Source organism: Nesoenas mayeri (assembly GCF_963082525.1).
Source record: "Nesoenas mayeri genome assembly, chromosome: 1".
Classification (NCBI taxonomy): Eukaryota; Metazoa; Chordata; class Aves; order Columbiformes; family Columbidae; genus Nesoenas; species Nesoenas mayeri.
Genome location: NC_137541.1, coordinates 141,227,527 through 141,515,884, shown reverse-complemented (window position 1 = coordinate 141,515,884; position 288,358 = coordinate 141,227,527). Strand labels below are relative to the sequence as shown.

General features: G+C 42.2%; 6 protein-coding genes across 14 annotated transcripts; 2 read left to right on the top strand and 4 right to left on the bottom strand.

The window, feature by feature from the left end:
• The first annotated feature begins 89,603 nt into the window (after positions 1–89,603).
• On the top strand, positions 89,604–105,095 carry ATP1B1 (ATPase Na+/K+ transporting subunit beta 1). The gene is made up of 6 exons (XM_080363580.1): positions 89,604–89,906; positions 92,601–92,729; positions 99,715–99,870; positions 100,662–100,846; positions 102,709–102,789; positions 103,444–105,095. The coding sequence occupies exons 1-6, from the start codon at positions 89,807–89,809 to the stop codon at positions 103,708–103,710; spliced, it is 918 nt and encodes a 305-aa protein (XP_080219706.1). The 5' UTR covers positions 89,604–89,806; the 3' UTR covers positions 103,711–105,095.
• Positions 104,915–201,428, bottom strand: NME7 (NME/NM23 family member 7). Of its 6 annotated transcripts, none has more exons than XM_080363576.1 (12): positions 201,381–201,428; positions 182,613–182,720; positions 179,676–179,842; positions 173,768–173,878; positions 170,051–170,101; positions 167,489–167,696; positions 164,238–164,343; positions 149,671–149,735; positions 148,819–148,887; positions 144,922–145,023; positions 122,139–122,246; positions 104,915–104,974 (listed from the first exon to the last, which is right to left on the bottom strand). In XM_080363576.1, exons 1-12 carry the CDS (start codon positions 201,381–201,383, stop codon positions 104,942–104,944), a joined length of 1,131 nt encoding a protein of 376 aa, XP_080219702.1. In that variant the 5' UTR covers positions 201,384–201,428; the 3' UTR covers positions 104,915–104,941. The 6 variants fall into 6 exon arrangements, 5 of the variants coding, with proteins under 5 accessions (XP_080219702.1, XP_080219704.1, XP_080219705.1 ...); XM_080363578.1 differs by lacking the exons at positions 104,915–104,974; positions 201,381–201,428 and adding exons at positions 188,718–188,828; positions 200,901–201,101 and having other exon boundaries at positions 121,800–122,246; XM_080363579.1 differs by lacking the exons at positions 104,915–104,974; positions 201,381–201,428 and adding exons at positions 182,187–182,379; positions 200,901–200,913 and having other exon boundaries at positions 121,800–122,246.
• Positions 201,429–201,540: 112 nt separating this feature from the next.
• On the top strand, positions 201,541–219,763 carry BLZF1 (basic leucine zipper nuclear factor 1). Of its 3 annotated transcripts, XR_013922923.1 has the most exons (8): positions 201,541–201,611; positions 203,487–203,543; positions 204,591–205,030; positions 205,699–205,898; positions 207,510–207,638; positions 208,225–208,444; positions 209,269–210,333; positions 219,673–219,763. XR_013922923.1 is itself a non-coding variant. In XM_080354886.1 (7 exons), exons 2-7 carry the CDS (start codon positions 203,525–203,527, stop codon positions 209,440–209,442), a joined length of 1,182 nt encoding a protein of 393 aa, XP_080211012.1. In that variant the 5' UTR covers positions 201,541–201,611; positions 203,487–203,524; the 3' UTR covers positions 209,443–210,680. The 3 variants fall into 3 exon arrangements, 2 of the variants coding, with proteins under 2 accessions (XP_080211012.1, XP_080211013.1); XM_080354886.1 differs by lacking the exon at positions 219,673–219,763 and having other exon boundaries at positions 209,269–210,680; XM_080354887.1 differs by lacking the exons at positions 201,541–201,611; positions 203,487–203,543; positions 219,673–219,763 and adding an exon at positions 203,596–203,767 and having other exon boundaries at positions 209,269–210,680.
• Positions 211,981–217,488, bottom strand: CCDC181 (coiled-coil domain containing 181; the record flags this gene model as incomplete). Its single annotated transcript, XM_080363769.1, has 5 exons — positions 211,981–212,143; positions 212,597–212,751; positions 213,406–213,552; positions 215,857–216,834; positions 217,351–217,488. 5 exons carry the CDS (start codon positions 217,486–217,488, stop codon positions 211,981–211,983), a joined length of 1,581 nt encoding a protein of 526 aa, XP_080219895.1.
• Positions 219,764–226,138: 6,375 nt separating the features above from the next.
• SLC19A2 (solute carrier family 19 member 2) lies at positions 226,139–236,702 on the bottom strand (the record flags this gene model as incomplete). Its single annotated transcript, XM_080361286.1, has 6 exons — positions 226,139–226,264; positions 226,485–226,626; positions 227,490–227,682; positions 232,556–232,778; positions 235,820–236,425; positions 236,514–236,702. 6 exons carry the CDS (start codon positions 236,700–236,702, stop codon positions 226,139–226,141), a joined length of 1,479 nt encoding a protein of 492 aa, XP_080217412.1.
• A 10,752-nt stretch (positions 236,703–247,454) lies between these two features.
• Positions 247,455–281,068, bottom strand: F5 (coagulation factor V; the record flags this gene model as incomplete). 2 transcript variants are annotated; one of them, XM_080360405.1, is made up of 25 exons in its annotated part: positions 247,455–247,870; positions 248,637–248,819; positions 249,608–249,756; positions 249,914–250,058; positions 250,936–251,091; positions 252,424–252,518; positions 253,588–253,659; positions 254,113–254,229; positions 255,892–256,071; positions 257,128–257,338; positions 257,832–258,068; positions 259,309–259,474; positions 261,328–263,257; positions 265,165–265,374; positions 265,791–265,941; positions 266,679–266,890; positions 267,277–267,379; positions 267,541–267,718; positions 269,437–269,602; positions 270,346–270,567; positions 271,433–271,576; positions 274,426–274,638; positions 276,333–276,455; positions 277,760–277,851; positions 280,908–281,068. In XM_080360405.1, 25 exons carry the CDS (start codon positions 281,066–281,068, stop codon positions 247,682–247,684), a joined length of 5,805 nt encoding a protein of 1,934 aa, XP_080216531.1. In that variant the 3' UTR covers positions 247,455–247,681. The 2 variants fall into 2 exon arrangements, 1 of the variants encoding a protein (XP_080216531.1); XR_013923399.1 differs by lacking the exons at positions 247,455–247,870; positions 248,637–248,819; positions 249,608–249,756; positions 249,914–250,058 and having other exon boundaries at positions 250,956–251,091; positions 253,592–253,659.
• Between the last annotated feature and the right edge of the window lie 7,290 nt (positions 281,069–288,358).

Here is a 288,358-nt window from a genome sequence, read left to right as displayed (position 1 = left end):
TAAAATGCCTATAATTGTATAGGGGGATGTCTGAAAAATGGAAGCCACTTCTGCTAGAGAGAGAGCACACAGAAATCAGGTGGGAGACAAAGGGAGAATAAACACCTATGCAGAAGAGACATTTTCTCAGTAGAACACACCTGTTGTTAGACTCTTTTCTCAGGCCAGAGGATCCCAATTTAAATCAGCTATTGAGAATGACTTGATGTCACCAGAAATCAACAGGAGAGTAGATCCCTGTATAAATGGGCTCCAGAAAAAAAAATAGTTTCAGGGTGTGATGTGATCTTGTAAGATCCTGCTTCAGAACCCAAACCTATGTCAACTCTTCTACACCCTGAGCAGAACAAGAGCTGTGGGGTGGGACAAGGTGAATTGTGAAGGAAAAATTGAAGGGAGGGCAACAGAGAACAATGTTGTGAAGAAAATGGATGGAAAAAAAAAAAGTAATAGGGACAAGGAGGTTTGAGAGAACGGGATGAAGGAATGAAATGGGGGAGTCCGTGTGTGGTTGAGAAAGAAAAAGAAAAGATGGAGGAAAACTGAGAGGAGGTGAAAGGACAGAAGATTTTCTGTGTGGTGATGCAGTTATTGAGCTGGGTGTACCTTGAAGCACACCTTGAGTGATATATCTGTGTCCCTCCTGATAGGCCTTGGAGGGGAATGTCTTATACTTCCCTTTTACTTTTTGATCTGGATTGGCAGAAGGATATTACTAAGACTCAGACCTCTTCTTTAGGAGCCTTGAGTATCAGACCAAGCTAAAACCAAACCATTTTCCAAACACGCTTATAAAGAGTGGCATTTTTACAATGCCTGGAATTCCTCAAACTCCTGTCTCTGATTTGAATAATCCCTACAAAGCTATGTGATTTCAGATATACCTTGCTGACAGCACAGGCAGATACAGGGTTACCCTAGTCCCTGAAGGACAAGGTCTTCTTTCATCAGGAAATACCTTTACAGGCTCTTCCTGTTATTTTTATAGGCTAGTTTGAGACTCAGTGCTGGCTTAGATCTAGTATGAAGCTATCTTTGCTTCAGTCCTTCTCCCAGACCAGCCAGTCACTGATTCCTGAAGAGCTTGCTATATCAGCTACTACCAACTTTCTGTATTTTATTGCGAGTTTCTCAGCAGTCAGAGGCTTTGTGTCAGAGTTATGGGCCTATCCAAGGGTTAGCTTTCTTTTTATTTAGTTAGAGTATGTTTCCCTGATGGTTGCTGAGAAAAACTTTAAAATGTGAAAGTTACAGGTTTAAAAACTAGAAAAAAAAAATTAAAATAATTTCTGATTTTGAAAAAATAGTTTCTATATGAATGTCATCATTACTAGTCGCCTCATTTGTGATTTTTTTAACAGATTTTTTTCAGAGTTCTGAAATAGGAAAATGAGATGGTAGCCAGTGTATTATTTTTCTGCAGGATTTTAAGATAGCTCAGGCAAGAAATGTGCAATGCAAACTGTCAGGCTTTCTTTCAGTGTATTTACTTCCCCAAAGTTGTGGCATTTGAAACAGAGTGGCCAAAACAAGCATGAAACTTCACAGAAGTAACTCACTAATGGAAGTGAAGCCGAGAGTTTCTTAGCATTAGGGAATCCCCGTAGATAAAAAACGCATTATAAAGTTGTCAGAGTGGATCACATCAGGATTGCACATGCGTTCTGGCATTTCCATTGGTGCACCTCCTGCAATTAAACAAGCCCTAAAACATTGTGACATGCTGTGACAGTTTGTCAGAAATTGTGCTGCCCAGACCTGAGTGTCACCTTTGCCTCTGATTCCCACAGAGTCCCCTGGTAACACACAATATTGCTCGACACATCCAGCCATTTCTCTTGATCTTCCAGACAAGCAACAATGCCCAGCCCCAGTTCCTTAATTTGATCTTTCAATGTGGTAGCAAAACCAATCAGACTCTAAAATTACTTCCTTGACTAAATTAGCATCTTCTGTTGACTGTTGTTTTTGCCACAACATAATTCATTAATAATCCTTAGGAGCCTTCTCTATCAAAGCACCCCACTGGCTGGTACAGGCTACACCACAGGCAGATTACAGAAATAGAATTGCAGAACAATGAACAATCTTGCACATAACTCATGTCCTGGCTCCATCCGCCGTGTCTGTCACATCCAAGCTGCAAATCTAGACACAGCACCCAGGAAAACTCACGTCTGACCCCACAGGCAACCCAGCAGTCCCACCCAGCCCCTAAGAGCAGCCAGCCGGTGGCTCCACACCTGTCTGTACCCCACCAGCAGCCCCGGGGACAGTTTTCCTGTTGATGCTACAGTGCTCAGCCTGGAGCCCAGGGGCAGGAGTGAAAGCTTGTCAGCCAGGGGGTTGCTGGGCAGAGGAGACATGGAGCTGGGGTGTTCTGGTGCTGGTGCACTTGGGCCAGCACAGTCTTTCTTGCTGACACAACCAGCAAGGCTGGCTGCCCTTGACACAAGAGCAAGCTGACCACTATGTTACTCCTTCTCTAAGGCTCCTCTTCCACTTCATATGGTTCATGATAAAAACATACCAGTCTCTGTACTCAAGGCTGATGAAACCTGGTGTTTTCTCCTTCCCTGTAACATGAAGTGTATGGCAATATAAGCAATAGAAGGGACTGCCCAAAACAGCAGGGGTGTGGAAATAAACTGTCTTGTGTGTCTCCTTTCCTTGTGATCCCCTCCTGTTCCACAGTGTAGTCAAGACAGTGGTCTGTCTTGTTTCACTGCTTGTGGAAAAGTCACTGTAGGTGGTCAGGCATCATATCAAATACTCCACATCTACCAAAAACCCATAGCCAATCCAAATAAACTTAATTCCCCCAACTTCCTATTCCCCCATGAGCTGTCTTCAAAATTCAGTGTATTAATGTAAGCCTTGGAGCTGACTGAAGCAGGTGTATGAAGGACCTGGCTGACTAGTGAGCCCTTTGACAGAGTAATCCCTTGTGTCCAACCACATGGAAACTCCACTTTGCCAGCCTGAAGTCTGAGGGGCTCACCTGTTGGACTATATTCCCCAGGCTAGCTGGCACCATGTGCAGTGTCCATCACACCAGCATCCACACAAGCTGAAATCAGGACCAAGTGGTCATACTGGTGGCTTCTTTCCACACCTTGCAGGCTCCAGTGCAGTAATAACAGTATCTTTTACATTTCACATTCTCTTCAGCCTTAGTAAAATGACCACCAGCAGAGAACAAAATGGTAAAAAAAAGGTTCTACCAGTGAGAAAGCTGATTTACGGCCTAAAGGGGATATAAGGACATACCTAAATGGTCGTCTTGGTATCTGCTTGGCTCAAACCCCACAGCCATTCACACTACTTCCCTGCTGGTTCTTATCTGGGGCCATTCTGGTGTTTTTCTGGCTCTTCTTGGTGCACTTGAGGGCTGCCACCACAAAGAGTGCAGGGGTGGCTTCTTTTCTTTATTTCATTATTCCTACATAGACTGTATATTATGACAAGGCTCTCTTGGCAGTGAATTTGCATGAATAATGTGGTTGTACTGTACCCAGGTAAATCATGTTTTGTTCTAAAGCATTCCCAACTGTTGTTTGTGCAGTCCTGAAGTATTCTTAAAATGCTACCTATCCAGCAGAAGTTTGACTTTGTTAATGAAATGCAAGTGATTCATCCTGCAGGACAGGAAACCCTCTTTCAGGACTGCAAGGATGTGGCGATTCCAGGGCTGCACAAAACAAACTTCAACCATTGCAGAGCTATAGCTGCTTCTGGGTTAAGAACAGCTGTTGGGTACTGTGTGACACCATGACATACCAAATCCATTCAGGAGATGCAAAACAGTCAAGCAAGTGCTGCTAGGGCATTCAGAGTAGGCAAAGCACTAGGGATTTTGTTTGGCTTATGCTATTTCAAATAGTGACCCTCTAGAAAAGGCATCTTTAAAAAGTCAGTCTGTTATTGCTTTTAGAGTACATCAGAGAGTATTTCAGTAGAGTAAGACTGCATGATACCATGTAAGGTATTGGATCAACCATTAAGCAGTGTTTTCTTTAAAGTCTTCCACTCAAGTACTGACAGGTGTAACTCAGTAACAATAAACAAGCAAGACCACAGAGAAGTGGAATAAATATTATTTCAAGTCAGTGAGAGAATAAACAAAACATGCTGAGCTCTCTATTTCCAAAAACTTAGTCAGAGAAACCAGTCACCAGGCAGTAAACACCTCATAAGCTGAGGATCTCTAGAAAGGGAAACATGGTATGTAGCTAATTAAACTGGATATTTTTTTTTTTCTTTTCAATTTAAGGTTCTCTCATTCTAACAGGAAAAAACAGGATGCTGTGGTAACTTGAAGCTGCTGGCGTGACTAAGGTAATTAAAGCGGCCCATATGGATTTCAGACCACCCACCTACCCACCCCAGCCCTTAGTCAAGTCAAAACAAAGCATTAAATTTTTTCAGAGTTGCAGCTATGGAAAAATATAGGCCTCTAAAAAGCTTGTTATTAGACACTGCCAAGATAGGTTTTCTGTGAGGTTTTCTGTTAATCTGGCAGCATAAATAAAACACCAGAGTTTTTGTAATGTGAGGTGGAGGCTCTTTGGCAGGTATTCCCCTTCAGGGCTTGTCTCTCAGGCGTAGGAGATGCAGGTGGCAGGACATGGTGACATCTTCTCAGGGCTAACAGTTTTCACACACTCATCTCAGTGAGACAGATTCTCCTCTCTATAATGTAGTAAACTGAGAGTAACTCCATAGAAATCACTGGTGTAGAGCCAGCGTAAGGTCATCCCTGGAATGTGAGGTCACAAGCAGCTTCTCCCTATAGAGTAGCAAGGGACAACCTGCTCCCAGACAGCTGAGTTTCTGCAGGTGAGCAAAACAAATCTGTGGTTTAGAATTACTGCTCCTGCGTGTTACAGATGGTTCACTGTGAAATTTTCCAGCCCAAGTGATCTAAGAGCCTAATTGCCATTTACATGCAAAATTAAGCAATTTGTGCCATGCCTGCAGTCAGGAGCTCTGCAGCTGCTAGATTTCTTGGTTTGTGAGCAGTGCCTTTATCATCACTAGAGATGGTACTTGTCTCCCCAAATGTGGCTTGTTGGCTGAAGTCAAGGTGCCCAGTGTGGGGCTCAGCCTGATACGGTGCCCTACATTACATCATTGCAGGGCATTTCTGGAGGCTGTTGCGATGCTCAATAAACTGTGGAACAGTTGTATCAAAGTCCCATGGCTCTAACTTTATGTTTTCCACCTCTTCTAATATTTTAACGTCTTCATAAATCTCCGCTGTTTCTTGTGTCCGTCCTCAGGTTGATAACGTTCTTGGTTCTGGTGTACAAATGAGTCTTGCAGCTTGAGGAGACCAGACATGAATGTCAGGAAAATGCCACTGCCGAGTGGTTGCCTCTCAAGAAAAGGAGGATAAGGAGAAGGTCTTTGAGGGATTGCTCCATTACAGCAAGCAGCATCTGTGTTTTTCTTTTTCCGAAGGTCTTGAAGTCCCACTGCATCTCTCTCCTCACATTTCTTCTAGGGCACATCATCCTTTTACCTTCTGCCCTTATGGGATTCTTCTTTCCTCAGCCAGAAACTTTTGAATAGGATGAAGTCTGAGACACAGTCTACATCGTATTGGGGTTTTTTCAGGTCTGGCAGAACTAGGTGGGGACATTGAGCATTTCAAGGACGCACTGGCAGAAGAGACTAGCTTAAAAAAAAAAAAAAAAGAAAGCAGAAACATTGTTAGATTTATATCAGTAGTCAAGAGGAGAAGTTGTGGGGTTTTTTTTGATTCCTAAATCTTTTCTGTAACCTTCTGGGGAGATGCACAGAAGTGTTTTCCTGTCTTTGGAATTGCTTGGCTTCAAGTTATCCTTGTGGTCCTCACTGGCAGCTTGTAGCAATAAGCAGGGAAGACTGATAAGGTGAGTCCCAGCAGAAAAGTGAAGGAATGTGACAGTAACTGTTGCTCTGGCTGCTGTGGAGGGAGGTGGCTGTGGCTCACGCGTCTCCCCCATGGATAACAAAGAGCTGCCAGAGCAGATGCTTCTGAGTTCATCCCAGCCTACTTACTGCCCACCTGCTTGCAGCATTTGTCCCAGCTGACCTCCTCCTCGAGGCTGTGGAAAGGACTCAACAGCAGATGGAGGCAGCAGAAGTCCCATTGCCAGGGCCAGGGTTAAATGATCAGGGCACATGGGAGCAGTTTTCAGCCGTTAGGACTAGATTCACTGACTGTCTCTTCCAAAATAATTGATAGCACTGCAAATTACTGTAATTCTCCCTCTGCTGAGAAGAGATTAGCATCCTCCACAGCCAGTCAGGTCTTTGAAACCTGATGCAATGCATTGCAGCTTCTCATGGCAGAGAAAACACAAGTCCGCAAGAGGGTCATGGCAGGGCACAATTTTGGATCATTTTTGCTAAGAAATGTTATTAAGAGTAGAGGTCTTTTTTTTTTTTCTGTCATTTAACTTGCACATGAGAAACTCAGAAATGGATATTAGGACACAAATAATGACTCAGGAACATCAAGCAGGCAGAGCAGAGCAAGCTCTTCAGTGCAAGAGAGAGGGAGAGAAAATAGCTGCAGCAAGTACATTTCAAGGTCAGCTTAGTGGAAGGGAGACAAAAGGCTGTAGACTTTGAAAGCTGGTGGTTCCTAGCATAACTTCTGTCTGCTTTTATGAAGTGGGACTGCAGGGAAGAATCCTGCATATTGTGACAATATTTTAGAACAGTGGATTTTGGGAAGCTCTCCAATACTGTGACAAGCCAGATCTCGAGAACTGTGATAGATGAATCTCCAAGTGTTGGAAATTATGAGGTTTGTCTACACAGCAAAACTGCAGTGGCTTTAAATATCCTGATGGAGTTCAAGCGCTGTGATCTCTACTGTGAATGAACATTATAAAGGTCTATGATGTCGATACAACCATTTCTGCATGTGAAAACAAACCAGAACAAAATAAATCACTAAACAAACAAAACCAAAAGCCAAATGAAACCAAAACTCAAACCAAGACAAAACCAAAAAAACCCACCAAGCAAAACAAACAAAATAAAAAGGGGAGGGGCATCAAAAACTAAAACCAAAACAAAATCCGTCCCCTCCCCCATCCAACTGAAATATTTATGCCTGTAGGAAAAAAATACCTTGGAACTACTTGAGCATAATATGTGGATCATACCAGAAAGCTGGATCATACCAGAAAGCTCCATTAGGAGATGAAGTTTACATTCTTGACTTAGACTAGATTGGAGACTTGAGTAAACTGATCCTTTCTCTTCTCCTGTCTTTTGATACAGCTGCTGTCTCTAAGGGGCTGGAGGAAACTGGCCTGAAAGTGGGATAATTTCCTAATTTTTCCAGTCCTTCAGCAGCCATGGCTATGTGATTTGTTACTGACAACTAAATATATAATAGCTTTGACAATGCACATGGAAGTGGATTCCAGATTGAAAGTTACCCAGATAAACTTGGTATTTTTGCTCAAGCTCCCTGGCTTGTCATGCAATCATGAGCTGATTTCAGATTTTCTCAGATCTTCTCAACTGAAACAACATTTATGGAGACAGAGGGAGTGCCTTTCTAGAGGGATATAACTTGCTGTAGATATGTATCTTTTAGGCACTTATTTGCAGACTTGGACTCGGGCTCCACTTCACCGGAGTATCAGCTGAGAGTGGAGTGTCAATAGATTCATAGTTTAGCCTGAATTGACTTCATTTGCCTTATTCAAAATGTAATTCAGAAAACATTATTCTAGTGACAGCAAGGGACTTCCTCATGCCATCATCTAGGGATACAGGGAGGATATCTCCTACAAATAGATGTCACAGAATTAGCTGCCCTGGAAAATAAGGACATAGCAGATGAGAGGGAAGAAATCAGATGAGTGATGAATCCTGCTTTATGAGTAGATGGGGTAGAGGTCTCCAAATATATAATTGGGCTGTTACAGTTACTGGTATTCTGAAAGGGAAGGTCTGACTGCCAGTTTCCTTTTGTGGTTAACCGATAAACAAAGGATTTCAGTGTTGCTTCTTCCTTATGTTTCTTCACCTTTCATAAAACCCACAATTACATGGATTCACTAAATTGTCACTAAATTTTATCTCCCTTAAACCTAAATTACTTTAGGGAAGTTCCAACCGGTTTACAGTAATGCTACCACATTTATCCAAATCTAGCCTGTGTAACTTGAAAAGATTTTATGCATTAGTCTTGAGTGCAGAAGCCAATAACTGTACATTATTCTAGCTTTATATTGAATAACAAAGATCTGTGTAGCTCAGTAACCTACACACAGGAAAAGGAATATAGCTTAACTCTCCCACAGAGAATTGCTGTGTTTAACTGTGGCATCTATGCCTCAGTTTCTTCCCTGTAATGAGACCAGACCTGCTCCTGTCAAGGGCTTACAGGTTTCTGACTGATAGACAGCTGCTATAATTGTTCATGTTAAAAGCAGCTGTCTTGCTTACACTAGGAAAACTGAAGTCCACAAAATAAGCAGCTCATCATCTAATATATTTACATATTCATCCCTATAAAAGCACCTATCTTCTCTGCAAAACTACACTGAAGCAAAATACACTACTACAGCTTAGAATGGTGATCAAGGGCTTCCTAATTGATTGATGTGAATTTAAACTTCTTTTCTTCTTTAGTTCTCTTTACTGCATCTTCCTTCTTTAGAGAGCAGGTCAGCCCTCCTGAACCATTAAATACAAAACCTCACTGTTTGCAATACATAAAACCATGGTCCATTGCAGAAAATGAGTGCCAGTGTCAAAAATCCTGTATTAAATTGCCTATCCAGTGGCCCTTTCTTACCAAGCTTGTTCTGATGTTTGAGGAATTTAGTAAAGTAGAACAGCAGAAGTACACAGATCTAAATCTTAATGCATTTCTTGGGTTACTCTGTGTCACGGTGGGTGGTTAACTGGAATTACGGATGAAAAGGGTAGAAAGAGATGATAATTTAAGCGTTAGTCTAGATTCAAAGACCTGCATTCAGTTCTTAGCTGTCATGTGATTGCATTCTCTCCATTGCCCATCTGTAAAAAACTTTTGAAAGCTGTAGCCTTTCTCTTTGGGAAGCCTTATGAAAGTGGATGCATCAGCATCAAGAAAACATCTAGGTACGATACAGCTGTGTAAGCCAGTAATGTAAGCAATGTATTGAACAGTGTATTGAACATGCTGTTCTTTCCATATGTTGTATTAAAAACTAGTAGTGATGAAGTAGTGTGATTTTCCCCTTCCATTGATTCCCAGCTTGATAGCAATTTCTGCAGCCTTCTGTAGTCCTTCCAGGTTCCTTCCCAAGCCAGAAGGTGACTCAGGTGTGCCTTCTTTGACTTGCATATGGGATACTCAGCATCAGGACATGGTGAAGAGCTGGTGAGAAAGTGTTGTGTAGACCCCCAAGGGGACAGGAAGTTCCCCCAGTGTCTCTACCCACTTGGTCTGCGGTGGGAAACCCAAAGCGTTGGGCTTATGGATATGTTTCTTATTTTGAGCTTTTAGGAACTTGATGGAATTGCAGATACCCTCATCTCCTCTTCCCTGAAATCTCTTACTTGAGATAGCAAAGAACGCTTTCTTCATTGTGAGGGAAGAGAAAAAGTGAAGGCAAAAAGTAGGAAAATAAACTTATCTTTAAAATGTAGTTGGAGCTGGGGATGTGGTAAATCCAGCTACTCAGTTGCTGCTTTGCAGTTGTTTGTTTCTATCATCACCCACAAATGTAGTGGAAAGGCTAATTAAAGTCATTGAAAGCCTTCTGATTTATTATTTCCTCTATTTTATAGCCAGTATATATTTTCATAAGTTGGGTTGTTGTTACAGTGAAGGTAAAATGTCTGTCCTTTTTCTAGAGACTAAGTGTATAAGAAAATAACACCTCAAATTATTCATAGTATCACTTGCAGTGTATCGGAGTATACCTAGAGTCTAAAAATACTTATTTTAATTAGTGACCTCTTGGAAGTGAGCTGAGAGCTCTATTTTTAGGTACAAGATATTGGAGGAGGTGGAACTCCAGGACAGTTTCAGGGCAATAATGTAACTCGGATTTCGGCAATATATTAATAGTTCCTAGCCCAGCAGAGGAGTGGGGAAAGTTTGTGACTGTTCTGTTCAACATCACAGCAGTCTTGCACTCTACCTGCAATAAGACTGAGACATCTTTAAAGTCACAACGTTCTGTATTAAAAATCCCAGTGATGGCTAAGTGATTAAAACACGGGGGAGTAACAACTGCTAGAGCCTACTGCTATAGGAAAGCAATCATGAACTAAATACCTAAATTCAGATACATTTGATGGAAAGTACTGGTTGATGGTTTACTACCTTCATGGAATGGTGCTTTTAAAGAATAAGAAGAAGTTAGTCAGCGGTATCAGTCAATTTTTTTTTAAGCAGTTACATTAGCGAATTCTCCTTTGAGTTCTGCTTTTGTGTTCCCATTGGCATAAATGTGTACTCCTAAAGCAAAAGGCAAAATAACAGTACTGTGTTAAATTATTTGCCAGATTTATAGTCTGTCACATCCTGTTGTCTGACTAGCCCTATTGGGCAGGGTTAATATTGCTGTGGAAAACTAAATTTAAGATTGTCTGACTTACTAAATCTCAATCTTAATCTTAACAAATATTATATGAGGTAAGTGGGAGGAATGAGGGGGAGCATTTATCTTGCACAATGCAATAAAACTGTAATTGTAATTGAAAAGCAGTTATGTCTTGTTACATTTCCTTTTGTTGTTCTGAAACAGTAGACTGTTTCCTTGCTTGTCTCTAAACATAAGGGAGATGTTATTGCAGGGTAGCTGGAGAAGGAGCTCATTTGCTACCAGGGGTACTAGCCTATGTGCACGCTCTGATCCTACAGTAAATTTCAGCTGGCTTACTCCCTTTTCACTAAGTGTAAGATACTTCAAGCTTTTATTTACTGCTGCATAAGAGCATTTAAGTGACAAAATAGATAATATTAGCTTATTCCCATGCTTGTGCAGTAAGAACAGCGCTTGGTCCCGAGATTAAAGGAGATCAGACTGGGATCCACAGACTGGAATTTTCAACACAGGAGGGGGGACGGTGCCCATAAGCTCAGTTAGCTGTCTTAAACCCTTGTGAAAGTACCATATGCTGCACTTATCTCTGCATTCCTAGTGTTTAGTTCTGGGTCATTTAATAATGGTTGTTATTGCTCCATACTCTGGTCAGTTTGATAAACTCTTCACGTGCAATCAGTGTGGGACATCTGGGCCATTTAGGGACACACATGGCTATCAGCAGTATGTTAGGCTAGATGGAGGGCTTGAGCTAACTCTGCTGAAGCCAATGTGAGTCTTTCCCATGACTCTGATTCAAAGCTAGATAGAGACATATTTTGGCATGAAATTTATGCATACCTCTTAGAAAGTGTCCCTGCAGGACAGAGTTGAAATGCAACGTTGGAGGAGGGCTTAAGAGAAACTTGTACAGCTGTGGTCAGTGTCTCACCTAAGACTGTTCTCTCGGATGTACAAGCTGGACTGTTCAAACTCCATTTACAGCAGGACCTCTCTTTTTTTCTAAAGGAGATGGCATTTTGGTGGTTTGTCTTTGCAGACACTCTTCCTCCTCCAGCTGTTGTCAAATACAGTGAATTGTTACACAACTGTTGCATTTGTTGTGCTATTGTATGACTGCATTTATAGGGAGGAAAAGCCCAATAGGTCTGAAATGATCCCTCCTTCTCAATGTCAGGAGCAGTGGCAACAGCAGCAGCAGGTATATACAGGGTATACGTACAGACATACTCCATCTTCCTCGCTCTTCCAGAGTTATTCTTGGTAAAGGGTATTTCAAAAAGATGGACCCAATTTGAAACCACTATGCCTTTGAAATTTGGTCCATCTTTTTGAAACACCCTTTACTAAGAATAACTCTGGAAAAGAGAGGAAGAGCGAGTATGCCTGTACGTATCACTTTGCACACTGACATTCCTCCCAGGGGAACTGAGGAAATAAGCCGATTAAGCTTGGAAAAGGCAGTGTTAGCTGAAGATCCTTCTGTCTGTTTCTCAAAGGTTTAACTAGACCTTTGAGTTTGCCAAGATATTCCTTTTAAGAAACAACTACTTAAAGAATTCGCCTTATTTGTCTGCTGTCAATCAGAGTCTCAGTTTGCTGCCCCAGTGGTAAACATTCACCTCCATGCTGTGAGTATCTGTCTCTGTGTCCCCAGCTCATTTCAGCCAGTGGGAACTAACACGGAGAAGTCAGCATGTCTTTATTCCTGGGAAGTTACACTATCTGTGTGCAGATGTTGCTGCTGTTAACTTGAAAATCTGGCTATGTAGTGCCAAGAGCAAGAAACATTTATAAAACTGGGATTGTTTGCCCAGGTCTGCTGCTGAAGCCTGATCATTTCACTGTAGTTGGTGGAGGCATCACAAAAGATACACCAGCAAGACTGGTACAAATAGTACTCTCAAAAGTAGTTACTTAGGTGACCAGAAGGAGCTGCTCAGGTGCATTTATTACAGGTTAGAAAGTGACCTCAGAGGTGAAATCTAAACAGTCACAGAATAGGTGCAGCAGTGATAACAATTTCTACCAATGTGTTCAAGTTCTAACCATAACTAGACTGTGTGTCATGATATCTGTCCTTGAATTCATACCTACAGGTTGTAGCAGTGTGGCTTTATATAGATAACTCTCCACCAGGAACAAGATGAGGATGTTAATTTGCTCTGCACAGACTTCTAATTGCCTGTTGAAATTAAAATAAGTTTTGGCCACGGTAGCTTGGGCTGATCTTTAGTTAAGCAAAAGCATGTTGGGTCCCATTTGTATATATTAGAGGAGCTGGGAAGAGGGATGGGTATGAAACAGTAATGTTTGCAGATAATTAGTTTGTTTAGGCTAGATAAATCTTCAAAGAATGAGAAGCTTCACAAGGATATAGCCAAAGGTATGTGGATGGGCAGGAGTCTGGCTGATCTGTGCAAACATGTATGTGTATTAGTAACTACTGAGGAACTAAAGGCAGGTAGGGACTATTAATATATATCATGTGAGTTAAACGCAGCGACAGAGCCAAGGTGCTCACTAGAACTGACTATCAAATGGTGCTTCATTAGCACCGTCCTTTTAGATAATTTCTATCTATTATGGATTATAGGACAAATTTATACCATTTCTTCTATTTTGCCCAGAGCGTGGCCTCTTGTAGAGAAAGGACCATGCTCTGGATGATCTTGCATGAACTGATCAGCTACAAAATACTTTAAAAGATAAAGGGCTCTGTAGTCCATTGCCATTCTTCTGAATCTTTCACATTATTAAATTCATCTCATTATAATGCGTCTTTTCAACAGGAAGCTATCAAATGGATCCCAAGAATGTGGTTATTCTGACCCAGCTCATTCACATTCACTTATCTCATGATAAAAAGCATAGCCAGAATACACCAGCTGTACAGAAGAAGATAAATAGTTCAGATGTCTATTTGGAAGCACTGTAAGTAGATCTTTTCTCTCCAGTAATGTAATTTTATCTTGCTGTATCTAATTGCGGGTAGTTGCTGAATCTAAAGATGAGGTTGCTCTGTTTTCTATCTTAACAATGTCTCTAAAGCCCGAAGCAACAAGAAAAAGCAAGATTATTTAAAATTGTCCTGAATGATTCCACAGTTGCACAGAGGAGTATATTTCTTGGGCTTTCATGGATTTCAGTAATTCAAAACTTTATTGTCTCCTTTTATGAAAAATAAGTTCTAAAAGAAGTTCCCCTGTAAGATGAGAAGGTTCATGATTTGGTTCAGTAGTCAAGTGCCGACACGTGAGACAGAGACCGAACAAGCCAACTGTTCTCTTAAACACATCTCACCCAGCAGCCATTTCTGACACTTCTAAAATGTAGAAATATGATGTGATGCTTCTGTTTTGGTGATACTTTACTGATTTATCTATGGTTTGCATGGAAATTTCTGCAGCAGCTGAAGGAAGAACTGGTTGCTCTGCACTGTTAAAATAAATCTGTGGACTCATATTCATGGCCACTGTCCCACCTGGAATACAACTTGGGACTCTCCTTGACATCCATAGACCTCTGATACTTGTGAGCAAGAGCTCACCACTCAGCTGTAGGTGTGTTCCACTTGTAGCTATCCCCATCTTCTAAGTTATTTAGCAAGTTTGGTCCCTGCACTAGAGGGCAGTCAGAGTCAGCTGCACCAGTTGGTAGGGATGTCACACCAGCCCTAGGAAAAGTGGGAAAATCTGTCAGCAGAAGGGGCTGCCAAGTCTCAGGACTTGCCTTTTAATATTAGCCCTTTGCCAGGGCCAGGGATGAGCAGCGTGGGCACTGCCATTTCTCATAATGAATGAGAAATGTGATGGCTACTGGATCCCTCTCCAGACAGTGTTTATGCAAGTTGATCCTTCTTCCTTGGCTGTTCTCAACCCCAGTTTTGCATGTATTTGGCATTTTCTGGGCCCACCTCATACATTTTTAATGTAGATAAATCAAAAGGAAAATAACTGGATAGGAATGAAATTATGAAAAAAATTGCTGAATTACATGATTCCAGTGAGACAGGACTTGGACAGTTGTCATTGATTTCTATAGACATTTAAGTGCTTGGGTTTGTCTGGAAAATCAAGTGTGATATGTTTACATATTAGCTTTTACCACTGTAGAAGCCATCAAAGCTTTGCCTCCTGCAAAGCTTTGTGCTCTTCACAAATCCAATGAACTTGCTCCACGTCACCTTCATGAAGGGCTACATTACGTTATTGGAAAGGTCCTGCAACATTTCAAATCCTGTTTGAATTGTAAGACAGGAACTGGTAGTATCCATTCCCTTGCCTTTTTTGTCCCGAGGGTGGCTGAACATGCCTGGCTTCTGGCTGCAGTTTGGTATGGACCATTGGGCTGTGCCCTGTGGCATGTGGCATGCCAAGGGCAAGAGATTGGGTAGATCCTTTTAGAAAGAGTGTGGGCTCCCATGAGACAGACTTCGCCCAAGATTTGGAAAGGAAAGCCATCATGTGATTGAGGAAGTGCATGTGAAGCACAAAGCAGAAGAGAAAATAGAGTTTGGTGGCAGTAGGTCTGGGACACTGGGTCATTGATTTATTTAGGAGGAAGAAATTTTCTGTCCTCATAGCCAGCACTGTGCCATGCACGGCATTCTGAATTTGTCCCTTGAGAAGCAGGTCTTGTCTAATGCCTCAGACAAGATACTAGACTTGGTGGTTGCTAATGCGACCTGGCCCAGCAGATCCTGTGGTGTGTTGAAGAGAGAACCCTGACAACTGTCTGCTTGGAAATTCCTGCCCTTGTGTGCAGCCAGTTTTACAGCACCATAGGCATGAGGAAAGGATATCAAAACGTGATCCTCACATAAATACCATGCTGCTGAGTGAATTGCAGCTTTTCTTAAAGAGCAGTTGGCTTTGCAGACCAGCCCCAAATAGATTTTTTGTAAGAGTTGTTCTTTTTTCCATCAAAAAGCAGCTGAAAGGCAGTGAAACAGACAGCTCTGTTGTCAGCTCTGGTTGAGGTCCCATGCCACTAAGCCATCTTGGTGAATCCTCTCTGCCCTTTGCATCCCACAAACAGTGCTCAGGGCTGCCCATAGCCCACTGGCTGCCAAGCCTGGTTTTCCACCTTCTGCATGAAACAAACTAGCCTTTTGGCTTGCTGCTATTGTTCATGGCTCTGTCAGTTTGAACAGCAAACATAGATACAAGCACTACCAAAAGCAAAGCCCCATGTGGAGGTGACAATGTACATCTGGAACTGGTCCAAATTGAGTAAGTCTTCTTTCTTCCTTCACGTGCTTAAGCAGGAACCAGGAAATATCTTCAAGGGATTTTTTTTTTCCTAATTCCCATTTACCTGTTTCATAAAGGGCTGGCAATTTGTAAATATCCCCAAAGCATAAGGTGTGCTCTGAGCTTTTGCTTTCTCAGGTTTCAAATCTGTTTATACTACAATAAGGCTAAATAAATGAAGGGTAATAGTAGCATCTCTTTGTTTTCTGGCTGGCATTTCCAGTCTGATCCGGAACAGCTGAACCAGGAAGGGATTCCCACTGTTGTGGCTGTACTTGAATATGTCCAGGGACAGTCCTGCATTTCTTTTATTTTGTGTGCTCTAAACTCCCAGCAGTTTCACTGGGTAATGACCCTTTTGTGCCAACAGCACCATCAGATCCCCCAGCAGGAATCTCCTGTGTTGAGGCTAAAGGAGATTTATGTCTCATTTCCCTGTGTGTAATCCTTGTGCTGCAGCATGAGGACATAGGGAGTACAAGGTCCTGTCATTCTGATTTCATAGTGTTTCACACCACCTTCATGCTCTCTTTGTTATTTAGGGGCCTGCATGTGATTCAGAGCAGCGAGGAGAAGGATTGCTAGGGCCTTGGGAAGTCCTTGTCGTGATCACTGAGACTTACTAGCTCTCAGGTACAAACAAATTCATCCAAAGATAAATCAAATCCTTCTTTAAAAGGTCAGGCTCTTTTCCTTTTTCCCTTACCCTTTCCCTTGCCCTTGCCCTTTCCCTTACTGTTTCCCTTCCCTTCTCCTCTCCCTTCCCCTTTCTTTTTCCATTTTTACCTTTCTTCCTTTTCTTGCCACTTTTCTCCTTCTCCTGCTTCTCCTTCTCCTCCCCCTTCTTCATTTTTAGTCTCCTCTCCTATGAGCACCAACATTTCTTTTAACCTTCTCTTCCAGATTTACAGGCAGGTCTAGCATCAAAGAGGAGTTGATGTACCAAAACCCCATGTTAAGTCTACTCTTACTATATTTCTGGCCTATTTTTGCTGCAAAGAGAGATGGATGCCCTCTGAAGCTCAGAATGCTATCTAGAGTTTCAAACGCTTCCCCTGACTATGGCACTTGTCCATCACTTGTCTAGAATATATACTCTGTTGTTTGTAAAGCACTTGGCCACTCACAAGGGAAAAAAAGGTCACTACAGAGGTGAACTGCTGTCATTTTGGAGAGTAGGAGGGTGGGAAATGTCACTCTGTATTTATCTTTTGTGGGGGAGAAAATGGGAGACGGCATCATAAAATGACCACTTAAAAGGCAGTAAGACTAAAGGACGAAAGGACAGAACTCGCAGTTCAGGTCAGTTAGGTGCCAGATTTTCCTTCATCCAAGGTACATTGCCTGTTTGAAACATTTCCCTTCACAGCTCTGCTAGTAGACAAGGTACTTGATTTATGAATAAGAAACTGAAAGAGAGATAAAGGATTCATTTGCTCCAGAACAAAATGTGGGCTATCCCCAAGGAGAAAACACAGACTCATAGAGATGGACCTAGACCACATTTAGATGAGATATCAGGGTACACGGTAGTACAATTCCATCAATCCAGAGCTTACTCTGGTGCTGACATTAAGTCCTCAGGTAGCTATGCCTTTTTCTGTACCTTCATCGGCCAGTTTGAAACTAGTTTGTTCATATCTGTGCAGGCTGAGGTTGAAGATATGACTTGGGTTGTGAAGGAAATGACAGAAGAGAGACTGAGCAATGCTCCCAGGTCCTCCACACCATCTCCCTTCTCTGTGTTAACTGGTGCTATGTCCTGCGAGGCAGGAGAAAAGGGGGAGCCCCTTCGCAGTGCACTGTGCCTGGCCCCACAGCGAGCAGAGCTCTCCTCTCTGTCAGAGCTCTCTATCTGTCTCCTTGCACCAAAAGTAACATCATGTCACATTGATTCCTGGGATATCGTTTTGGGACCACAGCTGCATTGGCCTCTGTGGCTGAAGTTCATATAAAAATAAAGAATCATAGAATAGAATCATATAATCATTTTGGTTGGAAAAGACCTTTAAGATCATCGAGTCCAGCCATTAACCTAACACTGCAAAATCCACCTCTAAACCATGTTCCTAAGAACCTCATCTACGTGTCTTTTAAACACCTCCAGCGATGGTGATTCTACCGCTTCCCTGGACAGCCTGTTCGAATGCCTAACAAGGCACTGGATATAAAATATATGTGTATATAAATATAGGAAAACATATAAAAATAATTGTTTTTAAAAAAGAAATTACAGTCCTTCAGTCCTCTAAAACCCTTAGTTGATCGGAATCAAGTGTATCACATAAAGCTTCCTAAAGGCTCTGCAAGTGAAATTCTGTCTCCTCAATAGTTTTTCCCATAGGTTTTCATGGCCCTCAGACAGAATGGCTAATTTGGAAGGCAAACACCACAGGGATGATGTCCAAGGAGGGAAGTCCATTATATTGCCTTCATGGTGCAGAATAAATGCAGGCAAGTGCAGAAGGGATGGGGGAGTGACAAACCCTACTGCGTGTCACTGAAGTGAGAAGAGTTGCTGGAGAAATATTTCCATGGCAGCAGTTCTGTTGAGTTAGTAGTATTTTTGCATAACACTTTATCAGACTAGAACTGCAATTCCAAAAAAAAATCAAAACAACCCCCCCAAAAAAAACCACACAAAACAAAAACAAAACCCAACACAAAAATCCAAAACAAAGTAAGATGTATTTCGCCTTTGTTTTCTCTTCCTTTTCCTTAGGTAAAATGCCTAATGGAAACCACATGTGTCACTTGTACCCAGTAGTACATAAAAGGAGAAAACTTTTCAGAAATTTTTCTCCTCTTCATTTTAGAAGTTGATTCAGGCCTATAAACAGATGCATTCTTCACTGCATTAGCAGTTTCTTCCATTTTTAATCAACCACATGATGCTATCCAAATATCGTTTAACTTATAATCGTCTTTTGTCCAGAAGCCCAAATATTTGTATCACTAGTAAGAACTAATTAAGGTGGCACTCAGATTTTTTTTTGTCCCCTGAATGCTGCCAAGTAGTTAAGTTATAATATATTCAGAGATTTGAAAGGCTGCAGTCTGACTCCTCTCCCTAGTTATAAAATAGCTATTCTAAGAACTAACTATCCAGTTAGTACAATTGCTTCTTACCAGTAACAGCAGGTCCAACCCGGTTCAAAGATAATATACCTCGTGATGTGTAATATCATACCCTGTATGAAAGTTCCTCTCTGAGGACAACTATCATCACCTTGAAGCAAGTACATTAAAAATCCTTGAAGATCTGTACTGTAATTGGTGTTGCTAGAAATTCTACTTTTCTAAATTCTAATATTTTATTTAAGGAAAAGGTTTATAGTCTTTTTTCTTCAGTAACAGATTGTGGCAACGTGTAGGGCAAAGCTGGGTGACACCAAATTCCAAACATGTGACTTAGAAGAGCTGAAGGGGAAGTCAGGAAGAGCATGTGCTGTGCAAGATGATCAGGAATTGTGGATATAAGCAAATATTCTGGTACCATGGACATCGCAGGTCTGAAATGCATGCATAGCCTTTAGATCAAAGGCTCTGTAAGTGTTTTATTATGCTGATCTATATAATAATTTTGTACAAACTCCAAAGTACCAGTAGTTGGTAAACATTCACTTATCCAGCTCTGATACGGAGCAATTGCAGGAATCAATTGTAGTTACTGTCCAACAACATGCAACAAACTGAGCTCAGGTTTGTGGCAAGAGGTAAAAAAGCCCTTACTCATATGAAATGACAGGATTAAGCCTTGTAGCTGATGCCCTTGCCGTGGTTATAGGTGTACATACCTTGATCTTTCCCAAGGAGCTGAAGAGACTGAACACAATGGGAGGGGCAAGGTCTTGAGTCCTGCTTCGTTTTGGGGATTGCCTGGGGGGTTCTCATAGGGAGGTGCACAAGCACTGACTGACTCAGCACAGAGAGTCCAGAAGCAACTGAGATCTCCTCGAAGGTATACCAAGCTGATGAAGAGTGACTGGGAGAGTGAACTGGGGAAATGGACCTTTGGTGGTGGGTGGATTGGTTTCGGAAAGGGACAAAGTAGGGGGTGAAGGAGTCTGAGTGTCTGCAAGATGATGCCTCTTTTCCCCAATTCTGTCTGGTGTTGCACGGGTGGCTGTGCAGGCAGCAGTGGGGACTTCAGCACTCCTATCAGGTCTCTGTGATTTTTGGCTACAGAAGGTACACTCCAATGGCTGATGCTGAGTGTGTGCACAGTGCCAAATTGTTGTTCAGGCTGGGAAGAGGTATCAGTGTTATCAAATGGAGCTGGTCCAGAGATGTCACTACCAGGTTAACTCCTATTGACTGTTTTAACACACAAGGCGGTGCAGAAAGTGGCTATGTACTTATCGCAGCAGGTGATTGCAGAAGACCAGGAAGGGCAGCAGGCTCACTAAAGGAAGGGGCAGCTTGATCTTTAGAAGTGCAGAAATGGCATGATACTGGTAGAGGAAGAGAAGGAAACACCCATCCCATGCTTCTTGAAATCTTAACAGCTCCTTATTCTTACATAAGTCTTACTGGTATTGCCATACTTTTCTGGTGTCTGAGTTGTGAGAGGTTCCAATGATGTTCTCCTGTGACTGGCTGAAATACTGCCAATCAAACAGAATCACCTTACATTTCTCTTCTAGTGAATAGAACAGAATCACAATTTTTCCTATGGAAAAAAAATTAAAAAAAAAAAAAAAGGATTTAAGCTGTTAGAGCTGGGGTGATCTTTTTCTTAGGTGTGTTTTGGGCTTGGTTGGTTGTGTTTTCTCGATACCAAGCTTTTCAGGTCTGTATTATTCTAGTTAGAATATGTTACTATTTTAATCTCTTATCAACTCAAACCATTGACCTAATACATCTTCTGAGATAAAAGGCATTATTTGATATAGAAAAATTTGTGTCAGTTTAGAAAAATAAATTGTGTACTCACCAGCAAAAGAGGACCCTTAAGGATTAAGTCTCAGGTTCTGAATTGGCAAGTGAGTGCTGATTCAGGTAATGCAGTTTTTGAAAAGCTACTCAGCACCCTGCAGTGTCACACTGAGGCCCAAAGTATATTTAAAGTAGCTGTGTGCCAGCTAAGGTAGTGCATGTGTCCATCCATTTGTTTACACAACTATCCTATATACAAGGATATAAACTGTAGTTTGGCTAAGATTCCAAAAACAAAGAAAATCCAGTATGCTTTCCTTCTTAATTTCAGTATGTTATATGTTAATTTAAAACTTTTCCACTGCTGTGGAGAGCAAAAAAGTGAACCTGGCTAGAGGCAAGAGGTGAAGATAAAGGCTCTGAATTGTTCTGACCCTGCAAAGAGAAAATCCCAAGCACACAAATCAACTCTGCTCTCGGAAAAATAAGTCAAGTCTTTAACATTCTCACAGCTATATCTGTGTCATTTTAATAACACCACTAAGAATGCTGTTGCAAGTTATCTAATTATTCAAGGAAGAAATTCCCCAGCCCAGGCTTTCTACCAAATCTCTTCTCACATTGCTGAAGGATTGCACTGAAAAAGGATGGCCTTACACTGGCAGAGCCCTTGTGGAAGTCTGGGGGAATTTGCTTTCACTGTGAGATGCAGGAAACAGTTGGTGAAAAACTAAACCTGATGGTAAGCGCTGTCAGGCAAATGGCCAAGTCCAAGAAGGAATAAAGGCATTTAAACCGTTACTGATCTCCATGACAGGCTGTGGTTTACATTTCTGCAGGTGGCTGGTCCTGTATCTTCTTTTGCCTTTTAGGATTAACATACCAAAGTTCAAAAGCTTGCTTATTTTCACAAAGAATAAAGAGGTGGTGTGTCTTCAAGAGCTGTGGGCCAACTGGGCAACAGTGCAGAAAGGAGAGTCCTGGCGAGGTTGGTTAAAAAGCTAGAGGCAATCCCAGATCACTTGACATGCAGACGGGTTGTGCTGAATGCCCAGTCCTTTGGCCATTGTGTGTCACTAGATGGAGGACAACAGTAAATGCTGGAGCATGTGCATTGGTAGGGTTGTTCAGCCTGGAGAAGAGAAGGGTCCAGGGAGACCTTATTGCAGCCTTTCAGTGCTTAAAAGGAGCCTCTGAGAAAGATGGGGACAGACTTTTTAGAAGGGTCTGTTGAGATAGGACAAGGGGTAATGGTTTTAAACTAAAGGAGGGGAGATTCAGGCTGGACATGAGGAAGAAATTTTTTACAATGGATGTGGTGAAACACTGGCACAGGTTGCCCAGAGAGGTGGTAGATGCCCCATCCCTGGAGACATTCCAGGCCAGGCTGGACAAGGCTCTGAACAACCTGATCTAGTTGCAGATGTCCCTGCTCATCGCAGGTGCATTGGAGTAGATGACCTTTGAAGGTCTCTTCCAACCCAAGTGATTCTATGATTCTATGCCTCACAGCTTGCTGATGACAACTGTGCCAGTGATGCAACAGGTACACCCAAGATATGAACTAGTCCCAGGGCAAACGGAGCCGGTGCACTAGTGGCTCTGAGTGTCTTGTATAAGCATCCTAGGTGCCTCAGGTTTCCTAAAGAAAAGCAGGACATGGAAGGAATGAAATACCGGGGAGGGCTGTACCCTCCAGTTAGTTTGCATCCTTGTAGGAGTCCTCAGAGGCGACTGAAACAAGTGCGCATCTCTTACAATCCTTGAGGCAGGAAAATACAGCCTGACTGAAAAAGCTTTACCTCACAAAGATCTAGGAATGCATCAAATCTAAGTATAGCTGAAATGGTCTACTGAATTCTAGCGTGTATAGCTTTGATTTAAGAGTTGATGAGCCAAGTTTCCATCAGTATCCACCATACAAGCAGAGTTCCCCATGGGCTGTGTGGCCTTGACAGGCCATGCCTCTTCAAGGTGGCACCACTTTCATCTAAGTCACTGCAGTTTATTGCTGGGGACAAACATACCATGAAAGCAAGATCCTCGTATAGCATCTTCTTTCCTGTGCTGTTGCTTGTCTACTCTATGTGGAAGGTCTTTCAGACCAAGTGGGTACACTCAGGTACAGAAGAACATTGTAGAAGAAATTAGTCTTTCCCTGGGCAGGCACCAAGCAAAGAGGATTTGTTCCATCCCTCTTCAGATATCTGGAAGGTTAGTCTTGATGGCGATACAACCTGAGACCTGCTCTTCCCTGAATCCCACCTTTCGAGATCCACAGTGGACTTCTTTCTTCTTTGATACACAGTCTCCAAGGCTGGACCAGGAACCAGCTCTCCCAGCTCACAGGAGCACAGCCTGACAGTAAAGTCGGCAATTTTGCCCCCTGACCTTCATTTCACTTGTGGCTCCTGCGAAACAACTTGGCTGTAAACCTGGCTGGGCAGGTTGAGCAGAAATTTTGCTGAAGAAAGATTAGCAAGCTCAAGCCTTGATTAGCATCTGACTTTCAGAAGTGAATGGGCTCTAAGGAGACACATAAATGTTTGTTTTCTTTGTGAGAAGGTACAATATTATTTAATTCATTGTAACATGTCAGGATTTCTATTAGAATGAGAAGCTTGAGAAGGAGTACATGCTTTTTTTTGAGAGAGAGAGGGATAAACAGAAATATGAAGAAACATCACATATATACAGCTAATGGAAAAAAATCCAAACCCTACTGCACACATGCAGCAGAGATCAGATAATTTTAAACATTTTAAGTGCATCACTCATGTCTAGGGTGACCAATTATCCATCTTTTTGTGTGTCTTATGGAAAAGTATTATAATAATTGCAGGCTTTGATCAACGGTAGATGAGTCATCTAATGACAAAACTGTAGCAAAGAGTCCAAACCTTTTAATTCAAGTAGTTTTTATGCTCCAGTCCTATTTAATTATCCAGTTATGGCAGCTTGGATGGAGAGCAATAGACCATACACATCGAGTGACTTAAACTCCAAATTTTATTTGTAAACTATCAGTGAACAGGATGGTAAGTAGGACTAGATCCTCACCTCTCCTGAGTGGTATTGCACGCACTTAACCCAGATGAGGAGTGTGCCCAGAGAGCTAAAAGGAGCTCAGTAAAACTCCAGTGAAACTGAAGAGTCATCACACTTTGAAAGGCAAAAAGAGGAATATGTGACAGCTTGCATTATGACCTAGAAACTCAGTCACTCCATTTTTATAACTGTTCTGCACTAAAACCAGAAACATAGCCCTGCCCTGCCCCAGAAATGATAATGTCCAGTCATACAGTTCGTATGGAAACCACAAGTGTTATCTAAATTTACTGTAGACCTTTGTTTTGCTTTGTATCTATCTTGTTTTTCCTAGTCTTTGGTATTCTGCGCTTGCCAAAGTTATTCAAGAATGCAGCGCCAAACAACGCCCTGTTGCTGCTCTGCAGCTTTTATATGAGAAGATAGCTTCTCAAAGGTACTCATGCTAGGCAGTGATAGCTACCTTCGCCCACATTTAAGGTTGCACAATGACTTCCATTATGAGTCTGTTTGTTTGTTTGCTTGTTTGGGGTTTTTTTTGTATTTTTTTTTCCCAAGTTGCTTGCAACTTTGCTGAATTCTAACATGCAGGCTGAAATTTTCCATGCTGGGTGTCTGCTGCCGGCCTCTTTTGCTTAATTTAAAACAAAACAATTTAAATATCACCCATTTCTGACACAAGATGATGCAAAATGTGTACATCTGCCCACATTAGTGTATATCTACCCACATTAGAAACCCTACCATCAATAGAAAAGCTTTGGTGCATTTGCTCCTTCACCCTGCTTTGGAGGTCAATACAAAGCTGCCCTGCTTTTTACAAGTGCCTTTATCATTACTGTGGTATTTCTTGAAGTCTGAAAACAATGTAGGACTGCAGCATGCAGGCTGTGCCTTGTTGGAAAGAACCTAGAGTTTGGAAACTAAATTCTGTAAAAATGTGCCAGCCTTTCACATAGAAATCAGCTCAGCCTGAAGTGTCATAACAGTTGGCAGCACCTGCCTGACCTCAGGCACCAGAGAGAGGGGGTCAGCCATGGGCAGAGGCTTTTCCTCCCCAAGCCTGGATCTGATGTTCATGTTCAGCACATGATTTTGAAATTCCCTGACAAACCAGGTACTTGGAGGTTCTTCTTAGGGTAAATATGCTCATCAGCCTTTCACTACCCCAGATGACAAGCTCATGTTCCAACTACATATGATAAACCTTGTGAGGACTAAGGTGAAATTCCCATGTTGCCGTTGTTTATTTTTATTTTAATATTTTGGGAACCTTATAGAATATAGTTCACACAACACTGTTAACATTGTAGCCATTCAGAAGCCAGGACTGTCCTTGCAACTGTATTCAGCCTCGCTTTGTGGCATGAAAATGATGTGAAGGATATAGAGAAACAGTGGAGAAATTGTGATGTCAAGGTGACCGACTGTAGAGCTACATCCACCTCCAGACTCTGCTCATTAAAATGTCTCCTCTGTGACTTATGACTCTTCCCTAAGAAGCTTCAAAGTATTGCTGTTTTCTTTATGTCAGGCTTCTTCCTCTCATCGCCTCTCTCTCTGGCTTATGTTAATGAAAGTGTTACTATATCGTTAATAAAGAGCACGTATGTGGCTAAAAGCAAGGGTTATGGCAAGACATCAGACCTTTTCTCCTAATAACTAGGACTTAGAAAGAGAAGGCAAAAGTGCTTCTTTTGAGGTGAATAGGTGTTTTATTTATGACTTTTCCTTTTCTGGCAGAAGCTGTAGGAGCAGGTCTGTGATACTGCCACAAGTGCAGAGCAGCTAAGAGGCAGGTCTGCTGTAAGCACCGACAAGGCGGGTCTTTGCCTGGGGCAGCAGACTGCTGTGGGCTGCAGGGTCATGGTTGCCACAGTGCCTGCCTGGCCAGTACAAAAGCTTTGGCTACTGTTGGAGAAGGGGCCACAGTCCTTCCCTGGCAGCTGCTGCAGGCCCCAGTGCATGAGGACAGGGGTCTCAGCAGATTTGGGCCTCTTTCTCCTGTTTCTTCCTTCCCTCCTACCATGACACCTGCCTCTCATCTCCAAGCGGCAAATGTAACTAACTTGTTCTGTAAAGGAAGATGGGATTACTGCTGAAGAAATACTAAAATAAGCTTCTTGAAAGAGACTTTGTTTATTTAAAGATATTTGAAAGCTTTTTCTTTAAAATGCAGAATATTGAGTTCTAGGAATGAACTACATACCTGATTGACACTTTGCCATTCATGAGCAATGCAGTCATATCAATCTCAAACCATCTCATGAGTGTCACACCATTGTACACCTTCTTTAATTCTCTCCCCAACACACATTAAAATATATGAAAAATGCAGAGACGAGTCATGTCAAGAAATAACATACATCTAGCCTTTTTTGAGTATACAAACAAAACCAGCTAGACAGTTTTCTATATTTTCTGGTCAAATTTGCGCTTGGGATAAAAATTAAAATATGGATGACCCCCACAACTTCAAATTTGACTTGTGTTGTGGACTACATCAGGACTGATCCTCAAGGCAAGACCACAAGCCAATCTTAAGCTGCATTCAACTTGCAAAAATTTATAATGGGTTCATGAAGCTAAAAGTGTGCATGTTTGAGAAAGGTTTAGTGCTAGCGTGGCTGTAATACAGGATCTCTGATACCCTGTTGATGTTGCTTAACTCTTAATACTAATGACTTTTAAGTGGCTTAGTTATCTTAAACTGCTCTAAAGCCTTAGATCGATTTAAGCAGTTTAGCTTATAGTTGTGCCAGTCATGGTTCACAGGGTTGAGGTGTCTTGATTAAAGCAGTGTATGGTCAGGAAGTATGAAGACATACAGTTCACCTCTGATGAATGTTCAACATTTTGAAGAGATCATAATTTCCTCTTTTTTTTTCCTGATTTTTCTTGTAAATAGAGGACTATCACATATAGAAATAGAGGCTTTGCAGCATCGAGATTCAGGGCAGACGTGGATTTTCTAACATTGATGAAGTTCCCAAATATTAACTCTGGAACTAAGTGTTAATCTGAAAAACTGAAATGATATTTCAGTGCTCTTTGGCATCAGTAATTTGCTACATTACTTATTTTCAATTTTTCACTGGTATCTTAGGATTTTTCCTTAGGAGTAGATAATTGAAATAATGCCTATCTCTTAAGTAGTGCTTCTCATCTGCTCATTGAAGCAGCGATTTGCATTGCCCACTCCAATTTAAAGAAAGGCAGTTGACAAAAGTTTTAGAGGTTTTGCAATAGCTACTTTATTTTCATCCTGACCGGGTAAGAAGTCAGAAGACACCAGAGCCTCTGCTTTCCCCTTGGGGAGACAACTCACTGTTCCCACAAAACAAGGCTGAACCAAGGCCTGAATCTAGGAGATCCAGCAGACTAGCAGTCTGCCTGGAAGCACTTGTGTAAGAGGCAACAGTAGATGACCCTCCCTTGCATCAGGAGGAGTCTCAGGACACATAGAAGAGAAAGGGCAGCAAAGACCTGGGTTGGGCAGCAAAAACAGAGGGCCCTGAAGTTGGTTGCACTGACCACAAGCCCTGTGGCCATGTATTGAAATGTATTAGCTTTGCTAATCATCATCTGCATAGCCTGGTTTTTGCCAGCACCAATTGATTAGAATTATATTCTGCATTAGCACTGTGTTGCTGAAAGGTTTTCTGGAGCTTAAGCTATGAAGGAAGGCTGCAACCCTGCATTTCTTTCTAGTGCCCCTTGCCTTGAAAGCTCCATGGCTGGGTGATTGGCCTCATCTTACTATCACAACTCCTCACTCCTCCTGACAGTTTATTTGCTCACTGGCTGCAAGCTCCTCCAGGGGAGGATTGCTCTGCCATTAATTCAGTTGGAAATATAAGAATGGACCACGCTGAGGGAAGGTTTGTCTGGAAGATGCTTAATATGCTTGGCCCCTGCTAGGAATACTTCACTGGCAGTAGTACTGTCTCTCTAGTGAAAATCTTTACAAACACAGAAGAGAAAAAAAGCAAGAGGAGTAGAACACTATGGCTGTCCATTTGTCCTGGGGTAGTTTCAGGAAAATCCTTCACCAAGGACAACTTTGAGTTAAAAAAATCCCTTTTGCTAGTGTCACAAGCTCTAACTGGTGAAAAGAAAGGGTCTGTTTGCATTTTTGCTGTAGGCGTAATGTTTATGTGTTCTTAATTTTTAGATAATACCACAGAAACAGTTGAGAGATGAGCAATACAGCTGTATAACAAAGGAAAAGACAATGCCAGTTGTGTTCCTGTGGCCTTTAATTTACTTTAGTTTTTAGAGCATATCGAGCACAGACACATTAGTCAGAGGTACACATGGTGTGTCCTTTGGGCTCTGCCTCACTTCTGTCATTTTAGGATGAGACTGGGAACATTCCCTTGCTCACCTTTCAGCAGTCATTCTGAGTCCTTCAGCACTTTACTTTATAAATACATCCACCAACTGCCTCGTGAGGAAAGAGACTGTTATTGTACCCAGGCGACTCATGGGAAACTGAATGACAAGAGTAATAAATGGTTTATCCAAAGATACATTGAAAATCTTGGCAAGTCAGGGAGTTAAACCTCTATCTCCCAAGTTCCAGCCTTTCATTAAGGCCACTGGACCTTAGCAAAGGATGCCTGCACTCTCCTAACAAGTTTGTCAACACACCCACTTAAAATCTCCAGAATAAGAGCACACAGAGAAATCTGATCCTTTGTGCTAGATCAGAATTCAGAAAAAAACAAAAACGAAACCAAAACATTAACTCTTTAAATCTGAAATGCTACTTGTTGCCTTTAGATATTTAGATAGCCATACTTTGTTGCCAAAAGCTCTGGGTTGCATATCCAAGATCCAAGTTTACCTCACATAAAGGTGTCATCAGTTCTGGAACAGAATGTAGTAGCAATCCTACTGAATCCAGCAGTTTTATAAGAAGTCGCAGAACAGCTTATAAAAAGGACGAAGCAGAGATGATTTGTGTATTTGTAGCCTGGCTCAAGATTTTCTAAAGAGTTAATGGGTGAGAGGGACCAGAAATTAAAACTACCTGCCTTGTTCTGCTGGTTCGTAATTGTCCAAGCAAGTTCCCTTGTTATGGGAAGTCATGCAGGAACCAAACAAAGGCACACAAAAAAACCCCATATGTGGAGTTACGGAAGAAAAATGGAAAGTACATTTGGAATCCAGAGAAAAATCTCTGTGCAATTAATATGAAACAAGAAAACATAAAGCTCAGTAAAGGCTTCTCTGTTCTGTTTTTTGAGTCAATAGGGATTTAGTAAAGAATTTTTCTCTGTCAAAAGGTGAAGGAGTAACATTGCTGTCAAAGAGGGAAAATATGTCAGAGCCAGAATCTTCACTTGGTCTGTGATGTCAGCCTGTCTTTATAAAGCTGTGAAGTCAGTGATGAGGCCAGCATAGTGCCTGAGCGATGGATAAGTCTTGGCTTTCTTTCATTGAAGAGCCTGGAGAAAGCAGTAGAATCAAAGGTGGCTGTGCAAAGGTGGTGCTCTCCTGAACTACCATTCTTGCCATCGAGAGGAAAGATGGAGCAAGAGAGGCAATGCTGGAAGGAAAGTTAAGTCAAAATAGGGTCCAGAGCACAGGGCGGGGCAGGAGGAGATGTGAGGATTTATCCCAGTGCTGGAACAAATTATTGTGAACCTCAATATACAGTAATCATTCTTGCGCTGAAAATGTGGATCTTTGAATAATTCTCCAAGGCAAAGAAAGTGATCTCAGAATCAAAAGGGTTTTCAATTGAAACTTTAGCTAAAATGAGATTAAAGTGCAGACTTGTGCTTAGCTTGACCTCATTTTAGGACCGAGGATGATATTCAAACAATGACTGAAGATATTTTTAAAGGGTTATTCCTGTTCAAAGAATGAATGAAGTTTGAAATAATTTGCTAAATATAACTACAGAAGACTTGTAGGTCAGAAGGGTACTTTTTGTACATGTCTGCATTGGAGACTAGATGATCTCTCTTGTTAAACCTCTGCTTCTCATTTGTAAAGACTGGATGGTACTCCTCATCTCTTGGAGTTGAAGGAGAGAACCTTCCAGAGTGGAGTGAACTGTATTCTGCCCTCACAGCTATTTGCCTTACAGTCACTCTAAGTTTGATGTGAGAACTGGAAGAGAGAGATTGGCTCTGATTTCCATTAAGTAAATCTCCTTTCTAGAAAGAATTCCTTTGCTTTTCTCCCTGCAGACATCAGGCAAGACTTCTCTCTGACCCTCATGGCTGAATTTTGAAGGCAAATTTATCCTTTGTTATTTGCAGATGTGTGTCAGCAGGTTAACAGGGAGGTATGGAGAAGAAAGGTCACACCATCTAACGGAGATGCGAGTGTCAGGGACTAGTCCCACAGTGAGCTGTGAAAGATCTATGACACAAATTATGTCAAAAGAAGCAAAAGCTAATGTTTACCTCCCCCTCAATTTAATTCTCTCAGCTGCAGAGAAATAAACCAGAACAGAAATCAGGAATAAAGTCCAATCAGCCACGTGCTGTCAAATGGTTTCACCTGCTCCTGGGAGCACAGGCTGACACAGCTGTGAGACACAGTCCCCACCACTATCCTGCTCTGAACAAAGGATCGCGTCAGGGAGGCGAGTACTGCTCATAGAATTTTGTGCTGACTAGATAGCTAAGTGAAGCTATAATGGACTATGTCTTTTTTTTCTTAAGGTATTCAACTTCATGGAAGATTACAAATTGCATTGATTGACCAGCTTTATTGAATAGAGAAGGACGCTGAAAAAAACAAACTCCTCTAGATCTTAGACTGGCCAGCCAGAAAGAGTTAGAGCTTGTGATTTCTAAGACTCAATCTTATGTGTTTACAATAGGGTTAATATCCTTTCCCTACCATCTCTCAGAGTTGTTCTGAGGATATGTATGTTAAATGGTAACAGCAAAAAGGTGTTTTTTCATAGTACAACATATAGCTGGGTATGACATGACTACAGGGCACATGCATTGTTCAGAGCTGCCCCCACTAAATTGTCCTAACACTTCATTGTGCTGTGGAGACGTGTAGTATGAATCTGTGCTGAGAGAACCAAGGAGAAATATGCACAGGGAAAAGAGCAGTTGTGCATTTACTGCAGGATTCAGCTTGTGTGCAGGATACAAGGTGAGGAGATTGATGTGGAATGAGGACAGTAAGAATAAGCACATTTGTTTATTTGATCCGTGGCTGTATGAGACAGCAATTCCAGTTCTAGGACCAGAGCGAATGTACCATGGCTGCATGATGCGCAGTGCTGAGACGGTACATACTTACTCTGCTGTGGCAAATGCTTTTTAAAGAAGTGAAGGGACACTCTGTTCTGGCAGATTGTATATCGTGCGCAGTCTGCCTGTGCTTCACTGGCTTCATGATGACTCAAGTATGGTCTGTCCTTCCACAGCTGGTATAAGTCCCCTATATGAATATAAAGCTTCCTAAATGCCATCTTGTGAGCTTCGGCTGAGAAGATTATTAAAATGTGGTTGTATGCTTGTGTCTGGTCCAGATGAAATCTATAGCATGGTGACTCTGTAGTGTGCAGGCCACATATCAATGATTGTAGAGTCACTGTTCAGGTTCATTGGTTCCCTGTGCAAAGTGTGGTACAGGTTCCTCGGACAAAACAGTTTGTGATTCTGGAGTTGGAGATTGTCTCACAGTGCCTTACCTCTCACAGGGAACAATGGTTTCATAGGCAGTTCTAATCCTGGCATTTCCTACCTGTGAGTGCATGATTTTGTGCTCTTGGTGATGTTCTTTCTGTGTGTCACATGATCATAAGTCTACGCTTGTGAGCATTTTCCACACAGTACTTGGATATTTTGTCTCTAACTCTTTAACAGTGTGCTTTTGTGTCTTTTTTTGTAGAACTTCTGCTGCTGCTCTGTTTGTAATCTTTAGTGATCAATTCTGCTGTGAAATAAAGCGGTCTAAGACATGACTGCTTAAGCATCTACAATAATTAGACTAAATGTTTTGGCATTGAGGAGCTGCTCTAAACAAAGCTGCTTTTGTGGTGGGTTCCTACTGGAAGTTATTGAAGTCTCATATCAGTATTTCTTGTTAAGTTTTAAAACATACTGCTTCCTTTATTACCTACTACCCTAGCGATTCTCTTTGTCATTCAACAAATTAATAACCCAGCTGTTTTAGAAGCCAGTTTTACATCTGAACTTGAGGGTGACTTTCACCAGAATGCAATTCAGTTACATGTTGTGTCAGATGCCAGGTGCCAGGGCCAACCTCAAACGAATACTGAGCTGGTTTGTTACAGGGCTCTTGGAAGTGGGGCTGCTTTCATGCTTCTGCCAGGAAGTGATGAGAAGCATTCCTCGCCATGGAGCTGCTCCTCATGTCCCTAACCAGAGGCTGCTGGTGGCTGTTGTCCCATTAGGAGCTACTGCAGCTGACCTGATTTTCAAATGGAAGCTTGCCCTTGGTAAGATCAAAAACATTCGCACTGCAAATTGAGTGCACTTTTAAATAAATGCGGCACTTCTCCAGAGCAGTGTCAATTTTTCAAGCAACATGGCAAAAGTGAATTTAGCTGCTGTAAGTATGAGGAACAGATACCGAGATCTACTCCTGTGACAGAAAAGGGAAGGAAGTTAGGGTGTATGGGTGGGAGGAGCAGTGGTGGTGACCGAGCACAGGGATGAGAGGAGTGAGGGCAGGTCATGCTGCTGGCACTCCTGTTGGAAATAGCAGCTGTTCACACACTCTGAACCCAGTCAACCAGAGGTGGTGGCAGCAGAAGACAATCGGGTTCTCCAGCACTCTGGAACAGGCAAAATAGACAGCTGGGTCGCTCGCTGATTCAAAAGAGCAAAACTCATGGGTTGAGATAAAGGCAGTTCAATAGGAGAACAAAGGAAGAGAAAATAACCACAATAATAATAATAGAACATACAAAATGAGTGATGCACAGTGCAGTTGCTCACCACCTGCTAATCAGTCCCCAGCCCACCCCCAAACAGCGATTCTCTGGCTAACTTTTTTCCCAGTTTATATAACTGAGCATGGTATGGGGTATCCCTTTGGCCAGTTGGGGTCAGCTGTCCTGGCCATGCCCCCTCCCAGCTTCTTGTTCCTCTCCAGGCTTCTTGATGAAAAGTCCTTGACTTGTTATAAACATTGCTTGGCAACAACCAAAACATCAGTGTATTATCAACATTCTTCTCATACTAAATCCAAAACACAGCACTATACCAGCTTCTAGAAAGGAAATTAACTCTGTCCCAGCCAAAGCCAGCACGCTGGGTCATAGTTGGTTTGTGTGCTTTGGTTTCCCACTCTGGGAAGTTAAATGCTTTATTGACTCCTAGAGGCAGCCCTACACCTTTCTACACATAGCCTCAAATATTTCCCTTTTTGTTTGCATAGCACTACTTTTTTCCTCTCGCTGCTAAATCTCTGCTCATTCTTGTTTGTGGTTCATTGAGAGTGAAAGACCTTACTAGCACTTTCATAATAAGGATGTTCTTTTCATTCAAATGATAGCAGTCTGGTTCCACTGAACATCTTTCTTTCCATCTCCTTCTCTCTACCTCTGCAGGATGGGCTGTGGTACACATTGTAGGTCTAGTATGAGGGATTGTCTCTTAACAGGCATGGCTGAAGTGTCCAAAAGGACAATAACCATTCCTCTAAATTTACAATGAAGGTAAATATTAGCTTCGTTAGCAGAGACTTCTCTCTTTTTCATGCCAGCACACAATTTCAGTGTTGCAACAACATCTTTAGTTCTTGTTTGCTAAGTGCCAAGGCCATGCTGACTGGGAAACTCCCTATATGCCTGAATCCAGGAGAGCAGGGGGAGCATTTTCCCCTGTCTTGCAGCCAAATCCACTTTCTTCCAGCACAGCACAAGACTGCTACACAAGCTTCAGGCTAGAAGTTTTGTGAGAAAAGGGTGACTGACTAGGAAAAGATGGAAGTGTGGCCAGGAGGCTGGTGCCCCAGATACCCCTGGCATGGAAGCTGCAGCTGTCTTTCAACAGCAGCAGCAAAGCGCAAGAAAAACGAGCAGTGTCTCTTTTGTCTCTAGCAGCAGATCAGCACTGACTCTAATACAGACAATGTGATAGGGGGGCAGCTACAGTTTTGTCTGGGCCATGGGGACCTGCCAGCTGTTCGCGGCTGGGAGCTGAGGCAGTGCTTCTACAGGAACAAGGGAGTGTGGGCATCACCCAGAGTGAGAGGATGAACAGAAAGGAATTGGCAGATGGAAATGGAGAGGGTATCGTGTTGGGAAAGAGGCTGATGTTCAGGAATACTTGTCCTGAGGACAGTGCTAACTTATTGAGGGCTTTGGCTTGGAGATTGCAGTGTTCTCTATGATCCAAAGGTTTGAAAGAATATTTGGCTTAGCAAGTGCAGCAATGAAGTTGGGAAGCCAAGCCTGCTCACAGAGTAACACCCAAGAGGCAGTTTAACTATATCATAGGCTTGAATACAGTTGCTTACTAAATTGCTAGGCCTTGCTGTTGAATAGGAGTAGCAAAGCTTTAAAATGCAGCTTCCTATCCTTTTCCTGTTTTCTGATACACAAAGTACGTATGTCTGGCTTGTTTGGATCTCATAAAAGGCTAGAGGAGTGTTTCTGTTCTACTGGGAGAACAGCAGGGAGAAGTTTCCTACAGTGACTTGTGGGCAGGCTGGATTGGAGCAGGGCCCTTGCTGCTCCCATGCAACCTGTTGTCCAAGCAACATCCCACATGGAGGGTACTGTGTGCTCTCACACAGAGAGCGAGTATAGAACACTTTGGGTACTGCAAATGATTCCTTCCATCTTCATACATATAGGCTTTCATCACAGAAAGCTGAGCATCCATGCAGACATTTTCACCAGTTCCACTCTACCAGCTTATTTCAACGTCTCAGATTGTGCACTATTGGGTTTCCTTAAACTGAAAGAGCCTTCTGATAACTCAGTGGTGGTTACCCAGGCCTTTGCATTGGTTTAAAACTAATCCTTATAAATTACTTTAAAATTTATTTTGAAAATCCGTTTTAAACTAACTAGTGCAATTTTCTTGTGGTAGCAGAGGCAAAGAGAAGGAAGGAAGGGAAGGGGATAAAGGTGGACAATCTGTGTGTGTATATACCCGCTACCTTTAAAAGCAAGGCCTGGCTGAGGCATTTGGATGTCACTGTTTCTTTTGTCTTTAGGAACCAGTCTAGAAACTTTTATGAGCTGCCAATTATTGGCAATACACCTGGGTGGGGTTTGTACTAGTTACCTTTTCATGGGATTTCAAACAAGATCAGAAGGGCAGAAGCATCCTTGGAGTTGAGAGAGGGGATAAGCAGGTGTCATCATCTCTTAAAATTATGCCCTCTGACAACAGCTTGCTCTTTTCCTGTGGACAAGTAATTTAGTTTCTCTGTGCCTGAGGAAGTGGCAGGATGGCACAGTCTTCTTTGTAATACAGGCTTCAGGTATTGCTACTTCACTTCCCAGCATCATCATCATCTCTTTCACTTTCTCCTTACTCCACAGCTCATTCCTGCTCCTGTGCCTTTGCATGTTACTACTGTGTTGCTCATCATTCAACATTTTCCCAGCAGTACGATCAGTCTCGTAACTGCAGAGGCTATAAAATAAAATGACAACAACAACAAAGCTTTATTAGTTTTGTTTGGTTCTCAATTGGAATAGTTACACCATCTGGTTTATGGAGCAGTGCACAGTTGAAGGCTGAGAGGTGGAGATGCCACAGGGAAGGAGTGAGGAAGAAGCAGAAGCAGCAGTTGCTGAAGACCTTGCTGCTTTCACATCCTTCATATTGACAACCTATGGCCTCCATTTCAGCATTAAAGAGTAATGAGAGAAGGTGCTCTGAGTCATCACTAAAAGATGTTTGCAAAGTGTTTGGAGATCCTTACAGATACCTTGCAGAGAAATGTCCTTGAAGAAAAGACATGTCCTTTCTTTCCCTACAAGATTTTCTAGTCAGGCAGTAATAAACAAGAATTGTTGCAGGTTGTGGCAGGCCTTAGAGCATGGACTCCCTCTTGGGAGGAAGATTCCTGGATCATGTAACCATCACATGTTTTGAGAAAAAGAAGGGAGAAGAGATTGTTACTTTGCAGATACTTTCATGTTTTCTAATTGCAAGAAGGTGGAGAGAATACTCACAGCTATGGGTCAGGGTTTTGACCCTGTTCAGTATGCAGTGGGCTGAGCAACATTTGTCTAGCAGGCTGCAACTGTTGAGAGCAGAAGGCTATAATTTTGCAGTTACCAGCTTAAATGTTATAATTCTCCCATTCCACCATAGTTGTCTGTTGTCATTCTTCTCCCCTGACTCAATTGTCCTGTCTGTGGTGCTGGCACAAACATTTATGTCTCAATGTTGTGAAACAGATACCCATTTTGATGGGAAATTTATATTTCATCCTGAGCTAATTCCACAGCCAAGTGCACAAACCCTGGGGTCAGCTCAATCAAGAGTGAGGTGCAGGAGTATGAATGAATGATTAAAGGTAAAGAACACCAAGGCTTTTTAGGCCAGGTTAAGCAGCAGTGGTGTCTCAGTCCAACCAGAGTGAAAAAGCGAAATGAGCTCTTGCCTATCTTCTCAAAGTCTTGGCTTTTGCTTTTCTAAAAGGCAAATGAACAGAAAATATGCAACAAGACTTGACAGCTAATTATAGCCAGGAGAGAAAAGGAGGAGGGGAAAATGTAAATAGGTTGAGCAGAAAGACCTTACAAAAGCATTTTCTGTTGCAGAAATCTGTTTATGCAGGAACACTCAGAGGCAGCCCTTTTTCAGTGGGTCCCCTGATTTGGCTGCAAGTTCACTGCTTTCATAAGGTTCTTTATCCACCACTGAAGTACTGGAGAGATTCACCACTGCACCAATGCACCAAGAGCTGCCAGTCCTGTTGCCACTTTGGGTCACCAGCAAGCTGGATTGCCTTCCTGATCTAGCTGAAAACTTGCTCAGCTGAAATCACTAGATCTAACACACAAAAAAGGGCTTGAATCGTGCAGCAGCCCAGGGGCTGAGGAGTTTAAGCCTGATGTGGAATGTCCAGGAGACACATCAGAGACCTGCATTTCCTCATCCCATAGGATACCTAACATGGGAGAAAGAAGGTGGTGTTCAGTGAGCGCGGTAGCCATGTAGTGCACTATACTTTATACTAGGTAGATGTTTACAACAAAACAAGAGCTCTACTTTACAGAAACACTGAGATCAGGGTGTTGTTGCCTTAAATGTTTTGTACATGAGACCGAAGTATAGTGGCTCTGCTCTGAAAAGCCTCTAAAGCCTCCAGAGACAGGTCCGATGTGGTGGAAAAGGTCGTCATTTGCAAGGGACCATTCAGCATCCATCAAGTAACAACTCCTCTGCAGTGACATTGGTGATTTTGGAGGGATTTAAGATGGGAGTTCAGTGAGGAGAGTGTTGCTTTTATGACTAGAAGGAGTGGGTGAAGAACAAGTAGAAAAGAGGGAAGATAAGTGGGGATCAATTGTGGAGGGAGGCTGGTCTGAAGGGATCAGAAAGGAGAATGTAGGACCAAACTGCTATTTGAGAAGAAATGCCTAATTTAGAGTTGTAGAGAATGTGGGTGACATTGTGAGTACAGCTTTGAGCTTGCTAATGTGATTCTGTGTTCCTGTCAGCCTCCAATACAATGACCTGTGCACCTTACTCTATGCAATAGGTTTGGTTTGGGGATTTTGTTTGGTTTTGTCTGTTTTTTTGGGGGGGTGTGTTTTTGGTTTTTTTCTGCACAAGCCTCTATGACTCTGGGGTAGAAAACTCCCCATGGCTCTCTAAAGGGAGTCAGTCTTGTGTAGTTACTGGTGGATATGAGGAATATTTATTTTTAGGGGAGCTTTTGGAAGTGGAGGGACAATAGAAGGGATGGCCCATGCAACAGCAAAAATATCTTTTTTTTTTTTTTTTCCCCTTTACTTATATGCTGCTGCTGTACACTGCAAACCTGTTACCCCAAATTTGGCTGTATTTCAAGAGCAGGAAAAGTCCTTGTAACACTCCGTGGGATCCCACAGGATGGAATGCACTAGGCCAATGTGAAAATTGTGCAGCACTTGTCCTTTAATTGCCAGCTCTGTCCTTGCTCGTGGAGTCAACGTGCTCTCCTGACTGGACTCCCCATAGGCTTCTTGCCAGCCCAGATCTGTAGAAATTCTGCATCATTTTGTATGGTGGCAGTTTCGCATGGCACAGCTTTAAACATTGCAGGCTGCTTCTACTTTTTTTTTCTTCTTTAGTGCTTGCTTGCTTTTATTTCGCTCTTTGTTTCTTTCACCGTATTGTTCATTTATTTGCACTCCCTTTGTGCCTTGTCTCAAGGCTTTGAGCAACGTCTCAGTGCAGGGAATTCATTGTGCTACCATGTCACAGTAGAAAAAGCTGCCATTCAGAGACAAGGGAGTAATTTTTTTAAGGGGGAAATGGTGTTATCCACATCTTCATGTTTGTCAGCACAATGTACAAAGGCTGTCCACTTTGGCACAACTTTGTCTCCTACCGTTTATGACAAAGTATGAATTGAGGAAGAGAGAAATTATGACAAAGGACCAAGTTTGAGCATGTAAAAGGATAGAGCGAGCAAGCAAAACAAATATCCAAAGCCACAGGCCATGGAGAGACCCCATGGAGTGCAGCTGCGATTTGGCACAAGACATCCAACAAGTGGGTGGGAGCAGAGAGCAGAGTCTACACCTCTGTGTGAAGTGTCACATTTCTGCTCCTGAGCTCCTGCAGTTTACCAGCAAATGCATTTGGTTGGACTTGATAATCTTAAGAGTCTTTTCCAACCTAAATAATTCTATGATTGCCTTAAGCTTGTCCCAGTGTAAACTTGCACTCAGATGTTCAGCTGTGAAATGCAGCAGGTACACACCCCTACTTCTGAATGCTGGGAGCAGACAGGGAAGTGGTGCAATTGCCAGACAGTCCTGCAAAATCTGTCCCTGAATAGAAGTTAGTGCCTGGAGTTCCCATGTGAGATTCAAAATAGTAGAGCCACCAGAGGTGCGAACGGCCGTGTCAGCAGTGAGAAGATTAACTCCAACGGATATGATAAAACAAGGGCTAAATGAAAGAAAAAGCTCACTGCTCTCAAAGTTAAAAATATGAACAGGGATGCTTGGAAGGGAAAAGGTAAGGATGCTTTGTTAACTCCACTTCAGTACATTGCACACGTGGTACTTCAGTGAGTCCAGGCAACAAGGTGCGTAATACAAGTCCCATTGGTGCTCACTGTAGTAGCTTAGGCCTGCACAGAGTTCAGCCTACTAGGGCTTCATGAAGAAACAGGAGGTGATGGTGGAAAAGGCAATGGAGACAGCTGGTGACTGTGTGCAAGAATGGGGAAGGAAACAGAAGGAAAGGTCTTGAAACTAGGCAGAGCCATAGCATTAAAAGCAAGAACGCCAATTCCATCTTGCTTTCTGTAGGTATTTCTGCTGATACCAGTGTGCAGTCTCAGCAAGCAGCACATACTGCAGGGCAGAAGGGGAGAGTGGTTTGAGCTGGTGCCCTATAGTGAAAGGAGAACTTGCAGAGTTGCTTAATACAAGTAGAGTCTGATGAAAACACAGCTTTCTATCTGTGCTCCCTTTATACAAGTACTGAGCAGTAACTGGCTGGCCCTGTGGCTTGGTATTGGTCCTAGGCAAGACTGGGTAGGGCGAGCTGCTCTAGTATAAATTTGCTTGCTGACATTCATACCTGAACACTGAGATTTCAGCGCTGGTGCTGAAATGTGTAACACAAAGAAGTTGCATGCAAATACCTATTACTTGTACTTGAATGAGATTTTCATGTTTATTCTTCAGATGCTGGATATTTCTTTGCATATTATGAAATTCATAGCCTCCATTTCAGAGATCAGTGTGACTTCTAATAGCAATTAAGTCCATGGCAAGTCAATCACTCTATAATTAGCTCCAATCTGTGTTCCCATTAGCTGAACATCCTTTACCTGCCATTGAGCAGCCAGCAGTAAAAGGTGTGAAAGTCCTCATGACCTTGGAAATGCATCCGAAAAACTGAAGCAATCCCCTCCAGCCAGATGCTTGCAGACTACTTGAGAATACATAGCAGGAGCTGTCTGTTGGATTAAACACTGCTGAGGAAATCCTCAACTGTGGTATTTAGCAAAGCTTAGTTCTTTTTATTAGTGTTGAGAAAATATGACAAGTAATTTAACTGATGGGAAAGTTAGGATAAACGCTTTTTGTCTGTATATCAATTTTTAAATATCTCTGGTTTTACGGGCAGGACAAGATTTTTTAAAGCCAAATAGTGTTGTAAAGACACAGGCACTTAATCAGATTTTAAGCTGCTATCAGGCACTGCAGAGAAGATAGATACCTTACTCACACTAAATTCTTAGTTATATATTGCATAAACCAGCTTGCAGCTTGGGTTTGGTTCTCCAATTGCTTTGAATGGATCTTATCTAGTGTTTCTTTAATATGCCACAATGCAGGGATAAACTCAGAAGCTAGTTATTCATTCCAGTATTCACTTGCTTTTTTATCATCTGATGGTATTTTAGTGTGTGCATTTTTCAGCAGTTGGAAAAGACTACTAAATGTGCTTTGTCACAGAGAAAACAGCTCTCCTATCTCCTGGTTAAAAGGTACCTCCTAGAGTGTGAGCAAAACTAAAGACAGGCAGGATTTAGACAGAAGCACATCAGTGCTTCTCCCCACACACTTTTAATGGCAAAAATTGCCACCAACAGAAAGATATTAACATAGTCTGGACGGCCCATCAAAACCATTCAGGAGGTGTATACAGAGCATGGGTATCTATAATCAGCTCTGTTTAAACTCTGCAACTTGAACAACTGTGCGCTCATCACAGCATTATTCTAATAAAAGAAAAGCTATTCCTCTGCAGAGCTCCTTCGCTTCCTAAGTCCTCCTTCACATCCAGTTCTCTGCCTTGCTGGAGGCCACGTACCTCACTGTGGTTTGCACATTTCGGCCTCTGAGGCAATGCAGACTAGTTATGCAAAAGCAAAAGGCCATGATGAAGAGGGGCAGAGGTTATATGTGCACAGAGAAACCTTTCAGGTGTGGTAGGAAGATTCATATGTAGAAGGTGAGAAGCAGGTGTCCAACACTACACCAAAGAGTACCTTGTGAAAGGAAATTAAAAAAAAGCAAGGTACAGGACTGATTCTGCAAACACTTTTGGGGTCACAACCTGTTACTAAAGCTGTGAGATGGAGACCAATAAGGACATTTTATTCTGCAACTTTTTTTTTTTTGGTGGATGGATTTTAAACAGAACCATAGTATTTCCCAAAAAGAATAATTTCTAAGTGGGTAATTTAGATTCAGCTGGAGCATTTAGAGTGGCTCAGGGTGCTTTTCCTTCTTACTGCTGACCTTTTGCTTCATAAAAAGTTTAAAAACATAGAATTATCTTTTTTCATTCTGCTAAACACAACATCATTGCCATCACTGTGTGCTCTTACAATGAAAGTGCAACTTTACCTTGTATTTTCCCAAGGAAAACATTTTGCTGAAATATGTTTAGGACTTTGCTGTGAACAGCTTGTGCACACCTTGTGAAAGGCTTGGTTGCATTATGGGGAGCTGCAATCACAGAATCGCAGAGTCACAGAATCACAGAATGGCTGGGGTTGAAGGGGACCTCTGGAGATCATCTAGTCCAACCCACCCGCTAAAGCAGGGTCACCCAGAACAGATCCACAGGAATGTGTCCAGGTGGGTTTTGAATGTCTCCAGAGAAGGAGACTCCACAACCTCTCTAGGCAGCCTGTTCCAGTGCTCTGGCACCCTCAAAGTAAAGAAGTTTCTCCTCATAATCAGATGGAGCCTCCTGTGCTTCAGTCTGTGCCAGCTGGCCCTCATCCTGTCATTGGGCACCACTGAAAGGAGTCTGGTCCCGTCCTCTTGACACCAAGCTTTGAGATACTTATAAGCATTGATAAGATCCTGTCTCAGCCTTCTCTTCTGCATGCTGAACAGACTCAGGGTCAGAGGACCCTGCAATAGTTCTCTGTGCAATAAGCAATTTTCTGCACTGAGGAGATTTCATGTGATTTGATTTACTGCATTCTTCAAGAGAATTCTCTCCCTTAATTTACTTCCTCTTCCTGGGGAAACCAGTATGTCATGGTTGAAACAAGTAGTCTCAACCAAGCAGTGGACGTGGAACTGGCTGACAGGTGGTACACAGAAGGTGGTGGTACATGGCTCCTTTTCAAACTGGCAACCTCTCACAAGTGGGGACCCCAAGAGTCTGATATTGGGCCCAACACTGTCTAACATCTTCCTATGTAATCTGGATGGTGGGATCAAGTGTACCCTGACAGAGTTTGCCGATGACACCAAACTGAGCTGGGAAGTGGACATTTCAGAAGGGACAGCCACCCTGCAGGGTGACCTGGATAGGCTGGAAGAGTGGGCTAATAAGAACCTTATGAACAACAAAGACAAATGTAAGATCTTGGACCTAGGAATACATAATCCAGGAGTGCAGCACAGGCTGGGATCTTCCTGCCTGGGAAGCAGCTCTGTGGAAAGGGACGCTGGGGTCCTGGTGGACAACAAGTTCAATGGGATTGAACGGTGCACTGCTGTGGCAAAGAAGGCCAAAAGGATGCTGGGTTGTATCAACAAGGACATCACTAGCATAGATAAAGAAGTTATTATCCCACTCTACTCAGTGCTCATCAGGCCATACCTGGAACAGTGTGTTCAGTTTTGATCCCTGCTATACAAAAAAGTTGTGGACAGGCTGAAAGGGTCCAGAGAAGGACCACATGGATGATCAAAGAACTGAGAAGCCATCATATGAGGAAAGGCTGAGAGAACTGGGCTTGTTCAGCCTTATCACCATTTTCCGGTATGTAAAAGGTGGCTACAGAGAAGATGGAGACTCCCTTTTTACAAGGTCACATGGAAAAGACAAGGGGCAATAGATAAAGTTGTTCCTGGAGAGGCTCTGATTGGACACAAGAGGGAAATTTTTCACAATGAGAACAATCAGCCATTGGGATAATCTCCCCAGGGAAGTGGTGGATTCCCTGACATCAGACACTTGTAAGATTCAGCTGGACAGGGTGCTGGGCCATCTTGTCTAGACTGGGATTTTGTCAAGAAAGTTTGAAGCAGATGATCCTTGAGGTCTCTTCCAACCTGGTATTCTGTGATTCTACGATTCTGGGATTCTGGGACTGGCTTAAAATGACCCAAAGGAAAGCTTACCATTCATATGGGGTGTCTCATCCAGGCATGGAGTAAGGAATAGCTGCTGTGTACTTGGTGCACCCAAAGCTGTTTCACAAATGCTGCTCAGCATAGACAGGTGCTAACTAGGCACTGCCACTGTTACAATTTGACAGAGTTCCTCAGCAGTTCCCCAAAATTTCATGCCTGAGGGAACATATCCTATCTTGTCACACCAGACAAATGGTTTTCAACCTTGTTCCAATTTGCCAGCCACTAAGAATTCCAGCAGAGGGGTGGGCTCCTGTGGGGAAAGTAGGTTTGCTTTTCTTGGTCTTCATCCACGGACTTCTTAAAAATAATTCACAGACCTCTGGGATCTCACCTACTGTGGGTTGAAAACCACAATACTAGATTAGTAAACAGATCCACTGGTGAAATGAACAGATCTGTTCCAGGATGCAAGTAGTGCAGAAGAAGGATGTGAAGTTAGGAAGTTGGTCCCCTTTCATTTATTTGCTGTTAGGCAATGTGTTCTTGTGGATAAAGCACTGGTCAGGCAGTCTGGAGAGTGGGTAGCAAACAACACCTATAGTTGTGCAACGTGCTCTGCAAAGCAGAAAACATGGTTGGTGCTTGTGGAGAGATGAAATGGGTACTTAGCCCAATATTTTAGAGCCATAGAAGCAATATTGGATAGAAAACTGGCTTCTGAAAAGGGCAAGTAATGAAGCATCGTTGTTGAATGGGAAAAGTTCTGAAAAAGACCTTTCTTGAGGTACTATATTACTACACAGAGACATTTTTCTGGGACATTAACAAAAGCAAGTTTTCTGGAGTGATGACAGTAGTACAGTGCTGAAGATTTGGTTTCCATGTCCCAGTGCCACCAGAACAAATTTCCTCTTCATTGTGTAGAAGACCTGTTTCTCTTGTATTAGAGGATTCAGTAGGAGCATAGTACTTCATTGAGAAGTTTAGTACGTCTCCCGTTAAAACTGCATGAGCTGGCTGTGGTTCAGCCTACTTTTCAAAAATGCCATCAGCCTTTGAACTTTGCCAACAGGCTTTGGAAGAGCATAACACTCAGCTAATAAAATACAAGAGCTAGATTTTCCATTCCTCTTCCAAATTGCTGTCAGAAGACATCTTACACTTCCTCAGTAAGCTACTGTGCTGATGATGCTGTCTATAAGACATCATGAAAGTGCTTGCAAGAGTTTTGCAGAGAAGTGAATATCTAGGACTAGGAGAAAGCCTGATGGATAGAAATATGAGACCTGTCTGGATGTTACTTTTCTAACCTGGGATAAGTAAATGAGGGCTGCTCTCTTGCTGCTTGGATATGCTTCAAAATGCTGAACAGGTTCCTGCAAAGTTGCTGCTGATTCTTCATATCTCACAATGACAAAATGTTTTAAGTAGTTCTTGCTGCTGTCCTGAACAGCCAGTTCTTGCAGCTGCGTGTTTGGAAAGCAGAGAGTTTGTTTTTAGTGATCAGTTTTAACTGTGGATTAACGAAGAGTTTCTCCCAAATGGGGATATAGTACAGGAAGATCTTAAACCATTTCCATGGTTGGAAATGAAAGCTTCCAAACCTCTTCAGAAAGAACTTTCTGAAAGAGAAGATACAAGGAGGAGAGGACTGTGTTCTGTCATGTCTCTAAGGAATCGATCCTAATTTGGTGGTTGAAAAGAACAGCATGCTTGAGATTTAGTCTGTGTGAGGTCCAGAAGCAAGGGATGCAGGAGCATCATCTCTTTTGTAGGTACACTGAGTATTTTGAGTATAATGTTTGCATTCTGGCTGTTCGGTATCAGAATGAGTCTGGATTCTTTACACTGCAGACAGACAGAACATCCTGTGGTTTACAGCTAAATCTTCGTGTTTGGAGGCAATCATAGATGATCCCAGACGATGACTCATGACCCACTGCACTTGTACACAGATTTTATTCTATACCTGACCTCACATCTTTTCCATAGGTCTGCTAAGCACTAAGGTGTCACATTGAGTGCTAGAACTTGCAAGGGGACAGTACTTGTCTAATAATCTTGTAACTCGTGGAAGGCTTCTCAGGACCAAGACGTTCTGATCTGATACTGCCTTTAGTGTGTCTGCCCCCCATCTCTTTTTTATCATGTCTACTCCTATGACATTAGAAAGCTGCCTCACAGCCACTCCTCTGCTGTCATTTTGGTGTAGGTCCCTGATTTTTGATTCAGAGACCAAATACAATGACATATTTGGCATTTACAAAGCCATGTAGCCTATGCAGAGTATTGTCCAGATATGAAGCTGCTGACCCACATGCCATCTGTACGAATTAGGTCACCCTGGCTGTGTTTTGTCTTCACAGTACAGATAAGGGAAATGACTTACCCTTCTGGAAAGTGGGCTGGAAGTCAGTACAAGGATTTTAGTCCCAGCAGGACTTGTGCTGCTTTATTTACGAGCCCCAAGTGGGGACAATAAACATAAAGGGGGGAGGAGGGGGGAAGTCATGAAGTGCAAGGTGCATATTTTGCCCAAGTAAGAGGATGTCATGTGTATGAGTCAGGGCACTGCTTCTAAACAGAAATCTGTATTACCACAGCAATACAGGGAGATCCTAGCAAGAGGCAAGATGTATTTTACTGATCTGCAAGTAAATGCATAAGAATAGACCACTCTTGTCCCACAGGCATTACAGTACATTTGCTGGGAGGGAAGCAGGAAGAGGATTCAGCCCATGGAGAATTGAGAGGAGGAATGGCTTTTCCCAAGTTGTATTAAAACTTGTGGCAGAGCCAAGAATTAAACCCCTTCTCCCTTTCACTGCTTAACCATCCCCTCTCCAAATGTCCCTCCATGGCGGTTTCTGCAAAGCCATCGTTCTGAAGAGTGTTAGGATCTGCCGCTGAAGTCACTTCAGTGCAGTTTCTCTCTTCCTCACCCCCGCACCCTTTTCTCATTAGCTTGAAAATTCCTATTTATAAACCTGCTCAAGCTTGCTTGTTCGGGGAGGAGGAGCCGAAACAGCACACAGACTGGGAGACTCAGCAGAGATGCAGGCAGAGCTACTTCTCACTCAAAGGGTAATAACCAGATGGAACAAGTCAGCAGGAAGAGTGCCTGAAATGTCACAGAAATGAGATCAAGCAACAGCTAGAGCTTTGTGTCTGCAGGCAGAAGGAGGAGAATCACAGAATCTCAGGAAAGAGTAAGAAAGAAGGGCTGAGTGGAAGCAAAATATTTAAGTGGACAAGCACACTGGACTAAATGGCCTAATCATCTCCCCAGACCATCACACTTCCATTACATATTTTTGATGCTCTCTCCCAGCCTCTCTGACAGTGATGAGCAGGAGGCCTATAAAGCTGGCTTGCTGTGAGAAAGTGTGCCAGGCTACTAACTGTGGAGTGACTTGTCACCTCTGCTGCTAAACAGATCACTCCCCTCCCTGAATCTCACTGAGGTGCTGTTTGTAAGGACCACGCTTGTTTAACTAACTCAGACTTGCCTGTGATTTCTGTAGCACCTGGTGATTTTGTGCTGGCAAGCTAGAGAACAGGCTGATGACAACCTGAACCCCTGTGAGGGGAGGAGTACCTAAATAGCTGTCCTACATAGTATGACACTATATTCAACAGCCTGACTTCCCTTAGCTTTCCTCCTGACTGTATTTTCTGGTGATGATCCTGACATGACCCAGCTATCTCTGCCTTTCTGGAGAGCCTCAAGACAATTGTGAAAAACCAGACAAGCTCATCTGCTACAAAGAAAGAAAAAAATAAAAAATAAAAAATAAAAGAAAGCCAGTTCCTAAGTTTTATGTAAAGAATAAACAAAACTGCAGTAACCCATGAGGAGTTACATTCATAGGGAAAAACAGAATCACATTGTTCAGAAAATCAGAGGAGAACAAAGAGGTTCAATGAGAATCCAAGACCAAAGCTGTCTCTTCTAAGGGGCCTGCATCCGCCTGCTGAACGTAACCTCTCTTCTTCCCTTTCCGGCTTACCAAATGATGTGATGGGGCTGCTCCCTGAGCTGCTTCTCCTCTCTGGATGTCTGAGCCAGTGGAGGGCAAAGGACCTGCCGTCCTGAGAGCTCTGTTCGGCTCTTTTCCAGTCTGAATTGCTCCCGCCAGTCTCACTAATACCAGATTAATTCCCCTTGACATCTATGCTCTTAGCTGCTTTGTCATCTGATACATTACTACATTGCTTCGAAAAAACATTTTCATGCCCTCAATCTTATCAAGCTGAAGTCCCAATGTATTAAGAGAAAGTTTACAGATTAGTAAAGGACAGTTGTTCCCACAAAATGCTCAAAGCTGTCGAAGACAAGACACAACTGGTGAATGAAACAGGTGGACTGAGAGGATAAGACCAAGAGTTAGGGTAACGAAAGTGATGTGATGTACATAACTGTGGCGTTTTCATTCTGATTATTTTAGTGATGGCCTGCCGGACATACCAAAGCACTGGGAAACTCTCCTGATAATACCAAAAAAAAATCTAAAAATAAGGTTACTGAATTTGCCTATATATAATTGCTGTCTTTGCTGGAGAAAACCTGATCCAGTTTGTGGTATCATCTGACACATCTTAGGTATTTAAGAAGCTCTCTGCTAACGTCAGCGAAAAACAACAGCTTATCTAGAGCATGTCTCTGTGTCAGACACAGACAGAAGTGGGTTTTGAAACGAGCGATGAAAACTGTCGCGGGTCTAGAAAACATGGCCAAAGTGGAATGATTGAAGGAATTGGGTTTGCTGGGTTAGGAGAAAGAAAATTGAAGTGGAACATGGAAAACTGTTTACTAATAGAGCTATAAAAAGAACAGAGATTAATTGTTCTCTGCTTCTGTGACAGAAGGGGTATGCAGCAAATAGTGGCCAACTTTGTTTGCATAAGCAAAGATTTTGGTTTAAGTACCAGAAGTAGATTTATGCTGAAAATAGGAAGAAGCAATGAAGCAGCCCTGAAGGCTGTGAAATCTGTGTTTATGGAGTCCTTTAAGAACAAAGCTTTGTTACTCAGTGATGGTCTAAGCAGCTTTACTTTGCTGTAAGGGACTTCCGAGGTCCTCCCAGCCCAATATTTCTGTTTTCTACTAAGTCTGTAATTCTAACAGAGAGGCTGCAAGCTATAACGTTGTTGTATAAATAAAGATAAATGTAAATCTCCGTTGGCTTCCCAATGACCAACCCTGGAAAGGGAAGAAGGAGGTTTGGGGAAAACAAATGCCACAAGAACCTTTAAAGATTTATAGGTGTAATTTGACCCTGTAGTTTCAGGAGCACCTGTGAAGAAGGACCTGGGTTGAGTGGGCTAAAGAGGGGAAAAAACCAACTCCTTGTCCTTTGTTTTGTGAAAGGATGAACTGGGGGAGATGAGTTTGTCTTGTGTTTAAACAGGCAGCTTCAGGGTTTGCAGTGGGATCCATCCTGCATCTCGGTGACTATGCTCACAAACGTACAAACAACAAAATTCAAAACAACAAAATGTTATTGATGGAAATACCATGAGTTTGCTAAAGTAGTTCACTGTTTCAGAGCTGGAATAGGAGAGAAATTTTTGAAATTAAGATGCCTATATTCCTTGTCTGAAGTCAGGAGACAAAGCTTAACAGCACACAGGTAAAATAGATGGCTTTTAAATTACATTATCAGTACCCTATGGTATAAGCACTACATTTAAGGTTATCGAGAAATTTTCAACAGCATACACTGGGCTTGAGTTGAAATATTAGCTTCACTCAGGTGCAAGTTCTCTTATGTAATAAAACTGCATATTAGTTGCCACTGTATACATGAAAATCTAGTAAGTTTGCTTTGAGATAGCTTCATTAGGTTTCTTTCCTTGTCTGAAATCTCTTGCTGATTATTCATATTTCTGTGACATCTTTGTTTTGAAAGGGGTTTTCCATGTCAAATATAGAGGTTCTTGAACAGTGATAGACCTTGACTAATGGTCCTAATGGTCCTAACTTAAGCTCCCAGGCATGTGCGTAAGACTTGAAACACTGAGGGCTCAACTCTGGAAGATGATAAGAACTGTGGCTCCAGTCCAAGAAACTATATTTGTTCTGGGCATAGTCTGATTCGGCTGGACTACTCACATGCTCCAATCTAAGCACCAGGAAAGAGAGCAGTTAAATCAGGAACTATCTGGATAAAGAGAAGCAGTGCTGTTCTAATCACAGCAATGAACTGCACCCCCTTGTCTTTGGTGCAGTTCCTCTGATGTATGCAAGGGTAAATGAAACTGGATCTGGATCTGTAAGATCCTTTCTCACTTCAGACTCCAGCCCTCAGCATGATCTCTTTCACTTGGAACAACGTCAGTTAATTGAGATAATACATAGTTATCACTAGTTTGTGACAGAAAGACTTTGCTCAGATTCTGTAAAAATTATTTATCTTTGTATTGACAGAACCTGATTAACATATCTTTCCCAAGAAGTTTAAACTTGGGATATTTAAATGCCCTGTCTAAAGTACACAGTGGTGAAAGGAACAGGCCTTGTCATGCCCTCATTGTTAATGGCTTGAAAGGACGGAGTGTTCAACTAGGTTGGTGTGAACTGATAAGTCTTGGTCCAGCTCACGATAGACTACAGTCAATCTCACAACTGCTTCATGTGAACATCCTTGCTAAGTGAGTGACTCATTCTGGAAACCTTCTCAAACTGAGAGACTCAAAACTGAGGCAGTGTGCTAAGGCTGCTGGCCTGCTACAGATTACAACTTTAATCCAGACTCCCCTCTTCTTGTGTTGTTATGTGATTAGACAGATGATATTTTTCTAGGAATCCTCTGAGATACAGCAGGTTGATGTGACTCTTACCTGTAAAGGCATCATGAGGGAAGTACTTTGTAAGTGCCATCATCAGATGTTCTGAGCACATGTATAACTATTGTATGGATAAGCTATGTTGCTATTTATACGACATTTACTATTACTGTTGCTACCTGCTACCTAGTCTCTCTCCTGTTTTTTCCATCCCCTCCTTCCCTCACCAACTCAGATGTGAAAGCAGTACATTGTGGCCCAGCTGTACTACATCTGCTTTTAAACGAGGTACATCAGCGCAGCAGCATGCTGCAGGGGTCTGTGGAGGAGCCTTGGCTCAGCTCAGCCCTGCCGTGAGCATCCATGTCCCACGCTCCGCTGCACAGTGCAGAGAAGCCCAAAACCTGATGGGAAATCCACTCTGTTTCAGAGTTCAGATCCATCCTAGGGTCTTGATGTTTGTCACCACTTCTCTGCCTTTCAAAGCTTCGTTCAGTGTGGCACACAAATGAATAATGCAAAAGACAATTTGAATCATGTGGCCTCTGCTTGCTCTCGAGTTTATTGGATGAAAGGTAGTTTACTCTAATATGCTGCAGCACCAAAAGTGCATCTAGGACTATTTTTCATCCCTTTCTTCCTTCAGAGTAGTAGGTCTTGGACCATTGAAAAAGATTAATGAAAATGCAGAACATCAAGCCCAGAGCCCCTGGCTTAAAGAAATGCACACTTTCTGTTTCCTGCCTTTCCTCTGCAAGGTGCATAGACTGCATTTGAACACTGGTTAGTCAGCCTTGCTGGCAGCCAGCAATTTGCATGTAATCAATCCAAAAAGACCTAATTTGATGCAGAGCTATAGGGTCACATACAGATGGTTACTCAGTAGTGCTTATTGTACGTTGACAGGATAAGGAAAAAAACAAAAAGGAAAACAACTAACACCAGGTGGTTACAAACTGCAAAATAAGAAGGAAAACCACTATTCTTTCCCATACACTTGCAATTCTCCACTATTTGCTCCCCTTGCTGTTCTCTGCCCCTTCCGTAGTCTCTCAGCGTGTAAAATAATCATGCTTAATATTGCATAACTTACAGTGTTGATGTCATTGTGGAATTTGGTGCTTGGCTGTTGGATGTCTTTTTTTTTTAGATGTAGTGATTAGAATCTAAGCAGAGATCACAGCTTTAAAACTTCTATAAATATGTACTTGTTTCCAGTGGGATTTTCTTTGTATTTGTTAATTATCTGTCTGATTCAGAACACTTGGGAGAATAAGTGTGTATGGAGAAGCAAGAGGCTGAAGGTTTGAATTTCAAAAGCTGAGTCAGATGACTTAAAGGCAGCAAATCTGTACTGTAGGGTAAGGTGCTTTATTTCTTAGGATACTGACAAAGGGAAAAATAGCTTCCAGAAGAAACTCATGATCTCAAAAATATTGGTAAGGAGGTATGATGTGTCTTCTCATTGCTTTGGTGACGCAAAGCTAGCCCAAGGCGAGTGAGAACTACTCCTATTGAACTTGCTGGGAACTATGGAAAAGGGAATCAAATTCCAGGGCCTGGATTCCCAAACACCAGGTCACCAATAAAGGGTTAGAAATCAGTGCCCACCTCTTCTTTACTTACACGAGATGAGGAGGGGACCCCAGGAAGAGGAACAAGGAAATTGCACTTCAAGTGAATCCATTTCTATACATCTGCTTATGTGGGGATGAATTGCAGTGTCCACTGAGGACAGCAGGCTAGGTCACGAGGAAGCCTGTCCTTGTGCATGTATTTGATTTGTTCAGTTTTGGGGGGCTGTATTGAAACCACGTGCCACAGGAAGGACATTCTTAAAAGAGCTGTTTTTCCTCCCCAGTCCAAAATATTGTTTTCCAAGTTTCATTTTGGTGGTGCCTTTCCTTGGCAATTCTGGCTCTACCTGCAGTTGTAGTTATTCCAGATAAGGAGTGCTTTTTTTCTGGTTTAAGACAAGCCATGTCTGTAGTAGGTTATAGGTGCTGCTCAGTGTTACCTTGACTGCTCTCTTCAGTACTGTTCACTCTCCTTTTTGATGAGCATCTTGTCTCTTCAGGTTGTCTTCTCTTCTGCCTTGGTTGATAAGGACTGGGTTAGGGAGCAATTAAGCAATCTGGACATCCATAAATCCTTGGGTCCAGATGGGATGAACCCGCGGGTGCTGAGGGAGCTGGCTGAGGTCATTGCTAGACCACTCTCCATCATCTTTGCTAAGTCGTGGGAAGTGGGAGAGGTGCCTGAGGACTGGAGGAAAGCAAATGTCACTCCAGTCCTCAAAAAGGGCAAGAATGAGGACCCAGGTAACTATACATCTGTCAACCTCACCTCCATCCCCAGGAAGGTGATGGAACAACTTATCCTTGGTGCCATCTCAAGGCACATCAAGGATAAGAGGGTCATTAGAGGCAGTCAACATGGCTTCACCAAGGGGAAGTCATGCTTGACCAACCTCATAGCCTTTTATAAGGACATAACAAGGTGGATAGATGACAACAAAGCAGTGGGTGTGGTCTACCTTGACTTCAGTAAAGCATTAGACACAGTCTCCACACCATCCTTGCTGCTAAACTGAGGAAGTGTGGTCTGGATGACCAGGTAGTGAGGTGGACTATGAACTGGCTGAAGGAAAGAAGCCAGAGAGTCATGGTCAATGTGGCTGAGTCTAGTTGGAGGCCTGTATCTAGTGGAGTGCCTCAGGGGTCAGTACTGGGACCAGTACTATTCAATCAATGACTTGGGTGAGGGAACAGAGTGCACTGTCAGCAAGTTTGCTGATGACACCAAGCTGGGAGGGGTGGCTGACACACCAGAAGGCTGTGGCTGTGCTGCCATCCAGTGAGACCTGGACAGGCTGGAGAGGTGGTCAGGGAAAAATTTAATGAAATATAACAAGGGAAAGTGTAGAATCTTGCATTTGGGTAGGAACAACCCCAGGTTCCAGTATAAGTTGGGGAACGACCTTTTAGAGAGCAGTGTAGGGGAAAGGGACCTGGGGGTCCTGGTGGACAGCAGGATGACCATGAGCCAGCACTGTGCCCTTGTGGCCAAGAAGACCAATGGCATCCTGGGGTGTATTAGAAGGGGGGTGGTTAGTAGGTCAAGAGAAGTTCTCCTTCCCCTCTACTCTGCCCTGGTGAGACCACATCTGGAATATTGTGTCCAGTTCTGGGTCCCTCAGTTCAAGAAGGACAAGGAACTGCTGGAGAGAGTCCAGTGCAGGGCAACAAAGATGATGAAGGAAGTGGAGCATCTCCCTTATGAGGAAAGGCTGAGGGAGCTAGGTCTCTTTAGCTTGGAGGAGACTGAGGGCTGACCTCATAAATGTTTATAAATACATAAAGGGTGAGTGTCAGGAGGATGGAGCCAGGCTCTTCTCAGTGACAACCAATGGTAAGACAAGGGGCGATGGGTGCAAACTGGAACACAAGAAGTTCCACTTAAATATGAGAAGAAACTTTTTCTCAGTGAGGGTGACAGAGCACTGGAACAGGCTGCCCAGGAGGGTTGTGGAGTCTCCTTCTCTGGAGACATTCAAAACCTGCCTGGACACCTTCCTGTGTAACCTCACCTAGGTGTTCCTGCTCTAGCAGGGGGATTGGACTAGGTGATCTTTCGAGGTCCCTTCCAATCCTTAACATTCTGTGATTCTGTGATTCTGTTGGCAGTTTTTCTGTCTCTAGCTCTCTGCCTGTGTAGTCATTGGAAGAGCCTCTTAAAATGAGAAAAAAAAAATAAATTTGACATTTCCCAGCATGTGTTCATGAGCACATGCAGCAGGTATGTCCTTGGGAGCTATCAACTCACTGTCCATGTTTCAGACTGCTCTGGGACACATTGCTCATTCTGGAGAAAGCATGTGTACGTATTTCCGGGACACCTACACCTTGTTTATCAGTTCAATGTCACTTGGCATTTTCTCTCTTCCTTTCACTAGAAGGAAATAAAACAAAATCAGTGCACACAAAAGGGTCAATGTTTTCGAAAGGTCAGGAATTCCAGATGAAATGAAAACCTAAAGCTTAAAAAAATAATCTCCACTGAGCAATAAAGCACTTAGAGTTTGACTTTGTTATGCAAGAGAAAAACTTTCCAGCTGGCTGGCAGTGGTTCCGAAGGGTGTCTGCGTCGTTATTGATTAATTAAATCTATTATTACTCACTTCTTTCATTAATCCAGGTATTTTCTTTTCACTTGTGTCCCTGTACAACCTTGTTTCAAAGACCTGGAATCTGTCAGAGACAACTGCTTTGAATGTCAGTTTCCGTATTTGAAATGCTAACTCTTCCTTTGTCTCAGAAATTTCTAGGTGTGGCATTTGAGATCTCAGAAAAATGAGAAAGCTGGTTAATGTTGAAGGTGTCTCCAGTCTCATGTTCAGACCTGTAACTCTGTGTCCATGTGTAACAGAGAGCAGGATGCAAAAGGCTGGACCAGAGAGGTGGCTCTGCTGCTTTCTTTAGGACTGCACTTGGTTCCATCACTGAAACACAGACCCTGTAGGGGATTCCCTGCTGAGGTGACAGACAGATGCCTCTAGTGGGTGTGCCCAGGTGACCAAAAAGGCCAACATCACTCTGGTGTACGTCAAGAATAGTGTGGCCAGCAGGACCGGGGAAGTGATCATCCCCTTGTACTTGGCACTGGTGAGGCTGCACCTCAAATCCTGTGTTCAGTTTTGGGCCCCTCACTACAGGAAAGACACTGAGATGCTGGGGAGAGTTCAGAGAAGGGCAACGAAGCTGGTGAGGGGCCTGGAGCACAAGTCTGATGAGGAGCAGCTGAGGGAACTGGGGCTGTTTAGCCTGGAGAAAAGGAGGCTGAGGGGACACCTTATCTCTGTCTACAACTACCTGACGGGAGGTTGTAGCATGGAGGGTGTTGGTCTCTTCTCCCAAGTAGCAAGTGATAGGACGAGAGCAAATGGCCTCAAGTTGCGCCAACAGGAGTTTAGATTGGATGTAAGGACAAATTTCTTCCCTGAAAGGGTTGTCAGGCATTGGAACAGGCTGCCCAGGGAAGTGGTTGTATCACCATCCGTGGAGCTGTTTAAAAGACACCTAGATGAGGTTCTTAGGAACTTTGTTTAGTGCCAGTGTTAGATTTATGGTTGGACGTGATGATCTTAAAGGTCTTTTCCAACTAAAATTATTCTATGATTTTATGACACTTGTTGTTTGGGGTTGTAAATCTCTGGTGGAGTTGTGTGGAGGATGGGATAGCAGTATCAGCAGGCCAGCAGTACAGTTTTGTTTCTCTGCATGCCCACCTCAGCCCTAATGAAAATTTCCAAATAGCTTCACACCCACCCAGTCCTCTGCTGGTGGTCCCAATAGATAAAAGGCCTGAGCAGTACTGCTGCCCCAGCAGTTGGAGGCTGTGTCTAAAAACCCAGAGAAGAGCCCAGCTTTTGCTAAGCCACCCAGCCCATGGTGTCCCTGTTTGCTGTACTGAGGAGACTTTGTTTGCCGATCCCTGGCCCAATGCCACTGGCTCCTGTCACACAGGAAGCTGAACCACCGCCAGCTGGGCACCCGTGGCTGGTCGCTATCTGCAGCCATCGGTGCTCAATTGGAACCTGTTAACTGGGCTCCTGACCTGCCAGCCTTGCAGCTCCCAGGCATTTGCTTTCCCTTCCAAGCCCTCAAGATAGCAGGGTCTGTTCTACCAGGATAATGTGTTTAGGAAATGCCAAATCTCAACTAAGCACCACCGGGTACTGGGAATTTTTAGCTTCAGGACTTCAGTCCTGACTAGAAACATTTGCCAGAAACTAGGATGGACAGAGTTCAAGCCCAAGAGCAGGGCAGACCTTCTTGATAAAGCTTCACCACAGCAGCAATACTCATTAAGAGATTCTTTATCACAGCAGCCACAAGTCACTCCTGCTTCCTTCCTGCTATATACCAACGTTATTTCCAGTGAAATACAGAGGTCATTTCAAGGGTAAAACTGCAGCCATCAGTCAGGTCAAGAGAGCACCATCTCCACCTTTCTGAAGGAGGGCAAGGGAGGAGACATTTCAGTTCGTGACTATTTGGCTGCTTTATAGTTTTGTTTGGTAGAACATAAGAGATCTGGAAATTTCAGAGGGCTATTTTAGGAAATCCTTTGCAAATTCCTTTAGGAGATGGGGTTTACCTTAGCAATTCAACTAATTACAATCAGTCATTTGATCCTGAAAGCAGAAGGAAATTATATCACAGGATTTACTTAAGTATAGTGTTCTTTTAGATCTTTGGCACCTGCTGTTAGCCCTTTTGCCTGTAATTTCAGCTGGCAATACCAATGCCTTTGTACCAGAGAAATGGGCTTCCTCTTCTGAAGAGCTTAACAACAATAGCGTCTGCTGGCAAGCTCAGTTCTTTTAAAGATCAGACGCAAACAAAATACGCATAAGTTGGTCTTCCAGCCCAGTCAGAAACACAGAAAATATTTGTGCCTGGAGGTGTCCATTTTCCTCAAGCTGTATGGCTAGGGATACAAAGATAACCTTGCTGATAACAGCAGGTTGCCCTGCTTACAGCAGTACTGCTAATAAACACTACAGTAAACCTGCATGCAACATAGTACCATGAAGGCCCCTTACTTTCCCTAAAGAAATTAGTAATGGGACTTCTTGACCATACCCTAGCCACGGCAACATGTTGGCTATTGTGGGAGTCCCTCCAGGGGAGCTGAGACCTCGGGAGGCTGGGGGCTGGCACAGCAGATGGGGAGGAGCAGCTGGTGAGGTGTCAAACCGGTGTGCTTGCTTAGCAGCACAAGCGTGTTGAACACTGAGGAAAGTTGTAGTCAAATTGATGTAAATAAAATAATATATTTCGCATAATTGCACTAATTATACTGGATACTACATTTAACTAAACAGCTGTTATCTTTCTCTGATTGAATTAAATAGTTATAAGCCTCCAAGGCTTGCTATTACTCTCTCTTCCTTTCTCGCTTAAATCTCTTTTCCTGTTGTCTGTTTTATCAATCAGTGATTATGCCTGAGGACTATGCAGTGTCTTTCTTTGGTCAGCTTAGAAATGTTTGTGGTGACTTGCTCTCTAAAGCCTTGCACACACAGGGCAATTTTCCTGGAGAAGTTCCCCAGCTGCCTCAGAAGTGCCTTTGTGCCGGCAGCCGCCTGCGCTGCTCTGTTGCTGCCCCGACCACTGTGGAAGGGACTGATCCTGAAAATAGGTTGATCCTGATCTGAACAAGCCTGTCAGAAGAAGCAGCCAATGCTTTGCTACACACAAAGCAGTTTCTAACATGTAGGAACAAGTTTCAACATTTCTCTGAATTATGGTGATGCTTCACCTGCTTTTGCAGTAGTGTTAGAGCAAAGCAGATTTGGGCAAAACCATTTAACTCTGCCATATATCAGATGAAGAATTTGACCTTTTCCAGCTTCCACCTGAAAAGCCACCGCAGGCAGCAGCATGGGTGATAACGTTTACAAACCACACCACCTAATAGCAGGGCAGCAGCAGGAGCGGCTCTTCCAGCCTTGGGTCCCTTCAGATCATTTTCTGTTGCATTTCTCATCACCTTATCCCCTTGACCCTCTTTGTGTTTTCCTCATTGCACTCTTCAAATATTTCCTTGTCGGTGTTTCAGGTCACCTTAGTGAAGCTGGAAGAAAAACTATAATCCTTTTGAAAGAGCAGCAGTGATTGGCAACACAGCTCCCTCGCACTTTGCTCCACTAGGTTCCCTTGAATGCACCTGCCTGGCCCCACCTGACCTATGACCCCAGCAAACCTGGCTTTGTATTGGCTTCAATTTGCTGCAAACAGGTCACCCCATCTAAGAAAGACCATAAGGAAAGAATCCCAAACATTTTAATTTGCAGAGGTTTCTGAACTGGCAATACTCTTGACAGTGGCACAGCTTATAAATAGCTCTTTGAGTGCCTGTGATGTCACAAACCACAAGAGCACCCAACTTGTGATTTATTACATCAGATCATGGCTTGTTCATAGGCTTGTAACTTGCAGCTTATTTACAGTCAGTACACCCACTATTATTCCTAAATCATCCCAGTGTTGAGCAGATACATAAATGCTGCCTGGAACTGAAACAGTAAACAACCAATTAAAAGTTTAACCTCTTCCTTTCCAATGTCTTCCTATATTATTGACTGAGGATACTGTTGCTTAAATTAAGGTTGTGTGAGATAATGACAAATAGGTGTTCTTTCATTTGTTCATGTATCACATTTGCACAAACAATACTTGGAGATTTTTTGAGTATTTATTCTCAAAAATAGTATCTCATTAAAACTGCCTGTATTTGAATATGTTCTCTCCTTTTCTTCAGTCAAAGGTTGTTGTTTCACAAGATTTCATAGAATAAAATAATGAAAGCTCATTTCTGGAATTTAATGAAAGAATAATTTCAGTTTGTTTTCTAGTTATTGATGCTGCATGCATAGGCACATAAACTGTTTTACCTAAACAGCAGTCTGCAAAAACAGAGTTGGATAATGTAGTTAGAAAGGGAAAAGCCAGGTATTCAGATTAATTAAGCTAAGTAACATTTGAATTCTATGTCACATCTTTTTAGTGAGGAGAGGGGACACGGATCTCATTCACTTTGGCCATATTGTGGAAGAGGTCATAGTTAAGGCTTTAATATTTAAATAGAGGCTAGTATAAACCTCAGGCATTAATGAATCCTGAATGCAATGATTTTAAGATTGAAAAACTTTGTCCCACTCATGTTCCCTAGTATTTCTGAGTTCCAGGGATGACTTGGTTTCCAATAGCCCAGCCACAGGGAAATGTACCAAGCTAGAAATCTACCGAAAGAACCAAGACATTTCAACCAATGGTTGTACAATAGATGCATTGTAAAAGAGACAAAAGCCCCATCCTGAGAAAAGTTTGTTATTAAATTCGAATGTCTCAAAAGTGGTATATCCTAGCATCTAAGAGCAGGCAGGGGAGTAACTGTGTTATTCAGAAATGGCAAAGTGGGAAATAATTTACGTAGCTACTCTCAGCTGAATATCAGTGAATCTCTCTGGTACACTAGCATGTCTTCTCTATCAAAGGTTACTGTAGAGCACTGCTAAGTACATTGTGGTGATTTATTCCCTTCCTTAAAAAAGCAAGCAAACAACAACAACAACAACAAAACCAAACAACAACAATAACAAAATAAAAAACCAACAAACAAACAATCAACAAAACAAAACCCCTCAAGTAAGTCTAATGCTATAGGAGAAGAAAATTGGTGACTGATGGTACTAATGTCCTGTAAAATATCTCAATCTATGCCTTGCAGTTTCATAGTCTGTGATCTTAAAAGCATGGCTTTTGTCCTGAGATCAGAAACTCCTTTTGTATTCTCATGGGACAAAGTACGCTAAATCAGCTAGTAGAACGAGATCAAATACAACATGTCAGTATGATTTGCAAGAGGAACGCAAAGGAAACTTTTCTCCAGCCAGCTGGTTCTTTCTAAACATTCATTTGTATTAAAGATTTACAATGTTAGCAGCCCTTACTGGGGTTGGGACAGAGTACAGATAAGATGGTTAAAGGTGCATGAGAAATCTAATTTATTGCAGTCTTCTCTGTACAGATTTTGCATTTTATATCTAACCTTGTTTACTAAATAGTGACCTGGCTAGCTAAGGTATACTGGTGGCCATGAAGGAGAAATGTACTGCCCAGCACATCAGCAATATTTCTTCTAACTGGATTTACATACATTTGTTGGTGGCCTCACAGCTATTTTAATTTTTTACTGGACCTGCTTTTAAATGGGAGTGTTTTCATACTTTTGCTCGTAAGGTAGGCAGAGGGCTCAGTGGATTGTGCGAGTTCTGTGTGCTTGCTTGTCTCTAAAAGAGCCAAGGTCTCTTGAATGTCAAGTAAATGCGTATCTTTGTCCAAATAAATGGTATTGTATACACTGCTACTGATCGCAGATGCTTAGTCATCAAGGAAGAGGCCTTCAAAATTTAGAAAGGGATTATTAAATAAATAGAAAAACAAAAATCCTTTTTATGCCCTCTGGATATGGGTGCCATTGGTGTGCAGCGGAGTTCTGTTTTCAGGCTTGTCTACACAGTCATGACAGCTCGAATCCTGTTTCGCTTTGATCAGGGCACCCGTGCAACCCCTTGATACCGGGAACTGCGGCTTTAAGGAAGATATTGCGAAACTTTCCTCTATAAAACTATGCAGAGTTTTTGTAACATTTATCATCCAGTTACTGGCATAGGGTAGTGCCAGAGGCTGACTCGGTGCCTTCAGCAACTATCAGTGTGTATTTTCCTTTGTTTTACCATGTCCCTGGGCATGTGGTAGCAGCCACTGTCAGAGCCGGGGCAATGGCCAGATAAGCCTTTGCCCTGCCCTACTGGAGCCTTTCTTATGTCTTATTTTGAATCTGGAAGAGTTAATAAATATACAGATTCATTTTTCCTCCTCCCTAATTAGATCCCAGCGGAAAAAACGCCACAAGCCTCAACTATGTCTTTAATCTCCTGAACAATAGAAGCCGTATTTAAAAAAATTAACTGTCTTCCTGGGAGGGGTGGCCGCTAGTCAGTGCCCCAGAGCTGGGTTTCTGGTGTGAGCCTTGCACAGGCTGGCCGGGGGCAGCAAGGGCAGCTGCAGGGGTGCAGAGGCACCTTCTGCTCAGCTGGGCTGGGTTGGCGTCCTGCCAGACAGGTACGTGTGGCCCCAAAACTGGCAGGGCGCTTTGCAGCGGTGTGGAGAGGCATCGGAGCCTGGGAAGGAGGGTGAGCAGCTTGCTCACCTCTGCAAGAAGCGGCTTCCTTCCCAGTTGGGAACACTTTGGCAGAGGGACAGGGTGGATGGATGCCTTGCGCCTGCCCAGCTCGGCTTCTGGGGAGGCGCCTTCCGACTCCAGGGCTGTCAGCTCCCCGGCACTAAAAATACTGCTCTGAAACGTGCCCTCCTTTGCACAGAGCCGTGCAAAAAGACTCGTCTAGGCTGGCAGAAAGCAGCCTCCTGGCATTTTCTGTGTACTTCAGGAAGGGCGCAATCAGCTGCCCAGGACCATTATCAAAAGAATTGGGACAGAGAACTGCACACGTTAACCCAGCCTCTCCTCGCTTCCCCCTCCCTCTGACTCAACAAGTGGAGTAAGCTGCAAACAGCACCCTTACCCAACAAGCGTGTGTTTCATTTCCTTAACAAATTGAGGTATTAGGAATTTTAAACCCTTAGATGCTTCTCAGAGTTATGTAAACCAAGAGGCACCCAGATGCTCATACAAGAGCAGAGGGAAAATCCCTTTGAGAGCATGTGCCTGGCTCATGGCTGCAGGGTTGTTCAAATAGTGAGGTACAACAGGCCGAGGTAGCAAAAGGTCAAGAAGAATGAGGCGAAGGTGCAAAATAACACTCTCTTCCTCTTCTTTTTCCCCAGGTGGACCTTGGCAAAACTAGAATATACTACAGTTGTGGCTTTCAAATCACAAGTCAAGTTCTCCTATGCATGAACTCAGGCAGAAAGCTAACCAGCAGAAACAGACTTAAATGGCAAAGAATATTGAAAGAGAAAAGATGTAACAAGGCAGGTAAATATTACATTTGGTGTTTCCCAATGTACTGCATTTCATTTTCTTCTCCTTATTTCATTCCTCTCTTGAAACAGAGAATTGTCATCTGGGAACAAGGAGAAATTTCTTCTTGTTTTGTCACAATAGGGCATACAAGGAAAGTTTGAAAATATTTAGGTTTTTGAAAATTATTTTCTATCTTTAGAACTGTTGCATACACTGGCTCTGTTTCTTGGAAATCTTTCTTGGTGGACTCAAGATATTGACCAGGAGGCCTGTGAATTCTTAGAGAAAGTAGCTGGGAATTTATTTCCTTCCAACCATTTATTTTGTCCTTTTAAATGAACAGATATTAATGAACACACACTGTTAAAAACAGCTGTTCCTGCCTCATCCTAGAGCTCATCTCCACCATGGTAGCTCTGCTGAAAAGGGAAAAATGATCTCCTGGTATGGGTTCAGTCCTGTGTGAGCTTTTCGATCTACTTTCTTCTGCAAGGCTCTGTCCCTTGCCCAGAGCAAGCAGCCTGCCTCTATCTGCCTGCCATCTGCCCTGGGATGACCGGTGTTACAGAGATCAATGACACTACCTAGCCTTATCTTGTACTAGGAAATTATAGAGCTATTAGGAATGCGGAAAATACCTTTTCTCTCCCTCTACTCCCAACAGTCAACTGTAATCAGCATAAGCCTCAATGTAAATGCAGTGATGGAGGCAAAAGGAGCAACAGGACGTTTTTTACTGCTGTGGCTTATTATTACCATCTGAGAAAATAAGCTGCAAATGCAATATTGAGTTAAATTGTCCCTGTAGCTGTACTTTGTTTGGTGGAGGCAAAGAATGAGATTTGAAACTGTGCGATCAGTGAGACAGGAAAATATTTTATCAAGAGCTGCAGCACCCTGAGGAGTGAAGGAACTAAGCTGTAGGCACCCAAGAAAAGTATTTGATAATGTTTTGAGGACATCCACATGCACATGGGGCCTTTCTAATGGGAGCTCCACAAAACTTTACGAATGTGGCTTCTCATCCCAGCTTGCCTCTGTTGCAGTATCAAGGAATCCACGGTTGGGACACCACCAGGCCTCTCTGGCTGAAAGGTACCGATTGTAACAGTAAGTGGCTGACTCAGTTTCAGCCTAGTGGCCTCCTAAAACTCTCAATATGTGCCAGATATAGGAGCTCTTCATCATGCAGGTGTCTCCAAAGAAGCAAATTGAGGCCAGCATATCCTGGCATGCCAAACACTAATCAATCCTTGGGGCTGACTCACCATCCGTTCGTTCTTACCAGACCATGTTTTGAATCAGGTCAGAGGATCAGTTGTTTATTGTCAAACTCATTAAGCTCTCTATCCCTCCTTGCCAGTAAAGCTCTTTATCTTTCCACCAGGGTTTCAAAGCCTTATTCTTTCAAAGTGGCCTGTGCTTGACTTCTCCTTAGTATAGCTCTCTGGAGAGAAGCAAACACAGCGTCACCCTTGCTCAGGGCTGGGTGCCCCGTGTCCATGACCTTTCCCATGCTAACCTGCCCTCATCTTGCCCGACAACATTAATTGCCTCTTAGGGCAGCTCTGTCACCAGCTCTGGGAGGTTAAGACAGACAGCTCATGCTTCTGATAGTTAGAATCTAGTAATAGCCAGTTTGGGTCCCAGTATTAGAGGAGGAGGGGCTGGTAATATCCCTGCTTCAGTGTCCCATTAGAGTGAAGGCATTCTCAAAATGTGGGTTAGTCTCAGTTGAGCCCCCTCCCTCGTTGGCCCTGGCTCTTCCTCATCTTCTCTTTCAGCTTTGCACCACAACCCACGTGAGGAGGGCGTGATGCTATTTATTCTTGTTTCCTCCCTCTCTGGGATCCTATCAGAAAAACCAGTCTGAGTCAGAGGCAGAGGCTGCGACTGAAATAAGAGCAAAAATTCGGAAATGCACAGATTTTAGCCCAATGTGGCTACCCCAGCTCTGTGAAAGAAAACTGGGCCTCAAAAAGTGCGTGATATCCTCAGCAAAATAGCAACTAAAGAAAGACTAAGTGTGTTAGAAACTGCTTAGCAAGCAGCAAGAAAGGAGTGGCCAGCTTGTCGTAGGTAAAGAACAGAACTCAGAAGAGTGTTGTAGCATGGGTGTTACGTGACCTTCTGCCCTCTTGCAATATCTGCTATTTTTGGACATTTGCTGAGAATAATCCCTCCAAGAACACTCTTCTGGTTTATTGGGTGGTGATATCTGCGTTTTCCAGCACAAACATAACTGTGCTACAGTGAGAAGTTTCCAGCAGGGATACTTTTTCTCGTGCATGTGGATGAGAAGTCATTTAAAAGCCTATGCTCTGCATTTGACAGGTATGGGCAAGGTACTACAAACCAACAACACGTCTCCAAATATTCTAGTCCCAGATATGTAAATCTAGCTGCTGGCAATGTGTTCCCATTGTACACTAAACAGCACAGATCTGGAAGTATCAGGAAATACTTTCTGCATCCAGATTTCCCCAGAAATAACCATATCTTGGGCAGATTGCATTTTTATTGCCTACACTGCCTTTCTCAGATGATATCCCAGTGCTTAGGTGAGCTGTGTGAGTAATGGGACTTCAGTGTAATGAAGCAATTTGCTTCTGCCCAAGCAAACTGGTGCTTAATGGTCTATACAGTTGTATGACCTCTGGTTGCAATCTGGTCAGATGTCACAAACTAAATGGAGTCTTGCTGATAATGGGAGGGGAATGGAGAGTCTTAGGGTATTGCCCAAAGTAGGGACAATTGGTCAGTAGGTGGCAATCTTATATCTGAAGCAGGACACTCCCCCCGCAGTGCTAGAAAAATCTGTGATATTGGCTATGTCTTCAGTGAGACATGTAATGGTGAGGTCTAGATGCCCTGTGCACTGGTTCTAATCATGTGGATTTAATTTTCTTTTGCAGTGTGTTAACCCTGCACTCTTGCCGAGTCCCAGATTTTATGACTTAGTTTCCCTTCCCTCAATTCTTCTGTGCCCTCTGGTATCTGATAGGTTATATACAGCTTTCTTTTTTGCCAGACAGCAGTGCAAGGACAGATGTGTAGCCTTGCTATTTGCAGCTAGAAAGCTGCTATGGAATGGACTCACCGTGCAAATCTAAGTCATGAATTATCATTAACCGAATCTGCTGTTCAGATGTGTGAGAGGAGAGCATTTCAGTCCTTCCAGAGATGGATGGCTGCCTCAGATTTTGATGGCCTGGTTTGTCCATGCAAACTCAATCAACTGCCACCATTTGATCAACACCACCTTTAATTCAATGCTGCAGCTTAAGCGTCTTTGCTCATATAGTGCTGACTTGAGAAATGCTTTTATTTGGGGCTTTTTATTATATACAGAAAACAGTGCGGCAAACCATTTCCAGAGCATTTGACCTCATTTGCACCCTGTCAAGTGGGAGAGAGACCGTGAAGCATAAGGAGAGTGGCTGGGACCAGGCAGGGAGTATGCAGCAGTGGAAGTATTTATGATACTTGTTGTCCTAACAACAGCAGCCTTCTCTAACCCAAGATTTCCTGTGTTAACATCTTGAGGAATCCTTGTGTATGGCCTGTTACCTGAAAGGCACTTCATGCACTTGTGGGAAGGGAGGAGGTGAGAAAAAAAACTGATGCTGCTGCTTTTAAAGAGAATTCAGCACTGACAAGAGTAACTTGTTCACAGCGCTGGAGCCTGAAGCCTTGTTTTATCCACAGGGATGCAGAAAACAAGCAGGGCTGTCCTGCATTTGCTCTAGGTGGACTGGGACCTTGAGCCCATGAGAATGCAGGTGATGTCCTGCAGGAATGGGGTGGCTGTCAGTGCCAGCCAGTTCTTTTTTATGGATCCCCCTGGAGTGCCTGTCACCTACAACGGCCAAACTTCATATAGACCTCAGAGCACCAGTCCCTAGTACCCAGCTGAAACAGTGTTTACCCCAGTTTCAGAGAAGCAAAGTGAAGGGGCTAAAAGCTGGGTGACTTGGGCATGGTTCTGAGACAGGTTTGTGGCAAGGCCAGCAGTTACGCCAAAGCCTCCCAAATCCTTGCTCTTTCTCTCAGGTTAGAGCAGTTTCAGTTGCCTGCTCAGATCACAGTCCCATAACCAAACAGCTACTTAGGGCCCATTGCAAGTGAGATGTGAACCACTGAAGCATAAAACTAATTCTGCTCAGCCTGCCAGCGGTCATCGACTGGAATTTGTCAGCTAAGCACTGCTGGTCTGTGCTCGATTTAAGCTGGAAGCCTTCTTGCTGAAGTCAAGGTCAATGGGAGTAGTGCAGGGAGGTTACAGCACACAGAAGCCACCCAGTCACTCACAACAGGGTTTGATTTCTCACAGGAAAAACACTGTGGGGTTTCTGGGAGGTGTTTGCACAACAGCCCATACTAGGTGGGCTGCAGGCTGAGGCAGATGGGTTGTTGAAGCAGTGCTGCCACATGTGATGCAAAGATGACTGAAAGTTATTGGCATTTTGTGTCATTCATACCCAGAAGACTGTTTTCTCTTTCTGAATACCGTCAAAATGGAGAGGAGGGAGGGATAAACATGATTGTGACTTTAATACACCAATTACAGATGGGTACATGTGCCTGGCATGAAGTCAGTACATTCAGTAATGCTTATGTTGCTTTTATGTTTGTAGAAATTTTTTAAGTGGATCACCGGCTAGGAGCCTTTTCTTTGAGAGAAGGACTTTGACCTGGTGGTATGAAATTACTGTGTTTTGGAAATTTTCCCTTCATATCAGACATCTGCTCTGCATCTACCTAGGAGCTCTGACTCAAGCAACAGTCTCTCATGAAAGGCAGCCTTTAATCACATATTTTCTTTCACAAGAATGAGGAGGAAAAGCAGTGACAAACACAACAACTGATAGGAAAATGCCGCTCCTTGTTGTAAAAGAGAGGTCTTCCAGCCTGAGGAGCCAGTGTGTGGCTCACAGTGGAGTGGAGAAGTGCTGCATGTACGAGAGGGCTTGAAGCCACACACCTGGCCTGGCCCAGTTGTGCATGTTCTTGTCACCTTTGGTGAAACACTGGCTGGTTTTCTGTGAAAGCCATTTGCTTTCCACCTACCTACTGTGTCAGTCCTCAGGTTTTCCCGTTGGAAAAAATGACTGGTCATCAGCCTTTTATGTCAGGCTTAATGTCTTCATTCTCTCTCTCGACCTTGTTCCCAGCCAGAAGCACTTTTGTTGCAGCCCCATGGAGCCCAGAGCAGAAATTCCTGCTTTGCCTTATCTGGAACTGGGGGAAAAAAGTAGAACAGTGAAAGAGTGAAATCAGAGGAGATGATGGAGCAGGGAGGTAGCAAAAGAAATGGACAGGAAAAATAAGATCAATGTGTGATCCCAGCCCACAGGATGGGTATGTGAAGGAAAGGAATGGACAAGGCTTTTGTCTGTGCTGGAGAAGGTCGAAGCTGGGAGACATGGGAAATTTTACTAGAAAGGTCTCAAAGGCTGAAAGATGTCAAAAGGCTGTTATGAGCAGGAAGAAAAAACAGTATTCGTCTTAGAAAATGGGAGGCATAGGGATAGCTATGGTCCTATGGAGAGCTTCGCGTTTGTTTCTTTAGATGGCCCTTGCTTATTTATGCTGTATACCAGTACTTGTAGCATAGCCCTGCTTATGCTATAACTTTAACCTGCCATGTTAGCAAGTGGCTGTAATGGCTGGCCCCAAACGACATGGGTCAAGGCACTACGTGGCTTTCTTTCTTGGCTAGTGCCCAAGAGGGAGCTGTAGCAGCTCCACAGGTCCCATAAACACCCTTGTCTGCCTGGAGGCCTCCCCATGTCCCAGCCAGCTCGGAGTGGGGGCTGGGAGGACAGTGGTGCTGGTGTAACTGGTTTGGTCAGCATACCAGCCCAGAGCAGGTGCCAGACAACCCTGCTCCAGCCCCAGGGCTGCTCCCCTGGTGCCTCCTCAGGGCACAGCAGCAGCAAGGTATCAGCACCCCACACTTCCTTGGGCTCTTTGCAGAGCAAGGCTGGGCCGTATAGGCAAGGGAGCAGGTTTCCATGGATGAAGGGCCCTGTGCTGGCACATGGGCAATGGAAACCTGGCAGGGCACCTCAGACAGCAGGAAAGAGTATGTACCAGCGCTGGGTCCAGCTGCAGGTCAGCCTGGGCGACCAGCCGAACAGCAGCGCAACTGTCATGTGTTGGGTGTCTCCAGAAGGCCAATTGCAAGGACAGAGGTCCTTTGCATCAGCCTCCAGCCATGTGTGCACAGGGTCAGTGCACCGCACCGCCCTGGGCATGATTGGGTGCCACAGGCTGGTTTGCAGCAGAGGAGCAGTGCAGAAAAATTACTCTCACGGTCGCTCTCTTTTGCTGTCCCAAGTTGCCCTTAAGGGTAGCGGAAAAAGCCAAAGGGGGAGTCCCGTTCTCCAGCTTATTCTCCTTGGACACCAGAAGGAAAGTTGATGTTGCTGTAAATGCAGCAACACACTTTGCCGCTGAGGCATTTCTGTGTGGCTGATAGGGATTTTGCCTAAAAGTCACTCAAAAGGCCAGAAATATGTGGTCCTAGGTTCTTCTGCTCCTCCTGCTTTGAGGATTGGCATGAAATAATGAAAAGTGCATTGGACAGGGACAGCTAACCCCAGTCATTTACCTGTCAAGGTCTCAGCAGGAGATTACTGCTTTGGAGGTCATAACCTGAGGAAAGCCTCCTCGGAACAAGCAGAAATACTGAGACAGAATAGCTGAGACTTGGTCTTGACCATTATCAGGCTGGAAGGACAACTCCAGACTGGATTATTTCCTTTTCTTCTTTGATTTCATTTTGTTTCAAGGCACTGATGCTGTGGACACGAGTGAGAAACCGGCTTGGACCCCTCTTCTTTGGGCTTTTTCACATGCTGCTTTTATCTCAGGAGCAGGCAGACTTCCTGCCCCGCTTACCACAGATTGTGTTTTTTTTAACCCCTGTTTTCTGCAATGCATTCCATTGAGAGATGTATCCTGTAAGTGCACCGCCTCAGATCATCCTGCTCTCCGCAAGCCAGGACTTGTGGAAAGGAAATCTCTTTGGGCCAGGAATGTGTTAACTGTTTGGCGCTGGCTCTCCCATCAGGGGCTGTGTGCTGCGCCGGGGATTTTCCACCGGCGCTGCCTGTTCCAGCTTCTCAGCTGGGCGCATTTTCCCACAAAGACATGGTCTCAGAAGTGCCATCTTCACTGTTTAGTCAGTCAGGTAAAGAAAATGATTAGAGCATGGTTCTCCTACTGTCTCCTTCTTATCAGGCATTTGACTCTGTCTTGCATCATAACTGAGCACAAATCTTTTTGAAAAACTATGTGTCAGCACTGAATTATTTATAGTCATGTCAAACATTCCTGAGTGTATGGGTAAAACCCAGGACAAAGTATCCTGGTATCCACTGATGACAAAGACATGTTTTGCCAGTCAGAGAGCGGACAAAGATGTGATATAGACAAAGATGGTTTTTGCCAATCGGGGCGGGGGGCGTTTCTTGTAACAAAGTCAAACAATACGCCATATTTTATTATTACCTTAATAATAACTTATATTTTTTTCAGCAGCAGACTGCAGCAGGAGATAAAAGCCTAGAATTACATTTGTGAATTTGACTGGCGAAGGTTGCAGCCTGTTCCCAGGCTGTGTCTGTTTTCTTCAACAAAACAAAGTATTACTTAAATTGAAGGCTAGAGACACTATGCTGCAGCTGAAATATGACCCATTAGAAATGCCTGAGAAACCACAATAAAAACTCAAGAAATTTTAAATAATCTCTCCCCAATAGAACCCTGGGGGGAGAAGAGGTAATTGTACTGGTGTGTCATTTATTAATCCAGATCTTACTTGGTAGCTGCTTTTTTTTCTTAATATGATATTTGCCCTTTTTTAAAGGATAAAGGCTTTATACATACATATATATACATATGCATATATATAAAAAACACAATAATGCATCATGATCTTGCTTGTCCTTTATTAATTTTCTATTAAATCTTCCAGCATGTGGAGTGCTCATCTTCGTATTCAAAAACAACTTGGCTTTAGTGGCTGCTCTCTCCTGTTCTCAAAATAAACAAGACCTCCATATCTCTAAATTTTTAATCTCATTTTTGTCTATGTTCTGCTGAGTATTGACCAGCCCACTCTCACTGCCCTCTGCTAGAGGAAACTGTGATAGATCCTGCCTTCAGTTAGAGCAGGTCTCAACGCTGGCATCTGGGAATTCCTGCTCCTTGTTTTGCTGTTGAATTCTCGCTGCATTGTCTATGTGAATGGGCTGGAGAGGTGCCAAAAGAGTGGTTAGGTCTCATCCATACCTGAGGGCGTTCAAGTGGAGTCTACAAGGGCAGGGAATTGATAGCCTTTTACCCCTTTTGGTTTTCTCAGTTGTATCCTAGCAATATCTGCATGCTTGGTCACTCCCCTTGAAAAAAGAGCTGTTCTACTGAAAAACTAGATGTGTTGATTTGCTCTGCATTTAGGCAAAACCAATCCTAATTCTTGGACTGTTGAAATGCACACTTTTCAGCATTCAGTTAAGGAAGAGGGGAGAACAAACACTGGAGCAAATCCCTCTATAATAGTATAGTATTTTACATGTGTGTTTAATAGACAGCTACAGCACTGAGGGGAGAATCTTAGATCTGTGTCTTGGTCTGGATTCCAACAATGCTCTGTCTCCTTCGGAATAAATTTACGCATCGCTGACAAGTCACTGCCAGGGAGTCCAGGCACTTTGTGTTGGTTTGTACTCCGAAGGCCACTCAGCTTCTCCATTTTCCTGCATAGTTTGCAGAATGGATTGTGCTTTCATGATGTTTTCAGTTGATGGGTAGACACTTATTGTCTGATAATGCTTAGGGAGAGGTAGAAACTTCCCAGCCATAAAGGAACCATTGGCATCCTCAAGGTCTGAGTGCTGGGGACAGATCACTGAATGGAAAAGTTAAATAAAGTTGGGAAAATCAGAGTTACTGCTGTTGGCTCTTCAGCAGAGCTGTGTGATTTCTCAGCTTCTCACACTGGAGTGAATACTTTTACCTGGGTTTGTGTTTCCCTTGCTAAAGGGTAATGGTGATACTGACAATGTTCATATGGATCACTCCGCATTGAAAATTTTTGCTGTCTGTTTGGGGTGTACTATAGTATAGAGGAGAATAAACCTCAAACTCATATCAGTGCTGGCCCTAACATAATTTCAATTATGCTTGCCAAAAAAATTTTTTTAAAAAAAGAAATTACACAGCTTAGTCTATTTAGGTAGCTGAGAAAATAACTCCTTCAGTGGTATGAATGGCATCTCCATTACTGAAATATTTTTGTAATGGCTCTAGCAATATATATATATATCTCTGCTGGAAAAATCCTTTTAGTGTAGACACTCCCTAGAGGATCTGGATGTCTACCTTCCTGAGAAGGTCAGCTAGGTACCTAACTCTCATAGACACATTCGAAATCACTATCTAAATACTACTTTTTCTCTTTTGAAATGATGGTTTAACACATTTCTCCGTGTTCTCCCAGACCCTGTGAGGTCTCTATGAACAATATGGCATCATCTTCCCTCAGTCCCAAATCCAGCCTCCCTGGTGGTGCCCCTGCCTTCAGCACTGCCCCTCAGACACACCCCAGGCAGCAAAGCTGAGATAGGAAGCCAGGGGTGGGTTGGGCTAGTGGAAGTGGAAGGCTAGGACTAGGTTTGTCAACAACAGGCAGCAAAGCCTATGTTTTTAACTGGCAAACAGAGGGACATTTTCCTTTAGTTAATAGACCTGCCCCTGCGATGCAAATGGAGTGGAAGATTTGCAGAGTTATACCAGTGGGTGTAGATTTCACTTGTTTTAAGATACACAAATCCTAAGCCTATTCTTCTCTTTCTTTTCTGCCTCTGGAGCTAATGCGTTTAACTCTCAAAGAGGAGACAGCTGGTTGTTAGCTTCAGCTTCTCTTGATGTTCATTTTCTTTTTAAGCGAGCTTGCATATTATTCAAGCTTAATTAGATCTTTCTGTAGATAAAATCCTTGGAAGGGGTCCACCCTCCTCCCCCCATTCTGCTGGGTTTCTTGCTTGATTTCTTTCACATGTCCCTTCCCCAGTGAATATATCTGAATGTTACGTGGCGTTAATTAAGGATCTCAATTGCATATTCGTCTTTGCAAAGCTTGCCAGTGTGTACCGGCAACCGTGATTGATTGACAGCACACGAAGAACAATGGAGAAGCCTTAACAAGGCTTGGCAAAGCAGTACAATAAGTGGAGAGCATGCAGGGGGGGAAAGCTTCACACAAGGACTTCAGGAAAATCTGTGCTTGGTGACTTTTATTTCCTTAATCAACGACAGGAAACAGTTCAGCTCACTGCAGCTGGTGATAACGTAGCTCCCCCAAAGCCCACCAGTAGATGAAATAATCACATGGATTGAGGTAGAACAAACTGTTCTGGAACACACACTTGTATGGTTATTCAAGGAAGTCTTAAGAAACTGTGATTCTTCCCAGAAATGGCATGGAGCTGGGAGATTTTGTTGTTGGGCTTTGCAGCTGTGCCAGGAAAAGGTGCTTGTGATGCTGATGCAAAGAGGTTTCTGGATGGGAGCTGGAGAGTTGCCTTCTAGTTGAGGTCCTGACTAGTTGGCCCAAGGCTCTACAGTTTCAGCCTCAAGACAAAGCTTGATCAGGCCAAAAGAAACAAAGTCTGGGTTTACCTCAGCTAACGCAGGAGGTCTTCCATAGGCAGGGTGTATGTGGTCACCAGGCACCATCCATGGGGCTTGCCTGTCTTGTGCTGTGGTGGTCTCTGGTATAGCCACATCTGAGCACCTCACAGCTTCCCTTGCATCTTTGCATTCTCCTCATGTTCCCAAGGGGTTAAAAAATGCTGTAATCCCCGAATTACTGAGGCACAGAGATGTCACCTTTTCCATTTCCTAAGCAATTATGATAAATCCTGGGACAGAACTGGGAATTATACCAGAGTTTCCCACTGGCATTCCTTGGGGAGTTGCTCCATGTGTTTACTGCCTACAGGAACAGGACTATGGCTGGTAGCAGATAGAAAGAGGGTGCAGTGTTTCACACAAAACACTGAGGAATCACAGCAGGCTGGGATCTGCCATGTTTGGGACCAGTAGCATAATGCAGCAGCATTAGAAACTCTTTCCCCTCCATCTATCATGCCTGGAATGGCATTTACGCAGGCAGATCTCCATGCCAAGGGGTCATGTTACAGCACAATTCTCTGCTAGCCATGTTACTGCATGTTTTTGCCTCACCTGTGTATGCAAGTCCAATCCATGTTACAGCTCAGGGAACGAAATCCTTGCTAAAACAGAGTTTGACGTTATGCCTACAAGCATTTAGCCACTACTGCAGCAGGATTCAGTTTTCTGTGCAGAGAGGACTGTTCACATCAGTGAAGAAGGCTGCCAAAGTGAGGTGTGCACAGTAAATTTTAGTGGGGGATGATATGCCAATCTATAAAAGTTTGCAATATCTTTTTAAACAATTGTGTAATTGTCATTTCTTGCCCAATTTACTACCTCCTCACTATCCGGCACTTCTGAGTTCAGAAGCACAACAGATCAGGTATTTGGGTTCTGGAAAAGCACTTGGGAGACCTGGAATTGATATCTTTTCCTGCCACAATCCTTTGCATCTGAGCTGGGTGAACCCCTTAGGGCATGTCTGCACCAGGTGAACTATTAACAAGTGCCCAAGAAGTTCTACCGTCTTGTAGGCAACAGCTGGATAAATTAACCTAGAGAGAACATGGCATGACTATCCCCCCATTGATTTAGATCTTGGCTCTTGAAGAGGTTGCCAGGGCTGCAGGGATGGTTCAGCTGCTTATGAAGCAGTTGGTGAACTGCTGTGGTTAACAACCCTCATCATTAAGGTAAATTAGCACCAACGCAGAAAGTTTTAAATGAAAAGTGGCCAGTCTGGGTCACTGTAAATGTCCATCTAGTCTAGTATCCTCTCTTCATTGGTGGTTGGTAGCAGATGTTTAGAGAAAACTGTATGAGAAAGGCAAGCATGAAATGGTATACCATTGTCTGGTGTACTTGCCAGGCTGTAGGTTCCTGAAGGTGCCTAAAATCTTGTTGTTTAATAGTGCTTAATAAATCTGTCTACAACTTTGTCAAATCATGTTTCGAAATCTGTTTTTGGCTTCCACGGGACTGTTGGCAACAATCTCCAGAATTTAACTATGTATTTAATGAAGCATTTCCTTTTGTTAGCTTTCAATCTGCCACCTCGTAACTTCATTTTATGCCCTTTCTTCTGCATTATCCTGCCATGTGACCAAACTGCATGGAAGTCTTTCTTCAGTCACCAAGAAACTTTGCAAGCTGCTATCTGATCTATACTTGCATGCCCGTGCAACTGTTGTGGTTATGTGTATGTATCAAGGGGAGGTTGTTTTTCACTTAGCCAAGTCCATACCAATGTAACTCCCAAATTTTAATTCCATTACAGTAGCCTGAAAAGGTCTGCCACTGATTTAATTCTTCTCTCTTCTTGGAAGCGAAAGCTTTGCTGATGTAAAGCACTGATACATTAGTGTGACCACGCTCACTCAGTGAGCAGGTGTAGTCAAAACGCATGGTTTTCAGCCACAGCTTTGTTACAGTTTTCCAGCACTAGTGACTTTTACCAGGGAAGTGTTCCTGCTGTGGAAATGGCCTGTTGTCAAGGGTGTGCTCCATACCAGCCTGTAACCCACAGGCAGAAAACAGGGCTTTGCTGCAGGAGTGACACCAGGAAGGCAGCCCACCCCTTTGCTGTCCTGAATGGTATGTAGGCCAACAGAAGTCTTCAGTCATCCAGTCTTTGGGGCTGAATGAGCTTGATGGGTTGCAAAGCTGTCCCTCAAGTCATTTGGAAGAAAAAAACCATATATCCTCACGAGGTCCCTTCCTACACTAAGGAGTCTCCCCATCCAGTAACTGTACTGATACCATGTTGAGTAAAGGCCTCTGCCTATGATTTGTATAAAAAGCTGTGTCCCTAAGACATATCTGGCAGCCTGATAAAAGACTTGATTTTTCAAGAACTCTTGAGTATCTATTAAAAGCAGTGAGAGAGATTGTGAGTTCTACTCATTTGAAATTCAAGTCATTTACTCAGGAGACTAAATGTGGAGTTGGACTTTTATTTTATGAAATATTGGCCTTTGTCTTGGGCTGTTGTAAAGCAAACATGATAAGCTAACAACTGGCATAAAATTTTCAGTTGCTTTCTAAATGTCACACCAGCAGAGAACAAAGTAGAAGTACTAAAGGGTCAAAGACACAGATTAGAAACATCATCAAGAAATGGTAAGAATTACTGATAAGTTTTAGTGTCTTTGTTTTATTACTTCCCTGTCTCAGCCAGGTCTGCAAGCACACTGATTCATGTTTAATTGAACAACAGCTTCATTGTGAAACCTGCCACTCTTAGCTCCAGTATGGAAAACATCTTTAAAAACACCACCCCCAGTTTCTAACATTGTGCAGACAAAGAATTACCGCTCATCTACCATAGCATATACACTACAAGTGGTATCATCTTCCTTAAGTCTCACTTTTTCCTTCGTATGTGGTGTGACAAACAGCAGCCTGGGGACTTGCGGGCCGTCAGGAAGGGCTGCTGTGTAACAGCCTGTAACAGGCCCTTTCCTTCTCCCACCCCTCTCCCCTTCTTCATGTGCCCCATGTGCGTGCCCCAGTCATGACAAATGTCCTATGGGCCAGGGTCCCACAGCTGCAGACTTGGGCAAGGCAGGCGATGCTGTGTGGAGGTGTGTGGGTGACCTTCACTTTGGGCTCCCAAAGCCCTGCCCATGCTCTGGGTCGTGCACAAGCGAACACACCTCCTGCTTCCCTGAAAACAGCACAAAATGAAGAATGGTCCGCTTCCTGTAGCCATGGGCTGTTGTATGCTGCAATGTTTGCTGCATATTATCAATTTATATATTTGATTGCTCTCATATAAATAAAAAAGGATTACCTGGCTGAGAGCATTTGACCCATATTTCACTGGTTTGCTCATGAAGCTGAGCTGGATAGAAGTGTGAAAAAAACCAAAGTTGTGAAAGCCCTGGTGTTGACACAGTTATGTCAGGAAAAAAAAAAATGTCTGGACAACTAATTTCCTTTTGAGGGATGTGTTTCTTTGATGCTCTTAGTTGTGGCTTCTGCTGCAAGCCCCATCTCGAGTAGACCATGCAAGACATAGATGATAGGGTGTACAGTCCAGCTTGGTGGTGATTCAGGCTGTATGGTGCTGGCAGCTGTGCAATCTAGGTAGTAGTCTGATGACCTTGGTGCAACTCCTAGGAGTGGCATGCATCTATTGCAAAGCCTACGCTTGAGGAGAATGCATGAGAGGCTTCTGACCTGCCTCTAATTTAGGATTTTTAATCAGCAGGATACTGCAGCCATATGCTCAGTGTTTGTTCACCTCATCTTATTTAAATCCCAACATACAGGGCATGATGCAGTGGCAGATGCAGTGGTTTGGAGGAGAGTGGATGGTCCCCTAGATCAGATGACAGATGCAAGCAGGTACGCAGGATGCTCCATGCTACGTAATATGCTCCTTCGTCTGCCTTAGACTATGTGAGACACCACAGGTCTAGTGTCACTTTAAAATTAACTCACCAAAGAGATCTAAATTGACTTAACCAAGGCTAAAAGTGAGAGTTCAGTACAGATAAGCCCTTCATTTCAAGTTGGTTATTTACATTAAACCAGCCTGTGTGAGTCACATGGCATAAAGAGTCTATTCCACTACCTGGGTAAGGATTTGTCTGGCTGTCATTTTTTGCCATTTTTAAACTCCTTGTGCAGTCAAGACTAGTAGAAGGTGGCTGGATACTTCTCTGTAATGGTGGTGCCTCCCCTCCTGCTCTCAGTTTTAACCTTTTTTCGTTTTACTTTTAGCCAAATTTGCTGAAAGCCCTTTTTTCCCAATCTGTGCACTGAAGATTATGAAAAGCTAATGAGAAAAGCTAAAACTCATTTGCTCAGAAAGAATAATTCCAACTCTCTCTTGTTGCATATGAGAAAATTAGAAAAATGCAGTGCGTTTGTCATAGACTCAGTTGAATATGATGTTTTTTTCAGCTTCATGTAAGAATATTACAACAAAGGTCTGGTCATAAGTCCCTGACAGGTTAATGATGATTCTAACATTTTTTCTCCAGGGCTGGTCAGGGTGCTGTGGTTTTCCAGCTAAAGAACTGGCAGCCTGAGGAAAGGTCTGAGCTCAAGGGATCTTGGTATAGAGTGTGATGGGTGGATATCTATGAATGTTGCTAGAGAAGACCATGTCCACAGATCTCTACCTAATGACTGCACCCAGCTCTGCTGTGGACTGCCCAAGCTTTGGTCAGTTGGGTCTATGAACCAGGGCACCAAGCATGTTATAGCAATCATTTGACTTCTGGGTGTTACACCCAGTTCTCTAGTAAACACCTGTCTAGTGTGACTAAGGTCAAGTCACATTTTCCCATCTCTCATTTTCTGCCTCAGGAAAATGTAAGAAGTAGTTCTTCCTATCATTAGTATCGTGTTAAGAGCCAGCACTGGAAAACTTCTTATATATTTTCTGAGTGTTACTGATGATACCAGAATGCTGAGACAGTTCAGCCTAGTCCAATAAGGTCTAAATATTTGTGAGTGAATTATCTACCCTGTAGAAGCTACTCTCCATTTTTCTGTCTTGTTCATTTTTATGCTTTATTCCAATGTCTATTTGGATCTCTCTGCACTGCCCAACCTCACACTGCCATTGGGATGGGGCAAGAGAAAAGGCTGAATTCATGGCTCATGGAACTGCCCACCAGGTTCTCCTTTTGGCTCCTGTGGAGTGCCTGAGGCTGGGACCACCCAGTAAAGCTCACAGGCTTTGGTGTTACTTTTCCAGCTTCATTGCTGATATGGTGAGGCAGACAAACAGAGCTACTGTCCTCAGGAACCTAGATATAGCAGTGACAATAAGATATATATTTGAGGTTAGGAGAAATTTGCATTCATAGTGGTGTGATAACTTCAGACCCCTGGAAAGGAATGGGGTTTTCTCCTCTTTTTTTTTTTTTTTTTTTCATGCCAAAGCTGTATCCCCAAGAAAGCAATGGCTATGAATTTGTACAGAAAGGCATGTCTGCCAGAGGGAAAAAATATTATAAAAAAGTAGTTTGCTAAAAGGAAAATTGGTTTCAATGGAAAACATACATCCAACAAAATGCCTGGAACAATTTGACTGCAGCAAATACCTGACTTTATGCTTCAGTCAAAGATAAGATATCACGCTGACTGAAGAAGTAATGAAATGAAATTATACTGTCTGTGTTATGCTGGAAGGGCCGAATAAATGATCCCAGACCTTGCAGTCTCGAAGGACTGTGGCGTTTTTATGAATTTTCTATGCACTGTTGCTTGCAGCCAGACAAGGTGCCCGCCAGCTCACTCCTCTTGTCTTGCCTCTGCTGTTTGGATCTGTTGCAAATCCTGATGTGGAAGGGGTAGAAGAAGAGTGCAGCAGGGCTAGATCCACAGAAAACATTTCCAGCAGTGATAGAAAGATAGTGGAGAGAAAAGCTGCTTCCCTGGATACTTGTGCATGTCTGGACTCCCCCACTTCTGCTCTAGGCACTTCTTTTGGATGATCCTAAACAAGCCCCTTCTCTCTCTGGAAGGGCTTCTTTACAAAGGAAAAATAAGGAGAAAAGTCATCTCATTGGACTGAAACTGTGAATGCCAAATGGGTAAATCAACTGCATTAAAGTGGACACCTTTAGTAAGAATTAGGATGGGCTAAATTAAATGTTCTTCAATTTGCTTTGAAGGTGAAGTATACTACAGGGAATAAACATACCTTTGAATTAGAATGCCCACATGTGGCTTTAATGTTACTTAATTAAGTTTTTTAAAGTTTTGTTAGTTTGAAAAGTTCATCCAAATTAGGTTTCCAGTACATCTCTATGTAGACAAACCCATAGTTTCTCCCACTGGTGAAATGGGGACCTTTCTACCTTAGAAAAGTGATGCTGCTGGACTCGGTTCATTAACACTGAGGAAGCACTTTGCTCTGTTGGAGGCCTGAGGCAAGGTGTGTGTGGTTCTCTCTGGTGAGCCCAGCAGATGAGTGCTCTGGGCAGCTGCAGGTGGCTCTATGCCAGGCTCCCAGCTGCATCCCTCTTCCAGACACCCTCAAGCCAGCAAGGATGGTGCCATCACTTGCACAAAGCCGTACCCAAGGTGGAAAAGCACTGGTTCTGCTCTTTCTTCTGCTGTCAGCTTCCCATGGACCACATGTACCTGCCTGCTAGAAATGGAGCCTTAACAGCATATATTCATTTACTCTTTTATGTGCTTTGAAGCGGAGAGGGGAGAAGAGGGATTTGCAGGCCTGTTCTGAGCACCTGATGGGGGTGACGTTCCTGCGCCATTTCGTTATGGGAACTCAACTGCAGCAGATTCCTGGAAACCTGATCCCTGAGATAAAGGTGGAAGAACTGAAACAGCAGTATCTGCCCTGTGCTCCAGACTTTCAGTTCAGAGGCAGGTCAGAGCCTCCCTGACCTGGCACAAGGCTGTCGGTATAAAGATAGCTGTTCTCAGCCACAGGCAACCACTGGGCTTGGGGGGAGGCAAAAGTTACATTGAACAGCCACACTGCTTTCTGAGTCACATGAGACCTACCGACACGCATTTTCTAAGAGACTGATGACATTTAGAGCCCTTCGAGTAAACTGTTTGCTTTCCATTTATAACAGGATATTCATCCCACTGCTTGTCATGGGAATGAAGCACACTGATCACTATCCCAATGACCAAATGTTTGCCATCTCAAAAATGTACTCCTGGAGAATAAAATATGCATCTTCATCGTTAAATTCTGCCTCATCAGTGATACTGGGACAGATTATCTTACAAAGGTATCAGATTTAACAAAGCACCCATCTTACTAACCACACCAGCCTATTTCCAAATGACATTTTGAATACAACATAGACCAGGAGCTTTGCTAACCAACCCATTATTCAATTAATTAGCACTTATAAATTAAGTATGTGCCTAGCTAGCAGAGTGCCTTTCCATGTGGCAAGCCTCTTCTCCCGGTGCTGCAAGGAAGGACTGTGAGTCAGTGGGTGACCACAAGTGACATACAGGCCACCTCAGTTAGTCATCTCGCCTGAAAAATGAGAGGCGATTCCCATGTGCTAGGAACCTGAGTCCAAAGAAGGAGCTCAGAGTCAAGGATTCAGAGCTCTTTATAAACTTACATGTTATAGGCTAGTGTGTTGTTTGGTGGTGCTGACACATGGGTGATTGCTCAAACGCCACTGTGACAGCGAGGTGAACACATAGCCGGGTACCTCACTCATCAGCTACACCAGCATGCATCCACTAAAGTCTGTGATCGTCTTATTGCTGCACACCCCACGGGAGGGCTAATCTGCGAGGCCTCTGAGGCTGGTGGTGACTTACACCGCAAGAGCAGAGACAGCTTTAAACCATCCTGCTGAACCATGGTGCAAAGTACCTGTGCAAAGCCTGGTGCACATCATAGCTGCTCACCTGTGTGGCTGTGAGATCTGCCCTCACCTCTGCCCAGCTGCTGGCCTCTAGAGCTGGCTCAGATGGACTTGCAGAGGCTGCAGCCACACGACCAAGCAGGAGGGTGAGGTGCAACGTGCTGGATGCAAACAGCTTCTCCAAAGTGAGACACAGATTAGATTTGGGACTACACCCAGTTTACTTAGCTGTCAATGTACTCCCTGGTTTGGGAAATCCTGAGGTGGCAGGCTGCTGGCACCTGACAGGTCACATCAGTCACTCTGTACTTGTCCTGTTCTTGGGCTTTTTTTCTAAATATTTGCTATTGGCCACAGCTGGAGAAAAATACTGGACTAAATGGACCCTTGGTGCATTCCAGGTGTGGCCTGTCTTACATTCTTACAATTGACAAAACAAGCTTGTAATGAAACTGGTTAGCTAAGGCCATTTTGGTACTGAGCATTCATTTGCAAAGTGTTTTGAACATCAGGTGATAGTATCTGATCTTTGATTACCAGCAGTGACTGCTTTTTCAAAAGGAAATATAGGTGGGCAAAAAAAGGTAATTTCTGTTTCAGTTGCCGATTCTTGTTGCCTGGGGAATACTTTAACATGCAGAAGAAGATATTTGCATGTTGGTATTTGAGGGATGTTTCCCAAGGGAAAAAAAAATGCAACTCAAAACTCTAGCTGACTTGAGAGGCCTTGTCACGATTTTATTTACCAAGGGTTTGTGTTACTCAGCTGATAAATAGAGTTTAAACAACAGAAAAACAAAGGTATCGCCTTACATAAATAACAGCGGCATCACCGCATGCACCCTCTTCCTCCATCTCTCCCATTGTTAGACCAGACATGATGGAGTGGTTTGCTTATGGTGTTCACTTCCCTCTGCCCATAACTTGCTCTGTCTTAGTCAGTCAGAATAGGTAGTTTCCAATAAACGCCTGATGGATCTGTAGACACCAGTGACACAAGTGCCCAGCTCCTGCCACCCCTTTGCAAAACAGATCTGCTTTAACATAGCTCTGGTACAAATATCCATGTCAAATGTATCCTGGCTATCTGAGCTGTGGAAAGTCAAAACAGATTTTCCAAGGTACACAAGCATCAAAAATACAAACCAAGGCCCGGCTTTTCAAATCATCCACAGAGGTCAGGTCCTTAACTCCTACTGATTATAATGAGAAAGGCTTCAACGCTTTCTAAACTCCTATTAGCTGTGTGTCTGTCTCCTCTGGCCTGTATGCAAACGCCTCTCAGGCTGTGTGATGTGCTGCCCCTGTGCAGGACTGGTTAAAAGAGAAAAGGGAATTTCAGACTCCAGTGTGGTTACCACAGCACCAGATTTATGCCAGGGAAAGTAAGATAGTTCCCATCAAGGCTGCATGATGTCTTTTGTCACAATAACTGGATGTTGAAGACTAAAGGAAGATTCTCCAGTCAAAATGTGGGGTTTTTTTACACGCATTGTGTTACCGTGTTGCAGGTGAGGGAGCAGTGTTGGTCATCGCAGGGTGCTGCAGACAACCCAAACCAAAGCAAAAAACACCAAGAAGCCCACAGTGGACAGCGGGATTCCTGGTTTGCAGAGTCATCTACCTTCAACTGGTAAGAACTTTAGTGTGGACAATGCTGGAGTAACCTTTAAAATTATGACAGACATCCGTGACTTGTTTTACGGAAAGGACCTCCCATGAGGAGAAGGAGAAACACCTCTCGCAGGCACTGTAAATGATGTAGCATCCCACTGTGACCCCGACTGAACAATAATAAGAAGGTGTTTGGGAACAAGCCGTACCCTAACTTACCATTCCCATTGCCAGCCCCTGTGTGATGCTGCTTAGATAAGTCTCGCTCTTGATGGCTAAAGATAGAAATGTTTTTCCACTCTGATTTTGTTTTTCTTTTTAAACTCTATTAAAACAGGCCTCAAAATAGTTTTGGAGTTTATTTAGTTCTTGTTCTTTGACTTGGTTTTGTGCTGGACGTCCCGGACTGGCTGGCCCTGGAGACAGCAGAGCTCTAACTGAGGCAGCCAGTCAGACTGGTGCCCAAGTACAACCTGCCATCAGAAAACCCTTATGAACCATGGCTAGGAGCGAGTAAAGAGTGAACCTTTGTGATCTTGCTGCCAAGACAGAAAACTCATGACAGCCTGTTTTAATGGTGCATAGTGCTGCTGTATCCAGTAGGAGCCAAATGGGTACCATTTTGTTTGGACCAGCAGGGATGAAGCCAGATCAGTCACCCAGACTTGCGGCTGCTGCCTGCATCGGGAGCTCATGTAGCTGCCTGAGCTCAGTGGCTGCGTACCAGGGAGCTGGCTGCCACTCCAGTAAGGGCTCCAGGTGCTTGTTGTCAGAAAACACGTGCTGTTCTTGCCAGCTTCATAGCTAGTTACTAATAGTTCTTTTCTGTGTGGTGGTCACTTCCAGATGTGCCAAGGAAAACAGGCTGGATTTCATGCAGGGAAGTATTTTCATATTATTTTCAGTGTGGACAAGAGTAATTTTTCCTGCATCAGTTAAAAGGAGAAATTCTGGCAATATGGTTTGACTTCAGCTGCCTTCACAAGTTGTCCTTGCCTCCATTGGAACAGTATGGATAGCTGGCAGGTTTCACTGCTGGTGGCCATAAAATTCTATATCATCCACCAGAAGTATTTATCCAGTTATCAAACAGTAGACACACAGCACATTGTCTCTACCACACCCCTGTTTTCTGACTCCACCCCCAGAAATCATCCCTTATCCTGCACCTACTGTCCAGTTCCACATGAAGCAAATACTTTCTTGATCACTGAGCATACAGGCCTTCTCCTGCCAGGACTGGTTAGAAACTTACATATAATTAACCAACAATCAGTGAACTATACATTCGCTATCTATGTGAGCAATACAGCTGTTCAACTACAGTGTTAGACACCTAAAAACATTAATAAATACCTGCAAGTTCCTAAACACACTTCTGGAACTAATCCCCAGAAGTTCTCATCCCACACACACAGACACCCACCCCTCTCTTACTGGCAGGGGGTCACTTCTGGCAGTGCGGTTCCCCTCACTTATGTCTTGCTCCCCTGGGGGTTGTGGCTGCTCCAGATCTAGGGGTGCCCACATAGAATCACGTAATCATTTTGGTTGGAAAAGACCTTTAAGATCATCAAGTCCAACCATTAACCTAATACTGCCAGGTTCACCTCAAAACCATGTCCCTAAGAACCTCATCTACACATCTTTTAAACACGTCCAGGGATGGTGACTCCACCACTTCCCTGGGCAGCCTGTTCCAGTGCCTGACAACCCTTTCAGGAAATAAATTTGTCTTTATATCAAATCTAAATGGCCCCTGGTGCAACTTGAGGCCATTTCCTCTTGTCCTGTCACTTGCTACTCGGGAGAAGAGACCATCAACCTCCATGCTACAAGCTCCTTTCAGGTAGCTGTAGACAGCAATAAGTTCTCCCCTCAGCCTCCTTTTCTTCAGGCTAAACAGCCCCAGTTCCCTCAGACACTCCTCATCAGACTTGTGCTCCAGACCCCTCACCAGCTTTGTCACCCTTCTCTGAACTCTCACCAGCACCTCACCTGTAGTGAGGGGCCTAAAACTGAACACAGGATTCAAGATGCAGCCTCACCAGCACTGGGCACAGGGGGATGATCACTTCCCTGGTCCTGCTGGCCACACTATTCCCGATACAAGCCAGTATGCTGTTGGCCTTCTTGACCTGGGCACACATTAAGCTGTTGTCAACCAACACACCCAGGTCCTTCTCTGCCAGGCAGCTTTCCAGCTGCTCTTCCCTGAGCCTGTAGTGTTGCCTGGGGTTGTGACCCAAGTGCAGGACCCAGCACTTGGCCTTGTTAAGCCTCATACAGTTGGCCTCAGCCCAACGATCCAGCCAGTCCAAATCCCTCTGTATGGCCATCCAGCCCTCCAGCAGATCAACACTCCCACCCAATTTGGTGTCACCTGCAAACTTAGTGAGGATGCACTCAATCCCCTCATCCAGATCGTTGACTAAGAGGTTAAAAAGAACTGGCCCCAATACTGAGCCCTGGGGAGCACGACTTGTGACCAACTGGACTTAACTCCATTCACCACAACTCTTTGGGTCCAACCATCCAGCTAGTTCTTTACCCAGCAAAGAGTACGCCCACCCAAGCCATGAGCTGCCAGTTTCTCCAGGAGAATGCTGTGGGAAATGGTGTCAAAGACTTTACTAAACCCCAGGTAGACAACATCCACAGCCTTTCCCTCATGCACTAAGCGGGTCACCTTGTCATAGAAGAAGATCAGGCCGGTCAAGCAGGACCTGCCTTTCATAAACCGATGCTGACTGGGCCCGATCACTCTGTTGTCCCATACGTGCTGTGTGATGGCACTCAGGATGATCTGCTCCATAATCTTCCCTGGCACCGAGGTCAGACTGACAGGCCTGTGGTTTCCCAGATCCTCCTTCCCACCCTTCTTGTAGATGGGTGTCACACTACTCCCTACAATCAGCTAATGCACCCGCTGGTTAGAAGGCAGCCCAGCAGGTCACCCACACACACCCAAAGTGAGGATCCCTACGTGCTACACCCCACAGGGTCAGACCACACGCCGGGTGCTGACTGCTGGTGGTGTCTCGTGAATGAGGAAGCTGCTGCATTTGGTCTCAGCTGAGGGTATGAAGTGCCAGACTAGGCTTTGACTGCTGCTCTGTTCCCAGTCCACGGCCCCTCTGGTGCAAATTATGTTTCTTTTATTATACAGCTTTTCAGACCAACTTATTCTTTGTTTCAAAATTGTCTTTGTCATTCCCTTGTTCCTGTTTCATCCAGCTGATGGCTGCCATCCTCTTCAGCACGATCAGCTGAGGACTGGTGACTGTTTCCCTCTTCAGCAAGATCAGTTGTGGGCAAATGCCCTCTCAGACGTTTTTGGGTTTTCCATCCACACATGCTGTTTCCACTCACTTATCTATCTTAACAGCTGTTGTTTTCCACATCATTTTGCCAAGGGTCAGCTGTGCAGGCACCCTCACAAGTTATATTACACAACTATCAAACCGATATTAAAATAAAGAATACTGGCCCCATGGCTGGATTTGGGGGGAGGTTATTTCTACACGTATTTACTTTCTCAGTGCCTACCAGTTGATGATTTTTTTAACTTAGTTACCTCAGCCCGCATAGCTACATGCAATTAATCTGTCCATTGTGCACAATGGAACAACCACATATGTCTCTAAGCCTAATCCCTTGTGACCCTACATCTGTGGGGAAGACAAGGAGGGGAAGGAGGAAGACTCAAAAGATATTTTTGTCATTCAGTGTTCTAGGAGAGTACAGACCCTGCTTGAGGCAGTGTAATGTGCAGCAGCCCCTGAGTAGGCTCTGTTTCTCCTGAACCTCCCACGCAGAAAAACCGAGGACAGCCCTATGGCAGTGCCTCGCAGGACCAGGAAGCTGGTGTGGGGACCACACTCTGGCACTCACCTTGCTGGGACACTGCGGACAGTTTCTGAGGGTTGCTCCTCACCCCTTTGAGGCCCCTTGCAATACCCAGAGGAGTATAAAATGCCCATGTGCCACCCGGCCTCTTGCTCACAGTCTGCAGGGCTGCAGCAGCTCTTGTCGCCCGTTTTGTTCCTCGCCCTCTCTCACCTGTTGTGTCCCAGGAGGGCTTGCTGCCAAGCTCTTGAGCAGCTGCCCTTTTCCAGCCCCCGGGTATGCCAGCCCGAGGAGGCCCAGCTCCATGTGTTTGCAGTGGCAGCCCACAAATAGTAACTACTTGAGGCCATTTTGCACACTTCTGTCATCTTATAATTAGCACTTGGTCCCGCAGTCTGTGAGAGTCCCTCCCCCCGTGGCATGCCTCTCTCCTTCCTCTGCTGCGTATCGCAGCATCATCCACAGCCACCGTCAGAGATGAGATTCTTAGGGACATGGTTTATTGCCAGTGTTAGCTTAACAGCTGGATTCAATGATCTTGAGGGTCTCTTCCAACCAAAATGATTCTATGATTCTGTGTTTCTAGATCACACATTACCCAAAGTTCCTGCATGCGACTGTCAGCTGCACAGTCTTGTTTTCCACCAGAAATGGCACTAGTGGCCAGAATAGTTACCAGGACGGACAAATCCTCGCTTTGCTTTGCTCTGTGCTGGGCTCTTCTCTTTTGCCACTGCATCAGAAGTAATTGTCCACCTTCCTCCTGCCCTGCAGTGAGACACCTCTCTTTGCCCTAGGTGCTTTCTCCTGGTCCTACAAGGCAGGTGACCCAAGGAAGCAGGAATCTCATCAGTGGCTATCCTCAAACTCACTGGAGAAAATCAGAATGCTCTTCATATGATAACTCCTCACGGCGGTGAGATAAACCCTTAACAACTTCCATTGTGCAGGCTGTTCCTTCCTAGATGCCAGTGCACAGCTTTCCCTAGCACTGTCCTTCCTCCTGCAACTAATCTCCTGGACACGAATCACTCCGCACATTTTGTTCCAGGCAGTTTCAAACATTGCCTCGGGCCCTTATCGCCTTAAAAAATCAGATCATATAGTGGTGGCCTTAGTGACGGCCTGGTTGATATCTGAGCAGCCAAACAAACAGTAAATTTGAATAAAATTTGGCACCCTGTTGCCTGTTAGTTCTGCCGATTCTGAGAGGATAATTCACCAACATCAAGGAAAGTGCATGTCCTGAGCGTGCATGAGATAGAGGCTTCAGGTGTGTGAAGGACTTTGCAGGAAGGGTGTGCAACTCTCACAAAGGGCCTTTTGCCTATTCCACATCCTGCACGCCCCAGCCTGTGCAGTCACAGGGATTTGGTGTCAGTGGCCACTGCCAACCCAACAGGGCTTCTCTCTGTATTTATACAGAAATACAGGGGCTTGAAGGAAGAGGAGGAAGTTTCCCAGTGATCCTTAAACAAACACTGATGAAGCCAGGAGCTCCTGCAACTCAGCTTCCAGCAGGACCACTAGAGCTTGTTGCAAAGGTGAAAATGTGCTCAGAGGAAGATCATGTTTCTGGGTGGCCGTTCACCACGATACGATTATTTAGATATTCTCCAGCTGCTTTCTCCAAACTCGTTCTCTGTGGTATGAGGAAATAATGCTGTGGGAGAGTGTACTCCCATTCTGATCTTCCCTGATTTGAACATCACCATGAACCTGCCTGAATATCTCGTGCCTGTTTTGTTTTGGATGGCCCCATTGCTCAGGCAGAAGGGAAGGAGGGGAGGGCTGCACCGACTGCTGGTGTTACATGTGCCCTGGACTAACTTGTGTGATGTTTTCTTCTGCAGAATAGATGAGCTGAGTCCTGGCCCGTGGATAATGCCAGACACAGCATTCAAGGGTGGGCTGTCTGATGTCTTCATGCTTGGGTGACGCCACCATGCACCCACACATAATTCCCAAACCTCTGCCCTTTGTAGGGTAGCATACCTAGGCCACAAATTGGACCTGGAGCATTAGAAGGAAAGTTGGTTCAGTTCCCCAGTGGCCAATGCAGACTTGGTGGCCCAGCAGCTGAGAGAAACTGCCCAGTTGGCTCTAGTGGTAACTGCGCTGATGTCTGGGAGTTAAAAATGGGTGTTTTTTTCCTCCAGCAGCGCTTGTCTACTTATCGGCTTGATTGTAATCACAGCCGCCTTAACTTGTAACTGATACTGTCCTCCCTGCAGCATAGATGATGTTCACTTGGGCATCAGATACTGCTGTCTGTGCTTGCTTTGGTTATCACCCACCATCAGCAGGTCTGTTTAAAAGATCAGCTCTGACCATACACTGAGGAGAAGAGAAAGATGCCACTTATCCTCTTTCCTCTAGCTGATCAGCCGTTTTCGATCACATAAATGCCACAGAGAGTTGATTCTTCTAACCTGGCATGAAAATCCATGTGGCACACCTGTCTCCCTTTGATCATGCATATCATGTAGTGGAGCATTCAGCAAACTGGGCACTCCCAATTAAACACACAACAGCTTTCCAAGGCACACAACCTCCTGCCTGATACCTGTCCTCCTTCTAGCCTACAAGCCTGCACAGCTTTGAGAAGTATGGTCGTATGCCTACAGCTAAGGAGGCCATGCTCAGTCACTGCCATGAGCGGTGGCATGACCTTGAGGGTCTCTGGCCCGTGTGGGCCCCGTGCAGCTCCAGTGGGCTAAGGCTGATGGCCTAAAAATGCTGGTCCCTCAATTGGTTGCTTCAGGGGCTGGTTCTGGCTTGTAGCCACAGATTGCTTGGAGAAGAGAGACACATAACAACTTGTCCCCTGACTGCAAACTTAATGGCTTAGAGAGGACAGAAGATGACTGAGGCCAGACTGCTTCTCCTTGAGGTCCGAGAAGAGCATGCTGAGGCTGGTTGGTTGAGTGGTCCTCAGTTTCAGGCTAGGTCATTCTTGCAGGTAGGTAACTTCCCAGAAGAACATGTACCTGCTAGGAGGTACCAGGAAAGGCCTAGCTTGCATACACTTGTCCTAATTCCCAGACTGAACAGAAATAGGAGGATAGAATTAAAGTTGGAAGAATATGTCAGTAGCTTAAGGGCAAGAAGATGCATGGAATACGATGTTGCATCATAATAGGAAATTCAGAGTTACTCTATATGTGCTTGGAAACATGGAGGTAAGCATCATGTGTAACTGTAGCCGTCCTGTAGCAGTACCGTGGGATCAAAGCAGACTAAAACAATAGTTTTAATGGTATGCTAAAATGGCCTTTTGTAGATTGTTGGTTTTTTTTTTTAGCTTTCTGTTTTACTGCAAGATACAAGTGGATGGTCGATGCGGCGGAGGGCAGCAGGCTGAGATGCCGTGGCCCCTTTTGTCCTGCCCTTCCCGCGCTCCTCCCTGGCGGGACACCAGGTAACCCTGCTCTCCCGTGTCCCGGGCAGGGCGACGCTGGACCCTGTGGAGCACCGCGGGGCAGGGCGACGCTGGACCCTGCGGAGCACCGCGGGGCAGGGGCTGGGGGGCCGTGGTTGCGGGGGCGCCGCAGGCCTGTCGCACGGGGGAGGCGGGCGGGCTGGCGCTGGGCAAGGAGCGCTGTTTGCAGTAAATATTCCGCAGCCGCGTTACACGTGAGCCAGCCGGAGCGGGCGGGCGGGGCGGCAGCAGCACCAGCAGGAGGAGGAGGAGGAGGAAGAGGGGGAGGAAGCGGAGGGGAGGCCGGCGATGCTGAGCGCTCGGTCTCGGCGGCTGCGGCGCTGCCGGGGGGCGGCCCGGCCCCTGCAGGACCCGCCAGGAGCGGGGTGGGGCTCATGCACGTGCGCGGGCCCGCGCGTGCAGGTGTGCAGGCGCGTGAATAGGCGGGTTGCCTGCGCACCTGCAGGCGCGGGCCCGCGCACACACGCGCAGGCGGGCGGGCAGCTGGGGACGGGCCGGGGCGCACGCCCACGCCCGCACACCCCTACACGTGCGCGCCCGCCGCAGCCCGGCCCGGCCCGACCCGGCCCAGCCCGGCCGCGGGGCAGGGCTCAGGTGCGCGGCCCAGCAGCCCGGACCGACCGGTGCTGCTGCTGCTGCCGCCGGCGCCGCAGCCCCGCCGCCCCTCTCCCGCCATGCCGCTCCCGCCATGCCGCTCCCGCCATGCCGCTCCCGCCGCCGGCGCGCCTCCACCGGCGCGCCTCCACCGGGCCCCGCCCGCCGCCGGACCCCGCCCCCTGGGCCCTCTGCCTGCTCCCATTGGCGGAGGAGGCGGCGGGGCGGAGCCGGCGGTGTATATGAAGGGGCGCGGCAGACGGGGAGCGCGGCTCTTCTGTGCCCCGTGCGCTCCGCGCCTTCCTCGGCCCGCCCGCGCCCCCGGTCGCTCTCCTCCCCTTTCCCCCGTCTCCCCGCCGGGCCAGCGCCGCCGGCCGCCCCGCAGCGCGGCCGGGCGTCCCCAGACCTTCCTGGTGCCGCGGGGCGCGGAGCCCGGCCGGGGCCTGCCCGCGCCGCCCGCCTAGGGCTAGACCTCTTCCCGTCGCCGCCGCTCTCCCGCCCGCCCGTTCGCCATGGCCCGAGGGAAGGCCAAGGACGGCGACGGCAACTGGAAGAAATTCATCTGGAACTCGGAGAAGAAGGAGCTGCTGGGCCGCACCGGGGGCAGCTGGTGTGAGTGCCGGGCCGGGGGCGGCGGGACCGGGTCAGGAAGCGGCGGCGATGCGGCGGGCACTGCAGCGCGGCGCCCCGCCTCCGCCGGCTGCGGCGGGGCTGCGGCCCCCGGCGAGGACGGCCCGGGGCGGGGAGGGGGGGCTGCGGTCGGGGCCGGCGGGACGCTAACAGTCCCGGCTGGGTGGGGGCGGGGGACCCGCTTACCCCAGCTCCGGTGTCCTGTGGGGCCCCGCGGGGGTCGGGGGGACGCTACCCGCGTGGGTGTGACTTCAGGTGTGGACGGGGGTGAGGCGCGGTCGGCCCCCGGCCACGGGATGGAGCCCGCGGCGGCCCGACCTTGGCGAGGGCGCCTCGTCCTTGGGTCTCCTTCCCCGGCGGCTGGCCCAGCCCGGCCCGGGGAGCATCGCCGTCGAGGGAGCCTGCCTTCCCAGCCGTCATCTGCCTTGGACTTCAGGGTGGCTTTGCTTTTTCCCCCCCCCGCCTTTCTCTGGATAAAGGAAACTGAGCTAATTTTACCTCGTCCAGAGAGAACAATTGGCTTTTAACGCCTCTGCAAGAAGGAAATGGCTGTATGTGCATTTGTGATTAAATGCTCATGATGTGTTTATTAGGTGCTGTACAAAATAGCACTTAGACTAAGAGGCTTTTAACATTTTCTTTACGCAAATAGATAGTCTTCCAGTTGCTACCAACCACAGCTGGTGTGCCACCCTGGTGATGTTGAATTCAGCTCCTGTTGTAATGGATCAGCTGGAGGTGCCACATCCGGAGCTGCCAGCTTTAGCTCTGGCAGGCGGGTGGACTAGAGCAGGCTTCTGCTGTATTTCTACGTGAGCAGAATTGGGCTGTGGGTGCGCATGGATAGGTATTTTCTGCTCCCGAGGCACCAGGCAACTGCGCAGTGCTTCAAATGCGGAGGCTGAACCAGGTCCTTCTCCCAGAGTGACTGTACCTCTCCACCTAGGACTGATTTCTATTTGTGGAGTTGATATGCAGGCTGATGATCCAATTCCTCTGTTATAAACCTACCTGTTGCAGGAAGCTTTCTTGTTCAACCCTGTCATGCTCGATCGCTAGACCCGCTGTGCATTTTCTGAGACCTAGGAGTGGTTTTGACCTTTCAGGTGTCTTTGGCATTAAGAGCATCCTGGCTGGGAACCTGATTAAATAAGCTACCTCCCAGCATTTGCCTTTTGATGTTACAAAACTCAAAGGCGTTACGCTGCAGACAACAGCATTAGTGTTTGGTTTGTTACAACAGCACCTCCTATGACCGTGCTCTGGAAAAAATTTCCACACGTCCCTGACGTCACAGCCATTTGCTTTACGCTGCCTGGATACCAAAGAGTGCTTTTAACTCCTGGAGCACCACACTACCGCACCCAGCTCTGCCCACCAGCCCTGGCTGCCTCCCCTGCACGTGAGGAAGATGAGAGAGATGGAGTGCCTTTCTGACAGCATCCCTCAGCCTCCGTGTTGCTGGCTGTCCTTCCTGCTCGCCTGTCTTTCATAGGCTTGAAAAGACGACAACCAGAACCGCCTGCTTCCACTGGGAGGCTTTTCCACTGATGCAGCTTTTCTTACGATGGGGCTGGGGAGGGAGGAGGAATACTTCCACCTACTGCTTCCTCCCCTTCCCTTGTAGCTCATCAATTCAAGACCTCCAAGTAAACCACCTCCTCTTCCTTTGCAGTTAGATGAGGGCAGTCTGAGATCAAGCAGGCTGTCTTTCAAGTACTCTGGCCCCTGCGCTGGCCTGCTTATTCCTGCAGCCTGATTAGCATATAGTTGCTTGGCATGGGCAAGCTTATCCTTCCCGTAGGCAGCCTGGTGATGCCTAGTACAGCATGTTACTGTGCAGTTAATCAGTTGAGATAATCCTTGTAAACTGGTAACTGATACCCAGAGTCTGAGCCATGCTGTGTCTCCAGGCTCATCTCCACACCCCCAACCCCCCCAGATTATTATAGGCATCTCCCTTTAGACCAAAACTAAATTTGGTATTTGGTTATTATATAATTCAGTTTTTAATTGTTATGAGCAGTGCTTGAGCACCTTTGTAGCCGTATGAAGCTGGCGAATTTGCAGTACTGTGACATGTCTCAGTACTTCCCTACATTTGAGATTGGGCGTTGGAGCTAATTTGGGCCCAAATTCTGCTCCTGTTGTTTTAAATGGAGGTGATAGCCTTAATTACTTGCTTGTAAACCTGAGGGTAGCATTTACTGTCGACTGTCCTGGTAATAGCTTTGAGAGCCAGAGCTTTGTGAATGGGTGTCCTTGAGAACCCACCTGTAGTATGACTTCTTGCCATTGGCCGCTTGCTTTGCTGAAAGTTTCTCGCCTGTGATTGTGTGTGATGGTAGTGTTGGGTCAGCCAAGGCATCCTTTGAAATATGGAATAAAGTGGTTCAATCTTTGTGTTTTTACGATCCCAAATCCCGATTTGTGGATTTTTGGGTTTTTGGGGGCTCATGCTTCCAGTTCCCCAAACAACTGGGGTGATTTGTATTTTCAGTTTGCATCAGGGTGTGATCTCACTGTTAAATGCATGCCTCTGCAACAGGGCTTGCCACCTGAATTCAGCGTGCTGGGCTCTTCCTTGCAAGTGGCAAAGGCTGGAGATTTTGCTCTGAAATATGTGTGCCGTGAGGGCTTGATTTGATTCCTCTTTCTGTTTGTTTTCTCTTGCAGTTAAGATCCTCCTCTTCTATGTCATATTCTACGGTTGCCTGGCAGGTATATTCATTGGGACCATCCAAGTGATGTTGCTCACTGTCAGTGAATTTGAGCCCAAATACCAGGATCGAGTGGCACCTCCAGGTAACTAAGCAGGAGGCCCCTGTTTGACTTGGTGAAAGCTGTTCTGGGGAGGCGGGTTGGTTACTCACCTCAAGAAGGAGGATGAAATAAGCCTGTTGTTGCTGCAACACATATTTGTAGGGGGTGGGTATGTTCTCAGCCTTCTGTGTTAACCGTACCGGGGCTTGAACGCAATCCTGCTAGAATTAAAGGTTGCATCACATGAAGTATGCCTCCTGTCTGAGAGGAGGTTGAACCTGGATTGCTGCTCTTCCTTTCCCTTAAACTGAAGTGATGGGGTGAAGCCAAGAGGCTTCACTTGGAGATGAGCTGTATGAAGAAGCTGGGTTCAGCTTTTGTTTCTTTGTAGCCACTGTGTTCCTATGGGTAAGTGAGGGGACAAAGCTAACATTTTGGCTTTATCAGGGTGCATAAAGGAGAAAGGAGATTGTACCAATTCTAGGTGTGTTTACTGAGTTTTATTAGCTGACACTGAACTCCACTGTGTGATCTAGAGGAGACGGTAGCGTTTACTAATTGAACATGTCGTGGGAGGCTGAAGGTGGGTCTTAGAGTTGCTGATGCACAACCTCTCTTTACTAGACAAATCTGCGCTCAACATCAAAACGATCTCTTGAGCAGTATCTGTGGCCAGCCTGCCCCAGGCAGGGGCAAAGGGAGCAGGGAGCCCTTGCCGCAGGTTCCCCGCTCTGCCCGTCCGGGCTCTGCGGCTGTGCCTGACTGCGGCTGCAGCCAGCGGCGGCTTGGAGCGTGGCGGGGGAGCTGCGCAACTGCTGCTTTCCCACATTGCAAATGACCTTGAGGCTGCTTGGCACCAGGGCCGGTAACGATCTGTCTCTCCAGTTGCTCAGTAAAACAGTTCAGAAGCTTTTAATAACGGTGGTATTTAAGTGACAATTGTGAGGCTGATGGCTTGTAGCTGCAGAAGCTGGCTCTGGTGTCACACGGTGTCTTACAGCCCCACTGTCTGCAGTGCTCTGCTGCGATTATTTCCTGTTCTAACAACACAGGGAACGTTACCATCACCAAATGGTGTTATATCTCAGCAAAGAATCATCTTTTTCAGATAATTGCTTTTCCACCAACACTTTTTAAGATGGAGCGGAGGCTGGAAGTGCTGTATTAGTGTGTGGCACTTCCTCATGTACTGGCATGGCTGAGGTAATGCTGTCTTAAGCACTGAAAGTGGCTGTTTTCATCTCTGCAATGGGCTCTGACATTTGCAGGAAAGACTAAACTGTCACTGATACTGCCCAGAGCCGTTAGCTGCATCTCAAAAGCCAACATGGCTAATGGTGGAGTAGTTATTTTAATAATGTGTTTTTCCCCGGCTGAAGCCCAGTGGTCTCACCAGACGTGAAATAATTAGCGAAGAAGCCCATAGAGCTTGGGTCTCATCCAGATAGAGACCTACTGTTTAGCCTGATGTCACATAATTACTCATTCTAGGTAAACTGTTCACTTTCAGTCTAATAGCAGTTTGCAATTCTCATTTCAAAGCACCTCTGTGGTAAAATTTCTGTGTATTATTTCAGCCTGCAGAGGAGTTTTATTCATCTCATAACTGTGTACTGCACCAGTTTTTCTGGGGCTTTTTTTTAAACCAAAAAGGAGAACTGGATTTTGAGATGCTCTTGTAGCGTGTACTACAGAAATCAAAATGGAGGAAGAAAGAAAAGGTCATCAGGGATCTTTGTAACGGGCTTTCAGGACATGTACTGAAATCAAGGGGAGCAAAATCCAACTCCTCCATGACAGTTGGCAATAAACAAGGGTTTTGAATCAAGGAGTAATTTACCAGTTAACAGCACAGGGTCCCTTGCAGGGCGCCATGTGACAGATCTTCCTACAGATGCAGACAAGCCAGGGGGAAGGCACGATGGAGGCTTTTAATGTTGAGTCAGTTCCTCGTCCCGTAGCACAGCAGCCGTTAGACCACAGCGAGTCAAAAATAGCCTTTTAATGTGGGCTTTTGCAGAGACTGATGCTGTGGAGAGTTGCTGCGCTGCTGTGTTTGGGAGGTCAGCGATCCCTGTGTTCCCCTGCTGTGCAGGGCTCTCCCCTGCGCTGCGGCCACAACTGCGCTGCTGGCAGTGAGCACGCGTGTGGCCGTGTTCGCTCCTGCACTCAGTGAGCATCCAACCCGAATTTTCTGTGATCTGGGACCCCTGCAGACTGTGAACTACACAGAACAGGGTTTTATGCAATTCAAATTTCTGGTTCTTGTGGGAAGATCTGTAAGCCAAGTGTATTGGCAGCTTGATAGACCCCTGGATTTTCTAGGAAGCTAGAAAACCTGGTTTTGTTCTTGTTACGGTGGTCTGTCCTTCTTGGGTGAGTCACTGCTATGTTGGCCCAAAATGGCTGGGAAAGGGGAAACTACACTCCCTTCAGGGTTTGCAGGAGAAAATGCTGTAGGGGCTGCTATAATATCACTCTTGTTCTGAAATACAACAGATTTCATAACAGCAGTAGAACCTGCAGGATGTTTTATTGAGTTATTGACATGGGTATAACACTGAAAGCCATAAAGTGCTATTTTTGTAGCCAAGTGTCATTACTATGCTAATTGGTTTGTGCATTGAACACCACAGGAATGTTATACAGGGCTTCAGGGCAAGCTGAGTTTTGTACCTTTCCCTGATACTTCTTTCCTCCTCTTTTTGTCTTGGGGTGGGAGAAGGGACAGCTCTGTTCACCTTCTCATTGCGACAGCCCCAGCTCCATGTGTGCGGCAGGCTCGGACTCTGCTTTAAGCACTGGACTTGCCTTCCTAATCAGGAAGGATGAGGATATTGACTCTTAAACACACTGTACTTGGTGTTTTGTTTGTTTTTTGGTTTTTTAAATAAATAAAATACGCTGTTCTCCTCCTCCCCTTCCCCACCCCAATATAAATTGGGCTGTGTATCCTGCCATCTTGTGGTGCGCATCCTGTGGAACACGGCGTCCTGTCGCTGGGGCTGGGTCAGGACTGTGAGACAGACCTGGCTGCTGCCAGAGGCTCTTTTTAGGTGGCCGCTGGAAGGGAGAACTTCTGCTCAAGCCAGGGGATTTCGGATGTCCCTGGTTCAAGTGCTGCCAGGACACCATGTGCCTGGGCAGTAAGCGTGTCATGGAATATGCCGCTCTGTGTTCCACTCTGGGCTCATTTAGCTTGAATGGTGGCAGGAAAGCCCCAAGGAGTGTCTGCCAATTCCGGTGAAGTTGTGCTTTTCTGCTTTGGTCTCTTGTCCTCTCAGCCACCTACATTTGGGAAAAAATCTCTGAATCTCAAGCTCCAGGGATGCAACTGCCAAGCAGGTTTTGCTGCATTTGTAGAAAACTTGCACCTTCTTTTTGCACTTTGGGGATGAGGTAGAGGGTTACTGGAAGTGTGGAAGAACATAGCTTCGTATGGAGGCTTTTAAAGTCTATGCTCATTTACTGAGCAGGAGGGTGGTAAATAGAAATGGTGTAGAGATCACTCAACTGGTCATCCCTGTCATCCCAGGAGTGTTCAGACTCATTCAGAACCAAGGTTATGCAGTACTTGCAAATGAGCATTGCATGATGAAGCAACAGTGGTTGCTATGGACTTACACAACCATTCCTAATAACAAGCATGACTTCCTACTTCTAGTTTCTTCTTCTTCACCCTCAGGATGCTTCTTCCTGAAGTCTTGCTCCTGCAGCTTAGAATGCTACAGTCTCTGGAAAATCTGGTTTTAAATGAAGTTGAATAAATGTGATCTTAATCTGCAGTGGTGTTTTGGAAGTGGAACTGTAGCTGGAAAAATAAATCAGTGACTTGACATCCTTTTTTGTTTTAGGTATCTTGGTACATTCCAGAGTTAAAAGCCAACAGAAGGTGGTGTCTGGTACCAAGAAGGCATCACTCATAATTTATGTGGACAGTGTCAGTCAGATTAAGAGAGGAATCAGATTTCCTAGCAATGCACTCAAAGAGCCAATTGCAGAAATTGTCAAAAGTAGCTTGTCAGTATTTTCATAGCCATAAGTTACTTGATTCTTCCATGTGTGAACAACAGCATCACCACACACACACCACCATGGTGCATTGCTGTGGTAGTACCACGAGATGCAAAACTGGCACACAGAGCATAGTCTGAAGATGAGGAGAGGGTTGTTTATAGACTCCTGGCTGTGAAAGCACTTGAGGCATCATTTGTTTTCCCAAATAGGGCTTGGTAATGAAGGTGCACGAAGCCCCAAGAGGCTTATTCATCCCCGTACTTTATTTGAGCAACATGCTTTCCTAGGTGTCTAGCAACCCTTGGTAGGTAGCACTGCAATGGCTCAGCTTTGATTTTTATTCCCCCCCGGTTGCCCCTACTTGTTTCAGTTGCCCTGATGGGGGGGGGGGGAAAACAGGATTGCTTAAGAACAGTTCAGTGATAGTGCTGCTCTGCTGACAGTAATTAAGCTTTTATTTTGGTCATGGCATGTACAGATGGAAAACAAAGAAGGAAATGACAGATCTGTGCTTAGGGCTTTGTTGTCCAGCAAGTTGCAGGCACGTGAGGATGGAGGTTGCGGTGGAAGCCAGTAATACATTTTTAATTGGGATAAAGCTATTTTTGTAACAAGCCTTTCATCTTAATGAACTTTCATCTTCATAAAGATTTCCTTTGTCGCTTCTAAGTGGGAAGACTGATCTCTACTTTGCTCTTGTCCTGAACAAAGAAAGCACCTGCCTTACCAAAGCCCGGTCTAGTTTAGTTCATCTAAGTACCTGTAAATTACCAAAGTGTGGCTGAAAACAGCCTGGCTGTGGCCACGGGCTGAGTCTACCTGGCAGGAACAGCTGTTCTCTTGTGCTGGTGGCTGGGGGACAGAGGTGCTGCTCAGGCTTCGGTGCTGCAAAGATTTGCAAGGCGGGGATGCTTTGGGTGGGAGTCTGTTCTTCCAGCCAAGTCACTTGTCTCACAGGCAGAGGGTTGGCTTAGGGCTGTAGGTATCAGAGACCAGGGTCTCCTAACCAGACAACAGATCTAATCTGCTAGATGACTCTTATACCCCACAGGGTGGGTATTCCTGACCTTTCCTTCACCTTTGACATGTGTGCATGGGTGTGTTTGTGTGTTACCTTGGACAAGACAAAACATAGAGGTGGAGACTTCTCTTGGTTGTAGAGGTCTTGAGCAAAACTATATATATCTTAACTGCCCGACTGAAGCTCATCAAGCCTGTCCAAGATTGCTTGAATTTTATATTTATACACTTGAACGACACACCTGTAACTTGAACTCTGGAAAAGGCAGACCCAGGAGAGGAACCAAGGCTGCAGTGCCAGATAGCCACTGCGAGTGACTCTGAGCTTCTGGCTTCCCAGCTGCGTGGTAACATGAGGAGGGTTCGGCAGGATTGAAGTCCCTTACTAAAATTGAACCCAGCTTATTTATTTTATATTTATAGCTGTGAAGTAAGAATGCAAGCAATTGCTTGAAAAGGGGCTGAAAGCCACTGACTTTAGTGGAATTAGGTCTTACCCTCCAGTGGAGTAGTAAGTTGCTTCTAAACTTGTAACTTTCAACCTGGTCAGTTTGTACCAGAGGGAGTTTTGAGTGGTTAAGGCTGCTTCCTGGAATAAAACTTGAAACCCTGAGCTACTCACTTGGGTGTCTCGCTATCTTTGGCTACTAGGAGCTGCGTTTAGGGGAACAAAGCTAATCTTTGTCCTAGGTTACAAATTCCAACTCTGTGGGTAGCAGGCGGGGGAGTGGTGAGCTGGCTTGAGGAGGGACTAAGCAGAAGCACTCAAGTGGCTTTGGAAAAACTGCTGGAGTCACAAGCTCCTGTGGGCAGGGGCCAGCCAGCTAAGCTGCCTGAGTTCTGCACCAGGGGAACTTGCTGGCAACAGGCCTGTTCTGAAAGCTGTCAAAGGAAATGCTGCTCCCCTGCTCATTTTTCTTGTTGTTGTTAAAATGAAGATGACAAACTGAACAGAAGTCAAGACCTTAATAATTACGGTGGCCACCATAAAAGCAGCATGAGCTCTAGCTTCCATTACTGAAGTTTAAAGTATTAGCCATGCATCAATGCCTTCAATTAAAATGTGACCTAGACACAGGAGTAAACATTTCCAAGTCCCATAATGAAAAGCAAAGGGGTCGGTACTTTTTATCATCTGTGGGTGTTAGTTGTATCTAGTCCCTTCCCCGCTCCATGCATTCTTTTTCTGTTCATCTTCCTGAAGTCAAAAGTAGAGCTAGTTATGCAGCACAGAATCTGGGACAGTCTTTTAAGCATCTCTCCTACTTACTTGCTCAGTGATGAGCTTCTGATTAAAGAGCTGAGGTGGCTATTTCTGCAATCAGAAATACCTGTGTATGGAGTGATGAAAAGACCAGAGAAAGAGATCAGGCTGATGAGTTTACTGAGTGAGAAAGTCTCACCTGTCCTGCATGGGAGAGACCACACAAAGGCAATGTGGATTGCAACCAGCAGAGACCATACCCAATGTGGGGAACTTCTTATCTTTTCTTGCAAGGGTTCATGAGCGGGCAGCTCTGATTTTTATCCCTAAATGCATAGTGAGTTTTGCAGACTTTCAAGTCAACTTATTAGGCATGCATACTTAAGAGTAGGCTTCTGCGGGGCTTTATTGTGTGTGGTTGGTCTCACATGCAGACAGCGTCCCTTCTGTCCTTGGGGAGGAGGCAGAAGTGGGCAGGGGACCTGTGGGTGATTGTTTTTCTTGAGGAAAACCTTGACTTCTAGCCTCCTTTCTGGATTCTGTGATTTTTATCTCCTTAGTGATGCAAACATCATGACAAATATTCCAGACTGTTGTTGGAAAGAGGGGACGAGAGCCTGTCAGAGCTGCCCCTCTAGTGAGCTAAAGCTGTTTTGTGCAAGTCCTGAAGTCTTAAAACTAGAAATTATTAGAATGAGTTACATTCTTGGTGTGCATTGCATTGCCCTGAGGCTGTGTGGCTCTGAGATGCACTTAATGTTTTCTTTCTGGTTTTGCTTTTCTTAGGACTGACTCAAGTCCCCCAGGTACAAAAGACAGAAATTTCCTTTACTGCCACCGATCCCAAAAGTTATGACCCATATGTGAAGAACCTTGAGAAGTTCTTAAAGGACTACAGTGCTGATCAGCAAACCGAAAGCATCATATTTCAGGACTGTGGGGGTAAGTCTGGACTGTTTCCTGCAGCTGGGGGCTCTGATCAGCGCCTCTGCGCCAGGCCCATCAGAAGTTGAGGGTGAGAAGTGATTGGTGGGTGGTCTCTGTCTTTGGCTCTTCCTTTCCTTGTAACCAGCGGCACATTGGTGAACTGTCAGGCTCTGGTTTCAGTCATATGGCTGCTCGTTAAATTATTAGTTTGGACAGACCAGACTTGGCCAGGGACGTAGCTAGAAGCTTATTGTAGCAGTTCTATGGTGGGGGACGTCCAGATTTCACTTTGAGAAAGTTTCAGGTGGCACTTAAAAACATGTGGTGCTGACATGATCTTCTCTGACAGCCATGGGGTTTTTGCTGATGACTTTGCTAAAGCTGGTGTCAGTCTTTTTGATGCAATGCAGCAAAACATCTGGGAGGTATTAACCTTTAATAGATAGCATGCAATAATGTGATTGAGACTATCAACTCATAATATGTACATGTAAAATCTGAGGGGAAACCCCTTGTAAAAGCTGCCAACAAAAAAAAAAACCCAACTCTGAGACAGTGGATTGCAAATGAGTTTGTTCTCTTGTAGTCTGTAAGAATCCCCAGTTAAAAAACAAAAGCCCCACAAACTTGCTGGTCTGGGACCAGCCCAGAATTGGGGGTGGCTGGGTGCAGGGCTGCTGTGTCACTTACCTCTTTGGATGAGGGGGGGAAATCCTAACTGCACACAGAAGCCCAAATGTTGCTGTTCCTGACAAGCAAGAGGTCAGGTTGCACACTTTTGTCTTTTCTTTCCCCTGCTATGACAGAGATACCTGCCGATTACAAAGAGAGAGGACCATATAGTGAGACCCAGGGCCAGAAGAAGGTCTGCAGATTCAAACGTGAATGGCTGGAAAACTGTTCTGGAATAAATGATCCTACCTTTGGGTACAGGGATGGCAAACCATGCATCCTCGTCAAGCTCAACAGAATTATCGGCTTCAAACCTAAGGCAAGTATCTCTTCCCTTTCTAGAAGAAGCTACTGATGAGGAGGAGGAGTTGGCTGCAGGTTTGCTGTGCCTGTTTTTCTGTCTCTGGCGAGAGAGATCAGTATTAAACCTCTTCTGCAGAGGAGAAATTGTGAGATGATTTGAGTAACTGGCTTTAACAATACTTTTCTTTAAAAACCAATGAAAACTGCACACTGTAAGATGGTAACGCTAGCAAATGAACCTCACTGTGCAAACTCCTGGTTATTCATCTGGTAACTTCTGTGCCTGCTAACTGACTTGCTGTAAAAGGGTATTTTCTTCAAATGATAAAACTCATTTTAAGTTCCTGTACGCTTCCACATGACCACCCCAGACTGGCTCTATCTCTAGTAGGATCTCAGTACATTGTGTCATGCACCAATCCACTCAGCTCTTTCCTCAGGCAGGGTAGAGTTGCCTGCCTTGCTAGAAGCACTTCATTTAATTAAGTCCTGGCTAATGTTCACTATCAGAGTGATACGTAGTCCGTAAAACCTAAGCTACATCTGCGAGTCAGGCACAGCTCTTACTGCAAGAGGGGTGAGGGGATCTTTTGGTTATTTAATGCAGTTTCCCAGATGCCATAGGATATCTCTGTCACCCGCTTGCTCTGTGCTGCATCTAAAGGCATGTTTGCAGTAATGCTGAAGGATGTTACCCTGGACAGGAAAAGCTTTTACTTGTGTGTTTTTCCCCCAATGCATTTAAATGCTAAAAAAATCTGTAAGAATTCACGGGCAGAGCATGTGTTACTGAACAAGGTGGTGTGCAAAACCTGCCACTCCATCTTCTGGATGGAAAACAGTGCATATGGTGGCTAAGCTGTCTTTGTCACCATCCATCAGTGGAGTCAAGGACAGGGAATTGTGCTATCTAGCTAACGTGTTTTGAGGAACATTCTTCGAAGGGAGCCTGCCCTGTGCTAAAAGAAACAAGTTGAATTTTGGCTCGTCTGATCCAGGGTGGAAACAGTGGGTGTGTTTTAGCAGGAACGTGCTGTGCTTGGTATGCAGTGGTTGTGGAATGACAGAAGATGTGCATGCCTGGGGAAGAGAAGGGTTTGGTGTGTTCCTCTTTGCCACAGAGCTCCGAAGAGCTCCAGGCCACCTTAGGAAGCAAGGTCTAGTGAAAGAATGACTTTACATGTTTTATTTAGAAATGGCACATTTATCCAAGGCAACACTTGTTTCCTTCATTCCACATTCCCGCAGAGAACCCTACAGCTCTTGTGCTGCGCAAGGTGTGTGTACAGCAGGCCTGAGATTTGCAAGGTTGTGAAGAAAAACTACCACACTTGTTAGGAGACCAGAGAGCTGCATCAGAGCTGACACTCCTGCCTTTCCCTGGCATACTCGGGGCCTTTGTCCTTCCCTGTAGGCTGTGCCGAAGTTCAGCAAGGTCAGGGTGCGGCTGCTGCTCTTTGTTGTTCTTGTGCCTTTCTACCTGGCAGGCAGGTGGCAGATCCTCCAGCAGCACGTCTCTGCCCGCCACTATGGGGCTTTGCACAAACCAGCCCCCCGCTAGCGAGTGCTCTGCCCTGAAACACTCTACCCAGCGACACCACTGTGGAAAACAGCCTGATCTGCTTTGCCTCAGTATCCACAGCAGTAAAGCTGTAAAAACAGATGACAGCTCTGCTTGGTTCAAGTTCCCCAGCTTCTAGTTGTGTTATGCTGCGTGTCTGTGCCGAGAACCGCTACCAAGAGCTGTTGCCTCTGACACTGGGATAGAAGGGGTTCTGGTTAATGGCACGTGTGTGGTACTGCTCAGCTTTGCTGCTGCAAAGGTGCTGCAGAGAAGTGTCTGGTGAGTAACATGCACTTGTTTTGGGTTTCTTCCAGGCTCCGGCAAATGACAGCCTCCCTCCAGAAGTTGCGGCAAAATACAACCCATATCTCATCCCTGTGCACTGCACTGCCAAGGTAAGTTGAAATGCACTGGAGCAGAGGGGGGAAGCTGCAGGGACAGGCTGTCTGAGGCTTTGTCCAAGTGTAGTGACCCCTCTCTGCAGATGGGCAAAGTGATTTTTAGTTAGGACAACTCCATCTCTTCAGGAGTTTATCAAAACCTCATTGGTGACAAATGACAGTGCTGCCCTTGCAAAGAGGAGTAAAAGCAGGGCTGGACACCAAAGGGTACCCTGAAAAGTAGCAGTTTTGCTTCCAAATGCTGTACTGGAGCTCTTAGCAGGGATGGCTAAAAAAAGGACTCTAGGGAGGAGGTGATTTACTTGGCATTGCAAAGCAGCTGGGACACAACAAACCTTTATTTTTTCAGCCCAAGATAGCGCATTGGAGCAGCAGGAAGCTGTGGTGGCTTCCGAATGCGTAAAGTGTTTGAGGTTTTAAATAAAGAAAAGCCCTTTTCCTGGCTGACGCATGCTGGGAGGTGCTGATTAGGCAGCACTTATGTGTCCCTTCCACCACCAGGACTGTCCTCATGCTGTCGAGGATCAGTGATGACCCAAGACAGGTTATGGTCTTGGTGAAAAACAGATGCTGCTGGGGAAAAGAGCTGCAGAAGGTCGAGTTTGTGTGATAGTCATCATTTCGTTCTTCATTTTCCCACCTCTTTAGAGAGAGGAAGACGCAGACAAAATAGGCACAGTGGATTACTACGGGATGGGTGGCTACCCTGGCTTTGCCCTGCAATACTACCCCTACTACGGGAAGCTCCTGCAGCCGCGGTACCTGCAGCCGCTGGTGGCCGTGCAGTTCACCAACCTGACCTACGACATGGAGGTGCGCGTGGAGTGCAAGGCCTACGGGCAGAACATCCAGTACAGCGACAAAGACCGCTTCCAGGGACGCTTTGATATTAAATTTGACATAAAAAGCAGCTGATTGTAAGCACAACTCTTTCCCTACCCCACCCCTCCTCCTCCTCCTAGCCATTTAAAAAGGTTAAAAAAAGAAAAAAAAAACACACAAAAAAAAAGAACAAAAAAGAAAACCTACTAGTCTTGAACAAACTGTCATACGTATGGGACCTACACGTAATCTATATGCTTTACACTAGCTTTCTGCATTTACTAGGTTAGAATGTAAACAAAGTGTAGCAATAGCGACAAATATTTATTCTACTGTAAATGACAAAAGAAAACAAAATTGAGCCTTGGGACATGCCCATTTTTACTGTAAATTATGATTCCATAACTGACTTGTAGTGAGCAGTGTTTCTGGCCCCTAAGTATTGCTGCCTTGTGTATTTTATTTAGTGTACAGTACTATAGGTGCATACTCTGGTCATTTTTCAAGCCATGTATTGTATCTGTTTTCTACTTCTTGTGAGCAAAGACTTTTGCTGTCCGAGGTGTAAATACTCAATGGGACTAGAACTGGCATGATACTTCTCATTATTTTGTTCCTTTTCAAAGAAAGGCCCACCTGTGAGATTATATTTAACAGCACTCCATATGGCTTCTGACTTTTCTGTGGTGTTAGGGTATTTTATTTGGAGGGGTGGGAGCAGAAACTAACTTAAGTGAAGTTCAACAGAATAGATGATTGTGTACTGTGCTTTGTAGCGAATGCTGTCTCTCTCTCTCTTTCTCCACCTTTCCCTTCATCCTCCAGTATGTTGGATGAGAGACTGGGTCAGACTATCACTCCCCTCAGTGATAGGCATAACTCTTTGCTTTGTATATTTTCTTTTCTTTTTTTTTTTCTTTTTTCTTTCTTTTTTTCCTGCTGGAGGCATCGCACAGTGCGGTGCTAATGTCTTTATTGAATGTTTTAACCATTTTCATGGTGGAAGAATTTTATATTTATGCAGTTGTACAATTTTATTTTTTCTGCAAGAAAGTGTAATGTATGAAATAAACCAAAGTCACATGTTTGAAAAAAAAAAAAAAAATCTTTATTTTAAACTTTATAAAAGCAATGCAGTACCCCATAGAATGGTGTTAAATGTTGTCTAAAGTGCAAAACTCTATGTTCTAACATGTAATAATAGCCAGGAGTACAGTGCTCTTGTTGATCTTGTATTTCAGTCAGGTTGAAACATTGGACAAATAAATGAATGAACACTCAGATCTGTGTGCATGTCTTTTGTTTTGGGTGAGGATGGAGGCTGTTAGTTGTCCAGAATCTTGAAGAAGTACTGTACCTGTTTCAAACAGAAAACACAGCTTTAGCACTTTCAGAGTGTCTCAGCTGAAGGGAGCTGAAACAAATGTTGGGATCACCTTAAATTGCTGCTCCCACCTGTGAGTAAAAGTACTGTGGATCAGCTCTAGAAGAGGGGGATTTTGTGGTAATTGTTTTCCTTCCTCCCTGAGCTGCCTAACAGCTGTATTTGAGGCTGCTGTGGCACACATGCCCCTGATCACACCAGTCTGGAACCCAAAAAGTCTTCAGTGCATTTACCATTGCTGCACATTCTCCCCCTCTGGAGGCACAGGCTGCACATTCCAGCAGTAACTACAGGTCAAAAATAGTTTATCCTTAATGTGGGGTAAAGCATCCCGCAGGGGTGTGTGCCGCAGGTCTAAGAGAGGGGGTGGTTGCTGAAGTGGCACACAGGAGTGCAGTGTCACGGCAGCAACTGGTGTGTTGCTGCTGGGCTCATAGCCCAGCACGGAGAACAAGAGCAGGCCCTGCCTGACAGGGCTGCTTGGATGTGACAACATGTGGCGGGTGGCTTCCTGCAGGAGTCAAGATCACTTTACGCTGCGTGGTGCAGGGTAGCAGCAAGCATTTCTCTGTGTGAAGCGACAAAATATGGGTCTCCTAGAGCAAGATGCTTGATAGAGCCTTCCTAATCAGAATGTACAACACTGGGCTGCTAAACATGGTGCATCTGCTAGAAGGACAAGTGTAGTTACTGTGACGGGAGCACACGTGCAGCTGTTACACACTGTTCCCAAGGAGCCAGCAGAAACCTCACCTTCAACTGTTTCACTTGCTGCTGGATGTTTATGGTGAGGCAAGCGTTTGACAAAGATGCTGTGATTAAAGCACTAAAGTGCTCCCTGAAGGAAGCTCTGAATGCACAGGTGCTGCAGAAAAAGCTGAGCCATGGTGGCTCCCAGCAACTGGTGGGTTTAGTGCTGCCACCACTTGTGGGGCTAAGTTTGATAGGATCAACTGCCCCTACAAGTCAATTCTTAGGTGTGCAGCCTGTGACTGTTCAAAAAAAACCAAAACAAAACACAATAAAACCCACACAAAAACAAACACAACAGCCACCATCCCCCCTTCCCCCCCCCCCCCCCCAACTGCTTTATTTATAAAAGCCACAAGTCACAGTTAAATAATTTGTTCTCATATAGTGAATTAAAATGAGATTAAAGTCTGAGAACACAGTGGTGACAAAGCTGATGGCTTATTCTAGGGATTGAGGCAAACGTAGAAAACTTAATGGTGCCTGTGTTGGCTTCAGCAAGCAACTACCAAAAGGTGCATAATAATGGCTTATGAAATAAAGCAAAAACATACCTTTAGCACCCCCTCATCATCACCTTCTAGTATCAAACCAGTGAAAGTAGGATGGCCAGTCCTGATCACTAATTAACCAGGCAGTAATGGCAGTAGCTCCCCCAGCCACACATCCTGCAGCCACGCACTAATTTCCACAGACCCAATTTGTCACAGCCCTCAGCCCACTTCTTCCACCAAAGCTCTAAACCTTGCCCTTCCTTCCCATGCACCTCCTCTCGCCCTCTCCCCCTCACCATGCCAACCCCCCCATAGGGCCAGACATGCACCAACCCTGCCACCCCTTTAGATATGCTGCTGTGCTTTGTCAGCCCTAATAGAGCTATAGCATTAAAAGGCTGCAGGTGTGTGGGGATCCACCAACCAAACACACAAATCCAATCTGCACCACACACAAACACAAAAAAAAAAAAAAAACCAAAAATCAAAAACTCCAAACACTGAGCCCCAAACCCCTGCCACCCAGGACAAGCTGGTACAGCCTTCTGGCCAGCCAGCTCGCGCAATAGCACCCAAACTTCTGGGACACAACAGACTTGATACTAAAACTGCCTTTCACAAGCTGCTGCTGACACAGTCTTGGTCTGGTAACGGACCAGTCAAAAGCCCCGGGTGGGAGCAGGCTGGGGGAGTCCGGGGGAAACGGCGGAGTTAAGATGTGACATCAAACAAAATTAAAATTAGCATTGCTTTCAAGATTTTTATTATTTTTTTGTGTCTGTGCTGTACTGCCTGTGTAAAATCTACTCTCCTGAGGAAGGTATTGCTTTCCTTATTGCCTAATCAAACTTTACGCTATAAACTGCCAGTTTGGACATGTTGTTCTTTCTGCCAGACTGGCTCAATATAGTTAACTATAATTGTTGCCATTAAAGTGAATTTTTAATCTCCCTTCTTGTTGATCTAGGACACCTGCATTTCAGGGTTAGAGAGACACACAAAAATACTAATAAAAAAAAAGCGGAGACAGAGACATACGTACAGTTAGGGGCAAGAACCTTCAGGTCTGTGTTTGCACAAACAGTTGCACTAAAGCACACCAGCTAACAGGTTTACAGCTCGGAGCATCAGCACTTCTGGGCTTCTGGTTGCAATTTGGCCCAGGGCCTAAGCTGGCACAGGCCAGGCATGACCCTCGGCTTTGCCAAGAGCCAGGAAAAAGGCCCAACACAGTGGAGCCCACACCCCTGACATGGGGCAGGTTTAGCAGAGTGGCATCGACTCCCACCACTGCCTGTCCTTCCCGGGGTTAGGGAATGAGCCACCTCTGAGGGTGGTTACAGAGAAGATGGATGGAGACTCCCTTCTTACCGGAGTCATATGAAACAGACCAGGGGCAACGGCTACAAGTTACTGCTGGGGACAGTTCGATTGGACACAAGAGGGAAATTTGCCGTGATGAGAACAATCAGCCATTGGAATAATCTCCCCAGGGATGTGGTGGATTCCCAAATACTGAACACTTGTAAGATTCAGCTGGACAGGGTGCTGGGCCATCTTGTCTAGACTGTGCTTTTGTCAGAAAGGTTGGACCAGATGATCCCTGTGGGTCCTTCCAGCCTGGTATTCTATGGTTCTACAGGTGTGTGCTCTCTTTGCCCAACTCCTGCTCACTTGTGCTATTTCAGTCCTTAAAAGCCCCTGATTTTGTGCAAATAATTTTCCCAGGCTAGGCTGAACAACCTCAGCTTACTTAAAACCTACAGCAGAACTCTTCTTCCTCAATTAGCTTTTATTGGATTGTTGACAATCCACACAGACTGTACTGGGAACACTTGATTATCATAAAACCATGCCACATATTGTATAACATGCAAAACCAGGTGCCAGGGTGATCTCTTCATATGTAATTAGCTTTATGTGGGTCAGCTGCCACCTATCTCCCAGTAAAACCAGTTAAGAGCTGGCAAGCCTGTAGTACGTAGATAGGATCCTTCTCTCCAAGAACCTCAGTCTCTGAAGCACAGCACTGCTGGACAAGAAACAACAGCCAGCAGGAAATCAGGGACATCCCTTACCCCAGGCACATCACAACACATGTGGTGCCTTGCAGAAGAACCAAGACCAAGGATTTCAGCACTACCAAGAGATTTGGGGCGCCCCCATCTTGAGGTCCCAGCTATAGACAGCTTGGAGAACCCAGTTCTAAAAGCACCAGATCCTTTTCCAAGGGGATCCAGGATTTGGGGGTACTTGGCACCAAGCACTCAGACAGAGGTCAGGTATTCCAAAGCACTCTGTATTTTAGGAAACACACCTACTATCCCAGGGTTTGCCTGTAGGATAAACCACAGAAAAGGGAGCTGCACCTCTACAAAACCTCTCAACAAGCCTCATATTTGGCCTAGGGCCCCAGAGCTCCTCTGAGCCAATCACACTTCTGGGCTCTTTACAGGACCCAAAGGCAGCAGAGGACAAACCCATGCCAGGAACTGATCTGAAACGATCCAAATGCATTTCACAGAAGCCACCCAATGCCCTTCAAATGATGCTAACATTCAGGGGTGCTTGCTCCTTCCCAGGGATGAAACAGTTAAATTTAATATCACAACTCTTAGATCCCAGGAACCATCTACCTGCTTTATAGCACACACCTGTGCCTGCCCCAGCTCCTGTTCAGGGACAAATAAAAGGAAGTAATAACAGGTGAAAAACTGTGACCTTCTGGTTCTGACCTTATAAACTGCTTTGCTGAGGAGGGGCTGAGAGTTGCTGCAGTTCTGTGAAGTTCTGCTTCAGCTGAACGTGCTCTCTGCAAAACTTCTGTTAACTGAAGTCGGCCGCTCCTTCTGGGTGCTTCCACGCGCTACTGCCAAGTTTCAGCAGTTAACACAGCAAGCAATAACAAAATCCACTCTAATGCCCTGGCTGAGCACAAACGATTATCACCTGAACAATGTGTGCCCTAAAAGCATGGAGAGGCCAGGCAAAATTTAAAATAGAAATAATTTTAAAAAAGGAAACAAATCGAGTGAGGCAGTCAGTCTTCCAAGGGAGAGCAAAAGATCTCAGTAATAATGCAGGACCCAGCACACAGGCACAAAGTGTCCTGAAGATTTCAAGTTTAAAGTTTAAAAGTTTCAAGTTTAAGAATTACAGACACCTACAATTTAATTCTCCTTCCACCCATAAAACAAAGCAAAAAGTAGGGCTGATGAGAGGTGCCCGCTGAGCAGCTCTGGAGTCAGAGCTTTTGCCTCCATAAGGACAGACCAAGGTACACCCTGAATGCTACTAGCACATCATCCAGGCAGCGCTCCTTACATCTCGTCTATGCAGAAAATGCTAGCATGGCCAGGGTACCTCAAGGTTCACAGTCCCATTGCCCTTGTTTCCTTGGGCTGGCAGTTTTGGACACAAGACCCTGTTAGTATCACTCATGGCAGAAGCAAAGGGGCTGCCAGACACACTGGTAGGAAATATGCTGAGATGACAGATTCGCTTTTCACTCATCACCAGAAAGATGGCGGCAATTTCAGTCCTTCCTTGTCTCTGCTGAATCAAACCTGGCAGCCTGGAGATGGAAGCCTTTTCCAATCCCTGTACTCACAGCCTGTCAGACATCTCAGTGCCTTTCACACAGCTGAACAGACACTCTCCAGTACCCCTCTCCCCAAAACCACAACGAAACTGTGTCTCCTTGGTTCAGTGTAGATGCCCAGGCACATGATCCAGAGAGACTTTGCTGAGCTGAAGTTTCAGCATCAATACAAAATAAGACTCTCTCAAAACACTTAGGCCTTACAATTTTTCACAGGTTATCTCAGTTTGAGGTCACTGGTAGGAACCAAAAATCTCTCTTTGCCCATTAATCTTGGTTTGTACATCAGCATGAACCTGCTGACTTTGTTAGCACCTGCTAACACCTAAAAAGCATTTCAGCTACAGTTCACTCAGATGACTCACACAACTAAATCATTAGATTAACACACTGAAAACCCATGCATTCATACCATCCTTCCAGCCACAAGCAATCCAGAAATAAAAATGGTTGTCAAAGAAGAGGGTCTGCCTACTCACTGTATTATTTGTTCTGAAAATAAATAACTGGTTTTCCACATAAACCTGAGGAGGGTTTAGTTCCAGGCAGTTTGTTTAAAAAAAAAAAAAGGAAAGTTAGTCACTGCTGCCTCTCTCTCAGGCGTCACGCACTGTAAGAAATAAAGCCGGTCAGGCTGCCCAAGGCAGAACAATTTGTACACATGCACTTCAACTGTCCAAGTTAATTTCTTAAGTACAGCTGGGATAAAAGCCCCTATAGACCAAAAAAATAGAACTTTGCAATAGAAGGTTTTATTAAAGAAACATTACAGGTTAACATAGAGTGTAAAAATTCTTCACAGAGAAGGTTGCAAAGCATTGGAACAGGCTGCCCAGGGAAGTGGTTGAGTCGCCATCCCCGCAGGTGTTTAAAAGGTGTTTAGATGAGGTTCTTAGGGACATGGTTTAGTGCTAGAGTTAGGTTATGGTTGGACTTGATGATCATCTCTTCCAACCAAAATGATTCTCTGATTCTATTTTACTTTTATGCTATGTGCTGTTAACACAGTCACCTCAAACACTGCATATGGTTATGACCAACTCCGAAATTATAGTGAAAGGCAATGGAAACTGTATCATAAAATATTAGAGAAATGTGAATTCCAAACAGGTTGTAAATGAGAGGACAAGACAATAATTTGCTACATCACAATCAAAACACCAAGAAAACAAATGTTATGCTATTTACTTTGTAACATTACAAGAAAAATAAGTGAAACAAAAAACATTTAAAATAACAAAGTGATTTTACATCATACATAACTACTGTGCTGACTCAGACCACTGATCTCTGAAGTATAGACACTTGTACATTTAATAAGAATGTACAGGTTCACTAAATCTCCCCATTCCACAGCGTAAGCCAACTGCTCAGTAGCCAGTGCTGAACATATTAGCCCAGGACTCTCCCACCAGGAGCTCTACTCTGCCTTTAGCAACATCTTTGGTAGCCAACAGAAGAGATCACTGGCCTGGTACAGCCACTGGAATGAAACAAAGTGAAGGGTCCTGGCTCCCATCTCATGTGAAGAATGACAACACAACTGCTTTCCCTGGGATCCTAAGCAGCAAGCTGAGTCACCAGGATAACTTCACACTTACCTTGAGGGACACCTGCCTGCCCCAAAGTCAGGACCTCTTATATGATGCCCTTGAGCCAGTTGGCTTAGATGCAGACAAGATGCTAAGTGCACCACCACAGGTGTCGATGCAAGCTGCCAACACACCCTGAACATGGCATAAAACCATTGAAAAGGGCCCCTGCTACTAACACCTGAAATATCTAAGAAAAGCCTGTTTGGGATGTGTTCATAAAAGCCACAGGCACTGTGGGGGCTACTTGCCAAAGCTCTCCAGCCTACTCAGACAGCACTGGAAGTCATGGTCTGCATGAGCTGCTAGATTATGGCCAACAGAGGAGGAAGTGGTGGTTGCAGAGAGAGAACAAGAATGTGTTTCCACCCAAATCATGTATAAAAATGAGGACAGAAGCAACAGGCAAATATATGAAGTAGAATACAGCTAGCATTTAAAGCTTTTCCCAGACAACTAAGATGTTCTGCAGCGTAGCATTTGGCCAGGGGACCCAACAAGCTACACCTGGCAGCAGGGTAGAACTCATGACAGATGAGACAGCAACAATATCCTGCAAAAAAAACCAACCAAACAAAATCACCACCTGGTCCACAAGTAGTGGCCTTGCATGCACCATCACAAGCTCCTGTGTAGACTGTTAGTTCCCTGTGCTGATAGGAAACAACCCACCAAACCAATAGCATAAGTTCCCCCAGCACAGTGCTCAAAGTACCTCCTGAGCAATGTCACTGAATCTAGAAAGCTCCATTCCCCAGTGGAATGGGTTAGTATTAAGAGGCCAAGAACTCGTTTCAAGTCTCAGCAGCCCTCCATGAGTTCAACACTCCTGCTGTGTGCTAAACCACGTACCGTCATGACAGGACTAGTCTATTGGCACCTGAGTGACCAAGTTCCTATTCATCTGCTGAACTGCGTAAGGCAGCTACCAGAGCCAGCCCACAGTTCCCAGCTTGTGGCAGGATGGTCTCGGCACACTGACTCTCCCCAGCAGAACAGCAGTAACTGACACTGATACTGACGCAGAAGGAAACTTGTCCGCTTAGCAACTCTGGCCATTTAAGAAAATTGTCTCTTGCTCAGAGACTTACCTACTTGTAGATATATCTACAAGATATTCTTGTATCACTCCCTACCTATGTGCCAATGCGCTTAGGGTTAAGGAGGAAGTGGGAGAATCTGGCTCTTACTACACCCAGCATCCTCTCAGGTGACCACTGCCACCTTGTTCTTCTCACACAACTGCTGGCATGAGCTCATCACAACCAGAGCCTGAGCCCTCAGTAATATCACAACACCAATACTGGCACAACACTACACTTTGAATAATTAGTTATTATTACTTCTGAAAGAAGAAGTGGTTTCTAGAGCTTGATAAACTCTTAGCTCATGATATCCCAGTGTTAGCATCTATGTGAGGCAGGAAATCTTGTTCACCGTCCATAGTAACACATTTGGCTTTGGTTTTTCTTCCTGTGTCCCACACACATTTCAACACATATATGCAGATAGCTAACTTCAATTCTCCTTTTAATTACTACTGGTTTACAGTAGCCAGACAAGGAGGTTGCACTGATAAGTGAAGGGGTAAACCCTGCACAGAAAGTACCAATATAGCTAATAATTTGCCTACTTGACCTCTGAGAGAGAGGTGGGAGGTGCAGGTGGATGAGGTCAATCTACATAAAAATATATTTCCATCACACAGTAACGTCTGCTACAGGAAAACAGTGCTTCTTTTACTCCCTAAAAGTGGCAGGACTCCTTACTCAAGAAACTAAAAGAGATTCTGGGCTCCTATGTAACTGTGTAGCTACAGTGTCCTCTTGGTGCTTTTGCTGTGTAAGCTACTTCCTTGGGCTCTTTTCTTTGCTGTAGTCTGCCCATAATGCAGTTGAACTGCAGCTATTATAAATTTTTGCTATGCATCCACTGGAAGAAGGGGGACAAACGGAAGTGGACCTGGGCTTTTTGGTTCAAAACAAGAACATGCTGAGGGAAAGAAAGAAAGAAACCAGCAGCCTCGAAGACATAAACTGGGCCTCAGAGGAGTTATCAAGAAGTGTCACGCCTTCCCTCTGCCTTGACCTCCCCTCCACAGAATTACCTGGCTCAGCGCAACAGGAACACATGCCAAAAGCCAAGCCCTGTTTATCCTGTAGGTTACCTTCGGGATCAGGTGAAACTTAAAAGAACTTTGGGAACTGCTCGTTTCACACTCGTTAACTTCTCCTCTCTGGTACTTATAAACCTGAGACTTGGCAGAACAAGGGGCAGCTGGACCTCGGGTCTTACCCAGAAGTGGAAGCACAAGAGCTGAACAATTTCACAACTCTGTTTAAACAAGTTTCTAGTTTAGTTTGCCTGTCTGGCCTACGAGTATAATAATTATACAACCTACATTCAAAATTAGGCTGGAAATGACCTAATACCACCGTATTTTTTTTAAGAGAGATTACCAACATGTATCCAAAATCCATCTCTCTCTTATTGCTATTATTAATGTTAATTTCTCTTCAGAGAGACATAGGAAAAAAGATTACTTAATTCTTTGAACCAGTATACATACAGCATCAGGAAACACTGAGACAGAATTCCAGTGCTGGCTGGCATCCTCTGATATGCGAAAACACCACCGAATAAGATGCATTTTTCCTACACTCCAGATTCTTTCCAACCTGTTCCCACATCAGTTGAATAAAAAGTCTCAGAAAGTTAAAATGGAGAAGCACTTGAATTGTAATAACCATTATCTGATAGATCCTTTTGCACCAGGAGAGACTGACATTTCCAACTGACAGACAAAAATAACTACTGCTTTGATGAAAACTTGCAATAAGACCCACCAAAAACCAACCTCACTCAAGCTCTCCAATTTTTTATTTCTTTTCACTGGAGATGATTAAAAGCATCTTACCCTGGATTATGCAGCTCAGTATGGGCCCCTAATAAAAGGCTTCATTGCAAAACTGCCGTATGACTGAGTGAAACAATGGCTTCTTTATTAATATTTTAAAGACTCCCGAGGGAAATGCTGTACAGCTGAAATGCCCTCAGTGAAAGGTTCATTGCCATGCTATGCACTTCTGCTGTGTAATGTTTTACAAGCTGTGCTGCCCTGTGAATGGGGAGAGTTAGTTCTCAGCTGGCAGAGGTAGCTTGCATAATACCAGACAAGTTAATCGGTAACAAGCAATGCAGGAGACCTTTGTTCCAAGTGTGACACACACAAATTCCACACTAAGCACATTGACGCTTCTGAGAGTTACTCATTGACATGCTTTATTAAATTGCTTGGACTATACCTTGATGCACCTAAAAGATTAGTTTAACAGAGCTGCGTCCCTCTGATGCCTTCCAGCCTGAACTGTTGCACTACAACCTCAACCCATGGACCAGCTCACTCCTGGTAGGAAGGCATTCCCAGGGTGGATGATAGCAAGCACTTTGCAGCACGTCCACGTGTCGAGACAATGGCAGTGGGCAGGCAAGGAAGCAGCAAACAGAAAAACGCAAGTTGGCAGCCAGCAGAGCGCTTCTGTAACAGGACTCCGTTCACACAGAAATGGTCATGGGAAGTATCTGTGTGTGTCCCCGCTGCAAGGCGAGTGTCCTCCTGTTCACTCCGAACAGCTTGCTAAAACACCACCCTTCTCCCAGCCTCCCTGAATAAAGGCACAGGGAAAGGAGGCAGAAGGCATGCTTCTCCTGGCACTATTTGGAAGGCCAGACCATGGGCAGCTGGTGGATCTAGCAGGTGGAAGACCGGCTGCACCAAAAGCCCAGGAGCAGCACAGCTCTTAATGCTCATCAGAGCACTTCGTTAGTACCAAGTCTGAAGAAACCAATGCTGGTTTTCATCACCCACAACACTTGCCCAGACAAAACACACCTGCTGAACTGGCCTGTCCTGTCACCCTTATCATACGATATCACCTCTCATCTCCCCAAGGCTGGATCCAGCCAGCTGGAGTTCCAGTGCCAGAACTTGTGCGAGTCTCTGTCCGTTACACTGCTGGAGCTGATCTGTACAGCTAGATGATACTACCCATTTGCCTAAACGCCCTAGAAGCAGTAAGGTAGTCTCACTGGTGCAAGGCTGAGGCAGGGAAAGAAGAGCTTCCAGCAGGACCATGCACAGTCTGCCAGTCCCCAGCCTCACTCTCAACCACTGCACAGCTGAAATTCCAAGAAGTGACAGGGGAAAAAACAACCATCATGACAGCTCTCTCAGAAGACAAACAAAACCCACTCTTCTTTGATAACAGCAAACCATCCTCCTTCAATAAGTTGCTTTTATGTTTGTGGGTGCCACAAATAGCTCTGAAGCAAGGCAGAAGGCCAGCAAATGACACTCGAGGAGGTCCTCGCTACTGCCTGGCTAGAAAGCTGCCTGCGACACTGAAAACTGGCACATCTCCCTCCACAGCCACAATGGCCAAGGCAGAGCCCTGCCGGCAACCAGCAGCCACGCAGGCAGCACCCGAGGGGTCAGTGGGAAGAGTGCCCATGGGGATGTGAGAGTGAGAAGGGAGTTGGTGCATCCTCTGCTCCCCTGAAAACTGGCTGAACAGCCCACCTCCCTTCGCAGTTTCACACACCGTCTGCCAGACACACAAAGGCACAGGCAAGCACACTCTCACAGCAATTGCCAAGTTATTGTCCACTAGAAGAATTAACCAGCTATTAACAGCAAGAGGGAGAAGGTTTTTTCACCCAGAACTCAGATTTTACCCATCCCACAGCCAATCTTTCTCAATGCATATCTTACTGATGGCAGTATGCCCTCCCTCTGTGCAGAAGTACACACGCACATATACATGCATGACAAATAAGCATTTTTTCACAATGCAAATAAACTCCACGAGACTGATTCTGCCCAAGCACCATGGCATAGGAACATACAGCTAGTGTGGGCAGCTCGGATACAGCAGGTTGCACATCAATGGAGAGACCTCTAGGGTCAACCCAGGCATGTGCAGTCTATTGTCCACAGAGCACAAATGCCCTTATGGAACTGCTCCTAAAAAAGTACTTTGAACTGCTCAGTACAGGCAACAATTTACAGGCAGAGCATGCCAAACCCCAGAAACACTGGTTTTCTTATAACTGCAGGTCTAGGCTACTAGTTTTTTAATGGCTGCAGATTATGTGAATTCCTGCATAATCTGAAAGGTGCTCAGGCACTTGAGACCAAATGAACTGAGGTGTGTGTACAGCACCACCTCCTGTGGAGAGTTTTACTCACTCAGTGATGTGAATAAGGCCTTCACTGACTGGTTTTTAATTTGCCTTCACTTCTTCAAGGAGGCACATAAACCATGAAGTCCAGTAGCCACACCACCTTGTGTCAAGTACTTCGATTCAAACTAGTCCAGGAATGACTAACTTCAAGGAAACTTGTTTTGTCTAGAGAATGATGATTCATCAGATCAATGGTTTGCAAGTACCTATTTCAAGAAGATATTTATCAGAAATGTTCCTCAGGTCAAAGGCAGTGAGTTGAGAAACAGAATCATCTTTCACCACGGGTACATGAAAGACATACGCAAAACCATCTCCAGTCTGTTAAATGGAGCACTCACTTGGCATATAAAAACAAGCATGTTCCAGTCTTTGTCTGAATCAGAAGAAACACAAATGCAAGTGAGTACTGTAATTGTTTGCTTGCTCTAAACAGTACCTGCTTTATATAAAATAGAAAAAAACTGACAAGAGGTAGAGCAATACCTAATTTGCATGTAGGAAACAAATGCAAACCCCTGCTCTGAATGAATGTCCTGTGCAACATCAGCTGATCAGAAAAATTAAGAAACTGCTGCTTTAGCCTTCACTTATGAAACCCCATCATCTCATAAATACTCCACCTCTATCAAACTTCCTTCTCTACTTCCTCCCGTCTTTTCTCACCCCATTAAAATGGGAAACTGATGACAAGGCTGAGAAAACAAACTGTTCTGAGCTATTTGTCTATTGTCACTTGTGAAAATACATTTTGTACTGATATGAGGACACACAAGTCCATGAAATGAATAAGTAAGTGCCTGACTTAGTACGTCAAAGAGCTCATCCAAGAGGCTTCAGGGCAATGTTCACCCTCCTTCTATATCACTAAAATAGGAATAAAAGCAGCAGTTACAGCTTTACAACTGAAAATACACTGATTTTTCCATTGTGGCCAGTTGCACTTCAGGCTCAACTGCATCTCTCCTTCTCTCTTGAGCCAAATAGGGTTATTTATTAATTCCGGTATGCTTTCATCACTGTCTAAAACGTGAAGTAGTTTGTAAAACAAAGATAGGAGTTAAGGGTCAAACTGGTGGGAACAAGTGCTGGCGTTTGCTTTTTGGGGTTGGTCTGTTTGTTTATTTGTGGCTTTTATAAGATTAAAAGTGAACTTTCCTTTCTTCCAGGTCCATGGAAAAGAGGTCTAACATAAAAAAAAAAAACACACACAAACATCAAAAACCTGCTGTGCTACATTAATTAGTGTTCTAAAACTAGGTGCACAAGCTGACCATTAATGAGTTAACTAGTCCTTACTGTTCCCAAGACAGCATTGTTCTCTCTCCTTTCCCTGAGTACTCCTTGATCATGATTTTGGGGAGAAAGGTCCCTACCTTGCCCTTCCTAGTGACCTTTAACTAAGAATGAACCACCAAAGTCATCTGGAGTTTGGTTATTAACTTCAGCAAGCATTTGATCTAGCCCTCAGCTACTTATGTCATCTCCTCTAAGATATCAAGGACATCGCTCCATTTATGGACAATAAGACAGCAGATGCCATTGCAAACACTTTCCAAATTTCAGTTAGATCTTAAACTGTGGGTGATGAAAACTACAAAAAAGGGCAAAGAAATAAGCAGTATCTGGTACTAGGGGTACCTGAGTCCTTAGGAAAGCACTGGTATAATCCCTTCTGCACAGGAACATGCCTTTTTTGTGCTTCCATAAATACTGTGCACCAAAGGCCCATGATGGGACAGTAGGTTAACCAGTCATCTCCCCTTTCCACCTCTGTTTGGTTGTGGAAGTTCAAAAGTCATAAAACAAATTAACACACAGACCAACCTATTCAGCTTCCTATCCATATTTTGACCACCTTGTCTCCAAGGTCCTTTGGGCACTGCTGACCCTGCAGATGTGCACACCAAACAAGTGGCCACAAGGGAGTCAGCATTGGGGCAGGGACCTCTAATAAGCTCCTTAAGCATTAACAGCCTAAGTGTTCCACACACCAGCCAACACACACAACTCAGGCTTTCTTTGTATTAATACAAACCCATTTGGTTCAATTGGAGCTCGGAGATACTGGGGTTTCCACTCTGAAGCTCTCAGACCTCTAAGGAGAAGCTGCACTGGAAATGGGAACTTCTGGAAGAGGATGATTCAGGCATCAAACATCATCAAGGTTGGACAGAAGCTCTGAATCAAAGGCAGTAAACATATTTATTCACACTATATCAATCTGGTTCTGCCTGCTTTAGGGCTGTAACAGGTCCCTGAGTCCCACCTCTCTGGTTCATCAAGAGTAGGCTTATATCATGGCTTCCTCTCTCCAAGGAAGCTTACTGGGTTTCAGAAGAGTAATCAAGCTATTTCATATTTTGGATAAAACAAAGAAAGAAAGAAACAAATAACAACAACAAAACCACCACACAATTTGAAACCAAGCCAAACCAAACAAAAAAACCACCACAAAATATTAAAACAAATCAACCAACCCACCCATGAAAACACCCCAACAACATACATGTAGTGGGAACTGAGGAGGAAAAAGTGTTAGAAATGTTGTGTCGATATTTGTCAAAATGATTCTGCAATTTGCTTTCTAAAATTTGTTGCATTTAGTATTTTATTTTGGAGAAGAGAAATACAAATCAGAACATCTTCATAGAGAATTTCAGAGCCAAATACTTTCATGCCAAAATTTGCAAAGTGGCTTAGCCAAGCTCAGATAAAATGAGCACCAGAGTTAGAAATGAAACTCAGTAGTCCCTAGCTCTTGTGCCTCAATTCAGATTGCCAAACTTACCTTTCATCAGTAAAACAGGAGTGCAAGAATTTGCATACAGGCTGGTTTTTGGAGCTACACTGGGTAATACCTGCAGCAGAGTATTAACACTGTAAAAAACAACACCAGCTGAAGAAAGGAGACTGCTAGGGATGAATTCATTTTCTTTGAAGTTTAAAAAGGATTGTTCATCTTTGCAGTGTAAACCTAGTCGGTCATATTTTTCTCTAAAGTTTACTCCAGACTCCTCTACTAATCAGTTGTCCTACAATGATACTGTAAAGCTTTCATGGGAAAAGCAGCATTAACATTTCAGCAACAATAACACCTCCTACCAGAACACGGACATAACAAACACAGGCTAACTCCGTACTGAAAGAAGCCAGTGCCACTGCTACCTATTGATGGGGAGCCAACATAGCCAAGGTCATACTCCTGAGTGACAAGTGCCTTACCTATCTTTGAATTCACCGCCTCTGAGGCTGAGAATAACTGCTCTAATTAAACTCAGGATATTAAAATATTCAGTTATCCATTAAAGAACGAAAACGTGTTTCCTAGAAACATTAGTCTGGCCCAGTTCCCTTCCATGGTTGCCTCTTGTGCCACTCAGTTGTTGTGCTGCAGCCCAGCACGTACAGCACCGTTAGAGCTGTTGGGGCTGAGGGGGGAGAAAGGTCTGGCTTTGGTGACTGGATTTGGGCTTCTCTCACAGAAAAGCTCTCTGAGGAAAATGTCCTTCCCAAGGACGATCACTGTTCAATTTCTTCTTCATCAGGTGTATCAAGCCCTTGCACTTAAACAAATCCAGAGGTTATTTTTTATTTTGCTTACCTAAGTTTTCAGGCAACTACATTTCTTACAGAACACAGATCTAAAGATACTCCAAGAATTAAACTGTTAGCAGTAAAAAAGTTTCTATAGTTTACATTACAATGCTTATTTGCCAAACAATCAGAATGAAACATTTGCTGCTCTATTCACTCATTAAAGAACATTTACCAATGTCCTTTACAACTGCTGGCTTAACTTGGACTGTTATAGAAGAAACTACAGACATATGAAGAGCCATATTTTGTGTACAATTATGCCTACAGTAAAAAAAAAAAAATAATCTTAAACCCCCCTTTGCAAAAAAAAAACCAAAACAACTATCAATAAAAGATGGCTAAAATGACCAGTCTGCAATGGGAACTGCAACATGTGTAGTCAGAGTAATACTAGATCAATAATTTAGCTTCTAATTCAACTGTGGGATTCAAAGGATCAACACATGAGTGAAGACCTTGAGAAAGAACTCCAGCCTCCATTATTTTTCTGGAGAAGCAATTCAACTGTTTGGTCCCACCCATCTCACTTATATTAATAGTAGCTGTAAACTCAGTTTAAACAACTAGCAAAATGAGGTTATAACTGCTTTGCACCAGCATAAAGGAGACAGACTGTGGACATGAGAGAGAGAATTCTGCTGAAGTACTAAAATGCTCTGTGAGTGTTGATAAGATTTTAATTTTTCCCTTGCAGGCTATGCCTCTTTTTCTGCTGCCATCTCACGACTAAGGGATTTTAGGCATGTGGTGACAAATACCTGTTTGCTTGTCTAAATCCAGTCCCTTTGGACAGGAACTAGAAATTGTCGAGTTTATCGACAGCTTGGAAATGGTCTAAAAAGCTGCAACTTTGTTGATAGTGGTTGCCATTCTCAGTACTGAATTTCACTAGTGTACTCCTTAAACTAGATGCAATTTCCTGGCAAACAGCACTTAAACCTACAGATCTGATTTTATTGCATGAAGGGAGATGGTGATGCACTTAGCTCTTCCTCTCCTCAATGGAAACACCATTTTGGCAGTGTAATATTATCCAAGCTAAGAAATCCCTTGCTGCTCCATCACTCTGCTATAGTCTGACAGCAAAACACTCACAAAAACATGTAGATGGGAAAACAAGCTGTGCATGAGCTGGAAAAACAACTGCATTGATGCAGAGATCCATCACTTGCATACCAGTTCAGCCCCCTTGTACAAACCTTAGTTTTGAGGCATGGAATTAATGTGAGAGACCTTGTTCTGGTTTTCATAGTGAGCATGTCTGTCTTCACAAACTCCCTTAAATTAACATTTTTGCATTTTATTGAACTTTAATGAAAGCATACAAAACCAAAATCAGACAACAATTAACAAGTTAATATAAAAAACAGGAAATACCAACCGATGTGCAGAATTATGACTACCTACAAATAAACCTGGACCCTATCTGGAGAATTTTATTCCCTAGTGCCTGTAATATTCCAAGCCCTAGACAAGCTCACTGTAGAGACAAGCTAGATCAGAAGTCATGGTGGTCATCCAAGAAGGTGTCCCTGCAGAAGCACTGTTGAGTGCTGATATCCACTCCCAAGGACACATTCAATCCAAGAGAAGATTCTTGACTTTCATTTCATTAAATACTTAATTGTACTATACTCACTCAAGAAAATTGCATGGATGAATTTTTTTACAGTATCAGAATTAACTGAGTTAAATGCCTTTAATTAACTCTGCTTTTCTTTCTAATTGATCACTGGTCTCCAACACAATTATTCCACATATAAAGCACTTCAACAGCTTAAAATAGTGTCAGGTATGGCTCTTAACTGTAAAACTTCCTGTGATATAAAAGCACATGTTTGCCTAGCAGGTCTTACCTCCAAAAGTCCATCTTCAGGTAGGTCTGTGCAGTGGACAGCATTCTGAATCTTGTTCTTCCCAAAGACAGCACGCAGAGTTCCAGGTCGGAGATGTCGAGCTATTTCCTATTGAACACAAGAAAAACAAAAAACTTCAGTAAACCACGCTCTTCCTTTATATCATGGACACAAAAGAATGTTATAAAGTAAAACATCATTGTGCTATTAATATATGTGTGGTACACTATGAAAGAAAATGAAGAGGGAAATCCCAGCTTGCACTATACACATACACAACTGCTGAAAAACCATGACCAAGATTGTGAAAACTAATTGCTTGAAACTGGGCCAATCAAACCACCCCAGGTGAAATGCAGGACCCTTCATATTACAGACACACCTTCCTGGCACTCGTATTAATATGATTAGCTGATGTTAACACCTTTAAAGCTCTCAAGCACAGAATGTGCTGTCCTTAGTGAGCAGACATGAGAGTACCACCTTGCAGACTGCCTCCCCAAACACCGCCTCAGAACCTGACATTTGTGAAGCCCAGATACAAAACAACCTCTCCATCTCCTCCTCTGAAGTGCTCCTCTGACACTGCGACTAGTGCCAACATCTGATCCCCTCTGAGGATTAGTCCAGACTCTCTCTATGTCTTTCTCTGTTCTTTGAAGTTGATATTTCAATACTTTTCTTAATCTACAATGTCAAACACTTCCTTGGCCTCTTAGAGTATTTCTCTTACTACAGCAGATATCACTCAGGTTCTGAGACAACATTGTTCCCCTACCTCTTTACTATGGTATATCTCCCATCTTATACCACAGAGGACTGCCCCTTCATCAGGCTTCTTCTTTCAATGAATAATGCAGTCCTGCTGTATTTCTTTGCACTATCATTTTGCAGTGTTGTCTTTTAACTCTTTTCCTATGCCAACTGTGTTACACCTTGTTGGCCTCTCTTCCCAACATCCTGAAGCTCTCCTCCAAGCCTACCTCATGCACAGTGTGCCTCCTTCTAAAATTCAGTGGTGACAGCATTAACCCAGTTTTCCCTCTTTAAAATCCTTTGGACATTCTTCCATGAGTGCTTCCCCAGAACCGCTGCCTGTGAGGGGGCAGGCTAATGACAAGCTCACACTAGAGCTACTGATCAAAAAAAGGCTTTCTTCCTTGCCAACAGAGCCTACATCACATCAGCCTCTTCCTGAAAAGGCACTGGGTACATTAGGGTGTAATTATTTTGGAAGTGTCCAGCACGGTTTCACTGTGCCACTCCCAGCTGTTTGTTTCAGTGTCACAGCTGGAGGTTTCTGCCCTGACAGCCGAGTCACCAGACTGGATTGTCCAAGCGTTTCTTAACCTTTAGTGTCAAATGGGTTCAAAGTGACATCAGCAGTGCCTCTTGGCTGACCTGGAAAACCTTGCAGAGGTAGAGGGGAGAACCACTTGCGTGACACACATTCGCTTCTGGGGTGGCAGTCAATGTTCTAAGCTGGTTCCAAAAGACCTCACAAGAGTCATATCTGAGAACACCCTTTAGGCACTTTCCAGCTTCACTTGTTGTGTCTCATTACTAAACTAAGACCATTGAACTTAACAGGCAAGACCTTTTCTTACCCCAGCAAGTCCTAGATATTCCCCTGTAATAACAATTATGGTGATCTGTTACCCAACTGGAAGACAATTAAACTACTTTAATGATGGGAGTATGTCTAACCCAAAACATGCTAGGAGGAGAAGTTTCAGCTCCCCATTGTTACTCTGTGTACGTCACAGGTTATATAGGACCTTTGGATATGGATATCAAGGATATTTGCATAAGACACCAAGTTGGGAGGGAGTGTCGACCTGCTGGAAGGCAGGAGGGCTCTGCAGAGGGATCTGGATAGACTGGAAAAATGGGCTGATTCCAATGGGATGAAGTTCAATAAGGCCAAGTGCCGGGTGCTGCACTTCGGTCACAATAACCCCCTGCAGCTACAGGCTGGGCGCAGAGTGACTGGAGAGCAGTCAGGCAGAAAGGGACCTCTGGGTACTAATTGACAGGAAGCTCAACATGAGCCATCAGTGTGCCCAGGTGGCCAAGAAGGCCAACGGTATCCTGTCCTGTATCAAAAATAGCGTGGTCAGCAGGACAAGGGAAGTGATCCTTCCCCTGTACTCTGCATTGGTGAGGCCACACCTGGAGTACTGTGTTCAGTTCTGGGCCCCTCAGGTCAGGAAAGACATTGAAGTGCTGGAGCGGGTCCAGAGAAGAGCAACACGACTAGTGAAAGGACTTGAACATAAGACCTATGGGGAGAGGCTGAGGGAGCTGGGGTTGTTTACTCTAGAGAAGAGGAGGCTTAGAGGTGACCTCATCACTCTCTGTAACTACCTGAAGGGAAGTTATAGCCAGGTGGGGATTGGTCTCTTCTCCCAGGCAGTCAGCAATAGGACAAGGGGGCATGGGCTTAAACTCTGCCAGGGGAAATTTAGGCTGGATATTAGAAATAAATTCTTTACAGAGAGAGTGGTCAGGCATTGGAATGGCCTGCCCAGGGAGGTGGTGGACTCGCCATCCCTGGAGGTTTTTAAACTCAGACTGGACATGGCACTTAGTGCCATGATCTAATAAACGGACTAGAGTTGGACCAAGGGTTGGACTCGATGATCTCTGGGGTCTTTTCCAGCCCAGTCGATTCTGTGATTCTGTGTGTGAACATCAAACAAGTTTGGTTGCAGAGGAAAGTTCAAGAGTTTCACTTGAAAAAAAAAATAAACCTCCTCTACCTGGTCCTCATTAAAGGCTTGTGATAAGAAAGTCTGCTGGAGAAACAAAGTCCCATGCCAGTTAACTATAGCTGTGTGACACTTTAATCAAGCCTTCCTTGGAATGATTGTTGATTCCAGTAACAGCTAGCTGTCAGGAAGCTAGCAACAGCACTAGGCTTTCAATTATTTGAAGGAAAGTTTGGGCATGTTGGAAAAAATTATTATGGCCACAAAACCTTTGGAAACATATTAGCAAGAACAGCTCAGATCTAAAAAACTAAAGCTTGCTATTTCATATACTGTTTATTTCATAAAATCATAAAACTGTTTAGGTTGGAAAAAACCTTTAAGATCATAGAGTCCAACCATAAACCTAAGACTGCCAAGTCTACTCCTTAACTATGTCCCTAAGCACCACATCTACACATCTTTTAAACAACTCCAGGGATCGTGGCTCCACCACTTCCCTGGGCAGCCCGTTCCAGTGCCTGACAACCCTTTCACGGAAGAAATGTTTCCTAATATCCAATATAAACCTCCCCTGGTGCAACTTGAGGCCATTTTGTCTCGTCCTGTCATTTGTTACTTGGGAGAAGAGACCAACACCCTCCATGCTACAATCTCCTTTCAGGTAGTTGCAGACAGCGATAAGGTCTCACCTCAGCCTCCTTTTCTCCAGGCTAAACAGCCCCAATTCCCTCAAGCGCTCATCAGATTGGTGCTCCAGACCCTTCACCAGCTTCACTGCCCTTCTCTGAACTCTCTCCAGCACCTCAATGTCTTTCCTGTGGTGAGGGGCCCAAATCTGAACACAGGATTGGAAGTACAGCCTCATCAGTGCCAAGCACAGGGGGATGATCACTTCCATGTCCTGCTGGCCACACTATTCCTGATACAAGCCAGGATGCTGTTGGCCTTCTTGGCCACCTGGGCACACTGCTGGCTCATGTTCAGCTGCTGTCAACCAACACCCTCAGATCCTTTTTTGCCAGGCAGCTTTCCAGCCGCTTTTCCCCCAGCCTGTAGCGTTGCCTGAGGTTGTTGTGACCCAAGTGCAGGACCCAGCACTTGGCCTTGTTAAACCTCATACAGTTGGTCTCAGTCCAACAATCCAGCTGGTCCAAATCCCGCTAGCAGATCAACACTCCCACCTAACTTGGTGTCATCTGCAAACTTACTAAGGGTGCACTCAATCCCATCGTCCAGATCATTGCTAAAGAGATTAAACAGAACTGGCCCTAATACTGAGCCCTGGGGAGCACCACTTTTGACTGGCTGCCAAATGGATTTGGTTCTGTTCACCACACTCTTTGGGCCTGGCCATTCAGCCAGTTCTTTACTCAGTGAAGAGTATGCCCGCTCAAGCCATGAGCTGCCAGTTTCTCCAGGAGAATGCTGTGGGAAATGGTGTCAAAGACTTTACTAAAGCCCAGGTAGACAACATCCACAGCCTTTCCCTCATCCACTAAGCGGGTCACCTTGTCATAGAAGGAGATTGGGTTGGTCAAGCAAGACCTGCCTTTCATAAACCCATGCTGACTGGGCCTGATCACCTGGTTTTCCTGTATGTGCTGTGTGATGGCATTCAGGATGATGTGCTCCATGACCTTCCCTGGCACCAAGGCCATACTGACAGGCCTGTACTTTCCCAAACCCTCCTCCTTCCTGCCTTTCTTGTAGATTTGCTTACCTCTAGTCAACTGGGACCTTCCTGGTTAGCCAAAACTGCTGATAAGTGATTGAAAGTGGCTTGATGATCACCTTTGTCAGCTCCCTCAGCACCCTGGATGGATCCCATCTGGCCCCGTATGCTTGTGTGTGTCTAAGTGGTGTAGCAGGTCACCAACCATTTCCCCTTTGATTACTGGGGCTTCATACTGCTCCCCATCCCTGTCTTCTGGCTCAGGGGGCTGGGTACCTGTAGAACAACTGATCTTACTATTAAAGACTGAGGTAAAGAGGCATTTAGTACCTCACCATTTCCCTCATCCTCCATCACTATATTTCCCCCTGCATCCACTAAAGGATGGAAATTCTCCTTAACCCTCCTTTTGTCTCTCATGTATAGAAACATTTTTTGCCGCCTTTTACAGCATTAGCCATATTAAGTTCTAGTTGGGCTTCAGCCCTTGTAATTTTCTCCCCGCATAACTTCACAGCATCCCTGTAGTCCTTCTGAGTTGCCTGCTCCTTCTTCCAGAGGTCATACATTCTCCTTTTATTCTCCAGTTCCAGTCAAAGCTCTCTATGCAGCCAGGCCAGTCTTCCCTGCTGTCTCATCTCCTGGCACATGGGGACAGCCCGTTCCTGCATCTTTAAGACTTTCTTCTTGAAGAGTGACCAGCCTTCCTGGACTCCTTGTCCTTCAGAACTGCCTCCCAAGGGACTCTGTCAACCAGCCTCATAAACACATCAAAGTCGGCCCTCCGGAAGTCCAAGGTAGCAGTTCTGCTGACCACCCTCCTTACTTCTCCAAGAACAGAAACTCGATCATTTCATGATTCTATGTCCAAAGCGGCCTTTGACCATCACATTGCCCGCAAGTTCTTCTCTGTTTACAAATAACAGGTCCAGTGGGTGCCTTCTGTAGTTGGCTTCCTGACCAGCTGGGTCAGGAAGTTGTCTTCCATACACTCCAGGAGCCTCCTAGACCGTTTCCTCTCTGCTGTGTTGTATTGCCAGCAGACATCTGGTAAGCCGAAGTCCTGCCTGAGAACAAGGGCTAGGGATCATGAGACTTCTCCCTTCTGCCTGCAGAATATTCCATCTGCCTCTTCATCTTGGTTGGGTGGTCTGCAACAGACTCCCATCAGGATATCTGCCTTGTTGCCCTTCCCCTTGATTCTCACCCACAGACACTCAATCCTGTCATCACTCTCAGCAAGCACCAGGCAATCAAAACACTTCCTAACACACATGGTTACTCCACCTCCTCTCCTTTCCTGCCTATCCCTTCTGAAGAGTTTATAGACATCCAATGCAGCATTCCAGTTGTGCAAGTCATCCCAACATGTTTCCATGATGGAAACTATTATGACAGTTTTCCTGATTCACAATGGCTTCCAGCTGCTCCAGTTCGTTGCCCATGCTGTGTTTATTGGTATATATGCACTTCTGCTGGGCTACTGAACCCACTACCTTTTTGAGGGGAGAAGACCTGATTCCCACGTGACCATTCTCAGGTCTTTCCCTCATTTCTAACTCATTAATAACCCTCATGTCTCTTCTACTGCATGCTTCTCCATCCCCTACCTCCACTAATAAGGTAGCAAAGGACCTTGCTAGCACCCCATCCCCCAAACAACGGTATGCCATTCCCAAGTTTATGTCTAGTGAGCCTGGTTTTCTCCCTTTCCCCTTCAAATCTAGTTTAAAGCTCTTTCAATGAGCCCTGCTAACCCCTGTCCAAGGATCCTTTTCCCACTTTGAAACAGGTATGCTCTCTGTGTCACCAGCAGGCCAGGTGTTATGTAAACCGAACCATGATCAAAACACCAAAAACTCTGCTGGTGACATCAGTCTTGTAGCCAGGTACTGATGTGCTGGATCTTCCTATATCTGCCACATCATTCCCTACAATGGGAGGGATAGAGGAGAAACTCTATTTCCTATCCATCAAACTCGTTTGCTCAAACTGTTCCATCCTCCAAGGTGTCCAAAAATTCTGCTTCTTATGAAACTTTCCCAAGTTTTCTCTTGACCCATCTTCCTCACTAAATCCATTTTTTTTCCTTCTCTCTTTAAAAGCAGCTATGGCCTCCTGACTTTTAATTTGTCCTAAGCTCTCATTTCTACTTCACAACTTCATAACAGAAGACCTCATGTTTCTTCTCTCGGACTCTCACTAACACAGCAAAAGCTCCTACTGCTGCTGTACACAATCTCCTGCTCTTCCTTCATTTTTTCAAGGCAGGTTGCTACACATTCTCCTGCCCTCCTGAAACTCACCAGTCATCGTGCACTATCTTGCACTTCCAGTATAAGCTGGGGAATGACCTATTAGAGAGCAGCATAGGGGAAAGGGACCTGGGGGTCCAGGTGGACAGCAGGATGACCATGAGCCAGCACTGTGCCCTCGTGGCCAGGAAGGCCAATGGCATCCTGGGGTGTATTAGAAGGGGTGTGCTTAGTAGGTCAAGAGAAGTTCTCCTTCCCCTCTACTCTGCCCTGGTGAGATCGAATCTGGAATATTGTGTCCAGTTCTGGGCCCCTCAGTTCCAGAAGGACAGAGAACTGCTGGAGAGAGTCCAGCGCAGGGCAACAAAGATGATTAAGGGAGTGGAGCATCTCCCTTATGAGTAAAGGCTGAGGGAGCTGGGTCTCTTTAGCTTGGAGAAGAGGAGACTGAGGGGTGACCTCATTCATATTTATAAATATATAAAGGGTGAGCGTCACGAGGATGGAGCCAAGCTCTTCTTGGTGACAACCAATGGTAGGACAAGGGGTAATGGGTTCAAACTGGAACACAAGATGTTCCACTTAAATTTGAGAAGAAACTTCTTCTCAGTAAGGGTATCAGAACACTGGAACAGGCTGCCCAGGGAAGTTGTGGAGCCTCCTACTCTGGAGACATTCAAAACCTGCCTGGACACATTCCTGTGTAACCTCATCTGGGTATTCCTGCTCCAGCAGGGGGATTGGACTAGATGATCTTTTGAGGTCCCTTCCAATCCCTAGCATTCTGTGATTCTGTGAAAAAGGACTCATTCTGTTCTGCCTGGGATTGCATTAGATCAGAAGTACGCAAAGATAGGTCATCCAGCACTTTACATTGTAAGCACATATTAATATATACTCTTCTGCTCCATTACAGGAAGTTCGTGAAGCATTTTATTTATAGGGCATCATCTGCAACAACAGGGAGATACAAACATAATAGTGGGGTTTGGGTTGGCTTCCCCACATCCCTCCGCCCCTTTTAAACCTCTTTTTCCCAAACTTTCTGCTGAGTCTAGTTTCTGGAGTACATGTTTTGTGTACTGGTTTTCAAAAACTTCTTGAAAGGAGTTGAGATCCCAATGAAGAGCAGCTATAGCTTTACCACATGCATGAGAGGAGACTAATGTGTGTACTGGAACTTCACGTACCTGTGTAAATGAGGATGCCATGAACTCACACCTCATGTAAAGAATACACTGCTTGTGGCAAAACAAACCAGGGGTGCTGAAGCAAAAGGCTTCATTCTCTTTGGTCTTATTCATCAGGCTATTTGATCAAACCGTCTGGGCTGGGCTTTGATCTACAGCTAGCCCTTTGAAGATCCTTGTTCTACACAAGATACAGATGCATATATTTCATGTTTCTCTTGATCATGTAACTGTGCCCAGTGCAACACTGTCTGTATGAAGAACTTAGCACATTCTAAAACCTTTCTATTTCTATACAAGTGAAGGGAAACAAAAATGTCACCATTGCCAGTAATATGTCAAAAATCAGACTAAAATATCATAAACATACTTATGAGCAAAGCTCATTAACCACTTTTCCTTTAAATGGCCATTTTTTTCATGGGCTGGATGGGAAGTTATATAACAACTATCCCAGCCAAAACTGCAGATTTCAAGAAAATTTGGCCAGGTTTTTAAAAGCATCTGCCCTGAACACTTAACTGGGTATCTAGAAAGGTTGCAAGGCCACTGCTCTTACACATTTCTATGTGCTTTGTTGTTGCTTAAATGGCATTTAAGGAAAAGCCAAAGAGACGACCACTGACTCTGTGCAGCAAACATTCCTTCCCTCCTCAGTGGGAAACAGCACAAATTCCAAACAGACAAAAAAAAAAAAAAAACAAAAAAAACACAGAACTTTTATAACCTACAACTTTGTTCTGCTTTAACATGAATTACAACAACAGGAATTTGAAAATTCATTACTGGTCCTTTTGAGTGAAGCAGAATAAAAATAAGAGATTCTGCGAACAAACCCTTTCCTGCACACAGTGTGCTCCCAAGGCAGGTTCATTCTTTTAGGTTTGCTTTCAGGCCAGCAGAATCCAGAGGACTTCTTGGGCTGCAACAAATTCCATTCAGTCCCCTCTAAGTCCTCATAAAACACCTTGTTTTCCTTCTCTATCTGAGCCCTGACTGCTCATCTGCTCCTTGCTCTTCTTGGCATTCCTTATTCATCAGTCTTTCTGAAGGCTTTATGTTGACTTGGTCTCCCCACTCTGCACTCCTGAAGCTTTTTGCTTCTACAGTTCTCCATCCTCCACTGCTGTCATGAAAGAGATGGTGCCTCTTTCCCCTTGAGGGTGCCAACTGATCCAGAAGGCAGTAGCTAGCCTCAGGCAAACAAGCAAGTGCCTTTCGCCTTTTAAGGACCAGCTACACCCTTGTCAAGAGATCAGAACACACAGAACAAACAGAATAATGTAAATTCCGCCACTCACCCTGGAATTTGCCTGGCTGAACTTTAGCCACCAGAAAGCTGACTGCCTTGTCCAAGCAAGGCACCTGAGCTTCTTCTGTAGTGAGCAGAAGGTGAAAAACCCTTTCAGGGGTAAAAAAGACTCTTTTGCAATACAACAGCTATGTAAGGTAGGTAGGATAAGTGGCTCTTTTCTTCCCATCAACACAGCCCTCCAGGTGGCTTTCATTTTTAGGGGATTTTAGCAGGAGTCATATCACACACTTGGTTGCAGCAGAGAGCTGCACAAAATACTCATTGCTACAGATGCCACCATCAAGAGGTAAAATGACAGAAGCAGCACAGCCTCTGTCTTGCAGAATACAATACCAGATAAGCATCTCCTGTAACACTTATTCAAACTAAGAAACATCATTATTGTTACTGTGGGAACAGCCTCAGTTGATCAGTCTGATATATCCCTTGCAGAAGCTCCCATTCAAAGACAAAGGCTTAACTGTCAAAATGAAATCTGTGGTCACATATGATCTTGTGTATGACACCACAAGGGTTAGCCTGCCTCAGCTTGCTTCGCATGTTTTCTTTGCAGCCCATACTCCTTTCAAACTCTAGCAAAACAATTCTGAGGTGTGTGTTTCCCCTCTACCTACATCAGCTCTGACCTGGTTCATATTCCCCAGTTTCATGTGATGAGCCACCTTACACTCAACATCAGCTGCTGCAAAACACAACAGCTTTCTACTCCTGCATCAATCTGAGGTCCATTTACTCATCCCTAAATGCAGTGCTAAGCCTTCTATCTATCTTACAGGCAGACAAATCTATATAAGATGGTGCTGTTGCCACTGTAAAATCTTTACCTGGGAAGAGCGCATTTTGCCCTGGAAACCTGGGGCTCGCCTTATTGAAAGGTACTTCTGAAAGTTTCTAAATACAAAACTAGGATGATGGTAAAAAGAATTACATTTCACAAACCAAACCAGAAGTCCCTTGTTGACAGAATGCCACGTTTTCTTTCTTTGTGTTCCACACAAGCTGCAGCAACGTCATATACAAATATGGAGTCAGTATCAGTGGCCTTACGCACACTTCCAAGGGAGTCAGTGCTATCAGAAAGTCTTTTGTACTTTCTGCATATCACAAAAAAAAAATCAAACTAAAACAATCCCCTCCAAACTAACCCACTCAACACTAAACACCCTTCATCTTTTAATCTTTATCACAAAACAAACTGATACAGAGGTTCTCAAGAATGTGGAAAGGTTACATTGAAAGTCTCTGTAATATAATAGTTATGTACTTGAAACAGCATGGCTGTAAAGGTTTGGTCAGCAAATTAAATTATCTGACTCAGGCAACAGCAGCCAGATTTTCAATCGCAAGACTGTAAAAAGTGCACCTGAGGCTCACTTCCTTCCAAAATCAAACAGTTTTGCAACAGTAGCAGCAAGTAATCAAACTATAGTTTATTTTGTTACAAAGGCTGACTCTGGTCTGAGTAAAATAAACAAAGAAAATATACATCCTGATGCTTTTCTTTTTATCTTAAAGTCAGCCTGCCCTTGAACTACCAGTCTGAAGCTCTTTTCTTTGGAAGTTTTGTAGTTTTGTTAATGAACCTAACATTATCTTCCACACTCCAGTGCTGGCATTTTTTTTCAGAAGCTGACAAGTCTGTAGCAGTTGTTACAGTCTCCTTGTCGCTCTCCATCCCCTGAGGCATGTTTATTCTCTCTGCTTCCCTTCTACACCTTCCCTACCACTCCTCCTCTCCGGCAGTACAAAGGTTCTGCACCAACCCTCCGTGGACTCTCTGCTGTGGGCAGCAAACGTGGCACATTTGCCAGCCTGAGACAGCATTTTTACTGGTCTTGGTGTTTCTGGATGATGCTTAAGCAATTCTAATGATAACTGCCCTGCTCAGAAACTTATTTACTTTCATATTGGTGTGCCTATCTGCCATTGCCAATGGGCTGAATTTAGATAGGAGCAAGCTTCCATGCTTCTCAGTGAAGTGTAAACTAGACTGGATGGTGAAATCTTGAGGATAACTGACATACCAAATGTATGCTGGTCACAAAACAAGGATAAAGATAACAAAATCTAGCTATCTTGTTGTATTACGCAGGTGCAATAAGGGATATTTACATTACTTGACAAGTTGGAAGGAGGAAGCATTTAAGAACCGAAAAGCAACTAACCCCACAAGACATCAGAGAACACAGTATAACTGTATATTTGATTATTAGTTTCTTTAAGCTTTAAAGGTGAAATATTGGTCCTACTGATGCTTTTCCAGTGCCTTTAAGGCATTCAGAATTTCATTCATTTATTGATTCACCTGTACAACAAGGATTAAAAAAATATTAGGCTGCAAGGGATATTTTGGAACTTCATCAATTCATTTTAGCAAAATATCTGGAAAGCCTCCAGTGAAAGTCACTATGAAGTTGCAAGACATTATTTTTAGTCTGCAGATGTCTTGGCTGAGTTTTCCCCTGTAAGAACAAGAAAAACTACAAATTACCTTTTCCTCTGAAATTTTTGAGATGGAATTTTACATTTACAAAAGTAGACCAGATACCTGACCTTCACACTTTGTAAAGCAGAAAAAAACTGCTTCAAAATTCTACCAAACTTCCCCAGCTGAACCAACTTCGGATTGTCCACTTCAACAGAAGATGCAGATGAACTGCAAGACAAAACTCACAAGCCTGCAGCAAACCCCAGAGATCCTTCTCATTCAGGGTCTGGCTTGGGAGAGAGCTTTCCCTTCCACTCTGTGTCCTCACGCCTCTCCAATCCAAGAGCAAGCCTCTCCTTGGAGGCAGGAGTGCTGCCATCTCTTCCCACACAGTTGTGAACAGCCCTGTTCTGACGGAAGGAATCACTCATTATTTGTGTTAAAACTGTTTTTTGAAAGTCCCTGCTGTGTTCAGGGCTGGTTATACTAGTCAGGGTTCCTATATATACTAAAAGACAGATGGAAAACTTACACAAAGAGACACAAAGAACAGAAAATCAGAGCAGAATGGACCACATTTTTTGGAGTGGGTAACCAAGACAGAGAGACAGGAACTTCCCGGGTGTACAAAGAAATACACATTACACAGGGATCATAAGTTCAGTATCTAGGTCTCAGCTCACATCTTTTGAATCCCATACCAGTTCCTCAACTATTCTCTCTCCCTGATTTAATGCTGCTTTAATTCCTGTGTAGCACTTCAATCATAAGCCATAGCCTACACATTTCAGCCCATGCCAGGTCAGCTACGGGAACCTGAGAGCTGCCATGGGAATATGAAGAACTGCTGCTCACCTGTCTTCCACCCTGACCTCATTCTAGTCTCTTGATGCAGGAAGTCAAAGGATGCACAGAAAGGGAAAACTTCCTAGTAGGAATGTCCAAGAGAAGTCACATGTGCACATCAGATGCTGTCTATCATACTATAAGCAAAAGAAGCTACTAAAAATTCTGCTCAGGTGGCCCTGCAGTAGAAAAGAGAATGTCAGCCTAAACCAAACAGATCAGCAAGTGGCACCCCAAATTATTCAGCATATTCTCAGCATTTGAATTAATCATTTTATGTCTAGGTTTTAAAATGCCTTTGCTTAGTTAGTAGTGTCCACAGACAATGAGACCAGCAGTACAGAACGAAAACTATTACTGCAGCTGTTCTCATGGCTGTCAGCAATTGCAGAGAGAAGGATTTATAATAATAAAAAGAACAATAATAATAATACCCATCATCATCAGAAATGCAAAACTAGACTACCTACTTCTTTTTATTAGACAAGGGAAGGCTTAGGCCACAGTGTTTGTTTTCCCCCACTTTGAAGTATTCAATAATGTAGTTTAAGCAGAAAATAACTGCAAATATGCTCTGGCTACTGCATGTACTTCTTGCATTACTACAACAGCATGCAAAGAACCTAGGGAATTGCAGTCCATACACACCCTGTTGCAATGTACAGTACAAGGATACCACCTATGCAACCTAGAAAGTCAACTGATCCCTCTTAGGGAAAACCCACTTGAGAAACTGATAAATCTCCTTCCAGCAGTGATCAGGTCCCCCCAGATCAACCCGTTTTGTGTACCGATTTCTCAACAAGAGTTCATAAGATACACTGTGATCTGCAGCTCCTTTTCTGTTTGCTTATTATTTGCTCTGCCACCAATTTATTAACCAAGCAGAGCCTGAATTGGAAGTCTTCTGAGATCAGGGTTTGATAGGACTGATCATCCTCTTCACCTGGTTATTCCAAGGAATCTTAAAAAAAAAAAAAGAAAAAACCATGCACATCCAAGAATCGACTGCTCATCAGCTGCTGACCGAAAGACAGGAAAACTTTGGGGACAACTACAGTCAACCTCAGGATACTCAAGATCACAACATCATCATGGTAATATGGAGAAGTGCTCTGTTGCCCTTTTTCTACATGTTTGTAACTTCTTCTATTGCACATTTTCAACAAGCACTTTTGTGTGCTGACTCTTCTTAACTGCTTTTACAGTGTTCTAGAACAAGCCTTTCCAGCCTGTTCTACCAGGTTCTACCTTGTTTTATTATTTTCTTTGGTTTTTTGTTTGTTTGTTTACTGTAGATGTTCCAGCCAGAAGTTGGGAAGAATTCAAGTCAAGGACAAGGCTATCTACAGTCAACAAAAACCTGAGTCAGGCATGTAAGCAAACACACAAGGTCACTGCGACCGGGATGCTAAGAAAGAGAAGGAGAAAAGAGTTGTTTAGTGCACTAACAGAATAATTTTCTTCCCCAGAGTGACCTCAGCACTTCCCATATCTTCTGGGAACACTGCTCCCTTTTTCCAAAGGACCGAGGTTATAGAGAATTTGGGTTTTTGCTTTAATGCTTTTTTTCAGGGCTTGACTTTTTTATATTCAAAAACATCACTGTCCAATGTAAAAGAGTGATTTTCTGCCTTCTGTACCCAAATAGAACACAAGGGAAGCAAAGAAAACCACATAGACTGAAACTGAACCATCATGTTCTCAAAAAGGCTCTTACCTTGTGCCTTTATAGACTGAATAAATAACATTAATGAATCTATTCTCAGAAACCTCAGCAGCTACAGCAGAACCATAATAGAACAGTCCAAAAGAGGCAGGGGGAAAAACAAACACAACGCAACAAAATAAAAAGAAAGGGAATCGCCAAGGAAGGCAGATCTCGTGTGACTACAGGAGACTACAACCTAGGAATTCTGATTGCCAGTCCTTTGTCTTACTGTGTTTTCACAAGGGAGAAGAATACTTTTATTTTTTGAAAGTGTCAAAACCCTCTCATTGGAAAGGTAAACTGCATTTTAATCCAGTGTAGCTGAGAGAAATAAGCCCTAGAAAGAACCCTGCAGATTACCTTTGATCCACCTACCGGAGTAAAATTGCATTGTGTATTTGTCTATATCAGGCTGGTATCACATGATCACCTGATATGTTAGAAACCAACCTCTTTTTCTACAGTAGCAAGAAAAAAAACTTTTCTCCTTAAGTCACCTAAAATACGTAAGCAGAATTACAATAAAGATGGTATTTTGAAATGTATTAGCTAGCATTATTTAAAAAACAAGCCAAGCAAATACTAAAAGAAATCAGGCAAACAAGCACTTTAAAAACTTTGTGTGGTCACCTTTAAAAAAAATATATGATCCATCTATATCTGACACTAAATCTGTAACAACACTCTCTAAATAATTGCATATAGTCCAAAGCTTGGAGAGAACCTAAACAGGAAGGCTCAACACAAGCAGGGTAAATAAGCATTCATTTTGCAAAACAAGACATGCAGATGGACAGTTATAACCAACTCCTGCACAATCTGAAAACCCCCATCCTCCTCAATGTTGAATAGACAAATTTATGTAACTCACAGCATTTATAAGAATCTTGTGTTCATCATTGACACTTAAAATACCACTTTTTTAATAACACCCACATACTATTTCAGGATGCACTCAGTCTGAGTGCAAAGGGAAGCTTTATGATCCCTAAGCCAGTCTTTCAGGCTTCTTTCACACCTACCTATAGATACAATTAGTCTTTGTGATTTCAGATCAGGCTAAATGTCTTCAGGTGTCTGCAGAGCTCAACAGTACAAAGTCCTTAACCAAGAACATGAGTTTTCTTAAAAAGTAAATATTCTAAGTGCGGCTTAGACTCTTAAAAAATAGCTAGCCCTATGATGCTTTGCAGGGAAAGCCCTAAAAACCTAGCTCCAGGGCACCCTGGCACATTCTTCATTCTGGAGAGCAGCTAGGAGGTCTCCGTGGTGGCACAGCAAGACAAGGAAGATCAGCAACCAGCGCTGTTAATGCCTTGTCGCACATCCCTGCTTTCCTGCAGTCCCTGGGCTCAAGTACAGCTTATCTCCTCTTACTAAAACAGGGCAAGCCATTCCAGCCTGGAACCAGGCATGAGTTGCCCAGGAAGAACCAGTTCAAAGCCAGAGATAGACTGACATAAGGGAAAGATGGGAACACAGATGGGAACCCTGAGGCTTCTGTAGCTGATGCTACTTTCCAGGAGGGCATTGAGGATTTGTGACAGAATGTTGTTAACTTCCTGAAAATGCCCAGAAATTGCAGTTAAGAAGGTACCTTGTCATCAGGGGGTGATAAAATATCACAGTGACAGGTAGCAGAGGAAACTACAAAAAACGCTACACAGGCTAGAGGGGCTTTGGTAGCCAACTGAGGGGGAAAAAAGCATTGCAGCATCTGGAAACAAGATGCAAATGTACTCCAGTTTCAGGCTTCTCCCAGAGGTCCCCAGCATCTTCCCTCCAGAGGCTGAAAGCAGCAGACTCCTCCAGCATCATGCCTCTGTGGCGGTAGTGGGCCTGACATCAGACAATGCAATATCTTTTATTATCTACTTTACCAAACAACTGTAATTTGTGACCACTAAATCTAAGTCAAATATCTTCCCATCCAGAATTTATTTAGGCAAAAATAGTAGCAGTGGTGACACGTTCAAGTCTGGTAGCTCTGGAGTCTTAGACAAGCAGTGGCAGATAAAAGATTTTTTACAAACTGTAACCTTGCCAAGATGCCTCAATCACATTGGATTTAAAGCAGAGTTCGGTCTCAAGGGCTCTGTCAGTATTCAGTCTCCTGATGGAGACTGCCAGTCACCACTAATAACAGCAATTTTCAACACATATGCACCTACACATCAAGAATCAAAGTGAGCCTACAAACTCCAGTTCCACATGACATTGAACAGCCATCATATGACAGCAACCTTCAGGCAATAACAAGCCACATTTAAAGCAAACTACTTGCTAGCAAAAGGCTCCTCCACCACTACTAGTGCTCTCATTTTTGTTCTAATTTCCTCACAAAGACATGTTTCGGTGAGTCTGAAGTCCCTCTTCCTATCAAAGGACTTCTCATTGCCTGCAAAGCATTGCTTGGAGAAGACAATATGCAAGAAACGGGGCTCTAAGCAGGTCACCCCAAAATTGCAAGCAGATCATGCATACATGCACATACACAGATACAACTAAAGCAGAGAGGGTGTTTCAGGGTCTGGCTGGCCTCTGCAATACCCATTCAGAAACAAGAGGAACACATCAGAAGAAATTTTTATGAACATTTACTTCATGCCTGTAAAAATTAATTATTGGATTCTTGGCTCACAGCTTTGACAAGAAGAATAAATATGACATTTCTGTATCAGTCTTGTTTCTGGAGGAGCCAGCGCAGACTCCATCCATTTTAAACCCAGGAAAGCAACTTGCCGTCACAGGTATGGTGTCTGGCATCCACACAGACACAGGCTTGTCTCTGACAAGAAGCTGTAATGCTTTCAGAGGTAAATTTCAAACCATATACCAACATATTGACAGTCTAAAGCAGAAGTGGCAACTCATGGCTGTGGGTCATTAGAGCACAGCTGTCCTAACACTCCCTTTCTTCTAGATCCAGTCTCAATAAGCTCCCTGCCCACACACAGAGGGGTGACACAAAACAAGGCACAAGAAGTCCTGGACCCACAGAGACTTTGGGCTTTATAAACAAGCACTGTTAGCTCAGCAAAAAAGAGCTGCACTAAAGGGAAGAATCTCTCTCCACAGATACTTACTCAGTCAAAAATTACCATGTCCCCCCAGTAAGAATCCTTAGCACTGTCCAGAACACATTTTCATTGTTTTGCAGAAGCTGATGTGGAAAGTAAAAACTGAAAGGACAGAGCCAGATGACTGACCCTAAATAACATCTAAGCAATTCAATCATGTCTTTCCCATTGCAGGCTTAGAACAGCAGGATATCGTAACTGGTACTGATCGATCTGTTTGCTACTGCGGCTGGTAAAGGTCTGGCACTGAATGAAAATTATTAATACATGACTCAGGCTGAGCAGATAATCAATTATATGAAAAACTTCTTCATCAAAGTATTAGATTAATAAATCTTATATCTCTTGAAATATATTATTTACTTCACTGTCAACACTCTGACCAAGGCTCACTAGGCTACAGGGAGAATCCACATTGAAACAGCTGTGAAGATATTACCAGAAAATGAATACTTGGTAGCTCAAAAATAGTCTTTATATTCCTTTATATCTCCCACTGAGCTATTTTTTATGTGATGTAATATGAAAATGTCGTGCTGCTAATGCAGTTCAAGGAATGAACATTTTTTGCCTCACATGTAGATATTTTTCACTGATAGAGATTCACAGGTCTATATAAACACAAATCTTACAGCAAGGGTGCTCTTTGGCTCATACCATTATCCCTATTTAACTGATGTGATAACTGAGGCAAAAACATATTGAACTTCTTGTCCAAGGTCACACAGTGAGGTCAGGAATGGAGCTAAAGCAGACTCTAGCTCTTTCAGTTCACTGCTTTGTTTTAAAACATCTAATCTCCCTTTCAGCTCTTTGGTGTTGATGCAAAAGTACAAAAGGCTGTTAATACATTGTTACCCTTGAAACTGCAAATCTTGAAGGTAAAAAAGAATGCAGGTTAGGATCTAAACCAAGTATATGAAAAGCCCTTTCAGCCCACTGGATGCAGAAATATTGCAGCACATCCCATCACTTTAATAATATCTCACAGCAGAAGGTACTTGAGTCACTTTTAGTGTACTGCCAATCCTAACTAAAAGCTCTTAAGACTACTATATGTTACGCAACCAGCCAGGACATGTAGCTGATGTAAACTCCCAGAATCACATGTTATAACCAAAATTTCCATTTGCATATGAAGAAAGTTCAAAAGAAAGGCAAAAAATCTAAAAAAAAAAAAAAAACAAAGAAAGTAATAGATATCATTTCTACAGCATTTTACAAATGTCTTATGAATACTATGTAATCATGTCAACAATTTCATGACAAAAAGTTACCAGCAGCTATTTCAACATAGAAGCTGCATGAAAACTGCAGCTGTAGCAAAAGCCTCCAAGTGCACCAGGGGCTAAAAATACACGAACACCAATCAAATGAAATATCAATGCCAGTAAGCTCAGGAAGTGATGGGATTCCCTGGTCACCATCCCCCTGTTCTGAGGTTTTCTGTTATAGCCTTTGCTTCCTGATCCATGTGAAAAAATATCAGTTCAATGCAGGAGAGTCTGTGGATTTTTTTCTTACCACATTTAAGCAAAACAGCTTTCTTGATAGTGCACACTGTGCTGCATTTACCCCTACCCCTCCAAGCACTTACATGTCTTTACAATGAAGAAGAATCATAGCTTCTTTTCTGCTAAACTTCGGTTGCAGTTAGCAACTCTTATTTCTAAGTGATAGTGTGTAATGAAAGTTCAAATGGTTTGTGTTCTGCATTAACGTGATTTAATTAACTTTTTAACTCCTCTTTCTAGTTTTTTAGAGAAGTTACCTCTTTGCCAGAAGTGTATTTTTTTCCTTTCTCAATGTCAGAACTGCATCAGTAGAAACAGAGTGAAATAGCACCTGGCACAAAACCCCTAATTTAGCAGTCTGCATAATGAATTTTATAGTATATTTTGAAAAAGGGCTTAAATGATTCAGATACACCATGGAAAATCAGTCAAATTCAAAGTAATTTCAGAAATGCCATTCCTGTTTGAAATGTAAATATCCAAAATGAAGTGCCCAGCTGCTCATAGGATCTCAATATACACCTCAGACCCTCTAGCTTTGGGTGCATAGCAGAGGCTGTGGGTGCTTCCTCTCCTTGAAAAGCTACTGTCTTGTGTGGAATTCAGAGATCTTTTTAAAACAACCATTATTAACATTGTAAAGAAACAGTATTTTCAAGATGGGTTATCAGAATGGCTGCTGGCTTTTTAAAAGGGTGATGTAACAATAAGTAAAGCGTAATAGCCATTTGTTATAGTAAATGTGGAGAGAGCCTTCCCTTTCTAAGCCCTACACGTTAGCCACAGAGGCATTCCAGGACAGAGAGAATGAAGCGCAGAGCGACACCAAGAGCAAGTCACACGAGTAGCCTGGGACCTGGCTGGGAAGAACAGCTAAGCTAAAGGCTGCAATCGGAAGACAAGAAAAACAACCATCACGGCTGAAAGATTACAGAAATGCCTCAGATGAGGTCACCAATGACACAAAATAAATCCAGCAGCACACCAGGAGCTTAAGCTGAGTGCAATTAAAGGTGCTGACAGTTCACCAGGAGTGCAGTGACCCAGCCAGCCACTCACTAGAAAAGTGCCAGTGTACAAGAATGCAAGTAGCAGCAAGACCTGCAGAAAAGCATTTCTCCTAGTGCATATACTATCCACCAGGGACAAATGTTCCACAAGCCTGCAATCTCAGTTCCACTGAGCCCTTCAATCAGGTCACAGTAATTTTGAGAGTATGTCTAGCACAGCTCGTTAAAGACGAGTATCTTTATCTCACTGCTCGCTTTCCAGATTTGATAGTCTGTTCGTATGCTACTACAAAGAAGCTCAAAACATGGTTTTGGTTAGTAGCCTTCCCTACTACCACATGAGAGGTTTTAACAAAGTATTTATAAGCTGGTTTATAATGAAGGATATTTTTGGCAGAGAGCTTTACTGACCTGCAGTGCTAACAAAATATTACCCAGTTACAGAAAACAGAACAAAGCTCCATTTAATTTTTAGCATTGTACACTTGATATAAACTGCTAGCTTAAACTATAATCCTCAAAATGGAACACCTCTAATTTTTTCTTCAGCACTAAACAACAGGGACTTGGACAAAAACAGATCTATTTTCAAATGACATCTCACTTTGATTTGGGAAAATTTGTACCACCTCTTTTTGGATGTCTTTTATTGAAGTTTATGCCAACTACCTCCCTGCAAAACCAGGAACAGATAGAAATTCATACACAGTTTAGATATGTGACTTTCCACAAAGTAATAATTACATTTGCTATGTATCTAAGATATAATTAACAGCACACGTGACTGGGAGAGAATTCATTATATAAGTCGAATTCCAACAGTCAGTTCAGATAGCACTTTGCTTTGAGAGTAATCACAGCGATTTCAATGGCACTACTTGCCAAATAGGATGCTATTTAACAGGAGCCAAAGTGACCAAATCGAGTACATTTTGTAGTAAACTTGGTCTTCACCTGTGTTTATAAACAGGCTGTACACACATCAGGATCTAGCATATATAAATATATGAGTTACAGAGAGATTCAGATCTCTCAATGATAATGCACTATTTACACGACAGATTTACTCTAATCACTAGAATATCAATTCCATGGTATCTTCATGGTCTGTATATAACCTTGCTAGATAATGAAATTGCTGTTATGATTTCTTCTACTCCTATTTGAGACAGATATTGTAACCATAGAGTTCAGTTCTGAGCTTCTCTGACAATTCTGGTTGGGAATGACAAAAGACCACTAAGATATCTTAGACCAGGGTTGTCAGACTCATTTTCACTGGGGGTCACATCAGCCTCGTGGCTGCTTTCAAAAGGCTGAATGCAATTTTAGGACTGGATAAATGTAACTACTCCTACATTTATTCAGTCCTAAAATTGCATTCGGCCCTTTGAAGGCAACCGTGAGGCTGATGTGGCTCCTGGTGAAAGTGAGTTTGACATCCCTGTCTTGGACCCTTCTTCCTCAAGTACAAGCTACCAATGCTATCTAATGAGACAGATAAATTTCAGGCAAAGATCACTGTTGAGAGTTATTGTACCTATGTCTTATGTGCCTGAAGAATCAATTAATTTGCAATTCTTACAGAAAACAGTAGACAGAAATATGTAATACAGCTGCCTGTCTTCCAAACATCCCATTAGTGTAACTGCTATGAATTCACTGTTCCAAACCTTACAGCCATCTGCTGCCACTAGATGCAGGTGGGTACTCATTTTCACTTCACAAATCATACAGTTAACCATTAAAAGGGAAACACAAACAGCACAGGTAAGTCACTAGCAAGAGATCTGGGAGGCAGTAATTTAGTTCCCTCCTTTGCTGTTTTCTTGTGCTACTCCAAGAAGCCACCAGTTTATACATCTCTTGGTCAGTTCCTCAGCTAGTCAACTATTCTTTCAGTCACACACGTGTTGTATGGCTATGACAGGGCTTTTCATGTGAGGTAGTAAGGGAAAGTAGAGAAATGCCCCTTTTACAGGTACATTTGTCTTTAACAACCTAAAGCACCTGTGATGTTTGCAAGTGTATTTTGATTTTAATGTATTAGGCATTAAACAAGTAGAAACATGAAAAGGATATAATAGGTCCAGATTAAAAAAACCCGCATCTTTGGAAGTTTTAAAGATCATAAACCTCAAACATGGAATTTGAAACAAAACTGAAACCACTACAGTGTGTACATTACTACTGATACATCATCCTGCAGTTAAAACTGAGTCAGATAAACAGGTTACACTCTGCTTACAAGATGCTAACCTAGCAGAGAAACATTTGAATGTTAGCAAATAGGAGGGGAAAAAAAGTTTGGATAATGCCTTTAATTTGTGCTTTCTGCAATGGAAACTGGATCTGAAGAAAAATATATCCTGAACAACTTGTTCTCACCTTCAACTATTAATCTGTGTGAATTTTTTCCATGGAAACTGGTAAACCCTCTCAGTCTACAACTAAAATGTCAAAACATAACCAAAAAAACATACAGACCCTGACCCCATTGCTTCTATCTTGACATTTCGCCTCATGGCTTCTATGTGGTACAGTAGCCTTCATTCTTTAACAAAAAACTGCAAACTTTTTGAAACAGCACTTATGCTTGCCTCCAAATTGCATACAGTATCACACATATCCAATTAGTCAGCTCAAGAAATTAAAGATAAAAGCTGGAAGCATTACCACAGCAAACAGCTATGAGAACTTTTACACCCTTTTTTATATGCTTCCTTTTGAAAAAACAAAGGAACCAATTCTCCTTTCACAATTACAGAACATTTATGAATCTTCCTCAAAGACTTCTGCCTAGACAGCTTTGCTTTCACAGAAATATCACCACAGTATTTTGCCATCTAGTTTAGGTAAGATCAGAAGAGTTGCTATAGGATTTGTAAATTGGTCCACTAAAACTAGCATCTGACCTCCACAATAAGGTAACACATTTCCAAGGAATGCAGCAGGTATGTGGCAGCCATACCACACTGTGATATTTTCATTCACACAGACAGCACATCAACTTTTTCAGCATTTGTTATCACTCAGGCAAGTACTTACAGGGTCAGAAGGACCACAGAAGTCTCTGAACACTTTTGGAGGCTCGGGTTGTATAATCTCCATTGCTATGCAAGGGCCTGAACACAACTCTGTGACCATCTCCTGGAAGAGAAAAAAGACAGAAAGAAATCTGAGCTTCTCTGGCATTATTAACAGGCATTATTAAGGGTTGTATTCTTCCCCAAAACTAGACTCAAACATACAGGACAGGAACAACTGAGAAATATTGATGCATTTAGGAGAGTAAAGACATGAAACAAAGATGTCATTAGTATTCACAACAAAAGAAATGTTTTCCATTTTGCTACTTGATTTAGAAGGTAGAGATGGAGGTAATTTGGATATTCGGCTTCAACATGATAATGAATAGCATGCAACAGCACCCACAATACTTTAGATTATTTTGTGGGTACATCCTCATTGATCTGGACCTGGATTTCGCATAAGTACCCCATAACTTGTCAAACTAGACAAAATGGATCATGCTTTGCTGGTTATAAGCCTGAATAAAATCACACTGTTCCACAGCAGCCAGTTCCACAGGCAGCAATGTACTTTGCAGCGTTCCCTACAGGGACCATGGTACACAGCCGCTATTTGTTTCCAAATATATAATACACCCATTTGATGGCTTCAAGTCATTAAAATGTCTCTTGGACTTTTGGTTCTCACTATCTTTTTCTCACATATTATTACAGAAGCTGAAACACACAAGTCAACAGAACAGAACTGAAAAGGGCCTGTGGCACAACCTGTTAGGGAAAGGGTCCTTGATCTGGCAACATTCTTGTGCTTTGTACTGTTATCACAATCTCAGTTACACCAAAATCATCTATTTCCCTGGAGCCTCCTGAAGAGTAAAGAGACATCATGAGTTCTGAGTGGGTGATGAAGATAGGTCTTAGTTTTTGTAAGTTTAAATTAACTCTGGGCATTAGTGTCAATTTGGAGCTTGTTAATTAGAGGTATAGGTTTCATAAGCAGAAGAACCTATTTTGACATTCTAGTCTGACTTCCTTTTTTAAAACATGCCTTTAGAATTGCATACTTGTCTAGAAATTTGGGCAGACAAGTTTTGAACATATCAGGACATCAAAAGAATCAAAACCAATGAGGAAAGTGGAAGGGAGAAAACATTCACAGGAAATAAGCGAGGACAGGGAAAGACAAGTAAGGTATAGCAATCACACCCGCCAGCCATGGGCAGATCAAGGATGAGCCACGACAAAGAACAAAAGCATACAGAGTGGGCAAAAAAGCAGTAGGAAAAGAAGAATTAAGTCCTTCTCTGCCTTTTATGAATTATGATGGAAACTAAACACACAAAGACTCCAAGTCAAGCAGCATTGTTTCAGAGAGCTGGTGTCTTCATAATGGATTCCACACTGAGAGAATGTACTTAATCTCCCCACTCTGAAGTCCACACAACAGAATTTTAGCCAAGCGTCTCTATCATCAACCTGATCCTCGGAAATGCAGGTAGAAGCATTCCCGAGAGGACATGCTTCACATTCTACAAGATGAATAAATATTTTAATTCCCAAAACTGTTTTACCACCAATGGATTCTCTGTCAAGAAAAGGTCAAAGGGCAATAGATTTCATTCTGTTAAGAAACAGTAAATCGCCACAAAGTCACTACTCTGTACAATTCCATTGAATTTTGTCATCTAAATAACTGTTAACAGGAAAGCAGAGAAAAAACAGGCCTTTAACTTCAGTTGAATCAACTTAATTCTTCCCTTCAAACTGTTTTTTTCTGGTTCCTCCCTATTCTATTGTTTCTGTATCAGCGCTGACATCCCACCAGCAACAGCAAACAACGTCAGCAAAGCTACTGACTCCCTCACTACAACACAATGCTAAGGACTGAAGACCAACCACCACCAGCTCCAGCAGAGAGCTATGTGGTATTACGTGAGACAAGAGAGGTCTACCTTACACAGCCTCATCAAGACCAGAGTTGAATTTAAATAGCAGATATTGTTTCTCTGGCAAGACTCACAGTCACAGCTAAATCAAATATTCTTTAGCAAATGGTTTATTCATCAAATGCATGGCCTGTGGTCAATCAAAACCATTTCCTGAAGTTGGATCAAGTTCAAGTATTTTTGATTAACAAAGTGGACCCTGAGCTGATCCAAAATAATCTCCCTCCTTTTCTATTCTGGCTACATTAAGAAATACAAAGCAAAAAAGCACAACTAATCAATAGTATGCAAAATCCAACGGAGGAGATACCAACAAAGCTACAATTCTGGGCAATTGTTCAGCTTTCTGTTTTCATAGAGAAGTGCTTTATATACAATTTCGAGACTTTATCTGACAGATAAGGGGTAACCAGAAGAAATGGGAGTACAGTTTTTGAAAAGGATTTCTGGATGCCAAATATTTTCCGTGCTGAGTTATTTTGGTGTCATAAATAAAATTCAGATCAAAACAGACGGTTCTGAGTCACAGATATAAGAGGTCATATTCTTTCTTCAATATTCTATTTTACAACATGCTTCTTCCTATTTGGCCTGCACTAACAGTATCTATTGCTGTTCCCATATGTGCTTTCTCTGGATCCCTTTACCATGATGATTAGCTTTCCCATATTTTCCTGCTTCACGGACATCCTGAGCGCATAGAGATACTAATTTCATTTCACTTCAGCTGAGTGTACCCAGCACATATGGCTTACAGGACAGAGCCCAAGATTCTCACTTTTCTTCAAATTACATCTAAAACATATCTTCTTTATTGACTTACCCTGTTTAAATGTCACTTTCGCTTCTGAATAATTCTTCAATTAAATTATGTAACTAAAATTTGCAATTTATTAGGGGGTCAGAGATTGTACAAAAAACTGCACAAGATGGTAGAGAATTTCCAGTTCGGTTAAAAGCAAAGACTTTTGCAGTATCACAGGATTCTTTGGGCTCTGATACTGGTCAGATATTACCATATTTGAATTCTGCCACATACCTACAAGTCTGCCTGTCCAATCTTTGGTCCTTGCCAAAAATGCTGTTCTCAGTATTCAACTAAGAGTATTCAACAGTCTGAGAGTGAACTAACAGTACTCCTAATCTATTTAAAGATAAATCTACAAATGCTGCTGAAATAAATTAGACTACAATAATTAAGAGGGGAAAAAGAATGTAATAATCAGAATAATATTAGTAAATGTCAGGAGTAATATTATTACAGTAACTGTGTAGACAACTTTTAGTAATTTAACCATTTAAAAAATATAGATAATTTATATGGCAGTAGAAGCTAAACTCATTACTATTAAACTCATTACTATTTGTAAAATGAACCAAAATCCTCTGACAGAAGTAGATACAGAAATGCAAGCTCATCTTCTTGTATGCCTGTTGTTCTGCCTGCAGCCAGAAAGTTTTATGTGATAGTACAACAAGGCATAATAATACACAGAGTCTTAGACATCCACTGGGATTATAGCACATCTTAAACTTCTTAAATTTTCTGAAGATCCACGAAAGTCAGATCAATAAACTTAAGAATAGCTCAAAATGCCAATAGACAAGCATTCAAATACAGCACCTCCATTGTAAACAAAATATTAAATATATATCCTGGTCCAAGCCACTACTGTAATATGAAATCAAACAAAGCTACAGATGTGACACATTCTCATATCTCTACTGCAATAAAATAAGTCATCTGAGGAGCTTTTTTTTCTCCACTGTGTTGTATTATACAAATTCCTTGGCTGAACATTTTTTAACAAAAGACAATATAGCACGACTTTCAAATGAGTTAGTTTACTGGGTCAATAGCAGGTTCCTAAAAGAAATCCTATCACAATCCCAAAAATATGATGTGACTTTTTCCTTGTATAATGATATATTATTTTTAAACAGATTATTTTCAAACTTATGCTTACCACATATTCAGCGACAACACCTTTGTAAATCTCAAAAAATTCTTCCACATTTGCACGGTCCATGTTGAACTAAGAAAACAAATATGTTAGTTAGTCTGCCCTAAAGAACAATATAAAAGATAAACAGACATCCCTTCTTCACCAGCAAACATTCAGAATATTCTTTTAGGTTTCACTAAGTAAAAGCAATGGCTTTACAGCTACAATATGAAGTTTGTCAACAACTTAGCCAATGATGCCACAGCCAACACAGCATGCACTATCTTCTAACACCTTAAATATAAGTAGACAACAAGCTGTTCTTCATTTGTGGTGGGAATTTGAGTCATGGGGGGATTTCATATTGAGACTTTCACAAAAATCAAAGGGCAGGACTTACAGCACGACCCTTGGGAACAATCTCTGTGCCAACTTGCTTAAACTGCTGAGGGGGATTGGCGTGTCAAAATCCTTTAATTATCTTTAAAAACCTTCCCCTAAATTCATGCTAAACATATATTTAAAAACTTGAGGAAGGATATTAACAATCATTTCTCTAATCTTAGCAAGTATCTTTTAAAAGCCATCTTAAATTGCTCCAGAAAACAGAGCTAATGTTATCTCCCTTGTAACTATAGGGAAACTGAGATACAGAAATAAAGTGTCTTGGCTCAAGGTCACCCAGCACCGAGAAACAGAACAGCTGATCAATCAAACAATAAAACACAAATATCATGAGGACACTGCTGATCCCAAAACAGTTTTCACAAGGGTTTTCTATTGCAGTAAAACACCTGTGCATTATGGTGAAATGCACACAGCACTCCTCTAACTTCTGTTTACAGAAAAACACACACACAGAAGGAAACCTACCATCTGCAATGCTGAGATCCGAAATCCTTCATTGATGATGGCATTTATAATCTTTCCAGCTAGCCCTGAAGAAACACACAAAAGACAGTATTCTATTTTAAAAAGCAGAGTTTACAACTGGAAGGTATTTATGCCAATATATCACTTATTTTCAAACCAGAAAAGTGTCTGTGTAATGCTGTGAGAGGAAGCAGAGCGCAGAGCTAACATAATCCGTGTTCTGTCTAAAGTGATATCTTGATGATGTCAAACAAGTTAATTCCATGCAGCTGTTGAAAATAATTTCAATCAAAAAAAAAAGGTAATTAGTCAAGCCTTCGCTTTTCTCGAATCAACTGCAAAACACCCAGTTGCTTTAAGATCAAGATTTAGACTTTTAATTAAGTTCCACTGGCAATACTGATACTTAAACAGTAATCAATTCAGAGCACAGGCTGCCTATTTTGCTCGTTTTATATAGTGTTCACCGCAGCAGGGGTCCTACTTTAAGCTAGAAACAATGCAGGATGATAATAAATATTCCTAACAAACCAGCACAAAAGTCCATGCCTTCTATGGGAAAAACGCATTAGTGCAAAATAACCTCCTGCTTCTAAGGTTATAACTCACAAATACACTACTGCTGATTGTACTGCTTGCTTTATTCTCTTCAGAACGCATCCTCAAAGACTGGATGACATTGTAAAACAAAATACTAAACTTTAGAGAACAAGAACTACTGATTTTCCACTGAATGTGTAATTTAGATTTGCCTGCGCTTACAGGATGAGGCCACCTGAAAGACTGTCAGCCAAGTACAATATTCTGTGTGAGTGAATTTTATAGCATCACCGTTTTTACAGAGCATAAGTGCCTGTCCTCTAGTACAATTTGTGAGAAAATACACATTTCTGGACATTTATTCAGAGCAGAATAAATCATAGAATACACTGTAATAAATGACAACAGCAGGATTTGACTCTTGGTCATTAAATCCTTTTATTAACTAGTCTTTAAATTGTAGGATTTTTAGCACTTCATAAATTTAGTAGATGAGAGTAAAACACATCTGGTGTCTAAGTTCTAGCATGCTCAATACATAAACTGTACACAATCCGCTAACACCTGCAGCATATGACTGGGGAGCTTCCTACCCATTAAAAGGCCAGTGGAAGCTCTGAGTGAATGAGACAGATAGTTGGAGGGCTTTCAAAAATTGTATTTACAAATAAAAACTGTAAAAAGCTGTCCCTGAAGTATATCCACTATATTTTCACATTAAGGTTTATGTAGAAAAACCTTCCACATATAAAACAGTGCATACTTCATAAAAACCCAAAATCTTAGTGGAGGCAGGCACAGTTCCTGCTATCCCACTATACCGTTACACCATGGCTCACTAGGACTGGCAAAAGTTTCTTTAAGGAACATTCCTGTGAAACCAGGAAATTATATTTCACCTTATTTTTCCAAGGTGAAAAAAAAATAATTGCAGCAGCAATTTGTCCAGGAAATGCAAGACCACATCAGAGAGAGAAAACAGACCTCTAGTTTCTTTTTGTCCACACTGCTGGAAAGGCTCAGCAGCTCAGACGCTTCCACACACAGGTTCCAGCAAGGCAGCCAGGCTACAGTGCTGACTTCAGAGATGAATGGCCAGTTTATAAAGAGATTAAGTGATCGGCTGGGGATCATTCAGGAAATAAATAAATGAATAAATACTCTGTGACAGAGCATAAACATATCCTCATTCTCAAATCTCAGTGCCACCACTCCAGTCAACAGCCACCGCTTCACAAGAAACCAACAACCACCGCCTGCAGGGACAAAGTACGAGAAAGATACTTTGCGTGACAGATTTCCATTTTACACTTTATCAGTCAAGAATGGGCCACTCACTTAGGCATTCACAGCTGGCAAGAATCTAACTAAAATACTCATCAGGTATCAGGGGTACTAGGGAGATCTGCTTTTTACAGAACTTTTGTCCTTACCAGTTTTATGAGCTGTAATCAAAATCCATGTTCTGAGAAACAACAAGGGACTCAAATATTCAGCTTTCTGGGTTGTTTCTCTACTTAATTCATTAAGATTTTTCTTCTCTCTAGAGAGAAGACAGGCTCTTTTAATGATAGAAATCAAAGTAGGAATGCATTTTGCATGAAGGTCTTTAATAAAGGTTTGTTTAATAATTAACTGTGATAAACCTACCAAGATTTTCCTCTACATTATATTCCTGAGTTCACTCTCACTCATCAGAGCAACAGAGCACCTTGTTGCCCATAGCTGCAACACCCAAAAGGCTTAACCAAAGGAATTATTGCCACCATTGTACAGACAGATGTCTTGCCAAAAAAGAATTCAAAGTGCCTTGAGGAAGAGGCATGAGATTTCATTTATGTTTGCAAAGCAGGATGTTAGCTCCACTTCCCAGATGTGGGAATTAAGGAGAAGCAAGTTGCCAGTGGCAGTGCAGATCTATGAATTCAGTGACTTGGCCTCCCTTGTCCCAATTCAGGCAATACACGTATTGCTTCTCCTAGGGACACTTTCCTTTCAAATGCTACCTGGACCAAAATAGAAACAAAAAGCGTAGAGGCAATCCCCAAGCAACAGAAGAGTAGAAGCTCAAGGCTCAGCTTGGGATCTGTTTCATTCTTTCAGCCAGTTGCATGACTGAATTGGGACATGTCCTCTCCTCTGTGGGCAGAGAAAGCTGAGGAAAAGAACTAATTAGATAAGGTGCCATTTCAGCAGCTTTGAACAATTTGTTTTCAACTTTTAAATCCAGATCTGTAGTGAAAAAAAAAATTAAAAATAACAACTTAAGGACCCTTTGAAAAGGGCCACTGCGTGTTCAAAATGTGATTACAGTAAGAACTCAAATCAAAGCTTCAGATTAAGCACCAGTTATGATGAATTTTCAGCCACAAAGCACAAAAGAATCACAAGCACTACTAAATACAACTACAGGAATTTAATACTAATCCTAGCAAATATGAGAGAGAGCAAGCATGCACACGTTTTATGTCTCCTAGGCAGCACTATGTTACTACACAGCTAATGCAAGATAAATAATCTCCCAACATATTTAAATCAGATATAATGATAAGGCACCAAGACCTCCTCAGTTTACACTGATCTTCTACAACTCGTTGCTTTACAAAACACCATATTTGAAAACTGCACTTCATTAGGAAGCAGAAAGTAGCAGGGAAGACATCAGACTGAAAAAATGTTTCAACTATTTGCAAAATTATGGATTGGAATAAAACAGTTCATGAAAGTTACTTTTAACCTAACAGCACTTTAATTAATGGAATGTAACAGCTGTGATACCAGGACCTGCCAGGCCCAGCACACTATGAACCACCAGCCCTGATACTGGAGATGTTACATTCTCTTCCCTTTGCTCTTGGCCCGTTTCCCAATTCAACCATTCCACCATTAAAAGCTTATTAGGCAAGAGACCAGACTGCCTTCAAAGCAAATCAAGAACTACCTTCCTCGTCTCAGCCTCTACATGCAATTTTTTTAATATCCTTTCAATCATTAAAAATAATTTATGTGGAACAACAACTTTTTTTTTGAGATGAATACAGAAACTTCGTGACTGATCAGCTAATGATCCACCTAATCCGGTAATGTATTTCTAGAAGTAACCAGTACCAGATGCTTAAAGTAGCACTAAATGCAAGTAGCAATTTCATGTCATGTTCATTTTTGACATTTTAAAATGCAAATTTGTTTCACAGAATAATTAAATTATCTGATTCCTCACTGCCAAGTGTTAAAGGTCCTGTCCCAAAATGCCAGAGTATCACGATCAGGTTTGACCCTGAGCAAAGCACTTTCTGAATTCCAAAAGAGGAAAAAATGGGTCTCAGAGCTGGGCCCTCCTGCAATGTATTTCAGTTGAAGTTCTCGCTAATCTTTGATTCAGAAAACATTGCAAAACACAGTGCAGTAAGAATCTGGCAGATGTCCTTCTCAAGAAGTGCGCTTATTCCCTGAAGAACAAGGTTTATCTGTCTCTTCTCTTTTTCTACTTAGAAATAACACTACTCCAGACATTCTTACTATGCAACATAAATGCTCCATTTCTAGACTGCCCAAAAGTTTGGCCATAGTGGTAATCTGTAGCTATCAATCTCCCAGCCTCGCTGTGTACTGCACAAAAAAGAATTTCCAGTTATTTTTGTATTTGTAGTCTGGAGGACCAAGAAGTAAGTCACAGAAGGACAGAGGGTCTCCTGAGAGACCCACATTGGGTCAAGATAGAGGAGAAGGGGAGCTCAGAAGCCACCCAGGCTAACCATGAGGGGGGTAAGGGGAAGCAACAAGTAAATACAGACAGAAGATACAGAGGAACATGTGAGGAAATTATGAAAGAATACAGTTCATAGTGATAGAATCCAATATTTTCCATAATTTCTTGTTTCTCTTGGCATTGTATTAAAGGAGAACCTAAAGAACTTTGAAGGGCAGCTTTACAGATGTTTATGGAGAACTCTATCAATACGTTAGCACTTGTGACAACCCTTACAAACAATATTCATTTGAAAATACTAAAAGGGTGAAGACAAAAGATATCACCACTGCTTTACTGGAGAACCGAAATAATAATTTTGCTAGCATAAGGAAAACTATGCATATAGACAGTGAATCTAGGGGACCTTGAAACAAAAACAGCCAAGCATTTGATGTGACTGAGAATAGGAACCTAAAGAAAGACTCAAAGGAGGTGAGAGGTTCAAAGGCCTAATCCCAGCTGCAACTTTCTGAACAATTCTGAACAAGGCAAGATCACACTTGTGAAGGACAGACAGGGCATTAAGACGAAAAATGGTGAAAAACTGTACAAAAAAACCTAATTCTGGGAATGCTTGCATAGGAACAGACGGGAAGAGTCACATTTAAATTTCAGATGCAAACACCCATACAGAAATTCAAGTCAAAGATCACAGGCAGGCTACAGAAAGTATCCAGCGATTTAGCTGTACAGTTTGTGCAATTTGAGAAGTGAATTTGAGGAATAAAGAAAGATTAAAAAGAAAAGACCAATACCTCTGACACAGTTATACTGAACTCAAACTGATGGCTGTATATCTACAAAAAAAAAAAAAACAAAACAGAAAAGCCCAAGATTGTCTTTCTTTGTTCTTGCATTAAGAGAAAGCTTAAAAAGAAATACCCAGGTTGTTTGTCTTTCTTTTCTTTCTTTTGAGACATTCACTATTTTGTACACCTTTAGCACATTCACTTTGATTTTTTTTTTTACACTTGAGAATATTACTGTCTATCACTCTGGCTAGGAGAATGTTTCTATGGCTATAATAATTTTCATTTATATTTGCTTATTTCTCGAGTGTGAAAAAAACTAAACATGATACTTTAGTTGAGTCTGTAGCTCTGGATTATAGGATGGCATTCAGTATTATAGTTAAACCATTCATATGCTTACTAAATTTCTTTTCCTGGTTATCCCTACTGAACACTGTGTATGGGACTTTTTACAAACTGTTACAGTTACAGAGAGGAAGTGGTTAAAATTATGCCTTGTAGTGTGCATTAGCCCATAATTATAAACAATAATTACAATCTACTATTGGACTGTCAATTAACTTAACCCTCAAGGTTAAAACTCTCCGGAGATCCCCTATAATCTGCTCCAGCCTTTAATAAATTTATATTCCACTTCCTGTGGAAGGTTTGCCAACCCCCTGTCCTAGATCAATAGTAAATATAGTGTAAGCTCTATCATTTATTTTCAACTTAACAAAAGACTATTAGATACTCCTACATCCTGCATCTTGACTCTTTACAGAGCCACTACCTTGCCTTTCTCCTTATGCTCTGATTTGAAAAGGGCAGGTACAGTTAAGTTAGACTATTTAGGGCTGCATTTTTAAAATTTTTTCTAAAATGTTCTCAAAAACTTCTAGTAACAAAGGTTCCATTATATCCCCAGATATCAGGCCAGTGATATACAGGACATTTCAAAAAGACAGACCCAACTTCACAATGGGAACTTGTTACAATTATACAAAAATTTACAAATGGTTTAATGAGTTATCAAGTTTTAGTAAATTTTTATAAATGTTCTATGTTCCCTCCACCTGCTGTACGGACAACATCAGTTGAATCCATATATAGTGATTTCAAATTGAGTCCATCTTTTTGAAACACCCTATACTTTGAAGTTTCCCTTAATTGTTAGATTAAATCTTCTTTCATCTGAATTAGTAAATATGCACATATTTTCCAAATCTACATAGAGAAAACTGTATATCTTGGTTTACTCCACCTCAGGTGAAAAAAAAAATGAAACCCTTCAAGTTTTCATGAGGTTTTAATTGACTACATCTCTTATTCTTTTTGCTCACAGTTGACTGTGTTCTTTTTGAAAAAGAGTGCCCAGAAGCTAGACATAGTGTACAAGTTGGGTTCTGACCCGCACTGAGCAGAACTAGTTACTGAAAAAAGAAAACAAAACCAACCTAAATAAACTGTGTCCAACATTGTGAACATTAATTGTGCTCATGATATATCACTATTTCAAACATCTCTCTACAGACTTCTCACTGATAACCTGTCAGTTGTTCTCTATTTGTGCACTGATTTTCCTTCCTCCGTGGTAGTGCTCTGCAGTTACTCACATTCAGTTTAATTTTCTTCACATGGCTTCACTTCTTTAGTTCATCAGGAATGTTCTGAATTCTAACCATGTCCTCCAAAACTGCAGTAGGTGCTTGGTACCATCTGCAAACACTGTAAGCATGCTCCATCCTTCCCCATTCAGTCATTAATGACAACATCAACAAGAACTGGCCCAAGGATGGGTGGTGAGACTTCACTTGCAAAGCTCTTTTAATTTGATGTGCTCATGTCCAGTCTAATGTTCACGAAAACATTTAAGGCTATGCAGATGCTTATGCTGCACAGATCTAAACATACAAATAAGTTCATTAAAGGAAAATTTTGGTTTCCTAACAGCAAGGGATGAAGGCACTGATATTCAAGTGAATTACACTATCTGATTCTGTTTTACCTTCCTTTATGGAAAGTATACTTAGAGAATTCAGAGATCAGAAAAGCATATTTTCCTTCAAAAAAGACATACTGGTAAACGTCCATCATATCATCACTATCTAAGTAGCTTAAATGAAACTATAGACTCTTGATTCATCGGTTTCCTTGGTGTGAAAGAAGTTTCATTAGCCTGAAATGCTCTGGACCACTCTTAGAATTAACTTTTCTTTAACCCTTTGAGAATGAAAATCCCCAAATACAGCAAAAAACACTCATTCCTAATGTTTGGGGTTTGTCTTTGGTTTTTTATGTCAATACCATCATCCCTGCATAGAGATGATTTTCAGCAACAGGAGCATCACTAATATAAGTCCACTGGACACAATTTGGAAACACTCTCCAGTGGTAGACGGATACTCAGAAACTTCAGCAAGGATTGGCTGTGCCATTTAATCTGTTGGGGTTTTTTCCTCCTCCTATTCCTTCCAGTATCAAACTGTCAGAAAGGATATCCAGATTCAGTTCACCTCCTCCAGTACCCTAAACAATTCAAATGTAAAATATATTTTTCATACTTCAGAAAAATAAACGTCACTTCCCCACTAGCCACTGAAACCCAAAGCCAGTCTAAGTTGGGAAGCCAATGCCAAGCTGCTAAAACTTTATGCAGCAAATAGTCAAGAAACAACATAGGCTTGGTTTCAAAAACAAACATCCCAAGCAAGGAATATCCATCATTACAACTACAGCAAATAATTTAAAACACAGATGGAAGCAGATGAAATACTGTTCTCCTGCAAGCTAGATTTTTTAATCCAAAAACGGTGATAAAGTGGGAAAGTAGGTTGCTTTCATTTTAATCACTTTTTCCTAGCTTCTCTGATGAGAAAAAAACCACAAGCACACAGACAAAAAACCCCAGTACCACCAGATACTACCAAACACGTCAACACCCTATATATAATATACTCAAGGAAAACATAAGAAACAAAGTGCATCTAAATCTTCCATAAATATGTCTTCTGCCTGGGCAAATCTGTCTGAAAAAAAAAAAAACAAACCAGCATCTGAAAGTATAGTGCTTTACTAGGTAGTTTTCACGATTGCAGCACTAAGATTGCCATATTGCATGTGGGAATATCTAGAGGTCACAGCTCAAATGATCCACTGTCTTTCTTACAAGCATCTGCAAAGAACTGTGTTCATCCCACTTTTTTTTTTTTCCATTTTGAGATTCTTTCTTCAAATAGTTCATCCTGTTAAGTCTATCAGGGCTATCACTGATGTCCTTTGTACTCGGCTTTGTAGATGAGAAACAAAGAAAAGTTCTGCCTATGATTAAATGAAGTCCACAGCATCTGCATTTCACCTATTGTGCACACTTATCACAGACAGAAGATATGCTTTCAGAGTACTTATGAGAAAACTGCCTTCCTCATTTTTTTCTCTCAAGTGTGAGCAAACAGCTTTCTGAAAACCTTGGTTCGCTTCTAGGTTTCCTGAATCTAAAAATAATGAGTTACTCAAACATATGTTTAAAAACCCAGGGTAAAAAAAAATATTCCACAGTTTGTTTACAATTTAAAAAAATATTATGTAATAAATACAAATCATCTTGATAAAGAACAATTATATAGATAGCTAGTCCTGAGAATTATGGCAGATTTGCACCTCTTTTATCCTGCCCTTCTTTGCTTTTCCAGCTTATTTCCTTTCCTAACCACATATATGTAACTATACTTAGCACATTTGTCCTGGTTTTGCTAAAAACATGACCAGTTTCTCTTTTAGTGAATTTTCCTCTCAGCTAAGTGCCTTCTAAGTAACTGTACTTTTCTGAATTTTTTGCCTGCATGTTTTTTCTCAGACACTGTACTTGATGCTGATATTGCCAAGGTCAAGACCAATGGAATGCAGAAGAAGCCTCATGTTTAGATTTATTGCTATGACAGCAAGAATTCCATACATCCCATAATTGATAGGGGTGTGTTTGAGGAGGGGCGGACAGAATAGGTGACTAAAACTTACCAACTGAGTATTCCATCCCATAATCATCATACCCCCTATATAAGAGAGAAATCACGAGGGTCTAGCTTCTCTTCGACCATGGTCAGCATCTAAAGAGGACCCTCTTTGTCTGCCTGCGACCTTAGGCCCAAGGCCCTGCAATCTCTGCATCCAGTTTCTGGTTTGCTGTGAAGTCCCGCCCATGAATTCCAGGTGCCTGCCCTGCAGCTGCTGGAGCCACGCCAGCTCCACACACTCAGCTCCGCTGCTGCTGGAGTGATGCCAACTCCATATTGAGCATTCAAGATTGGTTTTGTATATTTTGTATATTTTCTCTATTAGTAGCATTGGTAAAACCCTCTAAAACCTTCCAACTTGAAGTTTAAGTCTCCCTTCCTTCTTATCTTCCTTATCATCTTTCCGATCTAAAAGAGAGGGTGGAGGGAAGGTGAGGGGGTAACAGAGGGCATCTGCCACAGTTTATTGTTGCCTTGCCATAAACCTTGACAACACTACAGAGGTCAATTGGACATTTTCACAGCGATGCTTACTTCTCTTCCAAAGAGCAACCAGGATATCTCGTGACAGGAACAGCTCTTCAGTTGTTTGCAGTCAGACATATAATTTACTAAAATGCAGGATTTTAGTCCTTCTCTCCCCACTATCTCTCGTGAAGTATCACAGAATCACAGAATGGTTGGGGTTGGCCTGATCGCCACTATTTTCATCATTTTTTTTCCCTGCTTGTTTTTCAAAGGAATTAAGTAAAAACCACATCAAAGAAACTTTAAACCAGTCATGAAATACCAAATTCTAATTCCTGCAGAAAACGTGACTAAACTGTTACACATAAATACATTAAAGTTAATCCCACCCAGTGATCTACAAGGTGCGATTTCTGCCAACAAAACAGTCGAGTCATAACTGTCCTCAGGGCATTAAACTGAATTTCATCCATTTACGATTTTGGCTTCTGAGTACTACTGCCAATACCTCCAGATCTAATAACATGAGGGGAATTACAAAAAGAGAATGTCTAAATGATTGCCACTGTGACCTTGTATCTGAATTATCAGAAGCTCCAAGCACAAGAAGCAAGTGGGTTACAGAAACACAGACCCACACCAAAACTATCCAATTATTAAGCAATCAAACCCTACAATCTTAATCAACACACTGAAAAGCTGTGCTTACTGGTTACCATACTCCTCGACTGAAAACTGGACTCAGGAGAAGAGAAGGAGGAGGCTAAAAGACACTGAAAGTGTGGCAGGTTCTAAAGGCATCAAACCACATCATGTCTCCCTGACACATCCCTGCTCAGAACAAGTCTGCATGGAATAATATCAGGTTGCTCTTGCATTCTTTCAGCTCCCAATCAAGAGGAATCGGACTGTTCTTACAAACCCCCTTCAGAGTTAGAACACAATCACCCGGCCACTGCCAGCTTTCCAACTAGCCAGGGACGGGCTTCATCACCATGGGAGGAGCCACTAGAGAATGAGGTAAAGCTGTCTAGTCCAGAGCACTGAGCTGCATCACCTTCCACGGCCTTCCCAACTGGTTTCCCAACTGATCCTCCACAGAAGATGTTATGCCGACATCAGACTGATCAAGTAGCTATTGCTTTACTTCTTTAAGACATGCGTATGATGCATGTTCCTCGAAGGCCAGCAATACCACCCCTTCAGCGTCACCAGCACCCTTGACAGCTAAATTTAAACTGCTTGTAACTCCCCCGACACCCTTTATCGGGCCCTGGGGTCCCTCTGCAGTCTGGAAAACACTTTGGGCACTCTCGCCAACAGGACTCATCACGTGTGTGCCATGTCCTGCTGCAGGTGGTTGGTCTGCGCTGCAGTGGCTGCCTGGCAACAGATGTTTCTGTGTGCCTGTCAGAAGAGGGTCAGCCAGGCCAGAGATAAAACCAACTGTGATTTTCCACTGCTTTGTCACTGGATAGGAACCTTATGAACCCCCTGTGGTAATCAAAGGCAGTTCCTAAGAAAAGATCCTGTCTGAGAATTAACCAGTGTAAACTAGAGACTAGATCCAGCCTTTTGACAGCAAGGTAAACTTGCTGAAAAGCCTCTTAGCTCACAGCTGTGGTCAAAGTAAACTATTTTCCAGGATGGAAAAACAGAAGATTTTTCCTTCTAAGAATCAGTTATGCAAGAGACTCTGGAGGAAAAAGAAACACTGGGAAAAGGACTGGAAAGCAAAATTCAAATAACGAATTCAGTCAAATGTTTCTGCAGAAATAGAGACTAAAGCTCTATATAAGCTCAAGTATTTAAGTGAAACTTCATGTAATTGTACATGTGTAATGAGCAGATTATATTCATGGTAATTAGATAATCAAGTTCAAAGCTTCAGCAATGCATAGGAAATGGCAAAAAGGTTTATTTTTAGATACTCAATACTGAAAATTTGTGGAGCACAAATCTGCAAGGCATAAGAGGCTCTGCTGCTTTGACCCACATAAATTCCTCTCCATGCCTCTGCCAAACCACCTTCTCACACTGACGGCCACACAGGATTTACTTTTCTCTCCAGCTGCTGAGATTCCACTTACATTCTCCCCATCAGAAACAGCAGGGAGGACAGTCACAGCTAGAAGCACTGCTGCTGGGGGTAAGCAAGCTGCTTATTTTTTAGATCACGCAGTTTCCTATGTGCAATTTTGCCAAAAGGGCATCTCACTAGTTGCTATAGCACCTACTTCAACAGAGATATAGGAGATGTTGCTGGCATAACCAGAATGTCTCAGGCATCACTGAACACAGTAGCTAACAGCTGTTAAAAGGGAGACAACATGAGCGGGGTCTCCCCTCTCTGTCGCGGATCACTGAGCCCAAATAGGTCAGCCCTTTCTTCTACAAACTTTCTGCCTACAGATGTACAATCCCATGGGGCCAACCTGCTTCGCTGCCATGTCTCTGCTCTCTAATCCCTAAAAACGGGCTTCTCCCTTCTCATCTGCCTATTTCAGACCAGCAGCTAGGAGAAGATTCAGGTCTTCTCTTGAGCAGATTGTTTGGTCCCCCAAAACCCCTTCAGCATTCTATTCCTGACTCCAAAACACTCTGGATGGGGAAGGGAGAATGGTGACCTTTCTGTAGAGACAGCCTGCCACTGGATACATAGCATGCTCGAAGCTTTAAAAACTTTAAATCTATAGGAGGCAAAGGCTATGTTCTTTCAAATTTAAAAAAGGCAGTTTAATCATGAGAGTAATTTCAGAATTAAGACATACAAAAACTGCTGCAAAGCTGATGCACAGCTCTACTCTGCTGTGCATGGTTCTTACAACTGTGACGATGTGAAGTGCTTTATAAAGAGACCAAGTGTACAAAAAGAGATGCCACTCAGTGATATTTCTGTTGTTACTCACAAAAACAGGCTGAAGAAGAATACAAGAAAGACTAAATAAGACAGAAGAGGACAAGCTAAGAAAGCAAAATCCTCTCCCTTGCGACACTCCTGGCCTATTGGGCTGATGTTGGAGAGTTCCTGCAGCCCTTGTGAAGAAGGGCTCACATCTTGCCTCACACCGCAGACTGGAAACAGTCCAGTTGCAATATGAAGCCACACCAGTGCTCTCAGCCAAAGAGGGAGACCATGGCCCAGCCACAGCAACTCTTCCATCCCTAAACCCAACTCCCCATCAGAAGTCAGACTTCCAGAAAGTTTTACAAGACCACCTCTGTCTTGTGATCTCTTTAAGAGATGCAGCACCTGTGTGGCTTTTGAAATATTCAGAGTAACATTGGGGAGAACAAGCAGGAACAACAGAGCTTAATCAGGTAAAAGCATTATTTCATCATTCTTGATCTTAATTTAAAAATGATAAAACACTTGGCTGACTTATGGAAGAAAATTCAATTTTCATTTCTTCATTCCATTGAGGGTAGTAACCAAAGCTGTATGGATGGAGATCGCTCAAAAAAGGTATACTTCGTCTTCCAAATTTTAGTTGCTGTTTGGCAGCTGTGGTCTGCCTTTCATCCCTCTGTGGTGGGAGAAGAAGGACTACATATTGAATATTAAGCTCAACTTTAGTCCAGACTTTCCAGTACTCACATTGCAAAGTTGGATGTGCACTTACACTTTCTGTTTATCTATACCCATACCTCCTTCTCCCTCTCCCTCACCACCCCTATCTCTCTCAGACACTCAGGCTCCCAGAGGGGAGTGCAAACAGGGCCAGAATTCGTCCTTTGGTGAGTTGGAGAAAATTCTGAGTTCAAGAAAAAAGAAAGTAACAGACAGGGCACTATGAAATCTGCAGAAATGAAGAACATTAAAAGTAGGAAGGGACAACCTGAGCTCACTAAGAGAGAGTCTGAGCCCCCATATGTAATAGAAATTACATCTTAAGTATAAGAAAGGACTGCTCAAGACATCCACTTTGCTATTTTCACAATCAAATTAAAGCCTTTGACAATCCTGCCATAGAAAAGTTTGTCCTCTGCAAACATATAGCTGGGTAAGATCATAGCCCAAGTTGCTTCCCATATTTCTGTAAAAGGAACATCACACTGTCTTTGCTGCATGGCAGACTTATCAGTAGCAGATACCATGCAAGGCCTCAGAGAGGTAACAGGCATATTATCAGCAGTGAGTGTGAGACTCCTTCTTGTGAAAGCCTTTTTTTTTTTTTCAGCAAGCTCTCCAGACATCTCACTTGAGGTGTGAAAGGACTGGAAACTGCTACGGTCACTTCTGCTGTTTCCATTTCAGCTATCCTTAGAGAAGTGATTAAAACATTGGAGCATGCTCTACATCTTACTAAGAAAAATCTCAATGTTCTCACTTGGCAATATTTATTCTGCACTCAAAAATACTGTTGCAGTGCCAGAGCCAAAATATTTTACTGTACTCACTTCTCCTACACATGGTCCTGTAGCTAAGTACAGGACACAAAAGTGAGATTACTTTTGCATGGTAACAGTTGGGCATGCAACATCTCCAATACTCACATGGTGAGCTAATAGGACATTCTCCAGCACAGAAAGGTCTTTGGCTCCCTCTCATAGAGTAAGCCTTTTCTACTTTCAAACCCCACAAGACTCATATCAGCACAAATCTCCTTTTGTGTGTAGTTTTAACATAATGTGTTACTGCGAGTAGTATGAGTGGAAGGCCCTGCAATATGGGTGTCCTGCTTTCACTCTGCCATGAGGATGCTAAATCTCTAGTACATGAGTGTGGTGGGCAGACAGGAGCAAGAGCATGGCAGTTGTCACAGTAAGATTGACGAAATCTCATATTTATTCTTATCGCTCTTATTTATTTTTTCCCACCTCTCACTTCTTATTTGGAAATTAAGACGTATCCACATGGAAAACACTTAACCCACTATTTACAGAACTGAACTGAAGAAATACTAAAGTTGTATGAAAGACAATGTATTTGCATACTTTTACATGTACTACGAAATATATCCTACGCTCTTGCAGCCTCATTTTCTCCAAAAAGGCCACAGGAATGATCATGGATATAATGAAGCACACGTTGCTTTCACCTCCACTATCTGCATTGCTTACCTTCATTAACTGCATGAGGCTTAATAATGCAACAAGTACAGTTTGTGAATTTTGCACTGTTGACTGGTCCGCGACCTCCACTGGAGGGAAAGAACAACTCCAGCTCCTGAAAACAATTGTAATTGAATACATTTTAGTTTGATCTAACTGCATACATCACATTTTATCACAAGTAACCACATCTGAAGTATCTGCAGTCACAGAAGATAAAGGTTAATTATAGATTTTTGAGCTCCCAATACTTTTTCCCTGTAATATTCTCTCAAATATCTCTCTCCTTCTCTGACATCATTGCTACAGCCATAAAAACATGATCTGAATATTTCTTGCAATGTCTTTCTTTTCACTTCCACTACACAAATCATTTCGATCCAAACCATTCAAAATGCTGCTGCCACAGCATCTGGCAGAGGGGTTCCCAGCTTTCTGAATTCTATATCTCTTTCCTCAGTATCTTTCTCAAATCCATTCTTATATACACATATTTTATCTTCCCTCTTTCCACATCATCTTTTCTACTATATGAGCCAAAATGCAACTACCATCCATTTCTCAGTAGGTTTTGTTTCTATATGCAAAACTGACCTCCATCCCATCTGTTTACAACTTTTATTCCTTCTATCTTAAAGAACTAAACTTACTCTAAAATTGTTGACTCACTCCTCATGCCTTACTGACCCTATTGTTTTTTTTCTTTACTGAATTGAACCTGGTGAACTCAATTGCTCTGACTTCTGAGACGAATCAAAAGAACCTCTTTGCCTCCAATCACTTCCTTTCTTGCCACCATCACTATTCAGGTATCATATAGCGTGGGTCTCAGACCATACTGGGGTGAGCTTGACAGCCAGGCTCCTTGCCTCAGTGATATTTTTTCACTGTTGACTGCAAGCTTTATGCTTTTTCCATATCATTTATTCACATATATTACACAATCTGCCAATAAACATTAGTCAAATGCTCAAAACACAGATTCCATTTCAGACCTATTGGTCAAATTCATTAAGAGAACTGATGAATTTCTATGAAGGGAAATAATAATAATCTGGAGATAGTACTACTGAATTTGATTTTTTCTTGTGTAACAGTAGCAGTGCCATTTCCTGGAATTGTGTCATTTAATTTACTAGCTAAATTCAGATGAATAAATTTAGCTATCTCCCAGTCTTCAGCTCATGTCACTCTGACGATTCCTGTAATCCTTACTTGAACAATTATACAATTCAAACTAATGGGTCTTTCAACAGAATGGAATCCATGGTTTTTATCCTAGCAAATGATCCACATTTTAAGTGGGCATATCTGAGACAAAAGACTTTGTTTCCTACAGCCTTCTACTGATTAAATGCTGAGTGCTTCAAAGACTTTGTCCCACTCTGTTAACTAATGTTTACTCCAAAAGAAGCAGCCATGAAAAGGCAGCCAAACATTAAAAATATTTAACACCTTGTTTTATCCATTAAAAATCGTAACAGTAACTAAATAATGCTGAAGGACAAGGATAAAGAAATGCCAAACTAAAACCAAGTGGAACCTTGAAAAGGAAATTATTTTCCTTTCCCTTCATTCCTGATCTAAAGACATTCCAAAATTTGGCCTGCAGAGAGATGCCAGCTTAGAGTACACCAGAAGCATACTTTCATGTGGCATTTAGCCTCCAAAAGAACAACTCAGACTTCCACTGTAACTGTTCAGTTTACAATGCATTCATTAGATGTGATTGGGATTTTGAGTTTCCTTCAGAAGAGTTCTTTTAGGTCCCTTTATCTTATATTTCTTTCTTTTCAGCAAAGCTTCTGCAAGGTACAGCCAACTAGTTTCCATGGCAACTGCTATTCAGCCATATACTATTGGGCCTACTAAATTAAAATAGGCAGAGGGGTACTAAATTAGCAATTTTTGTTGATTTACTGAAGATTGGTATCAGTAAGACCACAAAAGATGCAGACACCTGAAAAAGTTCAGCAAAATAGTCCCACAATCATAAATATATTGCAGATGAATGGGGCCTTCAAATTGCATTTCAAAAATAATGAAATGTAAAAAGAACAACAAACTTAAGCTGAAACACGTACTTATGCTTCTAATAAAAAAATGTATGCTAATAGATGCTCTTTTCTACACTTTTGGTTTAACAGCTGGCACAGTTGTCATGACAGTACACAGAAACAAAGAGAAACTTCCACCCTTACATATGAAGACATCTAGCTATTTAACCAGAACTACAAAGACTTTTTTGACTAAAATTCTGCTTCATCAGAAAAGATCAGTTTCATCCAAATACCTTCTGACTATGCACCATCTTCATCAAGTTTGCCATCAGAAAAAGTGTATAATTTCTTGTCAAAACCAGAGCACATGGAGAGGATCCAGCAGCCCAGGCACGGTACAGATAAGCGAGATGAGTGCTTGACCAGGAGAAAACCACCCATGCTTTGCAGCTACGCTATGCAGCCTAACAACCAGCCAGAAGAAAAGGCTGACCAGCTCTGTCCTCACCACCAGGAAATAATCTCTACATATATTTTCTAGTATACAGTACTTGGCAGCTTATGGTCTACAGCTAAGATACCACAGCACAATACCAATCAGCCATTGTATAGCAGCATATCTACCCCACAACAACACACACAAATAATCGCCTCAGTTCTGTAGAAATGCTGGTAATACCTATCACCCAATCTCAGGGCTTTTTCTTAACCCTAAGGAATGACATACTGCAAATAAAGCAAGCGAGAAGCTAACTCCTCAATGCCAGGTCCATTGTATTACTTGTCAAAACATAACGCAATACAAAGTGGCCTGCTTTCATAATTATTCATTCTGAACAATGACAGCAGAGGAAAGCAGGCTGCAGGCAAAGGACTGGTAAGGACCGTAGAGGAGAACAGGTAAGAGAAACACTGGAGGGCACAAAAGGATGTAATTGTTTCATGCCTTTCTTGTTACGACCAACATTGGTAGGCTATAGGTAGATTATGCAGACTATGCAATTAACTCAATGTTTGCGATGTACAGAAGACATTAAAAATGACCAGGCATGCTCTCCTGATCAAAGGGCCCATTGTGGCAGAGATAAATGAGATTTCTGTTTCCAGACAGTTTATTTTTCCATGCTTAAAAGGATCCACAAAAAATATCTACACTAGTTCTGAAGTCAGGTGGGGGAAAAAAATGAGGAACTCCTGATGCAGCTGTTATCAGGTAACATAAAAACACACTTCAGTCAAACAACACAGTCAAAAACTTACTTGAGCAGCTGAAGCAACTGAATCTGGGCCATGAGCTGCATTTCTTAGGCCATCATGTCCATAGTTTGCTCTAATGCTGCCTGGTGCATCAGTCTTAGCCACTGCAGAGTTTGCTGGCCCCAACAATGTTTTCCATTTACAAATTGCATCATCTCCTAAGATTTCCATAGCAACAATGGGACCACTCGTTATAAACTCCAGAAGCTCACTGCAAAATGGAAACAGCACATGGTGATCCGAGTTACAAATTAAAACCAACAAAAACATATGATCTAGTGGAGATGCTCAGAACCCAAATGGGCAAGGCTTTGATCAACCTGATCTATCTTTGAAGTTGGCTCTGCTTTGAGGAAGAGGTTGGGCTAGGTCATGTGCACACATTTCCTTATGGTTGTAGAAAAAGAAACAGATAATACAAACTCACTCAAGCTAGTATGTAGTATGTTAGATTCCAAATGAATTTTTTTAAAGATCAGTACTGGCTACAGTGAAAGAGACCCTGCCAATCATTCATCTGACAGGAACAATTCCTAAGCATGTCTGCTCTGCACAGTGAGATTTCAGGATCTTCATGCATGCCCTGTGTGTGTTCCCTACTGACACAACTTCAGCACTGCTGTCAGGACAGATTGCTCCACTGCCCTGTGGACCTCCCTCATGGATTTTGCCCAGACAAAATCCAAATTAGGAGAGAAGGGAGAAGCAATATTGGAAAGTTTGTAGGGGAGAGGAGACTTAATCACAAAGTAAGTTATCACATTCTGGCATAAGTCAACTGATTTTAATGAGATGAATCCAAGTAAGGAGAAAACATTATCAGGAGCAGCCTGCCTCCTGTCCTGATCACCTCACTCACATGGAAAACAATCACCCAAACTGTAATTCTATTCTATATCTTCACAAAACAAGCCTGACTTTTCATTGTGTAATCAGGAAAGAACAACAAAGGAGAAAGTTGACTCAACACTTTTTGTACTACTTCCTTAAAAAAAGAGCTTTACACAATTGCAACTGTGAATGTGTGTACTTCTCCAGTCATCTTCTTCCTAATGATCATTTATGCAGAGAAGAAGAAAGAAGAAAAAGAGAAATCCTACTAGTTCTTTGCTAAAAGAATGATATTAGAACTATGAAAAGTTACATAAACATAAAGAAACTACACAGGGAAAAGTTACTGGAACTCAGATTCTGTTGGTCAGAAATTGCTTATTTAGGAAACAGTTGAATGGCTTAGACATTCATACCCAAGGAAAAAAGCCATTTCTACAACACTGCTTCCTATGCAGGGTAATGCTGAATATTAAATAATTTTAAAAATTAAACTATTTATATTAAAACCATTATTTTCCAAACAATTGCTATTTTTCCCTACTATTCACTAGACTTACACTGGCCAGTGAACTTGCAAGTTAAATCCAAATTTAAAGACAAGTAATACAATGTTAAATATAAACAAGTCAGAGATTTTACATTTTACTGCCTTAAAGGTTCTTGTTCTGCTAGATTTGCAAAGCTTTATAACTATTTGTTTCTAATTTAGAGAAAAAACCTACATGGAAGGTGTAGCCAATAGGACTGTAGGATGTGAGACAGGCACATCATGGTGGACAAAGGCTACAGTTCCTCAGATAATCACCATTAGTGTAGATAGACATCTGTGAAATAACACTGCAGGTAAAATTCTTTCTTATTTATCAAGATATTCAAGCAGGCTTATTCAGCAAAGAAAAGACAATTCTAGATCTTCCTCTGATCTCCAAAGTGATCAGAGTAGCCTGTGGCCATGCCTCTCTGAAGGGCTTGAGTTTGGACCCACAATAAATCAGTTGCTGTTGCAGGAGAGCAGCTGGCAGGTCCTAACACTCAAGCACTTCATAATAGTACTGAAAACAGGTCTTTTGACCAAGTCAGTGCAAACCCAGGTTCCAACCTGTCTGAAAAACACAAGGCAGAGCTGCACCCTCTTCCTAAAAGAGGCAGACCACCAAATCCAGAGGGAAGAAAAGAAAGTTTTTTGTTGGTACTTTCAGGCAAAGTAGAAAAGACACGATTTCTGGATCATAAATGTCAATCTGGTCAGTTATGGAAAGACTAAGGTTTTTCATACTAGGTGGAGCAGTCTAGCACTACAGAAGTTTGACATTTTGTCCAAGAGCAGCAGTACAGTAAACAACTGCTCCATGCACTATCCTTTCAGTTACTTATGATTTGGGGTACTTGCTACCAAATGAATTCTTGCAGCTAAGTTTTCCCCCATTACTTGCAAGCTCCATCCTGCTCCTGAAGATGCTCCTTCCCTTGGCTTTGAAGTTTTGCCTTGCTAGGAACATTTTCACTTCTGAGAGACCAAAGACATTCCCCTGATATCACCAGGTTGTAAAGAGTGTGAGTTAAAACCCTGCATAGCTGAAATAAGGATCTATCCCTGGAGGAAGATGAATAAGGTTCATACTTTGCAAATGGCTGATTTTCAATGGTCCTGCAGTACCCAATATAGTAAAAGAATCCTGTGCATTCAACAAATAAGCTTAATACATGTCAAGCCGAAATTGGTATACCTACTTATAATAAGGTTTTGATTGATGGTCTACGTAGAAATCAACTGCTTCTTTTCTGGAAGAGTAAAAGGATACAAATGGATACATATGTAGATACATACACACACACACACACACACACACACACACATATATATATATATATATAAAACTTCCTGAAAATCACAAACTATCATTCATCAATATGTTTCTACAGCTAATGTCTTTGCAAGCTGGACAGCTTCTAGGGTATTCATGTCCAATAACAGAAACTACATTTAACTTTCTGTCATTTTTGTTGTGGCTACAGGTGTAGATTGTAGCTGGTTCTGCCTTGTGCTCCTGCTCTGGAAAGTAATTACTGCAACCTGTAGCATGGATTTTCAGGGTCATTGATGGTCCCCACATTCTCAGGTTGAAACATAAATGCAGCAGTCACCTTCTTGCCAAGCCATTCACTGCTATGCTGTTTCCACCCTTCATCTCAGTTTGTGTATGTTTATTAATGAAGTTTGGTTTTAAAAAATACATAAACAATTTATCTGCTTCACTGGAACCTATTTCCTTATCAAGAGTAGTGTTTGCTTCCACTGGTGCACAACAGAATATTGTATAACCTGGTTTCTATTCAGTATCCTCAAATGTTACAAGTCACCATAGACAGCACAATGCCCTTCAGATTAAAACCTGCTTTCTCCCACACTTTCCCACTTGAAAACTCGATTCGGTCTTGCACTTCCCCTCAGGGAACAGAGCAGTTACTACCCACTGCTTTCTCCCAAAGCAATGCGGTTTCTGTAATGAGGAGGACTCCTTACATTGCCAGGCAAATAAGAGCCACTAGGCATACCAGCACCAAAAAGACACCTTTTTCTGGCAGGGGGTGTCTCTCTCCAAGCTCTGCATTGCCACAGCCACGCTGTTAGCAGCACTGGGCTCGGCTACACAGCTACACAAGTTTCATGGACCATGCTACAGACCCACCATCCAGTCACTGGTGGGCTTTTCATCTCACCAACCGCTGCACACCACCTAGCCAACCTATCTTCTTTCCTGTTTTTTTTCTCCAGCTGCCTCTCATGTATGACCCTTGCTTACTGCAGTGCTTTCTATGCATGGCAATAGCTAGAAAAACCCATAGGCATTTTCAAGTCCAGCGCTGTTATTTTGCAGCTTCAAAATTTCACTTCAGAAGTGCGGGCTTGGTCTTGGCATGCTCCAAACCCTGGTGTGTACCACTTTCTGAAGGTGGAATTTGTGGAGAAGGATAAGCTATTCAGGAGGACTGACAGGTGAAAGCAAGCAATATTGCTCATCCCTACTCTGGGCACAAAGTTCATAATCAAAGTAGAGCTGCAGGAAGACTAAAAGATTCCCACTTGGAAAATTGTTTTTATATGCAATCTTCTGATTTTTTCTGATCTCCACGATTTTGCTCACTTTTTGCAGCCCTCTTCACTGAAAGAAATTACCTGCATGTTTTTCAAATAACAGATTCCAAGTCTGAACAAAGGCACAGTTCTGTCATCTGTAATAGAACTTTTCACATCTCTCTCCCATTTGCAGTCCAGACTTAAGACCAAGATTGCCAGAGAAAAGAAATAACCTCAAGAAGAACCTAAGAATTTAATTTTCCTAACCTTGACAAATATGTGAATAGTCACAGCTTTCTGCAAAATGACCATCTGCTCACTGGAACTGAGTAATTCCTCGTTTGTTGCTTTCAATTCAGTGTAAGCATGAGCCATTCAAAGTTCAAAAGATTATCATTAAGCATACAGCTAATATGTTTCCCTTCCATTTCATAACTAAGGCAGAAACATGATTTTAAAATGATGCTACCCACATCAAGCTCATAGTACCTTCAAATCTACACTCTGCAAATTGCCTACAGTTTTTGCTTACAATTCACTATTTCACCAGAAAATCCTCTTCTTAACTAATTCACCAAATAATTTTGGAAGGCAAATACAAAAAAGGTATGCAAACAGGTTAAGTTTGATCGTTTTGGAACATGAAGAAATATTTGAGGGATATATTTCTAAAACAAATTGAGCTCTGCTACTCAGTTAAGAATTCCTATTGCAATAAATATAAAACTGCAGTTGTGCTGTATAACTAAGTTCCTTTTTCATTTCATCTCTCTCATTAGTTCTCTGCTTGTAAAGAATGAAAAACAGTGTTCACTCGGGAATAACAGACTGAACTGACATATGATCAAACAAAAATACTAGAGAGCTGACCTACCAAAACAGGTGCCTGCCCTTACTTTCATATTGTGGCTACAATTTTTACAGAAGACAGGAATCTACTTAACAGTGATTGCGAGACAAACGCCAGTAATAATCCCTTTAAAGAAAGCAGTAGATGATGGTGCTGGTTTGAATGAGCATGCCTGCAGAGATCTAACGGCAGAAGACTTTGGCAAAACCACAGTTCTATAGTTTTAAAATGGCACAGCCCCAAGAAACAGAGCATATAGTATGCAGAGAAACCAGAAATACTCAAGACATTATTTTACACGCATCCAGTATCACAGCCCAATTTTGTACTTATTAATAATTATTTTCAATTACACAAGACAAGCAGGAATTTTGATACTAATAGGCAATAAAATTTCAAGTCTCAAAATTTCTTGCCTTCAGTGTAAGTCAACTCTAAAACATGCAACTTGGCTCAACAGTTCTTCAAAATCTCAGACACTGAAACAAAGAACCACCCCAACTAACACCTCAGGATCAAATCTCTCAGACTGCAGGAGAGCAAGCCAAAAATAAAGCTGTCTTGCAAGACATTGTGAATTGTAAATCAGCATTAGAAACCTGATTGAACTTACAATCTGGAGTCATTTGAGGAAGGATTTGGGACCAGTACCATCAAACATTGCAGCAGGTAAATGCAGAGACAAGAGGAAGAAGTCACATAGTTGTTTTATCAGTATTACAGAAAGCCAAAAAGGTTTTGAAGTAGGGCAAAATTGTTCCTGACCTCACACAGAAACCATAGGAACACACAAAAATGGTACTAGGTAAGACAGCTTTTCTTTTCAAATACACATTGTATATGAACAAGTTTGGCAAAGCAGCAACAGAGAAATAGTGCAGTAACTTTGGGAAGTCTTCCAGGGTAAATTAATTATGTTTTCTTTCGTCTGCATCATGCCCATTTTTAAAATCTTGTGGTTCAATGAGATAAGTGGAGAACAGCAAAGGCTGAGGTGGATTAGGAAGATGGACGAGTAAAATCTGTCCAACCCTGCAACATCATCATCAGATCACTTGCTTTGCCTGTGACTCGCAGTCATTAAAAAGCAAACCATTTTTGGTTCTGAGAGCACAAATTAAGATAATGGGTTTATTGAGAGCAAAACCCCCCAATTACTTTAAGGACAACGCTGTTATAATCAGCAATATGATTTTTACCAGAAAGCCATGAGGTGAGGACATTTGGACATGTCAGTAGTAAACACTGCTGAATTGCTAAAGCTATGGTAGTCACCCTGGATTCATACAGAAACATGACACATTTAATCATCCATAATCATTTGCACAGAACTTTAAAATACTTAGCTTAGTTTTCTACGTGCTTTCAGAAACCTACATGATTATGAAACAGATGAGTCTTCCCTCTATTACTCACTGGAATGGATTTGATGTGTCTAACACCACAGGATAGCTTCAGAGAACATTCTTAACTGCAAAAATACTCAGATACAGTAGAGCTAACCTTAAAAATTCCTTACCTTGAAAGCACCATCATTTTGGCCTTAGTTATTGTAAATCCTGCATTAATAATGATATCAATTAATTCTCCAATCTTGGGCACTGCATCAGGTTTAATCAAAGCCAGTGTTCTGGGGGAAAAAAAAAAAGGAAAAAAGTAGAGAGATGCAGTCAACACTACTTTCCTTAGAGCATTTGGTGTGCATGTTGAGTTTATATTTGGACAAAAATCCATCACATCAAAGACAGTAATTCTGCCACAGCCAAACATCATCGTTCCAGTGTCTCATCAATTTCCACACTGCTCTTGAACGCCTGCACAAGACATTCTGATTAAAAAAAAGAGTTCTGCACATTACAATTTCCTCAGCTTTCTAACCCAAGTCAGCTCCCAGTGGTCCCCCAGCAGTTATTATTTACTGGCTTCTCCCTTCACTCTCAGAGCAAACAATTTGACCAAAAAATTTGTCTTAGTTAGCTAGTGTATATCTATAGCTCCTCACTTACAGCTCTGGGTTACAACACAACTGATTTGTTAATGTCTCCCTGTGCTTGCTCAGCTCTCTTTTTTCCTAATGTTAGCCGTTATATTCATAAAAATGAAGCTGTTAATAATTAAAAATACTACTTAAACACGTGCCTCTTCCATAAAAAAAAATAATAAATGATTGTTTTGTTATTACTTTTAAAATACTTGGAAGCTTCAGTGAGAAGAAGGTCCTATTATGCTTGGTACAGTACAAACATTTCATTGTATACAATTTGCATGCCAAATAGCTGACAGCATTAATAGACACAATGAAAGGTTGGCAGAGGAGGTATTACATCTCTTATACCAACTGATAGCTATATTCTAAGGAAGACCAATACACAACTCTCTACACTCTCCCCCACATCTTTGTTTCCAAGTACATCCTGTCTTCTCAATAATTATCTTTTTATACTGTACATCCCCAAGGCCAGGACTGTTTTATTAGTGCACTTTGCACAGCAGCAAGTACACCATCAGCACTAAACATATTATTAATCAAAAACAACAAGCACAAAAAAAACCCCTCTGTAAAATGGCATTTTCTATTTGCATTCATCTTGCAGTGAGTCAGCTTCAAATGTGCTCAGCTTACAAATCAACAGATTTATTCAACCCTGTATCTGAAAAACTCCATGTCTGAAAATCCTAAAGAGCTCTTTCCATCTTTTCCACTGTTTCCAATAATGAACGCTACCTAAGATAGATTTTTTTTTAATTGCAGTACTTCCTTAAATGAAAGGCATATCATTGCAAATTTCTTATTTTACATACCAGCATAACATGGAAAGCAGCCGTTAGGTTAGCAGCAATATATTATAGCCTGGGAAAATATGTTAAGGTTACAGGAGACGGATGAACTTCAACTAGATCTACTTTGAACCTCAAGTGACCTCAGACTGACAGATGCTTTGGGAACAGACTATCTATTTCACAGCAAATCTAAAGGAAGGTAGGTGTTAGGACCAGGAAACCTAAAGATTTGAATGTATGTGACATTTCATCTGAAAGTAACGGAGAGATATAAATGACCTTCCGAGCTCAGAAACAGAGATCTCCTCAAGCATTAGGAAGCTCATACACACAGACCAGCTATACGACACAAAAAGACTGACGGACTAAGGGTGTAGCTAGAAACCGCATCAAAGTAGTTAACCAAGCCTATGCTTCAGCCCATTGCAGTGCAAACTAAAGTAGGTTTAGCCCTGTCTTCAGATCAGCAAAGATTGACCCTCTGGCAAATACTCAACCTGGTTTGTCGGCATAGTCCATGCAGCGTACGGCCTGTAGCCTGTTCCCCTCTTCCTCAAGGATTTTATAGCTCCACTTCATTTCGTGATATGATTTATCGTGACAGGGTATGCCACATGCATTGTGGTACATGAGGGGGAGCAGCTGCATGCTTGACCGATGACACGTACCCACCTGGTCACACCACGTGTGACCTGCATCCTGGCATAAGAGGTTCTCAGCTCTGTCATTTACCGTGAACAGTAAGGATCGAATCACTGGAACAAGATCTCCAGTACCATTTGCGTTTTCTTGAGGAATACTTTTTTGAATTTATGTTATTACACAGACTATTTGAGACAGACTGCTAATGCTAGAAAGAAACTGCCCCTTATTTTGGTAATTTCAAGCTTTCTAGTAAAACTGTTATTCCTAGCAGTATGTAATGAAATATTGCATTATGAAGCAATTTATCTAGAAGAAATTAATACAAACTGCAATAAGCAACTGTTACAATATCTTTTCTCTAACAGTGATATATAAACTTTAACATTTCAGTGTGAGCTTCTCAGAAGTATGCAGGATAAGAAAAGTACAATTCAGGATGCTGAAGACTGTTTCTCACATTGGATTTTGATTCATGTGCCCTATTTTTAGTTTTAATCAGGAATATGTTTCTTGTGGTTTGACATGACGCAGTCTGTAAAGTACATCTTGAAACAGTTTTATGTCTAGGAACAAAGGAGAAAGAATGAAAATTAAGCTAATTTGCTTATATTTTCAGAGAGACTGTACGACAGTACTCCAATGAGTACTGAAACAGAAGATGGGAACTGATCAAAGGAACGGTGCACAAAGCATGCTGTGGCTATGCTTCTGAGATCTACTTATGTCTAATAATAGGACTGTTGCGTGTACAGTAGCTTGTGTCTTGTCAGGGAAGAAATGCTGATTATGTCAATAACTAGAAGCATAAAAATAACATATTCCAATTAAAAAAGAATTCAAATATTTCTGGTTGAGACCCAAGCTTTATAACACTATTTTCAAAGTCAGTGATATTAACTGACTCTAAGCATAATCTACTCAGACAGGACACACTACCCACACAAATGTCTACTTCAAGCTACAACCACCCAGGATCACAAGCGAAAGACTACAGAAACAGAAATCCCTATCCCAAGTCAGTGATCTCTTATGTCGTACACTCTAAGTAAGCACATGCTTACTTACCCATTTTAGTTACTGTTTGTGACCATTTCCTTATGATGCACTGGGAGGGGAGTTAGAAAGAACACTGAAATATGGCTCTATTTAAAAACTGGTCCTAGACGTAGGAAAAGTAGGGGTAGAAACTCCATAGAACTGTCTTGATAATTTTAGGCTAATTATAGAAAGGGCCTGTGCAAACCTAGCCTCTTTTTACAGAGCTATTTCGTACCTCATGTACCTAGAGTCATATTGACTTGGTTGACTGACAAAAACAAAGGTCCCTAAATCAAAACATTTAAGAATTTTACATGCATTCCTCAGTCTCCCTCAAAGGTCTTTGCTGAGTCTGTTTGCATACATGTTCAATGATAAAAGAACATATTTCCAATGCTGAACTAAACTGCTGATAGTTCTGTACAGCACAAAGGGAAGAAAAAGATGGTGAAACGTTCTGCCTCATACATCATCCTTAAAGTTATTAATAGAATTCCAGCTACAAGTTATTTTAGGAATTACCACGTATTGCAGAAATCTTACTATACATGTTTAACTAATAACTGCTGTAAAACCTCCTAGAAACAGGCTAGAAAAGACAAACACTTCATATGCAACTGTTTCGACCAAGGACTCTTTTAATATGACTCTGTTTACCCAGTGAAAGTTTCTGTGAAGAAGCTGGATTTTGAGAATCCCTTGCTTGTTTAAGACACCTTTTGCTATGTTCCTTTGGGCTATTCTGAATATGTAACACCACTTGCATATCTATGTTATCTTTCAGACAACATTCCTGAAATGTTTTCCAAACAGCTGACATGTCATAAATTCCCTCCCTTCCTTTTGTAGAGCAGCACAAAAATGCACTCCCTCCCAGGACCACTTCATTGACACAACTATGGTGTTGCTGTATAGACAGCAACTTCCCTTACAACAAGAAGAAAATGTCATTTTATCACAAGATGCCTTTTCTTGGTATAACTGCATCAACACTAGGGCTTATGCTAGTTTAGGCAGAGCCGGAAATACAGTTATAAAAATGATATTGATATAAAAGACAATAAACAAGACAGATGTAATCTACCCAAGGCTCCACTGAGGAACAGAGAGAGTACAGAAGCCGTCCTCTGGTGGTCTCCACCTCCTTCACTGCTCTTCCACCATTCCAAATTGCAGCTTGGAGTAAAGGTATCAGGAGAACTCCTTCTGGAAAGATACTGTAGCAGTCATTTCCAAGGTGATGTTTTTGTGAGATTAAGACAAAGATATGTGTTGAAACTTGTAGCTCTTCCTGTATGTCTGGTTATGTACAGCTCTCCAAAAAGAGTTCAAAATAAGCCCAGAAGGAGCAAGAAAGTAGGGAAATAGGGCTCACTGGAACATTGTACCTAAGAAAATATTCTGTATTCTTTTCAAAAAAAGATGGAGCAAATTATCAAAATGTATTAATTTAAAAATTGTGAGATGATCTGCACTGCAGTTAAACCAGATTTAAAGTCCTTGTAAAATAATCTTATTGTGATTTTATTAAGGGTCTCCTGATATTTTGGTTCTTGGATGGGCTCTGAAGGTCTTTTCCAAAGCAAGTCTTTCAACCAAAAAGAGATGATGAGTCTTCATCCATTATAAATGAAATTTGTCTTAAGCCTATAGGTTTTGTTGACATTCTGTCCCGGTTTTGTTAAAAAACAAGTTTCTCTTTCAGTGAATTTGCCTGTCAGCTAAAGCCTTCATATTAGCTGCATTTTCCTGAAGAACCAGACACATGTTTTGGTAAACCTAGCAATGGAATGCAAACTTATTGATAAGCATGGACAGACATCTCGCAACAGGGGCAACGAGAAACCGGTGACCAGGAAACTGACCAACTGTGTGTAACATTCCATTCACGTGAATACTTCATATAAAAGGGGGAGATCACGAAGATCTCGTCCCTTTTCCCTTTCCCTTTTCCCTTCTGCTTTTGGCCGACATTAGGAGAGGACCTTGCTAGTCGTCCCTGCGAACTGAGGCCTAGTGAGAGACTGAATCCAGCTCCGGTTGGCTGCAGTGTCTAATCCAGGACTTTGGTTGCCGGCTCTGCAGTTGCTGAGACTTTCAAGATTGGTTTTGTATATTTTGTATTATTTTCTCTATTCTTACTAGTAGCATTAGTAAAACATTGTTAATTTTTCCAACTCTCTTCTCTCTGTCCTTCTTTCCCTCCCGATCGCCTATCCTTAGTGGGAAAAGGGGAGAGGGAAGGGAAAAAGGGGGAGAGGTGGGAGGGAGAGGATAACAATACATCTGCCAGGGTTTTATTGTCACCCTGCAATCTTAACCCTCGACACATGCTCACTCCATATGTCCTGTCCTCATGCATAGAGTTTAGGAGATGCTGAAAAAATTATCAGAAAAAAAAGTCTTTCCTAGTAGGAAAAACAATGGAGAAAGAGAATGGGCCTCTCTCACTTCTGTTTCTGCTGGTTTTAGTTACTCTTCAGTAGATCTGACTGGTAAGGCACTAGGCTTCTGCACAGATCCCAGAGATGTGATAGTTTTGCAGGATCCAGGCCTTTCGAGTCTATCACACATGAGGGTTACCATAAAAATTCTGCCTCAAGAGAATCCACAAATCACAAGATCTCTACTGCTGCCTGCCCCAGGGAAGTAATAATGCTGAACAGGAGCATTTTCCTCCTTCCTCTCCTCTCTCCCAAGGAGAGACCTAGAAGAGGCAGTTGACACCATGGGGAAGATGGCCTTGAAGATTTATCAGGTAGCTGTGACAATCATGGGTTTGCCCATAAGCAGGGCCCACTTCTCTCCAGCTATCAGTGTGCCAGACTACTTCAAACTGTGTGCAAACTTGTAGCTCTCTCTTCATTTCCCCACAGTACAGAAAACTTTTTTCCAGCAAAGAACAACTACTTCAAAACCCCAACCACAAAGGAGGATTTAAAAAAAACCCCATGCTTTCTTACCTTTCTTTGCGGCTCCCCAGCTTGCGGGCTGTATATTGATCCCCATAGTCCACTAAGGACAGATGACGGGAAAAAACAGTAATTTTGTTGCCCACAAATAAATCCTCAAGGTGTAAGCTCTCATACTTGGTACGCTTCAGAAAGGTGCGATGGTTCTTCACATCATACTGCAGAGAAAACAAAATTAAAATCTACCATAGCAAGAGATTTAAGCTGTGGGAAAACTCAACCTAATTTTTACTCAACCTTCAGAAATTTCCACAGTAATGTTGGATTGAATCTGATCACTAAATTTATTTAATTCCTAATCCTTTGAACTTGCAGGTGTACCAGGAAAGCTTAGGAGACTAAACACTGGTTGCCAGTTTGTCACATTTAAACAGTCTCAGGCTGACAGCTATGTTTGCATTTTTTATTTTATCATTTGCTTGTGCTAATTTAAGCTGTGATAAACGGTTCAGGTGCCTAGTGGATACCTCTGCCCAGTCTCACTGAGCGTTGCCCCTAGCAGATCAATGCTGTTTCACAGACCAACGGCTCACACCAGGAACGATCAAGATCCACACTGTGGCAGGTCTCCTCTTCAGGGCATCGTTCCAGTGACACTATGCTTTGTTGGACTGCATAAGACTCAGAATTAGGGACGGATGGATGACTGCAACATTAGGTTGAGAAGTTCTCACTGCCTAGAGCTACAAGCTCAAAAGCCTGTCAAGACAATTCAGCCATGTATCATCACTCCAAGCAAGAACCAAGACATTAATGTGTGGTTTTCTGGCTGGGCTGGCAAAGTACAAAAGGCAACCTGATGAACATTTTCTTCACTGCTTGTAGCTATTACGGATGCCTTCAGTTTCCTGGGGAAGTCTAAATCCTATGAAAGGAAGAGCTTTCTCCTCCTCAGGGCAAACTTCCCCTTCTCCGTCTTGAATTACGGTACTGTCCTCTATTCCAATGATATATAAACTAGAACAGGATTAAAGGAACATCATTGCCACAAATTTTGGAGGGAAAAATAAAAATAAGAGCAAAATTACATACTCTTCCATGTTCTGAAATGTAAGAATACAGTTCTCTACTGTTAGAAGGCTAGAAAAATTAAGTTTTTCCAGATAAGCCAAAACTTTGCAGATCAGATAATATCAATTACTTTGATACTTTTTTCTGCTGAGGTAGGATTATATGGAAGAATCCTTCCCTGCTGAAATGTCTCTAGTCCCTTAATACTTGCTCCTACTCAGTGTGTGGTAGGGAATTAAATGACAACATGCTGAAAAAAAATCACTTGAATTCAGCTACTTGTTTTATCCTGGACTTTGCCAGAAAGTCTGTTAACTGAGTTGACCGTATTCAAATTCTTAGTATCTTGACTAAAAATCTGAACATTTCCTTGATTATTTTACTAATACTTGCTAGAAGAGCCCAAGTAAAGGTGGGGGTGGGGTTGGGAGGAGGGGGACACATCTACCTCTGTTAAAGAATTCTTTAGAGTGAAATTTTGGATCTGTTTAAAAGACCTTTTTACAAAGTGAATGATAAGCCAGAGGAGAATTCTGAATTTAATCTCTGTCCACAAACCCACTCCCAAAATTGATTTTGATAAATTCTGTACATTGAGGTGTTACATGCATTTTTTGCTTTTTCAACTCCTGTCCTGATCACTCACAGTCCATACACACTCATGACTGTGTACATACAATACTTAGTATTTTAACATAAGAGCACAATAGCAAAATGCAAAAGTCTACCAAGCCATCAGTATTTAATGCTAAATGCATTAAGAAGCTTAAGAACACCTTGAAAGCTCTTGGGTTTGAGACGTCTAGGTGAAATGAACAACAATTTTGCCAGCCTACACATGGTTGTGTAGGAAGATTATTACAGCTCCTGACTGATTAGCTAAGCTGTCTCTGAGAAATAAAAAATACAAATCTTCACATTTTGAAAACTGCCACACACAGACATCCTACAAAGAACTAACTTACAAAGCACAACATCATGATAGAGTTTGCTTAAAGAGACTATCAGTAAAGAGTGCAAGGTGCATCTCCTCACACAGGTGGGTACCATGGTTTCAGTGGGCTGTAGTTTGGGTAAAAACAGGCAGATTCCGCTAGCTTTCTTATTTCTCTATTTGATATTTATAGCAGGAAAATGAAAATTTGACAATGAAATTACTAAGCATGGATGTCCAAATTTAGGCTACTCTCAGACCCTTAGGTCTTCATTAAATATCCAAAAAGACTAGTTCAAGCCATTTATTCATTCCTAAAAGGGAGCACAAAGCTTTGCTCGGTTTATTAGCATTATCTTTACAGTACATATTACATTTTTATATGCATGCCTGCTACTGCAAATGCTTGTTTTAACCTGCTATGAATAAACAATGGGTATTAGTTCTATGAACCACAAGTCAGAAAGGTCTCTGCAAGCAACCACTGATGGAAAAATTTAGATCCCACTGTCTGAAACATCCATGCTTTCATTAAAACCAAATTAAGAGCAATTTACCATTTCCACTACTTTGATAAGAATCTTTTACATTTGCTTTTCAGAAACTTCTGGAATTCCAGCTGTAGCTTATTCCTCTGTTTGGAATCAGCTTCAATTTATGTTTCTCAAGCAGTAGGTCAGTGGTCCTGAGTTTCAATTCTGAAACCCAAGTAGAGATTGTCAAGATGTATCTCTCCACGTCAAAGCAAGCCTTAAGGAAAAAAAAAATCATAAATATGGAAGCTTCTCCATGTACTTCACTGTGAATTTGTATTTTTGCTTTTCTTTTAGTTTTAGAAACAGAGTAAGATACATCTTAAATTACATTTTCCTCACCTGGAAAATTGATAGGCATAGGCTGTGGCTTGCCATTTTACAAGCTGCTTAATTGGATATTACACTTATGATGATAGATTTTTTATTTTTTTTTTTTTTTATTCTTACCATTTCAACTGATCCATCTTTTGGATAATACAGAAGTTCATAACGTCGAAAGAGTGAAGCATTTGGATCATACCATTCAGCAGTGAAAGCAAATCTGTCATCTTGACTCTGGAAAAGAAAAGAGAGGGAAAGGGCTATTACAGAAATCATACGTGTATTATATATAAAAATACACAAATAAAAAACTTCCTTGCACTCGTTATCAGAAAAGTTTAAAAAATCACTAGTAAATGCACTTGTACACTCTGCATATCATCATCTGCCTATCACAGCTGGTGACATCTTTTCACTTACTAACCATCATTTTTTAAGTATTATGGAAATAGCATGGTAGTTTTCCAGGTAGTCACAATACTCATTCTGATTCCATCAGTCTTGAAATGTGAATTCTTGCAGAAGTTGTTGTTAGACTTCTTAAATTTGTGGAAGTATTTGATTTACTTTCATTTGTTAAAAATAACACATTTGCTCATAACTAAATTATAGAATCCTAACACGTTTTCTATACATCCTACAAGAAAAGACTTTCCTCTTCCTGAGCAGTCATATCTGAACTCCTGTTAATGATGAGATAAACATATTCAAGTTAAGAACAACATTAGTTTGATTCACTACTTCCTGAAATTTACAGAAAGAATAAATAGCCCGATGTCATTTACAGCTCATTTTCTGCCTCTAAGGAGTGTGAAAGCTAGACTGCAATGATTCTAAAACTGTAGCTACATGCATAGCTTCACTCCACTCCTCATCCTTCAGAGGATAATCCCCTGCAGGAAAGTAAGCACAAAGGCGATGCAATGCATGTGGACATGTAGTTCTAGCACCTCTTAGTGGTTCGTGTTTATTAGCTATTGAAACTGCAATGCCAGGTATTTGGAAGCTGTCAGATGGAGCTCTAAATATTTATTTTCTAGACCTCCTCTAAATCTGATTGCTACTCCTGTGGGTAAGCACCATCTTGTCATAGCCATTCACTCTTTAGAGGTATCTATCTGTACTCTTCTTATACATCTTAAACACTTAGGTACCATTGGGAGTTCAAGTTGAAGCCATGCAGGCCTTTTTAGTCTTTCAGATTTTACAAAGCAGCAGCATTTCAGTTGTTTCAAAGACTGCTCAATAGGCAACAGGACAGAAAGAGTTCCTCTAGGCTTCCATGGCTACTCTGGAACAGGAGCAGGAAAATAATCAAAATAATCATAATCATTTTTTCTAGTGAGTGCAAGCCTGTAGAGATATAGACATTAAAAAAAAAATCTAAACCAAAACAAACCAACCAAAAAAACCCACCAAAACCACAAAACCAACAAACCCAACAACCAAAAAAACCCCCCACAAAAAACACAGCAAGCAAATATCAATGATCTTGCTTTTGTTGTCAGCACAGTTTTTCCTTCAGCATCTTCAGCTTAAAACTGACTTAGGACTAAGTGCTTTTGCAGGTTGAAGCCCTAACACAAGCAGCAGCAGGAAGGAGATAATGAAGAACAATTTCAGAATCTTACAATGTGATGAATACTTGTAGCTGTTCAGTTAAAAGCAGCATGGCAAGTGCCCCACCCTCCTGTTAGCCTTTATGGTACCCCTGCACTGTAGAACAAATATGTGATTGTATCGCAGAAAGGGTTACACAGTGGGGGCAAGGCAGCGCTCTGTGAAGGATGCAGAGCTTTTATTTCTAACTGCGGAAGTCTGTACAGCACTGAAAGCCTTATTTACATGAGCTACTTCTGTGCTGTCTCTACACTACGCACTGCAGCCTTTGACAATGCTTAAACTGATGTTTCAGGTGCAGCATCCAGCATAAAAACTCCCTGGGGACTTAGCCTGGTTTCTGGCCCTTATTTAAACTAGATATGCTTTTGACTTTACTACTACTGCCATTGTTACGGAGATATACAAGCCAGAACAAACTCTTTCTTACATCAAAACTTGCACCTTAATCTTTCTATATAGGCACGTTGTTGCCAATAAGCAATAATAAGGATTGGCAGACAATAATAAATGTCTGATTTCAACCTGGTCTTACATACACTCAATACTGCTGCAAGACAAGACAAAACATTCGATCAATTAATTTGATCATCATCTTGTCAAGGAGGGTATACAGCACCAGTTCTCTACCAAAGAGGTTGTCTAAAAACAGTCCTGTTTCTACAGTACTACCTCCAGAAGTAGACTAGTGATATAGGAAATAAAAAAAGATGCACCATATCTAATCAATGCCTCCTCATAAAATGAAGGCATATATAGTTGCATTACTTCATGCTATTTATTTTACACTATAGCATCACTTTCAAATATATTTTCTAGGCAGCAGTTGCCAAAGAAGCAACTAATTTTCATCCAAGCAAAACTTCTAAAATTTCCAAATACTTACTTGTCTTGAGAAAGCAATGTATTTATGTGAAAAAGTGAAGAAAACACCATTAGATTTTTCACTTAGTCATCAGTATCAGTCATGAGCACCTTTATGTTTACAGGGAGAAAGGAACTACATTGTGTGTCTTGTCTGGTGAGGAATTGGGTCTGCTTTTTTTTTTTTTTTAACACAACCTTGGTTTTAAGATCCATTTGAAATTCATTTTATAAGTTCTTACACCATGTCTGAGCTATTCATATTTGTTATTCAAGCAAGCTCTGCTGGCCACTGCTTCTTATTCAGCTGAATGGCAGAAATGACCACTCTGTATTATGTTCTTTCAGTATTGTAAGCAAAGGCAAGGTAATAAATACTAGTTAGACTTGAAAAGCACTGCAGAGATAACCCCCAGACACCCAGTAATGTTATTGGTAAGCAGGAAAATCTGAATCGACTATTATTTTGTATCTCGAAAATATGGAGTGCTAACAGCTTTCTAAAATGGTCAAAACAGTGTCTGTAAAGCGTCTCCTGGGCCATAGCTAGAATTTCCTCTGCTTTATGGACATAAAATGGTCACAGTAAATACTTCTAAATACAGAAAACAATATCAGAAGAAAACTTAAATGTTTATGGGAAGTACTGTAAAAATAATTAGAAACAGATTATGTTTGTGAACAGGTAGACTGTTTCAGAGGCACACACTGCAAAGTGAAGAAATTAAATATTAAAAGCAAACTGAAGACCCTGAAAAACAGGTATAATGTAAAACACAGTAGGGCTGTGTTTTACTATTGCAGATTCATGCAAATAGTCTTAAAACAGAGAGAAGACATATTCTAGTGAGCCCTTGCCAGGCATCACTGTAAGACTACCACTCCAAGTAATCAAAAACACCAACCAATTTAAAATCATGTTTTAAAAAGTCAGTATTAAGCTCATTATACATATTTTTAAATAAGAAATTAGAGTTTTATTTACTTATTTAATGCAGGAGTAGGAATTTGAAGGCAAAAGCCAAACACAAAAACCTGTCCACTTCCCATCACATATTGTAAGGATTGCAACACAATTTTAAGTCTTCACATCCCAGAGATTATATTTCCTGAGTATTTACTTTCAATCAACTTACTACTCAACCAACAGAACTGGTATGGTAAACAACTTTCTTACATACCCTTTCACTAGTGTGCCCTAGACTGCAATGTGGGAAGGAGTCTCAAAGATGAGAAAGTACTACAGGAGATAAGCTGTTTCTTCCTCGGCTTCTGTTCATCCTCCTAACAAAGGAAACTCAAGACAAAACAATTTTCCAGAGCAGTGATTAGAGATCACCAATACTCTGCCACGTGGTATCGTGTTCAACGCACCACACTGCTCTGGACCAGCACTGAGCCCTGAGAGAGGAAGATTTAACAGAGCTTGACCAGAGAGCCCTGGCACCTCATTCCTCCAGGAAATGGCTATAACATGTTAGTTACTAGAGAAATCATATCACTGCGAACAGCTCAAGTAATAACAAATCAAATGGATCTATAAATGAATTATAAATCAGAAAATTCTTGCTTTAAAGCTTTAGTTTCTATTAATTTCTCTACTGTACCCTCATTACAATCACACATAGCCTCTGCTGCCATGACTACACAATTAACCAGGCAATACCTAATGGGGGAGAAATAATTTTTCATAAGTTTTCACATCAGTGGAAAAATTACCATTGTTAAAAAACCCAGCAGTGACTGTGCACTTTATATTTACGGGCTGATAATTTCAGAGTAGCTGTCTTTAGGCTCAATTTTTACAGCCCCTTTCCATTGTAAAAACTAGGGTGACTGAAGTCAGTGATGTAAAAAGTTCACCTACTGTGAATAAGGAAAGAATAATATTTTTCTTTTTTCCACCTTTTACAAGCTGCATGAAAAAACATTTGGATGCATGGGTAGGTTGTGCTAACTTACGCTTGTTTATATTAGTATGTGTGAATATGCTGTAGGATGGCTCTGTGCACATGAGAAACATGTATGGAAGTACAGCTGAATTTAAAAATTATGTTTTGTACTTAGTTCTGAAAGTGATGGGGGAAGCAGTCATTCTTAGCTAGCATGGGACTAAGTTCTCAAAGTTAAATCCAAGCACTAATGAAAGAACTGTGCTTATGAAGAACCCTGCTGCAGAAGGAAATGGTTTGTCTAGAGCAGAGCTTCCCAGGAAGCACATAACAAGCAAGCAGAACCCTTAGCAAGCTGGACAGAAAACAATCTATTGTCCCATAAACCTTTTAGACTTTCAAATGGCTTCTATTCTGTAGTAAAACAAAAGCAGATCTTCCAAAGGTTTTCATGAGAAGAAACAGTGGTAGAACAGCAGCCAAAGGACTACGAAACTTGCACAGGAAGGTGGAGAAATGACTTTAGCTCTTTGGTCTGAATCATGCAGCACATATATCTGGATTTGGCTTTCCCAGCTTCAAGATGCCCCCTGACTGCCACACTATTTTACTGGTCTCAGGTGAGTATTTCTGCCATTTGCTTGTACATTAGTAATTTCATCCTAGAGTTTCTCTTACAATGGAGAACACAGGGAATCCGGAGCTATAAATTTCTTTTTCTGCTGGTCATATGCATGCTCAGACTTACCATAGTCTAAGAGAAGGGCTGTTTATATGACTCTCCTCCCTATTATATAGACAACATATTTTTACTAAGATCCTGCCTTTTGCATTATTTTCTTTTTTCCATTATAAAGATAATTCTGTCCCTCACTAAGCTTAAAGTTAGTATTTTTCTGCCAATTTATCACTTCAGGCTTTTGGGCTGTAATCTTTGTGATCTGTAATGGACTAAAATCAACTACCTGTGCTTAAACTAGTTATCAGCCTGCAATGTATAATAACCCCTTTAGCTTGCTACTCAAGAAGACAGCACATTAAGCAGTATAAAAATGTTTCTTAAAACTAGAAAAGTATTTAGAAAGTGCATTTTTACATGTTATTAGCAGTCAAGTCTGTATGAGGCCTATACATGCTATCAGGAACTTCAACATACATGATATATTTGACCCAGGCTTACAGCCTGTTGCCCCTGTATTTACAAATCCAGGAGTCATGAAGAGTATTGCTGCGTTTTAAGTGGGCAGCTTCGTGTCTGCTGCTGCTTTGGATTTTCTCACTGACTCAGTGACTCTGAAATCAGCCCAGAGAGAAAAAGAATCAAAGGACCTGAACTGACTCCCAACAAAGCAATAAAAAGACTGCACAAACCTCAGTAAAAGCTGTAGCAGAACCAAAAGGATCCATCTTTATATCTGTGTTCTATATTTTGTAAAACTCTGTGCTGTCACAGGGAAAATCTGCCATCAAGCACTGGCCTTAAGAATCAAGCTGTTTCTATAAAAATTACTGTGAACAGACAGGAACTACTCTCACACTGAATGAGTATTTCTCCTAATACACACACAGAGGAAATAAAAAAAAAAACAACACATCTTCTGGAAAGATGACCCTGAAACTTCCTATGATTCTGGCAATAACTTTAAGACAAACATTTCTTTCACAACCTGCCCCTCCCCAAGCACGTTGGTGGCAGTCTGAAAGATATTTTAAAGAGCAAGAACATTATTATAAAAAATTAGATAGTATCAAAGGACAAGGATATAAATTATTTTAAAAATTTCCAGGTGAAGATATCACGAGGCTGACTGACTCTAACATCAGGTAGTCTGCTTATGCATTAACATGTACTTACATTATGCTTTTAGAAAAAAAGTTTGCCGACAACTCTCTTTGGCAAAAAATAGAACTTGTTGAAATGGCCAATCAACAGATATTTTTCTCTTGTCTTTCCTCTTTGCAGGTTCTACAAAAAAAAGAACTATTGCCATACGCGTTGGTGCATTCCTTAGACAGACATTTGCTTCACACTCTTCAGACAATGGGCTGAAATAGGGGGCCTGCCCAGCTGCCTTAGTCATGAACATTATTTTCAGAATTGGATGCAGAAGTTATTGTTGTAGATATATGCTAAACCTCTAACAGCAAGTACCTAAGTTCTGTTGGGAGTTATTTGAAACAGTTTCTGAAAGCTCAGAAATCACTGTTCGCTCATCTTCCAGACCAATCACTTCAGATTTAACTTTGCTTCCTACTCCTGAGGAGGACTTCAGCACAAATTAAAAGAAAATCACTGATAACCCCTAGCCTGAGGAGCAACAGTCACCAATTTTAGTCAGATCTATCTCCACCTTCCTCAAAGGCAACTACTCACAGTCTTATACTCCCCCAACAGGCCACAGATACAAGCACTGTCACAGTATCACCTGCTGTCTTAAGAGCCCCAGAAATACTGTGATTGCTTTAAATTGTTCATTTATTGTCCTATTTTAATATCTGGCTAGCTTTGCTTTATTTTCAGCTGAATGCTTTTAAGTGCATCTGTCTAGGGAACTGCAGACCCAGTAGTACACGTAGCTTTCCAAGCAGCACTGAGTGCTCATTAATTCAGAACACCAGACAAAAAAAACATAACTTCAATTAGCTATAAAGATACAACAACCAGCGGGTTAGGAGTGATCTTCTTTCATGTAAGGACATCTTAAATGTGACAGTCTCCTGCAGATAAATCTATAAAGCTGAAAAAGGAAAGTAAAAAGCATTTAAAACAATTGGAATCTCTACAAAAAAGTTACATAAAAAGTCAAGACATTGAACGGGACATGTCAAGCTCTTCATGGACTTCTGTACAATCTCAGACAAGTCATCTTAACGTTTTTTTCATCCCTTTCTCCAGCTGTAAGAAAATCCTTATTCTGGGAGGGCACACCACTCCAGGTACTAGTAAATAAGAGAGATATTATAAAAAATTATATTATACAAGCTGTAAAGCAATTCCAGCTTATACAAACCAGAGAGCCAAAATTCCTCTTATACAATTTATGGCTGGACTGCTACAGTGAGATGCTTCTCAGAGAGCAAAGGAATGGTTAGCAAAATAGATGGTGTCACTTCATCTCAGTGCAAAGCACTTGCTTTTTCATCAAACACGTCTGTCTTCATAGTTTGCAGGTACTGCGTGCCCTTCAGTCTGACTGAACACGAAGGACGGTATGTTTAATTATAACAGGCAACAATCTCAAGCAAAGAAACTTCCAAACCACTGTTCTCTGCCATTCTTTAGGACCTTACTGAATGACAAGTACTTCTGCAAGCATGAGAAATAATGAGTTCTGTTTCTCTATACTCGTGTTTCTCATCCCTGACTGATTTGACCACAGCCTCTCTTCAGCTCAGACACTGAATAAACGTTCACACCCACCTGGATTCTCTGATGCCTTACTAGGGTTGAGCTCACAACACTGAAGTCTTTCTTTAAAGATGCCTTAGATGGTTTCTTTCCCCTCCCCATTCTTGTGAAACCTCGAGGAACATCATTATCCCTTTGCCAAATCTGACTGAAATCTGCAAGTAAATTTCAGACTTCCCAGTGGGAAAACTTAGTGGTCAAATAAACATCAACAGATTGTGATCACACAAACTTTGGTTTTCTGAGGCAAAAAGGCTGAAAGCATCTTTATGAAAAATTCTATTTCCACAGTATAAGTAATTTTCCATCATCAATAATTCTTTAGAAGAAAAATCTCCATTTGTGAAAGGGAAAAAAAAAAGTGCAGAAGTAGCTAAGCCATTAAATGTTTGTGACAATTTTGCAAGACAGAAACAAGAGACTTCAGACATATTAGTGGTACTTAACAAATAACATTCTGAGTGGCAGAAAGTGCTCTCATTTTCAGCGTTGTAATGCACCTTAAATCCCAAAATGAATCCTCAGTAGTATATGCTTATTAAGTTGCGTTATTCAACCCATCTTCTGCCTTCGTGGTTCCTGTAATACAGGATGTTTTCCAGGAAAAACTTAAATCCACAACTCTGTGTAAAGTACTCAACTCTGTCTCTTAAAACTCATTTTCTCATTTTCCTTCTCCATGTTTCTGACACACGAGCTGCTATAATTTTTAGAACTCAAATTTTGCAGTCCCTTGCTGCTGTTGGATCTCCCACCACTTTCTCAACAGGCTTTTCTTTAGACAAAAAGTAAAATCAAAATATTACTTTTCAAATGGAGAAACATCTGGCAACTGCAATTTCCATGACAATGTGTTGACTACAGATGATTCTCAATCTAAGCCTCATATGCAGGAACTCACTCATTAATTTTGTAAGCATATCTCTTTTTGTCCTACCCTTTTAGAAAGCAAATCCTGCCTATTAAAGATTTCACACAGATTCTACACAATTATTTCAAACTAATTACATATTGGTTAAATTATTAAAATTATATATCATCTTTGGAAATGCATTGAGCCAGACGCACTTTTAAAATTACAACATTTACCCTGCTACTTCTTTTAGACCCACAGTTATCTGACTCCAAATGCTACTGGTACTGAGGCTTCTCAGATGCCTTTTGGACTATATATGTTCACATGGCTACCACTCCCTGGACCATCTGTTGCCAGGTAACATGTGGATCCTTCTGTCTCTGTAGCACTAACCAAGTCAATCTTCCTCATGGACAGGGGAACTCAGTTCAGTAAATTATCCCCATATGCTTGGGGATCATGATGAACACAGCTCTAGAAGCCTGAAGGCCCCAAATTTTCTTCTCATATTTAGGAATCATCTGCAATCCCACCCCACATCAGCAAAACTATCAGGCTGTTCTGTCAATTTACTAAGCAAGAAATCTTCTTTTACTACTAGTTTATGTAAATTCTGCAAGCTTCCTATCAAGTGTGTAGGCATGATTAGCGTAACCTATTTTTTTTCCCCAGTCTCTCGTGTAAGACAATCAGGAATTCAAATCCTCAGTCATTAACTCCAATCCTCTGCAATAATACGTTATAGTTCTTAATTACAGAATTCCTGTTATTTTTCTAATTATGGAACACGATTTCTCTAAAACACATGAAGGATGCCATACTGCTGTTTACTGGTCTGTGGGGATAGGTTTAGCTTTACAAGACCAGCTAAACCTTGTCCTTAGGGGAACATGTAGCCATTTACTGCATGTTACAAGATGCACCTTATAAAGCTGCAGATCGTAAGTTATGTTATTGTACTCTTAATTACATGACCACAGGTAATTCCTCTAAGAGTAGTCGGTAGCACTCAGTATGTGCCTATCTGCCTCCTTCAACTCAATAAGACTCTGACAGTGATTTTAACAAAAGCAGAGCTATTCCCTGACTCAGAACAGCATTTGTAACACAAGTCATCTCATATAATTACATTTAAGCATAAAGTTTAGGTGCTTTGCACCTAATCAGTCAGTAGTGGCAGAACTAACACTGCCATGCTCAACTGCTCAATGCTTGGGTCTCTGACTTTGAGCTATGATGTTAATGTCTGCACGTGATCCCAGAACTAAAGCTCTCCAGAGGAACACTGATTTATTTCTTTTTTAATTAGGATTCTGAAATTATTTCAGTTTTTTCCCCACACACATTCTTATTCAAGTCTTCCATTAAATTTTCAACCTCCAGTAGAATCTGTCTGGAAAATTTCAAGGAGAATAGTTAAAATTTCAGAAAGTTATGAGCAACTGGAAATAGAGGTTTGAAAGGAAACACCTACAAATCCTGAATCAAAGCTGACAACAGCACTTCAAAGTAGTATAATGCCTTCAGATTATCTCAGCTCATAATAATCTTCTAAAAAGCATTTTTAACAAGAACTATTTGGTTGCCTTGGAATCACAGCTAAGGGAGAGAGGGTCCTTCAGCTAGCCAATATTGTGAGCATTAGCATCCAGGAGTTTGTGTGAATGCTCTAAAGACCACACATACTCCATTTACCTTGAACAGGCCGAGCTTATAACAGTCGAGTAACAATTTGCAATCCTATGAATCAAACAACTCTACTGACACGTTTTTTGTTCACTACTGTGGGCACTAAAAGCAAGTATTTTGTCTACACTACTGTTTAACCAAATGTTGATATTAAAAGACTATTTTTTTTCTCAGACTGTGTCAAATATTAATTCTAAGGTAGTTGGACTAAATGCAGATTTCAGCTAGTACAGATCTTGTGGTCATATAGCCTTTATGCTGAAGTCAGAGTAATGACAAGCGATATGTGAACACAAGTGCTCATGATAAAAGCTGTTCAACAACTTCCTATTAGTAAAGTTGTCAAAAACTTCTATGGGGTAGAAGAAACAAAGTGGGTAAGTATAATCATGTTCTTAAACTCTGCCAATCCTAACAGACTTTTACAGGTTCATCTTACGAAGATTTGTTCTACAATTCAAAGATTTATTTCTCTCCCAGAGCATTGGACTTCTGTCGCCACAGTTCTGAGCAGACTACGTTATTCCCCAGAGATGTGAAGGTCTCTGCTGGATTCAGACAGTGACTAAGAGATTCCAATCTCATACACAATTTTGGTCAAGTTGCTTACAGCTGCCCCCTACATTAGTGCATTTGACGTTCAGCACTTTCAGAAAAAGGAGGCTATATTTCCCACTTTATCCATTTGTAGAATGGGAATAATCAACACCATTCCTTTCACAGAAGGAGAGCAAGACTTAATAGCTAAAATATCTACATTATTTAGGCATTATAAATCCCTCTTGGTTTTCCTGAGAACATGGCAGAGTCAGCTCAGACAGTTCATCCTCCTTTCCTGCTTTTGCAGACCCTTCACTGCAGCACAGAAACCAGCCACCTATGGAAGGAGTCAGAACAGGGCTGCCCATGCTGCCCAGCCCACTGCCTCTGCAGTTGCCACTGGGAGCCACTGCTGCTCCAGAATGTCAGTAGCTGCAAGGATTGGATCCAGACCACAGTTTCCCGCTCCTTCCCAGTGATTTGGGGATGTGCAGACTTAGAGGTCATGCTTCAGTTATTAAAGAGCGTGCCATAGCAGCAAACATCAGACAGGGTGAGGGCAGCGTGTAATTAGAAAACATATAGCATAATATAATCCTGCTCCTAGATACTACAGTAAGAGAAATAATATATAGAAAGGATAAAAATAGGAGGGATACCAAGTTTAGTGAAGGATCATACTTCAACGTGCATGTGTTCATGTGGAAGGGCTGGTAGAGAGCCCCAAGCATGCATGCCCACATCTCCCCCTTCCCATGTGTAGAAGTTTCATAATGTGGCTCTTTTCCAAGTGCATTAGAATATTATGCAGAAAAAGTGTGATTTTTAACAAATAATTAAGGTAGTTAGAATTAACGAAGAATTCCACGCAAAGAACATGGAACAGATTCTCTGGAACACATTTCCAGAGAGAGACACCTCTTTGCAAATACAGGCGCACCCTCTAGTGTTCAGAGAGAGGTGGAGCACTTTATTCTTGGTTTAAATAAACTCCCTGAAATTATCAGTAAGAAACCGACTCTGTTTGCCATCTCCTCCTAGTGCACTATGCTCAAAATGAGTAACCTCGTCAGAGGAGGTATAAATTACTAAATTATAAAGCACAGATCACCACAGCCTGGGTTATAAAGTCCTTTCATGTAAGAAAACTGCTGACACACTGGCATGTGGCCTTCTTCAATACCCAGTCTCCAAAAATTCCCATGCCATGTATTTTAAATGAATGTCAGAGCTGTCCACTCCAGGACAACTTCACATAGAATCATAGAGTGTTAGGGATTGGAAGGGACCTCTGTTGCAACAGTCACCTCACAAAGTTTATCTCACACTTAGAACATACATCTCTGTTAGGTATCAGTGTGAGAAAAAAATAATTTCTACCTTTCATATGTGCTCACTTGATCAGGGGATATTCTCATTATACATGCATATACTTGCTAAATTCTCTTTCTCAGTATTAAGTTGTGGCACTCTGTTCCACAGCTCATCTGTACAACATTTACTTCCTTTATCAAACTTTACCCTGTTTTTGATTTCCATTTTGTTTGCTGGGAGATAGCTACTGGGTTCTACTCACAAAACACTACCAAGTGACCTTGGAGTGTTGCTAAAGCACCAGTGCCTCTGGTTTCCATCTGTGTAAGTACACAAGTGAACACAAACAGTTTGGGAGGATTAGGTGAAGCACAGTGCTTACTTCCAGGAAATAGTACTTTTGGTGATTATTCCCAGTAGCCACGATTAAAGTTAAAGGTCAATGTTCACAGAAAAAGCCCCCTTCAGACTCACAGCAATCAGTGCTCCCTACCACCACCATTTCTCACCAGACAGATAATGATTGACAGAGTATCCCAGCTGGATATACCATTATATTTTAGAAACTGACACCAAAATGCTCAACTAAACAGCCAGAAATACTTTTCAGAGGAGCACTATGCCCTTGGCTTAAATGAAACAGATACTGTTGAACAGAAAAGGAGAGAAGGTTCACTTTTCAGTGCTTAGCCACTGGCCACGAAGAGAGGGGCTAGAGAACGCAACACATGAGATGAGGCTGGGAGAATTGAACCTGCTCAGCTTGAAGGGAAGGCTGAGGGTGACCTTATCGCTGTCTACAACTACCTAACTGAAAGACACCAAAAAGACAGGGCTAGACTCTTCTCGAAGATGCAAAGTGATGGCAAAAAATGCAAAGGACACAAGTTGAAAGATGGGACATTCCAGTTACATACTAAGAAAAAAAAAAACAAACACCACCAAGAGAGCGATCAAACACTGGCACAGGCTGCCCAGAGGAGGTATGCTATCTCCATCTTTGGAGATCTTCAGGACTTGCCTGGATGTGGCCTGGAGCAGCCTGGTCTGGTTAGACCTATTTTGAGGAGTTTGGAGGTCCCTTCCAACCTAAATGATGATTCTGTGATTCTTATAATATAGCTTGGCAGCTCCTTTCCCAAAGATAATGTCTGTCCTTCCAAGGTTCTCCAGAACATACACCGATCTGTTGGGTTCATATATTAACAGTCAACATGTGCTTTCAGAAAATTAAGAGCTCTGACACAACATTCTGAAGTATAAATTTTATCCACATCAAATCTACCTTGAACAATTCTCTCAATAACCACTGGCTCTGTCATCAAATCCTATTATGCTTTATCGCCAACTGAAATAAAAGTTTGTAACTTTTCTTTATTTCTGGCAATGGTTCACCAAGTATTTCCTGAATTTCTTCAGTTTATGACAATTATAAAAAACAAACAAACAAACAAACATACTATTAGAATAGAAGTGTCAAAAGTATTAAGAACTGCACCTACAACCTGAAGGGTCCGGAGAGACAACTCTGGGTGATAAAGGGAGATTAGTATCGATTTTATCATTAGGTAATGCTAGGTAACTTTGACTATCACACTCTCAACTATTTGAGCCACTCCATCAGAAGAGCCATCAATACATCTAAAATTACTTTCAGAGAGATGGCAATTTCTGCAAGCCAAAGCCAAGCCTTGGCTAGAGTAGGAGGTAATTTATCTCATGGATTCTGAACCTTCCAACTTTATATTTGTAGGATGATACTTTATATAGCAAAGATGGCAGCATCAAACCCAAAATGAGCTCCTGGAACAAAGGAAAGTTATATTTTTCAGCAGTTTTCATTTGGCTGTCAGAGGGCCAAAGATTCTGTTGTTTTATCAGCTACATCATCTGCAATGTACATAGCCTATCTGCTCCAGAAGTAAATTAACAATATTTGGAAACACTAGCTTAAGGAAAAAAAGTGACACATTTTTGATGTTCATAGGAAAGCTCACCAGGCAATAAGCCTTAAAGGCTACCTGACAGCATTTTCTTTATTTTTTCCTCACACCGCATACACTGTTTTATTTTTCCCTGTGATGAAATGTTGAAAATGACAGCCACTAAGGAAACTTGTCTTTGTCGTTATTTGTGTCATGCAAGCTTACAACTGAAAGGGTCAGGCTACTTTGCATCTGGAGAGGGGGGAAAAAAAAGGAATCACCAGCTGGCACGCTAGGGAAACTGAGTCTTGTTTTAAGACTAAAGCAGCAAATCTCCTAAGCATTAGGAAAGTGCATTTTGGGGAGATTTTGCATCTTTTCCTGGAACAGATTAAAATGCTTTTTTTTTTTTTTAAAAAGGGGAACTATTTTGCAACAAAAAGTACATCATTTGAAAGAAAAGCTATCTTATAAATGTGCACTTGTTCAGGAAAGTCTATCAGCAGGAAGAAGTTTTGTCTGTTTATATGATCAACATGGACTGACAGCTCTTCACCAAAGTTATCCCATTTTACCAGTTAATCCGCTATGGTTGATATTATTGGTTCTCAAATGAAACTCCTGTAAACCAAAGTATATTCCACAGCTGCCCTAAGACCTGTATTGCTTTTATAAAGTCTTCAGCTGAATATTTGATCACAGCATGATATACTGGACCTGAGGAAACTAGTATTCACTGTTGTCAAGTTCTAGAAATGGCTGATTCACTCCCTATTTTCAAAGATCCATTTTCCAAAAGATGAAATAAGTCTTCCCCATCAATTAATCAAAGTATTTTGAAAAAAATATTCATTTTTCTTCCCTGCCTAAACTGAGGATTTCCATGATGATAATTTCTAAGCTGGAGGTTCTGCCAATGAACTGATGATAATAACAACATTAAGGCCTTAACATACAAGTTGTAAAATTTTCTGTTGAAGTGAGCTGAACTGCTCATCTCCAAATATACTCAAAATTGTGGTCAAAATTACAAGACTGCAAGCTCTGGCAATCTACCCCAGGAGAATCTACTTCATATATATTTTCACCTGACTTTGCAAAAAAAACCATAGTTGGACAGTCAAATTCCACTAAACGTGTACTTCTACATCCACAAAATCAAAGCCAGATGGCATCATATTAGACAACACACCTGGCTTTTATGTGCCTCAATTTCTTTATGAGCAAGATGGAAATAACATTTCTCTATCCTGTTGTTCAAAGAGTCTTTGTAGTGTAGTCTGCAGTTGTCTGATGTGCAGGGGTAAGAATAATTGTTTTGAAGAGTGGAGGGAAAGGAAGTCATCCAGCTGCACCTATGTGCACAGCCTCTCCAACTGCAATAAGGCTCTGTATCTGTGTGACACGCTGCTTGTGTTCAGAGGCCACTGTTCTCTGGCAAATGCTGTCTTTTCAAATCCGGAACACTTTCAACTGTCAGAGTGCACCAAACTCATTAATAAAAAGAAACTAACATTGTTAAGATGATGGTCCAGTAAGCCTCTGCATGTGATTACATGAACAGCACCATTAAAGAGTAATGAATTCCCGCAGCCAAGTGAGGCGGCACACCTTGAATGAAGATAAGTAAGTTTCCCTTTGGGAATTTCCTACCTACTGTCCACAGCAGCCACGTGTCACACCTGTACAATCAAGACACCAGAATGCATTAGAGCTTATTTGAAATGCGGTCATCTGATGACAGTAAAAACTCTTTTTCAATGATCAGCAGACATTTAAGCCAAAGTGCTGTCATAGAAAGACAAATAACTGAAGGATATTTCAGAATATTTCTCCCCTTAGCTTCCACCACAGTTATCTGCCCAGTATTACAATACACGGAATTACTTCCAGTGTGCTGCTTCCATATGGTTGAAGTACAGGGTCTAACATAAATACACTCCAAACTGATTCCACTAAAAGTTACAACATTTTTCCTTCTGTGGCTGTGATATGACTTGTAATAGCGGGTTTGTTGTAAGTATATACATTAAAACTAATGCAATCTATACAACTGACTGGGAGCAACATAGTACTAAAGGTTTGCCAAGCTTTCTAGCAGAAAATTCTCTACTTCCAGAATATAATTAGGTTCCTGTGGCTAAAATCCAGCTTGTAGTTCAATATTTGAATCCACTAGAAGGAGTTTTTTACTTTTTTTTTGATTCATTGTTCCTGAGAAAAGACATTTTGAAAATGTTTGAGATGGATCGGGTGTGTAAAGTTGTGGTGTCCAACAGTCACATAACTTATCCCAGGCCCAGTATGTTGTGTCCATACCTAATTGGGCAGCACACTTTCCCAAAAAATCGATTTTCCCATCATCTTCCAGCTACCAAATTACTCTTACTGTATTTTCGGAAACTGGCAGGAAGAAAGGTACATTAGTGGGAAAACAGGTGGCTTTGTAAGTATAAAAGAAGCAAGCAGGACTCTGTAACACTTGAAAGGCCAGAGAAAATCGAAAGGAGAGAGGTCCCAGGGCACTGGAGAAGGGTAGGAGAGTCAACCTAACTGTAGTCTTTGGGAAGACAATGGAACAAATTATTAAGCAGCCAGTCACTGAGCATCTAAGAAGACAATACAATAACAAAAAGAAGATAACATAAATGTGTCAAGAACAGTTTTTTGTCAAGAACAAACCTTTTTCTGACACAGTGAGCAAGGGAGGAGCCACAGACGTGGTAAACTTGGCTTTTGATTGGGCTTTTAAACTAAGTCACCTGAGAGTCTGACAAGCTGAGTAGGGGATTATGACCTAAACTCAAGAGCAGTTATGACTACATGTGAAGAAGTAATTAGGAATACTTCTCTTGCAAACAGCGAGTCAAATGGGCTTCCACAATGATCTTCTATAGACCTAGCTTTGTTTCATATTTTCCTTACTTCCCTGACAATGAAACTGAGAAACCACACTTTCAGAATCTGGGCTGATAACTAAGGTGGGAAAGATCACAAGCAGTTCAGTAAACATAAGAACAACTCAAAAAGATGTTCTGAAAATTCTGCACAGACAGACGCAAATTACTACAATAATGATCAAGGAAACAACTTCAAGGGGCAAAACTAGCCAGGCAACAAAAACACAGTGAAAAAATCTGAACGTTTTAGTGGGTTGCAGTTAAGAGTGCAATGGCAAACTGGGCACTATGAAGATCTTAGACACGAGAAACAAGTATTTTGCTCTGTTCAGCAGCAGTGATACAGCAGTTGGCAAAAATGTACAGATTAAACACCACATTTAAAGAAAACTGCAGACAAAGTAAAAACCCTGAAACTTTAAAAACACATGATCAGTAGGAAAATACTGAGTAAAAAAATTGTTTAGTGTAGAATGATGTGAAAAGAGGAAAGTGTGAAGTCAAAATCTTCAAGTTCTTCTGCACATAAAAGACAAAAATAGAGTATCTTTATACTCACCGAGGACAGAACAAGTAATCACTGCCATCATTTGCAACACATAATATAGTAAGGATTAAAAAAAAAAAAACAACTCAATGAACTATAAAAATCATCATGTAACAGAACTGTATCATTAGATCATGCATCTTATGTCACTGAAGGCTTTTCAAGACAAATTAAACAAATTCAACATGAAATATTTTGCTAGAAGTTGCTATAAGATTTGACACCACTTTAGTGAATCAGTTAACTTGGTGCCACCTCAGAAATCAAGGGAGGCTAAAAACACAGCAAACTCATAGAGACAGTCAACTGCAACGAAGTAATCATTTAACCTAAGTGACGTCTGTGTGAACTCACAAAGCAGGACTTCCGCTGACATGAATAAATTCAGCATGGGAGTTGAAAATTACAAATTTGCCTGGATTAAACAAAAGACCTGTAACCGCTCTATTTGAAAACAAACAGTGGCATTCCTACTTAAGTGGCAAATGCTGATCTTGAGTTTGTGTTTTGAAAGTAAGGTGTAAACAAAGCTGCTACACAGGCTTAAGGAGCCAATCTGAGCTGCTTGAGACAGGTGTTTAAAGCTGAGCACACTAGCAGGTGCATTGGCCAGGCTCTTGCACATGTGTTTGCGCACAAAATTTGATTAAAAGTTGTCGGGTTTTAATCAGCTTTGCAACAGTGGTTTTCACATGCCACCTTCCACAGAGGGGACTCAGTTGTTTAATCAGTGCAAACTGCTTTTTCATTAGTGCCCCCACAACGACATCCTCCCATCTTCTTTGCATTACTGAACAGAAGATCCAGGGAAGAATGAAGACTGTGGCACCTTAAACATCTTATATTCTTAAAACTCACCGGCTGCCTTCCCAATGGGCTCCTCACGAGCTTCTGAACTAGCCTGTTCCCAATTCAGGGAGGTTTGGGTGCGCAAACAGCTTTCCGATTGGGTATGGACGAGGCCTAACGGCAGTTTAAAATTACCCGCTCACTGCACCTCACAAGATCCTTCAGGGAAGAGGGAAAGGAAGGGCCGGGGCAAACCCCGAGCCAAGGCAAACCTCACGGGCGCCCACCGGTCGGCACGGTCACGCGGGACACAGCGGTGGCGCCTCCGGCCGCCCGCGGCCCGGGGAGCGCAGCCCCTGACGGGAGCCCCGCGCGGGCGCGGCGGCCGTTGTTCGGTCAGCTCAGCGTCACCCGCCCTGCGGCTGAGCTTCGCCCCGCCGCCCGCCTCGGCAGCAGCCTCGCGTCACGGCGCGGAGATGCGGCCACCACCGCCCCTCAGTCCCGCTCGTCCCGGCCGCTGCCCCCCTGCCCGCCCGCGGCGGCGCTCACCATGGCGATGGTGATGGCGATGGCAGCGCCCAGCCCGCCTCAGCCTGCGCCAGCGACGTGACGCCGCGCGAAGCCGCGCCCTGGCAACCGAAGCCCCGCCCCCGTGCGCGGCCCAGCGATTGGGGCCCGTCAGCCGCCAGCGCTCCGCCCGCCGCCGGAAGCGGAAGTTGGGAAAGGTGGCGGATGTGGCTGTCGTGGGGTCTGCAGCAAGCAGCGCTGCTGAGCGCTCCGGTAATGTTCCTTGGGGGCCCGCCGCCGCTCCCGCGGGGCGGCCCGGTCCGTCGGGGTGCTTGGGGCGGCCGGGAGTTGCGGCCGGCCTTGTGGCAACAGGGCTGGAGCTCGAGGGCGGCCGGGGCTGGGCTCCTGGGGCACCGAGGCGGGCGGGGGAAGGGCTCGGTCCGGCTGTCAGGCCCGTTGCGTTATTACCCTTTCTCTTGGTTGATACCGCTGTGGTCTGCGAAGCCTCTTTTCCAAGGCAGTGGGTAACGTGCAGCTCTGGCTTACCGGCAAACTGAAGTGAGAGGGGTCACCTCGACCCTGGTAGCCGAGAAGAGGCGGGGGTCGAGTGGCGAGAGCTGGCTCGGTGGTGATTTTCTAGTGGTTTACTCGTGGGTCGTGACTCAGCTGTGTTAATACAGGATTTCCTTGCGTTGTGTGTTGTGTGGGGGGTTGTGTGGGGCACGGTGTTAGCTGAGAGGGGCTAACGATTCAACCAGTGAAATAATTTTGCGTATTGGAATATAATAAAAGGGGCATGTGTTTGGAGGCTTAGATTGAGACTTTGAAAGTAACAGAACAATAGGAACAGTATCATAACATGAACATTGAAGGACCAGGATCATCAGCAGGTGGTCTCAGATGAAGCAGCTAAAACCAAATGCTCATTATCAGTCTTTTGTTGATTATTTTGGTCTCTATCTGAGCAGGTACATCTTCATCATCCTCATTTTCCTCAGATGAGTAGAGACCCTCAATAAAAAATTAATGAATGGTAGTGTCTAGCACATCAGGGTATTAAATGAGTAAAAATATAATTCCAGCTGTAGAAGCAGTGGGTAGCAAGATGTTCCCATGTTTATAGTTTGACAAGTCTCAAGGAGAGAAAGTTGTTTCTTTTATCTTCTGGTCATCAAAAAAAGATAAAGCTCTCTTCCAGAAAACAAATAATGAATCTAGAAAGCTGGCAGTAGTGTGCTTGCTGCTTTTCAGGGCAGAGAGCTGTAGCAGTGGAAGTGAAAAAAAGTTGTAGCTAAGCCTTTTCGGTTAGTGGCATAACAAAAGAAAGCGAGGATTTTCTGAGGTCTCCTTTGAATGACATGGAGAGCTAAAGCAAAACACAGGGATATGGCAATCTAAAACTAATGTAGTTAATGGCAGATCATAGAAAAGAGGGGCGAGTGGCCTGAGGAGTTGAGAGTGGGTGGACCTGTGGATAAAGGAGGCAATGGTCAATAGCATTGGTGGATAAAGGATAAAATGGGCCAAACTGCAAGTGAAGTTTTACTGCTGGCTTAAATTAAGCACGTGCAGCCACTCGGGGCACCACCACCTGCTTTCGCTGGGGATTGGCTTTGTTAAAAAAACCTGCATTAGCAAGTAGAACTAAAGAAATTATGCAACAGTGCATTTGCCATTGTTCCCTGCTGACTCTTGGTCTGCTTTAAGGACAGTGTGGGATTTCCCTTTCTTGTTGTTCTGTGTTGACCTTAGGTTTTTCCAGCACACTCCAGCTGTTGTACTCTGTGAGTGTTACTGAATTTTAAAGGGTAAGATGAGGGCTCACTGAAAAAAGGAGGGACACCAGAAGAAGAAATTTGAGGAAACTGGAACTGGGTGAGGAGTGAGAGATAGGAGTTTAAGTCCAGCTTTTAGTAAAAGAAGAAACAAGTGCCAGAAGTCTCACAGACCACCTTCCTTTAACTCTTTGGATCCTGGTGTGGTTTTATGATTTGGGGTTGGTGGGTTTGTTTGGTTTTGTTTTTTCTTTTGTTTTGGGTTTTTTACTGTGCCACTGAACTGGAGTTTAGAGGTTGTACTAGAAAACAAGGTAAACTAAGATTGTTACTGTTACCTTGCTAAAGATTTTTTTTTTCCCTTCCTCCCCAGACTTACATAGTTAGGAAGAGCTGACTGCTAAAGAAAAAATGACATCTCTAGAAAAAGGTAGGTGATTTACTTGATATGTAAGCAGACTGGATTAAAATTAATTTAAATTCTAAAGACCAAAGTTACACTGTATGCCAGACTCCATTCAGTTAAACTTATTCTTTTAGGAAGTTATTATGTGACTTCATTTTTGCAGTGAAGACAAGAACTGCCTGGATGGAACACTTCATTGAATATGAGTTTTTAATCCAGCTTTGTATTGAAAAACAAGTTTGTCACTGGTACTGTCACCTGTCTGTGCACTTGTCTGTCAGTCCTCCTCTAGTATTTAGAACATGTTGGTACTTGAAGCAGGGCAGTATAGTGACACTACTACAACACTTCTCATGTTACTGCCACAGTATGTGTAGCTATATTCTAAGAAACTTCTGTGCTTTCACCCATTGTGAGGAAACTTTACTACAATAATATTTAATTGAGTGGAAAATTAGCGAACTGAAATCAAATGAATTTCAGTAAATGTTATCATGCATATTGGGGAATTGAGAGCAGAATGCAGCGTTACTAGGAATACTGGGGTCTGATTAGAAATTAAGCAGAACTGGATTGCTGGCTTTTCCTAAATGTTAGCTTGGACAACTAAAACACATGGTAGGTAGTATTTAAAAGTTTGCTAAACTTCTTACGGTGTTAGTAGCTATGCAGCTAATTTGTTTAATTCTTGCTTTTAAAATGACACTCTTCTGATTCTGTCAGCTCCCAAACCCTGATTTTGCTTTCAACCTGTAAGTAATATTGTCAAGAATTTGTTCCATACTAGCTCTTTTTTATGTCTGCATTTAATTGTGTATGGTAGCACAAAATTAAGGTGAATACAATTCAAGTCAAGGTTTGTGTCTTGTACTATTAGTATTTATGAGCAATACGCACTTGAGTAAGGCCTTTTCTTACTTGTGCTTGGTAACTGCTGCTGCCAAGGACTAGTTTACACGTGCAGTTTGCAGTTAAAATCTGTAACTTTGAAATACAGAAATTAAGGGTTACAGTGAGATGATAACAAAGTGAAACGTGCTAAACTTTCCCTCCGCTGTTCCTAAATTTTAGTTGACGATGCCTCATCACCCATCCGAGGACCTGGAGATGGCATGGAAACAGAACAGACGACTGAATCGGTGGAAGTAATGACTGGAGCCAACACTGCAAACCATCGCATCCACCACAGCCCACATAAAAAGACAGTTTCTTCCTTGAGTCCTGGAGTTCTGCAGCTAGGGAAAATACATGCCGATAAATCAGTGGAGATTGAAGCTATTCGTATATTAGTCCCCAAAGCAGCTATCACCCATGTAGTTCCAGCAAAAAATGCTAAGGTAGCCAAATCAGTGGGACATAAGGGAGACACGTTACATCAGTCAGATGGACCCTCAGATCCCAAGAAAGAACAGATAGAGCTGAAAAATGCAATTGAAAAGCTAAAGAATTCAGAAAAGCGGTTGTTACAGGATAAAGAAGGTCTCTCCAATCAGCTACGTGTACAGACAGAGGTAAGAAATTAAAGTTCGTTGTTGGTTTTTTTCTCTCACGTCTGAGCTGCTTTGGTTTATATAGGAAGTTTGTGAATGCAAACAAAGAGAACTGCTGTGACACTCTAGCCTTTAAACAAACAGTTTCCCTTTTGGAATTTATCAGCTAAGGTACAGAGTTGAAGTACGTTTTACTACTTCAGTGCTGCCTCTCTGACAACAGATACAAGTATTTAAGACTTGAAGCCAAGAGAAACACATTGGAGGGATACAGGGAAATGTATCTTTCATGAGAAAAGATTTTATTCCTCAACTCAACTGCTGAGTTTAAAATGGGAGTGACTGTAATTTTCTACATCATATAATCTGTGGATGTCTTGTGTAATCTTTTGGGTTTTTACTGATTCAGGATGTGAATACTGCTGAAACTTTGTTTCTTGTAGCAGGCATTCATTCTTCTTCTTTGGCCTCCATTAGAATTTAAACGATGTGTTAAATGTGCATTAGTCTCAAATGTTTATGCTTACTGGATTGGACTGTGAGATTTAATATACTCTGCATTGGATGCTTCTCATTCTGAAAAGAGGCAATTTATTGTTAGCAATTTGTACTAATTTGCATTGAATTCTGGTAGTAAGAGTTGTTTAATTCTATATTGATAGTTACAATACAGTCTGGTCTAATTCTAGGTGAATCGGGAGCTGAAGAAATTACTTGTTGCTTCTGTCGGGGATGATCTACAGTATCACTTTGAACGGATGGCTCGTGAAAAAAATCAGCTAATCTTAGAAAATGAAGTCCTGGGACGGAATATGTCTCAGTTGTCCGAACAGCTAGAGCGCATGTCTATACAGTGTGATGTGTGGCGAAGCAAATTCCTAGCAAGCAGGTATTCCCTCTTACAGAGCTGTTACTACAGTGTTCTCCTTCAGTCTTTTATTACATATGCCCATTGCAACACCTGGCAATGTGCTTATGTACACAGAGGACAGCCACAAAAGCTATATTGAAACCTACTATGAAATCTGAGTATGCAGAAAAAGGTACAAAGAAAGTGAGCTCCTTGTAAATCTGAATAGCTCTACTTTTCAAAGGTCATACAGTGGGTCCTAAGCTTGCTAAAATCTTAACTACAGTTCTTGTTAACGCAGTGAGAGAAGTTCTTAATACTGATGGACTATGTGCAGTCTAGGGTTTAAAAATGACTTCCTGGACAGCTGTCTTGCCTTAAAGGTAATTAGCTTGATTTTTCACCCCAGTCACCCAAGTTTGATACCATCATCAATATGTGAAGTTGACTTGGTTAAGAAATCTGCTGACAATGATTCGGGGATGTACTGGGAAGGGCAACTCAGCATGGGAGGAGAGAGTAGGGGCACCTTTTCATTAAGCACTGATTATATTACTGCTAAGAACTCTACTGTTACTTCTATAACCATAGAATAATGGGTAGGAAAATTCAGAAGCAAATCTTAAGCTGATCTGAATGTAAAAATCTCATTTGACAATGGATTAGACTTGTAACTTGCTAAGTGTAGTTGTCTTGCCTGATAGGTAAATAATGCTCTAGGATTTTTAATCTTTTATTGTACTTGGATATAATTCACTAAATTTTGGTTATGATGTTTAATGTGTATTGCAAAAAAGCCTTATTGCTTGAAGGAAATGGTAATAGAATACAGTGTCCTCCCTTTAATTTGCTGATAGTCCTAGCCAGGCAAGTGATACTATTGTAATTGTTTCTTTAGCATTAACGGGAGTTCTGAGATCAGGGATGCAAGTCCCTTCTAGGAATGACAGTGTGGTGATGTGCTTGGAGGAACACTCTTCGATATTATAGTATTCTGGTTTGTTGAGATCTCAGATTTCTAGCTGGTAGTTTTTCAAATGTCATTCTGGTTTTTGCAGTTGCAGTATCACAGGCATTTGAAATACCTGTTTGAGGGGTCTGTGTCAAGTCTCATGGCATAGCAAAATATGAGAACAGATGTCTCATTTGTACCTCTTAAATGCTCATATCTGTCACATATAACATCTAGTTATTGCCCTTGAGAAAGAGGTGAATGAATGCAGTCTGTAGCCATAGCTGTCACCTTTAGAAATGAGTATGAAAAGATGTGATCACAGCATACTTGTGACAACTGCATTAGTAAAACAAAATGTATTTAGCTTTATCTATCAGGATGGTTGTCCACCGTGTTCACTTACTGAAGTTGTTTTAGAATGTCTGTTACCAGATTTATATTAAGTGACCTAAGATTTTTTTTTTTAACTCTGCAAGTCAAAACATGATCTTACACTTCTGTTGACTGTAGTTGAACAGAAATTGCTCTTAATACATGTGCTTTGTAATACGGTTGATAGAGGTCCTGCATGGGGGGTGGGGGATGAGAACACCAGCTTAATATTTGAAGCTGACAAATTACAGTCTGCAGTAGAATGAAGGTGGCTTTCAAACTGCTCACTTACTTACACTACTGATTGGAGATTTCTTTTGCAGGGTTATGGCTGATGAGCTAACCAATACCAGAGCAATTCTTCAGCGTCAAAACAGAGATGCACAAAGTGCAATCCAGGACTTGCTGAATGAACGTGATCAGTTCCGTCAGGAGATGATTGATACACAGAAGTATGATTTTTCTAATCCGGACTGCCTCTGTGCAAACTTTTCATTTCTGTCACTCTATTCTAGGCCAGAGAAGAATCAAATCACTTTCCCATGTTCCGGTGATATTCAACAAAAAATAATGCTGTGAATAGTATGGTTGCTTTTCAGTCTCAGAGCTGAAAAAGCCAAAGTAGCATTAATTATTTTTTCATCGTTCCCTGGAGGTGTGAGGTGGCAGGGGTCATATACTGTGAAACTGACATCCCTCATCTCCTTAGACTTTGTCTACTTTATCACTTACTGTCTTGACTTCAGGGCTCTTCTGTCTCCTTCCAAAATATACAGATTCTTCTGCCCACATTGGCTTTTTAATGCTTATCCTGCTAGATGTAAAAGGTTTCACTAGTGTTAAAATACTGTGTTGATAAGGCTTTGTAGTAGAGAATAGCCTGTTTGCCTCCTTGTTTTAAACTCTTGGACTTCCTTTTTGGTTAACATTGGACTTGTGCTGTAAATCTTAGGAAGAGACTATTCCTGTGAAGTATGCTGTGTGCTGATAGTATAGAGGACAAAAATCACTGTGAGTGCTTTTTTCCTGTCTGCACAGGCTGCTGGAGGAGCTGATGGTTTCTCTTCAATGGGGGAGACAACAGACATACTATCCTAATGCCCAGCCTTACACTACAACAGAGCTAGCAGCTGTGAATTGTAAGCTAGCCAAAGCTGTAAGCTCACATCTTCTTGGAAATGTTGGCACTAACAGCCCAAAAAAGACTTCAGCAGCTGTGGAATTTTGCAATACTCCTGCTGAGAAAATGGCTGAAATGGTAAGAACTCTTCAATCATCTCAATCTGTCAGCACAGTTTTCTTTCTAGAAAGAAATGTCTTGCTTTGTGTGAACTGCTTAATATCTTGCCTTTTTAAAAAAAATATATGCAGGGGAAACATGCTGAATACAGCTGTCTGTTTCACTCATTTAAAAAAAGAATAAGCAGAGCAACTTAAATAATATGATGATACATACTGGTTTTTTTCTCTATCCCTAGCACCGCAAATGACTGAGTTAAATCTTTTTAACTCAGATTTCAGGGAAAGCCAACTGAAAATATGTAGTTGAGTTTAAACACTAAGTGGGAGAAGAAGCCTAGTTCAGGTAGGAGTAAGTCATAACACTTCAGCAGTAGTTTCTGTTGCCCTAAAAATCAATTCTGCTGGAAGTGGGTGGAAACACAGAGAGAAGCTGTACGGTTATCTTTTCAGATAAGGTTCTACTGCAGGAAGCTTGATGTTTAAATAGGAAATTAGACTAACAGTTTAGTCTGGAAGCAATTGAGTAACTGTTGAGCAGCTCAGTACCTAGTTATCTGTGGTATTCTTGCCTGGTTTTGCTCAACTCTGCTAAAAATATTAGAATTTTTTTTATTGTCAACAAAATCATACCTTGGATTTCTGATGGACGTTTCTAATTTACAAATACTACTTAATGTCTTTCCATTGAGGGTCTGGATAGATGGATTTTAATTTTCAACTTGAAAAAAAAAAAATTGAAAATAACTTGGTGTTGAGCAGAAACTCTTCCTAGCTGCTAGAGAATGATAACCCCATTAAACTTAATAGATATATGTTCATTCTCAACTTTTCCATCCTTAGGTGCTATGTGCACTGGATCCAGCTGCATCAACAGAAGTTTCTTTTTCTGAGACTTCTCCATCCTCCTTCCTTTCCACAAAGAAGAATATTGGAAGGTTTCACCCATATACAAGATATGAAGATATAACTTTCAATTGTTGCAATCACTGTCAGGGAGAGCTGGTAGCCCTTTAAAAGCACTGCCCATGCAATTGCACATGCATTCTTTCCGAAGAATTACACTAGTTGATGTTCAGCGGGCTCCCCTTTTTCCTATTTCTTTCCATAATGGGTGGGTTTAACATTAGAAATTATGGTGTTTCTGCCTCTCTACCTCTTGAAGTTAGGGACTGACAGCATTTCCTTAGTCTTTGGGATACTTCTACTACTTCTTAGTCTGGAAAACAGCTTATTTTCTTCTATGAAGGCAAGACCAAACGTTATGCTGGTCCAGTTTGTAGAGTGTGGAAATGACCTTGACTACTTACGGTTTACAGTCTTATTAGCAAATCTTGATGAATTTCTTTTTAGAGGGAGACAAAAGCATAACTATACCAAAGTAAATGAAGTGCTAATAGGTTATGAGTTTAAAAAAAAAAAATGGAAAATGGTAAGCTCCATGCTTTTTTAATCTTAGCCAAGGTGGTGAACTGTCCCCAAGTCTATGTTCAGCCTTTTAAATTTAGTAATAAAAAGGAATATGTGCAATGATTCTTCATAGATGTAAGTTTGGAAAGTAAGAGCAGAGGCAGTGTTGCAGCCCTGTTGGCAAGAAGGGGAAAGAGCTTGAATGAACAATAGCTATAATATATAAATAGTAACCGGTTTTAAATGTATTCTGGAAAACTCTGCAGGGTGAGATTATTCTTATGTCTCCATAAAGCTAAAATAATAATGGCTTTTCCATCTATTTATATTTCTGGAGTGAAGCTGTTGCATAGCTGATCCTCAGCAAAGACAGACTGATATACCTCCTTTATTACACAGTGTTGAAACCTGATCTAGTATTGGAACATGGTCCTTGCCCAAGGTCTTCCTGGGTGTTAGGGAAAGCTGAAGCTAAGCACTAAGTTTGCACAGGTATTGGTAAGTTGTTTTTTTTTTTTTTACTTGTATGGTTTTATAACTTGATACAGGTTCTAAGAGAAATTTTAGCAGATAATCTGCTGAATCCAAAGAAGCCTATTTAAGTTTCAAATGTAAAGAGGAAAGGTAGGAGGATGAAAATACACATTTTAATTTCTTAGTTTCACTCTCAAATGTTATCTGGTTTGGGAAAGGGTTTCTGAAATGGTTGCTTTTACCCAGTTTTCCTTTGAATCTCATACCATGCTCAGAATATGTAAGTTATAAGTTCTTGCTGTTCCTGGCCATGCTTTGGTTTGTATGAAGCAAACCACAATAAACTTTCTTTGCTTGCTTTGAAGTTAAAATTTTGGATTTAATATAGCTGCATTTCCAACCCTATTTTCTCTGAAGCATAAAAGGAAACTTGAACTGTAAAACCCTTCACTCTACGGGTCTGAAGTAATGAACGAAGAAATGGTTCCTTTATAGGTTACTAAATTAAGAAGATGCTATGAACCTTTAGAAATTTTCCCCTGCATTTGCTTGCTAGACACAAGAAGCATTTCTTGCCCTTCCCATCAGGGGAAAGTACAGGAAGGAGGAAGATACCTGTTACTTATGTTTCTCATTATCAAGTGAAACTTTCATTTTGTATCCCTCCCCTTTATCTATGCTGGTAAAAGCTGTGACACAATACCCTCTGGTCAAACGCAAGTATTCTCGATATGCTTGTAACTATATCTCCAAAACGGTATGAGAAAAATACTAATGGCAAACTTTCTTTGCATCTGCTACACTTTTCTCTGCTACCGTACTTCTAGAAAACATTTTGAATGTGGAAAAATGGAAGAACAAGGCCAGATTGTGAAATCTGGTGGATATGTAGCTGGACAGAATGTTCGTCATCTTCCACTAACTTTGATTTCATGAGTGATCTCAGGATGTTCTCTGACAAGAGTTCACAATTTAGCTGGGTGAAGTGATATAATTTATTATAATAAATTTAGTAAACATGGACATGTATACAAGGAATCCAGCTTCCTTGATATTGGTAAAGGTCATCATTCATTCAGCCTTTTAATTTCATAGAATAGAAAACAACTAAATAGGACTCACAGAAGTTTCAGAAACTACTGCACATTTCACATACATATTAGCCTTCCAATAGCTACTTTCCCTGAACTAAAATAAAAGAGTTGTCTGGTCTAGCCAGGATTAACAGCTTGTCAGCAGATGAATAGAAAGTGGTACAAGAAACAGCATTTTCCAACAATGTAACACCTTATATAGTCTTTATCACAAGCAGCAGCAAACAGCAATATTAATACAGCATTCAAATTCAACATTTTATACAATAGCCTGCATCCGGGAATTCATGGTGGAGTTGAGTATAAAGTGCCTTTTAAAGGCAGGAACCCTGCATATAGATCTCATACTCATTTAGATTTGGTCAAACCAAGAAGATCCCTGAGTAATACAGAAAAGCAGGCTTTTCAACAAAATTACAAATAAATAGGTAGTAAAATCATTGTCAGTGAAGGGAATCGTTACACTTGCTTGAAAGCTTTAAAAACACCACAAAAATCAGTAGCTGTGAAGAGCAAAATCTCAAACCTTAAAAATTAAGAAGGCTGACACCAAGAACTCGGGGATTACATCAAACTTTCAACTGTAATAGTCTGTAAAGCAAAAGGATTTAGGCTCTGAACTAATACAGTAGATGTTCTGCAGCTGTTTTGCTCTTCTGGCTTCTAATCTAAGTTGCCTTGCTCTCTCTTTAGCAGCTAGTTCTTCCGCTCTTTTTTCTTCTCTCTTTCTTTTTAGCCATCTGTGGAGACAGAAACAGGATTAAAAGTACTGACAGCTGCAAATCAAAGTTTTACTCCACCTGCTCAAAGGAGATTTGCCCCCATATAACTAATCACCTTGTCCTGTAGGATAAAGTTAGGTATTGTGGCTGAGCCAGTCTAAAAGCCTGCTGCTCCTGAACACAGGAGGTACTACTTTTCCATCCCTATTCTCCTGCTTCTGCACTCATCTTAACCTTCCTGCTTTTGTTGAGAGGATTTGATTCATGGACTCAAGATGGGTGGGCGGGGAATATTGGATTAACTTTCTGCTTGTTACATGAACTGAATCAACCCAAGCCAGGTCCATAGCAGGCAAAAGGGACACAACTACAGGACTACAGCAGTAAAGACGTAGCATGAAATGGCTACAGTCTTAAGCTGATGGACTACAAAATTTTCAAATACGATTCCCTAGGAATGACCATACTCACTCTTTAAAGGCTCTGTTGCATTCCTCTGTTCTCGGAAAAACAGCAGTTCCTTCAGCTTGGCGTCTCAACATTTCTATCTGTTTTTCTCTCATGTGTTCTTGGTGCTTTTTTTTAAGCCATAACTTGAAGGCTTCTTCTGGATTCCTGTTCCTCTCCTATTTTTAAAAAAAAGACATATATACACAAGTCTTATCATTAAATGACCTTTATTTTAATCATGTTATAATAATTTTTTGAACTCTGCTGGCATCTCCCATCCATAAAACATACTTTATAAGCAAATTAGAGCATATACTAATCTAGCATGGAATATGTACATGAGCAAGCATTCAAACCACTAGGTTTAAAAAAATACTAACTGTAGGTTTTCAAGGCCATCACTGCAGGCAGAGGTACTTTAGAACAGAGCATCTGAATCTTCAGGTTTTAGGCAAGTCACGTGCATTAACTGCTTGCCAACATGTTCTGATGGTAAGGAAGGTACTTGAAAGCATTTTTTGGCTGTTTGTTCACTGCAGGGTTCAGTCAAGCCATTCTCCTGATAAAAAGGGGCATCCCTGTGTCTCCTGTGATACTAGAGCGACTATGTTCATACATGCAGCTTCTATAATGCAAACCACCCTGCCATGCAGAACAATCCTGAACATGCAAGTCAATCTAGCTCTTCACTGAAAACAATGTAGCAAAACCATTTCCTATCACTGTAACTTTTCATATGCTTAGCTAAGAACACAGGCTTAGAATGCAGGCTGGTTTTCCTATCTAACCAGAGCACTACAGATCTCAGTCCTACATTAGGGAGATCTTACTTTGGTGTTCAAGTCTTCTAGCTCCTTTGCACGACGAATTCGCCTTTCTTCTTGCACTTGTTCTTTCTTCTTCTGTAACCAAGCTTTGAAAACCATCTCATTCTCTCTTTTCTTCTGTTCTTCTTGTTCTCTTTTCCTTTCTTCTTCCTTGAATGGAATGCAAAGTGAATAAATTTAGTTTTTAAGAGAATCATAATCTGCAAAGGCCTCTGTAGACAATTAATAAGCCCTTTGAATTATGTGTGAGACACACACAAGTACTGATGAAACAGGAATACTCAAAGACTGCATCATAGTTGATACTGCTTCTAGGAAGAAACAAGTTTGAGCACCTCTGTGGTTCATGTTACATTCAGATACTCTCAGTCAAACCGTTTCTGTGATTACCTCCACTTCCATGATACATCTCAACTCAGACACTGCGGTAGCAATAGGTGAAGACTTTGAAAATTAAGCCTGCACAATAGCTCTGATTGGCTTAAAAATCACTTTAAACTGATACATTTTAAAAATGAATGCAATTCTCAGGTTTGAGTTGCCTAAACCCTAAAGGATATTCAACTACCTATGGACTGCAGGCACTACCCTTTTAAATAAGGATTTTAATTTTTTTTTCTGGACACAAAGTTGTAATGTATTTACTTAGAGAGTATTAGTAGCTTAACACTTTTTTACAAGTTTACAAAGGAAATTATTTTTACAAAATTGAGAAAAGTTTTTGTAGTTATTAATCATGCTTTAGCTAACAAGTACCTAGAAGGAGAAAGGTTTTCAAACAATGTTTCAGAAAGCTGATGAGAACATTTTACCAGGTATTGATTCTCTTTGACACAAAAGCTACAATCCCCATTCCTTTCAACACTCAGAGGAATCTATTACTTCTTGCAAAGAGATGACATTTCTCCCACCTACATACATCTTTAAGACTATCCTTCAAATTTACAATGTGTAATTTACTGAAATGAAAGAAACCCCATCAAAATGAAGCAGATGGATTCCAGTAATGTCAAGAGATGTTTCATGCCTGTGAAATCCATCACAGAATGGAAGAACTCCATTCAGGAATGAAGAAATAAGGTAATGCATTCTTACCTTTTCATAAGGCAGCCAACAGGGGAAGAGATTTAGCACACACTGTTAGGAAAATAACCTTCCTTACCTCCACCACACTACCTTTTATATTAAATATGCAGAGTGTGGTGTCAAGAGATTTAGTCTTGTGTGTACAAAGACGACGCACCAGTAACTCTTTACGTCTCTTACCCCTCGTTACTGAGCTAAGCGTCAGCAAACTTTTCAGATAAAGCAGGCTAGACCTATTTCCATGGGTGGCAAGCAACTTTGAAGCCACTTAGCCAGCTTACTTAGAACATCATGGCACAGAAAAATGGTATATGCTTCCATGCTCTTTTTATAGAGCTACACACATCTTTGGTAAAGATTTCTGAAGTTCCTGCTACAGCTGTCAGAGGATGACTCTCCATGAAATGTTTGTTTTTCTGATTAAGGAGCTGAGAAAGATTTAAAAGGGTTTTTTTTTTCCAAGTAATAAGTAAAATACTGATTCGATTTTCTAATATATTTTTTTTCTTTTAAATTACTGCCCTTTATAGGTATAGGAAGAACAGCCTCACTACTGGGAATATATATTTTTTTTGTCCTTTGCACAGCACCCAGGTAAAGTGAAATCAGAAGGAAAAGCAGTATCCACCAACAGAAAAAGGAGGAAATAACCTACTTTGCAACAAACTCATTGGGAAAACTTACAATACTCGCTGATGCAAAACTTATCCAGAAAAAAATTATCCAGTTACATTATTGGTCAATGTGACTTCACCTGCATGCATTTTACACAAGCAATAAGCCATCCCACTTTTTAAGTCAGCTGTATCTTCCATACATGTTAAACATACTCTGCTTTGTTCATAGTTCTCTGTCATTCTCCTGTGTAAATCTTATTTTATGACTGAACACTCTCCCAGATGATAATTGCCTATTACATACTTCATGAGCACCCAGGTGTGCACCTGCATTACTATGGTTAACATCCTGCATTGCAGTGTCATCTGTGGAGATGCGATACCACGTGCTACATTCCAGTAAACAGCGGGCCTGTAATGGAATCTAGGCAGAAGGAGAGTCAATAAGCAAAAGCAGTACGTACAATATAGCAGAAGAAAGCCTATTTATGAAGGATATATTAAACAACTACTTTATTTCTCCTGTAAGCAAGGCATGACCCTATGCCACTGTGGGTTTGGGTTTTTTTTCTTTTAAGGAAACCAGTTTTGAGACATTCTGTAAAAATTCCAGAGGATTATCATTATTACTATTATCATTGTTGCTGCCCCTTTTATCATGGAAAAATGGAGTAAATGCCCTGAACATGTGGTCTCTGTGAAGCAGAACAGGACAGTCACTGTGATCTACTTGTTGCCTCTATATTTTTACCTCTTTCCTCAGTTTTTCTTTTCTTTGTTCTAACTGCTTCCGCAATTCCTTTTGTCTGGGAGAAAGACAGTAAGTGGAGCTTCTCACGGGCACGTTTGCAGACTGCACTCTCTGTGGAGTCTTCTGTCTTCCCAGACCTCTTGCAGCATTGACAGCAGAATTTGGACGACACTTAGGGTTAGGTGGAGGCTTAGGGAAATTCACACAATCTTCTTGCCCAGGAGAAAAAGAATGTGCTCCTGGTCTTACTGGAGGTACTTCCTTCATTCGAGAGACAGTGTCAAAAGGACTGTAGTGTGAAGATTTTGGAGACATATGTTGAGTTTCAATATCAGTAAAAGAAACGCTTATAGGGGGCAAAAAGCCCTGGCCTTCAAAATCACGTAAACTTAAGAGTTCGAACTTCCCATCTTTTTCCACTAGGATTTTACCATCGATCTTTTCCTCATCCTTGCCAGCATGTGGTGAAAGTGATGTGCTTTCCTGTCCCATTTCATTAGAAATATGCAACCGAGATAGCCTATTTGAAACATCATCTCTTCTTGCAAGGTCAATTTTACAAACTTCAGCATCTTCTAGAGGAGGAACTTCAAGATCCACCAGCTTATCCTTAAATTTTAATTTCCGTTCTCGGTTCTGATTCACAGGAGCCTGATTCTCCAGGAGTTTGTTGGCTTCTTCAATCTTTTCCAAGATGTAACGCTTTAGTTCTTCATCCTCGTCCTCATCCACTTCCTGCTGGTTTTCCAGCTTGGATTCCTGGATAGAGCTTTCACTATCAGTATCAGATACATGGTACCTCTGTTTAATATCAGACCTGGATTCCAAACTCTCTTCGTTGGGGGATCTCACTTTCACATCTACATCTGCCTGTGAAAGCTGATCTGGATTTTCTTCCATTTCCTCATTATCTTGCTCAAACTTGTCCATAATTTTAACAATTTGTGCTTCAGTATCCTCTTCATTTTTTTCAGGATTCTAAAAAAATTAAAATAAACTAGTCCCAACAAAGAACAGTATCAGAGAAAGAGAAAAGAAATAGCAAGAGAGAAGAGCAGTACTAACTACCCAAATTCAAAACAGGCTGTCAAATTGTGCATGTCATAACTAACAGCTTTTTTTGGAGCTAACAACTCTCCATGGTCATATCTGCACAAAGTTTAACTAACCATGGCTTGCATATTAAAGCATTCATTGACAGCATAAAACCCAAACATGTGTTGCACACACTGTTAAAGGAACCCAGAAGTACTATTGAAACAAAAATATTCTTTTCAATGAACACTGAATTTTCTGTTTTAAGGAAATTATAATAAAACTAACCAGTTTACTCAATTATTTTTCACTATAATTAATTCCAAACAAATTTCCTTGTCAAAATTTAGTGAATATACCTACACATTTCAAACCATATTTAATTTTGTGCTTCTGATCGCAAATATTACTCAATTTTGTCTTCTAAATAGGACAACTAGCGTTTAATTTAACAAATACCTCTCTTTCACCAAGATTTTCTTTTTCTTCTTCACTAGTTAGCCATTCAGGGTCTTTTTCAAAGTCATCCTCATATTCTCCACTTTCTGTTAAATCAACTATATCTGCTGGATCTTCTTGGTCTTCCTTTTCACTCATTTTGTTGATGTGTTACAGCAATGCTATAAAAATGAGAGGGAAAAAAAATGTTTTAAAACTCTAGTGACACACAAATACAGAACGTGGATATCTCTCATGGCACCCACATCCATCTTGTGAGCAGTATCAATACAACCACATTAGATAGTGCCACAGCACCTCAGAACTAAGCATCACTAAAGGTTTATAAACATGAATGGTTTTGGCATTTCCCGCTCCGACTATCAGGCGAAGATTTGAGTCAAAGCAAACTGAGGTGACTTACTCAATGGCTTGCAGAGAATCTCTGACAGAGCTAAGACTAGAACTCATGGTCTCTTAAGTATTAGTCTCATCCTTTAACAAAGAGAACACTGGTTTATGTTCATTATAAGTACTTCCAGATTTCATTGCTCCCAGGTGTGTTTTACGTTGCTGTTTTATATCTGCCTGGCCCATTTTCCTTTAAAGAAACCTTGATTTGTGTGAAGTTACTTTGCAAAGATGTAGGACACACAAGTCCTAGAAGATCCACACTATGGCTTACAGTGGATCAAATTACCAAAAAGCTTCCCATAAATGACACATCCAAATGAGAAGACATTCACTGGACTCTTGACAGGAACCTTCTCCTAGAGTGGCTAAACATTTATAAGCAGCTAGCTTTCAAACCATGTCACCTTCACTAGTATTAGGAATAAAGAAAGTCACACAGGCACCAATTGAGACTGCTGGGAAAAAAGATTAAGTTCTGGTTTGAATTTCTGAGGAGAGCAATAATGGGAAATACCCAGCAGGCAGTTAATCAGGCTGGATATAGTCATATTTACGATGAAACCAAAGAGAAGCCACTATAAGGATTGAATTTTTTAAACAATCATTGGACTGCATGGCACGCAGGTACCAATGGCTCCTAAGGGAGTGCTTAAATACCAGTGCTCGGGGGTCCAGGCTGACTGCCTGCACTCCTCAGCTCAGCTCACTCCATTGAAGGCATCTGTCTCCATCTGAAGACACGTGGAGACACACATCAGCCTAGACACCCGATTCTGCACTGTTTACAGCTTTAGCCACTCATCATTGCTTTCCTAATTCATTTATTACTGTTTACAAAGGGAACATAAATTAAGGAAATGTTGATTATTCAACATTCCTATTCTCTTTGCACCTCATGCTGTAGGCTGGTGAGCGCCACTTCTGAGTGTCTCTCTAGTAGGACAAATCTATGTCATTCACAACATACTACAAGATTCCAATAACAGCATTAGCATATGGCAACACAATATGGGATGTAAGAGCTCTGAGTCTGGATGGCCCTGGAACAGCAAGACTGCATGTTTGACAAGAGCACTGCTCTTTTAGACCTCAAAATTTAGTTAAGGTTTGTTTAAAAGGAAAGAATGGTAATAAAGCTGGGCACTTTTGTTGCAAACTTGTTTGTATACAAACTTTATAAAAACTGGTCTTTTTGTTTGATCCATATTTTGTTCAAGAAAATCTGATATTTTTTTTCTCCTAATTCACTTATTTTTAGCCACCACTTGCCACAAGAATCACTCTAGACTTCTCAGTTTAAATTTTCAAATTTGTTCAGACTGTTGCCTTGGCTTTCCACACCCTATTTCCATCATGTTTTTCATGCACCTCTTCTCATGTGACATGTAATCCCTTTTGCTTGGCAACGCCCCTTCATTCAAAAATATCCTTGGTTTGGGTGTGACATGTACCTGGGTTCCTAAAGAAATTATTTTGCTCTAGTACACATTCCACATGAAAGACCAATTTCTTTTTAATGTCTTCATCATTATGGTAAGTGGATGCAAAAGCTACTAAGCTGAACTGTGCCTTTGACAAAACATGCTCATGTCAGTCTCTGGCACTTAACACAAATGCTGAAAACTGTTCAGTTTATTTATGACATATAATAAAGGGCAGCAGCATAAAAATCAGCCTCTTCTGTTGTAACATAGTCATGGCTGAAGAGATAATTTCAGTTTAATGACCTTGTTTCCTAAATCCTGAATCAGCTTCTATTCTACTTAGAGTCTTATGGAGTAAAGATTAAAGTGCTTCAGCTTTAACAGGGACAAAACCATTCAGAAAATCTCAAGCCATCATTCTCATCTGCTATTCCAGTTAGTGGGGATATGCCGTGATTGAATTGTTCTGCAAAGCTTAATAACACCCCTACCTGGTTCTATCCAGGCACAGGCACAACAAGAAGAGAGATACTGTGACCGGATTTTGTTATTTTGCCCCTTTGTACCAAAACGTCCACACATGCAGATTCATAAACCCCAACCCAGCACTGTCGCGCTGGGGAACGTCCATCCCGGCGGGCGGGAGCAGCACCGCCCGGCTCCGCGTTTCAGCGCGGGCACCTTCTGCTCACGAACCTCGGCAAACGACGCTCCCCGCCGCAACGCCTGGCAACGCCTCCCCGCGATCACCACCAACACCCCGAGCCGGCGCGGCGGCCCCTCACCGGCCCGCCCCGCACTCAGGCCGGCCGTGTGCGGGCTGGCGGCGGCCTCCCGCGACTGGGCCGCCCCCAGGCCAAGCCGGCAGGTGCGGCCGCCGTTCCTCTCGCCGGCCCTACCAGCTCCCCGCGGGAGCCGGCCTCGCTTGCCTCGGACACCCCGCTCACCCAGGTCCGTGCTGCTGCTCCCCCGGTCCGGGGGGGACGAGGTGCCGGTGGCACCGCCCGCCGAAGCCCCGCCCGCCCCGCCGGTACGCCCGGCGGCGTTACCACGGTAACAACGGGGCCCGCCCCTCCCGCTCACCTTCCTGCGGCAACGGTCACCGCCGATGGTGGCCCCCGAGGACCAAACTCCCCCCCCCGCCCGCACCTTCTCCTCTGCCGCCGGTGCCAAGGCGGCTGCGGAGGCGAGCGCGCTCGCGAGGCGGCCCCGCCCCGTTGCCATGGAGACGGGCCTCCGCGCCGCGTCCCCCCCCCCCAACCCGGCTTTGTCCTCCATTTTCAGGTCCGAGGGGCCGTGGAGAGGAGGCGCTTTCCTTACCCTTTGCGTGCACAATTTCATTGAACGCTCGGAAATTAAAGCGAAGCAGAACACGGGATGGCGGGGGCCAACAGCCGCCAGCGTCCAGGAGAGAGGCAGCAGTGCGGCAGGCGGCTTTCCCCGCCCGGAGAAAAGCCTTTAAATTATTATGCTGTTAAATTATGCACCTGCTGGGGAGGAGCCTGAGCGTCGGCAGGTTTTATGTTGTATTATTCATGCTCCGGCTGGCGATGAGCAAAAGCTAGCGGTGTCAAAATTTGAGCTTTTGTTAATAAAGACAGCGCCGCATCTCCGAAGAGGCGCCTTTCTGCATTAATCAGACGTTGCTCCTATTACTTTGAAGTACAAAAAGAACTACAAATAAACAAACAAAACAACAAAAACACACACACAAAAAAAACACCAAAGAAACAAACAAAAAGACACACACACAACAGGCAGACACCCTAAATTAATTTCGTTCTGGAAAAAAAATGGCACCAAAAGCCACGCTGAGTTCCGTCCTGGGCATGGAGCAGGCTCGGCGGCAGGGCTGTGGGGGCAGGTGGGACATCACAGCCTCCTCTGTGGAGGACCAAACAGCCCTGCAGGCCGTGGATGCTGTGCCCCCGTGATCAGCAGTCCCATAACAAGCCATGTTACCACCAGACTCACCACAGAGCATGCAGATGGCTGACCATGGGCCGGAGGTGCTTCTGCAAGACACTGTCTGTGGTGGCTCTAGGCGGGGGCTGCCATGGGTGCAGCCCCCCAGGGCCTTGCAGAGGGCAGGGCTGTGCTGCTCGGCCTCACAGAAGCAACTGTGGTGTGTGAACAGCTGGCTAAACATGTTGATAACTTCTGAAAGCATTGGGATAAACGTAGTCACTGGTGTTGCCACCAGTTAGCAGAGAAAGCCGCTGGCTTGACCCTGCTAAGTGTAGTTCAAGGGGAAGCAGATAAGGTTGCTTGTTAGAAAAAAAATTATAAACCATTTCCAAATGTCGGCTCATGTTGCAGCCTCAACTCCCACCTGCAGCACCAGTGCAAGACCAAGGTATAAAGCTCCCAGCAAGCAACACGCCTCCATGGTCCCCTCAGCGCAGTGAAGGCAGCTCCTGGCAATGGGAGGCAGCCAACGCTGCTGGCAGCCCTCTGGGGTGACCAAGGCCCGTGGAATCTTAGAATCATTTAGGTTGGAAGAGACCCTCAGGATCATCAAGTCCAATCATAACCCAACTCTAGCACTAAACCATGTCCCTAAGAACCTCATCTAAACGCCTTTTTAACACCTCCAGGGATGGTGACTCCAACACTTCATGCAGCATTGCGTGGTGCCTCGCAGTGCCACAGTTTGGCGTATGATCCTCCTTAGCCCCCTTGCCAGCACATGGGTGCAGCCGCAGCAGCATGGCCCTGCCCTGGGCAGAGGGAGGGAGTCATCCCTGCTGGCAACACTGACATGGCACCCGTCACACTGGCCCAAACACAGCCATGGCCTCTGGTTTTGAATACAGTGGCCCAGCAAAGCAAAAGGCGACAGTCTAAAAATGCACAAGAAGGCTGCACACCTCAGAGGGCAGCACAACCCTCGCACAAAAGGGTTAATACTAATGAAAGAAAATATGGGCAGAAAACAGCCATAAATAAACTTAGCCTGCCTGTTGATAAGTCTCAGAGTAATGCAGGTAGAGTTACCCTTTCATTCAAAGTAACACAGGGCAGAAAGCTAAACCCCTTCAAGGTGGTGCTCAGGAGGTCTCTGAAGACATCTGTCATAGGCCACACTGCAGAGGAGGAGGCTGAGCTCCACAACCTCAAGGTTTCTGCTAATCCTACAGCGTACAGCCAGAAAGCGAAATGGGGTTTGACACTGGTTTTGGTGGGTTGGAAGGGCTCCATGATATTTAGCTGAGATAGCACTCAGGTACGTGCTTGGCAGTGGTTCCTGCTGTACCTGGAAAAACTTCAACCACTGACCTCACCCAGGGTCATGCACTTATCCTGTGCTTGAAGACAATACATTGAACTTCTGATTTTCCACACTTCACAGACAGGTGGCTTTGATAAGTTCATAGCAGACTAAAACAAAGAGATCTAGGCACAATATCAAAGCTTTATGCTCTGTTTTTATCGTAAGACGATCTTCATCTTACACATCAGTACTACCCCTTTCATTCACAAGAAGTACTTTATTCAAATAATTACAAGTCCATGAGGTTGTAAAATGATAAATACAAGCAGTATTTATCTAATCTACATCAAACCCCATGTGCTGTGCAGCTAATGCAGGAATTCAGCTCCTTGACGGTAGCTGGGTGTCCCTTTTCAGCTCTCTCAGCTCTCCTTGGTGTGGCAGGATGCAATGAGGAGCAAGGAGGATTGCTACCATTCACACTCGGTACACAAGCAAGAGAAGCCTCAGGGTTCTTGTCACAACACCTTTCACCAGCACCAGAGATGTGAAACACTTTGAGTCCACCTTAGAGGGTAATGCTATACCCATAGGAGCTACTAGTTGCCTTCCTGCCCTGTGCGAGTAGAGATTTTAAACTCCTGCACTGTCAAGAAGCTCAGGCTGGCAGAAGAGGCAGATGAATGAAATTCAGAGCAAGCCTAACATGCTGACAGTCCTTCCTGCCTCAGCAATAAAGCTCTCAAGGCATCGCTTGTAAGAACAGCATTTTTCCCCTAGATCTCCCTTCCCCCAGACCATCCATTTTCTCTTGTTTTTGGCATTATGCAGAAGGCTTGTTGAGCTACTACCCAAACCAAACTACATCAAACTGGCATCAGATACTGAGAGCACTTGCCCCTCCAGCCCAGCTGTACTGTCAGGTACAAGGCTTCTCTAGAAGCACGAGATAGAGAGAACTTTCCAAAGCAGTCAAATGTGGGTGTGCCAGGATGGGTAGTTCACAGGCTTTCTTCCTTAGGGCCTCAATTTTGTAAATAGGTTGATGTAAACAGAAAGGTTCTCCTGCATGGCAAACCTACACCTGCTTTCCATTAGTCAGCCTCAGTGAGACTGATGCATCCTGACCAGGGTTTCCCTGCACCAGTGAGTGATCTTTTCCCTCACTGGACCAGTCTGCACTGGAACTAGAGTGGCATTTTTGAACTGCTCAGCAATTAAGGATCCTCAATGCAAGACACTTGCACAGAGTTCTGCAAACCTACACAAACTAGCCAACAACTGTCAGCTTATTGAAGATTTGTTTCTTCTGGCATGTTTTGTCCTGTATTTTTCCCCCCTCTCTGTAACAAAGATGCTCAAAACAACCTGCAGTAATAGTGCTGTAGATTAGCAAGGTGTCAAAAACACAAAACAAACACTGGCCACACAGGATAACTCAGTATTTTTATTTAACAAAAATAGCTATTCAATTAGAAACCAATGTTAACACGTTTACAGAATTTCACAGGCATCAGTAACTCTGCATACAGCTCCAGTCAGGCTCTACAGTCACCTCATCACCACAGCAATGGCACAGCATAGGAACCTGAACTACATCCAGGTGTGGCTTCCATACATTAATGGCCCTGAAGATGTACACAGTGTAGCATGCATCTCCGTCACAGTTGCCACAATTTCATTACTTTGGTAGAAAAATACTTGTTATTGCTGTAATTCCTTAGTTAATTTTTGACTCTTAAATAACTGGGTTGTTCCCCAAAGATTTGTACTCTGTATGAAAAACGTGATTAAAATTGAGCTGCTTCTTTCGGTCACTAGACACGAGTGCTGAACACCTACTCCTGCTGCAAATGCCATCAGGCCAAGGAACCCAAAGGACAGGATATGTAGCTACTATCTCTTTCTCAGGACAGCTTGTCAGCTAGCAGTTCATGGCTTCTGATTATTTAAAAAAAAAAAAACAACAAATAAAAAACAGTACAGAAAGGAATATGTACATGGGTAGCTTCAAGTTTCCATTTCAGGATAAGGCAGTTATGTTTACCTGTGCAAATGCCAGTAGAGCTGAGGCCCTGTGTTTAGGGGGATGTTTTAGGAGGCAGGCTGCAAACACAGGGAAGTTTTGGGGAATGTGTTCCCCTGAGGAGTCAGCCTGGCAGTGCTCCCCAGGCAGCACATCCCAAACACATTTATCATTCACCTTGCATGGTAAAGGCGGAGGCTCACAGACACAATGAGAAAGGCTGTAGCTGCCCCAGCCAGGGGAGAGAGGCCTGCCCAACCTCGATGCTGCCAAGTCTCTCTCCATGGCACTAAAAGCAAGCAGTGAACCAAAGCTGCTGCTTCAGGCTCTGACTGGCAGCAGCGCTAACCAGCACACAGAGAAGCATGCTGCATCGCCTCTTCTCCCTTGCCAGTCCTCATGTACACTTAAACTCATCACAACCTGCACAGCAACAGCGCAAAGGCATTGCCACAGTATACTCTACAGATATCTCCTGCTGTGCCACTTGTGGTGCTTTAGTATCCAGGTGCCCAAGCCCAGGACAACCCTGTGCAACTCCTTTCCAGTGCTGAAGCAATTTGGAAAGACTAAATTACTTCTAAAAACCAGTTATGAGGCAAGTCCAAAATTGCTCAGACTGGAGAAAATAAAAACTGCCCACCCCAAACATTCCTTGTCCTGCTTAGGTGGAAAGAAGAGGTAGAACTAGTGGACAGAGACCCACCAGAAATGTAAAGGCATTTTAAAACAGGGGGAAAAAAAAAAAAATGACAGACCAGAAATTAGCATTTTTCAAAGTCTTAGGCATTCATCCTGCTAACTACCATAACTGAAGGTGTCCATTTAATTGTTGCAGTCATGAGTCTCCAAGGTTACAGAGAATAGCTTAAAATCCACCTAACATCCACCATCCTACTGAAATAGCCCAGCCCCCAGCAGCAACTCCTGCAATCACAGGAATCTGCAGTCCTAAAGGGCAAAGGCAAGGATGTTCAAGGGACCCTCAGCTTAGCATTTTGTCTACTTGAACTCCCACTAAGCTTCCTCTCCCTCCATCCCTACAGGCCCTTGGGCACAAGCCTTCACGGCACAGGTCACGCCGCTGATAGTCAGTTCATCAGTGTCACAAGTCACCCCAGTTTTTGGGGATGCACCCTGATCAGCTATGATAAAACTCTTGCAGCAGGGGGAACAGACAGGAACAGCAGAAGCAGCTCAAGGAAGCACGTGTGTACGCAGAAACATCCCAAACCGGAGCATCCAGCATCACTGGGCAGGCACAGGAGAGCCACAGTGCAGAGCACAGGCCTATGGTCACCTCCTGTGCCAGGCCTGGGGCTCTCCATAGAGAGGTCCATTAGTGTGCCCTCACTTCTGCCCTGCAGCAGTACCTCAGTGACAGAGGGTAGTGGTTGATTAGGCAATCGTGAAGCTGCCTTTTCAATGGCAGCCTCCAGATGCACAGCCTTAAACTAAAAACCTCTCAAGGCTTTAATTCTCAGAGAAAACTTACTGTTCTTAGCTGCACATCCCATATATGCAACAGAAGAACAAAAGGCATTTTAGAAAGAAGATATTTGTTCTTACTTATGTAAGAGCTAATACATTTACCTTCTAAAATGTGCTACTAATATAGTATAAATATGGATCAAATACCATTAAGGTGACTGCCTTGGGAAGAAAAGGCAGATATAAAAAAACCAGACCTATATCTTCATATGTAGCCACCCAGAGTCTTCACTTGGTGCACTACTGGCTTTCAGGAGATCTGCTTTGCCTCTGCTCTTGTCTTCTGTAAGCTCTAATTATACTGTATATGCCACTGCCCAAGAACACCAGTGAGATGGCCGCAAAGTAAGAGGCATAGATCATGAACTGCAGAGAAGGGGAAAGAAAATAAAAAAGTGGTTAAATCGAGCAGTTACCAAATTTGTAACAAAGTTAACACGAGCTCCCTTCCACTTCTAAAATTTCAGAAATCAGTGATTATGTTTCTGTCAGCAAAACCTTGACCCAAAACCAGGTAGCTGAGAAGCTTTATACCTCAATTTACCTTCCTTCCTCCCATCAGTAAAGTTGAAAGAGTCTATCATACCTGGGTGAAGATGTCCAACCCAAGCCCACTGGCATCCACAACAATCAAAGTGAGCAGAGTCTGAAGTGCTAAGGCAATGAAAGTGTTGACCCCAAACACCAGGGCGTACCGCTCCACGCTGAGATTTGTAGCGATCTGGAACCTGGAAAGAAAGGAGTGACCAGAAATATAAGGACAAGCAAAAAGCAGAGAAATGCAAGAATAGGAGGAACACCTCTGGTCAAGAAGACTATGCAATCTGAAGAGTTACACAGACTGGTCCAGTGTTTTCCACAGCTGAAATTACCTCACACTGACCATGTATTCCTCTAAATAGGATCATGACAGACTAGCATAGAGGCTACCCACAGACATCTAAAAGGCTAAAAGAAAGCTTTGGGAGCTCTGTGGGTCTCAGTTTTACTGAAGCAGCACTTCTGTCCTATGCACCTAAACGGCCTTGTCATACAGAGAAGATAGAGCAATGCTCCGATCCCAGAGAGCTGTTGGCAATCTCAAAGCATCAGCCTCCTGCAGCATGGTCCATAACCTCCCACATCCTTCCGACCAGAACTCCTTTTGCAGTTACCAGTTCCAGCATCTCCCCTCATATTGTGCTTGAGCTATCTTGTAGTGATTACGTACATGTAGATCAACAACAGCTGTGTTTTCCTCCCTAAAGTGACAAATAATATCGAAGAAGTTTTCTTCCCTACAGGTTAGGGAAAGTTGACCCTACAACATAAGCAAAGGATTGTCCTCTCCACATCAGCTGACATTTCACTCCAGCCATGTTTATGAAAAACAGTCCCCTGGATTTCTAATATTCAGAAATAGTCACTTTAATGTCATAAGACTTTAACGCTTGGGCAGGTTGCCAGTGAAATATATCTCTGTGCCGCAGTTTCCAAACTGAATCAGAACACAAACCCTTGCAACAGATTTCCAGGTTCCTGGTAGGCAAGACTCTAGTTACCGGGAAAATATGTAGTTTTCACAACAGCTGTAACCTTGAGAGATACTCACGTTGCTATGGTGATTAGCAGCATGTAGATAATTCTGAAGACAACATACGATGCGTAGCACACCCACATGTTACGAACAGTGTCCATGATATATACAGCAGCAGCAATAAGAAAGGAGAACAGGGCAAGTGCCACTTCACCCCACATTGCCCAGGACGTTTTTATGTGACCCACAACAAATACTGCAACAGCTCCTGTGAGGGGAAAGAAAGCATAACTGTTAGTAACTGCAATTAGAGCAATTTGGAGACTGCGTATTAGGAGCTCTACAGCCCCTAATAGCCAAACACAACTGAAGGGGAGGACACTCATGTGGACACCTTAGCAGGTCTCCTTCCTGACCTCTCCCTCACCTGGTAACCTGCTGTAAACTCCCATTAACTTTTACAGGAGAAAAAGAAAAGTAAATGCTGACTACCTCTGAAGTGTCCTCCCTGGCTTCAGAAGCACAACAGCCCAGGACTCGGATCCAGTGTTGTCAGCTGGGCTACAGAGAAATGCAAACCCTGGTTCTCAAAAGTACTCAGCTAGTTACTTTGTGGTGCTTTAGGGGAGGTGGGTGGGAGGAGGCACTACCCACTTTGATACACAGCTGTTGGAGATCTCTCCCAGGAGGCAGAAAAACCCACGTTTATTGTCATCTTCATGCTGGGCTGTAAGCATTAAAGCAGGAGTCCGAATCCACATCTCCTGGGATGCAGCCTAATCACAAGCTGCAATCACACACTGTTGATTGTGCAAGAACAATCCTTCACACCCAGAACAGGTTTGTAACCCCTGCTGGATTTTACAAAGAGGGGGATGGGGAGAGAATACAGATCACAAGATGGAAAGTGTGTGATATTTCATGCAACTCCAAAAGTAGACAAGGTGTGTTTCATGCACTGTCACAGCTGTAACTGCTGAGAAGCCCAAATGCATATTACATTAAAAGAATATTCCCATTTGAAGTAGGCCCTGTTCTGCAAACAAGCCAAATAGCAATCAACAGCATAACGATGCTGCTGTACACAGCAAACTAGACAAACAGCACACTGACAAAGTGAGATTTATTGGAGATCTCTGAAAACCAGGATTGTATTCATCATCTGAGCACTGTACAGAAGTGCTACAGTGCAGCATCTAAGCTCTTTGTAGCCCTTAGCTGGCCTGCTAGCTTAGAAATCCTTCAAGCGCATGAAGGCTCCTTATGTACCCTCAGTGAGTACGAGACTGCAACCATGTCAGACCTCACATCAATCTTGCAGACTAGTGAGGAAGGTAGCTATATCAAGGGAAAGGAATTAATTTCCTCCTTCTAAATTCTTCTTTCTGGTGCCTGTTGTGACACTACCTGACTGACATTTTGCTCTTTGACAGTCTGGATTTCCCAGTAGCAAAACCTTGCAATGTAAGAAGCAGCTATATCATAGAGCTTTCTTTCTACTGTCTCAGCAATTCTGACACCTGGGAACCAATACTCAACATCTCTCTCTCTGGGTATTTTGTAGCAACTCACGAATTTGTACTCCCCCCATGTCTCAAGGTTATATCAGCCAGACACCTAATTATAAAAATATATACAATCCGTGTCCTCCAATTAGACACCTACAGCTGACTCAGTTGTTTCACATCCCAATCTGATAAAGGATTGACACATTCACCAGAAGGTGCAAGGATGCAGCTTAACAGTCAGTTGACCTCACTAGAAAGAATACTAGGAGGACTACAAGGATACCATGAATTTGTGCAGGAAGAAAAGTAGAAGGGTCATAGCCCAACTAGAAATTAATCCGGCTGCTGCTGTAAAGGGCAACAAAAAATGTTTCTATAGATACATTAGCAACAAAAGAAGGGCTAAGGAGTACCCCCATTGTTTAGTGGATGCAGGGGGGGACATAGTAACAGAGAGCAAGGAAAAGGCTGGGGTAGTAAATGCCTCTTTGCCTCAGTCTTTAATAGTGAGACCAGTTGCGCTCCATGTACCCAACCCCCTGAGCCAGAAAGCAGGGACAGAGAGCAGAATGAAGCCCCAATAATCGAAGGGGAAACTGTTGGTGATGTGCTACACCACTTGGACAAAACAAGTCTATGGGGCCAGATGGGATCCATTCAAGGGGCTGAAGGAGCTGGCAGAGGTGATCATCAAGCCACTTTCAGTCATCTATCAGCAGTCCTGGCCAACCGGGGAGGTCCCAGTTGACTGGAAGTTGGCAAATGTGACGTCCGTCTACAAAAAGGGCCAGAAGGAGGATCTGGGGAATTACAGGCCTGTCAGTCTGAACTTGGTGCCAGGGAAGATTATGGAGCAGATCATCCTGAGTGCCATCACACAGCAAGTATGGGACAACCAAGCAATCAGGCTCAGTCAGCATGGGTTTATGAAAGGCAGGTCCTGCTTGACCAACCTGATCTCCTTCTATGACAAGGTAACCCACTTAATGTATAAGGGAAAGGCTCTGGATGTTGTCTGCCTAGACTTTAGTAAAGCCTTTGGTACTGTATCCCACAGCATTCTCCTGGAGAAGCTGGCAGCTCACGGCCTGGATGGGTGTGCTCTGTGATGGATAAAGAATTGGCTGCACCTCAAATGCTGTGTTCAGATTTGGGCCCCTCACTACAAGAAAGACATTGAGGTGCTGGAGAGAGTTCAGAGAAGGACAAAGCTGGTGAAGGGTCTGGAGCTCATCAGACTTGAGGAGCAGCTGAGAGAGCTGGGGCTGTTCAGCCTGGAGAAAAGGAGCTGAGGGGAGACCTTATTGCTGTCTACAACTACCTGAAAGGAGGTTGTAGCATGGAGGGTGTTGGTCTCTTTTCCCAAGTAGCAAGTGACAGGACAAGAGGAAATGGCCTCAAGTTGCACCAGGGAAAGTTCAGATTGGATATGAGGAAAAAATTCTTCACAGAAAGGGTCGTGAAACACTAGAACAGGCTGCCCAGGGAAGTGGTGGACTCACCATCCCTGGAGCTGTTTAAAAGATGTGTAGAGGAGATTCTTAGGAAATATGGTTTAGTGGTGGACTTGCTAGCGTTAGGTTAACAGTTGGACTTAATCTTAAAGATCTTTCCCAACCAAAATGAATCTATAATTCTATTTATCCTGCCTAGGACAGGAAACTGGCAGCCACATGAGTCACCATGCTCTACTCAAACCCTTCTGCAGGGCAGCAGAAGTACAGACAGGGATGGCAACAGCATCTTACATGAATGTTGCCGAACACTGCTCGTAAGAGCAAAGAATGACTGAGAGCCATAAAAAATGGCAAATCAGATCTGGGATGTACCAGGCAAAGTATTTCTAGTATAGGGAAAAAAGTACAGAGTGTTAATGTTCTTCTACAAGTCTGTGGCCTCACTGAATAAAGCCAAGTATAGCTCTGGTCACCCATCTTTCGAAAGAATGCAACTCAGACCAGGTTTGGTACAAAGAAGGACTAGTAAGATGACAGAGTGAATGAAGAGCTTAACTTTACCAAAGAACAACTAGAAAAGCTTGGCTTCTTTGGCTCAGAGCAAAGAATAGGTACCTACGGATAGGCCAGAAGGAGACAATTTCGTGCTAAAATACAGTCTTGACATAAAGTCAGAGATATATAAACTGCTCTTTAACAAATTCAAACTGGAAAACAGATGAAGTTAGAGCATTTGCAATAGGGCTTGGGAAGTCAGATCACTGGATGCTTATCCTAAACAGGTCCCTTCCAGTCTTGTTATACACTTCAAGCTTTTATTTGAAATTATTACTTGTTCAAAGCAATGAATCTGTGTCAACCAGAATTATTTCGTTCAGGGACAGATGGTAATTTGCTCTCAGAACATATCACCCAAAATCATTCAACCATTTATAACAATTATACCAGCGGATCAAAATGGGAAACCAAAAACTTCAGTTTTGCAAGAGTTTAGTGCCAACCACCTTTTCTTCCAATAGGTCCATTCTTCACAGGCCTTTAAAAAAAAGGACCTTAATATGAAAGATGTTTATAATAAGGTTTGAAGAATACTCCATGGTTTTGGGTTTTTTTTTTAAATCTGCCCTCATTTAGCCATGCTGTGGGTCTTCTTGCCTTTGATATCGATTCCTCTCCTTCCTGGGACCAAGGAGGGACAGTAGAGGAAGCCAAATCAAACAGGAAATAAGAGCCACAGCATGGTGCTGGAATGGAGGAACAGTGGATGACTGCATGCTGTTTAGCACACAAAAGGCAGTTTAACAGCCAAAGCCTTCAGAATCAAGTTGTAAACAGTTTCAAACCCAACTGACAATGGGTGGTAGGCAAGCTTTTAGAACTAGAAACCAGCCATGGCTTCCCACTGAACTCCAAGAGGAAGCTAAGCATGCCCAGGAAAGTACTAAGCCATCCTTGTTTGTGTAGCTTGGGTTCTTTTGCCCCCAAGTAGGTGATGTCTACAGCAGATGGTGGAATGATGACTCCATCAAAGAAAAGCAACATACTGCAGCAACACCTAGAAAGCCTCTGCAGGGGTATGTTAGCTATATTAAAAAGGTATTGTCCTAGTTCTGGTAATGGAACAGTATTAAGAAAATGAATAAACAAATGTTTGTTTTGACTAACCTACCTGGTCCTTTCAAGTCAAGCAACTTCTTTCATCTTAATAGCTTTTCTGCTTAACAGTGCTGAAATGACTAAATGTGGCTCATTGCCTGTGTACAGGAAAACATCATGTGTGCCTTGTGCTGCCAGAGGGAAAAAAAAACTTATTAAAGCCATAGGACCCTTAGCTTGACTTTGAGCGGTTAAAACAAGCATAACCTCACTGCAATAGTGGCAGCCAAAAGCACACAGTCACCCACAGGTCTGGAGTCTCCTGCCAAATATTTCAGAATGAAGATTGACTTGGGAGGCTCCTTTTAAACACCTACATACAAGAATCAGGCTTGCGTGCAGCAACCAATTCAACACTGAATGCTGTACCCACACACATCAGGGAAGACTCATCCCAAATGCCAGCGTTGCCTTTCCTGCATGCTTGGAGAACACAAGACTCTTCCAAACCACGCTCCGGTGACCTTGAGAGACATGAGGTGTTTCTCACAGCAGAGCAGGAGCAATACCAGCAGCTTACCTAGCAGTGTCGAGGCCGCCTCCACGGCACCGTTGTAGATCTCTGTGCTATGAGAAGGCAGCACCATCTCCCACAGGCCCTGAGCATAGTTGATGACCTGGAAGTAGCCGCAGGTGGACAGTGCCCACCACACCGACCAGCAGAGCAATGTCCGGGAGGAGTAGCACTGTAGGAGATCCCGCCAGAGATCTTTGAGCACCTTTATGATGTCGACTTTCTGTTCTTGCACAGACTGGAGATGGAAGGTGAGAGAAATGTTAGTCTTCCTTTATAAATACTTGACACTGCTCCACAAAGCTGCCCCTTTCAAGTGGTCTGATTACCGGTGAGTGACAGTAGCCATCTTGGGCACAAACCCTCATAGAGTAATGGATGAAAAGCTTCCCCATGCCACAGTCCCAGCAGTGGGCCTCTGCCCTAACCAGGGCTGTCCCCTTACATGCAGAAAAAGGGCTCAGTCCCAGGCACCCTCTCAATCTCTGGCTTTCTCACATAGAGAGCAGAAACTGCTAGTTGTTAGAGATACTACGTGAGCAACTGAAAGGTACCATAGAAAAGAGACGGGAGAACAGGACACTATATCCACTTTGACCAGACAGGATCAGAAGCCAGTCATTCAAATCATAAAGGCAAAACATCACTGACACTTTTGATAAGTCCTGGTCCAAACTCAATCAAATCCAGTAGCACAAAGAACATGAGAGCCACCAGAGGAGTACTTTTTTCCCCACAAATAAGTAGGGTTTTTTTAGTAGTAGCATTCAGGGATTATAAATATTCAAAGAAGCAATCTCATTACACCGCTCTCTACCCCTGTTAATATTTGCCAAGGCTCTGAATGTGAGAGATGTTGCCTGGGGATCTGAAGAGAAATGGAAGCTCCTTCCACTGGACACTTCTATCACAAACAGCAGCTCCTGTATATACAAGTGCTGTGACAAATGCCATGAGATAAAAATGAAACCTTCCCCTCCAAATTTTTCTAGAAAAAGCACAAAAGCGGGCAGACCCATGAAGAGGTTTGAAAAAAACTTTGAAAATGGATCATTTCCAGCAACAGGAGATGACAACAAATGAACATTGCATTTTATCTGTATAGGCTGTTACAGTCCTGTTCCAAACCACTTTATGCCAACAGCAGCAGAGGAAATCAGTGTATCTTTACTTTGCAGCAAATATAATTAGCAGCTCTGTCTGCACACACAGAGTTCTTGTAGACAGGTGAGACCCTTCTTGTGTAAGTCAGAGCAGTGGTTACTTCACATGAGACTGGGCAGAGCCCCCGAGGTCCACCCAGCACCTCTGCCCCCCTGGAGCTTGGATGCCCTGTAGGGAAACATACAGCAAAGTCACAGGACTGAGCTATTGCACTTTGGGCCATTGCACGTCCAGTTACACAGCACTTTCCAGGCAGCAGCAACTTTGGGCTCTTGGCAGTGTGCCCTTCCCCTGGGGGAACCGTGCACTGTGTACCTTGGAAAAACTATCCTCCATGAGCAATAAAACCTATTTTAAGGCATTTCTACTAAAACCTCCAAAAGACCATAGCCTAACTCTGTCTCAAATTCTATTTTTTCCACCCCTCAAAGCATCACACCTCCAAAGCCCAGCAGAACAACTTGGGAAGAGAGCAGCTTGAAGCAAGGCAACTTTAGCAATGTAACTACCGCACAGAAGGTTTCACACAAAGCTCAAGTTTACAGGCAGGAGAACCAGGGAAGTGAACTGCCATATGTGCTGCGAAAAACACTTTGGCATATCCAGCCCAAGCATGTCCTGATAAGCCAGAAAGACCCATCAATCCTCCCACCACCTGGCAGCGCTTCTTCAGTACAATTATTCCTACAGCCATTCATTTATGTTCGCTAAATATAGTTGCTGTTACCTTAGTAAGAAGGACTATCATCACACTCCAGTGCCTTTCAGCTCTTAGCACCTGGTATAACTGAACTCTGAATAGTTATGCAAGTGTACTTGCTCATTTTTTAAAAATTTTCACCATTAATTTGGAACCACCCTGGCTCTCACAGAATGGGAGCAAGATGGGACGCATAAGCAATATTAATGCCTTAGTCATTATTGGCACAGAATCTGTCTTAAATAACTTTCAGTATGCAAGTATAACATAGTTAAAAATACTTCTGCTCACATAGGACTGTGCTGGATGGGGCAGGATTAGGTCCCTGGAATGTTAATACCTTTAATTCCCTGCTGTACCCAGAGGAAGCTGAAAGCGGCACTGGGTGTTGCCTCCCCCAACCCAGCTACCAGGGGCCTACTTGCTAACTGAAATACCCATTAGCTGACTACCCCAAGAGCCACACTCACTTTCTGGCTTGTTCTCAGAATGAGCACAGCCTCCTCCGGACCGAGGAGCAAGGCTGAACTCTTCCCAGGGCCCTGCATCCCCTCACACACCCACACTGCCCCACTGCAGTGCGGCACAGACCTGCCGAGCCCGCAGCTGCACCCTCGCGTGGAACCTCAACACTGGGGGCTGCCCACTCGTCACCCCATGGGACCAAACACATCCCAATGCTGAACAAGGGCACCTGCACGCCTGTTTCCATACACGTGACTTTGTTAGAGGTTTTAGTCCACAAAAGCCGCAAGCTGGGGCACTACTCCGGCACTCTCGTGGGCTGCATTAAGCTGTTACTATGCAAAGGTGTTTTTGTGGTTTAGCCATGTTCTGTCCCACAATAATTAATCTATGTCAGTCTCTAAGTACTCTCAAGGACTACTGCAGTTTCCTTCCAGGATCGTAAAAGAAAACCCAGTTACTACACAGCTGTACAACTTGCACAACAGTTGAAGTAACAAGGGTTTTCAAAAATGCCAAGTGCAGGAAGAATTGCCTCTTTTCTGCAAGTCACAGGGTGCATCCAGAAACACACACAGAATTTGGAGAGATACACAATTTTTAAGTGCCCCAGAGATATTGCTTGCTTTGTACTGTTGAACAGTAGTTTGACACCCAGAGAATCTTCATCACAGCTTTGTGAGACATGCAGAACAACTTCAGAAAAACTAATGAGCAGACTACCACGTTTGATCAACAAAAGGAAGCCGGGAATTAATTTTCTTGTGGCATAAATAAGGAAGTTGGATAAGCAAAGGGATACTTTTTTGCTATTAGATATTACAACTCTGCTGCTGTGTACCTATATCTACACATATGCACGCATACATATATACACATACAAGTATGCAAATCACATCGGTATTGTATTTCTATTTATGTAAACCCATGGCACAACTCACCTGTTTCTCTGCTGAATGACCCTCTCCATTTAAGGGAACTTTTGTCTCATCCTCCCAGCCGGGTGCCTTCTGCACGTTGGGATGATCTTGGACAGCTGATCCATTTTTACAGTCCATGACCTTCATTTCCCAACCGAGCTCCTGACTTGAGACGTGGTGAAAGAAAAGGCTTTTCTGCGGCATCGGCAGGAACCACGCCGTGCCAAAGGCAACGGAGATGCTGGTTAAGGAGATAACGTTCAGGCTGAAGAGGGACCATCCTGCCACAGATACAAGGACCTGCCCAGACACTGAGCCCACTGTGTAGCCCACCAGGGTGGCACTCCGGCAGTAGCTGGTGACCTTCTGGTACAGGTTGATATCAACGACACTGTAGATGTATGAGTAATAGGCGATGTCAGTGGCAGTCCCGATCCCGTAAAAGAACTCAAGGAACTGCACGGCTCGCAGCCCCTGGGCATACAGCAGCATGAACCAGGTGACGATGAGGCTCAGGCCCTGCAGCAGGACCACGGGCTTGTACCGCAAGTAGTCAGTGGCCAGGAACACGGGGAACAGCAGTGCCAGGTAGGAGTAAGTCCATACAGGGTAAATCTCGTTGAAGACCTAGGGAGGAAAAAAGAAACGACGGTGTTAAGCCCCAGCCCCTGCGTATTGTGAGGAAAACGCAAATACAGACACCGGGCCGCGGTACCTGCGTCTCGGAGAGGTTTTTGTGCGGCTCCAGCAGGTACCGCGTGAGGAATGGCTCCGAGGGCCGCACGCTGCAGAAGAAGCCGTAGGCGCACAGCAGCCCCGTGGGCAGAGCCCAGCAGCACCCGCCGCCGCCGCTGCCAGCCCGGGCCGAGCGCCGCGCCGGCCGGCCCCCCCGCAGCCCCGCCATGCCGGGCAGGGGCAGGGGCCGGGCCAGACGCGCTCCCGGGGCCGGCCGGGCCGGTGGGGGGTGGTGGCCGCCGGCCAGTCCCGGGTCACCTCCCGCCGCCGCCTCCCAAAAGGCACCTCCAGCCGGTGGCCCGCGGCCTTGCTCTTAAAAGATCATTCGCCGACGTGCGGGGGGCGGGGCTGAGTGCTGCCCTCTGATTGGGCACGGCCGTCTCCTGCCGGCAAAGCTGGCCAATGGGGAGCGGGGGGCGGGAGGGCTGTGGCGGGAGAGGAGCACATGTGCGCCGGGGTGGGGGGGCACCTGGAAACGGGGGCCACCCGTGAGGTTGAGCGCTGCTTGCTTTACCGGAATGGCGTAGGCGGGAGGCCCCTCAGAGGAAGGAACAGTGTGTTTCATGAGTTAGGGTACACGGAGACCGCGGAGGGCAAGGCGCCCTGCCCGTCCTGCCTTCATGCAGAAGGAAGACGTGGTGCAGTGAGGCAGAGCTCTGGTCGCTGCTGGCATCCCCACACACAGGCCACTGTTCCCCCAGAATTCCCCATCTTCCCCTTGCCCTGAGGGTCAGGCACAAGCCTTTACTGAAACCATCTCGACAGAGAGATCCTCTACCTGCTGTGCTTGTTCTTTCTTGCTTTGCCCAAATGCACTCAGCTGCTGATCTCTGCTACACTTCACCCTTCAGCAAGATAAGGGATGGAACCACTTCAGTAGTTTCATAAAAGTTGAACCTTGTTGTCCAGCCAGAAGAAAATTTAGACAACTGGAGAAAATAAAGCCATTACATCCAAAGTAATTATCTATAGCTTTGCCCATGACTACTGTTCCTAAAGCTTTGCCAATCCTTCTTCAAACTACTTGCCATTCTGCTACGCAATCTATCCCACACTTACTTTTTATCTACCTGCTTTGCTTTTCCCTGTGGTCTGCTCTTTCTATTTCCACCACATTGTTAATGCTGCTAGGGCTTCCTACTCTATACCTACACTTCGTTCTCAAAATTGGCTGATACCATAGAAGGTTCACACCAGGGGCCAGGTCTCTCACCTAGGCAACTGCATGTCCTGCCTCCTAGCTGGGGTCAGTGCTCCAGGACGCAAAATAAAAGCCCTCAGAAGGCACTTGGCTACTCACAAGTCTGTGGGCAAGAGCAGGTTCTTCTCAGCCTCAGAACAGGTTGCCTGAACCGCAGAATTTTATTGTTATCTACATCATCATAGCTTAATAGACATAACCACAAAAGATTTTACAGCCATAAGGTTACTCAGCTCTCTGTAAAATGCAGCTAAACATGTTGGTCATGTATCATCTGGCACCAGTGGTTTGCTGCTTTCTGGGTGTTTTCTGGGTCTAGCAAAACTTCCCTTCAGTTGTTCTCTGTCTGTTGCACCTTAGCATCTCTGTGTTCTCTTTTGTTTATTAGGAAAACGTCAGCTCTTGTTAATCCTGGTATCCATCTCAGCCGTTTGCAAGGAACTGCTGATCTCTTAAAATAGCACGGTTAGAGTGAAATGAGCCGAAACAATGATTGATAAACAAGTTGCCATGGGGAAGCGAACAGAAAGGCACAGTTCCCTCTCACTTAGCTCTTAGCAGCTCCTCTGTACTGCTGGCATGTGGCTCAGGAGCAGGTAATAGAAGGACATGACCTGCTGGAACGAGGTGTAGTGCATCTTCTTACCAATCTGGGTCATCGCCTCATGCCGAGTAGAGAGAGGTGGGAGGAAAGAGTAAAACCTTGCAGTTCCCATGGCACATCCTCCCTCGGGGCAGCCGTTCCCACAACCTCCAGGCTGCTCACAGGATCAGATGGGTGGCCTTGGTCCTTTCCAAAACAACAATCCCTAAAGTTGTGCCACTGGAGCCCAGTGCTGTTTCCAGAGGATTGATTGGGGTAGGAGGAGCTATGTCAGCTCAACACATTTCCTCTAAGCAATACACAGTCAGTCAACCTAGATTTTTCCTCCCAAAACTGCATAAGAACCTGCAACATTTTGATTTAAGTACTCCAGGTTTTCTCAGGGTTTCTTTTGTTCTCTCAAGATCTCACCTTATTTTGTGTCCATGTAATATTTAGAAGCTTGGGAAACAAGCTAAAATTTTATTCCATGAATTTTTACTTCTATATTTCCTTCCCTGGCCTTCCTCCTCATTTTCTCTGCCCATGTCACCACTCTACCAGAAAAAGGAAGGCAAGGTTAAAGGGGTGTTTGATAGTATAGAAAAACTTCAAAACTTCCAATATTTTTTTCCAGGATGGATGACGTAAGCTGTGAAAAGTAGGGTTTCTCACACTTTCTTCCCTTAATCATACCTGCTCTCTACCTCTTTCAACAAGCACACACCTTTTTCAGTAGAAAAAAAAAAGAGTAATAGGAAGTTTAAAAAGAAAGAAATAGGAATAGGGGAAGAATTTCTGCACTCCAGTTGTAATTTTTAGAATTCCTAAAGCAAATTAACCTTGCAATTTACATTAGCATTAAAAAATGATTGGTTTCATCCCAAAGCTGTGAGTTTGTTCATTTCTAGCTTCCCAGATAAGTGATGTGAAAAGCGTTTTGAAAATTACTACATTCCACACAGGCTGAAACCATTTTGCGAAGCAAATTGTTCTCTTACCAGAAAGATTTGTCCAATTTGTTTGTATTCTGAACACTTCCACATAAATAATATTACATGAAAATAATTACAAAATCTTTCTAGACCATAACAGTCAGTATGAGTCTGACAGAGAGACACCACCTGCCCACGTGTGACCGGAACCGAATGAGTGATGGTTGCAGAACAGACACGCTGTGCAACGCTGCCCTTTGCAAACACACCTGGAATCTTGTGTCCAGTTCTGGGTCTCTCAGTTCAAGGAGGACAGGGAACTGCTGGAGAGAGTCCAGCACGGGGCAACAAAGATGATGAAGGGAGTGGAGCATCTCCCTTATGAGGAAAGGCTGAGGGAGCTGGGGCTCTTTAGCTTGTTTATAAATATGTAAAGGGTGAGTGTCACGACGATGGAGCCAGGCTCTTCTTGGTGATAACCAAGGGGCAGTGTGTTCAAACTGGAACACAGGAGGTTCCACTTAAATTTGAGAAGAAACTTCTTCTCAATGAGGGTGCCAGAGCACTGGAACAGGCTGCCCAGGGGGGTTGTGGTGTCTCCTTCTCTGGAGACATTCAAAATCCCCCTGGACACATTCCTGTGTGACCTCATCTAGGTGTTCCTGCTCCGGCAGGGGGATTGGACTAGATGATCTTCTGAGGTCCCTTCCAATCCCTGACATTCTGTGATTCTGTGAAACAGTTTTGCCTTCTACATCCCCTAAGTCAATAACGTTCTGTACAATAACACAGCTCGTGCAGCAGGACTGGGCAAAACCTTTCTGTGCTGAGTTAATCGACCACTCAGAGCTGCCTTCAGACTGTGAGTGTTTCCTCAAGCAATTTCTTCATCGAAAGCTTCACCTTCGTACAACTCGGGGCTGTTGTACACTAGAAGGCTCTTTTGCTGGCCAGGGGACTTGCTGGCTGTGTTCTCCTGCTCTTCAGTTGCACAACGGAAAACTGAGATCTGTCTGTGCTTGCCAAAAACTCTTCAGATTTTCAGATCAATCTCAGAAATTGCTGCTGACAGTTTGGAAGAAAAGGATCAAACCAAGTCCCTCAACAGGGAACTGTTGCTCCCTTCCTTAGTGCTAATGACTAAGAATCCCTTTTTTTCTGAATCTAGGGTGGAATCACCCCTAAAGGATGCTTGATTCAGCATGAGATCCAAGCAACTCACCTAAATGCACACTTGAGTCTCAAAGTCAACAACATTTTAAGGTCACAGCTTATCCACACCATAAACTCTGATAGGTTTTACCCAAAAATGCACCAGAGTGGAGTGTTGTGTACCAGTTCTGGCCTGCAGTTTATTGTGGAGGAATTTACAAAATATACGTGCAAGAAAAGTTCCATTGAAGTCTTGCCAAGTTGTTTGGAGAAAAGCGTCTGTAAGTTAAAAACCTCCTGCCCCCTCGTGAAGCTGTTCTTCAGAGAATATTCTGTCAGTATGTGAGAGCACACAGATGGTACAAATATCTCAGAAACCCTCCAGAAGGAGAGAGCAAAACAGATTTGTGTTTTGCTAAGCATGGAACAAAGACATGTAAATGTGAGAAAAAGCAGCAGCCAATTTCTTTGCTTTTATGATTTTGGCCATTGTAATTACTTTAGGGAAGTTGACTCTATTAACTAGTATATATGTTGAAATGCAATAGAAGTGGAGAGAATGGAAAAAGCCAAATTATTTCTGAAATTAAGCATGATTAGTTTGGAACACAGCCTATTAATTGTAACTCTCCGTAAGAACAGAAGACTGAGTAAAACCATGAAGGTCTTTTTCTTCTAGTTCTCTCAGATTGATCCTTTGATAATGTGCGGGCTCCCATCAGAAGTCTTACAAATATTATGCAGCCATTAAGAACTAATGTAAAAGCTCTGGCATTGATTAATTTATTCAGATAGCAGGCCTTCATTTTTGTTACTTCCTGTGCTCCTAGGGTTTGTTAGTTCCAGACTTTTAAGATGTCACACGTTGAACCAATGTGAACTCAAATTCAGGAAGATAGCCATGTCCTGCAAGCACAGAGCATGTGTTTCCCTGGCATCAAAGTGAACAGAACAAAGTAATTTCACTGGAGGAAAGAATATAGTGTTTTCAAATAGTAGAATATAGTGGTCTCAAATAGTAAATTACTGTTTTTCAAAGAGCCTTAATAAAGACAAGAGAATTGACTCAGCTTCATCATCTCTTCCTCTCAATTCCTTTAAAATTCCTTCCCCTCTTCAAAAAATAAAGATGCATCAATTCTACTAGGATGTTCTCTGAACGCCACAGCTTTTTTTTGGAGCCATTCCAGCTTTTTGAGAGCAAGAAAACTCCCAGGTACATAGTAATTTTGCATTTTAGAGAGGTGAAGAGAGGGTCAGCAGCCATTGTCGTATATATATTGCTATAATCTGATCAATTGCCCTTGTCCTGTAAGAAGAGGTCCCTTGGTAAAAGGTTGCCACAGCTCTTCTCTGTAGCATGGACAGAGCATGCTTCCTCTTTGTATTTTGCTATAACATAATCGCACAATCTGGAAGTCTAAGATATTTTAGTACTCTAGTTCGATACAAATTCATCTTATAGTTCATTTTTCTGAATCTTCACTACCTTTTACCTGTACTTCATGCCTTGATGACCACGCATTCTACCACGCATCTCCTCCAGCACTCCTCCTTTCATCACCTCTAGTTCCAGACATGCTGGATCTTGCATTCAACAAGACTGGTAAACCAAGTATGTCCTGAAAGCTGCACACGGGGGAAAAAGGAGCACTGTAGTTTGCTGGAACACAGCTGATAGAGAAGCCAGTTTAAAAGCCAAGGTATCAAGGCCTGCGGAAGCCTTAGGACAAACAGCAGCCACCTCTCTGAAGTACAGAGTCATTAGGAGGCAGGTTGCTACCAGAAGCCTCTAGCAGAGAACTTCCCTTGTCCTCCACACGCCACAGCAGGCTCTGCACTACACACAAGGCAGGCCGAAGCACACAGCTGCTGGAAATAAGGGATTTATGGCTGAATTTGTGGAATCACTTGCCACAGGATACCAGATTAACTCCTGGTCTAAGATGGATGATGTTGTCCAGCACTAAGCATTTCCATGATGCACATAACATTTTAAAAATATTTTGCAGTTAGTTACATGGAAAAAAAAAATCGAAAGGCCACTTAATTCTGCTAATATTGGGGACACTGATGGACAAATTTTCATGGGAAGCGCTAAAAGACAGTACAATAGCGGGTGTTACCAAGAAAAGCAAGCAGTGGATCAAGTAGACTTAGAAGAAACATACCCTGTACTTGTATTAAGTATAGAAGAACATAGGTTGATGTGAATTAGTTGGTGCTTTTAGATATATCTAGGTCATAGTGGGCTTAATGTAGTCTTGCTCCCATTAGGAACAGTGTTACAGATGTGCCCAGGAACCCTGAGAACAACCCCACAGCCTGTTTTGGAGAGGGCCCCGCAAACATTCAAGATGGAGTCCCTACCTGGAGGAGATTATTGTAATTAAAACGTGATGCAAGTAGTGGGTGTAACAAACAAATGGAGAACGGAGCACAGTAATGATAGGAAAGTGTAGGTGGATGAACTGGTTATGAGGTACAACTAGCATGTATAAACATAACAAAACAAAATATAGGAGTGAAAGCAAGAAGAGGAATATTCATCTCTGATTAAGTGGAATGACAGACTCATACAAAACAGCAGTTGGTCACTGCAGGACAGCATTGCATCTCATTTCTATGGTGCTAAATAGTAACATAGTAATAAACAGCCCTCCCTAGCACATATGTGGCCATGGGCATAGCCTTTACCTTCCTCCTTCAGGTATGTAGCTAAAAGATCTTTTCCTGTCATGAAAGATACCTCCTGAGCATCCCTCCTTGGAAGGTTGCAAGCCCTCTTTTTGCCCCTCAGCATAGTCCTAAAATTCTGATCAATGCACCAGTGTTCATGGCCATTTCAGGGGTGCTGGAAGATGCTCAAAAGGTTAGATATTTGTCTGGAGTCCTGATCAAATTCATGCTTGATGCTTTTTCTGTCGAGTTCTGCTGACACTTCGCATGGGCTTACTTTTGCCATGCATGCCCACTGATGTATCTAATATGTAAAGTGCCCCAAAGCCCACATTCACCCTTCCATCTATTTTGATACACAGCTCAGGAGGTTTCCGAGAGAGTGAACACAGAAACATGATCTGCATTGACTTTAACCCATGGGTAATATACAGCTTTATGTCTCCATTACGCTTTGCTATGCCAGTGATGTGGGGGGAACCACCCTGTTTGCAGACTTCTGGAAACCTTGGTGTAGGTGAGCTGGTGCAGCTTCAGTGCAGCTGCCTCTGCAGTACGGGCATTAAAGCCAGAACTGGCAGCAGAAAAATACCCAAACAAAACATTAAAAAAAATGAGGTTACATCTACTCTACAAGCAAGCAGTGTGCTTACTGATTCCTATAAGCCTGCCTGAATCAGCTTTAGACTTTACAAGGCAGCCTGTACAAATCTATCCAAATACTGGGCTGATATGTCAGGGCCTGAAGAAGCTACTGCGGTGCTGCTGCCAGTAGCTGCTTCAGAGCTGCTCAACTGTCTTCACACGTACTTCCACCGCACTTTCAATCCAAGTGCAGACACAACCTGTTTCACAACTTCTGCTTGAAGGAGTACAGCTACCACCTCTGGAAAGCAACAGGAAATGCTTAGTGGCACCTCGTGAGAAAAGCATGAGACTTAATGCAGAGCCATCCCTATGCTATTGTCACCTGCAGCTGGTCACCTTTGAGCATCCCAAGGCCTCCTGGAAGCTGGAACCAGCATTAGAGGGCAGCAACTCCACTGTAATGCTGTTTGAGGCTAAAAGCTTTGGATCTTTGGATTAAAAAGCCAGCGTGAAGGCATCTACCCAGATTTGTGAGTGAAGAAATTATTGGCCAGATTTGAATACTCTGAACTCCGGCACCACGTTTCTCCCTCAGTCTGAAAAAGCTTGTGTTTGCCAACCTTCATGCTGTCACACACATCTTTATTCTTTAGTTTGAGAGAACTGCAGGAACCCTTGCTCCCCTTGTGTATTTTGCAAGTAACTTCAGCATTCACAGGATTCCATTCCACAGTGTATAAAAAGTGGTACAAAACTGATGGTTTTAAGTACAAATTTCCAAAAGCCTCGGCAGGGTCAATCTAAGCTGGTTGCTTCATGAAATTGATAAAAGTTCTTGGTTTTCCAACCATCTACAGGGTCACTAAGCACAGCTCACCTTCTGTTAGGCAGATCTGGTACAGACATGTTTTCACATCTTCTTTGCTGTAAATATGGACCAAGAATTTGACTCCTCATTCGCATTCGTAAATACTTTGTGTATTTGATCTGGTTGGGATGGAGTTAATTTTCTTCATAGCAGCCTGTACAGTGCTGTGCTCTGGCTTTGTGACTAAACCAGTATGGATAACATGCTGATATTTTAGCTGTTTCTGAACAGTGTTTGCACAGCGTCAAGGCCTTTTATTTTTCCCACTTTGCCTCGCCAGCAAGCAGGCTGAGGGTCTACAAGAGCCTGAGAGGGACACAGCTGGACAGCTGACCCCAGATGACCCAAGGGATATTCCAGACTGTATGACATTATGCTCAGTGAGAAAAAAATCAGGGAAAGGAAGAGAAGGAAGGGGGGATGTTCAGAGTTATAGTGTTTTTTCTCCTCAAGGAACTGGTAGGTGTGCCAAGGCTCTGCTTACCAGCAAGCGGCTGAACATCTGCATGCCGATGGGAAGCAGTGAATTAATTCCTTACTTTGCTTTGCCTGCACATGCAGCTTTGCTTCATTTATTAAACTGCCTTTATATCAACCCAAGGGGCTTTGTGCTTTTTCCCTTTCAGTTCTCTCCTCCAGCCTGCTAGGGGGAAGAACAAACAACTGATTGGATGGGGGCTTAGCTGCAAGGTGGGCTCAACCCACCACAGCCCTTTTTGGTGCCCAATATAGGGCAACAGGACTTTGAGATAAGAGTATCTGATCAGAGCATTCTAGGCAGAGCTTTTAACTGTTAAGCTGTTAATTGTCAGGGTCCTGTGCTTGCTTGCCTTACTGTGTATTAAAGTCTGGTGCTGGTTAGCAGCTGTTTTGGACTTTTGCTGTTTATTGTAGCACTTATCATCTTGCTCCACTGTGCCAGGGAACATTTTGTTAATGGCAATGGCCACATGCCTGGGCTGGCATAGGGCCCAGGCCCTGCTGCTTTTCCTGTACTAGACATACTGGAACACCAGTATTATGGAGTTAATTTTCATCCCAGCAGCCCAGGGGGTGCTGTGGTTTGGATTTGTGGTTTAACTGTTAGTGTTTGCGCAGCATCAAGGCCTTTTCTGTTTCCCACTCTCCCCCACAGTGAGCAGGCTGGGGTAGAGGAGAGGTTGGGAGGCGATAGCACCAGGGCAGCTGACTCAAGTCCTATCTGTTAGGAAGCAGAAGCAGAATCTCCAAGTTGTAAAATTGATGCAGATGTATTAAGCCATGCTCCTACAATAAATTTTGCAGTTTTCTAACCTTTACACAGAATCACATACAGATATAATAAACTAATTACTTACACAGAAGCTTTAAAATCATGGCTTTCTTAAACATAAATTGGTTAGGACTTATCACACAAAGCTGTGGTTCTGCTGCAGTCAGTGAACATTTATTATCTGTTTTCTAGGCTAAAACCTGACTCCAAAGTTCACATTTTTTCTCTTTTTTTCAGTGAATAGGGCTTGTATTGCAACTTCATGGCTACATCGAACAAAAATAAATTAAGCACATTACAAAATAAGAAGAAACTGATACTTCAAGATTAAGCTATCATTCATATAGTTTCACCATTTGAAACTGATTCTGATTAGCACTGAAAATTCCCAAACTGAAAATTTTACTTTCATAATGCAAAACGTTACTAATTATTGCCAAAGAGGCACTACTGGCAAGGCAAATACACAAAATAAAGTGTCAATGTTTTTCATGCTACAATGTCTTTATTTTCCAGTGAAGAATGATGACAGTTTGTGACACAGTAAAAAATAAGAAAATATTTGTTTAGTTCTTATACTTTTTTCACTCCCATTCTATACCTTCATTTTGAAATGGATGGACGAGTAGATATAAGAACTGAAAAACTACTGAAATAACTTGGATAACACCATATGAGGTTCAAAGATAAACTACTTTGAAGAGTCCATCCTGCTTAAGGGTGCCTAGTGTGAGAAGTGGAAGTACTGCAATTAAACTGTACACCATAGAAGCTAAAGACACTACTGAAAGCTTAGCTAAAGGTCTGCTAGAATAATGAGTTCATAGACTCTGTACATATCTTCAGGAGATATAGTCATCCTGGGAAAAATACATGTATGCTCTATACACAAGAGCATAGATGCTCTTTCACTAATTCCATCAGTGAAAACACTGTAAGAGCTGAATGTTAAAGAAGATGCAGGCACTTCTGTTATGCAGTTTCATCTAACCCTCCTCTGCCACCACCAGGTTGTATTCTCACTGAACAGCTACAGTTCTCAATGCCTTCCCCTTCAAGGGAGCTCTCCCTCCCCATGGTCCAAAAGTTTGTATGGGACTGAATGCCAGGAGTTCCAGATTCTCACTTTGGTTCTACTGTTGCTATTCCATGACCTACCATAATCCAGGTTAAATCACTTCCCTCGTCATTTCTGGGAAATAAATTTATTGCTGATCCCCTCTCCCCTTGCTGGGGCACTGAAGGTGAATTGTTATGCGAAATCCACAGCATTTCAGGTGTGCTAGGTATGTAAGAACCAAATCAGTAATGCGAAGCCACAATCTCTGAGACGGGGTTGCATACACCTCAATGATGCATCCTGCCTTTGTCATAGTGCAGATGAAAGATGTGTGGAGGTGAGGTCACCCCCTAAAATTATTTCTGACTGAGGCATTGCTGGAATGCAGCACCACAGCTCCATCTGTATCTGCACTGGTTTTCCCTCTCAGCCCTATGTATGGAGAACATCCACCTGTAGCCTCCTATTCCTCCTCTGTGCTGCAGAAGCATTATCAAATGGAAATAATTAGGGCTTAGGATTAAGGCCAGAATCTCCATCCCCAGGGATCTGGAACTTAAAATTAAGTAAAAACTAAGACAGAATAGCGGTTAGAAAGAAGAAGTGACATACAAATCAGAAGCGACTTCTGTTTCTTCCCAGAGAAAAGAAGCTGCTTTCTCAAGTGTGTATTTGTAGGAATGAAACATCTGCCAGAAATAGCTCTTTCAATTCTTGCGGGCAAAACATTAAAGTCCTTTGAAGAAGCACACATCCATACTACTAAATATGATTGCAGTGTTGGGCTGGGTTTTTTTTAAATGTCATTCTGCATGACGATTGCCAAAAGGTTAAGAGCTCCCAGGCTTGTCAGTCCTTTTCACAGCCAGGCCCCCACCAAAATCACAGCCGTAGAGTTCTACCCGAAGGGCAATACCATTATACCATGTTCTTGGAACAATGCGGATAAACCTGGACAGGATGGGTGGATTAAAGAAATGCTTGACGTGCCCACTGCTGTTTTCATTACCCAAGAAAACCTGCAAGTACACAAATACACAGTTAAAAGGCAGCACTTTAAAAAAAACCCACTGCTTCTTTTTTAAATGGTTCCAAACTGCTGCATTAGCCATCCAGGGTAGATGGACTGGCTCATTTCCAATTTAACATAAGGCCACATGCAGTCTCTTCCTAAAAAACTGGGCACAGCTAACTCAGGCCAGCAATATCTGAGTAAATTAAACAGCCTCTGTTCCCATCCACACCATGAAAATTGCTATTCTAATTTGGATGGACTGAAAAAAATAAACTTCCCTTATTTTACCTGTACTGATAGCCTTTATGGGTTAGGTTGGTACAATGTGATACGGGCAACAAATAATATAAAGAACTCTGTCCACTCTGTGTGTATCTGGAGCTCCAAAACTGCTCACTAGCATTGATTTCCCTTGTAAAATCATAGCAGAAAAAAGGCTGAGAAGAGATCTTGGGAAATCCATTATTCTTTCAAATTAAATGGCCTTGTGCATTCAGGTTAAGAGTCGTCCTTTACAAATAGTGTCAGCTCCTTTTATCACAATGTTGACTGCACTCTCTACAGATTTGTTGTTCTTTCCTTTTATTACTGTTAATTACTCTGATCAAAATCAGATGGATATTATGAAATTATCTGTAATAACCCCAGCTCCGTATCATTTTAAAGTCCCATGAGAATATCTCTTTGGCTGGGTATTCTGCCTTTGGCCTTGACTGTGCTCGGCACCTAAAACCAAGCAATGACACAATTGTCTGAACTGAAGATGATACCTTTGCCACCGAGCTTGAACCATCTGTATAGGATTTCCACTCTGAGCCTTGGTCGCTGTATTGGATAACATAGGTTTTCACAAAGTTTTCAGCAGTTATGGACTTGGCCCCCTGGGTAGCAATAGCAGTTATCTTCTTAATTGTGAGGAGGTCAATTTGCAGCCACTGTTGGTTGCTGTTCAACTGTAATTGATAAAAAAGGGTTGTCTATTAGCAACTATGTCTATGTCTGTATTTGCCTAAGTGAAAAATCCTGTCTAAAGATAGTTAAAACTGCATCAAAATGCACCAAAATTGTATCAAAGTAGTATAGAAGAGTAAAGCGAAGACAAAAGTCACAAACATTCTTGGCGGTCCATATAATTAATTTCTTCACTGCGGATGATGTAATTGGTGTCTTAAGATTTTCACATTAATTTCCAATACATAACGAAAAATACCACCGGTTTATCTCCAGTATTAAAATGCAGCACACAATACTACTACCAAATGCTAATACAGTCACTTCCAGAAAATCTCAAGGTGCTTCATAAAGAAATGCAGCTCTATTTTGAAGACAAGGAAACTCACATGCCTTGCTGAAGGTCATCCAGCTACATTATCCATTAAGCTCCACTACCTATAAACCAACTCAGGAAGAGTTTCTTTAACCCACTGGAGCCAAATATTCAACTTGTATTAATCTCCTGAAATTAAAAGGGCTATTTCTGCAAGGAAGTGATCCAGACTCTGGCCTAGAGAATGCCATCCATTTCTCAAAAGATAATTTCATTGCTGTTGCCAGAAGTTCAACAAGTTTTCTACTGGAAGAGTTGAAAGGGTTTCTTCCCAAAGGATGGTTAAAGAGCTGTGCAGTAACCCAGTCATTCTTGGCACTGGACACAGTGTGCAGGAAGTACAGGAGTACACAGACATCACAAATTTATTAACAGTAGCTGTCTTGCTGTTGCCCCTATTTTTTCACTTATTACCTTGGCTCGCCAGGCATTAATCTTTCCTTCCTGATTGAGACGAGCAAGTGAAGGGTCCCATGTGTTAAACCAGGATGTCTTAACAGATGAGGCTGTTATCTGGTTATTCTTGATCTCTCCATTTTCCATTCCAAGTGGCAAAGAGCAACCTGTTAAGAGAAGCACCGCATCATCTCCAGTTTATCCAAGCAGCCATAGCCTAAGCAGCAATGTTGGAATTGAGAACACCCACAATTTCAACTTCATTTAACATATCAGTTCAAAGATTTGCCAGAAAGGAAGCATCAGCACACAGCCCATTCTTACCATCTACTTCACAGCCCAGAAGCTCCATACGAAGAGTAGGCCTGTTGTAGGCCTCAGTTGGGTAGACTCTGATGTACCTAGCAATAACAGGGGGATCAATGATGTTCTCTTTTACCCCATAGGCATCGGAGTTACCTTCAAAAATCTAAAAAAACACAAAACCAAAACAAAAAAACCAAACAAACAAAAAATAAAAACACCAAAAAACCACGTACAGTTAATGTAATGCAAACACAAGCTTGGATGCTGATGCCTACCCTGTTACAAAAGCAGTCTTTTATATGCAATTAGCTCCATCCACAGTGATGGAGCACCCTGTGCTGCAGGGCAACTTGAAATATTTCATGGTCCCATCTTAGCATATTTGGAAATTCCTGAAGGCCCCATTTCAAGTAAACAACCTATTTCTACACACTATACAAGTCTATAAGATGACATTAGTAAAGAGGCAAAAGGAGATGTAAAAAATAACAGGTTTTCAATTTGGGAGATGTACCATAGGAACCCTGGGGTAAACTGAAGGGAGTGTTAATTGGTAGGGCTAGAGCAGCTGGGCATAAAATTAACCTCTGACATGGTACAACCACACTTATTACACAGGCTTTCTGCAGGTAATTCAGTTTAACATTCAACTGTTGTGACAGCAGGAAGTGAGAGACAAGAAGGATCTAATATCAAATGAAGCAGGGCCCGATTTTTAGTTCAGCTTTCTGTTTGCTTCAAAAAAGCCAACATGGGCTTTGGAAATAAAAGTAGGGAGACATGCTTGTGAGAAGGCCAGACTCTACACAGTCAAAGTCAAAGGGTCAATCTAAACCCCAGTCTAGGAGGTTCCTCACCTTAGAATCTGTCTTCTGGTCTGAATTTTCTTAGATTGTATGTGCCCTTTGGGGCCTCAGGCTATATTATTAAATTTCACAATGCAATAATTTTTTCGCTATCTCTTAACATAAAACTGTCACCTCACCACATCATTTGATGACACTAGCTAGGTTGTTGCAACCCCTATGTCATGTGCAGACCTTTTGTGCTGGAGAGCTGTCTCCTTTGAAGGTGCTCCACTTCCGTTTGTCTTTGCTGTAAGCAAGAAAGAAGTTCTGGATGTACAAGGACTTAAGAAACTGCTTGGCTCCCTGTGTCTGTATCCCAGTTAACAGAACTTGTCTTTGAAAGTCCACCTAGGAACAGCAAACAGTGTTTATGAAGCCAATAAACCACAGTGAAATGCATTTCATTCTTTAGCATTTACACAATAGCTTTGAACCTTGCATTGTGAAACCCAAAACACTAAGACACTCAGGAGGAATAGAAGCAGATACCACAGTCCAAATTAATGCCCCCTCTCTCACTTCATTTGTATATTTACTTGTATGTGCACTAATTTCAGAGGCCATTTTACAGTGTTCATCATAGGACCACAAAGACACCTCAAAAATATGTGTCTCCATGCTAGGCAAAACTCTGCAATCCTCATTTTACAGACAAGCAAAAGGAGTATAGAGAACCTCTAGGCTCACGTTTTCATGAGCTGCCTCTAGTTTTGAATACATGGGCTGAGAAAAAGGATATGACATTCTGAAGTGCTGAAAAGCCGCCACTCCTGCTGCTATCAGATCCAAGCACTTAGCACATAAAAATAGATCAGGAAGATGTTCCTATCAGGAGTAAAACTCATTCTTTGGGATTTGCCCTCCTCACCTCCACGTGCTTTACTGCAGTAACCTCAGCTACTCACTACCACACCCTCTATTAAATTCTTCCTCCTCCCAATATTATTTCTAGTTCCACATCAGATCTCCCAACCTTCTCACCCTACTTAACCTCCACTGACTTACTAGCATGCCAAATATTGGCTAGCCAGACAACAGCCACTTGTTGAACTTACATTGTGACACTAGTTTCTTTTTTCTCCCAACTGCTAATTTTCATTAAATTTGTAAGATTAGATTTGTAAGAAATCAACTATCCTCTTTAAATTTGGGTGCAAATTTGCTCTCTGGTCCAAAAGTGATTGGGATGGAAGAAGTGAGGTTATTGAATGACATAGTACTTGAAGCCATAATTATAAGCTTAATTTCCCTGTAAAGCCACACTGTGCTGTGTTAAGTTGGACATAGAAGCATCCAAACCAACTAAAACACTGCTTGAAGCAATGCTTGTGAGTATTACCCATTAAATGACCACCCAACAAACACATACATATAAATAGGTACTGATAGGTAGATAGAAGAAAAAACAAAAAGCAGTAGAAAGAATTACTCAAATTGCCTACAATATGGTTACAGTCTAAATTGTGAGAGTAATTTTGTAGTCAGTGGGCCTCAATAGCAGTAGAGACTGGTTTATTCCAGGGAAGGTGGACAGTTTATGGCATCTCCCAACTTGCTACATCTTCTCAGTTTTTTCCAGCAATCTTTGCAGTGAGAACAAGAGCAGCCTGATCTTCTAAAAACAAGTTGTAGGAAAATCACAATTCACCGATGGTCAAGCACGTGCTGTATCAACCATACCTGGATCCAAGGGAGTTGTTCTTTTCCCATTGTAGTGCTCCAAGCGTTGTATGATCCAGAATTGTTTAATCGGGCTAATTTAGGTTCCCAATAATCTAGACAGAAAATATAAATAAAGCAAGAAGTTAAAGAGAAGAAAAACGGAGGCTGTAACTAGCTATAGATGTTGAGTGCTTCAGTTCTTTCCTGATCTGTCTTGGAGAAACAAAAAGAAGCCAACCAAGAGATTCTAAAACCATAATCTAAGATAATTTGTACATGGTCAGCAACTGAAAGTCAGCTATTCCTCTGCAAAGTTTTAGAGTTGGCAGAATTACTTGAAAAATAACAGCTTTTTGTGCAATGTACCACTGCTGACTTGGAACCAGGGTCTAGAGTTCACTAAACACGTTTTGGATGTCAGCAGAATCAGGCACAAAATGTGCTCTACATTCATGGAAGAGAGCTCCCTTCTGCATGAGGAGGTGTCCATGTTAACAACTGATATGGAATATATGTATAACAACATGGCTTAATAACACTGTGGCAAGAAATGAAAAAATAAAGTTAAATCCATAAAGAAAAGCATTTTCCAAAATAAAGAATTTGTTATTTCAAGGGAAAGGATGTGTGTTCCTGCATGAGTGTGTGTAACCTGTATACCCTGATTTGCCACTGTCCATGTAAAAATTCTATCAGTTTCTCTACCAAATGATCCCACTTTTATACCAGGAATAAACTCGGTAAATTAAGGACTCTGTCATTGCTCTGGATGCCAGGTTCCCAAATCTTTCGTAACAGATATACTTTGTCCTTTCACACCTCATATCACATGCAAATCTCAAAAGATTTTTGAATACTTGGTCTTTCATTTTCAAGCAGGAAACCCAAAGGACAAAGAAATAAAGTTAGATATAGTCCACGTCATCCAGCAGGCCACAGACAGAGAACACCCTGACTCCTGAGCTTGTGATACTGACAGTAGTCTTGTGACACTGTCAAAATGCAATGGTGCGAGTCACCTAATACAGCTCACCATCTCCTCTTGCAGCATGGGAGAGCTTTTTAACCTGACAGCTGATTCACTGCTAAAGTGATCTTGTAAGTTGTATTATGAAATGCCAAAAGAATGTGGAATTGCTGGTGATATTCAGCATACCCGGACCATTTCAAGTATTAACTCACCTACATGATCTGAAGCGTCGATTTGCGAATCGAGTATAACTCCACTTGCTAGACCCATTGGAATCCTGCACCCTAAAGAGAGCACAGTAAGTTTGTTGTTAAAGAAAAGGAGGGTTATTCCAAAATAGATATATTCTGGTGGAACCTTCTAAGATAACATCACTGAGAACAATTTTTGGTAATACTGCAACATCACTGCACTCTTCCCAGACAAGGCCAAGTTAATCTCTGCAGTTTTCTCGACAGATTAATCCACTGGTCACTGTGAAGAAACGTCAAATTCAAAGCTAGTATGCTAAAGGAATAAAGGTAGTATGCTAAATAATTCAGAGCTAGTATGCTATAGGCTAAACTTTTTCTTCTAGAGCAAATTTTCAGTAATCGTTCTACCCCCTCCTTAAATGCACAGAGAATCTGCTTTGGGATTTTGCTGTACAATCTCCCAGATTTATTCAGTGATCCTGAAAGTGTAGAGATGACATTATAGCTTGACTCCCTCAGCCAAAAAACACCTTAGTTCAGTACCTTTCTCTATAACCAAGTAGGATGCCCGCATTCCTGCTTGCTGATATTCCCCCACTTCAGTGTCCAGAAGCCACCAGCCAGGTCTCTGTGGTTTCATTTCAATTGTTCTGAATGAGCCTTGAAAAAAATTGAAGAGAAACATATTGGATATGTTAGCATTATAAAACTGATGTTAGTGAGGCTGGATGTTAAACCAAAGATCTTCCTATGAGTTAATCCAGAAAAAATAGATAACACATTGCAAAAAGAGCAGTAACTACCACCATCTCAATCATTTTTTTTTCTTAGCAAGCAAGCTCCAGCTGGAGGCTGAGATTGGAATTAAGTGACCAGATCAAAATCTAACCTCTGCTGCTGGTGCAAAATACAAAACCTTGGATGCCTGTATGTAACAACAGCTATCTGCACATTAAGTACAGTGCTGAGCCATGTAATGAACAGTGCTATTAAGTTTATTACTGAATGTAGGGATGTTAGTTTTGTGGTACTGATTATAGTTCTTACTCCTGCTGCCCCACTGTGTCGTTCAAGTAATTTTAGGGATGGATGTAAAAACACCAAAAGTAGATGTGGGAGAATCAGAGGTATGGGCCCTCCCCTCACCTTCTGCAGGCACCAGGAGTGCCATGGATAGAGCAGGAAGCAGATATGGTTTAGGCTGTTTGCTTCACTTCTTAGAAAGCACAGTACATGCTTCATTGCTTTTCTTATATTCCTAGTTAGTGCAGATATTATAATTCTGGTTCTCATTTAAATAAAAACATATGTAGACGTCAGTGAAAAACATCACCTTAAAAAGCTTAAATAATGCATAAGCCACTTAATGTTCATTAAAATAAACTCCTATTATTCCAAGACAAACCTATTATTTTGATTTCCTTGTTTCATGTTTTGTGTGTGTGCTTTTTTTTCTTTAATCATTTGTAGCTGGCAATACAGGCTTCATAAATGCTGTTATTGCACACTCACACTGCTGACAGCAATGAGGGAACAGAGTATATCCTGTGGCCTAATGAATGCTTTTAGCCTATTTCCTTTCTCTCCGGACATAAGAATTCTCCTAGAGCTCACATTTGTTCTTTCCCTTCTGTATCACACTTATCTTGACATTATAGACACAAAACCTCACCATGCTGAGCCAGATACCAATAACATTTCTCAGCAAATGTCAATGCGACTTCAGTGATACTGAAGCCTGGGGATGCAGGAACAGGACTGCTATGCTACTGCACATGTGTCACATCACAAGGAGTTGGTGGCTGACACTATCCCACTGACTTCCTTTTCCAATAGTAACCTTTACTGTTGAACACGTCTCCAAGCCAAGCCCAGCACTATAACCTGCTTTGCAGATAGGAAAAGAGATGCAATAAAGTAGAGAAACCCACTCATGCTCATGTATCTGGTGAGCGGCAAGGAAAGTGCAAACCAGAAGGCAGTGCTACAGACCATACTGCTACTCATTTTCCATACATATCCTTTCTCAGCTGAGACATGACATTTGTCAAAACACTTACATTTTGTCTGCAACTTTACTCATATTTCCAGTTTTAAAGGACAGCAACGTTATCTTTATCCCACCCCACCTCCGCCCCCAGTGTTAAGTGAGATGCAAAGTGGTCGTTTCCCTTCTGACCATCATGGGCAAATGAACTGTTGGTGCTCTCAAACTCTCTACTACCATGCCCAAAGCCAACTTCTGTTCACTTTCACCATTGGTATGATGATGAGAGACTGCAACAATCACCTCTTCAGGACTTATTCTGCACTAACAGTTACCTGGAAGGAGCGTGTATGTGCCAAGCTGATGCTTTGGCTCTCCTTGTTCTATGAAGGTCTGTCCATGAAAATGAACGACATGGATGTCTTTTGGCCCACCCATATTTAGCAAATGCCATCGGACCAGTTCGCCTTCATACATCCTCAAGCCTTGCAAATTGTAGGTAATCCCATTAATGGCTGAAAAAGAAAAAATATCATTAGTAAGGAAAACCGCTCACAAAATAGGTCTCAAAGTCCTATAATGCAGTTATTAAAATGAGTAAATTATTTAGTGAAGTAATGCATTTGGGAAAACCACAACTTTTCCCAATTCAAAGTGCTACGGAGTGTACAGTCTATTTACATGAATTCAGAAAATCCATACACATCACTGGAGGATTTAAGCACAGTTTGCTGGCAACACACAGCAGCTAGAAGAAAAAGGAGGTGTAAGAGATTATACATCAGATGGCAATATCAAGTCCAAAAGAAAGGATATCTATCCAAAACATGTTCTGAAGCTTACAGTTCCACTGCCATACAGTTACAACTGACTGCTTTGATTAATAACCGATTTTATTACCAAATTTTCAAAAGGCAGATTCCACTTCTCAACATGTCTTTTTCAAACATGATCACTTGCAGCATACGAGCATCAGATTATCAAAGACAGAAATATAGAGTTTCATTACTGGTCATTATTTCAAAGAGAAAAAAGGGCTACCTTTGAAGAGTCAGCCACTTAAACTTCACATGACTAAAAATCTCAGTATCCACAAAGCAATATTTGAAGGGCTGTCCTACAGTTCCTTCAAATTCCTCAGTAGAACTACTTGGTTTGTCAAATTATGGTAATATTTTTAAATTTATTGCAAAAAGTTTTCAGGGTATTAGCTTCTTACTGAAAAGAGGATATGTGGGGTTTTTATTTGTTTATGTTTTGGTGGTGTTTGGTATTTTTTGGTTTGTTTTGAATACAGATATATATATGTGAGTGTGAGGGAGCAGCTTTCTATTGAAAGTTTCAGTCTAATAAATGCTTTCTTCATTTTAATAACAAATTTCCAGTCACTGCTAATATTTGCATATAAAACTACGATTATTATAGGTACAATGGAGAACAAGAAAAAAAACAGGCACATAATTAACACGTAGGATTTATGCATGTTCAAAGGCACAGTCAGCTGAGATACCGCCCCAAGATCTTTTCTTGTACCCAAATCAACTGAATACTTGGCAAAAGAAAATAAGTACCATAGAATTTGTGACACTGCTGCATTTCTTGTGTCTTTTCAGTACAAGGCCTTCTAGAACGTTTGTCAAAGTACCAGCTTTTTTCTTCATCAAAGACCATAAAAAGCAAGAAAAAGTCTCGGGTCAATGTTCCGCTGTTGTATGATTTACTGAAGGTTCCTTTTTGACAGATCAGTATTGGCCCAATCAAACCAGAGTGAATATCCTTCTCCTAGAATGTAATAAACTCATATTAGATGTAGAAGTGGATTTCCCAAAAGCTGCCAAAAACCATAGCATTCTATAGAAGTGCACCAGGCCCTGAAAATTTGAAACAGAGGGCAGAATTGCCATTGCCTTGTATCTTTACTTTCCCGTGCTCTGTCTACCAAATTGAACTCCTCAACAGCTTACATCCTCTTTTAACTGAGAGTAAGAGATTAAATGTCAGATGGGAACGTCAGGCACAAAATAATGGACAGTTATCCGAAATGTGTTCTGCAGCTTACATTTCTACAGCCATACAGTATCATCATTTGGAGCTATTCAAAACTGGACAGGACACAATCCTGGACCAACCATCTCTAGCTGACCCTGCTTGAATTGCAGGGGAGGTGGAGGGGTGGACTAGATGATCTATAGTGACTGATCCCTTCTGACACAAATGTTTCTGTGATTCTGTGATCAACCCAGCAATGCTACCACTACCATTGTGATTTCCTTACCAGATTTAAATCAGAGTAGTAGATCCAGGACCGACAAGCTGCTCCTGACTGCACAGGTCCCGATCGCCTGTTTGCATACCATACGTATATATAGCTGTTATTTGGCTGAACTTCATCATCTTCCTTAAACCAAGCAGTAGATTCGTCATCATAAATACTTCCCTCAGAGGACTTTTCATAGAGGAGTCCATGAGCATGGACAGAATATGGTCTGGATGCCATATTCTTAAAATGAACCTAAAAAAAAAAATTAAAAAGAGACGAGATAGATCCTGTTCAGCAAAGTCAGGCTTAAACCAAAGTGCCCACACAATACATTCCCATGACCTCAAACTAGGGTCAAGATTTATATTATTACAGGCTATGTTGTGCATGACAAAGCTGGCAGGGATAGCTTTTGCCATCTCCATGCAGAGTCACCCTCTTCGATGCAAGCAGTTAATTAGAAAGTAGAAATCATGAGTTTAATTCCGTGTCTCCCACCAAGCCTAGGTTCCTAGGACTTTTACTGCTGCACAGTCACACCTGGGTATGCTTAGTTACAGCAAGCAGGGAGATGGGGAGTGTCTACCTTTTATGCTTTGCTAAGTCACACTGAAGAAGGGCACAAAATAGCAAGACGAGACCTCTGTATGCACCACTCTCACCAAAATCAGTCCTTCTCAGTTGTTCCAGAGAAGCATGAAGATAGAGAGATTACATATTTACCTCTCCTTAGACAATGACACTCCCAAGCTAAAACAGCCTCTTTCTCTTACTCATGCTTTTAAAGGTAGCTCAATCTGTTCCTGTTGCACAATACTCCTACTGAAATCAGCAGAAAGCAGTGAGATGTACTCTTCCCATTTAAGTCCATCCCTGTGTGTTGGAAGACTGGATGAAGAAGGATGAGAGAAAGGAAACTCTACAGCAATATGCTCCCTAATGCAAATATACCACTGTATCATCAGGGATACAGTTCCTCTCCATCCTTGTTGTTTGTATTAGAATGCACTTACAGCAAAAGTTTTCAAAGGAAAATACAGTTTTTGGACAAAAAAAAAATTATACATCTATATATATCTTGAATACAAATGTCCTAATTTCTTCTAAAAAAAAAAAAAAAAATCAAGAAGCTCCCTTTACATACAAAAGGTAATATTTTCAGTGCAATCTGGGTTTAAAAAAAACCTTGATTTTTTTTTTTTTAGTGTTAAACTTAAATATCATTTTACATTAGACTGATAAACCAATGTTTAATGCTGGGAAACATAAGACAAAACCAGAATTGAATAGATCATGGACAGGAAAGAAAAAGTGTGTTTCAGAGAAACACATCATGTTGCTTGTATGTCCACACTACAATTTCTGGTTATGAAAACTATTTTCCCATCATCATATTTTAAAATTTTGTGGCATTTTTAGACCCTATCTATATCACACCATAAGATCGCCATAAGAATCTTATCCTGCACATATATTCAAAATGTTGACTTACTAGGATAACATCGTCCACTTCAGCCCGGATAACTGGCCCCAGGATGCCAAGGTGTTCTGTATATTCGTCTTCCTCCTGAAGAGTTGTAAAGGTACTGTCTGTATAGCTTTGGAAAATCACCTTATACGTGGTGCCATCTTTACAGGTTTTGTCATTCATCATTGTACTGAAAGGAAATCTCCAATTAAAAACCCACACAGTGCATCAGAAATAATAGCTTTGATGAAATCTGACAACTCATACAGCAGGAACACTTTAGAATATAAAGAATAAGCACCAAAACAAACGTCAGATGATTGTGAAAATCACAACTTGCAGTGTTTAAGCAATTCTATTTCTACAGTCGTATATGACATCCTTCAAAGATTTGGTCAGCAATCACTGAAAAACTCTAGCTAGTCTCTGAAAATGCACATGAGCTCTATTTTCCTTTTTTACCATTAGCCTCAATAAACTGAATTGGAGCTCGGCTCTGAGTGCAGCAATCCTACCACATATACCCTGTTGTCTCACAGATGTATCTTCTCTGGAAAGCTAACAGAATCACATTTTACATTTGATTATATCTGTATTTTGCAACACTGAGCTGGTAGAAAAAAAAAGCTTACTATGCTTCAAATCTTAAATAGAAACATCAAAATGCTATTATTCTGATAAAACATACTATTATTCCCTATAAACTTTGCCTTATTATCAGTTCTGGGGGAAAAAAAAAAAAAAAGAAAAGAAATGGAACTTAACCAAAGTAGGAAGAAAGGCCAGCTTTTAGCTCTTCAACACACCGAGATGGTATATGCCCTGGGGTCAGTTTAATTTCACTGGAACGATGCACCTCACACCACCTGAGGATGAACCTCACTGTGGAGAACTATATAGAGCTCCAGGCATAAAGGTTTCTCTGTTTTGTAAGCACACAAATAAATTGACTGTGGTTTCTTCCATTTTTGTGGGTACTGTTTATATGGACTGAGATGAGGCAGGAGTAAATCTGGAGAATACTGAAAAAGTGTGTGTGTGTGTAAATATCAATCAAATAAAATGGAAATTCAATTTGAAAATAAGATAAATATGTTTGGAGCTGAATTTTGTATAATGAAAATTTTCTTTCTCCTTTTTTTTTGCTACTTTTGATAAAAACCTGAAGTTCTGGATGTTTTGGTCTCATTCATTTTGAAAGCTGCACAGTTCAAGTTTTTGATGAAAGGTGACTAGGAACACTCCACACGGTAAGGTGATCCTAATTTGTATGAATCAAGGCAATGTATTTTTTAGTACAGAGTTTCTCTCAAGGCAGTGGCCAGTCTTCCCTGACAAAACATAGGAAAACCCCTCAGCATTAGAGTTTGTGATCTAGTCACCTTCTGATTTCTCTGAACAGTAGGAACAACAATGCAATAATTCATGCAGCTTTATTTTTACTTTAAGACAGTCACCTGTGTGGTTAATCACTTTGCACCTTTCATATACTTTTCAGTGCTGCAGCTCTGTAAGTTGGAAAGTGCTATTATCCCATTTTGCAATAGAGAATTGAGACTCCAGAACCACTTCTTGCTAGCACTAGAAACTGTGATTTCATCATACCTATAAGCATATCCTGTCTATATTAGCTCAGTCAGCACATTAAATTTCTGGAAAGGCTTTGTACAAGGAGGTCTCTATCCTGTCTCTGCTACAGACTCTGAGAACTCAAAGAGAAAGTAAAACAGGTTATTCAAGTATAACAGATCTGACTGGAAGTTTCCCTCTTGACCTCTTTGACAACTTTTGTTTTAAAGAGTGTTTCTAGTGAGTCTACAAAAGACTTGTAGTTACACTGTTCTTGATTATAATAAACTCTATGACATTCTGGGGGGCAGGTGTCCCAATCTCCCATGGAAAATTCTGAGGGTTCTGCAACTGAAATGTTGGAAATGACATTGCACATTACAGATGCTCTTAAAGTTTTCAGTACCTGAGTCAAGATTCTGCTAGTTTGTGTAAGAATGGTGCGCAAAATGAAAGCAAATGATTTAGCCAAACCTTTTTTTATATCCTGCATAGTTCCAGCAGACCTCTTGAGCTGCAATATAGTATCTCCTCTCATTCCCTTTGCTACGCAGGTAGTGTTCAGCAATGTCGTCTGGGTTCCGTTGTGCATTGATATTCACTTTTGGGTCTGTCATGTATGGGTCATCAAAGCTCACATAATGGTATTCATATTCACTGCCTGATGTTTCCTCGTTGTAATATCCTTCCATAGCATACTCATAGTCTCCATTTTCTTGGGGAAGCCCAATTGTGATCGATGGTTTAAGCTGTCGTGGCGTGAGTGTGTAATTTAGCGACTCTCCATGCCTGGCTCTACTCAGATCCACTCTATGGTTGGCCTCACTGGGTGCCCTTGTGGTGCAACATGGCAGCGTTGTGTGGTTGGTCTCACCTGGAAACAATGAACGGCCAAAACCTGCCATAGAATTGGTGAATTTTTGAGGCTTTTTACTTCTTGGGCTTAGCAAGTGCATTGTTTTTGGATTTTCCTTTTTCCTTCTGATCTTGATGAAGGTTCCAGATGTACTCAAAGTATCATTCTTATTCCTTTCCCTTCTTTTCAGAGGTGGATCCATGAGGCTTCCTTTCCGTTTTTCTCCCATTAGATACAAGAACCCTTGATACTTCTTCACGTGCTTCTTATTTATGAATTCTGTACCATTTCTGCCACGATGACCTAACTTACCACTACCAGATTTATCTAAATTTGCCTCTAATCCAAGACTCCCCTTTGCAGACACCAAATTCCATTCCTCACTTGTCATTTTAGATGAATATTTTCCAGACCCGGGCAATGATAGTTGTAGAAAGTTCTTCCCTAGCGCAGGGCTGGAATTTGGGCTTATGTTGCCCAATGTATGATCTAAAGAAAAAGTGTCTGCTTGTTTATCTTTGGATAGCTTGGATTCAGTGAGGGTGGATGCATTAGACCCATCTCCTACAACGAGGTCTGAAGCAAATGTCAAGTTAACTGCATGCACAGTGTTTTCCGTCTTGGTTTCCTCCTCTTCCAGTTCATCATCATAATCATCTGGAAGCTGCCCAGTTCTCACCACGGCTGTAACAGATGTGTTCTCTGAATGATGCACAGAATGAGGTACACTTGTCTTGTCAGAAAATGAGGCATTTTTATTTCGTACGTGATTTAAAAGGGCACTCATCTTTTGGATGGAGTAAAACTTCATGGCCAGTGAGTTACGCTTCTTCCTTCTACTACTAACATTATCTCCTCTTCCAATGCTTTCCTCTTGACGATTTTCTGAAAAAAATTTGCTGTCCTTCTCATCAGTTGGAAGCTCTTCTGCAACATTCGTTTGACCATCCCCATTGCTCAGAAAGTGTTCACCTGTGGACTTGTTACCGTGATCTATTTCATAATTGCTTTCGCTTCTATTCTCAAATACCAAGTCAGCTTTTCCACCACTTGTGCTAGCTAAAAATAAGCCCTCTTCTGCTGTGACTGACGTGTGATTTGGCTGGAATGTTTCAGCCTCGATTAGAGGAAGAGGAGTGGTATTAGTTTCTAAGAATTTGTAGGTGTTTCTGGATTCACTGCTATTTATAGCTGTCAGACCTGAGCCAGCCACCACCTCAGAACTCATGGCATTGGCACCTTCATACTGTTCCCAGGCCAGTGCCGTCAGGTTTTGTTTTTCTTCATTGCCTGTTGCCTTCCTTAGGCTTCGGATGGAGTATAAAGCAGCCAGCTGATCCTGATAATCCAAATCCTCTTGATCTCCTTCTTCTTGTTGTGCATCTTCTTCAACGGAGGCAGAAACAGCCTTTTTATCAGTCTTGGTATAAGCGAAATCCACAACATCAAATGTGTAATCTTCCTCATAGTCACATCTGGCATCTCTGAATCTCAGTCTCATGCCATAACTCATCTCTGGGGTACCCCAGGATGCTAAAAGCCAAGTACCTGAAATTGAAATAAAAGTGTTTTTCTAATATGCACTAGTTAAGAGAGTGGACATTGCCTATCACATAAGTAGTTGGGGTAAGTTTCTGAGTTTGTTTCTACAGCACCTCCTACTGCAGAGTGCTAATCCTCATCTGGGTTTTCTGTGAGCTCTCATTGCAGTGAAACATAATAAATAAGTGTAAATAAATAATAGCACATATAAAAAAAATATATCTAAGAGCTGGAGCTCTTCTCCACAGATTAAGCTGTATCTAGGACCTGAGTCCATACATAACCCATGAAAGAAATGGATATTAAAAAGAAATAAAGAAACAGTTTAAAGGATCCTATGTTTAGATCAGGATCCAAGACTGGGATCTTTTGAGAGAAAGTTTTAATTTTGTCCTGTCCTTAGTGTTGTGTGCATTGCCCTACAGAGCATTCTGAACAATTATGTTCTGAAGCAATGTTGACAAACATTTGAAATACACAGTATTTTAAAAGTTTTTGAATGCATAAAGGATTATCTTTAAAATAATGAAATAATTTAAATTTCCAATCTGGACGCAAACTCTTAAGCTGCCAATTTAAGGCATCTTAAAGCTTTTAATAATTCCTCCAAAACTTAGTTCTCCCATTGTGAAACTAGGATCTGCAGAGAAGAGGATAAATCATTTTCCCTAAACAGCATCAAATGAAGTTCTTTGCTTGTTACAGCTTGCTTTTGGAACTAGCAGATATGATAGAATAGGCAGAATTAACAGATCTTGAGAAAACAAGCCTTTTTTTATTAAAAAGGTCACATAGAATTTTTCTGCATTTATCAGAGTTGGAAGTGACCTGCACAGTTTGTTTTATTTCTAAACAGCAGTAAATTTACAAAAGAAAACATGCCCTAGATGGAAGAACAGACCACATACCAAAAATCAAGCAAAAGTACAACTTCATTGCTGGGGAGGTTTCTGTAAAGTCTGATGGAGTATTAATGATTCCTTAGCCTTGAATAATAAAAAACACTTTACATTTTGAACTCATAAGGTCTTGATGCTGTGAAATCAGTGAAAACAAGCTTTGAGCGTGTAAAGAATGTTATTTAAATAGATAGAAGATACCAAAAAAAGGTATTTTAAATAGGATGAGGATACCTAAACCTTGTGGCATTTTAGGATGTTCACTAAATACAGCCTTCAATGAGGAAGAATCTCTGTCCTTTTGGAGGTTAATTCTGTAAGTGTGGACTACACGGGTTCTAGTGTCACATTTCAAGATATGGTATTAATCCTAGTTAGATATTGAGATGTATTAATATACCAGTGGACCGATGATCTGATTCAGTCAGCCAGACTTTACTGCTGCTAAATGACCACAAGCCCCTAAGGTGAGGTATAGCCACTTTGTCTAATAATGACTAGAAAAATTCACAGTCTTGGCCCATTTTAGTTATCTCAGGTTGGACAAGTGTGCGGTAAAATTGGGAATCACACTGTGAAGTTGATACTGGATTGTTTCCAAGAACAATCTTAGAATTGCCTTAAAGTTATCACTGCTAACCCCAATACTAATTTCAAAGTGGAAAAAAAAAAAGGAAGAAAAAACCACAACAAAAAACCCCCACAATCAACCAAGCCCAACAACACAAACAAACCCCAAACAATGAACCTCCCCCCAAAAAAGAAGCCCAAAAACAACAAAAAAGAGAGCCTCAGTATAGCACAATTATGTTCTGTGCTAATTGTGTGTAGCCAACAAAACTCCACACATGCATCAGTCACACTGGGGAATGACTCAACATTTTCCAGAACTGTTTAACTGAAAAGCTTTCTTTCCTATTTGAGTAAGTCCTTATAGACTGGAATAAAATAAATAATAATAATAATAATAATAGTCTTAGAAGAACAGTCAAACACTATAGTTTTACCACTTACCAACATTGTCCATTTCTACTGTGACTGATTCTCCACTCATTGGGAAAAGGTTCAACACATCTTCATACTTCCCTTGATACAGAAATGCGTGCCCAGAAAGGCGAACAGAAACAATCTCAGGAGTGCCAACACTGGAGAAGTGCCACTGAACCACGCTATCTTGGCAAAATCCAAGGATTTCACTGCTGTCAGACACATAACCATTTATTGCTAAAAATAAAGCAAAACAAGTGGTCTCAATATTTTCAGAGTAAGACTTTTGAAACTTCCTGTTCTTTGATGTCAGTCCTCTGAACTGGACTCACATTTGCACCTGGAAAGAGATTGGCACAGGGCTGAAACCACAATAGCCTTGATGGAGATTCCAGCTCTGGAAATAGTATCTCTAAGGCAGCAGGGTGCTGCATCAAAGTTAAATAACCCTTGCCTTTGCTTGTGGGTCCAGAGCCAGCCTGGTCCCTAGAACAGTGCATATATGGTACAACAGTACAGTGCTACCTGGCATGGTTAGAAGTTCACTGACTCTCTAGAGATTTCCCCAATTGTACTACATCTGAGAACAAGCAATCACTGAATGTTCAGGTTCACATGAGCTTGCATAATACTCAGGTTGATATACCACTCACTGTGCATTATGTTCGAGTTATAGAACTTCGGATCATCCCTTTTAACACTGGCAGGGTTGCTGCAGTATTCCTTGATGTTATCCTCTATGTACCAGCTCTTATTTTCATCAAACACAGCAAACATTGCCTGCTGCTCCCCATCTGCTTTTTTCTGAAAGACAATCAACACAGCAGTTATATTTTATGAGCACAGACATATTAAGGACTCAATCCTACAATTTTTCTTTCTTACAATGTAAGCAATATAAGCTTCACTAGAGTTGTAGTAAGCATGATCCAAGGGCTAGTGAAAGGGAGTAGGGGGTCAAGACTTCAAGGTGACAATGCTACTACTGCAATCAGCCCATGGTGGAGCACTGAGGAAGGTACTAGCACTGCTGAGACACAGGTGGTGTATGACTGGTCTCTCTGTAAAAGGACCAGGCTCCCGGTTTGACCTGAGCACAAGCTTGTGACCTTTTTGCAAAGAGAGCCACTCTCCCAAAACTCTCCCATGCTGTTTGAGTTGCTTTGGATTCAGTGATTCCCAAGACTGTCAGACCCTGTTGAATTACATCTGTTACAGAAAGGGACCAGCTCATATCTAAATGTTTTAGAGTGTGAAGGTATAATAGCAGCAGGAAAGTTCATTATCAAGTCTAGAAATAAACTTTCAAGTCAGGCTGACCTTTTGTTGAAATGCTGCTGTTGCAAAGAAAATCAGAATATAATTCCTCTAGTGCTGTGGACAGCTAAAGCACTGTTTCTTCAAGGCATTTCTTCAGGAGCCTATTGGTTTACTTGCTCTCTATATGACAGCTCTCTAAGAGCAGCAAGACCAAATTCACTGTAGATCAAATAACACTATTTGAGGAAAATGTATCTCTAAGACGTTGCCAAACTTGTTACCTGCACACCCTTCTGTGTCAATGCTTCACTTTTACAAATCAGAAGTGGGCCAATGAGTCCAGAGGCTATATCTCTCTCGATATCTACAGCACTATGATATAGCCTTGTAATGCATTGTGCATCCTGCGCAGTGGGTTGGTCCGTTTTAGCTATTGTCCACTCGTAAGTGTATGTCTTCCCTGGTTCAATTCCTCTACTCTGGGTGTCATTGCCTACGGAAAAATGTAGAACAGTAATGACAAAAGCTTAGAGACAGATCTTTATATAACATCAGAATGCATCTTTTAATGAAATTGCTCCAGTTAAGCCATTTCAAGCTACCTCTAAGACAACTGAAGTTCAGCATGAACCTTTGTCTCTCTCTAAAATCACAAGCAAGAACAGAAAACTAAGACATAAAAAATGGTATCTGTCTATGCTTTGCAGATAATACCTTGGTTCCTCTACAAGGCAACACAACAGGTCGGCAGAAGCAGAGCACAGAACTGAGGTCTCCCAGTCATGCACATTCTTAGCCAACGTATCTCCTTCAAAGCAATGAAGCCCTCCCTCCACAACCACTAGTGGCATGCAAAATCTAATTTCACAAATTTCTTACTTGTGGGATCCAGAGGATAATCAGTCCCTTCTGCATTCTTTGAAAGTGTCACTCCATGGAAGTAAATGCTGTAGGGTCGACTGGCCTTATTTTTGAATACAATCTATATGGATAGGCAAATGACAAAAAAAATAGTTTAGCGTTCAGCAAATCCTTGTCTCAGCACAAAGTTTCAACTATAGTAGAATTCGCCCAGATTCAGCCTGGGAAGTGCTGGAAAGGCAAAGGGATGTCTTAAATACTGTCTGAATTTATGTTACTTACTTTGACTTTGTCATTGAGTTGAGCTCTGATAATAGGGCCCAAGATTCCAGTTTCCTTGGGACGAGGATTTTCCAGACGTTTAGTGAAGCTGGCATCAGTATATTGCCTAAAAATAGCCTTTTTATACTTTTTACCTATGAGATTTGCAAAGTTGTCCAAGTGCTGTGCTTTATAGTGTCTTAAAAATAAAGGAAAAAGACAAGTAATCAACAAAACAGAATTAGTACACTCAAGCAACTGGTAGAAACCACACCACTTGAAAAAAAAATCCAAACCCTAGACTAACCTAATGCTCTTTACCCCAAGTTCTAACCTAAATTAGGTAAGAGGAAGCTTGGAACATTACTTATGTTTTAGTAGCATATATGACCAATGTAACAGGTTCTATATGTAAGAAAGATACAAACTAAAGTAGCAGTTACATTTTCAAGATAAGACAGTAGAAATCCCTCTTCCCCTTTTACAATGGCATAGTTGAGCACAGAAAATCAATTTGCTTACAGTAGCAAAGACTATAGGAGACATAGAAATAGATATTCTTAATCTCAGTCAAGCACCATACTATAAGCAGTGTTACACTCAGGTTTAAAAACATTAGAAGTGTTAACGCTGAGAACTAAACTATGATAAATACCGGGAAGTAACACAGCGGAACATTTTTGTCCTGGTCACTTGCATTTCAAAAAGGGTTACTGAACAGGGATAAATTCTCTAATTTTGAACGGAGAAGGAAAAATCAGAGCACTGAGGCAGTTAAGTAATGCCACATAACTAGTAGAGAAAAATAGAAAAGTTTGCTCCATGCAGTCCAGGAGCAAACAAGAAGGGAAGCAAATCATGCCAAAGAAGGAAGAATACTTAAGAGTTATGTGAACACTACATTATAGGGAGGTATATGAAAATATAAGCTCATTTAAGGTAAAGACTTGTTTTGCTTAAATCCTTAAAGTTTCTTACGAACATCAGTTTGTAAAGGCACCAGTACTCTAGCAGTGGGGAAATGACAGATTGCAAATTTAACCTTACGGTGCATTGGCAGCATTGAGTACTATGACCTCACATGTGTTACATAATTCCTTATATTTACCTTAAATTGACCAAAATAGCCCAGTATGCTTACTTATCATGACCTTTACTACATCTACATTGGTACATGCAAAGGTCATTTATAGAGACATCTCTTTCTCCTAGTCCCTAAACACTTTATTGCATTAAACTTTTAAAAACTTTTATTCTCCAGAAATATTTCCTCCCTCTCTCCCTCCCTCCCTCCCTCTTAAGGATTGTTTATTTCAGCAGAATTCATGTTGAAAAGTAATTTAGAAAATAGGCTTGTATGCTACTTAGGGCGTTTCCTAAGTCATCTTCATATTTTAGGCTCCCTGTTAGAGGCAGAAGAGGGGGTCCAATTTTGGGGTCCTCAGTAAGGAACGTCCTTGTCACACCGGTGAAAGTCCCATGGAGGGCCACCACCGTGATTAGGGAACTAGAGCACATGACATAGAAGGCAAAATCTTAGTTTATTCAGTTGTATGAAGACACAGCTAAGTGATTAACTTACTTTTATTTTCAACTATCAAATGGGAGATTATAGAGAAAACAGAATCAGATTCTTCTTAGAGTTGCATAGAGAAGTGATGAGACACAATGGACACAAGGTGCAATATGAGAAAGTCTGATGAGCTATAAGGAAAAACTTTTTCACTGTGAGGTTGCAAAGGTGCCCAGAGAAGTTGAGGAGTCCCCATCCTTAAAGACAATGAAAACTCAGCTGGATAAGGTCCTGTGCAGCTGGATCCAACTTTGCCAATGGATCCCCACAGGTCTGCTCCAACCTGAATTATTCTGTTATTTCCTATTAACATTCCATATTATGTTGACAACATATTATTTTACCTATCAAGGCTGGCTGGAATACTTGGGGCATAATCCCAAGTAACTTCTTCTGCAGCAATGAAATATTCCCAGCTTTTGACCATAAGACGTTCTTTAAAGGAGAGACGACTCTTCTTCACTTCTTTGTCCCCACAGTCTCTTACAGTGAGGTAACCGTGCATTCCAGCTAATTGAGAAGAAACAGTTCCACAGTGATTTTCCATTCTATGAACCCTTACCACTTCAACTGCATTTCTCAGCTAAGGCTGGCAGCAGATATTTTTTCATCTGATTGCCATCTTTTCAAGCTTGAAAAGGCTGCATCTATGTAGACTATATGTGGGCTGGAGCCTTCCAAGGAGCCTGTATTAATCAAATGGAATACAGAAGCTCTCTCAATTGAGAGAGCCCTCCTTGAAAATACCAGCTGAATAGATAGAAACTTTCTTTTTCTCTCCTATTTTTTTTGTTTGTCTGGCTTTGTTTTAAAATGTCTTCCAACTCTTGTGAGACATTTCTCTCATTCTTTAAAACAGTATTCTGATCACTTCTGAGAGAGGGAGATACCCACTTTCAAATGATGAACAGCAAATATTTTCAGAGCAACCCTTAGCTGAAAGTGCTCTGTTTCTCAGGAAACAGGTGGATCCTTAATCATTTTATAATAGTGCTTATGTGAACAGCGCATAGAAACTCAGATGTTGCAGTACTGATTCACTGTTGCTCTGTGATCTGCACACAGCAGTAAAGCTACAGATAAGAACATCTTTTAGTTCATCATGCACTTCTCCTTCCAGTAGAATGCCCTGTTCTCCAGCAATTGTCATTTCACTAAGAAACCATCTGAAACACAGTAACTGTACCATTGCAAAACAGTAGAAGCCATATAGGACAACTCTACAGGTGCCTAATGAAGAGATGTTTCCTTGCCTTGCAGGTGCTTTTGGACAAGAGAAGATATCAGCCACCTTCCTTCCTGACTCACTGTCATGTTTACTGTGGTTGATGCTCCTCCCACTAGATTAACAGTAGAAACTCGGCGATGTCTTTGCTCCATGGACTGGCCGTTGATATGGATGGAGAAAATTTCTGGCTCGGAACTCATTCCTATCAAATGCCAGCTAATGTTGTCATATGCACAAGCCTCTAAATCTGAAAGAGAAATGGAAGTAGGGTTCAGAATACAGGCAAATCATGCAAGTTCCCTGCGCACATTAGGCCTGAAGTGGATCTTCGCTCAAAATGTTAAAAAATTTCTAACTCCCGTGATCAGTGTTTGCAACAAGAGGCAGTTTCAGAAGCCTGTAAATGGAACAGATACAAAAATCTTACATGCAAGTGACAACCTGACTTACAGTGAGCTAGAGAAGATGGAAGAAAACCAGTAGCCTCTTTTGAAAGCTGATTTGTCCTTGCTTGGGGCAGCGAGAGGAGAGGGGAAACGGCAAGGATCCAAGCTAAAGCATAAGTTTATATCTAGTCAAAGTAATTATACAATATATGTTTAAAAAATTCCACCTAAGACAGTCTTTTGTATTTACTCAATGGACTGGACAGAGATATGAAAGTAGTTCCTTCGAGAAACACAGGGAAAACGCTAGCAACAGAACAGCCCCATTACCACCTTCCTAGTCTTCCCACTTAATTGTCTAATTTAATGCTAACTGACTTTCCACTTCCGCGATGTTCTATATGCTGTAAAACCAGCAGTTCATAAAACCACATCACTCTGTCCCCATCAGCTGAGTAAAAAAAGGAGAAACTTCTTATTTTTTAAGTTAGTAATCCTGTTCTTAGAGCAGAATTCTTCTTAGAAGTAAACTTGTTGTTTTCAGCAATATGGCATGACTTCCTTCCAGCAGCACAGTTTCTCTTCTGGAATTTGGATGCACACCGACATGTTGTAAAAAAAGGCTATATCCCATTCTTTCGCATCCCTATTCTCTTGCATAAAAAGCAAAGGTAATATTTAGTCTTCATCAACATTAATTTACTTTCACATAAGCCTGAATAGTACCTGGTAATGTTCCATCAGTATAGCCATTAATTGTGTACTTGAGTGATGCTGATCTTTGCCAACTCTTGTTTTCATCAAACACACCAAACATCAGTACATACTCCTTGTTGAAAAGTTTCTGTGACCCATCCTCATTCAGGCTTCCTGCGAAGAAGAAACAACAGGTGTTAATTTGAAGCAGAAGTAAAGCAGATTTCACACCAATGTAGTGACATTAATATGTATTTAATGAGCTTGGTTCACATGTTAGCATGTACTGGCTGAGCCTGACAAAAACAAGAACTTAAAAATGCTCATAAAGTTATTTTATTTCTGAAAGTACTTTTGGGTTGAGTAACCATAAAATCAGAAGTCTGTAATATCCCAGAGAAGATTAAAAAACATGCAATGAATTGTCTCAGACAATTCTGGCAGAGTGTTGTAAGGATTGCCCTAATGAATGGGAGCACCAAGCAGTCTTCTGTCCAAAATCAGCACTGGCCTCTTTTGAGACTGCAAGACAAGGGGAAGAATGATGGCAGAGCCGCCTGCACCGTGAATGCTGCCTTTTCAAGCACTACTCTGAGGTCATCAGCTCCTTTAAAAAGCGTAAAACCAACCACTCAAAGAACCTTTACATAGAAAAGACTTTGACAAATACTGCTCAATTAGATCAGTTATAAGAAACCATCTAGTTGAGTTTGTGATACAGGTGACATTTCTAATCAACAAGTAGAATTCATTCTTGACATGCCACACAGAACTAGTGCAATTCTACTGATTCCTTCTGAAGATTGCTCACATTAAAAACTTCCATTTGCTACTTTCAATACATAATCCAGGGCTAAAACAGACATCCCTCTGGACTGCATTAACTAAAAATTTGGGAGCTTGCTGATTATTCTACTTAGAAGGAGATACTGGCAGTGGACACAGTTAATGTAATGCTTTCTATTTATGAGAGGCCACAAAGTCCTATTTTTCTGCACAAAAAGGAGGCCTAGATCAACAAAGGAATTAATCTGATTGTCAAACAAAGAACGTGCGGTCAGTGCTTTAACTCTAAGGTCCATTTTTTACAACCTTCCCAGGTTATACCACCTGTGCTGCTCTTAATGTCTCAAACTGTGGCAAGTTGACCCCAGCCAACAGCCAAGCACCCACACAGCCACTTCAGTGCTTCTCTTCCCCCAGCAGGACAGCAGAGAGAAACAGTAAGAACAAAAGTGAGAGAACTTGTGTGTTAATAAAGATCATTCAATATGTGAAGGGAAGAGGGGAGAAAACAAACAAAATGAAGTCACTCAGCACCTCCCACAAGCAGACTGATGCTCAGTCAGTCTCTCAAGATCAGTCACCTTGGAAGCCACCCCAATATTCCTGCTGTTTCTTCTTCCTCTACCACCAGTTTTAATTGCTGAGAGGGATGTTCCATCGCAGGGAATATCCCTTTGGCCAATTCAGTTCAGCCATCCACCTGTGTCCCCTCCCAGCCTACTTGCTGGGGAGGTCAGAGTAGTAAAGAGAAAGCCTTGAAGCTGTTCAGCAATATCTAAAATGTGGGTGTATTATCAATGCTATTTAGCCAGAAATCCAAAATGCAGCACCATATGAGCTGCTGTGAAGAAACTTTACTCTGTACCAGACAGACCAAGTACACTGGCATTTTGCACACCTACAGTATCTCATCTGACTTCCATCCTCCTTGTGCATCACCCAGTCAAAGAAACCTTGTCCAAAAACCTTAAAAATGTGATCAGTTAGCCATTTGTCTTTGCTTTTGCTAGAAACATGCTCAAATTGTCTTGAAGGTAGCGCTCAAACCAATCCATCTCCAACTCATATGCAACTGAGGCAACAATACATGCATGAATCTAAGAAGCCTAAGAAGGAAGAAAATCAAGTAATTCCAAAGCATTTGTCCAGAATAACTCCACCAGTGTGCCATAAAATGCGCACATACACATGAACACAGAGAAAGAAAACTCAAGAAAAGCAGGAAAATAAGTCCTAGACAATACTAAAAGTACTAATTTGCAAAAAACTTTAGGAGGAACATAATTTATACTAATACTGCTCCTTTGGGGCGACATGAGCAAGTGTGCTCTGGAATTAAACAGATGTCTGTCAGTGAAAAGAGTGCCCTTGTACAACCTGCACTGAACCAGTTTTATGTTTACTTTCACGAAAGTTTCAAGGTCCAAGTCCATGCAGTCTGCAATCTATATAAAATCTTTGACCCAAACTGCCAGGCAAGATGATCAAGCTAAATAACACACAGACCTCTCACTAAAAGAAGGATATATAACTTTGAAAAATTCAGGATTTAAGGGATCAGCAAGAAGTTTAAGTAGCTTCTACGGTGGTACGTTTTTTTAAACTTCCCTTAAATCAGTGGCATGTTGTTTAAGTCCTACAAGACAACAGTTTATATTAACGGAGGTGGAATTCAATGACTCAAATTGCTAAAATCTCAAGTCCTCAATCACATGGAAAGCAATTTCCAAACACTTATAATCTGTTCAAATTTGGCCATATTTTCAGATGAGTAGCATAAGACACACTGCTCTGCTACTTCAAATCCTTGTTACAGAAGAGCACTACAGCCTCTTGATGAGACAGCCTTTAAAAGCCACAAGTAAAATAATTGTTATTTCCTGTTCTCTTTGGAATGGACGCATCATTTTGAATGAAGCTTTAAAACCTATTTATTCTAAGTCAGGAAATTTGAGGTTATATATTTAGCAGTTAAGCAACTGCAAATTAAACCAATATAGGCAAAGGTAATTAATAGCACTCTGTCCATCCTATAATTATAAGATAGATCTGCATAAAAGCTGGCATTTAAAAACCACTTTGACATCTAAAAGAAAGCTGATGAAAATAATTTACCTTACACTGCATACAAAGTTGTGAAAAGGAAAAGAATATATCTTCCCTCATTATCACACAACCTTAGCTTTATTTAAAAATGAAACTGTATTACCTTATAGTAGTATTAAACATTTCTTTACCTTTCTTGCAGATAAGCAGTGCTCCAATCAGACCAGAGTTAAAATCCATTGCCATGTTCTCATGAGAATAGTACGCATAAGTAAGACAGGGCAGGTCAGCTTCTCTCGGACCAACTTCTTCTGTTATATCCCAAACATAAGTGTAGACCTGGCCTGGAAGTACAGCATCATCTCGTTTTTCTACAGATGATGTTCTGTCATCATACAGGCAGCCTGCCAAGAAAAGTCAGTAGGGTGGCATGAAACAAAGAGTAATTAAAGCATGTGGAATGTCCTCCTACAATCAACTCCAAAAGCTTAGTTTGTTTCTTGCCTATTTGGTATTTAATCTTTAAAGAGATAACTCATGATTCTACTCCCATTGAAGACAGTAGCGCAGGGGAGATCCGTTATTCCACTGTCCTGATCCTTACAGATTAAAAATTTCCTAGGGCTGTCATCACTGCCAAAAGGTGGGGCTCTTCATCAGCCTGACTAGGGTTAAGAAGGCATGTAGCCTCAACCTCTGCTCACTGATACTCTGTGGAGGAATAATACCTAATTTGTGAACTTTCTAATTGTCTGTCAAAGCTGTAGTGCAGGTTAGCATTGCCTTGCTGCCTTAGACGTTTTTTGCACTGCATACCCAGATGGCAGTAAAGGCCCATATCTATGCCTACCATATCCAAGAAATCTGTAATATGACGAAGGGGAGCCAGAGAATCAAAATCCTAGGTGCAAGATTCACATTTCTAAAACAGACTGAATTGTCTATCTCTTCCAATAACATGTTCTGTCTAACTCCATGAGATGGGGTTGCAAAACTCCTTTTGTACCCACACAACCAATAATGCCTTGAATAAATCTGTAAACTGCAGGTTAGAGCTCTGGCTCAGCACCCAGGGCAGGGCAATTCAAGCAGCATGAGTAACAACACAAACTCACTCTGTGCTAGTGCAGACACTTAAGCGTCAATTTGGACACATCTTATGATGTCTTTCTGCTAGTTTCAATAAGGGTTCCAAAACCTGTACTTGTATTTAAGAATTTACATGTCCTGACCATGAGGCAGCAATGTGCCCTTGTGGCCATGAAAGTCAACAGTATCCTGGGGTGCATTAGGAAAACTGTGACCAGGTGGTCACCAGCAAGTTAAGGTCCTCCCCCTCTACTCTGCCCTGGTGAGGCCGCATCTGAGTACTGCATCCAGTTCTGGGCTCCTCAGTCTAAGAAAGACAAGGAATTACTGGAGAGAGTCCAAGAGAGCCTACAAAGATAATTAGGGGTCTGGAGCATCCTTCTTATGAGGAAAGACTGACAGAGCTGGGTCTGTTCAACCTGGAGAAGGCTGAAAGAAGGCTGTTTATAAACATCTCAAGGGTGGATGTCAAGAGGATGGCACCAGACTCTTTTCAGTGGTGCCCAACGATAGGATGAGGGGCAATGGGCACATATTGAAGCACAGGAGGTTCCATCTAAATATGAGGAGAAACTTCTTTACTTTGAGGGTGCCAGAGCACTGGAACAGGCTGCCCAGAGAGGTTGTGGAGTCTCCTTCTCTGGAGACATTCAAGACCTGCCTGGGCACATTCCTGGGTGATTTGCTCTGGGTGAACCTGCTTTAGCAGGTGAGTTGAACTAGATGATCTCCAGAGGTCCCTTCCAAACTCAACTATTCTGTGATTCTGTGAAACAGTATTAGCACACAGACAGCTGGTCAGGAGACTGCGCAATATCAGATGGCACTCATATTCCTAGTCTGACACTGATGAACAAGAAAGGAGCTAACTATGGGTGTGAAGTTTTAATCCAGGATCAACAGATATTTGTGACACACATAAGTTCAAACATCAGTCTGGGCCCCTCTGTATTTCATGCAGTAGTCTACAAGTAAACAAACAAAACATGGAGGTTTTTATAGTATTTACCTTCTGCATTTTTGGTATAAACTATGCCTTGGGGATGAATACTGACCGGTTTGTCAGCCATATTCTTAAGGTGAACTATTAAAGTATCTCCTACTTCAGCACGCAGAGTTGGTCCCAGAAGTCCTGTAGTTATTCAAGACAAAGAGGAAAATGTGAGCAAAACATTATGTTTATTGAAACAAAGAGAACTCTCCCCATATTAGGGAATGTGAGCTCTCTTAAAGTTCAAGTTGCAAAATTACTTAAGACAGAAAATATAGTACCACTGCAACGAAGATTTATCCACAAAAAGCACAATGGTATTGAAAAAATGCAGATTATAGTCAGAAATGTTATAAATTGTATGTTTGGAAACTAGCACTTAATCACAGGAAAATGGCAGATTTTGGGAAAAAAAAATTTCTGAGATACAGAAAGTTTATTAAAAGATTCATGTTGAGGTTCACTGGAAATTTCTAGGTATCCTTCATATACAATTAAACAGTTTTCAGAAGGCAGACCTTTCATAGTTTAAGCAAAGAACAAAAAGATCTCGATTCTAACATGTAATCTGAAGAAATAATCAGTTCCACATTGCAAATTTTTTGGGGTACAGTTTCAAGAGGGGCTTGTGTCTATTCTTCATGTTGCAAAAATAAGCAACAGAAGAAGCCTGCTAAGACAACCTTTGGCCTCTCTTTCCTTGTAAACCATTTCATAAATTTATTTCTCCACAGAGAAAGAAGCAGTTTCAAAAAAAACACAGGAGAACAAATAAAATTGGAATAATCAAATCATAGACTAGACCTTTCAGGGAAACTTGTAAGAATTTTATATCACAAATCTCATGTATGTTTACTTTGAAATCTAAATATGAATGTCTGAACAGCTAACATCTTAAGTTACTTATTTATATAAAGTGCAGGAAGACCTTAAAGTACTTTGAGTAAGTATCAGAACACAAGTATCATACCTATGTATGGCATAAGTACAAGAACTTGTCTCAATCTATTTAAAGCATCTTCAAGTACTACGAGATGCAGAGGCAAGGGAACATCTTTCCTACACAGCCTCATAGCTCTTCTTTCCCTTTACCCTGATCTATCAGAAACAGTCTTAGAACTTAAGTTTCTTTCCATGTTGAATGTATAGTGTCATCACTGTGACTGTGCTGTACAAGTCTAAACGTACATGGGAAATTTCATCAGATGCTGAAAACAAAGTAAACAACTTTGTACCATGCAATTAATTTGCAGGTAGCACTGAGCCCCAGCCTCTGAAAATCCAGCTTTTCTATGGCCTTTAAAGCCTAATGCACTGTAGAGACCTTACCCCCTGTGCCTATTTGGTTTATGTGCAAAACAATCAACACAAAAATAAAAGCTTGCTTAGCTTGTCATTGGCTTTACTACAAGCAAAAATACTCAGAATATTTCCTCCCTGTTTACCTGCAAATTTATTGGCTGGCTTTTCTTTTTTAAAATCCACTTCATATTCTCTGTAAGAAATTTTCTTAAACACAGGATCTGAATGTTCCAATCTGAAACCAAAAGAGTTGAAAAAAATTAAAAAGACCAAGATGCCCAGAGATGCCACTGCTGTTTAACATATCTCAGAAAATGAATTCCGGAATTACATTAAATCACTTGCACATTTTGCCAAAGGCAGGGTGCATAGGCCAACTCTTCTTACTGTCTTCCCCTCTCTCTCTGTTGAATCTATGATGTTCTTGAGCTATGTCACTTCATATTAGACATTCAATTACAATACAATAGCACAGTTTACCCCTGATTTTGCTGGTGGTTTCTATAGGTCCTTATTATTCTGCAATGAATATGTCTTTGTTTTCTCCATTTAAGACAGAAGAAAATGTCCTGATCATGTTTACTTAGAAAGCATCTGACAAAATACTGTGAAAGAAACCTTAATTTCTCCTTACTCTACCTCATGCTCGAACTTTAATAAGACTCATCAAAAGGATTCTGCAACAGCATTAAAAGCAAACTCCTGTAGTAGCAATGACCTTGGAGACAAGCACAAAACTCTTCCCTGACAACAACAGAGGAGCTCACAGCAAGTCAGAAAATTGCTTTCTGAGAAACACTGCAAATGTCTTTAGCCTTGTCATGTAAGTGAATCACGCATGCAGTAGACCAACTTTTTCTATAGAAAATACTTAGGCAAGCAGAAGGAAACCAGCACACAGCATCCTGCAATGTCCATCATGATGAGAAGGAAAGACGGAGAATAGCCTATATTGAGTTTCACATTTATCAGTTGATTTCTTAGTAGGTATGGTGACTAGATCCAAGAGTAACTCCACTTGCTTTGTTTGTAAAGCCCTTTGAGACCCCTTTGGCAGTGGGGAGCTGACGGGCTGCTTGTGCATGGAGAGGCTGGGCAGACAGAACACAGTGAGCTTGCTTCAGTGACATCCAGGGACCATAAGGGGGAGATCTCTTTTTGTAGAAATCTTGTGTAAATCCCTCTAGGACACAGAGTCAGCTAAAAGCAGTATATGTTTCAATTCCATTCTCTTTAAAGTGACTGCTGAAATTTTGTTTCACTCTTTAAGGAGAAGGACCTGATCCACAACCTTCATTGACAAGTGCTGCCCTTCACCAGAATATGCACATAAGCCTATGGGTGGAATAGGAAATTTCTCAACACCAACTGTATAGGTACAAGGAACAAAACACACAGCTTATAACACCTCAGAAATCTCAAGACTATGCAAATAGGTTTACATAAATAACTTTTGGGAACAGCAGCAGCAATGCTGCATGCACACATAATACATTCTTGCTTTGCCTTGAAGTATCTTATAAATATCACTTGTACACGTAACCAAGAAATCTCTATTAAGTTGGCTGATGCTCTGAGAAGTTAAATCTCATTTTATAACCTGTATGACTGGAAAATTAAGGAAATAGTTCAAGAAGAACCCATTTTCTTCTCAGCCTGTCTTCAGTTATTTAGAACCAAAAGCAGCAAAGTACCAGATTCTCACACCATATTTATATGTTCATTTCTATTGAAATCAGAGAAAGTTAGATACCCAAATGCCTTTGGGATCCAAGCCATTAGTAGTTCTTTAGTGAGTATCTCCATATTTTTGTTTGTTTGTTTTTTGGTTAAATTTGTGTAAGCTCTACAAAGCTTATCAGACCCATTCAGGGTGTGACTTGTAGATACTCATGCAAGGTATCTCAACAGGCACTGCATATGAAAAACTCCTACCTAATCACAGAGTACTTCAGCTGTGGTCTGAGGCTGCCTGTCTCTACTGCATGAATGCTACCTATCAGCAATGTGACATTTAATGAAACAGCAGCTGATTATTATACTGATGCATCTGTTGCAGATGAGAATGGAGTTCTAACTACTAAATTCACATGCCCAGGTCAATACTTAAATGGTGTTTGGCTTCATATTCCTACATTTAAACCCTGTTCTCTTCTGTCTTGACAGTCTGACATTATGCTTATGCCAGCTTCCAAGGTGAGCTTGAGAAATCACAGAAACTTGGTTTGAATTAAGTCTTGAAAAAATAGTTAGAAAAAAAAAATCTAAATTTGAACTAGAAATGTCATTTCCATATAATCCAGAAATGCAATATGTATTAAAAAAACCCAAACAAAACAATAACAACAACAAAAACCAAAAACCCATCACAAACTAAAGAAAGATTAAAAAAACAAGCCATCCACCAATATAAAAAACTGCAATAATATCTAAATACACCCTTAAATGTAGGAGAACAAGTAATTTGTACTGTTTCACTCCACAAACATATAAAATCTGTGTACAGTGACTATAGCAAACACAGCATAAGAACGAAGCTTAATTTAAACAGAATTCTACATAACATCCAAGTTTTGTCATCTGTAGCATTGCACTTGGAGTGTTTATAAGCCTAAGGATAATAGTGGAAATACAAGTAAGATATTTTATATGCTTGATTGCTGTACACATGTAGACTGGCCATCCTGCAATGCTATCTAAAAAGCAGCACAAAATTAGCATTTTCACTTGAAGTATGGCAATGCTTGATCCTACAACCTTCACTCAGTAGAACTCAGGATGGACATTTCACAAAAACTACTGAACAACTCAGAAACAACATAGCTAGTTCCAAAGTTCATCAGGCTCTAATTTAAGTGAAAGTGATAGTGTCCGAATTGGAACATCTTTATCCCTTCAGCAAATTCTAAAGTCTGAAAGTTTTCGAAATCTTACCAAACCATGGCTCAACTTAGCATTGCTCAAAATCTAGATACCTTAAATAATAAAATTAAAAAACAAACATCAGCCACACAGAATATAATAAAAGCAAGCCCTGGAACATATTAACAAAAGTGCTCTGAAAGCACAAAAATAATTCCGTCCAATAATGCAGTAAATAAAAAGCTTTGAATACTTCACAGGCTCCACTTCAGATCATGCTGTTTAAAGTCACACAAATTCCTCTGAAGTCAACAGATCAGGCTCTGAAGTGCTCCTGGGCTCTAAAATTCCACAGGAGATGGGAGGCATAAAACACTTCCAGTCATAAGACAGGATTAGTTTTATGCTTCTTATCCTGCTCTTTGTTACCTGGACTTTTCCTCAGGGTCCGGTTTGTAGGTCCAGCTAGTGATCTGAGCAGCTATATAGTGCTCCCTGACCTCCACAGCTCCCACCACATGCTTCTCCGAGTCTGGCCACCATGAACCAAGCAGAAGCAAGAGAAAAAGATGCATGCAGTGGAGTGTCATGGTACAGATGCCTGTTGGTGCAGCTCTGGAAGACGAGGCAGAAACTGCTGCTTTTATTGCTGTTGCTGCTTCTAACTTCCCCTCAGAAATGAAATAATTGTGATGCAAGAGGGTAAAAACATTTGCTATGCTCAGGTCATTGCTCTTTACCTCCCCCTCCCCTCACTGACAGGGATCCAATAGAGATAAAAAACTGTTTAAACTACCTTCCTTCCCCTCCTCCACACCACCTTCAGTGAGAGACAAGCACCAAGAAGCAGCTTGAGCCCCACTACAGACTGTGGTTGGCTCATTGTGTACTGAAGCAGCAGGACACCAGAGGCAGAAAACAATTACTTAGATTACTTACAATTACAGGATGTTTGACTTGCATGGTTAGGAAGAAGGGGGGCATGTTTTCTATCTTCCCAGAAAACAGAAACCCAGCACACAGCTGGCACTGACGGAGATTTCCCATATCCTAAGAAATAATTTCCACTTAGAAAGCAAAATGCTGAGGGATTAGGTGCAGGGACTAGAACTGGATGCAGAACTAAATCTAGTTCAGATCACCATATATTGCATACTCAGAACAGTTAGTCAGTGCCCTTTCCAGACCTGTTATCAACTTCAGTTTGGTTCCCACTACACTCTCAAGTATCTCAGCTAATGGATAACAAACGGGCTTCTCAGTGGTAGCTAACAGGTCAGTCTGAAGACTTGCCCATAGTCATTTATCTTTAAAAAAAAAAAAAAAAAGATTAGGAAAACACCTCTTGATAAGATAATAACTAACCGACTATATCACCAAACATGATTCCTTGCTTTTGCCAGTGCTGTTTGTCAAAACAACAAGAAAATTGAGTGTGTCTCCCATACTGGGGTTACTGGAAAAAGAAAAATCCCTACCTATTTTTCTCATGGACAGAAGATCACAACAACTGTTTTAAAGGAAAAAATTACCTAAAACCCAAATCAAAATAGTTCTATCCCAGATCCAGACAGAAATAAGGACAATATTTCCTCAGATAACTTCAAAAGAAAACCTGATCAATTTAGGTTTGATACATTGTTCAACAGCAGCTTGGTTAATTCTGTCCCAACTATATGGTACCACGTGGCCTCAAAAGAGACAGGTTGGAAAAAACCTGAAGACAGCCAATAGCTAAATGCTCCCTACCAAACTTCAGAATAGTTTGGTGCCTAAACCTGAAAACAATCATGATCACTTGGACAGCATAAGACTACAGACACCAAGGAATAGTTTCAAGGCACCAAATTGAACTTTAATTACCTCCTGCTGCATCCACACAGAGTTAACCACTTGTTCCCACGAGATGTTTTGACACATACATTATGTATGAACAGGACTGAAAACATAGAATCCAGCAACAATTAAGTTGGACCAGAATGCATGCATTGGTATTGAAGAGAAAATCTTAGGTAAACACAGTCCAATAGTATTTCATTACCAATTAATTATAGTTTTGATTAAATAACTCAATATAATCCTTGGTGAACTACTTCAATAGTTTTTAAGCAAAAAAAATATCTCTTCTCTACTCTGGTCCCAAACTCATCTCTGACTCAGGATCTATTTCAATGCTGGTGCTTAAGAGTTTGATAGTTGGTGCAAAAACACCTATAATTTAGATTTTATAAAAGAAATCTCTGGGCAGATGGACAAATCCGTCTTTGATCCAGAACTGAGTGAAGCAGCTGGTGCTAAAGTGCCCAGTACATTCTGTTAAACATAAAACATCTTCACTTTTAAATTAGGTTGTCTTATCTCCAGGCCTTCAACATCCATACAGCAGCCCACAAAGTATCATGCATCTTTATCAGAACAGAAACTGATTCATATTTGAGTCCAATCCCCACCCACTAGGCTTCACAACACTGTTCCTAAAGCTCCTTCCAATACAGGGATTTGAAGACCTTCTTGTATTCGTATGTGAGTGGCTGAGGAGATGAAACTAAAATACACTTCAAACAAGTCTTCCTGTAATTCTGTTTAATTAACTAAGTGCTTGAAATTGGATTTTCCACAGTAGGTTTCTAATACTAAATTCTTCCCTATAGTAGAAGCTAAAAATTAATACCCAGAATACCTACATAAAGTTCCTCGCTTGGTGACTGTGAGCTGGGAATCACCAAAGCCAACATCAATTAGTTTCTTCTCTTTTATCCATTTTGATGAATTTGTGGGTGGTATTTCTCAAATTTCTCAGCCAATGAATTGTGCAGTACCGATCAAATGGTAAAAGGAATTAAAAACACATTACATCAATGAAATCACTCTTACAAGGGTGGCTAATAATACTGATAGTTTTAAAGAAGTGTATCAAATTAGACCAGATATACTTTCCATTAAGCTGAACTGATAAGCATGTATTACCCTTCTTTAATCCTTTGAGAATAAAAAGCCCAATATTGGCTGCTCCCTTATTTTCTCCTCTTCTCACACCTCTTAGGATCAATGTAAGACTGAGCCACCTGAAATTATCTGGGTCGGCTTTTTTGTTGGTGGTGCATTTTGTAATGGGGGAGGGGTGTGTGTGTGTGTGTGTGTGTGCACGCGCACATGCGTTTTTGTTTGGTGGTTGTTGTGTTGATTGGTTTTTGTTAGTTTGTTTCTTTTTTCTTTTATCTTCTTTAAGCTATTGCATCGCATTGTCTCCTTTGGGAAGTTTCAGTGTTCTGAAAATCATTATTAATAATCTAAAGACCTTGCTCCCTTTCATCTGACCATTAATTTCTAATATCTATATCTTCTGTCTGATATAGTGAAAGTCTAATCCATACACACCATTTTTTAATTTAGCACTGGTTGCCTGCAAGCTGTTACTATTAGTAATATGTCAAGTGACTAGAGAATACATTTTTCAGGCTGAAGCCTTCCAAGACAACACAACTTTATTGTCTATTCATACATATAGCCATGATCTGAGCTGCTTCTACTTCACAAAACCGCACATGCAGCAAACTTTGTATTTTACCCTCATTGCTTAGAACATGTTCAAATGTAATCTACATTTGGCCACCAGCTACACCAAAAGATCTTGTGGGCAAAAGCCATGCATGGAGAAGCACAGGTCTAGTCCCTGCTGCAAAAACAATCTCTGCAGCACAATGAATGATGTTATCCCCAAAACAAAGCATGACATTTTGGATGTACTGATAGTTTCATGCTTTTTTTTTCCATTTGGCATTTAAAGATAAGCATAAGCAATACTTTTTAAACATTAAAAGCAGGTCTGCATCTTCTGACTGAGGAGATTAGCATCTGTTCTGACACTCAGTAATTATAGTCCCAATTCTTATTATGTTACATGTCAAAACATACTACAAGAGTGTACTCACAGTACTGCTCTAAGGCTGACCTTTAAAACTAACTGGGATTCCCAGTTTTTCACTCAGCCTAGGCTGAGTCTGAACAATCAGGAACAGGTAACTCTTTAAAAAGAGCTGTGAAGTGGTGAATTACAACATTCTGCAAATTATAGATTAGAGCCCACCATAAGGTAGGTTCTACTTCATCACAAATGCTATCAGAAATGCCAGCAGGTGGCCATATCCCGATGGCTGCCACCAGTTTTAACAATTGTATTATTATGACTGAGGGGGAGCTATTACGGAGAAGAAAAAGTTGTAAACCAGTTATTGAATTGGTTGCTAATAATGCCCTAACATAGATATCTCTCTCTCTCATTCAGACACAAAAACTGATGCACAATGGTCAAGCACGTATACTTTGTTTAGTGCAGGGTGAAAGAACTTTCATGGGCAAATAAGGAGTTAATTATTGATCAGCAGTGAACAAATGGTTCTGAATGTAGGTAAAAGACAGACGAGGCACTTACCAAAACTGTCAGGCACAACCGCAAACAGAAGCCATCAGATAAATATCTTCACTTCTAGAAGAAGCCACTAAAGCCAAGAAAGGTTAATCTGTGAAACAGCTCATTTTAGAAGTTTGAAGTAGATGTACTATGTCAAAAACCACTCAAGCAGGCAAAAAGAAAATATGTCAGGGCAACTTAGGCTTTCTTTCAGACAAGAACTTATTAAAAAAAATATTATGTATGTGTTTTATATTTGATGGCAGATCATATAAGAACACATTCAGCACAAATGTTAAAGGAAGGCCAGTCGTGTAATGTGTGGTGTCATACACACACAGCAAGGGAGTTAAGAATGTAGAACAGCGTTACAGACTGCTCTGGTGCTAAAGGCTTCAGAAGATACATAATCATGTCTATTTAAACCTAAATACATTCACATGTTTTAAACCTGTAATTTTCCTTAGGTGAAAAGCAAGTGTCCTTGATTAGAATTGGGTGTTTCTCCAGTCAATGTTTGCCAAAACCAATTATTTAGCAGGACCCAAAACAAAAAAAAAAAAAAAAAAAAAGAGTGAATTTTCTAAATATTGTCAAATCTGATTTCAGGGTTTTAAAAAGTTAGGTCTACCACCACCGGCTTTTGGTGTAAGGAACGAAAAAAAAAGAATACAGTAGCTTCCTCTCTTCAAAGACTACATTAATCTCGGACTCAAAATTTTGCACTCACACAAAAGAAACCTTTTTCCCTGCCTCTGTGTGTTTAATTTGTGCCAGAAAATTTTCAGTTTGGCCCACAAAGAATTTTGCTTCTACTCTAAAACATGTTTGTGTTGTCTATGTTCCAGTTTGCCTTGTTTACTAAGAGATTTCTTTATTTGCCCAGGCTTACAACTGATATGCTATATCAGACCAGCTGCCCTCATGCTAAGGCAGCCCAGCAGCATATTCAACTTGGCCTTTCTGTAAAGAATAAAAGTAGTAAGAATATCAGTGCCCACAACACAATCTTAACCAGGTGGTACAGGATTGCAAGAGTCTGCAACTCAGAAGATTTGCATCTTTTTATCACAAATCCATGTTGGAACTGAAAATGGATTATGAAGAAAAAAACCCCTCTTATCGCATACACACCTTCTTCCAACAACAGGTATGACACTTCAGATGAATTAATTTTTTATTCTTTCATATGATTGCATTTTCTATATCTGGGTGGTTGGTGGTGGTTTTTTTGTTTTGTTTTGTTTTTTAAATAGGCTGAGAACAACTCTTAGAAGTTACTAGCAGAGGTCACTTTCTAACAGGAAAGCAGATACTTCACGTCTCTAGCAATGGATCAGGCTGTTAGCAAGCTGGTTAGCCAAGCTCCACTTCCCACACCCAAAAATGCAGTCACGGAAGGACAAAGTTGAAATTGCCATCATTTTTAACACTATTTCCACCCTTCATCATTGCTAGTTTAAACTTTTAGAAGACTAAATACAGAAGTGCATTTCCCATACATTGCTTGTTTTGATTTTTTCTTCTATGTTTATTTTTTTATTGGAAGCAGGAGTCTTTTTGGTATTTTAAAAGTATTTCATGTAAATTGAGGACTAGGTATCTTAAGTTTGACAACAAAGTTCGTGATGGTAATAATTTTAAATCTCTGCGAGGTTACTCCCTTTGTATTATAAACCATTCCCTGCACATCACTTCGGTTCAGATTCAGCGCAATCAAAATTCCACTCACATCTTCACTGCATGTAGCACCTGTAAACTACAATGTACTCAAATTGCAAGATCAAGAGATAGAGATCTAGAAGGCAAGTAAAGAGCCACAAGAACTACAAGACGCGCAGTAGGAAAAGGACTGCAGCAGAGCAGAACTTCTCAGGAGCTATTTTGATGAAGAGGAAAAATTCAGACAATTAATGACCATGTAGGATTTGCCGGAATGTATAACTAAGGTTACTATGTTTGCATATGTTTACAGCAGTTCTTACAGCAGCAATCTTCACTTCTAACAGTTTTTAATACTAGTCCCAAACAGAAGGATTAACATACAGTATAACTGCTCCAAGTGTACCCTGGTCAAGTTTGCTTGCTCACGTACAGCCACTTTGATATCTAGCCAGCAGAGCACCACATATTAGTCGCCAAGCACTGGGTTTTGTGATACTGGATATTTCTGTGCTGCAAATGCCATAAGACATTAAATATTATGGCACTGATGGCAGACATTGGCAAGTTCTCTTCAGTTCTTCTGTTCCTCTGTTCTTCTGCAAGTGTCAAAGAAAAAGGCCTTCATCAGTTTACACTTGAAAAGTCACGCCACTTACTTCTGCCAATAGCCTGAGAAAGAAGAACATGATATCTGCTAACTCAACATGATGGAGACCAGTGAAAGACTAATTCACCTTCTCAAAAGAGGAGAATACACACTTTTTAGGGAGACGGAAGTTTCAATAGATTCTGACAGAGCAAAGGCACAAAAAAACCCATCACTGCTGGTTATTTTAAGTCATATTCCTTCTTTGCTTCCCTCCAAACCCCCCTATTTGTTGGGTGGAGGACAGCTACTTCCTTTGTTACCAAAAAGCCCAAAACATCTCTGAGATTAGTCTGACAGGGAAAATCCTTTCGCGTGACTCAGTGGGTGTGGTTAAGTTTTAACAGGTTTCAGCTAGTATTACTCTTCACTTACATAGACATTGCTTAAGCTACTGTCCAAGAAAAAGGAAGTGAAGATAGACATCAAAAGAGGAAAACCAATTTAAGCACAGTACACAGAACTTGATTACAAGCTCTCATGTAAGTAACAACATTGGAGAGATGACAGCCAAGCTGAGGACTAGTTGTGCCAGGACAGGGACCAACCATCCTACCCAAGAGTAAATTCAGTTGGTTGCAGACAATCAACTTCAGATTACCTTGCAGAATGGAAGTTGGACGTTTGGGTGACAAAGATGCTGTCCTGAAAGCTGAACAGAGTTTAAGTGTACATAATAAATATAAATACACACACACACACATATATATATGATGGTCCTTTCCTCCCATTTTCATTAATGAAAAACATTTTGCAGGGCAGAAAGTGGCTACTAAAGTCTGGATACATCTGCAATATTTGAGTTCATAAACAACTCCATGTATATCTACCTCAAAAAGGAAACCATGCTGTTAGACTATCAGTTAGTGCAGCTGAGGCAGACAAGTAATCACAATTGAAACTTGCTCAACCATAGAAATCCTCTCTCTTTACACCAAGCTGTAATTTTGCCAAGAAGATTGTTATTATTACAAGGACTACATACTAATATGTCACCTTTTCTCCCCAAAATTTCCATCTCAAAACACTAGCCTTGCTCAAGTGTAAATCTAAATCACCTTTCAGAGACTGGTTAGTTACAACTATTTTAGTTTAAGATGTAGTCAAATTTTCCTAACATGATGATCACCTATTTTCTTTCACCTTTCAAAATCCCCT

Excerpts from the sequence above, each read along its gene's own strand:
- ATP1B1 (XM_080363580.1), top strand. The coding sequence starts at position 89,807 with ATGGCCCGAGGGAAGGCCAAGGACGGCGACGGCAACTGGAAGAAATTC. Across the intron at positions 92,730-99,714 it reads GGATCGAGTGGCACCTCCAG|GACTGACTCAAGTCCCCCAG; the intron begins GTAACTAAGCAG and ends TGCTTTTCTTAG. Across the intron at positions 100,847-102,708 it reads TTATCGGCTTCAAACCTAAG|GCTCCGGCAAATGACAGCCT; the intron begins GCAAGTATCTCT and ends GGTTTCTTCCAG.
- NME7 (XM_080363575.1), bottom strand. Across the intron at positions 167,697-170,050 it reads CAATCAAAACCTTATTATAA|TGAGCTTCTGGAGTTTATAA; the intron begins GTAGGTATACCA and ends TCCATTTTGCAG. Across the intron at positions 122,247-144,921 it reads TCTGTGGTCCTTCTGACCCT|GAAATAGCTCGACATCTCCG; the intron begins GTAAGTACTTGC and ends TGTGTTCAATAG.
- BLZF1 (XM_080354886.1), top strand. Across the intron at positions 205,031-205,698 it reads AGCTACGTGTACAGACAGAG|GTGAATCGGGAGCTGAAGAA; the intron begins GTAAGAAATTAA and ends GTCTAATTCTAG. Across the intron at positions 207,639-208,224 it reads GAGATGATTGATACACAGAA|GCTGCTGGAGGAGCTGATGG; the intron begins GTATGATTTTTC and ends CTGTCTGCACAG.